The sequence below is a fragment of the Alosa alosa genome, chromosome 4, assembly GCF_017589495.1.
Source record: "Alosa alosa isolate M-15738 ecotype Scorff River chromosome 4, AALO_Geno_1.1, whole genome shotgun sequence".
Taxonomy (NCBI): Eukaryota; Metazoa; Chordata; class Actinopteri; order Clupeiformes; family Clupeidae; genus Alosa; species Alosa alosa.
Window position 1 is genome coordinate 31,729,365 of NC_063192.1, and position 288,358 is coordinate 32,017,722.

The 288,358-nt window shown below is 41.3% G+C and overlaps 7 protein-coding genes, 1 long non-coding RNA gene and 1 pseudogene across 22 annotated transcripts in view; 4 read left to right on the top strand and 5 right to left on the bottom strand.

Moving 5' to 3' along the window:
• The first annotated feature begins 46,800 nt into the window (after positions 1-46,800).
• LOC125293625 (solute carrier family 41 member 1) lies at positions 46,801-60,315 on the top strand. Of its 5 annotated transcripts, none has more exons than XM_048241641.1 (11): positions 46,801-46,931; positions 48,240-48,563; positions 53,260-53,367; positions 53,738-53,809; positions 54,358-54,502; positions 54,709-54,855; positions 55,723-55,867; positions 56,027-56,106; positions 57,947-58,081; positions 58,349-58,497; positions 59,097-60,315. In XM_048241641.1, the coding sequence occupies exons 2-11, from the start codon at positions 48,264-48,266 to the stop codon at positions 59,268-59,270; spliced, it is 1,455 nt and encodes a 484-aa protein (XP_048097598.1). In that variant the 5' UTR covers positions 46,801-46,931; positions 48,240-48,263; the 3' UTR covers positions 59,271-60,315. The 5 variants fall into 5 exon arrangements, with proteins under 5 accessions (XP_048097598.1, XP_048097600.1, XP_048097599.1 ...); XM_048241643.1 differs by lacking the exon at positions 46,801-46,931 and adding an exon at positions 47,305-47,331; XM_048241642.1 differs by lacking the exon at positions 46,801-46,931 and adding an exon at positions 47,346-47,614.
• A 420-nt stretch (positions 60,316-60,735) lies between these two features.
• On the bottom strand, positions 60,736-77,575 carry LOC125293444 (annotated as a pseudogene).
• Positions 77,576-77,854: 279 nt separating this feature from the next.
• On the bottom strand, positions 77,855-97,847 carry LOC125292790 (protein piccolo-like). 8 transcript variants are annotated; one of them, XM_048240223.1, is made up of 21 exons: positions 97,667-97,847; positions 97,254-97,340; positions 96,240-96,349; positions 96,007-96,126; positions 95,603-95,676; positions 95,239-95,450; positions 94,913-95,078; positions 94,464-94,667; positions 94,222-94,383; positions 93,973-94,056; positions 93,358-93,502; positions 93,142-93,216; positions 92,824-92,973; positions 92,618-92,738; positions 92,051-92,150; positions 91,618-91,829; positions 89,999-90,075; positions 89,763-89,831; positions 89,329-89,497; positions 89,077-89,245; positions 88,724-88,840 (listed from the first exon to the last, which is right to left on the bottom strand). In XM_048240223.1, the coding sequence occupies exons 1-20, from the start codon at positions 97,674-97,676 to the stop codon at positions 89,118-89,120; spliced, it is 2,475 nt and encodes an 824-aa protein (XP_048096180.1). In that variant the 5' UTR covers positions 97,677-97,847; the 3' UTR covers positions 88,724-88,840; positions 89,077-89,117. The 8 variants fall into 8 exon arrangements, with proteins under 8 accessions (XP_048096184.1, XP_048096183.1, XP_048096180.1 ...); XM_048240221.1 differs by having other exon boundaries at positions 89,077-89,242; positions 97,529-97,847; XM_048240220.1 differs by having other exon boundaries at positions 97,529-97,847.
• An 8,043-nt stretch (positions 97,848-105,890) lies between these two features.
• On the top strand, positions 105,891-111,430 carry LOC125293732. 3 transcript variants are annotated; one of them, XM_048241824.1, is made up of 2 exons: positions 105,891-105,982; positions 109,681-111,430. In XM_048241824.1, exon 2 carries the CDS (start codon positions 109,682-109,684, stop codon positions 110,903-110,905), a length of 1,224 nt encoding a protein of 407 aa, XP_048097781.1. In that variant the 5' UTR covers positions 105,891-105,982; position 109,681; the 3' UTR covers positions 110,906-111,430. The 3 variants fall into 3 exon arrangements, with proteins under 3 accessions (XP_048097781.1, XP_048097782.1, XP_048097780.1); XM_048241825.1 differs by lacking the exon at positions 105,891-105,982 and adding an exon at positions 106,366-106,417; XM_048241823.1 differs by lacking the exon at positions 105,891-105,982 and adding an exon at positions 109,466-109,494.
• A 10,331-nt stretch (positions 111,431-121,761) lies between these two features.
• Positions 121,762-123,516, top strand: LOC125293770. 2 transcript variants are annotated; one of them, XR_007193421.1, is made up of 4 exons: positions 121,762-121,893; positions 122,560-122,704; positions 122,818-122,863; positions 123,390-123,516. It is a non-coding gene; the product is annotated as an uncharacterized LOC125293770 (long non-coding RNA). The 2 variants fall into 2 exon arrangements; XR_007193422.1 differs by having other exon boundaries at positions 123,400-123,510.
• A 7,864-nt stretch (positions 123,517-131,380) lies between these two features.
• On the bottom strand, positions 131,381-138,459 carry LOC125293339. Its single transcript, XM_048241207.1, has 3 exons — positions 138,348-138,459; positions 132,902-133,020; positions 131,381-132,716 (listed from the first exon to the last, which is right to left on the bottom strand). The coding sequence occupies exons 2-3, from the start codon at positions 132,925-132,927 to the stop codon at positions 131,381-131,383; spliced, it is 1,362 nt and encodes a 453-aa protein (XP_048097164.1). The 5' UTR covers positions 132,928-133,020; positions 138,348-138,459.
• Positions 138,460-141,621: 3,162 nt separating this feature from the next.
• Positions 141,622-175,483, top strand: kntc1 (kinetochore associated 1). Its single transcript, XM_048242000.1, has 61 exons — positions 141,622-142,112; positions 142,230-142,350; positions 143,043-143,152; positions 143,317-143,395; positions 143,614-143,691; positions 143,793-143,827; positions 145,549-145,659; positions 146,326-146,419; positions 146,505-146,557; positions 146,671-146,783; positions 146,905-146,959; positions 147,061-147,159; positions 147,352-147,395; positions 147,558-147,620; positions 147,738-147,813; positions 147,994-148,119; positions 148,228-148,394; positions 148,865-148,976; positions 149,445-149,588; positions 149,712-149,768; positions 149,986-150,054; positions 150,329-150,448; positions 150,710-150,853; positions 152,934-153,029; positions 153,287-153,390; positions 153,857-153,953; positions 154,073-154,207; positions 154,337-154,456; positions 154,745-154,817; positions 155,321-155,391; positions 155,512-155,828; positions 156,331-156,503; positions 156,823-156,923; positions 157,159-157,303; positions 157,652-157,708; positions 157,916-158,079; positions 158,329-158,433; positions 158,680-158,808; positions 158,900-159,016; positions 159,106-159,215; positions 159,878-160,085; positions 161,706-161,795; positions 162,076-162,244; positions 162,449-162,507; positions 163,889-164,105; positions 164,222-164,295; positions 164,456-164,666; positions 165,031-165,143; positions 165,394-165,449; positions 166,483-166,561; positions 166,671-166,795; positions 167,705-167,840; positions 168,540-168,635; positions 168,794-168,850; positions 168,951-169,005; positions 169,155-169,218; positions 169,472-169,601; positions 169,927-170,016; positions 170,135-170,289; positions 170,626-170,716; positions 174,986-175,483. Exons 1-61 carry the CDS (start codon positions 141,981-141,983, stop codon positions 175,034-175,036), a joined length of 6,642 nt encoding a protein of 2,213 aa, XP_048097957.1. The 5' UTR covers positions 141,622-141,980; the 3' UTR covers positions 175,037-175,483.
• A 684-nt stretch (positions 175,484-176,167) lies between these two features.
• On the bottom strand, positions 176,168-177,139 carry LOC125293340 (hydroxycarboxylic acid receptor 3-like). The gene has a single exon (XM_048241209.1). It carries the CDS (start codon positions 177,137-177,139, stop codon positions 176,168-176,170), a length of 972 nt encoding a protein of 323 aa, XP_048097166.1.
• Positions 177,140-281,442: 104,303 nt separating this feature from the next.
• Positions 281,443-288,358, bottom strand: part of LOC125293744 (plexin-A1-like) — a 165,445-nt gene continuing 158,529 nt past the window's right edge. The window contains 8 exon segments of the mRNA XM_048241839.1: positions 281,443-281,581; positions 284,089-284,239; positions 284,397-284,609; positions 285,066-285,097; positions 285,099-285,236; positions 286,487-286,677; positions 287,953-288,049; positions 288,152-288,255. Coding sequence (XP_048097796.1) covers positions 281,486-281,581; positions 284,089-284,239; positions 284,397-284,609; positions 285,066-285,097; positions 285,099-285,236; positions 286,487-286,677; positions 287,953-288,049; positions 288,152-288,255 — 1,022 coding nt within the window. The 3' untranslated portion in view covers positions 281,443-281,485.

A 288,358-nucleotide genomic window follows, 5' to 3' on the forward strand; every position in this document is an offset into this window, starting at 1 on the left:
GGAATGTGGAATGGGTCTCTCGCGTTGGGGCGCCTCTTTGATGGATGCTAAGCGGATCCTTGTGGATTTAAAGGCCCTGTGCTGGGTTGTTTTTTTTTACCAGTGCTGAAGGCATACCACGACTAGACTATGTGAAGATGGGGGGGTTCTGATTTTGTGTATTATTGGATGTACATTGTAACATTGCATTTTGAAGTTTTATTTTAGAACTGTGACAAGGGAAAAGACAGCGTCTGCTCTCAGGTTTTGCTGTTTTACTACAAATGTGGAATGTAACTGCTCCAGACACGCTTTCTTAATAGATGGCAGCTGAAGGTTTAAGGTACATCATACTGTAGGTGAACATTAACTGATTAAGTAGCAGATTCCTAATATTACTCATTTTACATCACAAAAACATTGTTGGTCTCTTTCAGCATTCAAGGTGTTTTAAGTGGTTTTCCATGCCAGTCATGGTGCATTATTGCAATGCATGGAAAATCCTATTCTCCTGTTGGTTTGTTTCCCTTGTCAGCCTTGTGTAAAGACCTGGATGTTTTTGGGCTCGGTGTCATATGTTCATGCCACAGCTTCTTTTAGAGCTTAGGGTTTGATATTTAAGTCCTGGCCTTCTCTCACACACACTGCACACATTCCTGCATACACTCTCTCACTCACATTCTCTCTTTCACACAGACATGAGCACATACTCAAGCACACACACACAGACGTACACATGCATGAACATGCACACACACACACACACACACACACACACTATGGACTGACCTGGTGTGTTCACATTCAGTTTGTAGTTGTTGCTGCTATGAATGTCAAATGCAAACACATCCAATATTGGGTAACACTTTACAATAACTACACATAATTCATCATTTATTAAGCCTTTGTTACTTATTAGTTAATGGTTTGTTCATCAATTAGTAATTTACATTATTGTTAAAGGGATACCAGGCAAGCCTGATGCTTTTTCTCTACGAAGCTCCCCCTACCATCTGTACGTTTCGATACGTGTGCGAGCCCTCGCTCGGTCTGAAGCTCTTTTCCCGCCGTTGCGTCTTCCGTCAAGGGTTTTCGCCGCTTATTTACCGGCTCCGCCGTTATAGACACGTTTGCAACAATCGCTAGCGTTTCGTTAGCCTGCCTCTGTGCTGGGGATGCAGGATGTAAACTGATCCTGCTTCTCGCAATGTCTGAGACTTTGTGAGACTGAAGGTCGGCGGGTAGGATACACCGAACTTGCAAGTGGGATATTCTTCCCCGCCCCGTATGAGTCATTTAACCATATACCGACTTACAAAGACGATTAATTAAAGGAACCATATGTAAGATTGTGGTCAAAACTGGTACTGCAACCACTTTCAAATTAGTGTAGAGCGGTGTATCCCCTCCTGACTCAAGGTTGCCAACCCGGATGCCGAAACACTACTGACTTTGTGATTAGTAGATAGGTGGAGGGTGGCGCATCAGGCCAAAACACAACATGACATGTCAAAACACAACATCAACATCAGTTGAGGGCAGCAACTTCACTTTTTAAATGACAATATCCTGGCCAGACTACTGTTGTCAGTGATATAAGTATTTGAAATGAACATGATTAATGTCTAGTGACATATCAGGGCCATTTTATGATTAATTGTAATACATTTCTTACATACGGTTCCTTTAACACGAAAACGTTGCCTGGTGTCCCTTTAATACTTAATAAATGATGCAATAATATGTTTGATGATGAAGTATTTACATTATTTAACAGTTGTTACATACACAGATGATTAGTTAGGGTGAGGATTTTATAAACTACTTCCTAAATTCATGATTAACTCAGGAGTTACAAGTGGTTAGTTAATGATATTTTGTGAGCTCATCTAAAGTGAGGACATTTTATGCCTTGCAACACATTTAAGTTATAAAGTTTACATTTGTATTAGATTGTCATGAGCCCTCTCACTCCACCGGGTTACCACCTTAATTGGTTTCCACTATCTTCCACTCTGCTCACCACTCTCTACTCAGCCCAACTAGCTCCACCTGTCCCTGCTCTGCTCTGCTCTAATTACTCTGCCAGCTGCGCTTGCATTACCCACTAACCTCTCCCAGTATTTAAAGCCCTGTCTTTTCAGCTCTCCTTTGTCAGATCGCCTGCAAAGCTCACACCCGAACCTGTTTGCTTTCCTTGGCTCACTCTTGGTGACCCCGGACCTGCCTGAATCTTGATACTCTTCTGCCCCAGAGAACCAGACCTGCTTTTCTGCTGTAACGACTCCTGACTACTTTTCTCATCCCGGACTTCGGACCACCCCACCACCGGGTCGCCGTGGACGCATCGCTGCCACTGGGGGACACAGACCCAGCACATTGGACGGAATCCCTGTTATTCCCAGTAACCCCTGAGCCTTCACTCACTCCCTACTTCCCTTTTCCCTTAAGTTTAATAAACTTTCTGGTGTGACGCAATTGTGGTCCTCTGGTCGCCTGTCTGAACCGTGACGATTACGATCTGACCATCATGGACTCAGCGCACACTTCCCCGACGGGAAACCGATGAACCTGAGCAACCCACCGCCATGCAACGCCTGGAACACACTGAGAGAGGGGCTAGCCCGCATGAGCGGCGACATCACCTCCCTGCTTCAGGTCGGCCCACCAACAGCATCAGCAGTTCCAGCAGCACCAGCAGCAGTTCCAGCAGCAGCAACAACAACTCGCCATGATCATCCAACTCCTCACCAACCTTACCCCAGCCACTCCATACCGGCCCAGTTCCAGGCAGTCTGCCCACCAGCCCCTGCCCGAAGTTACCTGCCCCGGTCATTGCAGCCGCTGCTCGAACCTAAGATTGGAAACCCGGCGGTTCAACGGCAATTCAACCCAGGTCCGCCATTCCCTGACTAGCTGCCGACTTCAGTTCTCCTTGCAGCCAAGGACCTTGCCCCGCGGAAGGGGCCAAAGTTGGGTATGCCATCACTCACCTGGCGGGCCGAGCTGGACTCTGGGGAACAGCAGAGTTGACGTCAAACCCCGCGTAATGCAACCTTGACCTGTTTGCTGAGGGAGATGCTGAAGGTGTTTGACCTGGATTCACCAACCGCAGAGGCGTCCTATTGAACTGTTCATTTATTCGACAAGGCAGGCCGTGCAGTGCAGACCATTCCATCGACTTCGAACCCTGGCAAGAGGCGAAGTTCTTGGAACACACCATCGTTGGTGGGTAGCGTTCTTCCATAGCTTGGCCGACTATATCAAGGATGAGTTGGTCTCCCATGAACTACCTTCCACTCTTGATGAAGCCATCGCACTGACTGTCGGATCGACAGAAGGGATACAGACCGGTCGTGCCATTGAGGGGCCAAGGTCCACCAACTACCGGCGTATTCGAGATCCGACTGGGCTCCTGTCATCTACTGCCACTCACCCAAGTCAGCTTGACCAGTCTGGAGCCCATGGAGATTGGGCGAGCCTCTCTCACTCCTGCAGAAGCGCCAGCGCGGCTTCCTCAAACCTCTGCCTCTGTTGTGGAGGTGATGGACATCGTGTGGTAACCTGCCCTTTAAAAGCCCGAAGCTCACGGGCATAGGGGAGTCGGTTGAGCTCAATGACCATCCAGTCCTCCGACCCGCGGAAACCCCTGCTGCAGTTCACCTCCAGCCTCTCTGACTCAACTCACACCCTGGCTGCTCTGGTGGATTCTGCCGGCGCCCGAAGCCAACATAATGGACATCAAGCTGGCACGCCAACTGGGACTGGAGAACCACCGTTTGACACCTCCCTATTCCTGCCGGGCACTAGAGGCGGACACTTACCGGATCGGTCACTCATGTCCGCGGCCCGGTCTCGATGGGTCTGTCCGAAACCATCAAGAAACTATCCAGTTTCACCTGCTCCCCTCTCCAGGCCAACCCCTCATCCTGGGTTACCCATGGCTCCCCGGCACAACCCTCAGCTCGACTGGGTGACCGGGTGATCAGGGAGTGGGGAGAGGACTGCCACCCGAACCTGCCTGCTTGCTGCCGCACTGCCCCCTCGGCCAGTACCCACTAACTCCGCTCCTGACCTCTCCAATGTCCCAGAATGCTACCATGGTCTCAGAGAAGTGTTTAACAAAGCAAGAGCCACATCTCTGCCCCCCTCACCGACCGATGCGACTGTGCCATCGACCTCCTCCCTGGAACAGCCCCTCCAAAGGGCCGTCTTTATTAGTTGTCTGCTCCTGAAAGAAAGTCCATGGGGACTACATCAACGACTCTCTGTCCGCGGGATTAATCCGTCCATCTTCATCTCCTGCTGGTGCTGGCTTCTTCTTTGTGGGGAAGAAGGGCCGGATCTCTTCGCCCTGCATCGACTACAGGGGACTCAACGACATCACAGTGAAAAACCGTTACCCTCTGCCTCTGCTCACCTCTGCCTTTGAGTTGCTCCAGGGGCCACTGTTTTACCAAGTTGGATCTCAGAAACGCTTACCACCTAGTGCTGGGATCGGGAGGGAGATGAATGGAAAACCCGCATTCAATACACCAACAGGCCACTCACGGTATCTGGTTATGCCTTTTGGCCTCACCAATGCTCCTGCTGTGTTCCAGGCTCTAGTGAATGATGTGCTGGGGACATGTTAAACAAGTTTGTCTTCGTTTACCTGGATGACATCTTAATCTACTCAGAAACCTGTCTGGAACACACCCGCCATGTCCAGCAAGTCCTTCATCGTCTCCTGGAGAATTCCCTCTACGCCAAGGCAGAGAAATGTGAGTTTCACGTCAAGACAGTGGCCTTCCTGGGGTACATAGTGGCAGAGGAAGTATCCAAATGGATCCTGCCAAAATATCAGCAGTCACTTCATGGCCAGTTCGGAGAACAGAAAGAAGCTGCAACAGTTTCTGGGGTTTGCTAACTTCTATAGAAAGTTTATCCGGAACTACAGTACCATTGCTGCCCCTCTCACTGCTCTAACCAGCACCAAGCAACCCTTCACCTGGACCCCAGCAGCCGACAAAGCCTTCCAGTACCCTCAAGGGTAAGGTTCACCTCCGCTCCCATCCTCCAGATGCCTGATGTGGACCGGCAATTCATTCCCAATGAGGTGGACGCCTCCCGGATGTGGGAGTTGGTGCTGTGATTTCAGTGGGCTGCGGGAGGATAGGAAGCTCCATCCCTGTGCCTTTTCTCTCGCCGGTTTGTCCCCTGAGTGCAATTACGACACTAGGGAACCGAGAGCTGCTGGCTGTGAAGCTTGCCTTGGAGGAGTGGCGTCACTGGCTGGAGGGGTCCACCATTCCATTTCGTTTGGACCGATCATTAAGAACTTGGAGTACATCCAAGACGCCAAAAGCGGTTGAACTCCAGGCAGTCCCGCTGGGCCTGTTCTTCACCAGGTTTAATTTCACTCTGTCATACCGGCCTGGATCACGCAACACCAAGCCAGGCGCCCTCCGTCAATTCCAGAAGGGATGACCCCCTCCAAGGATCCTGTGTCGATTCTGCCAAGTCCCCTGCATCGTGGCAGCTCTGACCTGGGCTGTTGAGGAACAGGTGCTGGAAGCTCTCCTCGTAACCAGCCAGGTCCCAGCTTGCCCAGCTGACCGCCTTTTGTCCCCTCAAACCTGAGGTCCCAGGTCATTCAGTGGGGACATGACTCCGCCTAGCTTGTCACCCTGGCTCCACCCCGCGCACAACCTGCTGTGCCCAGAGGTTCTGGTGGCCCTCTCTGAGAAGGGATGTACGGAATTTCGTCCAAGCCTGCCCCATCTGCAACCAACACAAGTCGTCCCTGCCAGCCCCCCAGCCGGGATTGCTGCAGCCCCTGCCTGTGCCCAGACGTCCCTGGTCTCACATCGCCCTTGACTTTGTCACGGGGCTGCCCCTTCAAAGTGGCATGACCCGTCATTCTCACCATAGTTGACCGATTCAGCAAGATGGCACCTTCCCCTCCCCAAGCTCCCAACCGCCAAGGAGACGCCTGGGTGGTCCTGGAACACGTCTTCGGATCCACGGACTGCCAAAGGATGTAGTTTCTGACCGTGGCCTTACAATTCTCCTCCGCCTTTTGGAAGGAGTTCTGTCACCTGCTGGGAGCCACAGTCAGTCTGACTTCCGGATTCCATCCCAATCAATGGGCAGTCAGGCGGGCAAATCAGGAGCTTCGAAGGCACTGCGATGCATGACCTGACCTCAACCCCCACTCCTGGTGCAGCAATTGACATGGGTGAGTATGCGCACACAATTCTCTGACCTGCTCTGCCATCGGTATGTCCCCTTCAATGTGTTTATGGATACCAGCCTCCTCTATTTGCCAGCCAGGAAGGGGAGGTTACTTGCCCATCTGCACTTGCTTTTGCCCGTCGATAAATGCGCACCTGGTCACAAGCCCGCCCGGAGCCCACCTCCTCAGATCCGTTGCCAGCTACACTACCGGGGCCAACCGTCGGAGAATTCCTGCTCCCACCTACCATGTTGGTCAAGGGTGTGGTTGTCATCAAAGAACCTGCCACTCAGGGTGGAGTCGCAAAAGCTGGCACCTCGGTTCCTTGGCCCATTCCCTATCGTGTGAGTGATTAGCCCAACTGCTGTCCGGCTCCAACTGCCCTAATTCCATGAGGGTGCACCCCACTTTCCATGTGTCTAAGATTAAGCCCATTCATGAGAGTCCGCTGGTCCCTGCTCGCCTTCTCCTCCTCCTCCTCCACGGCTCGTCGATGGTGGTCTGGTTTACACCCACCCGCCCCTGCTTCGGTCCAGAGAGGGGTAGGGGTCTCCAGTACCTCATTGACTGGGAGGGCTATGGACCTGGAGGAAAGGACCTGGGTGCCAGCTAGTCGGATTGTGGATAGGACTCATCACCGCCTTCCACCAACATCCTGATCAACCTGCAATCCGTAGGGGCAGCCCCCAGAGGGGTCCCTAACCTCCTGCCCGCCCAGCTTCCCGTCCTGTGCCTGACCCTGACCCTGTCTCTGAACCTGTACTCTGTAGGGAGCCCCAGAGGGGTCCCTGACCCGTCCTGCCCAGCCAAGCTTCCTGTCCTGTGCCTGACCCTGTCTCACCTGTCCCATCTCCCCGACCCACGACCCTCCGGCTTCCTCCGAGGATGAGGGCGTTCACTCGGACCGCTCGGGAGGGAGTTCCTAGCCCTCCTCCGCTCCCTCCTCCCGCCCGGTGTGGGTGTTGCTCTTTGGGACTTCTGGGGCCGTCCCCTTGGGGTTCTGTCATGAGCCCTCTCCTCCCACCCGGGTTACCACCTTAATGGTTTCCACTATCTTCCACTCTGCTCACCACTCTCTCTACTCAGCCTAACTAGCTCCACCTGTCCCTGCTCTGCTCTGCTCTAATTACTCTGCCAGCTAAGCTGCATTACCCACCAACCTCTCCCAGTATTTAAAGCCCTGTCTTTCCAGCTCTCCTTTGTCAGATCGTCTGCAAAGCTCACACCGAACCTGTTTGCTCGCTTCTGGCTCCTCTTGTTTGTGACCCCGGACCTGCCTGAATCTTGATACTCTTCTGCCCCAGAGAAACCAGACCTGCTTTCTGCTGTAACGACTCCTGACTACTCTTAGATCCTGGACTTCCGGACCACCCACCACCGGGCGCTATAGGGCACGATCTTGCCACTGGGGGACACAGACCCAGCACATTGGACCCGAATCCTGTTATTCCTAGTAACCCCTGGAGCCTTCACTCCTCCCTACTTCCCTTTTTCCTTAAGTTTAATAAACTTTCTGGTGTGACGCAATTGTGGTCCTCTGGTCGTCTGTCTGAACCGTGACATAGATAAGCTCACAAATATCATTAACTAACCACGTGTAACTCCTGAGTTAATCATGAATTATAGTATTAGGATGTGGTTTATAAAATATGTATCCTCATCCTAACTTATCATTAGTGCATGTGTATGTAACAACTGTTAAATAATGGAAATATTACTTCATCAATAAAATATTATTGCATAATTTATTAAGTATTAACAATAATTGATAAAGATATTTTAGATATAGGCGTATTTACTATGAACAAGCCATTTATAACTGTGTATACAAACTTTATTTATGAGAATTGGCATAGGAGCAATGCTTTACAAATGCATTTTGTAATTGTTTGCAACTGGTTTATAACAGGAAAATGATTTCATTTAGTTCATTTCAAGTGGTTGTTTTATTATTTATTAAGTATAAATCATGTACTTACATTTATGGATAGGCTTATTTACTATGAACAAACCATTTATAACTGTGTGAACAAATGCTTTACTGATGATAAATTATGTATAAACAAGAAATTACTAATGATGACCAAACCATTAACTAATAAGTAACAAAGGCTTATTAAATGATGAATTATGTGTAGTTATTAGTGTTACCCAATATTGTTACAAGATATCTCCAAAGAATAGAACAATAACATATTTTATAACTTACAAGTGTTCTACTTGACTTTGCTATGTTCTTCAAGTAAGGGATAATGTATAGAACGCCGGTCATTATTGGGAAAATAAGTCCCGACAGGGCGAACCGGACCCCCATGCGCAGCGAGCCCTGAAGGGACTTATTATGACCGCCGCGCAGCGAAGCGGCGGTCATATAGGTTTAGTCAGATTTTTTTTTCTTTTTCGCATGCCCAAATTTCCGTCAATGATTCCCGGGACACTGAAAGACCGGGGTACACGAAACATGGTGGGCATGTAACCCCACATGGATAGCATGGAACTATCGTTTTTCGTTTTGATCTGTAGCCCCCCCGCTGGACTGGACCCCCCGAAAGGAGGGTAGGGCAGACACAGTTTTCTGTGAATATCTCGAAAACCGTAGGGTTTAGGAGGACCATTTTTTTTTTGTATGTTGATCTCAAGGGGCCATGTCAACCCATTCCATAACCACTCATTTCATGTATAGCGCCACCTAGTTAAACACAAAAAAGTAAAAATGAGGTGTTGTAATTGGTATCTGTGACCTAACATAGTCAAAACTGCACGAAATTGGATCATTATGACACCCTCTGTATGCATGCCAAGTTTTGTGGAATTCCGTTCATGGGGGGCCACACAATAAATTAATTTATGTTACTATACACCAACTGGCCTGTAGGTGGCCGGAGACAGTTTTCTGTGAATATCTCGATAACCGTAGGGCCTAGGAGGTCCACCTTTTTTATGTATGTTGGTCTTAAGGGGGCATGTCAACCCATCCCATTACCACTTTTTATATGTATAGCGCCACCTAGTTAAAAATTAAAAAGCAAAAAATTAGGTGTTTTCATCACAATATCTCTGGCTGACAAGGTCAAAACTGCACAAAATTAAAAGTGTAGGATCATTATGACACCCTCCGAATGCATGCCAAGTTTTGTGTACTTTCGTTCATGGGGGGCCTTACAATAAAATAATTTATGTGTACATTTAGTGACGTACACCAACAAGGATTCCCTGGACACTGAAAGACCGGGGTACACAAAACTTGGTGGGCATGTACCCCCACATGGATAGCATGGAACCATCATTTTTCGTTTTGATCTGTAGCCCCCCCGCTGGACTGGACCCCCGAAAGGAGGGTAGGACAGACACAGTTCTCTGTGAATATCTTGAGAACTGTAGGGCCTAGGATGACCATTTTTTTCCATATGTTTGCCTCCAGGGGTCATGTTAACCCATTTCATGTGCACACATGTGCACAAACAGATACACACACACACACACACACATACATTCACAGTAATCATACGTATGACACATTCTCACACAGTAGACATATGTACGCTTGCATGCACAGGCACATACGCAGGCACACACACAAGCACGCACACACACACACACACACAAACACTCACACACACACCCACACACATAACATAACACAAACAATCAAGAATTTCTCAGAATTATGAACAGGATGAAGAAATGAATTTTACATGTGAAATCTATGAACTAATCATGTCTTGGTACTTGTTGTCTAGCAGATACCAGTGAGAATTGAGTGTGGATAATGCAATTTAGTGAGACAGTTAGAATCATATAGGCCTTTCAGCGTGATTTCTTTTTGTGGAAAAAATGTGCTGGACTGGGCGGTGGTCATATTTTGTACCGCTCTGCAGTACATCTAGTTTTCCCAATAATGACCGGCGTTCTATACATTATTCTGCTTATTACACGGTTACTTGCCAAACCGAAACAATAAACTCCCCACGATATGACTCTTTAGCCTACATAGCCCAGGCTATAGCCTATTTGTTACCGTTTCATCGTGGCTTTTGCAGAGAAACAAATAGTTTGCAACAGCACTTGAATCAAACATTCATTAGAACACAGCTGATCAACCGTCCGCTTTCACTTTTGAATGAAGTTCCAGTCTTTGCGTAGTGATATAAAAGACGTGAAATAGAAGCACAAAACCCATTTTCCTTGACAGCGGTCTGTTATACTTAGCAACGGTCTGTTATTGAGAATTAGCAGACCACCAAACTTTGGGAAGGCTCATTCAAGTGAATGGAGCATTCTTCAGCATTATGAAGAGCCGTGTAATAACAAGTGATATTCTAGTCAGTGACTTGTGTAGGACATAATCAGTTATCTTTTCCAAAAGTTTACATGGCAGGTCATAACAGTAGACATGAAAAGAACATGACAAAAGTGAAACGATGAAAATAATAGAAAATAGAAACCAAGTGGAAGTAAAAGTAGACATGTGGAGTAACCCTGATCTTTTATTTTGTGTGTGTGTATGTGTTAGGGGGAGAGGGGGAGACTGGCCTCTTGGTAGCTGTGGCTATGGTAACTAAAAACAAGAACAAGTGCCAGGAAATCAAGACATGCCTCCTCCCCCAGCTCCAGAGCGAGATGATAATGGCTCGTTGCATAACATGAGATGTGAAGGGGCACTGGGGGCGAGAGCATGGCGGCTAAATCATCTGGCGCTGTGGAATGCCTGTAAAATCTGTGCATTAAGTGCAACAAAACTCATTTTACACTCATTATTTACAGGCGTGGGGAGCCAGAGGCACCCTCACACTACTACCCTGGGAAGGCCCTCCATTAGCCCCTCAAACATGACTTGGGCTACTACCACTAGGGAAATAACATACCCTTGTAAATAAAAAGAAAACATTCAGAGAGTGAGGTATTTGACTGAAATGATGCATTTCTATGTCTGACCTGGAGAAATGGATGTATCAAATGTAGCATGTGGAGTCAGGCACTTTCACGAGGGTGGAGTATACCTGGTGGGCACACCTCAACAGGAAACATATAAAACACACATTACAAGTTTTACAACTCTGTTTTCTTCTTCTTGCTTTTCTTAACAGAGATTGATTGCACATGTTTGTCCTATGTTTGTACAATAGAATTTAGCCCAGGGAGTGGTTGTTGACTCAAAATGTTGGTTTTGCATTTATGATTACTGAAGGTCTAGCAGGCATTTAGCAACTGTAAAAAAGTTACTGTTTTCACCCAGGCAAAAATCTGAGCCTGTGGTTTCCTGAAGTCAGCTTGTTTGTCCAGAACAGGTTTGAGCATTCAGTGGAAAATAAAAGTAGAAACAGAGACTTCTTTCACAGTGCCTTGAGAGTGTGTGCTTGTTTGTTTATGTATGTCTTCTGTGTAAGAGGAACAGGAAGAGAGAGAGAGAGAAAGAGAGTGAGCGGGTGTGTGTGTGAGGACAGTCCATTTGGTCCTCACAAAATGAGATTCTTTTCAAATCATGACACAGACAATCACAGGCTCATTTCAGAACTGTTCTCAGCTATCTCACCTTGTGTACAAAAATCCCCATACTAAATTCCTATACACTTTAAAAACTGTACTTTGAAGACAAGTTTATATTTTACTTACGAATGGAAAATGTTAACCCAGCCATCATGCAGAGCCAAGCAGGGTCAGAGGGTTAAAGTGAACTTCCAAGATATCTCTTAAGACCCATTTGGTGGAGCCGCTTTCCATGCTACTCAATTAGAACCAGATTACTTGCAGGGCCCCTGAACAAGGTCCCACGAGTGACATTAGTTCTTCTTTTGGTGTCATTAGTAAGAAAGACCATTGAAAGGTTTGACACGAAGACCCTGTCAGTATTCAGATGGGTAGATTGGTTCCACATTTCGGGAAACACATTAAAAGTTGTGGATGGATGCTAAAATGGCAAATGGACATTACTTTTCAAAATGGTCTATTGAAAATTAAAGAGACCTTTTCAAAATATCTGAAATCACAGCAGCCCTGGCTGAACAGAAAAGCAGACAGAAAATTGGACCCGGGGCTAGAATGTGCTACAAATCAAATAAGTATAAGTATAAGTATATATACTTTTTTGATCCCGTGAGGGAAATTTGGTCTCTGCATTTAACCCAATCGGTGAATTAGTGAAACACACTCAGCATACAGTGAACACACAGTGAGGTGAAGCACACACTAATCCTGGCGCAGTGAGCTGCCTGCTTCAACGGCGGCGCTCGGGGAAATTGCCTGGTTGCAGACCCTTAGGATGGTCAACCAAAGATAATCAAACAGTATTTATAAATGTGAATTCAATGGAGACAGTTTTCTCACTATTTCTTGTTAGATATCAAATAACTATAAATGAAATAATGGAAACTAGAAATATTATCAGAGGCGTAAGAGGTACTCAAAGAGGATGGGAATTGTCATCCAGCTCTATCTTCCTATCTGCCATGAATGGATGTCAGCATTTCCTTACTTTACACAGCAAACACAGGAAACATTGGGGGCATTCATATACTGTAGATGACAGTGTAACCGAAATGACTGAACCACACCTTATACTCAGAGGAAGTCTGTCCACTTCGCTCCACCTCAGACCATTACTGTGTAATTGGGGTGTTTATTGAAAGCTACTATCACTGGCATCTTTAGCCAAACCAGCTCCTGCTTGGCATCTTTCTCTCCTCTTTGAGGGTGTGATTAATTGAAGTTTAAACATTCCTAATCAAATGTAAATAACTAAACACTCCAACTCTGAGACTGATTAAGCTCTTAACAGAAGAGCTCTGTCGAACAGAGGATTAGTGTTTGTGATGTTTATTTTGCATGACAAACTACACTGGTGTCCTTGAGAGAGGGTACCACTCGTGTAAGCTCAAAGGGCCTCAGCAATGTAAACTTGAGTAAACACATGGTCATAAATGCTAACATGCTGACAGCTGTGTAGGTTCTCTGAGACGGATGCTCCCCCTGGATGAGTAGGTGTGTAATACGCAGCACAACAGGGCATGGTTGAGTAATGTCAAGGGAAAAGATACTGAAGGAAAATACTGAGCTAATCAGCTTCAGTGTGGTGCCAATCATTGTTTTTTTTACTTTCCAAAAGATTCTCTTTCATTTCAAGCACTCAAATTCTTTCCTGGAATTCTAATAAAGGTGGAACATCATAGTCAAGTCCACTATTGTGTGTGTTGACAGTCTATTCTGTGTTAGGTGACTGTGAAATGGTGGCATCTGACTGGCATACATGTTGACAGATGACACTCAGCGAGCAGAGCTGACTAGAGGTGGTGTGACAGTCAGCTGATACACGGAGGGGTGGGCGATCAACTGTTCGGAGGCCTGGCACTGGCAGGCAAGCCCAAGTTTCCATCAGGTCACTGACCGTGCGCCAGGAACATCAGCAGAGTGGAGCTAGGACCTGGTGCTCTCTCATTGTTTAGACTCTGCCACATGGCCTCTCTCTGGCTTCTTATGAATTTTCTCTCAAAAAATTAACAATAAAATTGTGACACAGTAGAAGCACCGTATAGTAAATATTTCATGGTTATTTGATGATATTGTACATGTTCAAGCAGTAGGCATATTTCAGTAACACAAACATAACCAAGAAAAGTCATGTTTTCATTACAATGATTTTAGAGTGGATTTTCATAAAATAACAGGCACCTCAGATTATATTGGACTCTCATATTTCATGGTTTGGTTTCACCAAGATTTGAAGGCTTAAATAAGACATGCTTGCAACACAAGGAGGGCATAATTTTACAATTACAGACTGGTTTTGGGCAATGTCAGTGGCCTACCATTGCGATACAGATCCTCTTAATCATGGCCCTGTGTTATTTGAGACAGAATAAGCTGTGGAGTGATGTGCTTGTTGACATATTCATATAAAACGATACCTGGGATTACATTGGCACTGCACATCGTTTGGCTGCTCCAGTTATACCATTGTGTGCTGCAACCACATGCACTCACATACACAGAGAGAGAGAGAGAGACTGACAGACAGACATATACACAACTCAGCACGTGTCACACTCTCAGGCCCATACCAACTATAAAAAGTGTGGGGAGAAGAGTCAAGGTGTATCTCTCTGAACATGCTCAAACAAGCGGTCGGTGTGGCCACCCACAACAAAGAATAGTTATGACTCCCTGGTGGCACATGACTGGAAATCTGAGCTGCCTGGCACGACCAGAGCACAGGGGAAGTGGAGGTGGAAATTCGTTGAGGCCAAAAATGTTCCTTTGGTATCCAACCAAAAAAAGAATTCAGGAAACATATCAGGAAATAAGAACCCTCTATTTAATCAATCAATCAGTCTTTTTTCTAATGTGGGTGAGTGTGTGGGTGGATGAGTGTGTGTGTGTGTGCGCAAGATGTCTGACAGAATGTTGTAAATGCATGTTAAACAAGATTAAAAGTTAGGTCCCTGAAAGTCAGTAAGTAGAGCACAAACAGTCCATAACTGGTTAACTACACCACAGTGAAAGGGGCATGACGCCATCATATATATTATACTCTTTAATACACCTGATGGCCCTCTCTACGTGAATCCACAAGCGGGCAATCTCTATCTTGTGTGTAATTTCTTCTTTGGAGAACTGCCCACTTGGTCCCAAGAATGTTGGAATTATAAGTTTCACATTTATGTCAGCAAGGAGGTCTTTGATAAGAAATCCCTTATCCTCCTGGCTGTATGAGGTTGAGAATGCCAGACTCTTTGGTGATTTCTTTATCCGAGATGGAACCTGCATACAGATTGCTGACTAGGCTAATAGAACCAAAAGGAATAATGCCGATCAATGACTTCAGTGTTGTGGTACCCTTGTAATGGGAGTATGTGACCGAATTCAGAACCTTTGAGCTTGCAGTTTGAAGTTGGGGAATGTCCTTTTAAAGGATGGTGGCATCATTTCATTAATAGCCTCTCTAATTGGACATTTTAGCAGTGTGCCAAGCATAAAGAACAAGTAGTTCCCCCATGTTATGCAGGTCCTACTGACTATTGTTGGTGATACGCTAAACCGCACAGCTAAATCCACAGCAAAAAAAACCTTGCCACACACAGCAAAGGAAAAGAAAGAACTGGTCAAAGAGACATAGGTGCTGGGCATGGAACCCCGGTTTCACAATGTGGTCTTGTTTGCATTTGACTCCATCTAATCATTGACTCTGCTGTGGGTTTTAAAGTTAGGAAAACTGCTTTCAGTGTATCATAATCTTTAAATCCAGTGTAAAACATTATCAACTGTGGCTCACACTGGAAGCGTTGGATATTAAACTGCTCCTGTCTCAAACTTTGGTTTTCCTTCTCCAGACGGGCAATCTCTCTCTTTGCCGCTTCTTCACAGACAAGGAGTTCACCACATAGTCATGGTCAGGCACTGCCTCTGAAAGCTGTATGGACCTGTGTGAGAAAAAGACAAAAAGGAAATGAGATTAGGCCTACAAATATATAAACATATTATTTAGGCATGTCATAAAACCATGCAATAGATAAATAGAGCACAAACAATAGTCTCAGTCATCAGTTTGTGTAACTCAGGGCCAGATATACGTACATTTGCGAACGTAGCGTTATTAGCGTCATGGACACACCGAAGATTGCGAACACTGTCAGACCCAGGCGCCTTTCTCCGCCCATAAACGCAATTTACGAACGTCCACAACTGAATGGCAGTGCCTACATACAAGCACAGTTGAATGAAGTTAACTGATGACAACATTAAAAATAATCACGTTTAGCGATCATAAAATAATACCATACATGATAAGATGTAAACAAGCAGGGAGATAATGAAGATCAGTAGTTCTACTCAAACTACTTGTGCACGTAGGCTATGGAAGATTGGTCAAATCTAGCAAGTGAAGTTAAAGTGAATGACGTGAAAGTAAGACATTCGAAAGGCCAACGAAAGTTAAGGTTGCTTTTGGTAGTACAAATACTTTCACCACAAAAACTGGTGCTCTAAATAGCGATTCTGTTGGCTTTGAAAGGTTCTCTTATTGACGCATTGAACTGCAATCTGGATTAACACATGCTTTTACAAGGCGGAAGTATTTAGGCGCAGAGTAGAAGTGCGCTTTCAGGAGCAGTCTTCGTACATACCGCAGAATACATAACTAGGCGCTCTTTACTCTTCCCCTCCCATCTTTTTACACTAAAATTCCACTTTCCCCTGGATCCTCCCATGAATGCATATGCATGACATGACAAACGCAATCTGTTACTTTCAGCTCCTGCGTCGGGCAGTTTGCCCTTTTATATCATTGCGGCCTGTTTGTACATACCTCGCAATGATTTTACACGCACATTGCGAAACAAATACGCCTGAAGTGGGCGCAAAAGCGTTGGCCCTCAGTGTTTCCCACAGAATTTGATTGAATTTGTGGCGGTAGCATGACTTGTACAACGTTGGGGTTGGGGGGGGACACTTTTCCATTTACATTTTTGCAAACATTCAGTGTCGGAGTCATTAAAATGAGCCCTGCATGAGTAACGAAATCGACAAGCAGCTGTAAGTAAGCATGCTAAACTCGACATCCAAACAGTATTCTAACGTTGGCTTTTTGAGATACTTACTGCTTGACTGCATAACTTAACTTAGTTTAGTCTCCTCAATGTACTATGTTGTGATAAGACCTTAGCAGAGTTAACTTTAATGCAGCAGTTTTGAACAAATTTGCGCAGCATTGTCACGATGCTAAGCGGATTTAATAGCAATTTAGCCCACCGTCTTCTATGCAATGCTTCTATGTGGTAACAACAATCCTTCAACAATCAATGTTTTGTTAAATGCACATGCAGAGGAGGGGCAGCGGGCTCATTACGAGGCCGAGAAAATAATTCCGTGGAAATTTTCCAGTTGCTTCCAGTAGCAGTAGCAATGTGCGAGTCAAGACCTACAAAGTTGTGGTGAGTTTTGCAGGGAGGTTGGTAATGCTAGTTTACATTAGCTAGGCTACTGTACCCTTCATACTGTATGAGTCATATCAATCATTAACCTAGGAATACTTCTTCGTGCATTTAATGAACATTTTGTGTAATAATTCACAGCAAGTTAATAAACTGAATATATGGTGGTCCAATAGCAGACCATGCACCGGTCCATGCATCAGCCCGACTGAGCAGTTAGGTATGAAGCACTGCACCATGTTGCTAACGTTAACCGCTTTCACACACACACAATATAAAATGCACGATGATAAATATAAAATTCAATACCAAAACACTATTATTTACACGATTGTTCCTCGGGTATACTCCAAATAATTGCTATTAACTGCACAACCACTATATAAAAATCACTGTTTGGAGGAAAAGGTTTGCGTGCTGTCGTCGGTTGGAAGTTGTTCAAATGGCAATTTGCGCCAGTTGTGCCTTGCTATACTATTCAGTGAGGTGCGGTGATTTATGGGATGAGTAGTTCCTTCACTCAGAAATGAAAATATGTACACAGTCTTGTATCTTTGACTTTTTTTGGATTTTCTCGTTTTTTCATTCGAAATTATATGTTGTATGCTTATGAGTTACGCCATAGCTGGTTAGCCTAAGACATGCTCTAAAACTCTTTAGATACAAATTTTTCCAAAACGTCAATGGTAGACATTGATGGGAAACGTACTTCCGGCACCTAATCTGAGATGAGAGACGGGTTAATGTCAGTAGTCATGTAGCCTAAATGATTTACTTGTAGAGGTAACTATCAATGTTAGCTATCGTTATCACTAACGTTATGTTTACGATGGTGGTTCTTCGGTTAGCTAAGTTAACATTAGCTAGCTCTCCTTGAATTGCTTCAGTTACCTGAAAATGTGGTCCAACGTCACGCTTTATTTTTACTATCCACTGCCGACGGATGTCTATGTCTCTCCGGGAAACGATAAAAAGATAATTCTTTGTTCCGTCGATGGTAACAATTACAGCCCGGTACACACTAGTAAATACCATAAGACATCATTCCGCATTTATCCATTCACCTTCATTCACAACAACAATGTTCCGAACTTTCTACCAACTCGGCCTCGTTTTCGCGCTGAAAATGTTCGAAATGGCGCTCACCTGACAGCTTGATGAATTATAAGAGTTTAAAATGCTATGAGCATTTCATCAATGGATGGGTCTCTGAAAAGACTTCGGCAATAGGCGACTGCTTATTACTGTAGCTTCTAGCCTTAAAGAAAAGGTTGGCTGGTTGACAAGAGCAGACTAAATTCATGTACCATTAGTACTCTTAACAGCTACAGTAGAGGTTTCCATCTGACAACCAATATCTTAAGGGTGCCCTGCCACACAAAACCGTTTTTTTTATATATGTTAGGTCCATATGTGTTTGTGCTATGTCGTAAATGTGAAAATTAACAGCTACCTCCTCTGTCAGCTCTAGCCACTGAAAACAAAGAAGTGGAGGAATTAGGCCAATTGCAAAACCTCTTCAGTTTGACGTGGAATGATTGAGCTCTATTCATGACCTCGCCCAGTTGAGACCGTGCCCACAAAATTCATTTAGCTCTGTGACAGTTTTCGTAGGTCTATGCAAGGATGGCTGAATGTCAAGAAAGATTAAGGGTCTGGCCAAGAACAATGTGATACATACAGTTGGTTAAGACGTTCGGAAAGGTTACCGCCCCCCATGAGGGGGAAAGCATGCTAACATCACACAATGGAAGTCAATGGGCGAACTCGCTAGCAGTTAGACTTTATACATTAGTTTTACATTCAGGTGGAGTTCTGCTTGTTTCTGAACGCAATGATTTGAAGAAATTGTGTTTACTTAACTGTCCAGTGTATGCCCAATGTTGACGACCATTTTCTCTGGAAGCTATATTCGATAGTAGCGTCATTAGGTTGCTACCTAGCTATCTTTATATCGTCAGTGTAACATAACCAACTGGTACACATTACTTGTTAAAACTATTCCGACGCAATCGGATAACACTACGACCAATGTGTACTTTCCTCCAACGTTGCAGCGCTGTCTTCAGTTTAGCTGGTTCCCCGGAATGTTGGGGTAAAAGTAACTTGCTTCTTGCCAGAGGTTACATGCTGCTATTCCGACATGCCGCTACTTAGACATTGGCGTCTAATTATCGAAGTGGCGGCATTAACATTAATTTTCAGGCGTCCCACTACTGCAACATTTTTTTTTTCATTGTCGGAGTAGCGGCACTTGACCTTTTTTCAAACGTCCTGCCATTCCGACACGAGGTCATTATTAACAGTATGGTATGAACCACTGCACCATACCTATAGCCTAGGCCTACAGTAATCGTCCCAACTTTAAACAACACACGATTTCATCACAGCTCAGACATTCATGGAAAAAAAAAACAATAAAAGGCTACATTGATAAATAGCAGGGGCATCAACAGGATTGGATTCTATAATAGCCTACGCACAAGAACTTTAACCAAATGAAACCGAAAGGTTAGTCACATCTTTAAGAGTGCGCCTCACACACCAGCTCCGTTGAACATTGTATTTTTCGTGTTTAAGAGCTAAAACAAGTTGATTAGAGAGTCACATTTGAAATGTCGGGTAGTCTAAATTATAGCCTATAGCGTGTATCTCAGAGGAAGAGATTTTGGAGAGAGAGAGAAGATTTAACCTAGGTGATGATTATTTGTGTCTGGTGGTAATTAGACTTGAGTATAGATACTTACGAATTGTTTTGAATAAGAAAAGATAAGACAACAAATGAAATGTGGCCCTGCAAGGTGAAACCAGTCGTTTTGTTACAATTTACAAAATTAAGTTATTGTACTCACACAAACGGCCATAAACTAAACTTTCCAATAATATGCATACCGAGGGTATTGCAAATAGTATTGGATAGTCGCCGACCCTCATTAGATGTGGATATTTGGAGGTTAGGATAGCCTTCAAGAAACAAGGTTATCGCAGTTGCTGTGAGACAAACGGCCCTTCCCCAGTCTCTCTCAAAATCAAAACACACCCAATTCACGCTTGGACTTTTCGATTATGTTTCTAAATGTTGGGACTGATGGACACTGAACTCTGGGGGTTATTTGAACGCTCGTTGTGAAGTGGTTTACTGTAAAAGGAGCGTCGAATATCCTGCCCGTCTTTGCACAATTATAGGGCCATGATAATGCATGCGCTAGCCTATAGTCGAGAGAAAGAAGATAAATAGAAAATAGAAAGAAGATACATAAATAAATATGCAGACATGTTATGTGCAATTCAACAACTGCACGCATGACATATAAAAGATATATATATTCCTAACCTACATTATTGTGTAGTAAATTGAGTTTGTCCAACCTGCTAGCAAGCCAAACTGTGTTTGACATGGCTTTATCATTGTCCTCTAAAATGCAATATAAGCAACTTGAATATATCGCACACCCAGTTTGAACACCCTGATGGACACTGAACTCTGGGGGTTATTTGAACGTTCACTGAAGTGGTTTAGGCCACTGGAGCAAGAATTCCGCCCGTCTTTGCGCAACTGGCCATTGATTGACTGCCATTAATGAATTAATATAGGTGGCCTTCACGCACAAAGTTTGTTTGATGCATGGAGTTTCCGACCGTTTTCCCCTGAGAGCTTAGAGAATAAAATGAGGAGAGCTACCTGTGTTTTACATATAATGTGTAACATTTATTCACATGGCCAGTTCAAAATCACCTAAGGTTTTGACTGAAATGTGTGCCGATATCAATTATTGGGAAAAACATTGTTTGGAGTGGATGGCGGGTGGATTGTTGATGTAGCTGCAGGTGCAGATGACATGACTACAGCTCATCCATGCATCTAGGATGTTGGAATTTGATAGGATACAGGAACTGAGATAAACTGAAAATGAGGATTGGTAATGTCGTAATAGCGGTACTAAAAAAAGTCGGAGTAGGGGCATGTCATAATAACGGTATGTCGTAATAGAGGGTTGTCGTAATAACGGGATGTTGTAATAAAGAGTGAACCCCCTTGCCAGAGTGTCTCGCAGAGACAATTTCATTGTCCAAGTTATTTTTTGTAACAATGCCACAGACTTTGCAAAAAGGTTGCTGTGACTGGAGCAGTAGGCTACCATCGCAGCAGTCTACTACCAGTGCCTGTAAGTAAAACATTATTGTCAACTCAAAGAAGTGCTATACTATGTTATACAGGTTTAATGCACTCGCTAGCAGGCAGGTTAGCAGGTTTAATGCCCATTTGGACAATGCTAGCACTCACTAGCCAAGCTAAGTTCATGCCATGAAGCTAAAATTAGTTGATAACAGCTACCATCCCGGCAGTCTACGAGCAGTGCCCAGTCCGTAAGTAAAACGTTATTGTCACTCAACAGGTGTAATGCACTCGCTTGCCTAGCAGGTTTTATTTATACCCATTTGGACAATGTGAGCACTCGCTAGTCAAGCTAAGTTCATGCCATGAAGCTAAAATTAGTTGAAAATGGCTGTCTTGTTATGGACGAAACCTACTTGCTGTTAGCCAATCAGAGTCAAGCAGCTTAGCTCATTGAATATTAATGAGAACTGGCGCAAATGGAGCTGAGTCTTACTGCAGGCTTTCAATACCATGCTAGAATGGCTTGAAACAAGGTAACCCAGGCATTTTTTTGAAACACAAGGCTCTGTATTTCCAGCCTCTCACATTAGCCTTCGGTTGATTTGGAATGCAGTCACCATCATGGATAACCTGGACTTTATGAAGTTTTACTTTAACCTGGGCCTGAGGAACACAAAAAGGTATTGCGAGGGAACACAAAACCAAAATATCTACCAACGTGACCCTTCCCGGGCTCCATAAAATCTCTATCACCGTTGTTGTCCTCAGTCAATTTTGACGTCAAGACCCAGCAATAAGATTAACAAGCAATGACAGAAATAAAGTTGTTACATTGCATTCAGCTATCAAATCAGTCAGACTGTTGCATGTCTCAAAAAATGTGATAACTCCGGCCAGGTTACATCCGGAGTGGGAGGGAGTCTTAAAGGCACAGCTGAGTAAAAGTACAGTTGTTTTACTAAAAGCCTGTAGACCTGTAGCCTGGTCCTACCAGACTCTCGTACATTTAATAATGTACAGATAGTCTGGCCACTTTCCATTGCCAAGCATTAACTTCCTTGAAGGCGAGTACTCTGTTGAAGTTTAAAAAAATTGGATCTGCCCAGAGCCACTCTGGATCTGCCATAACCAATCACTAACGTTTGGTCATGACATACTGTATGTCTGGCTGAAACTAGCGCACAACCTCAACATCATCATTCTCAGCCTCTCCCTCTGTTCGATTGGACCTGCAGATTTTTGCAGGAGAAAACCCGTGAATATACCGCAGACCCAGACGACGTACTGAAGGGAAATGCAAATTGAGCGGAAGTATGTAGGAGGGTGGAGCCAGGCTAGTAGACCTGTCATGTTCAGAAAAGGCTTACTTATGTCCTTGTTTTATCTCCAGGTTAACCATTCTCAGAAGATGAGACGCTAGCCTGGCCTTGCCTTCCTACGTACTTCCGCTTGATTTTCATCTCCCTCCACGACTCCATCTGGGATTCAGGCCATTGGCCTCGCTCGCAGCGGAGAATTCGACTCCGAGCCAATCAGCGAGCAGGAGACGGGAGTTGTGAGAGACTACGTCAAGATTCTGCACTGTGATTTATCAGCGATCAGTTTGTTGTTTTGTAGTGGACACCTCCTGTTGCCCGTGCACTAGCCTGTACATCTATAGGAAATAAACTACCAGAGTTTTGGAACGATATATCAGCCTCCCCGTCTCCTAACTTCTCATATTTGCTATTCTTCCACTAACTCTTACATTTGTATCGCAAAGCTGGCATCGGTCATTTACATCCATCTTGTTCGCTCTGGTGGGGAATGGTTGTTGTAGGCCAGGGGTTCTCAAAGTTTTGATTGGTGAGGGCCAATTGAGGAACCCAAAGGGGCGGAAGGAGTATAAGAAAAAAATAAACTGGAAAAAAAAAAATCCCATTTGTAATCATTTTAATGACCAGTTTGCATCTCTACAGTTTATATTTATTGCATTAAACACATTTTAATTCATACTGTAACTGAGGCTAAACCTGGCAAAACTTGTGAAAATCTTAAGAAGAATTGCAATGCACACACAATCCCTGCGGTTCTCTACCCTCAATAGACAAATTTGGGATATAACAGTTCAGGTTGCAGTCCATTTCAAGTACAAATTTATTTAGAACAAACAGTCTCAGTGTGCCTTGCTTCTTATCAGCATAGGCCTTATTCAGGGCCAATTCCAGCTACCAAAGCACCACAGGAAAACCTGACGGCCACGAAACACCACTAAACGGAGATCCATTCTTTTCAAAGCACACAGTACAGTTGTACAGTTTTAACAGTTTTACAGATGTTATCAGATGTTATCGCGGGCCGCCAGAAATGTTTCCGCGGGCCGCCATTGGCCCCCGGGCCGCACTTTGAGAACCTATGTTGTAGGCAATAGCACACGCATTTTCTGAGCGTTGTAGTGTAGCTTACTTCACGATCGAGCTGGCGCATAACATACGTCACGGCCAAACATTAGCGATTGGGTGAAATCAGATCCAATCGTTTCAAACTTCTACAGAGTCCACGCATCCAGCTTGCAAACGTCTGTCTATGGCAAACGTTCGTCAATAGCCGAGATCCCAGACCCTTGTAAAAGCGAAGCGTACCAAGGGGATGGCAAATGGCCAGGCTAGAGAGACGCGCCTCTAACACCATGTGAAAAAAATGGAAAGATTTTGGCTGCACATTGCAAATGCATGGCAGGCCTAGGGGAGAGTTGCACTCATGTTGCCTCTCTGCTGTGGGCCACAGAGGCCGGTGTTAAACGCTGTGATTCCCTCACAGTGACAGACAAAAAGACATATTGGGTTTTGCCTGCAGCAACAAAAACAGTGCCTTATGCCAGATTAAGAGATAGATTTTGTTAAGATTAAGAGATAGATTTTGCAGAACACAGAATCACCTGGACCATCTTTACATTTGCCCTTCTATGCCAGCTGTTTTGTCCCTCATCCCAGAATATTCAGATGCATATTTGCCTAGGTCTTTGAAGCTTGACCTCCCTCCATTATCAATTGACCTTTATAATAAATCAGTAAGTGATGCATTTGACAATTCTTGAAAAAACAATTCCCAAAGCTGCTAAATACTACACCATTACAGAGACACAAACACATGCAGTGGAAAGAGAAACAAGAGTCTTAAGTCACGCTTGTGGTACAGGATGCGATCTGGAAGGATAACAGCTTCAAAATTCAAAGCAGTTTGTCAAGACAAACCCTAAACAGCCAGCACATCGCCTTGTTATGGGAATCTGCTATCAGGTAAAGGCAAGTCTAGTAATCCCAAATTAGACAAAGTCTAAACTTATACAAACAGTGTATGCTATTCAGTTAAATACTGGAAATTATTTACAGGTCCAAGCTCAACTCCTAGTCACAGAGGATAAATATTGTGACTTTGTGGTTTGGGCCACCAACTTAATGTTTGTTGAGAGAATATCCAGATGAACCTTTCATGACGGATACACTACCAAAGGCCAAATCATTTTTTGAACAAGCAGTTGGCAGCTAAATTTTATTACACCAAAGCCAACTGTTACTCACTGACCTTCCACAGAAACAAAGAAACGGAGGGTAGATTTTCATAGAATTAAATTAAATCTTGCACTGTAACAAAGTTGTGGTGTCATTCAAATGGGACAACAGAGTTGCACATATTCGTTAAAGCGCAGCACACAGTCACAGTTTTATCGAGAGTTGGCAAATTCCAACTGCGCACCCTGGTGAAATCAATTGGAATGGTTAAACTCATTATGGAGAACTTCTTCCTGATGTTACCAATGACTCTCCATATGTATTCTTAAATTGGCTATCCTTCTGGTTTGCTCCACCTCAATCCTGGTCAACTGTGCCTGGCCTTTTGTTAATGCTGGCATTTTAACTGTGGCACAGTATACAGTAAGCCTACTGACTCACGGATGTCAAAACCTCGGTCTGCCAGAATCAGATCACTTTCCAATTTCCAATTTAATGGTTATGACAGTTTGACAAGAAATCTCTGTTTCACAATTGCCGATGGAGTCATTTGGTGTGGATTTCACCTCGATTTTGGCAGAATTTTTTGCTCTTTCCAGCAGTCTTTCCTGTACGGAAGCGTATTGCTGCCACACTAAAAAAAAAAGGCTCAGTATTACGTAACAATATACTTTTCACGTTTTAACATAATGTTATAATGTGAAAATATCATGTTATTTCAAGTGAATATATATTTTCAATATATATTTTATGTGAATATATATTTTCACATTTTTACAAGATATTTATTACGTTAATTATCACGTTATTTCAAGTTATTACACAGCTCTTCATAAGCCAAGTAAAAATGCTCCATTGACTTGAATGGGATTTCCCAAAGTCCATTAATTCCGTAAACAGGACACCTCGTAGGTAGTTATCCCGTGTATCACCTGGTTGCCACTATAGGCAATAGTCATGCCTTTATAGCATGCAAAGGAAACGGTTCCATTTAAAAAAAGAAGCCTAGACATTTTCTATGTGTTCAGTTTGTTGTACAAATTTCTTTGGCCCTATATCACCGATAGCATGGACAGCTTTTGTCGCCGAGAGGCTGAGAAGGGGAGACTAACTTGCCAGACGAGCTGTTCAATAATTTCCAGTAGCTTCCAAGAAAGTTAAGTTCCTTTATTGTTGTAAAATCGTTATCTTCAGAATATCCAACACAGTTCAATGTCTCTTGTATCAATTCATAAACATCAATAAATCCAGTAATAAAATCCACAAGTTTCATGTAGCCCACAACAGCAATAATTCCATTCAACGACTATCAAATGCGGTCAGCAAAAAGTAAGGCTTCACCCCCTGTCTGTTCATTCACAAAAAACTGAGCAAGTGAGCAGGTGATATTACGATTCTTGCCGCCTACAACACCACGTGACCCAATTATCATGAGTAACCACACAGGTGCACAACACAGACGTCATCCAACAGCTTGATTAGGCTACAGTTGATTGCATTGTTGCGAAGCCTGCTTCTAGTCATACTACTATGGTTGTTATGGCCTAGTTACCATTCATAAGCATTTATATGGAACGGTGATTAAAGGGCCCAGTTTCCCGATAACGACGGAGAAATGCTCTTACCAGGGTTTTCTACGATTCATCTTATGATCGTTCGTTTGGTTTTTCCGACTGTTTCCCGAACATACTCGTAGCGTGATCGTTTTCACAACGCTCTTAAGCTACGATGGTTTCGGGAAACAGTCGGCAAATCTTAAGACGTTCGCAAGAGGGACTTTACAATGCTCTTAGGCTTACGATGCTTTCGGGGAACTGGGCCCTAGGCTACTTCATAGGTACAGTATGCCAAAGACATTTTCTTCCCACAAGGAGTAAATAAAGTAGGAAAATATGAAGCATTTAGTCATGACATTACACTATCAGGAGGAAGCTATTTTTTATGAAGCCATTACAGTTGGAGAACTGTACAGCATACTAAGAATGGAAGTTTTGAGATTTTACTTGTGCACTAACACCCCAAAAGATAAGGAAGATGATGAAGAATGTGGTGGGGAAAATGTGAATATGGATTTAGTGCAACTGAATGAAGATGAGCAATGTTTTCCTTTTATAGAGGCATACATAGACCTAGACACCTCAGATGTGATACTTGGCTGGCTGAGGGTTCCATCTCTGTGTCCTAAGTGGCTAGAAGTCGAGTGGAAATCCATTGGTCGAATTCTACTGAAAGGATTTCAAGACCATGGCTATTTTCCCTGTCGCCTTTCCCCTGCTTTCGCAGTGGCACTTATTTTTAGTGAAAATGAAGTGTCAGATGATGTGCTCTTTGACAGTCTTCTTCTGTATGTAAGTCACTCAGACGGGAATCTGATCACCACTGCCTTAAAAGAAGGTATCTTAGAGGAGGACAGGGAGGAGCTGATTGACCTTTTGGACCGTTTGGACGTAACAACAACACAAGAGAAAGCAAAAGCATCCTGCTAAAAGTTGCGCACAAACAGTTAATCCAGAAGCCAAGATATGCATCTGAAAAGATATCCTCAATTGCTGGTTCCTCTCTAAAAGAAGCTTTCGCAAGCCCACAAGATGTCTTGCACATGTATGAGGACAAAAAGCCTTTAAAAAAGCTTTTAAAGTTACTCGATGCCTCTCCTTCAACTCAAGCAGAGAACCAGAGCTTTCGTTTCCTGCAACAGTATATTAGAGGATTGGATGATGCAGGTCTCAGAAGGATGTTAAGATTTGTCACAGGGTCAGATATTATCTGTGTTAACAAGATTGAGATCATGTTCACCGTAGTAGATGGAATGGCACGACGACCTGTAGCGCATACAGTACATGTGGTGCAGTTTTGGAACTATCATGGACATATGCTTCCTATCCTGAACTACGCATAATTTGACAGTATTACTGATCGATAAAAGCACCTATACATTCACCATAGCATAGGTTTATTATGGTATGTATCTCATCTGAATGTAACAGAAGCAGAGGCTAACTTCAATACAGATGGTTAAGTATAAGCATGGTTCGAATTACGGGGGGATTGGGGGGGTCCGACCCCCCTAGATGAGAATTGGACCCTCCCAAAGAAGATGAAAATAATAGTTTGGGGGGTACTGAAAAAAAATAATGAAATATATAATGTGAGACTTTTCAAAATTGTATTTAAATGCAGTGTTACCATCACATCAATTCAGGAAATAATCTAATGAAATACGATTTTCAAACCCTCACCCCCATTGGGATGTACCATTTCTCAGGCTGCGTGTGCGTGCACAGTGACTGCTGCACTAGCTAGGTTAGTCTATCTGTATTTAGGTGCGAGATAGGTCTTCATCCCGTCTCAAACAACATAGCCTACAGTGGCGCGCGATTTCTCACGAACATTCACCACTACAGCAAGTGAAACAATCATTTAAAAAATCGTTATGGATTTTAACGCAATTCATTTCAAAACATTGGTGTGAGGGAAGTCACTTACAGTCAACCTACTAAAACTTGAAATTAATGTAATTTACAGAGCAACTAGTAGGCCTAAGAGAAAAGGGACAGTGGCAGACATCAAGGTTTTTTTTGGTGGTAAAAGAACAGTAAGTAGGAAATATCATTTGATAATAATTAAGAGACAGGTCATTAAGGTATGAGTGCTGATGTATTTAACAAAATGTGAATCTGTATGAAGAAAACAGGTCCTCTGTAGGAGCAGGACAATGAACAGGCAGCAGGAAGAAGCAGGACAATGAGCAGGCAGCAGGAAGAAGCAGGCAGGAGCAGGACAATGAGCAGGCAGCAGGAAGAAGCAGGCAGGAGCAGGACAATGAGCAGGCAGCAGGAAGAAGCAGGCAGGAGCAAGACAATGAGCAGGCAGGAGCAGGCAAGAGCAGGATAATGAACAGGCAGGAGGAAATAGTGGACAAACACAAGCATCAGGAAGTAGTGAACATGAGCAGGCAGGACATGACCAAGAGGTAAGTTTGTTAGACATAGAGATCTGCACAGTATGCCACCAAACCACATCCTAATAGCCTTTTTTTCTTTAGTTTATTAGAGGGATTGACCATGAGGAGAGAGGGATAACGCCATTCTGCTGGACACAAGAACAGTGGCAGGGGTGGAAAGATAGAAACCCATGGTTATATTCAAGACAAAACGGAATGCTAGGTTGTGCCACTTGCAGAGACGCAAAGACATTGCTCTTGTCTGACAAATATATCGGGATGCACTTTTCACAGCAATGGACGAATGGACTAGTTGGCAGCTGTTCTAAAAAAACTCTGGCAAAGAAAATCTACAAGCACCGTGACAGTGCAGCACACCAGAGAGCTATAGAGATTGAACATCAGAGGGAAAAAGATGTATTACCCAGAAACATCTTGGAAATTAGTGCTAATTTAATTCGTGAAACCACCAGCTCCTTCAGAACAGCTTATGCTGTTGCTAAAGAGAGATTGCCATTCAGAAAGATGCCATCCCTTATGACACGCTAAAAACTTAATGGTGCTGTAGTGGGGGAGGTGCACCGATCAGACCACTCTTGCGAAGAAATCATAGACCACATTGCACATGAAATTAAAAAAAGTTAGTCAGAACAATAGAAAAGTACTCTCGCATCGCTGTTACAATAGATGAGAGCACTGTGTTTGGGCGAGCATACCTGATTATTTTTATCCGATGTGATGTTAATGGAGATGGCAATATTGACAATGTCTTCCTAGATCTAGTTGAGTTGAAGGAGGGCAGAGATGCCACTTCTATTTATAATTCGTTGAGAGGAAGTCTGAGGGAAGCTGGCTTTGATGATGTTTTTTTACAACATAATCTTATCAGTGTTGCTTCAGATGAGGCCTCAGTTTTAACTGGTAGTAAATCTGGTGTAATTACTAAACTTAAAGGAATTATCCGGAGTAAAATGCACTTTAGATGATTGGGAGAACATACGTTGAGTTGACATCAAAATCATGTCATTCGGATGTGTTTTGAGAAAGTTCGATTTTACCGTTTTTAGTCAAAACTCGTTAGGTGCCAATCTTATGGCCTCCTTACACCAAACAACTTTGACAAGATTTGGGAAAAAAAGATCTTTTGAAAGATTGGAAAGACTCTTTGAATCTTTCCCAAATTAAAGTTTGAATGGGGGGCATTAGTTGAAAGACTACAATCTTTAAAGAATCTTTCCCAAATCTTGTCAAAGTTGTTTGGTGTAAGGTGGCCATTAGCGGTTTTAAAGGGGTGGTTCAGGATTTTGGACTAAAAATCCTTTAAATTATTACCCATTACCCATTATTACCCATTGTGCAATAATTGGTCCTATGTCCAAAATCCTGAACCACCCCTTTAAGTCAGTCGGAGTCAGTCCTTTTCTAGTTTTGCCGTTACGACAATATCAAACATGTTTGATATTATCGCAAGTCTTTCTAGTCGTGGCTCATGCAAATAGTGATGTGAACTATAAAAACCAATAGTGACCTCTCTCCAACACCAAACAGGAAGGGGCAAAGTAGGGGACAGCTGTAGCCTATATAATTATTTGTTATTCTTATAATATTTTATATTTCTTTTACATATTTAATCGGCTCTTTCACGTGACAGAACAACTCTATATCGGTTAGGGATGTCACGCATGAAACAATGCTGCAGAAACTCGAAAATACGACTTTGAGTTTAGTATGCTATCATTTCAGTTCCTGTTTATCTATTGCACAATGGGTAATAATTTAAAGGAATCTAGTTGCAGTCTTGTAAATAGTGACCCTGCAAGATCCCTAGTCATTGCAAAATCATAGTCTGTGACTTAAAACTCTACTACTTGTCTTAAGATGTGAGAGGGTCTGAGACTGTAGTCTTTCAAAAATCTTTTCCAAATCTTTGCCAAGGATAAAATGTATTCACTGTCTAGCTCACCGATTGGAACTGGCTGTTGCAGACTCCCTGAAATCTGTCTCTGGCTGTAACCATTTTGAGATTTTTATTTCCAAATTGTATAGTTTATACAGTTTTTTCTATGTGCAACAGACTGTCAAAATCCTCTCAGCAATGAAAACAAGGGGTGGGAAGTCCATCTCCAAGGCTGAGCAGTGTGTGTCAGTTGGCCATTTCAAAGGTGTCACCCTTGTTGGTGACTGTGCAGGAAAGATTGATAGACATAGACAGTTTTTTCAGGCAGTTGTGGACAACTTGAATGCTAGAATGCCAACCGATGATCTGGTGCAACTGATCCAGCCCTCGACAAATCTACCTGGCCAGAAAAGCAGGAAGACCTCATTTTATATGGGGAAGCCGAGGTCAACTTGTTTGCCAAGTTGCTTGGAGAGTGAAGCAGAGAGGCTGTAGAGGATTTCAGAGATTTCAAATATGGCAGGAAGGAAGGAGACACACTTAAACTGCTCCTAATTGCTAGCAAGACCTACCTGGCAACCTCTGCAGAATGTGAGAGAGGGTTGTCTGCTTTAAATGACACTGACAGGAAAGCACATAATAAACTGTGTGTCGACAGTCTCACCTCTCTCCTGTTTTTGGATTTGAATGGGCCACCATTAGCTAGCTTTGACCCCACTCCATTTGTAGAGTCTTGGGTGAAATCTGGCCATCGCCTTTCAACATCATGGGTTCCAGGGCGAAAGGGCAAAGATTGCCAGCCAAGACCAGTGTGGTCAGTTTTTTCAAGATAATTAAATGAATGAGTCTTAGCTTTTCAATGTAACATAATTGATACCCTTAACTTGTAAAGATACATAATTGGTTGATTGACTTAACTTTTCATTGTAGTTTGATTGATAAAAATAACTGCTGAGGTTAACATGTTGGATTGATACGTTCATAATCTTGAACGTATCAACTTGTCAAGGCAACATATTTGATTGAGTCTTTTAAAGCTCTCAAATGTGATGGGGGTTGCTTGACTTTTCATTGTAACATGATTGACTGATTGATAGATAAATACTCTTAAATGAATATATACATAATTGGTTGATTGTCTTAACTTGACTTTGTTGTTCAATGTAACATGATTGATACCCTTAACTTGTAAAGATACATAATTGGTTGATTGACTTAACTTTTCATCGCAGTTTAATTGATAATAATAATAACTGTTGAGGTTTACATGTATTTATCTATCAATCAGTCAATCATGTTACAATGAAAAGTCATTGTAATGATAAACAAAGTCGTTCTCATATTAAATGCTACACTATCGTGGTTGCACTCTGCATGTTAAATGCGCTATAAAATAGCGACACCGGTCAGGACTTGGAAGAGAGTTTATATAACTCGTCTGCTGGCTGGCCATAGCATTAGATCGGTATAAATAGCTATATATAACACTTGGGTAAAGTTCAAAATGCAATGCACTGAAATTCTCATAGACCCCCATTCAAATATTTCCGGGTAGTTTCACCTAAAAATGCCCGGATGTGTCAAAAAAAACGGAAAGTACCCGGATTGTTGGAGCCATCAATGCGCTTGCAGGCATACACGCACCACTCCTCTCTCTCTCCCTCTCCGTTGTGTGTGCGTTAAACTTAGATGCACACGCGATTTGAAGTCCGGTTCTGGCTTGCGTGCTCTTGTTCGCTCTAGGTTCCGGGAGATTTTATGTAATTTGCGGGCGTCAGGATATCAATATGTCGGAGACTCCCAAAACTTTGGGAGACTTGGGATGTCTAGCTAGACAGCACTTTGTTGCCAGCACAGAATGTACAACGTACCTTAATGTTGTTATGTTTAGCTGACACAAACTCAAAATAATGACTGTATAGATAAAACGTGCATCTCTCTCCTCCCTCCATTGTTGTTTACGTTTGTGTTGCTGCGTGATTTTACACGTGAGTTGTCCTCATGCTGAAAAGGTTGGCATAGCCTACATGACGTTAATCCCCGAGACAAGAAGAAAGCAAAGAATATATCTTTTTACTAAGGAAAATGACAAAAATAGTAACGCACAGTGATTTAGATAAGTAACTTTAATCTGATTACTGGTTTGTAAATAGTAGCGCGTTAGATTACTCGTTACCGAAAAAAGTGGTCAAAATGGCATCAATGACTAACATCTATGCAGAACAAAATGCAGTCAGGGGGTATAAACATGCATCAATTTCTGAGATTGAAGCCCTTGTTGGTCTACATTTGGCAATTGGGGCATTGGGTATGCCAAGAGTGCGAATTTACTGGTCTTCCAGTATCAATATCGGCCTTTTCCGGGATACTCTGTCTCGTGACCGATTTTTCCAGCTTCGCTCCAACCTGCATGTGGTGAACAACAATGAGAGGCCTTCTGAAAACACTGATTTGTTCTACAAGGTCAGACCACTCTATGATTCCATAAGGAAACACTGTCTAGAGCTGTAAATGGAGGAACATCTCGCTATTGATGAGCAGATTGTGCCTTTCAGGGGGAAACTTTCTGTGCTTCAGTATATCAGACCCCGTTTACACGAGCATGTGTATTTTTATAAACGAAGACATTTCCCTGCGTTTGAGCCTTTCATTTAGACGCAAACGGAGAATTCGCCCCATAAAACGGTTATCCAAAAAAACTCCGGCCAAAGTGATTTTTTTGGAAAACTTTGTTTATGCGTTTGGTTGTAAACTGTGGTAAACAGAGTTTTGGGCAGCCAACGTCACAGTATGCGACAGAAGTACACCAAATGTGCGACCAATGTTTACATTTACATGTTCTCCGCGTATGACTTTTTCAGGGTTCTGATTGGTTAATGTGAGCTTGAGTTTATCGTTAGACTGCCACTGTGGTTTGGCGTGCTCATGACAGCATGTATGTACACGGTCTCGTGTAAATGCAGTTTTATTCGCAAACGTAGATGGCTAGATATCCGTTTAGGAAAATACCCTGCTTCGTGTAAACGTAGTCTCAGTCAAAATATATTTCCTCTGCGGCAAAAGTGGGGCAGAGAAATGCAGAGACCAAATTTCCCTCACGGGATCAAAAGAGTATATATACTTATATATACTTAATGTACTCCGAGTCTCTGGCCCTCTCTTAGAGCCAGGCATAGTGAGCTGGCCCTCGGAAAGAAAAAGTTTGGGGACCACTGCTGTAGACCTTTAATTAGAATGTGTGCTTTGGCCATTCAATCAGAAGTAAAATCCATAAGGGTGGGGGAGGGGGGCACTAAGATGTTCTGTGGTGATTTGAACTAAGACCTATTAATGAATTTGTAGATAATGTGTCCATGGGGCAAGTGTTCAAGTGTGTGTACCTCAACAAGCTGAAAATACGTAACTGAGGTAGTTCCTATACGTATTTCATTGCCAGATATTCTCTGTGAACTATATAATTTATGCATTTTAGTCTGGAATCACTCAGTTGCTCCTTTGTATTATGTTTCCTCTTGTGCTGCCTTCTTGCTTGCCACTGCTCAAATAGAAACCCTGTAATGTGTTTTGTCAAGTAACAGAATCATTTCCATTTGCTCTCCAGCTCAGAGGAGATAAACAGCGGTTGTTTTCATTCCATTTGTTTAGACTAAAGGCACGATGATCTTAAGATGCAAACACTATTGTATCCATTGTAATGGAATACAGCTTTTTCCAAATGGACTGTCCACACACACACACACACAATATACTGAAGTGTAATACCCTTACAAGGTCCAAATGTCCTCACAAAGCAACACACCAAGACTTCAAAATGCTACTACATTGTCAAGTATTATAATGCCTTATGTGAAATGTAGTGTCTCTAAGCTCCTTCTCATCTGATAATAGCTTAGCCAGCATGCCAGTTTTTGTATTTTGGCAGAGCCCAGACTATCTACTGGGCTTGCTTTCATTTTATCATAATACCTTCACTATTCATCCTCCTTAGTAATGGAGAAGTTAATAGTTATTGCAGGGATGTCGAAAAATAATGGGCAACATTATGGGCCTGAGTAGAGAGAAAGTAGAGATGATAGAAAAAGGGCCAAAAACAGTCGGCCAGAAAGGCCTGTAAGGAATCTCTGGGGGTGAAAGTAAACCAGAGGAACGCAAACACAGAGGTTTTCGCTTTCCTTCTCAACATATTATTTGCGGTCAAACCTCACAAAAATCAGGCCCCCTTAGACCTCTGGCTCCAATGGGATGGGTGAAGAGCCTGGCTTGTGGCTGGAATGGAATGATAGTCTTTGGATGGGGGTTTATGCAGAGGGATGAAGGACGGTTGGCATAGTGCAGGAAAGCAGAAGGAAAGCAAACATCCCCAGAAATCCTATTTGTGGCAGAAGTGATCTGACTTTGGATACACTTATATACAGTACATTTATATGTACCTTAGGGATCTTGGTCAGATTAAACAGAATTTGGGTACCACCAGACACTGTCTTTTCATTGTTCCTTTTAATTGCTTCCATTGCTTTCTTTTGCATTCCATAGGCTCACCCATAACGGCTTTTCTTTATCGTTAAATGACCAGTTCCATAAACAAACTCAATCAGCAAACCAACGTAATTTATACAAGGGACACAATTACTGTTTGTATGTCTAGTAAATACATACATTCCTCTCTTTCTTGCAATCATGTGCTCTCCTGTGCTCTGTTTTACAATTATAGGCTTCAATGACATGTTTTGTCTGGTGTCTGCGGGACCTTGTAAAGTGGTCAATGTTATTATGTTATTATGTTAATATTTGAAATCCTAAACCACCTCTTGGGTCACTTTTAGTTTGTGCTTTTTTTTGCGCTTTTAGTTTGTGCTTTTAGTTTGTGCTTTTAGTTTGTGCTAGTTTGTGCTTTTAGTTTGTGCTTTTAGTTTGCGCTTTTAGTTTGTGCTTTTAGTTTGCGCTTTTAGTTTGTGCTTTTAGTTTGTGCTTTTAGTTTGCACCGGTATTAAATAGCCTTTGTTGTCCCTGATCATTGAGCACCTGAGATGAAATTTGAATATGTTGTCTGGTACTGTGAGGAGTAAGGAAATAAGACAACGTGCACAGGACCAAAACTAAGAGTGCTGAAATCTTGACTTCTTCCTTCCCCTGTTCCTTTCATTACATTACATTACATTACATTACAGTTTTAAAGCAATTCACTTAAGCTTGTGCCAATTTGCTGCCACTACACAGTGAGCCCTTCACTGACATGCGCAGTGGTATCCGTAGCTGTGAGTAGGCCAGCTTGCCTGTGGAGCAACACACACTGCTGTCCTAGTTCAACCAGCCATTGCCTGCCAACCCACCCCACCATTTGGCCCGTCTCTATAATGTACTCAGCATCTCTAATGAACTGCGCTCTTTTCATAGCCTTTGGCACAAGACTCTTTACAACTACTGAAATTAACTGTAGCACATTAGAGAACCATTTTTACTTGTTCCCTATTGGCTGGTACCACACTATGTTTATTAGACATTCAAGTAGATGTGGTTTAAATTGAATTTATTACGTTTACAGAAACAGATGGAACCAGTAATGATAGATCTGTTTACTATGTTCCAGCACAAGAGCCCTCATTAGTATATTTGGTTTAAGTAAACTACATACCTGCAGTAACACAAAGAGGTAACTCACACATTAGTGAGCCATCCAGCAGAGAAGCATACAAGTGACCAAATGAAACCAAAGACATTCATCATTCATGTATCACTTCTATTTCAGTGTGCACTTCAGTATAGTTTCTACAGAAATGATCATATTTATGTCATATCACTCAGTCAGTGGGAGATACCACTGGGGTGACATGTTAGGTTTCAAGATGAGTATGTGGTGGAAGTATTCCCTTTTTCTTGTAACATCATGTCTTTCTTTCATATTGCTGTAGAGGTAGACACAATAGTATTGCCTTTTGGAGTTAATTATCTTATACCAGAGGTAGACTTTTTCCTACACTTTAGTCAGAACTCGACACCAGGACCAAGCTCATGTACTACAACACTAAATCTCAGGATTTACCCTGGTCAAATCATATTTGTAACTGCTTTTCCACCCCATTTTATCACATGAGGCCTGTAGTATGTCATATGGTGCAATTGGGTTTGATTGGATTAAGATTTGAGTAGAGGAACTCAAGAAACCCATGTAATGTTCATGTATTTCTTTAATGTCAATTATGCGTTCTATGAGAATTCAAATATATTGAAAGTTCATAGACTAAATTATCCAGTTTCATTTCTTAAAATGTTTTATTATTAGAGTTATGAATCTTTGATGTCTTCCAAACAATGTTATATACAGTATCTTAAGTAATCAAGTATTCCACACCTACAGTACTAGATCGGCTGAAACTCATTCATTCCCACTATAGTTACTGCTGCAATTTCTCAGCAGTTTTTTTCCATCTGGATACAAAGAGCTTTGTTCTGTTATCACACAAACAGGTGAATGAGATGTGACTTGATCAGTGCCAAGTGTTATGTAACAGTGGTTTGCAATGAAGTTCTTTTGCCAGATAAACACTGTACCATGACAGAGTGAGACTTGAAAGTACAACCATGTGCTTACTGCTACAACCATGCAACCGACTGGACAGAGACCTGCAATCATGAGACTCAAACAGGAAAACCATCCATGAAAACATGAAACCCGTCCATGTATGAACAAATAACACCAATGAATTACACATGATGCTTTACTTATGTCTTTCCTAGATGTGGCCTCTTTACCAATGCAATAGTTCACTAACCCTCTGCTTATGTCAAGTTATTGATGTGATCAAGTAATCGCCTCTGAAAAGAACTCTCATTCTTATTACTCATGGTTCTCTGATGTCGTTACTTCATACGTACTGTATGTCTCCTTAAGACTGACTAACAGCACTCCTTAATTAACAGTAAGATAGTAGATGACTTGCCCAATGTATTTGTTTTATAGATGTGGATGAGAAATCATTCATTAGAATTTATTTCAATTCATTTCTGTTTAATTTGTTTTTGTGTGCTGCTATCAAGGGCAGTATTCCACTGTTGAATTTAGTTCTGGAAGACTGTGTTTGGTCTGGAAAGCATTTTATAAGCAAAATAACCAAATCATAGATTTAAATCACCAAGTGAAAACAGGGGCTCTTTCAGCTAACGTCCATATTTTGCTTTCGTCACTCCGCTTAAGGCTGACTACAGTAAATGCTGCTCTATGACATCAGTATCAGTTAATCAGTCTCACCGGTCCTGGGTGTTGGCTATGCTACAGATGGACACTGGCATGGCTTCCAGTTGTGAGACCCTGCTGAATGGCTGGCCCCTGTGAACATAAAGAGGGCCCGTGAGGCTGCAAGGATTGAAATGCTACCACATGTGAAACACAGGGCCCTGATAGAGCGCAGATGTGTGAAAGAGAACCCACACCAGTTCCCTTTGGACTTAAGCTTTACCAGAGTGCAATTTTGCTGTCCACCACAGAGTGGAAGGCTATTACTGACTGATTTAAATAGGCAAGATTGCTCAGCAGTTAGTTGGATCCTATGGATTCTGGCTTCATTTCCAAGGTATCCATAGAGCCAAACAGTATAGCAATTTTAAGTGATGCACATGCATAAATATTTATTTTCATCTGGTCAGATATTTGCATGCAGAAACTCTTCAGAATCACACAATTGGAAGACAAGAGTGAGAGCACGCTCATGGGGACATAATTACAGCTAATCCCAAGCTCTCCAAAGAGCAAGATAATAATCGTTAATCAGGACCGAGGAACATGAAACAGTTTTGTGTACAGATTCTCAGTGAAAGCTGCCAGTAAACGTACAGGCAGCTGGTCTGCATGGTCCAGACTAACACAGACAACACAAAGAACAATGGCTCCCAGAGTGGCTTATGTAATAAGCAGCAGAGAGAGCCAGAAATGTGTGCTGCAAAGCCTGTCATCAGCTTCCACGTCGTGGTTTACGTTTCCTCTCTGAGCTCTGAGTGCTCCCTCCTGTCTTCTCTTCTGTTTGGTGGACGTCAGAGAAATACAGTCTATGCTCTCCGTGGCAGTAACTGACACCACAGCCTGCCTAAATGCCACAGTGAGTTGAGAAAATCAAAAACAGGAACAATCCAGAGGGACAAATAGTCATCTGAAGCTAGCCATGACTCTATGGGGCCTGTTGGAGAGCGTGTTTATTTGATACAGTATTTTGTGTCATTCTCCAGTGTGTCTCACCTGACAGCAACCCATTTGCTCAGTAACATTACTTTCCTCTTGGATTGGTTTGGTTTCTCACAAAATTAGCATGAAGCTTATATAATAATTGCTATAGTAAACATTTATATATTATCAACAACTATCTGTCCTCTGGTATGAGAGTGAGGGGAAATGTGTATGATGGAGCAACATGTAGAAGCAGTCACTTTCAACACTAATATTTCTTTCAAATTTTATTTATTTATCTTCTTCCTCTCACAAGGCAACACATAATACTCAAGTCCTGAAGGGCTAAACATAGATGTTGCTCATCAGTTTGATGGCAATGATGAAGGCAGTAATGGAAACCCAATAGGCCCCTCCATTCTCAGTGCTTGAAATTAAAGCACTTTTAGTTTGATTTAAATTGGTCTGTGTGAGTAATTTAGTTGGTGTGTCTGAATTATTTATCAGCAGAACAAGGCTCTAACATCTGATCCAGTCATTCAGTTTTGGCCCAAATCCTTGTGTCAATTAGTGTGGGAAAAAAGGAGACTTGTATTGCATTGTTTGGTTTAATCTCTCTCTCTCTCTAATCTTGCTTGTAATCTGTGACCCTGTTGTAACAGCTAGATGGGATATTATAGCCTAAGGGTTTTGGCTAGCAAGCTTCGGCATCGCCTGAAAATGAGAAACAGCTCTGCGCTGCTCTCTGCTCATCCCAGCAGATCAAGTCAAGCAAGTATACTTTTCATTTGCCGTTGTGAATGAAATCCAGTTTAGTGTGTACATCATGTTTTTTTGTCAAACAAACAGATTTTCCAGGGAACAAAGCAATAAAATGGTTCTGGAAGTAATAATGGCTTTCTTACAAATACACACGCTAACTCTGGGATGAAAAGACTCGCGGGGTAGCAAAAAAAACATGGACTAGTGCCTTGTTGGAACCTTAAACATACATCCTTCAAAACATCAGTGATTACTGTGTCTTAATAACACAAGAAAAGAAAAACTAAAGGACAAGCATGAAAATACAGTTGTATTTGTTAGTTGTATGAAAACCATGCATTGAGGTGAATATCGGACTAGGTTCTATCCAACAGAATAAGGGAATCACAGCACTGCACACTGCAAGAGATATCCTTCAACAACGCAATTCTGAATAAAATTTCAGTAACCAAAAAATATACTTTTCCTACTGTTTACTGTTTAGTACTTCACTTAAGTTTGCCTTCTTTGCCATGCAGTTAGCAATAAACTGTACACAAGTGTGCACTGTACACTGTTTCGATGTTCAGTTCTGTGGAAGTTCGTGTAACATGCCCAGTGCATGTATTATTCATGATACATTTTGTATGTCTATGTGTTTTGCAGGCTTGCCTGTGTGTGCTCACGCCCCTGACAAATGTGTTTGGGTGTGTACACAAATATGCCTAAGGGGACACTATGTAGGCTAAATGTTGCACATTATCAGTAGTGGATTCATAGGCACATATAAACAAACAAGAACCTTGGCTGCTCCAGCTATCTATCTCCTTAATCTCCCAGGTCTCTGGAGCACACGTACTTCCCAAAGGTCTGCTTGTTCCAGGCATGATAATGTTGTTCGTTTTCAGTTTGAGGTTGCAAAGTGCCTGTAAAACATCCATGTCACTCCGTATTCCATGTGCAGTTCATTTGTTTAACTTGTCTTCTTAATCCTCTCCATCATGCACAATTATGCACACAATCAGAGAGCTTCTCAGACACATCACTGAGCCTTACAGTAAGCAGGTCTGCTGCTGATGTACAAAGGAACATGGCTAATGTTTTTCATTTTCCTGATTTGAAATGCCTCAAGAACAGGAACCGATCCATCAGATTTCAGTGGCCATTGCGTGTTCAGTATTTTTTATACCTCAGAGCCGTAAGCATATGAAGCCAAACATGCACATTTAAATATGAGCTTTAAAATGCCTGATATTGTTCCCATATCTCAAATGTCACAAAGACCTAAATCAGAGTCTCTTTCTTTGGACCATTACATTCAGAGAAATGAAAGACAAGGGAAACAAAGAATGGCTTCATTAATAATGGAGCAATCCACTTTTTACATCAGGTATCTGTGTGTCTACTAGTCTATGCAGTCCTCATGTGGGTGTGCCACTCTGTGCCTGCGCACCAGTGTTGTGCACAATTCGAATTGCAATTCTGCTTCCTGCTTGATACCTCAAGTGAAATTCAAGAATTGAATTGGAATTTAAATGCCAGTTTCCAATTCAATTCTGGAATTTTGCACAAGCCTGCTGTGCACATTGCCTCTGGATCAGCAGCGTTCGTTGTGATGGGCAAATACCCTCTCCACTATCTTATCTTAATTTTCTAAATGAGTGTGTAAAGGTGATCGTGCAATGAGACCATTATGCTCTTTCAAGACATTTTAAATTTGTCTCTCAAAATGTGCATGTACAATTTAGTGCCACAATTGGCCCTGCCATCAGAAACAGTACAATGGTCGTTTTTTGGATTGTCCATACGTAAGTATGTATGTACGTACATGCGTCAATCTCTCTGTCCTCTCTGATCTCACAAATGCCAAAAGTCATGTACTTCAAATTTGGTATTCATCTTCGATTGGACTAATAGATCAACCGGTTAGATTTTGGAGGTCAAAAGTCAAAGTTCAAGGTGAACGTCCCATTTTTGTGAAAGCTATATCACACGAATGCCTTGAGGCAAATGCTTCATGCCTGAAATATCCGATTTTGTTTACCACGCTCTGAGTTTAGTGCTGGACTGGTGGGTGCCTATTTCCACCCTTTCACACGGCACATCAACAGTTAGACCGAGAATTCTCGTTGCAAATCAAAATTCCACTAGAGCTCCAAGCAGATTTGTACACGCAGCCTTACAACACTGTTTACAGCTCTTCGAGTCATGGTAAAATGTCATTTTTGGTACATAGCTAATTTAGATATGGTGCAGATGCTTGTGTTTCTTTAGGAATCCGTGACACAAACACAAAATAGGGGACAGGCGGTGATAGGTGACGTTCTGATAGTTATGTGAGGACTAAAACAGATTTTCATCCAGAAAAAATCCAAGTATTACTATGAAACTTTCTATTTCTTTTCCCTGTGAATTTGAGGCAACAATTTTACATTGGAATGAGAATGACTGAACAGCATATCTTTTTTTAACTTCAATAAATGTTCTTGTAAAGCTGTGAATGCCTCTAGTTGCAAATAGAATTTATCTAAATGGTAAATAGCAGTGGCCCTAGAATGGAGCCTTGTGGAACTCCAATCTTAATTTCAGCCTTCCTTGATGTAACATTGAAATCTATTTGTGAGATAGTGCTTGAACCACCCAATAGCATTAGTGGACACCCCAAATTTACACAGATCACTGTAATAAAATATTGAAATCCATCAAAAGCCTTGGCGAGGTCAATAAACAATGCTGCACATGAGTTTTTAAAATAACTCTGACAATGTCATGAATTACTTGGCTGCTGTGATGGTGCTATGCCTCTTCCTGAAACCTGACTGCAAAGGGGGGTAAGAATACAGTTCTAAGTTAAAAACACTTTTAATTTATTGCTAGTGACTAGTGACTCAAATATCTTCACCTTTGAGTTTAGAAAGAAGGTGATGATTGTCCAATAACGTCGGAGGGATGCATGTCTACTGGTTGATTTGGCATTGACTTGAAAAGGAGCCCGGCAGAAGTACGGTGCTGATTAAGAGTCCACTATCTCTTTTCTGTCTGTGATTCATACAGTATCAACACTAATTTGCTTAGGTAGAACAGAAAATGAGGAATTAGATTTCAAACACTTAACAGTTTTCCAAAATTTAGCTGAATTATGCAAATTTTGCTTGTCTCATCTAAGTAAAATTGTGATTTAGCTTTACATGTACAGTACATTTGTTTCTTAAGCATCGGGAAATAGACCAATCACTTTCTAAGCCAGATTTCCTTGCCTTTGCCCAGGCTAGATCCCCTCTCATGTATCAGAGAGGATAATGCATCAGGGGTTATCACTTCCTCTAACCTCAAAAAGCCTTAGAGGTGCATGTTTATTTAAAACTCCCATGAATAGATCCTTAAAGTAAGTTCATGCCAAATAAACATCAGGAATTAATAATACTTTATTCCAGTTGTAATGATAAAGATCATGAATAAATGCTTGTTGGTCAAAGGTTTCGAATCATCCCAACACCACAGTATTCACTCACATCATTAGAGAAAATACCAATCTGTGTGCCATTTGTCAGGTTTGTTTATAGGATTATATAAATTAAAGTGGACTTATTCGGATTTTTGTGTTTGGGCTGGTTGGAGCATTTATGACGTGTTAAATTTACAGAATCACAGTAAGCCTTTAAGAATAATTTAAATCACCAAGCAGAATAATTTCTTTCTGATTTACAATATCTGTGAGCACAGTTGAGAGTGACGATAAAGCTTCTTTAAGAGCTGACGGAGGCCTATAACAACAAGGAACAATTAGACTGGAATTTCCCAATTTAAGATCAATAGTCAACATTTCAAAACATTTTGTGACATTCATGGCTATCAACAGAGTGGCATGATACTTAGATTTCACATAAAGAACCACACCTCCTCCCTAGCTCTTCCTATCTGCAGGGAACACATTGTATCCTCTAATGGAATGGTATAAATGTTTCCTTGGACTAAACGATCAACAGGTTACATTTCTGAGGTCAGTGGTCAAAGTTCATGATCACTGTGACCATGAAAGTCCCATTCTTGTGAATGCTATATCTTAAAATGCCTTGAGGGTTTACTATGACTGTTTACTTGAACTCTAAGATGAACTGATTTGATTTTAGAGGTCAAAGGTCACTGTGACCTAGGGAACTATGTATGAACATTCAGTTGGACTAAAATATCAGCTGGTTAGATTCCTTTCAACTCTATGTATTACATGCCTCGCCACACAGTTTGTCAATCAGAAATTCACAGCTACGCGGAAACAAACCACTGCAACATGGTAATTTTAGTTGGTTATTTTTCCCAAAATGAGTTCATATTCACCCCTTTCCACCGGGTACTAAAATAGATATTGTGATATTAGGTTTCCTCTTTTTGTCTGGAAGAGGACTAAAACTGAGTATTTCTGCTGTGTAGGGAGAGACTTGGCACAGACAGACAGTAAACTGCGGCGGTCATCAATCAACCACTGTAAAGTTATGTAATATCACTCTCACAGAAAGGGTGGGAGTCATAGTACAATAACAGCTGTTCTATCTCACTTGCAAACTGTAGTTTAAGAAGGCTGGAAAAATCACCCTTTCACATAATATAACAGTTTTAGCTGTACTTTGCAAAACCCTTTTCCTTAGCATTCACAAATTATGCAAAGTTCACATGAGTTATCAGAACATGCATTAACAAATCATGTATTAGCTCATCACATTCAAATAAAGGTCACAGCTCTACATTTACTTTGAGCTGTGACCTTTATTTGAATGAGTTAATTAATGGATGTTGGATGGATGGATGGATGTACACAACTTACAGACTCCTGTGCACTGTTTCTCTTGAAAACAAATAATTTAATAAACAATGTTTCGATCCTTCCACCTTCCTCAGGTTATAGATAGATAGATAGATACTTTATTGATCCCCAGGGGAAATTCAAGAATTCAAGAGGTTATATTACAAAACACAATAAACCACAGTCTTAAATAGGTTAGTTGACCAAGCGGGACCAATCCTACTCCAGTCCAGACAGATGCCATTCATTGAGTAAAAAACTACATTCTCATTGCAGCCATTACACTGTAAAAAAAAAAAAAACATTATAACAAACATTCATGACAGTACAAAATGAGTGGTATCTCATTAACATAACAGAAACAACTGACAGTTTATACATTTGGATCATCAGATGTTGGAAAACACTGTGCCGTTTCCAGAACGGGCCTACATATCAGTCAATACCAATACAATATTTATAGTTTCACTGTTGTGATTCATGATATCACTGAGAGAGTATTGTAAGAGCCAGTGGGGCTGGCAGTGGTTGAGGACATTTGAGGGAGTATGGAAACACTGGTAAAAGTGAAAGTAACTGGAGGTTGGAAAAGCTGTTGATAGGCCCACAACAGGTGTTAGCAGTTAGTCAAAGCAAGAGGACTTTTATTTATAGCCTATGTGCATTTTCACCCCAGCAACCAGGAATTCCACACTGCTAATGTCAGTGCTTACATAGGAAGAAAGGGAGAAAGTTTTGTATGGATTAATGCATCTCCTCAACAAGTCCTACATTTCTCCATGTGTGCCCTAGTCCAACACAGAAGGTAGTATAGAGTTAAAGTCACTCTTAAGGACAATTTTCTTTCTTTCTTTCTTTATTTCTAACCAGGAATTGGGCCTCTTGGTGGGCGGGTACAGCTACATCATACTCTTCATTCATTTTCAAGTTTGCAAGTAGGCCTAATGTCTTGCCTACAGCACTACTGAGTTTGCCAAACAAATGTTCTTAACCTTCAATGTTCCGATTTAAATTCATAAGTTGTTAAGTAATGCCGTTTACGTCATATCCATGTATTCTTCTGAGTGAAGGTCAAGTGATGTGCAAGACCATCCGAGCTGAGAGCGTGGAAAAACGAGCTCAAACTTGCAGAATAAGCCAAGTCCTCGGTTTCCAAGGCTCGTTATGTTGTAGGCTTTGACGCAATACGAGGGTTCCACCTTGTGGTAAAAAGAATAATGTGCTCTGCATCGACAGGCAACTTTCAGAAGACATCCTAATGTAATGCCTACATCAACATGGGTTGGACATCTGTTTAATATGCAACATTATGCCATTTACCATCATGCTACTGCAGTCTAAAAATGTAGGCCTAAGTGCAAAGGCTAGCCTACTACATTAAGTTAAGTAAGTTACTTTGGCTCACATTGGGGTGAAATATAAAGCTTGTGAGATGACCAGATAGATAGATAGATAGATCACAACATGCACTTACAGCAGAAAAAGTAATATAAGTATATAAATATAAAATACTCCACTGCTAAATAGAGACAATAGAAGATAAAAAAAAATACTAAATATACTAAAAAAAACTAAATCAAATATCCACATAATGTGCTTAAGGATGATCAAGCATGAGGCGCTTGCAGTGATAGGGCAGGGACTGAGCCTGTAGTTCCTTATGCATGGTAAGGAGCTCTATGACCAGATTAACAAAATAGGCTTCACTACACTTACAGTGATGGCCAAAAGTGTTGGCACCCATGCTAAAGTTGACTGAAAAGAGGTATATAAAATCATCTTTTGGAAATTGATCTTAATGCCTTAACTGAAAAATTAGAAAATATCTAACCTTTAAGGACACCAATTTTCTTAGTGAATGAATAATGTATCATAAATAAATAAATGTTCTTCCTTAAAATACAGGGGTCATAAGTATTGACACCCCTATGTTAAATTCCCATAGAGACAGGCAGATTTTTATTTTTAAAGGCCAGTTATTTCATGGATCCAGAATACTGTGCATCCTGATAAAGTTACCTTGGCCTTTGGAATTAAAATATCCCCACATCATCACATACCCTTCACCATACCTAGAGATTGGCATGAGCATCAAACCAGCTAATAGGCTAACTGAAATAACACCCATGCCAATCTCTAGGTATGGTGAAGGGTATGTGATGATGTGGGGCTATTTTATGACCCCTGTATTTTAAGGAAGAATATTTATTTATTTATGATACATTATTCATTCACTAAGAAAATTGGTGTCCTTAAAGGTTAGATATTTCCTCATTTTTCACTTAAGGCATTAAGATCAATTTCCAAAAGATGATTTTATATTCCTCTTTTCAGTCAACTTTAGCATGGGTGCCAACACTTTTGGCCATCACTGTATAGTGGGAATGACAATCAGTTGGTGTGGAAGCACTGCAGTTTCAAAAAATGCATAGGCCTCTTGCCTTTGAGAGACCAGTGAGCTGGTGCGTGTTTGTTGCTGCTGGCAGATGCCGTCAAATACGCTCGTGCCAATCTGCCAACTGAGGTGAAATTTAAGATGACACTTTCTGCCCTACACACTGTCGGGGAGGAGTCCATCTACTTCATACAGCATTTAGACTATTTTTAGGCTAGTTTCAAAAGTTTCCTCCATGTGACGACCTCATTCATAACTGAAACAACATTTAGGGTAAGTATAGGCTAGGTTAAGGCATTTTGGCATAGAGCGTATTAGTAATTCGTCATGTGCATGTGTAGCAATGTCCAACAACCTATTCTAGGCCTATAGTCTATCCTCCATACATTTTATAGGATAGACTACTACTTCAAAATCTGTTGGAATACAATCTGCAAACTCTTATACATATTTGACAGCCTGACGCTTTATCTTTCTCCAAATTCGCGCTTTAATCCGGCGATTAAACATCCATTAGAATTCAGCATTCTGTTGAGATACAGTGACCAAACGAGTGGGACTCTCGATTTTTTTCTCACGGCTCCAACTTTTAAGTTGAAATGGGAAACCTTTTCACGTGTAACGTCATCGGTTGGAATTATGAACATGGCGTCTTGCTCAACGTCGTGACAGTGTAGGTTACACGTTAGAGACCATAGAGATTTATGCTCTGTTATCTTTTGGTCAACATGATCTTCATAGACAAAAATCTCGAATATTGCTTAAGAACGCACTTGGATACATTTTTTAACTCGTCATCCTTTAACAGTCTATCTGGCTGGTGTAGCCTATTTGGAATAACGTTAGACTACTACTTGAACTTTCAAGGGTTTGAATCGCTTCACCCAATTTCATCGATCTGGGCCTCCAGTAATGACACTTTTTGGAAACTGGGTACCTATTTAATGAACCAAAATGTAAAGGTTGGCTCAACTTATCGTTTTGTCGTACCTTGTCCACACGAGATTGTCGTACACTGTAGTCTACTGTAACGTACGCCATCGGTTGATGAATATGTTACGTCCTGTTTATGTATTTATTAATTCCTCTTTTCTGAACTTTACCTGAGACCGCTACATCATTCTCGTTATTCTGGCAATCAGAGTGAAAATGTTGTAATTGATTAGAAGTCCACATCATTGCCAACGAAGCAAAAAACTTGTGCCAAAACAATCACTGATAGGATTTCCTGTCTTCCTAAATCACTTGCCCTTCTGCTGATAATGAGGCTCGATCCTGGTCCACCACCATTATTAGCCTATACACTGCAGCCCAGTATTAAGCATACTATAGGCTATCCTAATTTCTACTGAATTCAGGTGGAAACCTATGATGTGTGCCAGGCTTAGTTCAAACTGAAATTTGCTTAAAGGCTACTCAGGATATAGTCAGTCAGTATCACTATTCACATAGCTGTGGGTATAAGACTACAGTGGGCATTAGTGGAATATATCCTAAGTCTCAGCCTTCCTATTTTGTTGTGGTAGACATGTTAACGTAATTGATTATTTGATGATAATCTATGCTGTACTTTTTCTATAGTGGCAGAGGAACTGAGACGCCATCATGCCTGGAGATGAAGTCCGTCAGAGGAAAGGGCGGTCCAAAAAGGCTAAAAAGGGAAGGGGCAAAGGTCAGGGTAGTGCCACCAATGAGAAGTTGGCAGGTTTTGATGCCCAAGATGATACCCAGCTGCTGCCTCCTCCAATACCACCACCCAAAAAGCCTGTGGAAGAGAAGGTCAAGCCAGCACAGGCCAAAGCTGAGGAGGAGTCATCCATATCCATCTGTCTACAGGTGCTCTTCCCCTACCTGCTTGCAGGGATGGGGATGGTGATGGCTGGCATGGTGCTTGACTCTGTACAGGTGAGTAATGATTTATTTCCTTTTCTTTGGTAATGATTTAAGCATTGGCATTCAATAAGTACCAATACGGTTATGAACGACTACATTCTATGAAAACCAGGGGCACTTGTTTGGAATGGGCAGTGGTGATGAGCTCACATTGTTGAGCTCACATGTGAATGATAATGCACACACAGTCCCAGCCATTGCCTTCATTGTACTGTACAACCTGTGCCCTCTCTTTGGTCGAAAAGTGTCATTTGTTGTTTCAGACTTTGTTGTAACAAGAAATGCAACACACTTAAAACCTCTGATGGTGGTTGTCTGGTGATGTTGATCATTAGTTGATGAATGTGGCTGTTCCTTCTCTCTGTATAATGGGCTTTCCTAGGCCAGCCACTAACGCCTTCCCTGAAACCTCTTAACATAATATTCCTGTTAATTCTGGCACTCAGTGTGGACATGTAGTCCAGAATCTCCACTTAGAACCTCTGATGGTGGTTGTCTGGTGATAATGATCAACATATGGTCTTACTCATGGTGCCCAAAGGGTTGTGCAAGCTCTCAGCGCAACAGCACATCAGTGTCACTGTCAACCCAAAACCAGAATGGGTAGGGGTGGACTGACAGATAAACTCTATGGCAGAGACAAGCAAATGTTTAGAAAGTCAGTATGCTTAATTTAGGCTTTATATTTCACAAACATTGTGTGACTATTCAGCTTTACGCTGAATGTATTGATTGAGCAAAATACTACAGGATTCCAGAGATGTTATGATCTTCCAGAGATGTTACGATCTACTACGAATTTGTTAAACGATCAGTCAAATGCATTATAAACAGCAACTGTATGAATCCTCCAAAGTGATAGGTAGTATGATTGAGCTTATTGTCAGTCATTATCATCATGGCTTTTGATATCATATAATAGTAATATCCATCCCCAGCAGTGGTGAAAATTAATTAGAGCAATGAAATTACCCTGCTTTACATGTTTTTTAGTTCTTCACCCCATTTGTAGAGCAATGAAATGACCCTGCTTTACATGTTTTTAGTTCTTCACACCATTTGTAATTAGAGCAATGAAATTACCCTGCTTTACATGTTTTTTAGTTCTTCACACTAATTGTAATTAGAGCAATGAAATGACCCTGCTTTACATGTTTTTTAGTTCTCCACCCCATTTGTAATTAGAGCAATGAAATTACCCTGCTTTACATGTTTTTTAGTTCTTCACACCATTTGTGCAGTCTGATTTGACTGTTGAGTAAAGGCATCATGAACAGGGGCTTGTTGGCAGCTAGTCCTATTACACTTATTCATTTATTTAATATACCTCTATTAGTCTTCTTAGTGGTAAAGAACTAAATGATGCTGCTCCACTGTTAGAAGATGCTGTCCTGGTTCTCAAATCAATCCCACCTGTACTGATGATGTGCAGCGAGTGATTTGCTCACCTCAGCTGCTCTCATAATGAGATGAGTACAAGTAGTCAATTTCACATCTTTTTAGTATCATGATGAAAATGTTAATGCAGTAAATACTACCACAGAAATGTTATTACATGTTTTGTAAGCCTTGCCCAGTAATCATATTAAAGTTCCAATCAGAAAATTTTTCATTAATCAGTGTATAAAGCCTCTTAAGATTAATCTTTCATTCTCATCATAATTCTGATGATTTTTTGGGGGACCTGGAATTATATGTGTACTGGTCCAAGAGGAACTATGTGCAGTGTGCCGTGTAGCTGTAGGGAAGATTGGGGCAGAGCAATCCTGCTCTGTATTTCCCTGCTCATCCTTGAGGTGCACTTTAGCTGAATCATCGCTCCGGTGGGGGTGTCCCCTGCCTCTGTTCCTGCTTCCTCACAGCCAGCGTACGCAGCTTTAAAGCCTGCTGTGTGGGTACTGTCTGCCTCCTCTCTCTTCTCTTTCATTTCTCTCTTTCTTTCAGTCTTTCTTGCTCTCTCTTTCTCTCTCTCTCTCTCTCTCTCTCTCTCTCTCTCCTTCCTTCTCTCTGTCCATGACGGTTTCAGGGGAAACACTGGCATGAAGTCTGAAGTCTGCAGCAGGACCTCAGAGAGCTGGGTGGTGGTGGTGGTGGGGAGGGGGGCGGTGTGTGAATGAGGTTCAGAGAATGAGTCAGGACGGAGGGGAAGCAGTGAGAGGGAGAAGCCGGCAGTAGAGGGCTTGCCATTTTGCCATTCACTGGACAAGGGAGGGGCTATAACAGACCACCAGAAAAAAGCGCAGACCTCTGACATGTGTTTCTGTCAGGTTTTACACCTGTTAACCCAGTGAGACCAAAGCAACATGTCTGAGTGGTCATTTTACGCTAGAGAAAGTGGGTGAGACCTTAACAGTGAGAGAGAAAACAGTGCGAGTGAGAGATCAAGCTAATCATGATGCGGTGTTTGTGTGTGTGCTTGTAAGCACAAAAGAGCTCGAGTGAGGTTATCTGTCCCAGAGCACGAGGCTGTGCATGGAAACACTGAGTCACGACGACAGTGACGAAGACACTGGGCTCCTGCTCTCTTCCGGACTGATCAGCCCTCCCCACGTGGAGACCACTTCTCATTTTCAGCCCTCCTGGAGGACAGCCTGGAGCAGGGCAGCTTTCTCTCCAAGGGCATCAGGGGCACCTGCACTGGAAGGTGCTCCCCTCTTCTCACCAGTTAGCCTGGACTGACAAGAAACCAATGGGCTTATTTAGAAGAGAAACACAGTTACCTTCATAAAAGAGATACAATACGGAGAAGATTGAGTTGCACACCTGCTGCGGGGGGGGTTCATCTGTGGAGCTTTAAGGATATTTGTACTGTCAGAAGTGACTGAAGGATTTGACTGTTCTGTCAGTCAAGTAGAGATATTTTGGCACTGATTTGATGTCTTCTCAGATTGAATATAAGAACCCATCATTTTTGAAACGTCCACGTTTTTTTTTAGGACATTTCATTGGGACACAATCACATTTCCATGAATACTTGGCGTGAACCATAAAAAGTAGTTTGGAGACGCTGGCTAGTCACAGGATCAGCAGTGGTCCTCTCCACCCACTCTATTGTGCCCCACTGCTGTTGGGGATGGGGTAACTGGCCATGGTGGTCACACAGCTGGAACTTGAGCTGTGCTATCAGGGCCAGAAGCTGAGGGGCTTCACCTGTAAGCTGACGCGGTCTGCCCATGGAGTCCTGCCCGAGAGCTCCTGCCTCATTGCTCTCCAGGTGGCGTGCCCTTCCTGGTGGCTGGATTGGGCATGGTGGCAGCTGGGATTGTCATGGACATTGTGCAAGTATGGTTCTCACATAAGATATTTTTTTTACCCATTCTTAATGTTCACAGAAGAGTTAAATGCTGTACAATGATGTAAGGTTCACAAAGACAATTTGTCCAGCAGTAAAAATACTGTCAATATGTTACAATATTTTCACATTGCATGTTGTAAAATTACAGTAAAGTTTGGTTCTGGATTCCATATTGTGATAATAATATAGTGGTCCTTTAAGAGAATCCTACTTTAAACTGTATGCCATTTGGTATTTCATAATCATACCCTGTTACCATATTGTGTCTTACCATAGTTTTTAACACTTTGGTTTAGCTCTTCTAACATTGGATAAACAAAGAAAATAATTGCTTAGACATGTTGGCATGTTGGAGTTTTTTTCTGGTGAACTGGTAAACCAATGAGCTAGCAGGCAACACACCTGGTTGAAGTGATATAAACATCACAGTTGGCACTGATAGAAAGGATGCAGGGACTGATTAATTTCAGCAATATATTTGGCTATGACCTCCTTTTCTCATGTGATCATAGGGTTTCCAACTCATGAATTACCATGTTTCATTATCTATCTGCTGTGCATTGGGAAGCCCTCATCTACTTTCATATCAGGAGTGAGCTCCTCATGAATTGGGTTTGTCTTTTGTCATTGAGATTGTTAGTCATTTAATTCCTGAAACCATGAACCACATTTTCATATCCTCTTTATCTGGAAATTACAACAAAAGGGTTTAGCACATTTGTGGTGCAATAAGAGTTTTGGAGCTCTGTGTCTCCGTGGTAAAGGAATGTCTGTAGATCAGTGTTCTGTAGCATAATAGAAGTCTGTGGTGTTGGAAGGGACCTCGCCATGAAGCAGTGCTCTCAGATGTGATCCAGAGGACAGCTGGTGGTGGAGGACCTGACAGAGTGGCTGATGGGTGGAGAGGCAGAGAGGGCTGTTGTCTCCGACACCCAGCAGCAGGAGAACTGGGCCAGCTCCCAGGATAGCGGCGTAACGTGACAGATAGCCCAGCGCTCAAGAGCGCCTAAAAATACTCTGGCAGTATGACACTGTAGACAGGCTTCCTTATCTAATCATTTTTTTGCGTGTCTATTTTTGGAATGCTTTTAGACAGATGAGTTGGAGTTGAGACTCTACACAGGAAGGATTTTGTCCATGCTGTTTTTATTGCTCATAGCAATTAATGGATTTGATGTGGATTACATGATCACAATGATAGTCACAGCTCTAAATAAGTGCCATTTGTAGCATGGCTACAAAACGACGACCTTGCCACAATCACCCACGCAGCCTATCCTTTCATCTTTACTAATGTTGCCCTATCTTTTGACAGGAATACTCCTGGCATGTTTATTAGAAGTAGTGTGTGATGTAGATGCTCCATTGCAAGATGTCTGAGCTAACTGCACTCTTATTTACTTTTCCTCTTAGCACTGGGAGGTGTTTAAAGTCATCACTGAAATATTTATCCTGGTTCCAGCTTTGGTTGGATTGAAGGGCAACTTGGAGATGACCCTAGCGTCTAGGCTGTCCACTGCTGTAAGTCCACCAGAATACATAAATGTTACTTTTTACTAAAAACTATTTTATTGTAACCATTGTATCGCAAACCATGTTATATTCCTTCTTCAGAACAGAAAATTATCAACTTATGGATAGTTTATATTTTGATATCAGAAGGTATGGATTTATGGTAACATGTCTCTGTTAAACCATATTGGACATACTGCCACGTTGCTTTATACAATTTATGTGAACATGTAAAGGCTAGACAAGCTCTATTTGTGCTGCATGACCGAAGAGAACATCAGTATTCAGTGTGTTGTGTTACCACTTTCAAATGCATTTTCAACTTTGTATTGATTCTGCATGTAGCTCTCAGATGACCTGATCTCTTCCCATTGACTAGGCAAACACTGGACAAATGGATGACCCAAACCAGCAGTGGATAATGGTGTGCAGTAATCTGGCTCTAATACAGGTGCTCATAGTTTTGTACTTCATTTAAAAAACAACAAGACTCGTGTCCTCACCCACTGTTTATAAATGAATAATATACAGTAAGTAGACACATTCGAGTGATGTAATGTAGATATAGCTACAGTAAATAATGTACTGTTATAATTCAGCTGTATAGTAATAATTCAAAAGGTACGACTGAGTGGACATTGCCTCTTTGGATTATCTGTTATCTCTGTACGTTGAAAGTGAAAATAAGATTAGATAATAGAGCAGCATTCTTGCGCATGCCTGCATCAAGAAGATGTCAGAATAAGATAGATAGATAGATAGATAGATAGATAGATACATACATACATACATACATACATTCTTTCTTTCTTTCTTTCTTTCTTTCTTTCTTTTGTTTCTTTCTTTCTTTATTCCCAAGGAGGAATTCAAGAATAGCATCTGGTGGTAGAGTAGAGATACTGAAGCCATACAGCTTCACTAAAGAAGTTCACAGATGTCAAAGTGATGTGTGGTTAACCTCACTCTCCTCACCCTCCTCTCTCGTCCTCTCTGCTCTAGGTTCAGGCCACAGTGGTGGGCTTCCTGGCTGCCCTGGCTGCAGTGGTGCTGGGGGCATTCTCTCGAGGTGGAGTGGAACTGGACCAGGCGGCCGTGCTATGTGCTAGTAGTGTGACCACTGCTTTTGTGGCAGCATTGTCCTTAGGTACAACCCTGAACAACAATACCAAGACTATTAAAGTCAGAGAATAGGATTGGGCTATCAAAACTGTTCGTCATCGTTTTATTCTAATACTCAAAAAATACAGCATCCGTGGAACGAACTGTTGTGGAACTAACTCTCTGCTGATGGCTGTCTCCTCTTTGTTAGTTATGCCCTCTGTCATCTTTCCCATCTGTGTCTGCTCTCAGGTCTGGTGATGATTGGAGTGATCATCGGCTCCAGGAAGGTGGGAATCAACCCAGACAATGTGGCCACCCCAATAGCGGCCAGCTTAGGAGACCTCATCACCTTGTCCCTGCTAGCTGGAGTCAGCAGCACTCTGTTTGAACACAGAGGTATTGTAGTGGCACCTTGTTGGTTCTAATTGTTCTGTACCACCTTTTGAAGTCAGTCTACAACCAGTATTTGAAACGCGAGCAAACCAAAAAGTTTTCTTTTGAAATGTTTACTTATAAAACACAAGTTATACATAAGCATGGCAAGCACGGTCAAAAAACTGTATTGCTTCCAACGTCTCTGACTTCAAACTAAGCTAATTACGTCCAATCAATTACGCTATGACGCACAGTAGTGCTGTGTAATTGGAAGCTCAAAATACTGCAATGTTATCAGACCTAAACATTACTAAATTATGCATTTTAAACCATTACATTCTTATACATTTTCATTAAATAATTTTTACCATTTTAACTGTTTTTAAACTAAATTATAATTCCAAATGAACTAGTCCCTATTTGGCTCTTACAGGTATGCTCTAATTGACTACTGTATATCTGGGTGTCCACACACACATATTTTCCGAGAGTGCTGCTAACATTGTGTGAGCAGCCACGCTAATTTGGAACTGCATACTTCAGAATTTGCTCATTGATACTTTTTATGGACACTAATGTGGGTGCATGTTATATTATACTTACCTTTAGAGTAAGAACTAGGTTTGAGGTTAGGGCTAGTATTATGTAATAGTGTCTATTTGAGAAGTGGATGGTATCATTCATCTTTGGCACTGTGTGAAAAAACAATGTTATGTATGCTCGCAAATAAAGTCTTGCTGAGGCATCCATTTACCAGAAGAGGTCAGTATAGGTGTGTAAAAAGCAACTCCATGCCGTTTTCCCTGTCTGTCCTAAATGGGCCAGTGTTTGCCTCCGAGTGCGCTGTGTGATGCTGCTCTGGCTTGTGCTCTGCCTGTCTGTGTGCAGGCGTGTGGTACCTGGCCCCGCTTGTGTGTGTCTTCTTCCTCGTCCTGATTCCTGTGTGGGTGGTGATCGCTCGGCGGAGCCCACAGATCCGTGAGGTCCTCAAGTCCGGCTGGCAGCCTGTCATCGTGGCCATGTCCATCAGCAGGTTTGTGGCACTGGAGTCACAGGGGACACAGCAGTCTTACACAACACACCTTTCAGTTCACACATCTGTCAGTATAATCATGTGTGTAAATGAAACACATGCAGGTGATGCAGGAAAACTCTTAACTAGTTCTACTACAAATGTACTTTTCTTTTTCAGTTTTGGAGGTCTTATTCTTGACAAGACAGTCAGTGACCCTAAGTTTGAGGGGATGGCTGTTTTTACTCCTGTCATCAATGGTAAGGTGTTTTGTAGCCTTCACAGCTGTTTAGAGCTGTCCTCTATGAGTTTGTTATTTCCATCTTTGGAATTTCAACATGTGATAATATGTGTGTATCCTTCGGCATAGTTAAGTCATCAAAGTCAAAGTCAAAGTCTGCCTTATTGTCAATTTCTTCACATGTCAAGACATACAAAGAGATCGAAATTACGTTTCCCACTATCCCACGGTGGAGACAAGACATATTTTACCAATTAGGTTCACAGACAAACATAACATTCAAGTAAACAATATAAAAAGTAAATAAGAAGGCACATACAATGAAGAAATAAGAGCAGCAAAATTTGGGTTGAAATTGTGCAATTGTGCATACAGCAGACAGTCAATATAATAGTGCAAAAGTCAGGCCAATAAATGGCTGAGGTAGTTCTGTTTGACCTACGAATGCAAGTGACATAGTGGTGCAAGTTATGTAAGAGCAGTAGAAGTGTGTTCAGAAGTGTTTTCAGGACAACAGGACAACAACAACACGTTGCAAAGTGTGCAAGTGTACAAGTGGAGTAGTGCAAGGCAGCCATTGTGGGTCCAAAGTCCAGGATGTTATGTAGCTGAGGGTGGAGGGGGGAGGGGGGCAGAGAGTTCAGCATCCTAACAGCCTGGTGTATGAAGCTGTTGGTGAGTCTGGTGGTGCAGGAGCGCAGGCTTCTGTACCTCTTCCCAGAGGGCAGTAGATCAAACAAATTGTGAGCGGGGTGACTTGCATCACTCACAATTGTGGTCGCCTTGCGGGTGAGGTGAGAGGTGTAAATGTCCTTCAGGGAGGGGAGTGAAGCACCAATAATCCTTCCAACAATCCTTCCTTCCAAGTTATCTGTGCCTCTGCAGCTGGTTTGAGAGGAAAATGGTTCTCTGGTACTTCGGCCAAGCTAAAGAATTAGCCCAATCTGCGAGGATTTTGATTACAGTCATTGCTCTCCTCTGTTCTAGCCTCTCTGGTGTCTCAGGTAATATTACAATTCTTGAGTATCCCCTTGGGGATCAATAAAGTATCTATCTATCTATCTACAAAGGAATAAGCCGGCAAATCTTACAAAACCTCACAGATGCGTCTGTTTAAGACTGTCTGCCCAGATGTTTTTGCCCATAAACTGCATAGTCATGGCCCAGTATTGGCAGGGTGAAGGAACACGCAGAATAGCAAAAGAGCCTGCAGTGGAATGACCGCTGGCCACCACGGGTCTGCTTTTCATTTCCCTTTCCTCTCTTTGGGGCGACACTGTTTGTGCGTTGCGATTGTCCCTTCAGACATCTTCTTGTCATAATAGCCAGGCTTGTTGTATAATCATCTTCATTGGCTCTCCTTGTTGCAATAATCCTCATTTTGTTCTGGTTCAGAATATTCTCTTGGAGTGTGTAAAAGACTACAGCCACAACGAGTGATCACACTTGTCTGGCAACTCTCTAGGAGATATTCCAGACTGCCAGCTTAGACTTGGCAAGTGTGCAGTGATGCAATTAAATCATTTATTGTTAAATATTTCAGACTGAGAGAGCAAGGTAGCGGTTGAAACCATAAATTGGCATACTGTTGAAAGCTGGAAAATCCATAAATAAGAAGGAAATTAGATTTTCTGTCAGGACAGTATGGAAAAATATATGCTGTGCATATGTAATCCTGAACACCCACCCAAATGTGTATGCTAAAAACATATGCCATCCATTCACATCATTTGTGGTTTGAATCGAGAGTTTATGAATGGCTGGTCCTTTTTCCTAACCTCTGTTCATGGTCATCTCCCTTCCTTGCAGGAGTGGGGGATAACTTGGTTGCCATTCATGATCATCTCCCTTCCTTGCAGGTGTGGGGGGTAACTTGGTTGCCATTCAGGCGAGCCGCATCTCTACCTATCTCCACTTCTGGAGTGTGCCAGGGGTGCTGCCCTACAAGATGAGGCAGCACTGGCCCAACCCCTGCGTCACCTTTTTCTCCTCAGGTAATACTCAATCATAATGAAGTATGTTAGTAAAGAAAGAAATACATTTCAACTCACAGTAGGACATCATGGTCAAAGTAGCTCAGCAGTTTAATATTATGGATACTTGGTTGATGGTTATTTATGTAATATAAAAGCCTCTCGCACAACTTGCACAATTCATTTAAATGGAAGATATCCACAATTCACACTATTCATAATTCTATGTTGTGTATTATGAGAGGCATTTCTACTGTTTTAAACTTTACTGGTTTATTGTTGCGATAGGTGTGAACTCCAAATCGGCAAGAGTGCTGTTTCTGCTGGTGGTGCCTGGTCATTTAGTTTTCCTGTCAGCAATAAGTCTTCTTCAGGGAGGACACACTGCCATCACGGTTGCCTTTACCTGCTGTTACCTCTTTGCTGCTCTTCTTCAGGTGAGTACTTTTGTGGAGTACTTTGTGGAGTGAAATGCATCCAAACCACTCCTTAGAAATGAGCTTGACAGGCCTGTGAGTTAATGATTCACCTTGGCTGGGAATGTGCTGAGGCACTGTTGGAGCAAAAGCTTTTAGATTACATACTTTGTTCATTGAGCAACAAAGTAACCGTGCACAGAGATCTGCCTTGTTAGCTTTATTGAAGGTATCATATGGATGTTGTTTACCTATAACAGCTTTGAAGTCATTTTGATGGTAAACCACTTTATAATAGGGAGAATGGCGCACCTTCCTATCCATACCCTACCTTTCTGTCTATGGAAAACCAGCCAGCCTGGCCCTTTCGCTCTTACCCAACCAGATGAGTCACACATTGTTTATGCCAATTGTCCAATAACCTACTATTTGTTTGAAATCGTGTAATATTACGTTGTCAGTCAACATGGTTCTTTGGAGATCATTTTTGCCGGTTTGTAAACAAACCCACATGTACAGTGTCAGGGGATGGTGCAAGCCATGACTGGTATTTACTACAGTTGTGTTAAACACAAACACTCCACCACTGTAATGCTTACCACACAAATGCTTACTTCTAGGTGGGGATCCTTCTCTATGTGTCTGACGTGATTGTGAGATTCATGTGGAGAAGGGGGCTGGATCCAGACAACTTTTCCATCCCGTACCTGACTGCCCTGGGGGACTTGCTGGGGACGGGCTTCTTAGCCCTGTGCTTCCACCTGGTCTCGCTGGTGGAGGGCCTTGGCTTGTGAACATTAGGCCCCTTCCCTGGGTCTCCCCATGTGACCTGTCTCTGGGACTCTCAAGATGCCAGGCATTTGATCTCTCCCACCTGAGGCACAGTTTAGCAGGCTGTCAGCCCACTGGGGTGACACGAGGACGTAGGACTCCACTTGGCTCATCAAGAGGGTATTACTTGCCTGGAAAAACCTGTCGACCTGCACTGGTGACAACTCATTTACCAGGAAGCATCATCTAAATTATTTCATTATAATAAATGCTTACACACACCCACACACACAACTGGATTACACTGGATTAGACGTGACTGGACTATTAATTGACTTAATTGTCATTGCCAAAATTATTACTTTTGTGCCACGTATGATATGAATTAGATAATGTTTACAGTATTCATGGATGCAGGAAGCATTGGCTATTTGCACAGTGTAGTAGGGTGTAAGAAAAAAAAACATTCTTGTCAGTTTTTCGGTACCCAATTGTGAAATGACATTGGGTGAAGTTAGATTGTTAAATATAAGCATTGCATAACATAGCAGTACAGCTTTAACTATGTCTGTAACCCTGGCTTGTGGTTACCATCTCTATGAGGTGAACATACGATTAAAACGACATGACTTGTGCTTTGCTTGCACATTAGGAATATAGCGTTTCATACACTTGACTTTATATTTCCTTAAAAAGTATGCTAAATTTGATACCACATTCAGTAGGCCTACCACTTCTTGTTGTAAATCCCTAATTAACTTCTACATTTGAAAATGTTATTTTATTTTTAATATCATTATGAAATAGTTTCATGTTTGTTTCCATATATTTAAACATTATTTAAAAATGCGCATTTTTGTGAAATTTTCTTGTAAATATGGCAGCAGTATTACAGTCAAATAAATACAATCTACACATATTTTGTTTTCAAAGTGTTCACAAGCGTTCCCTCCATAGAGAAGCTTCCGTGCGTTCACGTTCTTTAACACATGGGAAATGTGTGTGTTTGATGGTCTTGAATGTTCACTGTATCATTGCTGAGAAGACAATAAAGACATCCTACCATAAGCAGAGTGTGTCCTGTTAGAACTTCCTTCAGCTCATCTGATTATGGGCAAGGAATCTAAAGTAGGATTATCACAAAAATATAATGGAAACTATGTTCTGCTATTTTAATTTTGGTTGGTTTCCACAGTATGTGTCAACATATGACCAGGATATCACATAGGCTTCAATGAGTTTGGGTGAACACTGGACCTCCTCTTTTCTTTCCATGAGTCCACATTACTAGTCATACCTGGTGCACAGGGAGCTACACAATCAATAATACTTTGCACATCTCATCAAAAACCAGTCAGCTTTGGATTTCAGATATGATATCTGTAACCTCTGTCCAGACATTGATTTCTTTTAAGTAAAACAAATCCTCAATCATGTATAATGGGCTTTAAAAAGAACAGGTGTGGGTGGAGAGGTTATGCAACAGCATGACAACCAATACACGTTTATTCAGCAACTTGACAACTTTTCATGTGGGCCATATCTAGATGGAGATGGGTGTTTCTCACAGAATCTTCTCCTCTGAATCTAGTGACCCACAGGTAGTCTAGCCCTCCTACTGCCCTGCATAGTTCAACAAGGAAGGCTCTGATGAGGGTCTGCGTTTCACCAAACCACAGCTATGCACTGTTGACACAGGCTGATCATACTAAATAAAGAGAGACTCGGTGAAAAGGAACCTTTGCCATTTCATTCATTAGCGCCGAAACTGTCCAGATACAGCAGGACTGCCACAGTTCACCATCATTTCAATTTTTTAATTCAAATTGGAATGAAATTGGAAATTCATCTTTTTCATTATTGTCATTATTGAATTAAGTAATATTTCACCTTAGCCTAAATTCATCCTAAACTCTGAGGGGGTTTTATTATGTTCAAGTAGTCAACAGGGAAAGTAGTTGGCCCACATTTTGTTTTTCATTGAAACCTGACATACATAGAAACCTAAGAAATGTAATTTATTGGGATGGTTTGGTTTAATCTTCATCCACAATAATCCACAATAAATATTTTTGACAATACCATAAATAGTCAAGAAACATGCATGGAATGAAATTCAAAAGAAAGCTGTGACTTCATGTAACTGCCTTAAAACCCTTAGAAAACTGACACATAAGGCACTAATTCCAGTCCGTAAAAGAGGCAGCCATTTTGTTAAATTCTCCTGTCACAGACAGTGTCAATGTCTTCACACTAGAGAGATATGCCCCATGACAATTGTCCTGACATTTTCCCTTCTTAAGTTTCATTTTGGGGCATCACAATCAGTAAAAAAGCACAAAACATTCACAAAGAAGTAAACATACTGACATTGGTTGGAAAATGTACCTATCCTCATCTTAACTTCAAGTAAGTTGGTGTGGTGTAGTTGAAAAGCAAGAAGTCCATCCTATAGAGGTTGAAGAGCTTCTTCTGATAGAAAGGACTAATATTCCGAAAGAACTGGGCAGCCATGTCACCTGTGGTGCGGGTAGTCTTCCCCGAGGTGGGGAAGCGGACCTCAGAGTCCACGCCAGCCAGTTTGAGCACATAGCGGGAGTCCTGAGCTAGGGTCTCATATTTTCCCACTACGTCGTAGTGGATGAGGCAAGGGTGGCAGAGCGAGTGCACCCGCTCCCAGTGTTCATTAAAGGGCTCCTCTCTCTGTGTTTGTGGGTCCACCAGGTAGTAGACAAACTCCTCGAAGGAGACGTCGTCCCCGCGCTCCAAAGACCTGGGCTTCGGTTGGGCCTGTGACGGCGAATGATCTTCGTGCCGTAGCGTTTGTGGAAGGCCGTGTTGTAGCTACGCGTGAACTTGTTGCGGTAGGCCGACACCAATCGCTCGAAGGGCTCGCGCACAAAGATGAACTTCAGGTAGCTGCGCAGGCGGCGGTTGATCTCGGCTGCGGAGTACTCCGACAGCGTGCGCAGGTTGCCTGGCACGTGCGCCTCGTTGGCCGGGATGGCCAGCGGCTCGTGGTAGCGCCCCTTCCCTGTCAGGACCATGAGCACGCGTTTCCAGTTGGTGCAGGCCACCTTGGGCACGTAGCAGTAGAGCAGGCCGTGCTCGTCGTCCACCACCAGGTGACGCAGGTCCTCGGGGGTCAGCACGCCGCCTCTTGTGGGTGTGCGAGCGGCAGACCTCCTCCAGGAGCTCTCGGCGGCCCAGAAGGGACGCCTGCACAGCAGACTGCTCCAGCTGCGGACAGCATGGGCAGGACAGGGGAAAGGACACACAGGAGTCAGACAATACACCATGCCATTGTTCCTTATCACCCGGAGAGAAGAAATACTCTTTTCTGATTGGCTGGTGGGGTGGCTTTTAATTCTGAATAATGGGACACCTATGAAGTAGATCTGGTAAAAAAAAGTTTAATCGCCGTTCCATATCAATGCTTATGAATGGAAACTATAACAACGATATTAGGACGACGGTTGAGCCTGGAGGTAGGCTTCGCAACAATGGAATCAACTGTAAGCAAGCTAACTGTCCATTCTATCACTGTTATAGGGCCAACGAAAGTTGTACAACAAGCTGAACTAGTGAGCGTCTTTTTAAACGGAACCGCGTGTTTCCTTTGCTTTACAGTGGCAACCAGGTGATAAGCGGGATAACGGCCTTCGAGGTGTGTCCAGTTATACGGAATTAATGGGCTCGGGCGGAGGCAACTCCTCTTCGCTGCGTGTTGGGAGTTCTTTGCCCCTCGCCCATTAATTCCGTATAACAGGACACCTCGGCGGCCGCTATCCCTTACATAATTAACCCCTATCAGCCCTTCCAATTATAAAGGACAATGAGCATTAAAATCCTCAAAATAGGTTTTTACACTAGATCTACAAACTAAGGCTGATATGACTAATGTGCCTGGACCCTTTTCCTGGTATTTGTGTCTTTGTCTTTTTTCATGCCACCATTTTTTAAGGGTTAGTGAATGTTACCAGCATTATTCCAGAAATATTATGTTGTGTATTTCTGTATGTATTTATCCAAACTGTATCTCGTACCTTTAAAATGATAATGCTTTATCAAATGTATGAGATATATTATACTGTCTTAATTATATTATTCATTAATATAATGCTGTTTAATATTAGAGAATAACTGATCTCATCATGGCAGTTTGCAATGTTCTGTAAGGTCATAAGCTTTTCATGAGATGACATACGGTGAAAAATGCATAAAATACATCACATTTTCACTGATCGATTTCATGAAAATTCTACAGGAACTTTCATATGAGAACTATTTGGTGGGCTCTACTTTTGACAAGCTCAGTCACATGATGCTTGGCTTTTGCTTTTTTCCCCCTCAACATTAGATCACTCAATAGCCCGAATTCCTGGGGCATACCAGGTGGTGTTGGAAGGGGGGTTTTCTTAGTAATTTCAGTTTTCCCCTCTGCTGCCCCCCGCCACAACCATGGCATACCCCACGGACCAGTCTGTGAACCAGACTGAACCCAGACATACTTTGAAAATGCTACATTTCACGGGGCACTCTCCGTATTTCATTAATATTTATAAGCGGGTGGTTCTAAGAATGGCCAAATGTGCACCTCTAAGACGTTTGGTTTAAGGCATGTAAAATTCTGTGCTGTAATGAGTCACTGTTGTGAATGACTGTTAGTTATGTTACCTGATCATTGTCGTATAATGTATGCAGCGGATTTCTCCGGGACTTCCCTGTGACGTTTCTCCTCGCCCCACCAAGTGCAATCACTGTGAGCAGACAAATGCATACACACCAAATAAGAAACATACACAGGAATGATTGATCAGAAGCATGCATAAGTAAACAAAGCATGCAGCACTGTTCACACCAATTCTCTCTTTCCTTCATGTGTGTCAGTATTTCAGTGGCAGCATTATTTGCTCTTATTTAAGATAAACAATCCATCTCTAAGCTCAGTGCACAATGCATTTTTAGCTGAACTACAATTCTTCATGTTTTTATTGTAGAGGAAAATACATCCTCCCTCTATGGGAGCCTATACCCTTTCTATATAGGCTTGCAAGTCGGATGGCATAGCTATTAACTCATTAAAGACTAGTGTATTTTGCATTACCGTTTAATGTGAAACATATGGAGGTGAGAACGGTCCGTAATATTCCACCAATTACTGACTTTCTTGACTCTGTCACCTTAGTGATGAGCCATAAAATCCCTCCCTCAGATTTACATTCTCTATAGGAACACTTTGTTCCTTTCAGCAGTCCAAGTACTCTCCCCTCCACTCCCCTCCCGCCCTCAACCCCTCCAGGCCAGATGCATGCCTGCGCTGGGGCCCTGCTGAGGAGCACATGAGTGGCCTGGCACGTGTACCAACAGTGGGAGGGAAGGCACTTCACCGAAAATAGACAACAGACAGTGACAGAGATGGTGACAAAGGTGACAAGGTGGCTGGTGGAGACGCCTCGCAGAGCAGAGGGTCCATGACGAGGTCAGCGAGGCAAGCAGAGAGAGACACGACAGAAAAAAGGGGGTGGGAGGAGGAATGCACTCACTGCCCCCATGTAGATATATGAGGGGGAGGACCTGGAGCTGTATAGCTAAGACTTGCAGCTGTTTATATTTCACCACATCATACAGAGTTCACTAACACGGAGATGCAAGTTGACTTTATAGCTAACCTGGCAACTGACAAATACAACCTGGCAACTGACAAATACTCATCTCCCCAGTCAGAGGAACCTGGCAACTGACAAATACAACCTGGCAACTGACAAACACACATCTCCCCAGTCAGAGGAACCTGGCAACTGACAAATACAACCTGGCAACTGACAAACACATATCTCCCCAGTCAGAGGAACCTGGGAACTGACAAATACAACCTGGCAACTGACAAACACACATCTCCCCAATCAGAGGAACCTGGGAACTGACAAATACAACCTGGCAACTGACAAACACACATCTCCCCAGTCAGAGGAACCTGGCAACTGACAAATACAACCTGGCAACTGACAAATACACATACTGGCCCTGGAACATGGCAACTTTGGGAACTGACAAATTCCCTGAAAGCCTGTTTTGGTGAAGTCTTCCATTTTTCTTCAGTGGGTAGTTTGCTTATATGCTAATTGTGAGCTGCTTCTATGTTGACACAAATTTTAAAAATCCTGTTCACATATTCAGCAAGAGAGAGGAACAGAACATAGATTATAGAATACTACTTCTTGACAGCTAACCATAATTCCTTCTGTTGTACGAGACACTGTTTCTCTAGACTGTGAAACTTTTTTCTTAATCTTAAATGTTCATATTATAACCTACTGTCAGTGCTTTCAGATTAATAATCTAGGGTACAGGATTCATGCTGCAGAAAAAGCAAGTTTTGCAAAGGTCTATGGGACCTGAAATGCTTTGCTGGAGACTACAGGAATTCCCACACTCAGAATCCATGCAGTGATGATCTGATGTGAGACGACTGAATGTAAGCCATGTCTCATGGGCAGGAAAACGGTGTGTACTGTAAATAATGCATTGGAAGTAACTATAAGAGGTTCAGTAGAATTCTTTAATAAACAACCTTAACATCCACTTGGCATACCATTGTGGGTTTAAATTCCAGTTATCTGTCATACACAAATGCTATCCATAACTATACAGTATCTCCATGTGAATACTAAATAAAAGCTGGTGCAGATTTGATTATGTAATCAATATGATATAATAACTTTAGGGCAGATCCGTGCTGACAGTAGACAGCAGTGAGACTGGCATTTTAACTTGTGTGGTGCCTGGTAGACAATGTCTAAATTATAACTTAGATAGATAGATAGATAGATAGATAGATAGATAGATAGATACTTTATTGATCCCCAAGGGGAAATTCAAAAAAAGCAAAACTTAAGTCTAGCATGTAAACTGAACTGTGACTGGGGGTATGTAAGCCTTTCAGACTCTCAGGGATTGCAGACAAGCATGCAGTGAAGTTTACATGTCTTAACATGAATAGCATTAGGTTGGTGGAAAATGATTAACATCAGCATTATTTGCAGGGAATCACCCTGCCCTGCCCTGCCCTCATTAACACAGTGCCAAAAGGGCCAAATGGTCAGCTTTGTCCAGAGATTGACAAAAACACAGTTCAAAAGTATACTTTAGACCTCTGATCTTGACAAATGTTTACAGAACCATCATGTGTGTTTATCTATTCTTGAATTTCCCCTGGGGATCAATAAAGTATATATCTATCTATCTATCTATCTATCTATCTATCTATCTATCTATCTATCTACAGTATCTACAACTGAATGCTGAGGAAGGTGAGGCCCAATGCCAAAAGGGCTATCAGTTGTGGATTTGAGCGAGCAATGCTATGGTTATCAACATTCATGAACCAGATGATTCACAAGGACCATGTTGACCTATAGTTTCCTCTAGAATCAAGAATACCTGTACTTTTGTGAACAGCAAAAAAAAAAAAAAAACGCCAACAACTAATAACAGTTATGCATGTTTGAGTGCAACACAGTATGCATACTCATAGGGTTGCAAAATTTCGGGAATTTTCAAAGTTGGAAACTTTCCATGGGAATTACGGAAATTAACGGGAATAAACTGGGAATTTTTAATATGGCAAGTTAGTCTATAACAAGGAACTTAAATGTAGTGGACAAAACCCCATCTTGCAGCATAATATTAGTTAAAACAACCTGATTTAATGCAATTTCAGTCAAATTTCTATCCTCCACATACGTCAATCCCATGCACACAGCAATTAGCATAGGCTACTATAAAGGAAACCTATGATGCGTTCATGTGCATGGGGAAAATAAATTCCCAGTGAAAACGTCATCTCATGTGGGAATAACTGGTGGGAAACTGGGGGAAGTTTGCAAACAGAGTTGCCCAGTTAAGGGCTTGTCGTCACTTTTGTCTTCATTCAAATGGGTGTACGCCATTTTGCATAAACTGTAATTGGACTGTAATTGTAACTGTAATTGTAACTGGACGATTAATCTGTCTGATTAAGCTTGACAATTTATATTTAATTTACATAATCTATAAGTTGTGTCATTATATTTTTATTTGTTTTACCATTTTCTGGGATTCTAACTGAACAAACTGATTGTCAGTCAATGTTCCAACCAATTAGATTTTGTTGTTGAGTGGCGTGGTGTATCTTGGGCAGTTCAGTGGTTTCAGTGTTGCTAGCTTATGTTTCACCATGTTTTCAGTTTTCAAACCTGCCTCTGTCTGCTTGCACTCAATTTTTCTTACAACAAGAGTTACTCGGAAAATCACATGTGCTCAGTACATGCTAAAAGAGGAAACAATAGTTTATCTTTCAATCTGATGACATTACAAGGAAGTGAAGACAAGACACCAAGAGCTTACAGTACTCAAATATAAAACAGTCAAATTCAAAATAGTTTCAATACTTAAGAGAGTTGGTTTTGTTTCCCTGGTGCTTTGTTTATAACTTTTACTACTAGAGCAATATCATCCATAATATTTAGCATTTTGCAATGTCCTTACCAACTCAAAGAGAGTACTTTTCTTACTTTCTTAAAGTCATAGCACCTTTAACACCTGTAAAGACATTGAGACCTTTTGTGATCACAAGATCTGAAGTATTACCAAGAGATTTGAAGTTGGCCACTGTACATACAATGGAAGGCTGGAAGTATCGAGCTCAGTTCATCTAGTTGTTTGGCAGTGTTGTAATGTAACGGATTACAAATACTTCGTTACTGTACTTAAAGGTGCCATGTGTAAGAATTGAGGTAAAAATATCCAAATAGCTACACGCATCAAAAGAATGAGAAGAAATAAGGATAATGATGTCATTAAAAAATGACAAGGTATAGTGAGATATCAACCTGAATTAGCATGCTAAATTACTAGCCACAGCCCGACAGGTGTCATAATACCAGTTTTGGCCATGGGAGGCAGTATGCGGGCAACATAACCGCCAGCCAAACTGCAATACACGTGTCTCGGTTGTTACTCTAGGGTAGACCAACTCACTTTCTGGAGGTATACTGCCCCCATCTTTTATGGAATGTGGAGTATGAATTGATTTTTTGGCAGACATTACACATGGCACCTTTAAGTAGAAATTTCACGTATCTGTACTTTACTTCGCTATTTAAATGTATGTCAACTTTCACTTTTACTCCACTACATTTCCTAGATAAAATGTATACTTTTACTCCATTATATTTCCACTAAGCATCTTCGTCACTCGTTACTAAAACATAAAATTAGAAGAAATGTGTGCGACTGCAATAAGGAGGTTTGGCTTAATCACTGCTCCTAGATTGCATTACGCACGCGCTCGCTTTTCTATTTCAGCGCTTGTTTGTTGCTAAAGGATGAGGACGCACAACTGAAACCGCCATGGAAGCACGAGCACCTACTGGAGGACCTCCGTTATCATAGACGACCACCCCGACGATAGTGGTGAACTCGGTGAACAGGGTAGCGGTGAAGATAACGTCATACACCCGTGGCCATATTTGCAAGAAATGTTTCTGTACATTGGCAGCTTTCTGTGAAGCTAAACACTCCGCTACCTGCCTCAGCGGCCTGTTAAAAGCTATTTAGCATCGCAGGACTTGTCTTCAGTCCGAGAAGAGTAAGACTGAATCAGGCCTGGGGTGGGTAATCGGGAGAATTCCCGGTGGGCCGCTTCACTTTTGGGCCGGTCGAGGAAAAAAATATTGACATTTGTCACGTTAGTCTATCTTTCAAAGTAGGACACGTTCCGCATTCTGTGCATGGCACAAATGCAATGTCTGCATGTGTTGTAGCCTACGTGAGGGAGTTCTCCCCTCCCAAAAAGAGTTGGTTGGGTCCATATAGCCCGTCTTTTCCAAAATGTTTTCTCAGATACGGATAGCCGAGCCGGCCCTACAGTAGACATAAGCGTCAGGAAGGATGGATGGTAGAAAGAGGCCAGGAGAGACTGAGCAGCAGATCAACAAGTCGACCACTGAAAATGATGAGCCCGAAATTAGTGATGAGGAGGCCATGACTACAGGGACAAGTAGAGAGGATAAATTAAAGTTATTTAATGTAAGAAAGAGCAATTACCCTACATGATAAACCTATGCCTTGTTTGCTCAGAAGAGTACCAGAACAACCAGTTTTACCAGAGACTTTCTAATGAGGAGATACAGCACTCAAAAAATCCTCCATAGTAATGCATGGGGTTAGTCAGTTGTCTACAAATATCCAACCCTTCAAAACCTGACATGTGAATAGATTGAGCCAATAATGTGGTGTGCTGTGAAGACATCGTTGCCAATCATCTGTTGTGATCTCGCTGCTGGAGCAAGATTGGTGTCCTGAAAAAGGACTTTCTGCCGTCCCGATAAGTGCCCAAAAGTTTGCTGCAGCCAGCAGGTAAGGCCTGAATGTTCATGCTGCCCAGTGTTCATGCTCCCAGTGTAGCTGCAGCAACTCGAGCTAGGAAAAACCGATTGTTTCAGTTTTGTTCATAACGTCAGTACTTCGGTGGCGTTAAGAAATGGAGATATGACGCAGGTCCTCCCTCTGTCAGCTCGTCGCAGTATAACTGCAGGGGCTGGGTGGAACTGTGGCCATTAATGGGTGCCCAGGTTGGCAATCAGTCAGGCAATCAACCAGGCAATCAGTTATTCGTAGATATTATACTTATCATTAATAGAATAATTACAACTCCTCTCCTGAAACCCTCCCTCTCTATGTTTCCAGCTTCTCTCCTCCTGGCCCAACAGCAAACCAGCCTTATACATATGCGCACACACACACACACACATACATCCTCACATACTCACTCCCCTCACCCCCCATCCCCACCCCCATCCCAACACCACCTCATTCACACTCTTAGAGCTACCATCCGCACCCCCATCCCCCTCTTTTCATTCCGGTCATCAATTTCATCCCTGATAATCATATCTGTAATCATCCTGACGAAATCATCCTTAGCCTTTCTGTTATTAATGTTATGTTGTGTTATGTTTGTGGAAGCCAAGTCAATGTGATGTCTTGTTAAGTTACAGTATGTGTTTATGTAATGTACGCCTGTTTGTCGATGTAGTATTCATGTGCATGTCGTAGTGTTGCATTTTCTGTAATGTCAATGATGTTTGCAAATAAAAAAAAAAAAAAAAAAAAAAAAAAGTTGAAACCCATTTACCATGTGGGAATGAGTTTTATATTATATAAAAACAATGCATGACTGTATGCATCCGATAAATGTATTTTATGGAGTACAGAACGGTTGATTAAAACACAGAATAATAAGAGTGACTCCTGGCTCCTGCAATGATAAGTCACATTTAACTGTCATTAAATATATTTTTTACATTCATTTCCTGAGTGTTCATGAATATGCCATTACTACAATACCTGTGTACATTTAATAAAATATCCGTAAAAGTCAAAAAAAAAAAAAAAAAAAAAAAAAAAAAGAAAAGAAATGGAGATATGTGAAAAATCACCGGAGTTCTCCTTTAAGTTTGAGCAGTAGTTGATTTTTAAAGTTAGTTGCACTCATCCTTGCGTCGCTTTGCAGTGAACAGTAATCCAGCACAACTGAAAAGCCCCTCACAGGCAGCTGAGGCAGGCAGGCAAATGTTGAGTTGCAGAGAGTTTTTTTTTATATTTGGAAACGAGCAGAAGGTTCAGCAGATTAAAGGGTGTCGAACTGGGGGGGAGAGTGGGAAGTATAGGGCCCCAATGGAGGAGAGGGCCCTTGAAAAGTGGAATACGGGGGGTACAACATTTTCACCAGGCATTAGTAATAACTCAGGTAATCCACACATAAAAAATCCAAACAACTCCATAAGTAGAGTCATGTGTAATAAAGTGGAATAACACAGGGAAAAAGTATTAAACAAGCTAAGAAAAAGCACTAGGCAAGGAAAGGGAAGGAACGAGCTGGAATCTGTAAGTAGTTAGAGAAGTTATCCTTTCTATCTGTGCAAATTAAAATAAGCTTGGTTAGTATATTGATGGGCTATAAAAAGGTTTTTCATTACCATGGTGTCACACAAGAAACATTTCATGATGGATAAAAGCAAACAGCTCTCCCAAGATCTTTGCAACCTTATTGTTGCAAAACATATCAATGAAACTGGTTACAGATGCATTTCAAAACTTCAGAATCTTCAGTACGCAGCATGGGAGCCATTATCTGCAAGTGGAAGAAACATGCCATGCAGGATCTCCTCACAATATTTCTGACCAGGGAGTCAGAAGGATAGTCAATTCCAAGAGCCAAGGTCCACTCGGACAAAAAGCTCCAGAAAGACTTGAAGGCAGCCAATTCAATTAAATTCAATTAAACAGTTCTGGAAGTAACTAAAGATCAGGATTCACAAGAGGGACCCCTGGAATCTGTTTAGAACAATGGGCCAAAATCACACCTGATACTGTGACAAATACGTTTTGTCATACAAGAAATGTCTTGAAGCTGTCTTTACAAAGGCTTTTTCCACAAAGTATTGAAGAAATTTCAGTAGGCACGTTCAATACTTTTTTCCTGTCATTCCACTTTAATACACATAACTCTTATGTTTGGATTTTTTATATGTGTGTTAATATAATGTGTGGTGAAAATTTCGAATGGACTCACTGGAAGTTTAAGCTAATTACTGAATATATATATATATCACTTATATATAACACTTACAACAAGTCTTACTGATCCTAGCACTCACCAGCCGTCTTAAACTGACAAGTAACTGTTAAAAACAGCACTCACTGATGCACTTATTCTTACTGTACTCTAATGTTTTTAAATTGTCCTAAAATTGTTGAGAATTGCTCTAAAACTTAAACTGTTTACCATGTTGTTAGTCGCTTTGGCTAAAAAAGCGTCAGCCAAATATAATGTAATATAATATATATATATATATATATATATATATATATATATATATGTCCACCATATATTTATTTTACCTGAATATTGTAACTTCCAAATTAAATGTCAAAATGAATGTCAGACGAAATTTAAAGTTTGACTGACTGGATTTTGTAGCCTATACAAAACATAGTGAAAACTGTCTAAGGTCGCTCTCACTCTCCCTTGCTAAAGAGCTAAATGGTTTAGTCCGCCTGCACGATTCATAAGGTAGGCTAGTCTATAGTCTATCTTTTGTTTATTTAGTTGAGCATCGCTAGTAGTGGAGCGCTAATTGTTGTGCTGCTGGTGCAATGTCTTTCTCCAAGAAAGCCAAGTCAGGTTACTAAAAAGAGACATCAAAATGAGGGGAAACAACTGCTAATAAACTTCTTTCCAAAGAAAGGTGAGCACAAACGTCAAAACACGAAATCCCATGGTGTTTGCTTGAATATCTCCGCTATCATTACAGTAGTGCTAAAACGAACTGAGACAACCCATTGAAATAGCGGAAAATACACTTTCATAGGTTAGGCTATGTAATCTGATGCATCTCGTGATCCAGCTCCATCTCCATCACTTTCAGAAAGACTGCATGGCGCCAGCTTGATTCATGTCCTGTTGTAGGCTACATGCTGATCATTATCACTAGGCTAGTGGTTTAGGCCGCAATTTCTTTTCTCTCCTTTCTGTTTTTGTTAGTCTTAACTTTTTTTTTTTTACTCAAGTAAAGGATGGGATTTTTTATGTAGCGAAGTACAATACTTCACTCAAAATGTAATCAAGTAAAATTTAAAATACCGATTTTATAAACTACTTAAAAAAATACAAAATACACAGAAAAACTACTCAATACAGTAACGTGAGTAGGCCTAAATGTATTTCGTTACTTTCCACCTCTGATAAAAACTACAGGATAGTAAGAGCTGAAATGTTGCTTCATTTATCCAATTTCCACCACTATGGAAAACGTGGGCCGGTCTTGGGCCTGAAACTCCCGGGCACTGAATTCTGGCAACTTTGAAAACCAGCTTCTTTTGAAGATGAACAGACACCTTTTCAGTTTCAACTAATGACTGGCATATTAGTAGCTGCTGGACATAGGTGGCCTGTGTGTGAGAGTAAGATGGTGACCTAGGTAAGCCCTAGAAATGCTCATACCACATGACCAAAATGTTCTCCCTACCAGCAGGTAATTTTTTTTTTTAAAGAAATAAGTTATTTATTTTTCATTTTTACCTGAAGTTCATACAAAAGTGAAATTTCTGTTTCTGTTTTTTTCTTTGAAAGAAGATATGGGAACCCTGAATATGCTTTATGCTTTACTATAAGAAAGCCAAAATAAAGTTCTCAATAAAAGTTCAAAATAAAACCGCTTGCTTTTTACTTTTACTTCAAATACTTAAGTACATTAAATATCAGAAAATTACTTTTGATACTTAAGTACAGTATATATCAGATACTTTAAGACTTTTACTTAAGTAATATTCTAAAAGGGAACTTTCACTTCTACCAAAGTCTTTTTCTAGTACGATACTTGTACTTTTACTCAAGTATTGCTTTCTAGTACTTTATACAACACTGTTGTTTGGTATGTTATAACTGTTTTCTGAATGATCTACAGTACGAGTTGAGATGTACTATAAGATAAGACAAGATAAGTATCATCCGTACAAATGACCAACATCAGTTCGCCTAGCTCACTGAACTTAAGCAAAGTGTTTTGGAGGCCTATAAAAAATATATATAAGAACACCTGATTCAATGAGGGTAGTAACATTGCTTGTTTGATGTTTCAAACCATGTTTCAGTTAAAACAAGAAAAACAATCAAGCAATCAAGCAAAAAACAATCATATTCATACCAGCTTGTTTCCAGAACAGATATCAGTACCATCCTCTATACATACTGTAGCAATCAATGTCTGGTATCTTACTGCTGCTATAGCACTCACTGACCAGTGTGGTCTGAGCTAAAAGACTAGGCTGCTGCTGGTAGCGTTGAGGCGTTGAAGGCAAAGGGACAGGAGGGTACAGGTAACCTGTGCTTTTTGTATGAGGGCTTTTTGGGTAGGTAGCTCTCAGCAGCAGAGCCAGGAGCAGGTGGTTTGGGTGCTAGAGCCTTGGGTTTGGGTCTCGGGCTAAACAAAGACAGCCTGCCCATTGAGAGTATAGCCTCTCAATACTTATAGGGAACTTCAGATGATGGGGTGGGAATGGTGACAAAGAGGGGGTGGGGCATACCTCAGCATAGATATTTGAGCATTCCCTCTCAGTTTCAGCTTTTTGGGGTATTTGATTGGGTTCTACAGAGTTTTTGTTGTTTTCAGCTTGCTCACTCTGTAGCACTGTTCCGTGCTTATCAGAGGGAAAGGTTGTTGGGTGATTGAGGGGAAAAAGACAGCTGTTGCTTAAAACATTTTTCCTACCCAGATTCTGTCCTATTTGGTCTGAAATACGGGCTGTGATTTCAAAATAGGTTGAAATCGTCAATTAAATGCATCCCCGTTGAAAGAGGAAATAATACATAGCCTACCCTTAGGTGACTTCACAAACTGGGAACTTTCCAAGGATTAGGAAGAAACGTCTCTAAACATTCAGCCCACGTATGTGAGTAGCAATGAGTGGCCCAGAGAGTTCAATTAGTATTCACAATGAGCACAGCCTTTCGGAGTCAACTGAGGCAAAGCGGCCGGAACAAAGGAAGCCTGCTGGAACCCTGCACAGGCTTCCTGCCACTGACGACAGCTTCAGAGATGTCAGAGGGACCCCAAATCAACAGCTCAATGCCACTCAAAATCATCAACATATGCATGGAACCTGTCTCCACCATACTGCTTTTATGATGCACAAGGTCATAATTACGGCTATGATTTTTTAGCACATACATTTTTTAGTCATACAACGATTTTTGTACAACCCAGAAGAAAGGAAAATATTCAAAATAATATCTCTTCTTTGTGTAGCCCATAGCTCCTGGGCAGAAATTAGCTAAATTTAAGGTCAATATAAGATTTTGAGCATTGTTATGAATTTCTCCATCTCAACTCCTAAGATATAGCTTTCCTCTTGTCTCAGTCAAGGCCAATTGAAGTCCAACTTCTCTCATGGCACTGATCTTTACTTGTCAAAACATGCCCTTACTTATCTTTGCATCTCTTGAGATCAGGCTTGTGCAAAATTTCAGAATTGAATTGAAACTGGCTCTTAAATTCCAATTCAATTCTTGAATTTCACTTGCATTTCAAATGCGGTAGCAAACAGTTAGCAGAATTGCAATTCGAATTGTGCACAACCCTGCTTGAGATAACGGCAAGATGCAAGAAAATGAGAAAAAGGGGAAATAACAGAGCAGAGAGTGCTTTGACTCAAAGGGTGACTCAAAAAATATCTGCGTCAATAGACATGTTTTGGTGTTTTTGAATTCTCAATTTCATCGCAAGGCAGGGGCCTGGATGTTAGAGGGTTCTGAGAGTGCAGTATCCTGGCTGACCCTAAGAAAGCTCTTTTGTGAAGGCAGATCTCATTGCTCCTGAGATCTGTTGTAACCATGCACCCAGCCAGTGGGTTATGGTCCTAATCACTACAATTATGCCTTTATAATTATATACTAAGAATATTATGGCTACATTGTGTTCACTCTTCCTGGGGAAAGTAAATGGTGGAAGAGACACAATAGCACTAGGTGGCTGCTTCCTAATGGGTACGCAAAGACCATCAACATGAGTGTGATTACCGGTATATTCGTTGAAGTCATTTCTGCACATGTGCTCAAATTGCAAATGAGGGGGAAACAGTTGAGGAAGTTTTGTGGTTTCATGGGTAAGCAGCAGAAGTCATGTGAAAGAAAGGGGAAGAGAAAGAAAGAAAGCTATAGCAAGGACATTGACATTACGTTGGTTAAACCATGCAACTGTAAATCTTTCTGATATTCCATTGTGGTTCAAAATGTAGTGCCCCTTTCAAGGAGTCCGTCAAGAATGTACCGTCCCATATGGAATCAGTTTTTAAGGGCAGGGGTTGAAGCAGTGAAGGGCCCATCAGGGTGAGTTGCTTACACCAGTGACTTTTCATAAACCAAAATGATTAAACCTTAATAAACACTATTTAATCATAGCACATGTAATGCAGAGTATAAGAGTATACTTTTAAAATACATTCTTAGTAGTTTTGTTTGTGTTTTATTGTCCTAAACCCACTATGCGTTCCATAAAAAACATCTCTCCAACATGCCCACACAGGAAAGTTTACACCTTGTGATATGATCTCAGCAGAAAGTACACCAATGCTATTAATTATTGAAACTGCACAATGACAAACATGACAGTATGCAAATGTAGACTGTAACACTGTGTGTCACTTCTCACTATCATTTCTCATTAGCACAAAGACAATCGCATTTTTTAAACCTATGTTGTCTTGGTCTGGCCTCAGTATAGTAGCCTACATTTAGGCCTACCCCACATGTTTCACCGATCCTAGTCTACTATGAATTAGGACTGTTTTTTATAAAAGCTGTTCATGGCAGCTGGACTAGTTGGATCCTATCCTGACAAATGTGCAAACTGTATTCCTAACATAGGCCTAAGCCTACTGGGGGAAAAAATCATAAATGAAGCTGACTGAAATAGCCTAGGCTACTAAACTAGGCTTAAGTGGTTCACACACTATGCTTGCTCTCAATGAGGAGTTTGCATTTTCATGGGGGTTTCAACATCTCCCAAGCTCAGTGTGGCCACTTAAAGCTCAGCAGTGCCAGAGTTCAACTTTCAGACAGCTGATCACACTAGCTATGAGTTCCTATTTGATGTTCATGGGCTTATTGCTATATTCAGATTAAACTATCAAAGACAAAGACTTACCCGATCTAGAACTGTTCTGGAAATACAATATAATAAAGAAAAAGGAACCAAGGCACATTGCCAGAATAAGTCGTGCCACTTTGGTTTTTCTCATCCTTATTCTCCGAACGGAATGAGCCCCGCCGTCGTCCGACAGTGGCTCATGCGAGGCAATCAGTCCGATGCTGACTCACGGACGACGCAATCTCCATGTAAAAAAGTAGCTTCTTGGTGATTCCAACTAAACTTTTCATCAATAAAGCAAACCTATTCAAGGCTATAAGTCATAATTGCACAAATGTTAAGATGTATCCAATGCATTCTCGATGAATAGGCTATTACCCCCACTGAGAAGGCGGAATTGTTACTACAGCAGACTAACTGAAATGAATGTTGACAGTTAAATATTGCTAAAGGTTGCCGTCTCTCGAGTATAGCCTATCGTTCTCGTTGATAATGGTCTTCCGCTGTCAAAATGTGTTACTTCCCCAAAACATGGAGGGCACAGTTTCAAAGTTTCAACCATGACGTCAGTCCCCGCTAGTCACAGCCACTGCACTATCATGCAACGCGTAACCCGAGCCATGGGCTTTCCCTAGAGTAGGCTAGGTTGTCATGACGCCATCAACACTCAAATTTCCAATGACAGTTTCCTACATAATTCATACCAAAGATTCTAGAGCCTAGCCTAATCATGTGTAATATGGTCAAGAACACATATAACCAAAGGCAATTAAATGCTGCTATTCCCTGAAAATAGCGGAAACATAATTGTTTATCTACACTTGTAGCGACATCTGGCGGCATTATTTCCTACAACACAAAATATTATAATTAACTATTTTTTAACACAAAAATGTGTTGAACATGATTCCATCATATAAAAAGCATCTTTATTGTACTATAGGATACATACAATATTAAATAATACACATAAAATCATGCAGATTGAGTAGGCCTATGCCCCAACAGGAGGATAACCTACACTGTGAGTAGGCTAGTCTGCAGTGCTTCTTTTCCCAAAAAAGTGGCAGCTCAGCTCATCCAAGTTCATCCAAGGACTGAGAATATGTAAAGGAGAGACTAGGTGTGATTTTTTTTCAGGTGACGGGTGACAAGTTCGGAACTCTGTCCATATCTACATCTTTTTCATTCATGATAATAAAGCTTAGATTGGTTGATAACACAATACAAACAAATAATCCAAAACCGAAGCAAGTTTACGCTCAGAAATGATGAGAGTGGAGATAACAATGACATTCGTGGATGAGCACAGAGTAGTTGAACTATTCAATCGTGCAATCAGATTATCTAAGTTAGGCTAGTGAGTAGTCAGGTCTCTGAGTGAATCAACATGGCAATCTAAACATATATAAAAACCCAAATGTATTTGTAGGCTACTTTTACTCATTTGTTGTGGTAAACAATCTCTGGTTGTATGCTCCTAGTGCATGGTGTGAAGGGGGCTGGGGATTATTCCCTTGGCTGACAGTGCTCTGTGATGCTTGGGGAAGCGAGTTCTCAGCAGTCTCTCCTTTAGCTGTGAAGGTGGGTGACTGACTGGGACATGGAGGGAGTGAGTCAACATAAAATGCCTAAAAAAAATAAAATACCCATAAAACAAGAAGCTTTCCTGAAAGTTAAACAACAAATGCTGATGATATAGCTTTAATTCATTACTTGTGTTATGTATAAAAGTACTGTTGTTAAAGACAGTTTGGTCTGTGCCCATGTATCATTTTAATATAGTGATATTCAGAGTAAATGTTTGACACCACCACACCCCTACAAACTACTGTATATTTTCTTTATTCAGTTTTGTGATCATTTTGTAATGCTTGTCTGTGAAAGATGCTTTACAAATACAGTTACAAACTTGCTTACTTACTTCCATTAAAAAGTAATTCTACACATATGACAAACTCACCCTTTACTGGGAATGGATGCACTAGAGTGAGGCCTGAGAGGTAGAACTCTGTTCTGATTTTTTGTGCTCTGTCTAGTGGAATCATCACAGGTTTGAGAGACACTGGGCATCTGGAGTCTGATCAGACACACACACACACACACACACACACACACACACACACACACACACACACACACACACAGACAAACAGACAGAGACAGAGAGAGTCTGTCAAAATCATTACAATAAGTCAATAACAAAACATGCCCTTTTAAGGCAAATATTGAACCGATCTAAACAGACTCGACTGGAAAGGACAATAGTGTGTATCACTACTTTAACCACCACTGCCCATGATTTATTCCACTCCAAATCTAACCTGTATGGCTGATCTGTCTCTAATCCCTGAGTGTGAGTGTGAGCTCTCTGGTGAAGTGCAGCTCCACTGCTGCCTGGAAGGCCCTGGCCTAAGCCTTGACCACAAGGCTGCTGGCCGATTGAGCAGACCCCCTGCTGACCACTAAAGCCATGCCGTGCGGGTCCTAGGTATGTAATAGATCATAAATCACACAATGAATCATCACAATGAACACTATGATATCAATTTAACATTCAAGATTCACTTTATTTCCCCACAAAGTAGGAAATCTTCATCTTTTGGAGCATCTCTCATTCAAATAACTAGTGCAGTGCCCGTTCAAACATGCTATTCCTGTAGAAAACCTGAAGCCCAATTACATGTCCACAGGCAGCCCTGCTTTAAAAAATAGGATGATAGGGAAAAACATAATTCCAGCTATAAGCATTCAATAATGAATACTGAATATTATATTATGATATCATAAATGTGCAGTGAGCAGAATTTAAGCATGGCAGCATGTGACATTTTTTACAGATCAAAATGACAAGCCTAACAGCTGTTTTGAGTCAAGGCTGTTTATATGTTTAGCCTATTGAATAACTTGAATGATAGAGAAGACAAACCATTTTTTGGAATGATGAATCATCATATGAAATTTGCAAAGATGTGACTCTAAAACTCTCTGGTAACATCACACTCTGTCTGCCACTCGTCTCTGTGGCAGACAGAGACAAAGTCTCTGGTAACATCACACTCTGTCTGCCACTCGTTGTCTGTAGCTGATCATGCTTGCATGTGTAGCATTCTGAAACGTTCTTAAATTCGGGACCATTGTCGTTCGTTTCAATTTGGGACCTTTAAGTCGGAATTGTCGTTTGTTTAGTCTAAGGGCCCTATCATGACATTCTAAAGTGCATCGTCACTCGTCAAAAGTCTATTCAAATTGAGTAGGATGTCCAGTTCACATTGGGAGGGGTTTTGTTATCAAAAGTGGAGCGCATGGCGTAACAAGGTGTTCCTAGGTCTTTTAATCAGTCATATGGGTGTGTTTGGGGCGTAACATCATTTTAAACCAATGAGAATGACATCTGTCATTCCTTTAACGCAAACGCGATATGTCAAATAAATGCATCGGTATTTTGCCATTCAACGGCACATTTGAAGGAGGCTGCTTGCGAGACCGTATGAAATAGTCATTCTTAAACCATGCATTACTAAAACCTAGCATAGCCTTCACGCATTTGCACTCGTCTATTATTTGAACTCATTGGCAAAGTGAAACTAACTTCACCAAGGTGTCAGGCAACTAAGACAGTTATATGCAGTTACTTTCACTATTGACTGACACCATCGAAAACATAGGCTGGAAAAAGCAAACACTTACCCTAATATTGCTCAAATGACTGAATAAAACAACATTTATCCTGCAGAGGAGTTGCTTATATCTCGTGACAGTGAGTCTTCAGCTGTGCTCCATACGTGTCTCTCGCCTCGCCCCTAATCACTTTTAACCGTCATTACCAATTTGCAAATGATGGTGAATAACTACTCATCATGAGATGTACGAGCTTTACACCATGCGCTGGAGCCCAAAATACAGCCCTACGTCAGTCCAAAGTAGCCTGGGCTATTTGAAGTGTCAGTTTATTGCACATCATTGCACAGAGGGGGAGTGGCTACAGTAGAGCGGTGTGTGCTTCTTTTACCGATATATTTAACAATACATTTTGCATTTCTTAATCTAACGTCAAACTTGGCACTGCACATACTCGTGCCCGTAGCAAGACACCTGCCACGTTTGAAACATACACACAAACAGACGTTCCTGAAATTTAGAGTTAGATGCTTATCTGAATTATCTTATTGACGGTTGAGTATTATTTTAAGAATGTTATAACATGTTTTATTGATGGTTGAGTATTATTTCAAGAATGTCAGAACATGTTTTACTATGTGCCTAAGTGTATATTACAATTGTATGAAATTTGCTAATCTTTACCATCAGGACCTGTATTGCTATTCCCACAGAAAGCATGGTATGGCTGCTTAACCAACCGCTGAAGTCTTTTTTTCTCAAGGTCAGCCCTCTTCTCCTGGACTTGACACTGCCTCTCTCTCCGCACCCTCTGTAGATACAATTGTCTAGAGAAGAACAAGGAAAAAAGTTTGTGTGATGCAAATAGACCATCATGTATTTATACATCATTACGATACTTATTATTCAGTTTATTGTTAAATCAGTTCAGAATTTATCTTTCTCTCTATCTCACTCTCATACCGGAGAAGCTCTTGGTTGATCCAGTTCTCAGCACTCTCATTGAGTCGTTTTTTCCTGCGCAACCTCTTCTGGTCGTCAGTGGAAATTTGTTGTACAGGTTCATTTGAAGCCTGTTTTGAGGAGCTAAAAACAACTGACTTTAAAACTGTGAGGACATTTCACTTTCAAATGTTGCCTTTCTCATTTTCTATAAATCTTATACATTTTAAAAGAAATACAAAATGCGTACTTCACATCCGCTGCAACATCGTTATCAAGATCCTATGGGGGAGAAAGAAAAATTCTTACTGTACCAAAAAATATGTTAGCTTTTGATTGGAGACTATTAACATTCCATGCTGTAGTCACTGTCCTACCCTGATATCCGTATGTGATACCCAACTGCCTGCAAATGATGTGTGAAGACATTCATGTTATTAGATACATGAGATTATAACACCAATTTGTAGAAAATGGATGTTAATTTACCAACCAAATTTAGTAGAGCTTCTCCTAGAAAACTGCCCATTTTCATGATTTTCTGACATGGAGCTCTTGCTGAATATTTTAGCCAAAATCTCTGCAACAAAGACACCTCTCTTATACAACAAACTACACTCATAGTTTTTGCTTTTTTTGTACTTACTGTAACATCGCTATTGAACGTAACAGTTATTTGTGCTCTGTTGCATAATATTTTAAATGTAAGACTGATGTAATGGGTGACTGATCATCCTCGCCAACATCATCAAAGAGTAAACTAACTATAAAGTAAATAATATATTATTTATTTGCCAACTTTTTCCTTTTTGCATTCTTAGATGTACTGTACACTTTAGATTTCTATGTTGTTTCAGCATGTATAGTGGGACTTACCTTTTCTTACACTGGAAAGGTCATGAGGGGTTCTGGAAAACTCTGACACTGGGCGAACCAGTGAAGACTGTAAGACAGGCAAATAAATTATAATCTTATTCACATAATACAACATACACATCTACAGTGCCACTACCTGTAGCCCACTTTTCTTTTTGATTGCCCAAATAAAATAACCATGTTCTCTTCATAAAGTCATAAGTCATAAAATAAATGTTTAATATTCCTACCGCTGAAATCAAGAAGACGCCTATGTAGTCACAAAGCCAGAACTGAGAGACTCAGGAGAAGTTTTTATCCCCAGGCCATCCGAACTCTGAACTCTATACTGACTTTGCACACATTCACTCCTCAGCACTCTCAAACATTTCCCAACTCTGAACTCACACTATACTGACTTTGCACTCATTCACTCCTCAGCACTCATGACCCCACACACACACACCCACACACACCTACAAGACTTTTAGCACTTTTACACCCCTCTCCCTATGCTACAGACCTTTTATTTATTTTTTCTTATTTCATCACACGCCAAAACACACACACACACACACACACACACACATATCTGACTTTCTCCAACTTTTTTGCACACTTTTTATTTATTATTTTTGATTTCTCCTCCATCTACCCATGTCCTTGATTGCCTAGCCTTTCTGCCCCCCACCCCCACTCCACCCCCATCCCCAACACACACACTTACATCATCACTGTCATCACTTCACATACATACAGCACACTGCTTGCTACAGTAAGCCTCCTCTACATACTTGCTGCACACTGCCCCCACATACACAGCACATTGTCTTCAGGGATCTTCTCCAACACACATCCTCTACATACTTACAGCACACTGCCCCCCTACCCACCCACACACACACACACACACACACACACACACACACACAGTCACTGCTCCACTCCCCTCCCGCCCACACACACATCTTCACTGTCATCACTCACATACATTACATACAGTACTCTGCTTGCAATAGTAAGTCCCTGCCCCCTACATACATACACAGCACATTATTTCATCCCCAACATACTTACAGCACACTGGCCCCCAATACACAGCACATTGTCTCATGAGGGGAAGCTTCTCCAACACACATATTGCACACTGCCCTCTCCCCACATACACAGCACACTATCCCATCTCCCCTGTCATCCCCCCAACACACACACCAAGACCCCTGGCAGTTGGGTTAGCCCCTTGAGCCGTGGATCTGCCCAAGGTTTCTTCCTTGGTAAGGGGAGTTTTTCCTTGCCCCTGTTGCTCTTGGGTGCTCCTTGTTGGTGCCCTCCACCCAATCCCAATCCTCCCCCACCTTTTTATGCAGCCCTTGCCACTTAATCTACTAAACCCCTCTTCTACTGCACTTTTTACCCCCATTAATGCACAAATAGGCTGACACCAGACATAATTTCACTGCATTTCTTACTTCCAGTAACTATATGCATGTGACAATAAACTTCCTTGTATCCTTGTATCCTTGTTGTATCCAAGTAATGAAACCCCATTGTTCTGAATGTTTGAATTAATATGGGGAATCGTGTCTGTCACATCAACCACTTAAAATGTCAAGTGGTGTAACCACCATTTAAGGAGCAATTTTGTATGTATTATGTCAGAGAATCATGTGACAGGAAATTATGTCATAGAGAAGGACCCTTCAAGACCCCAACTACTATGAGTCAAGGTTAGCAACTCTCTTAAAGTAACATAATAGTGTTTTTAGGTCATGGCCAGGCAAGCTTAGGTTACACGTCAAATGGTATGACCTATTAAAAATGTTGATAAATCATAATAATCATAAAATATTCAATTTAATGTAAAAACTGTGTTTGAATATTCACATAAAGGTGAAGTGTGTACATAATTGTCCATAATAATGCCTGCAAATGTTGCTTTTAAATAGAAATGTCAAATGGTGTAACCGGTTACACCATTTGACTCTTTTCTGTTTGAGACCAGTTTGATCAGATTCAGGGCCAAGAGTATGTAATTTTAGGTGCCAATTATGTTATTTTTATAATTTAAATAGTGACTAACTGTTTAGCATGAACAATAGCTTTAAAAAAGGTTTAATTAGATTGCAATTTAAAGCGATTTTTGAAATGTCAAAGCTTTTCATTTTAAATTTAAACTTCCATAATTATTTTTTTATATTTTATTATGATGTATGTAAACTGTATGTTCAAATTATAAATAAATAATATAAATACATTTATTATATATAAAATTTACCTCTTGTCCCCAATGGATGCCACTTACAAGCAAGAAAAACTTGTCTCACCACAGAGTGCATGTGAACATGAGACCCTGCTGTTGGTTGGTTGTTAAGAAATTATCATACCCACTCTTTCACTCACTCTTATTCTCTCTCACACACACTTTGGGCCCTAATTTAGCAATATAAAATGCATGGTCACTAGCAAATAGCGTAAATACATTTAGGAATTTGTCCAGTCCACATTCGGGGTGGTTTTGTTATCAAACATCAGGTGCCTGGCGAAAAGGTGGCTCTTATGTTTCTTAATCAGTCATGGGTGTGTTTTGGGCTTAACATCCTTTAAACCAATGAGGAGGACATATGTCATTCCCTTTAACAGCAAGCAGGGCAACTTCAAACAGCGCATCAGTATTTTGATAGTCAGCAGTGTATTTGAAGGAATCTGCTTGTACGCAAGACCGTATGGAACAGGTATTCCACTAAGCTATTCTTTACTAAAACCGAGTAGAGTATAGGCTACACACATCTGCACTTGTCTATTAATTGAACATATAGGCAAAGTGAAACTATCTTCACTGTGGTGTCATAGTCAATGAGAAAACAGTTATACACAGTTAATTCCTTTCAATATTGACTGACAATGGGTTACCATCGAAAACAGCCTGAAAAAGCAACAATTACCCCAATAATGTTTGAATGACTGAATAAATAACCTAAGGACATTTATTCTGCAGAGGAATTGCTGCTTACATCTTGTGACAGTGCGTCTTCAGCTGTGTTTCATATGCGCCTTTCGCTATAGACCAGGCTTTTCTTGGTCAGTGGCATAATGCTTTTTAGACGGTATAAGATAGCGATTTTTAGATCATGTGCCAGATCACACCTTATATCGGTAATTGCCTCACCCCTGGGCGCATTATTTAATAAAAGTGAAGTGTAAGATAGGAAAAAACTTTGCGTCAGAATAATAATATGCTTTGCGTCAGGTTTTGCATCGCGAAAATAGGGCCCTTTATCTCACTCTCTTTGAAAATAATGGGTATAGACTGAAATTGTATGAGAACTGAATTGAAATCAAATAGAACACAAGTTTCTTCATTGATGTTATGAAATGATATTTGATATGGAATATGATGAATGACATGAATACATATCAAAATATCCAATTCAGTTTACCTTGATGCCTATTTTCTGTGTCAATTTCTTGTTCTATTGCTATAAATGTTTCATGGTCAATTGGTGTAACCGATTTATGTCAATTGGTGTAACCAGTATTTTGTCTAAAATACTAATAATGTACAAAAAAATGTATATGGATAATGATTTAATACTCTACTTTACTGTAATAATGGTTGTTTAAACAATTTTTACTCAAATGGTCTAAGAATAGACAGAAAACAAGATGTTTACAGCATATGGCCTTGCTCAGTACAATGAAAAACCCATATAATTTAAATTTAGAAATAAATATAATAAAACATATTCTCATAGGATATTACAAAATAAACTAATAATTTCATGAGAGCAATTGCATGAACTCTAGGAGGTGTGAAATATTAGATATTTGTCATTTTTGTGGTTACACCATTTGACAATTTAACAGGCTGTTAGTTCTATTTTTTGTTAAAAAATAGCATACACGTCATATTAAATAATATGAATACAACAGAAATACAAAGTATACACTTTAGCAAACCTCAGGCATGTTTTGTTTTAAAGGTTTAAACATATTTTTAATTTTGTCATCTTACCAACCCTTATCTGTCACTGACCCATATACTGAGATACTGTTTTGCATATACCAGTTTTTATTTATATACCAGTATCTACCAAAAAACAATATCACTTTTAAAGTAACTGTGTGCCATAAGATCCGATCATGTTTTTTGTTGGCAGACTCTCTATGATCTACCTAGATCAATGTTTGAATCATGGTGAATCATGGGTTCAAGTACCTTATCATAACATCTTTGCTCTGCTTTGATTCTGCTGCCTCAGCATCTCAGTATGTACCACCATTCTCTGTCATCAGCTTTTACATTTCTAGTACTTACATCACACTTTGGCTGCACAGATTTGGCCTCCCCCTCGTCAGCCTCCTCGCTCCTCACACCATCATCATCATCATCATCATCATCATCTCCTCCACCCCTAAGTACTGAGCTGCTCCTGCTGCTGCTGCTGCTGCTCTCCTCGTCAGAGTCATCTTCCTGCTGCGCCTTCTCCCCTCTATAGAGCCTCGCTTTTGCGCTACCTCTCCACCCCAGAGTTACATCAACCTGGCTGATCTTTTCCCGCTCCTTTGTGCACTCCTCTGGGCCTGGCTTTCTGACCGTGGGCTCTGCATATAAGTCACTAAAGCGGTCACTAGACTCCTGTCCCGTCATTCCTATCGGTTCACAAGAGTCTTCACCACCTCCTCTCTTCTCCTCGTCTTTGCCTTGGTACTCGGTGTATTGCTTTGGTGTGGCATCAGTCAGGGTCACATTGGAACACTGACTTCGTTTCCTCTTCACCATCAAAAGAGAAGCTCCAGCTGCATCAGCCTGCTCCTCTGGCGCCCTCACCTCCCCCCGGCTGTAATCAGCTACAGCACACACACCTATCCAGCAATAAGACAAAAGCTATTGCTAACATTGCAACGACGTCTCATCCTATCCACATGAACAAGACATGTTTAACCACACTCTGATTACATGGCATGTCTTCCATTCTCTCAAGTGAAAGTGCATCAAAATGCATCAAAAATATGGAGAAATAAGTGTTTTTTTTTTACTTAGCAGAAAAGTAAACAAGTAAATAAGTAAACGAGTAAAAAGACGAAACATGCATCTCCACTGTTAAAACATATGTGCACAGACACACAGAGACACATACTGTATACATACAGTATTTATATCCACATACAAACATAGACAGCGAAGCCCACCTACTGTGATCCAAAGGGAAGAAAAGCACATTGATCTGACAGTGCACTGAAATCTGATGGACAAGGAGGCATGGAACTCACCTAGAGCAGAGTTGCTCTCCTGCTGTGCTTGAGCATCAGGGCAGGGTCTGGGCGGAGGGCTGGCGCTATCCACCACCTTCTTCTGCATCCGTGAAATGGGAGCCGCCTTTCTCACCTCACCATCTACCCTGTCCCTCTAAAACACATGAAACTACTCTTTCATTTACAGTACAACTGTTTAATCTAGCAGGGAAGCCATCATTTAGCTTTGCTTGCGATGAGTATTCCTACTATGGTAATAACAATAACTGTGGTGTTTGCTCTGTTTTACTTTACGGCTGGCCTCACTCTGTGGAATTCTGAAAGTAGTACAGTCTCTGATTCATAATGATAACTGCAGTTCTACCATCTGAACACCTTTATTTAGTGTCACTATACTGTATGTTTTAGTTTGTTTGATGATTTACTGAAAGGCTTCCTTTACCAAAATGTCTTTCTGCTTAGAAGACCTGTCCACGGGCCCATTGCCTGATCTCTGAGGCTCCTGAGTTTGCTTGGGCGCTTTAGCTGGTCTCTGTGCTGCCGTTGTCTTGATATGAAATGCCTTCCTCACCGCTTTAGTTGTTGAGGGGGTAGGTTTGGATACTGAGTGCTTGTAATTTGAAACCTGTGGAGGAATACTCAAGGGGTCCCACTAAATCATCAAACAATGACTGAAAAATGGTAAACAAAACACACACTATACACTGTATGAGAGATGCTCAGTCAGGAGTACTCCTAATGGACAGGCACCAGACTGTGAGATCGTGCACCTGTTTTTTAGCAGAGGGAGCAATGCTGATGGCACCAGATTTTTCAGTCGGCAAACCAGTGGCCAGCTTTTCCAGCTCTACAGCTTTAGGCGGAGTTGACATAGGAGGTGGAGGAGGAGGAGGTGGAGGAGGAGCAGGACAAGAAGGAGAAGATGGAGGAGGAGGAGAGGGAGGAGGATCTGGAACAGTTATAAACACAAGCAAACTCATTTTCACGTGAACTCTTCTGCCACGATCATAACAGACACAGGTTATATTTTCATAATGTAAGGTAAGGTAACACAATAAATAAAAAATAAAAAAAGTCACCCAAGCAGACCCACCCTTTTCACTTTTATTCACTTGGGGTTCCGCTTGCGCTTTCATGGCAGAAATACTGATGCGGATATTGGCAAAGCGAGACACTGGAAGTCCCTGATCTCCAGGGGGGTTGTCCATGTCAGGGGGTGGAGATGTCTTCTGTAGAAAACATCAAAAAAATATCATCTAACCTACAACCAACTAATTATTATGACCAAAGGATCAGCCAGATTTAACAAATACAAATGAGTGCTACAATGTAAAATCTATATTAATCATGTGTGTGATGACAAAGCTTGCATAGCAAATGCCAGTTAAAGTGTTAAATGCAGCTGCCACCCTGTCGTAAGTGGCGGAGACAAATTCATTCAAGGGATATAACATTATTGTGTTACTGTTTGACTTGTTCCAAGTGAGGTTTGTTGAGTCAGGTCCATCACATCAGTGACCCAGTGGGCCAAGCTCCCAGAATTGTGGACATGTCCCACAGGCCTACACCCTTAGTCTGGCTCCTGGAGGAGGCATCGATCGGGGAGAGGCAAGAGGAAGGTCCTTCCAGTTCTTCTGGGGGAAATACCAAATTGAATCTCTTCACACATTACAAAAATGAAGTATGAATAAAACAATCACTTCCAAACTTTACTGACCGATTTGTATGCATTCTTTGCCCAACAGCTTGTCAATGTCTGTGAGGGACTGCCCGGGCGTAAGGAACAGGCTTTGGGATGAGGCTGCTGAGTAGATCGAGACACAACTCTCCAGGGACTGGTAAGTTAGGGATGGGGCATGAGGAACTTCCCACTCTGACTCCAGATCCTGCAGAAAGAACACACTAACTAACTTATGTATATACGCGTTCATAAAGGGCTATGTTCGTATGTACACTGTCACTATAAATAAATGCATGCACACTATAAATTAGTTGACATCACCAAACAGAAGTGGAATACTTCTTAAATGAGACAAAGGCATTGTGAGTACATAAATGAGTGTACGTATAAATGCCTTCTCCTATAGCCAACCCTCCAGCACATGTAGGAGTGTGTGGTGAATACCGTGTTTTTCAGAGAATGCTTCTCACCTCTTCATCAGCCTTACATGAGGCCTCATCTGGTGGAGGGACACTGAAGTCAAACCCTTTATATGGCTCCTGTGAATAGAAACTTATTACAGCTTGGAGAGAAGGGAAACAACTTCACATCTTATTTGAATGCCAAACACATTTTCCCACTAAACCTTACAGGTTCAATCTATAGATTAGGAGCATATGCATGTACAGTGTCCAGATGCAGATCTTATTCAAATGTTTGTCCATACAATGTAACTCTCCATGTTGATTGGGTCGTCATGCCTTCCATCAAATGTTAATTCTGGTCTCTCATAGACAAAGGAATCTGTGAAAGATTTAGTAAAAAGGACCGAAAAATAAATGAATAAATAAATACAAAACACCCACCGAAAGCAATGCCACTGTTAACTGACAAGTAAAAAGTACTTTGGTGCCACACAAGAAGAATAGAGCTAAAAGATCCCCATAGATAGTACTTAGACCGCTACGTCCTGACTTTTCTTCATTACAATTCTTCTACAATTACTTTCACTTTCAAATGTCAGCAGATATTATTCTGGGTGAACCCAGATGAACGTATTTGCAAATCTGGACCTGCAGAGCTGCAAATTCAAATTCACTACCAGGTGTCTTCTAGGTTCCCCCTTATCCACAACAATGTCCTACATGTACAGATATACTGAGCTTACACTTTCATCCACATGTACAGTATGTGTTCACTGGGTAAGTTTAACCTATAACCACTGAATTACTAGTGACACAATTCACCAAATAAGCCCATTTACAGTAGCCTGGGTGCCATTCCGAACTTAGTCCCGCCCACAACATTTGAGGTCGGGAAGTTCGGTCTGGCATTGCTCCATTGTGGAGCAAGTATGCTCGCCCTAGATTGGGCGGACCAATCAAATCGGGCTTTACGATGATGGACAGGTGAGCAACAGTGCCTGGTCTATCACGTCATCTGAGCACACTTAGATTAGGCTTATGTTTGAAACAAAAATGCTGTGGCTAGAAGGATACATGGCTTTTAAGACCCCATATGGAAAATGCATATTATTTAATGAGGTTTTATCACTGAAAACGATTATTTCTGAAAACTTTGGCCAAAGTTGAGATGTGGGAAAACTTGTGGTTTTACTTTCATCAAGGGAAAACAGCGCTGTTGCATTGCGACATGTTCCCTCGTTCGTTTGAAATCTCTGATTGACCACCTGTTTGAGGGATTTGCGACAGCCTTTCCCAGTTGTTTAAGATGTTTGTAGCCTATCAGTGTTCAACAGAATTATTTTTAAAAAACGAAGGGGATATAGGCTCAGTTTTTTCTTATCAGTTTTTTCCTAATAGCCTACCCTAGGCCTACTACGTATCTCTTAGATTTCGCTAATGAGTGTATAGGCTAGGAGTTATTGACGCACTAACTTTTACAAAAGACCAGAAAACAATGTTAAGGCATTTGTGGAGAAGAAGGATGGTTCGTGTGTTTTATTCCTACACCTCACGGTAAGCTATTTCGTTGCTCTGATTGGTTAGGTCTATCCAATTGAGTGCAGAGGCATTCCCCCCCTGCATCGGTTGAAACACGCCCCATAATTACGTCCCAATGGAGTAGTATCAGACTCATATTCTGACTACAATATTATGACTACCATAATTACGTCCCAATGGAGCAGTATCAGACTTCATATTCTGACTGAGTATGACTGCGTCAGGCTACATTTACAGTGAAGTATACTGAATTACTAGTGACACAATTCACCAAATGAGCCCATTTACAGTGAAGTATACTAAATTACTAGTGACACAATTCACCAAATTAGCCCATTTACAGTGAAGTATACTGGCCTAATGTAGCTGTTGACCTGCTCACCGGTCAAGGAGGCCTGGGAGACTGAGCTCTGCATGAGGCCACTGGTAGAGGAGAAGAGGTGGCGGTGAGGCAGCTTGTAGAGGTGCAGGCGGAAGCCCACCAGCAGGTCACCACTGGGGTTGAGGAAACACGCACAGCTCAGCGAGGAGTCCAGCTGCACCTCGGCCAGCAGGGTGCGCCGTCTGTCCCACAGCTTAATCAGCGTGTCGGACCTACAGTACAAGAAGGGCGGCTGTCAATCACTCATGAACCAAAGACTTACAGCAGAAACACAACAGTCTGAACGTAAGGTATCATATCTGATATGAAAGCGATTTTGTTTTAATTAGCAGTATTATAAACAGTATCAGTATTATTATAATCACATGTGTATATCTTCAAATAATTCCAAATTGAAAGGGACTGTGGGATTGTTGCCATACTTATGACTTACCCACAACTTAGGAAGAGCTGTAGAGAGGAGGAGGAGTCCACAGAGAGCACCGCCCCTTTATGGTCTTGTGTCAAGTAGGGGTTGAACTCCGTCCCACCATCTTAAAAAAGGATGGCAGTGTCCTCAGAAAGAAAGCTGACATTCTTTTCCCAAGAACAAGCTTACATACAAAAGGAGTGAACTACCGGTGTATATACTTCAAGAGTTTAACACTTTCATACAAGCCCATGTTAAACAGCAAATTCCTTATACTCTTGGTTATATAGCCTAAGGTCATTCTGTAGCTAAATATCAAGGCCTCCTAAAGGCTTTGGTTTAATTGTGCTTTCATTCTTTCTTTACCACTCTACACTGTTTCCAGAAGCAGCCATGACATTAGCACCCATGATGGGACCTGTTTCCAGAAGGAGCCATGACATTAGCACCCATGATGGGACCTGTTTCCAGAAGGAGCCATGACATTAGCACCCATGATGGGACCTGTTTCCAGAAGGAGCTATGACATTAGCACCCATGATGGGACCTGTTTCCAGAAGGAGCTATGACATTAGCACCCATGGGACCTACCTGCAGTGTGTGATCCAGGGAGCTGGTCCCACCTCCTCGGATTCCCTTTCCCATCTCCTGAATCTGCCATGCTGACCAGTCTCACTGCTCCAGTGCGAAAGCCCACAAAGAACAGGTCTTCCTGCAGGCAGCCACATCCAGGTGTGATTAGTTTCAGAGCAACTCTCTCCTTGGCATCTCTGGACATTTCTGATGGTGTTCCTTACCATCCAGGTGAATGCTGTGATACTGCTGGGAACACATATCTGGTATAGAGTCTCCAGTTGCGGCAAACTCCAGGCCTGGAACAGTCTGTCCATCTCCTCACACATGATCATCAGGCAGTTCTGCTCTGTGTCATGACACAGCCACACTACCTGTGCAGAACACATGTTGACATACTGTCATATTGAAAAAAATGTCTAGCACTAGAACAGGGCATATGAGGCTTGACTTTGGACAATATAAATACTTAAAAGTTGTTTTACATGATGATAAATGGTAGTGTTCAATGTAGACAACACAATACATGTATTGAAACTTACAGGATCTTTGTGGACTTTTAGCTCATAGTACATCAAATTACGTATGGCTATATCCATGAAGAGTATGCGTCCATCCTGTACAGAGAAAATTAATTGATACAATAATGCACATGTTTATTTTAGGACTACAGGTGATATGTAGAGTATTTAGTTTAGTATAAAATATTGGCTGGGTTTACACTAGCTTGTCAGACTGTAAAATCAGCTCCACATTACCGCCATGCCGCACAGCAGGAAGCTAGTAGCGTTTGCACAGACAGGCCCCTCTATTGTCTGGTAGTAGATGACAGAGTTAAGGAAGCTCAGGCTCGTGCAGCTTTCCACCACAGCATTGGTTTTAGGCAGATGAATAATTTCATCTCTAAACAGCAGAGGTGCACACCATTTTAAGGAAACTTTCAATGTGACTTTATATAATTTAAGGTGTCTTCAGTTCCTTTAAATCTACTGAAAATCAGACCACCAACAGGCCTCCGAGAGAGCCCACATATAAATTGTGCATTGAAGATCCAGTCATGCACAATGTATATTAATACATTACAGTACACATACACATACAATACAATGTAGAAAAGTCAATTCATATTGTACAATGCTACTGAAAAATACTATCAAAAATCAAAGTATACTTTACACCAAGCTAGTTTGTGCCAAGCAAAACCATGTTCCTAAAAGACTTTAGTAGGATATTAGTATGACCAGTACACTACAGAATCAGTAATCTACGAGACAATCCTGTTCAGAAACTGAAGACAACATAGAACTGAAGAATACAATAAGTAAAGGCTCTTTTTTTCTCACTGCATAAGCATAGGGACACGACACACTCACAGGCGCTGTAGACTCCGCCCAGCTCTGTTTGGTGTTTGGAATTCTCTCCCATCCAACTCAGCTACTCTGCATGCAGGGTCTGTTCTGTGGACATCAAGGGCAGAACATACAGACTAAAGCAAGGGTGCTGACAAGATTTACATGAAAAGTTCCTCAACTGTCTGAATGACAAAGAATTTTGTAAAACAATAAATAACTAACATGTCCTAAATGATCACAATGGCACTACATTTAACACTAACCCCTGACCTGGCTGTATACATCCAGATCTCCCAGGAACTTAGCAGCAAAGCAATGAGGCCATTCTGACGGTCATAGGCAAAGCTAGGCAACTCTTTCAGGGGTGAGAGGAATGGGTGAGGGGGCATCAGGCAAAGCTTCTTCCCAGTGGAACAGGAGAAGATGTGCAGACTGTTGACCAAAAAAGCAGTCTTTCAATTTTGTTCTGAAGTCAGCTTGACATGCCTATACTAATGAATCTTTTCCCCAACCTGTTGCCATCTCCTAATGTGAGAAGTTGGTTGGTCTTGCCCGGAGCCTTGCATAGCTTAAAGGACAGGGCTGGATAGCGGAGGTAGCCCCAGAAGTCAAGGAAGTGGTTGAGGTGGTAGAGCTGCACAGTCCTGAGAGACCATGAGAACATCAGGTTCTCTTCAGTCAGTCCAAGTCCTACCACTCCCTCTAAACATGGAATGCTGTAGTTTTCAGATGAAGAGAGTGAAAAAGACTATCATAAACAGGTTCACAACTGAATAACATTTCTGGCCTACATCATTTTTGACCATAATTATCCTTCAACAACTTTTCTTTAGCATCTATGGCCTACTTAATCCATACTGTACAACATGCATTAAATATGTTTTCATTCATTCTGCATTGTCCTTGCAAAACATTTCACCTTCAGATGTTTTAGTCAGTGGAGGTGGTCTGGCCAACCCACCTTATGATCTGGGTGAGAGAGTTGAGGCACCAGAGACGAATACTGCAATCAAAAGAGGCTGAGATGAAGATTGCTGGTGTAGTAGGATGCAGGATGAGACTGGTGATTGGCCGGTTATGTCCATGGAACACGTGCAGGAGATGACCTGTCTCACTCCAGGCTTTGACTGAGAGCACAGCAGTAAGTTATTCAATCTTCATTTGTATAGCTCAAAGGTTACAGAAAGCAGTATAATATGCAACCGATTTACTGACAACATGGATAATTTCAAGCCTTTAAACTACAGCTAAATGTTACACTGGTGCTTAGCTACCAGTGGAGCTCACTCTCTATGTCGGCCGTCAGCAGCATCCTGGCATAAGGAGAGAACACTGAGGCCAGCACCATGCCACTGTGGGTGTTCCTGAGCCGCGCCATTATGGTGCCCGTCATATCATAGCACAGGATGTTCACGTGGGAGAAAAAGTAGAGGCGCTGCTGTGGCACATCCAGCTCCATATGGGTGCACCGTCGTGCCTCCTCCAGACGAAACTCGTGCCTACGCATGCAGTCAACACATCAATGAGCACAAACACAGCGCGGCAGAGTGAGGATGCCACTGTTTACACACTCCATGTAAATGCAATAAACTAGCCCAGAACTAGTGAAAACATGAAACAGATTTCTGATTTCTGTAAGTCATGTGAGTACCTGAGAACGAGGCGATAATTGGACATGGGGAGGAAATTTAATTTGTTAGTCTCCACACGTCTGTAGCTCCAGAACTTTGAGGCAGAGGAAAAAGAGAGTGTTACGTTCGGTTAGAATGCGTTATATGACATCAGTTGATTCTAGAAAATGAGTGTCCGCCTCATTGTAACTCGAGGTGTTTTTGGAGTTACATACTGTCAAATGGTAATAAACTAATAATGGTCACGTCATGCCTTGCCAATAAGTAATGTAGTTTTGGTCTGATCAATCTGATCATTTGCCAGAAGAAATTAAAAAAGTCCTATTACATTCTTAATTCTTAACATTCTTAACACAGAGTGTTTTATAACAGTTAACCATGAATAATACAGCTAATCATTACAGAATATGTAGTGCTGGAGTACCCGCACACAGTCGCCACCAGTGATTACTTCATTCAGCACAGGATTGAACAGAAGGTGAGAGACCACATAGCTATCATCTGTGCAAGCTCTTTGTGTCTCCTCAAAATTCCAGTTATATACCTGTAATGTGTAAACCAAATTAAAAGACATCTTGTTATCGAGACAACTAGGCTTAGGCCTACTGCGTTTAGCTGCTGACTCTGAGGAAATGGGCATAAACTGAACTTTCATACCCTCAGTGAGCGGTCCTTTCCCAAGCCAAAATACACATTGAATTCCTTGCAGAAGAGGATTTTGATGAGGATGTTGAACTGGAACTTTGGGAATGTCAACTCCCTGCGTACTATAAAGAGAAAATTATCAAATACACTGTGATTATCATGAGGATGTCTTTGAGTAGGACAGCTGGGGCAAGTAGGTTTCCCCTCTTATTTGAACACTTTCAACATCTTTGATCATTTCCAGTCTGGTTTTAGATCACTCCATAGTACTGAATCTGCTCTGTTGACAGTCCACAATGATATCCTCCTCTCAGTAGACACTGGTTCTTGTGCCCTCTTAGTCCTTCTGGATCTTAGTGCAGAATGAGACACCATTAATCACATCATCCTTTTAAAAAGATTGGAGGATGAAGTTGGTTTGCAGGGCCCAGTGTTAAAATGGTTCACGTCCTATTCCTCCCAACAGCTCCTTTCTGTTCACCCTTCCCGCCTAAAACCAAAGGTGACTGGGCTTTCTCTGTTGCCACTCCCTGGCTCTGAAATAGTCTTCCTCCTCATATTAAGTCCAGCCATACCTTAGATAATTACATCTAATTTAAACACCCATTTTTTCTCCCTAGCTTTTAGTACACTTTAATCTCCCCCATGGTTTCATTTCATATGTCCATTCTTATTTTCATTTAAATAGGCTTTGCTTATTTTATTTCATTATTAACACTATTACCACAACTAGGCTACTTATTATTCCCCCCATCACTTTGAGTTCATTTAACTGTTTATCTTCCAACATAATCTTAATTTTTTTTTTTGCTATTACCACTGCTTTATTATAATTGTAGCCTACTCTTTATTTTATTTTATTTTTTATGTAGCCATTTTGTATTGTGTATTGTAAGCCTATCATTATTTGTTATTTTGCTATTATTCATATTTAATAATTTGTAAAGCACTAAACGCTGTTGCGTAAAATGTGCTAGAGCCTACAGCAGGCTACGTAAATAAATTGACTTGACTTGACTTACTCACATGAATTAATATGGCGAGCCAGTGACCAGCTTGAGCAACCCCTTGAGTCCAGGAGGATAAGCCTCTGCCCTCTGCTGTTGTAGGTCACTGGGGAAAGAGTCAGGCACATCGACCTAGTTAACGAGACATGAAGACTTATCCAGCACCTGTTTTCTGAACCACATTCACTATAGAAGTTCTATCCCCTAGCATTTAGGCCTACGTCAATTCAGCGTGGAGAAAGTAGGCTAACGTTAAGCGCCATCTTTTAACGTTTGGTTTCAACATAGGCCTACCGGCTCTGATGTTCGTTCGTTGTTTTGGTTGGCTGAAGTTTTTTAATACACGAGGACCGAAAATAAGTGAATGAAGAGGCTTATTGGCCTCCTGAGACGTGGGCGTCCCAGTTGCTTCGTTATAATGTGGTCCATCACCTGCATTCATCCTTGCAGCCTAGCCAGTCTACAATATGATGGTGAAAATAATTTTGTTAGATTTCAATTCACGAACTTTTGAAATGCTATGATGACTTAATTCTAACCTAGCCTACACGAAAAGTTACTTGTTATTATTAGACAGTAGGCCTAACTGTTAACAAAAGTAGGCTACAGCAGATTCGCTCAGTGGTTGCTTAGCAACTTACATCTCACGTAGCATCCTCGCGACCTGTAGACGCTCCTCGCCAAAGAAGGCACATACCACAAAGAGTGATGTAGCCTAGCCACAGAGATGTAGGCTAACAGATTTCTCAGCACTTTCCTTAATTTACATTGATTTACGTGTAACGTGCGTTCTTGTTTTAAAATGCTCTTTAATTGTTGGTCTATCCTGATACAGTAATATTTTGGTCAATGTAGTATACTCTGTAGTAATAGACGCTAAATCCACAAGATGGCGATCCTGTATAATGCGAGAGCAGTAGGCTAGGCTACTCCACTGTGACCCACTTCATCCGAAATGTGGGGGAGATTCAGAAACCAAGGTTATGCCTAGGCCTAGGATACTCAAGCGAAATGCCTATCACCGAGAGAAATGAAATACAACCTAAGAAACATTTTCCTTAAGAAAATATTAGGACAGCAGAATCAGTGTTAAACAAAAAAAGGAGATAAAACAGCATGTGGTCAACTCTTTCTGTTATTTCCCTGAGGAAGGCAAACTAAAAACTGTAGGCCTATGTGCAGGTGGCACTTTTCATCCTAGGCAATCATAATTTGCATAGTTGTACTTTGGACAACAAAAACTGGCCAAAACATGATAGCCTACCATCACATGATCTCATCACAAGAGCAAGAGGCTAGGCTGATATGTGAATTGCCCATATGTTTGAAGTTCACAGAGAAGACAGCAACTCTTTTCGTTATGTCACAATCTGATCACTTTATATACTGTATAGTATAGTACAGTGTATATATATTTGCATGTTTAATAATGCCATGAAACAACCCTGAAGTGCAAACATAAAGATCTGTTTTAGTCTTGCTTTTTTAGATCTTTAATAATTAACATAAGTAGATTACTCTTAGATAGAAATGCAGTAGTCCCTCACACCTCACCTCACAACACTGTCACAGGTATACTGTGAAGGCTTGACCTCTTTTTTTTCCTGCACAATTTTTACTGTACAGAATTAATTTGCCTCTCTCTCTCTCTCTCTCTCTCTCACACACACACACACACACACACAGTGAGAGAGACAGACATAGAGAAAAACAGAAAGAGGGCCTTTCTTCCTGTTCTGAGACACACTTGATCTCTGATAGAGCAGCTGAGCCCTGCATTTGTCTGTATTTCCAGTGTAGAGCAATTATTTTTGTAACAGAAAATATTGACGAAATAATTATCTGTTATCTGCAATTATTTGTTAGACCCATGTTGGTGAGGGGCTAACTTGGAGTGAGTGCCTAGACACATCAGCCAATAAGTAACTCTCAGAACTGAAGAGTTCTTAAATAGGATGTTAATCCCCCTTATATGATATTAACATGCTTGTGTGCATGTGTCTGACCGGGAAGGGAACTGTGCCACTGTCCCACCTTAAATTGGTAGATGTCCAATTACACTACATATTCTGTAAAATGTTCTGTGCTTTTGTTCATTTCAGTCTCACCACGTTGAAGGAGCCAACCACTGTTTTTCCCATATTCCAACTTAGATTGTCAATTAACAACGTGAATGGGTCATTTTGTTTTATTTCTGGGTGTTGGTTACATTAAAGGGGAGATCTGAGTGGTAGGGTATCTATCTTGCACGTGTGTCATGTTGCATTACTGTAAATAGGTAGGTCACTATTTCAATATAGCATCTTGATATTTTGAGATAACTTCTCATTAATTTGACATAATTATCTCATTATTTGAAGATAGTATCTCATTATTTCGAGATCTTGATCACACTTCACACTGTAGAACTATACTAATACTATTACTTATGTTGGACCGCCATCTACTGGGCGACTCCTAAATCATTATAGCACAATTAATATCCAACTCATGTTCTTAATACCTATAGCCTATGCTGAAGATATGATACATATATGATCAGAGATGATGCAAGGATACAAGGAAGTTTATTGTCACATGCATATAGTTACTGGAAGTAAGAAATGCAGTGAAATTATGTCTGGTGTCTATAATTCAGCCTATTTGTGCAAAGTGGGGGGGTAAAAAGTGCAGTAGAAGAGGGGTTTAGTAGATTAAGTGGCAAGGGCTGCATAAGAAAGATGGGGAGGATTGAATTGGGGCACCAACAAGGAGCACCCAAGAGCAACAGGGGCAAGGAAAAAACTCCCCTACCAAGGAAGAAACCTTGGGCAGATCCACGGCTCAAAGGCTAACCCAACTGCCAGGGTCTTGCTGTGTGTGTTGGGGGGATGACAGGGGAGATGGGATAGTGTGCTGTGTATGTGGGGAGAGGGCAGTGTGCAATAAGTGTGTTGGAGAAGCTTCCTGATGAAATAATGTGCTGTGTATGTAGGGGGAGAGGGGGGCAGTGTACTGCAAGTATGGTGAAGGGACTTACTATTGCAAGCAGAGTACTGTATTTATGATGTATGTGAGTGATGAAGATGTGTGTGTGGGCGGGAGGGGGCAGTGTGCTGTAAGTATGTAGAGGATGTGTGTTGAAGAAGATCCTGAAGACAATGTGCTGTGTATGTAGGGAGGGGGGGCAGTGTGTAGCAAGTATGTAGAGGAGGCTTACTGTAGCAAGCAGTGTGCTGTATGTACGTGAGGTGATGACAGTGATGATGTAAGTGTGTGTGTTTTTTTGTGTGTGTGTTGGGGGTGGGGGGGGGGGCAGAAAGGCTAGGCAATCAAGGACATGGGTAGATGGAGGAGAAATCAAAAATAATAAATAAAAAGTTCTGCAAGATGTGCAAAAGTTAGAGAAAGTCAGATATGTGTGTGTGTGTGTGTGTTTTTGACGTGTGATGGAATAAGAAAATAAATAACGTGTGATGAAATAAGGTCTGTAGCATAGGGTGAGGGATGTAAAAGTGCTAAAGGTCTTGTAGGTGTGTGTGTGTGGGGGTCATGAGTGCTCAGGAGTGAATGAGTGCAAAGTCAGTATAGTGTGAGTTCAGAGTTGGGAAATGTTTGAGAGTGCTGAGGAGTGAATGTGTGCAAAGTCAGTATAGTGTGAGTTCAGAGTTCGGATGGCCTGGGATAAAAAACTTCTCCTGAGTCTCTCAGTTCTGGCTTTGTGACTACATAGGCGCCTTCTTGATTTCAGCGGTAGAATAATCAATTGTTAGGATGAGAAGAGTCCTTCAGAATCTTTTGGGCTCTTAGGAGTACTCTTCTGAATATATCTTGTAGAGCAGGAAGTTGAGTTCTTATAGTAATGCTCAGCTGAGCTTCTACTCTCTGCAGAGTACTACAATCTCTAACTGTGGAGTTCCCATACCAGGTGATGATGCTACCAGTTAGAACACTCTCAACCGCTGAAGTGTAGAAGGCCTTCATGATGGATGTAGAAACTTTGAATTTCCTTAGCTGACGAAGGAAGTAGAGTCGTTGTCTGGACTTCTTCAGAACATATTGAGTGTTAACAGTCCATGTTAGGTCTTCAGTAATGTGGACACCAAGGTATTTAAAACTTGTGACTCTCTCTACAGGTTGCCCGCTGATCATTAGTGGGGTGTAACTGTAGTTCTGCTGCTGCCTTCTGTAATCCACTACCATTTCCTTGGTTTTATTGATATTCAATGTCAAGCTGTTAGATTGACACCACTGTGCCACCTCATCAACCTGATCCAAGTAGAGCTGTTCATTGTTGTTACTAATCAGGCCCAAGATCACTGTGTCATCTGCAAACTTGATGATGGAGGTATGACTACTGTTGGCTTTGCAGTCATGTGTGTAGATGTTGTCCAGCTTGATTTTGGAAGTATTGAGACCCGGGTATGCATGTAAAAATGGTGATCTACGAGGAATAAACTTCACAAAGTTATTCAGTGTGGACAATATTAAATAATGTAATAATATATAAGTATATACCGGTATATTCTTTTGATCCCATGAGGGAAATTTGGTCTCTGCATTTGAACTAATGAAACACACTCAGCACACAGTGAGGTGAAGCACACACTAATGCCGACGCAGTGAGCTGCCTGCTACAGCGGCGCTCGGGGAGCAGTGAGGGGTTGGGTGCCTTGCTCAAAGGCACTTCAGCCGTTCCTACTGGTCGGGGTTCGAACCGGCAACCCTCCGGTTACAAGTCTGAAGCGCCAACCAGTAGGCCACGGCTGCCTCAATATAGGCTAACACAATTAGGCTACAATGACTGGTCTGGACGGGTAATAATGACATACTAATTCTAAATATTGAGATAATCATCCCGAAATATTGACATAATATGTCGAAAATTTGACATATTATCTCAGAATAATGACAAGTTATCTCAAAATGTCAAGATGCTATCTCAAAATAATGAGAAATAATGAAAATAAATAGGCTACTATCTTGGGTCCGTGTAACGCTTTGCAGTGCTTTGTTCTATTTGCTCCATCCATCTGATCCAAATAAAAAATGTGTTCAATAATCCAATTTTCAATTTTTTTAACTGGTCAGCAAATAGATAAATGCTGCTATTTTCTACATTTGTCATTAGTCACACAAGATAAAGGAAAAAACAGAAACTGGATTGGAAACAAAAGTAAAATTCAGTTAATATTGGATTTGTGGCTTTTTTTTACCGTTTTTGTTGGGCTGAACCACAAGCTTTGTGACCTGATACACTGTAAAAAATAACACTACATCTTACTGCAGTAACACAAGGATACTTTACTTACTATAGGCTGACCTAGTGTTCTTACTAGAGTAACATTAGTAATGTGCCGAACTTGCAACAATGGGGTCTAAAACTTGAGATACACGAGTAAGCTTCACAACTCAGACCTGAGTAAACTGGACTCACGAGTGCACACGCCAAGACAGTTAGCAGAGGGAGCATTCTGATTCCACAGCCAACGGTCGGCAGTGTTACGGTGTGGCTGACTTTGGGATGGGAGGTAACGCAGCTTCACCAGTGACTTTGCTCTGTCCGGTAAGTTTACAGTATGTACAAATGTTTACAGTATAGGTTGAACTAACAGCATTTGTGCAAAACTGTACATTCGGCTCTTCATTAACAGCTGGGGTAATGTTAAGTTCAACTTGCTAAGAGCTAACTGATAGCAGCTATGCGGTTAACACTGCCTCAGACCATGCAGAGCAGAAAACAAATATTCTAGTTATCGAAGAACTAGGCTGTATAAATTTGCCAATAGCAGTTGTCTTCATGAGCTCTCTTAATGAAGTTTAGTTCTAACGTTAGCCATTTCTCATGAAGCATGCTAAGTTGATTCAAAAACGTGACCTTATACTGAGAAAGCCATGGTCTTTTATCTAAAATCTTTCGTTGTGATTTAGCAAGAGGACTTAGGTTGCAGTGTGTGGAATTTGAACTAATGTGCCGCTATTGAGGTGCAAAATGGCGTCATATAATTCCAACGTGGCCTGAAGCAATAGAGAAAATGAAGTTGCCAAATCATAATATTTTTAGCTTAACAGTCTCAAATAGGTCTCTGGAGAAATAATTTAATTTAACATTTAATGTGAAACTTAATCAGCTGTTTTAGTTAAACATGGCCAATAGAGTTGGAAACTGAAAAATGCAGAGCAATGAACTGGACATTATCTTGTGTGGATGTGAAGTCAGAATAAACATGAGAAGTTATCTCAAAATGTCAAGATAAAAACTCTGGTGAAAACAAAACCGGTTCCTCAATCAAGGCCATCCAGGGCAAATGCTTGGCGTATGCCCGAGCATGAAAACCACAGACTGTTCAAAGGCGTTAGGCTACTAGAGGAAGCTCCCCGCGGCTGTCACCCTACTGAACTCTAGCTCTGCATCCCGTGACAACCAACCAACTAAGCCCCCCCCGATGCCTCCCTTGCCTGTGCCTGTTGAGGTGTCCACCATTGGAAAACCTTGACGGGGACACCCACCCCCGAGGACAATTCTATCCCACCCATAGTGTTCCATTTATTTACCATCTGTAATTACCATACATGGCATTTTCTAAACTATTCATCCTGTACACGTTTCTTACTACTGTTATAATGTTACCACTACAGTACTGTTACCACACTGCACATTAACTGGTCTATATGGTTCATACAATATCCATATTTATTCTGAATAATTGCACATATTTATATATAATTTATATTACTCTAAACCACCTTCTGTAAAACCAACTGTATACTACTGTTTACACCGCATATTTCTTATCCTGTCTATGCACCACCTGTCTTTGGATATCACATTGCATTTTTCACAGTTAGATAAACTGCATTTTGTTGTCTTTTGTAAAAAATGACAAAGATCTAATCTGTGCCAACTATTTGTGTATATTCAAAAACTTTTACTGTCCAAATAAAGTTTTACAACTCAAAGTAAGGGTAACTCATTTAACAGTAGTAAATTTTTTGTTTTTTTACCGAGGGCATGAAGTTTTTACTAGTTGGAAGTAAGTAACTTTAAAGTCTTAACCTTCTAAGTAAGCATTTGTAGACATCAAGTAAACATAACTTTTGAAGAGAAAAGTTTTGTTTACTTAACTTATTTAAGAACCCACCCTTTTTTCAAGAACCATTACAATATTTTTACAGTGTACATAAACAGAGCGCGCGGTGTTGGTAATCACATTTTATCAGCGGATGTAGAGATGGAGGGCTATCAAACACAGTTCAGCTTGCATCAAGGTGCCAAGCGATAATGTCAGCTCGAGACCAGAACTTCAGATGCAGAGGGAGACATTGCTGCGTCCTGACACTTATGAGTAGGCTAGCCTACGTGTTCTACTCATGTCTCATAGGTAGAGAAGAGCTGTTCTGCTTTGGAGACCTACATGTTGTTGAAATTAATAAATAGATAAACTGATAAATTATTCACTGTTGTGTCTTCGTTTAAAGTGTTAAATAAGCAAAAATCGCCCCATGTCAAACAGTGCTTGGGGTAGGGTTTCATCGGGACCCTTTCCACAGGTGTATTAATCAAGCACCATGCAGTCTGCATTCATAATCAAGGTGCATGATTGTATACACCTGTGAAAAGGGACCTGATGAAACCCATGAATAGGCCTGTACCGCTCTGGGCCTGTATAGCCTAAACTGATGGATGGCAAAGCATTCTGCTTTGGGGAATTGTTTGCTATGGTAGGCTATGGCATGGCCATGGTATTCAAATATACTATATGTTCAACATAGGTTGAAAGTTATGTTTAACGTCCCATCTCCCAAAAAAATCGGCAAAGTTTTATTTATTAATCTATAAAGTAATGAGTAAAAATCACGAACAACTTCAGGCGGCGCTCTCGTCGACCAGCTAGATGGTGTTCTCCCCCCGGTGCTTGTGGTTCAGTCCAAACACAAGCGCAAAAAAGGAAAATTAGAAAATGTACGCATTATTTCAATTTTTAACTTCTGAACAGAAAACCATAACTGTGCTCAATTGAAAATCAAAATAAGCACCAATAACCCCTTTACTGTGCCGTCTTAAAGAATGGATAACAGATTTTAAAGCCTATTTTTATATTTTTTTCATGTGAATTCTTAAAATAGAACACAACACTGCAAAGTGTTACACGGACCATCTTGAAATAATGAGCTGATAGGTCAAAGTAATGAGAAGTTAACTCAAAATATCAAGATGCTATCTCGAAATAATGAGATGCTATCTTGAAATAATGAGATGATATGTCAAAATAATGAGTTGTGGCTTTTTCTTTTACTTGGCAGAAGCGGGCTTCCATACTATTTCGGTCATTCCATCTATTTAACAAGTCTGTGATCTGTGTCAATAAAATCTATTTTTGATAGAACAGTCATGATTTCAAGTTTATCCTGGGTCAGTGGTTTAAGCCCTGCCTGTTCACACATAATTAATTGTTACATTTTTGTTCTCTGGGTCTCCTTACGTTAAATTGAATCTTACCACTGCAAAAGCTTTTGGGGACCTTGCCAATAACTAAGGGGAGGGGGGAGAGCCTATGTTGCAAATGTAGCCAATCCTAGCGACTTCCTTGAATTGAAATCCTTCCTAGAGAGGTGCTCGTGTCAATAGCAGTAGTAAACTTATATATATAGGCTACTGAGGAGCTGTACCAAAAAATACAACTGTACAATTGTACGATTTTACTATTTATTACCTGCAGCTTGATGTTAAAAGATATTCATCATCAAGGACATCATTCAAACTCTAAAGTAAGTAGCCTAACTGTATGAAGGTTTAGAGCAACAATGTTGTTCTTTATCTAGATCTGCTTCAAACTCATTATAATGCCACAATGACTTATGGAAAATCTCACACGTGTGTTGGAAGATTAGGCTTATTGGTACATCGGTCATGTTAGTTAGGCCTATTTGCTACTTGTGAGAGTCCTGTGTGTGCTGCCTGTGCAATAATGCTCCAGGGTGTCATTTAAGAAGACGTTTGACGATAAGAAAGAGGTTGAGTAACACACAATTATGTGACACATTGCCGGAACACTTGATTTTGCTTGCGCTACGTAATATTGGGTATGGGCATGGATATCAATTTGATGGTGTTTATTGTCTCTATTTGCTTTGTCTCTTTCAGCTGAAGTCTGTTGTTTCACATCCTTGACCGTGTTAGGCAACTTCCTCTACACTGAAGTGGTAGTGTGTTGCCTGTCATGCAGTTATACATGGATTTCTATGCAACGTCACGATAACATGCGTGCGCAACTAAGATAATCAAATGAGTTTTTGTGCTGAAAACTGCACCAATTCGAAATCACGATGGTTAGAGAATGTTCAATATGTTCAATATCCCTAACGGAATGCATGTCTTCAACAAAAATGACAAAATACGATGTTATATTAATAATGCAAATGAACGGCAAACTCTGAAATATAGTCTGAAATATGGAAGCTGAAATAGGCCTAACTGGCATGACCGATGTAGGTCGATAAGCCTTCCAACACACACGGCGCAACAATCTAATCATAGAATTACAATTATTTAAGTATGTGTATGGTATATAGCCTACTTGGGATGCCTAAATGCAGATGTCAAAGTTTTCTATTTTCGTATTTATGTGAATGTATATGTAGATCTGAAGTTTAAACAGTAGGCCTAGCTGTGACGTGTCACCTGACATCACCATCAAATTAGAGGATACAGAACTATTAATGTGTTTAATTTTTTTATTTACTTGTGATGAATCAGATTTTAGCCCAGACACAAATGCAATTAAGTTATGAAACGAGACGTTGCCAGAATAGTTTGCCATTATATTTGTGTCTATGTGATAGCCTGTGTAGGCTATCTTTTATTAGGCTTGAGGTAAAAGCAGAGAAAGGAACATGTGATTTAGTCTGAGCTGCATCAAAATCTAAGGCTATATGTTCTTTAAGCCTACACATTTTCTCATTTTCTTACTTGACCTTTTTTTTCCAAATGTCTGGTTAAAGCTGCAGTTGGCAGGTCTGACAGATTTTGAATGTTTACAACTCTCATGCCCCTCCCCCACTACCACTGAGCACCCCCTCATTGAGTTTGTGCTCGTCAGTGTGCACCAGACTGTGATTGACAGTCAGATCTCACACAGCCCTGCTCTGATTGGACCAGAAGAACCGGGGGCTGTGGATTTTTGCAAAACAAATAACAGGCTCTAGGTGGAGGTAGAAGTACGGGTTCTTTTCTAAAACCAGCTGATTTATGTTTTTCTGTCGGAGCATAGTGTCGGTTTCAGTGAATATGATCACTAAAATCTTGCCAAATGCAGCTTTAAGTGACACCCCGAAACATTATTGCACAGGCAGCACACAGTAGGACGCTCACAAGAACTGGCATAACCGATGTAGGAGTAGGCTAAGATATAGTCTAAGCCTAATATGTTCATATATCTTCCAACAAACATAAAAACGGTGCAACAATCTAATGTTAAATAATTACAATTATTTCCCGGAATGTTCCCTAAAGGTATAGTTTTGTACAACTATTAGGGAACCTTTAGGGAACGTTCCCTGATGGTTATATTAAGGATACATTTTTATCCATTAAGGAACATTCCCAGAATATTACCTAAAGGTATAGTTTTGTGCAACTATTAGGGAACCTTTTGGGAACTAATTAGCTTTCCGTCTGGTTCAACCATGTTTTCAATAAACAGCACCGGAGCTCGTAATTTATCTTTTGTTAGTTCCCAGCATGCATTAAAGAATGTAAATTGAAAGTCAGTTGCCGTGTTTATTATTGTTTTGATTTCAAACAGTATGGTTGAAACAGTTTATAGCCTTCTCTTGCTGGTGTTTTGAATAATAACATGACGGGATATTAAAAATGGTTTAGTTAGGCTAGTTTATTGTTTATTATTTATTATGACACACCGTAAACGTGAAAGTACTAGGTATAACCTGGTATATACAGCTGATTCTTAGCAGTGACATGAAGGAGGAGGGTACAGCTATCGCCGGTGCAGACATGAAATAAGTACCAATGATTACACGCAGAAGGCATGATGAATGTATATGATGAATGAATGACTATCAGATTTGATACATGCACTTGAACTCTCTCTTATAGTGAGCTGATATCTCCCAAATCAAATTATAGGCCTACTCAGTGCTCGACTTTTCTCTGGTCGAGTTTTAAACATGGTTCAAATAACGTTCCGCGAATGTTCCCGGAACCAAAGATTTAACAATGAAGGAACGCTCCGCCGCTGTCAAGAAAACTTTCCTGAACGACCGTGAGTGAACATTAGCAGCGAACGAGCAGCGAACATTCCCGCATCCTTCCGCAAACGTCCGCGGAACGTTCCCCGAACCAAAAATTGTTTGCTGGGAACAACTTGGCAGACACGCTTTCATGAACAATAACAAATTAGCGTAGATAACAGCAAGTTAAGGATATTTGTTGTGTGTTTTATTGTGAGACATGCGTTTCGTTTGGAGTGGCATAGGCTACCGGTAGGCTATCAAAAGCACTTTTGGACTGTTTGATTATATTGCTAAATGTTGGGACTGATGGGCACTGAAATTTTGGGGGTATTTGATGGTTCGTTTCATGTAGTTAAAAGAGTGTCAGGATTTCCACCCACTGTTTATTGCGAGACAAGGCAGCTGCTTTCATTCATTCATTGAATGTGTGCTGTGCTGTAATGGAAACCTTATTGCGTAGCCATGTAGCCTAAATTGACTTATTTTTTAATCATGCATGCTTTAGTTTTTATTAAATTCGTAGGCTGGAATGCCTCGCGGCAACAATTGTGTTTAGGCTAGTGCTGCTTCAGCCTCTGGCAAGCTCAGAAGGGGGCGGCAAGTGACTGGTATCTTGAGAGCGACAACGACTTTTTATTGGCAACAGTAGGAAGTGTATATTCAAAGATCTTTGAATACCGCAAACCTCTCTGGTATAATGTAGCCTGATTGGAAGTAGGTAACAAAACTAGTGACAGTGGCTGTAATGTCGCAGCAGCCAACGGGAAAAAAAAGAACTATTGCGGGATCTATCACAAACATATTATTAGATTTCACCTAAGTTAGCTATTTTTTTTTCTCCATGTCACTTCTGGGGCTCCATAGATTCGCCCATTTTAACGCAGCTGTTTCAAGTTGTGAGATTTCCATATGAAGGAGGAGGCGATGGGATTTTGAAGTTCCCTGTATGTTTATTTTGCATACTGAACTGCCGTTATTCAACTATGCCAAGGTTCCTAAGAAATGCGACAGTCCTTAAGAAAATATTGGTGAATAGCAATATTTTTTGTTGTTTTTTTTAGAAATCTATTTAAGATTTATCTTAAGATTTTTTTTGTGAATCCAGCCCCTGGCCTGTGGTAAATTATTGCATAGAATCTAAAACAGATATGGCCAGTATCATTAGTATCAAAGAATGTACTGTAAATAACTGAAACTGTGTTGTTTTATTTCAGGATGGATGTGTCCTCAAATTGGGAAGTTGACTTAATCACTCCACTCTGTGCTTTGGACAACCCTCCTTCCCCCCCTGAGCTGAGAGATAAAGATAGCTTTCATGTCTTTATCAGCTACAGCAGCTGTGATTCACAATGGACCCAAAGCCTCATCACCTGGCTGGAATCATCTCAGTGTGGTCTACTGACCTGCTATCATGAGAGAGACTTTGTTCCAGGCTGCAGCATCCTGGACAACATGACAAACTGCATTCAGAAAAGTCAGAAAGTGCTCCTTGTCCTCAGTCAGGACTTTGTGAGGAGTCGCTGGTGTCTGCTGGAGGCCAACCTGTCCCTGTTTCGAGACTGTCTGGAGTGCAAGCCTTTGGTTCCAGTGCTACTGGAACCTGACATCACCATCCCTATCTACCTATGCCACATAACATACCTGGACGCCAAAGACCCAGAGTTCCACAGTAAACTGTTAAAAGTACTCTGCACCCCCAATAACCAGCTGCAAGGTTCCAGTGTGGTGCCTTTCCAGCCACCCTCGGTCTACAATGGCAAAGCTCTGCCGCCTCTCACATCTGTGAATGAGGAGGGCCTTCACAGGTGGGAGGCAGGTGTGTTCAGTGACCAAGGAGTCCCAGAGCAGCTGCGCTTAGTGGTGCAGAATGAGGAGAGGTACATTGCAGCTATCAGGATGGTTAACAGTGTCTCTCAAACAAAGGTCTGGGTCCGGTCTTTGGGCTTTAGGCTATTGTTATATTTTCTTGGAATAGCATTTATTTTATGTTTAAGCTTCCCAATAACTATTTGTATTGGAAAATATGGTCCATCAGCAGCAATTTACATTTCCGCTCAATTGGCTTTTATCTATAGACTATGTTTTTTGCACATAGACAATGATAAGTATTTAACGCATGAAATGCAGAAGTGCACTGGCAAAGCTAATGTTTCTCTTTCTGATGAGAAGATTCTAATAGGCTGTCAGTCACGAACCAAACTGTACTTCGTGTATGTATCTTTGGATGGATGCAAGCTCATGTTCAATGAGACTTACCAGTCAGCCCTTGCTGAGGAGATGTTCCAAAGGGCCTTGCTCCACTTCTCTTCAGGATATGCCTGCTGTTTAGCCAAAATGCACTTCCCGTTCGACATTTCCAGCTCAAATGGCCACTTGGAAGGTGGCGTGTGCTTCTGTCAGTATGTCTCTCAACAGCTGAAGAACGACAGGTGGTCATAGGATTCCAACTACGCTTAAAGGAATTCTGTGACATGCTCTTGCAAGACCTGTGGATGTCAGACCAAATGGCTGCTTTGATGCATTGCACTGTTAATATAATATATTTCTAGCTTGATTGATTCAGCCCTTGCTTTGCTGCACACACTAGGGTTGTGATACAGGCCCATCAAGAAGTCATGCGAAATTGACCTCACCTCACTGAACTAGAAATGGATGCAAAACACTTTTCCAGCTGGGAAAAAGGCTGAGTGAAAATCCTCAGTAAGTGGCACACAATGGAGCTAAATGGACAAAGGATTTATCTAATCATGTCTCTGGTGTTTCTCTTTCCAGAAAATACAAAGCTCATTAAAATTATTTAGAAAGGGAGCAAAGGGATTCAGTGATGGAAGGTATATATATATATATATATGTAAGCAGGTTCGGTCGACCAACGTGAGACAATAAAGAGTCAAGTGTCAAAAATGTTTACAATTTATTTGAAACCAAGCTCATGGGAGAAGGAAGGAGGAGTCAGAGGTTGCCACCCACCACTGGGACCTTGAATAAATAAGATACACCAGATCAGTCACAAGGAATAAAGTGTAAGGCTATTTGCACCCCTGGTACAATTAGCAGTGTATGCTATTCGTACCCTGGTGCAATAAGAAGTGAATTCTATTCGTACCCGGTGCACACAGCAATGTGTCCTATTAGTACCCGTCTGGTACAAATATCAATGTATGCTATTCGTACCCCGGTGCACACAGCAATGTGTTCTATTAGTACCTCGCCTGGTACAAATATCAATGTATGCTATTCGTACCCCGGTGCACACAGCAATGTGTTCTATTAGTACCTTGTCTGGTACAAATATCAGTCTATGCTATTTGCACCCCTGTGCATTTAATCTGGCATATTGATCACACAATGTAATAATATATATATATTTTTTAATAACAAGCAACATGTTTTTTGTTGTTACATATTAACAGAGTGTAAATAGCTCAGCTGTGTAATCACTCTGAGTAAGGTATGCTGTTTGTACAGTTAGAAGTGGATGCTATTCGTACCCAGGTGTTTATAGTACTGCATGCTATTTACACCCTGGTGCATGAACTAGCTAATTGTTGCAATCAAAACTTCCGTTTGAGAAACGATTTCTTATTCAAATTGCGCACCTTCTCTCCAGAGACGTTGGTACACATGCACACTCACTCCGCCAAAACGCATCACGTGGGAATCGAACCCCGGTCTCCCACGTGCCAGCCCTTGCCTGTCACCACTGCACGATCTGCTTCAACAAGAAGTTGAGGTTTGCAGGTAAACTTATAGTTTATAGGCCTGGACGTCATATTTACGAAATTTCTGTTAGCTAACAAACTGACGGTTGTATGTGTTCACTGAACAAAGATTATGAAAATAAAACACAACTTTTCCATCTCAACTTTAATTTGAACAGATATTAGTGCTGAAACCGTTCAGAATTCTTCACTTTCTGCTGACGAAAAAACGAATGTCGGCCATGTTTTTTGGGCAAGCGAGCAACATGTTAGAGGGGATGCATCCCCTCTATTGAAATCCGAAAACTTCTTATTACAGTGCATGAAAATGCACTGTACTGTTCTTCCTAGGCAACTTCTTCTTATTATTACAGTGCATGAAAATGCACTGTACTGTTCTTCCTAGGCAACTTCTTATTATTATTATTCCGCTTACCACTTTTTCCGTACGCTATTTCTCTTGAACAGAGAACTTAGAAACTTCATTCAAACGGGTTGGTATGACTTTTCAACTTTTCAACTTTTTAAACTATTAAAGAAAAACTTTTTAAAAATCCCCATAGACTTAACATTGCCGATTGTTACATCATAATACGGCCGTTAAGCAATTAGAATCCTATAGCAGGTGTTCAGGCCACCTGCAGCCTCATGCTTTAAGCATACAATCTGGGTCAATTAAGTCTGCCCAACACTGTTTCAAAATAAAAGTCCTCACTACAATAATCCACTGTTAAACAATGTAACCAATTAAACTACTGAACTTTTTACATTCAACTTTTAAACGGTCTACTTTTAAACTATCATTAAACTATCTATCTATTAAACTAGCTGTCTATCAACAACTTTTAAACTATCTACATTCAACTTTTAAACTTTTAAACTATATACATTCACTAGCTGTCTATCAACAACTTTTAACTTGTCATCAACTATGTCAACACTTTTCATCAACTATGACTCCTACCCACTGTAGCTAGTTAGCATGGTTAGCAAAGTTAGCATGTTAGCATCGCTAACATTGTTAGCATTTTTAACAAAACTCCTAAAAATGATTAGCTAGGTTAGCTAAGTAACATGGTTAACATAGTTAGCATGCTAGTATGCTAGTTAGCATTTTTAGCAAAACTGCTAAAAATTATTAGCTAAGTTAGCTAAGTAACATGGTTAGCATAGTTAGCATGTTAGCATGTTAGTTAGCATTTTTAGCAAAACTGCTAAAAATGATTTGCTCGGTTAGCTAAGTAACATGGTTAGCATAGTTAGCATGCTAGCATGCTAGTTAGCATAGTTAGCATAACTGCTAAAATGATTAGCTAAGTTAGCTAAGTAACATGGTTAACATAGTTAGCATGCTAGCATTGTTAGCATGTTAATTAGCATAGTTAGCATAACTACTAAAATGATAAGCTTGGTTAGCTAAGTCACATGGTTAACATAGTTAGCATGTTAGCATTGCTAACATGTTTAGCAAAACTGCTAGAAAATGTTAGTTCAGTTAGCTAAGTAGCATGGTTAGCATGTTAGCATTGCTAGCACTGCTATAAAACATTAGCTAAGTAGCATGGTTAGCAGAATTAAAAATATTAGCATAACTGCTAGTAAACATTAGAGCCATTCCAACTTTCAGTTATCACCATTAAACTATTTGAATATCAACATTCATTAAACTGCTAGAAAACGTTATCGTCAAATATCTACCTATACACAGCCATTAAACTATTTGAATATCAACATTCATTCAACTTCCAGTCTGTCAACAAGCAGTTCCCAGGCTAATCAGAACACTGGCACAGGTGTCACCTGTGAGGAATTCAACTGTCTCAGCCTCTAAGCATACAATCTAGCTCTACCTGAACTACACATCCTGTTAAAGTGTTTCCTGTGTGTCAAAATAAAAGTCCCAGCCATATCTCATGCATTCAGCATTATATCTCCAGAACGGCTTGACGTACATGCTTCAAATTTGATACGAGTGTTTTTATGGACTCAAAGATGAAGTGAGTTGATGTTGGAGGTTGAAGGTCAAATGTCAAGGTCAAAAACACCTTGAGTGTTATAACTCAAGAATGCCATGTCACACAAGATTCAAATTTGGTTACTCCAAAAGCACCTTTGCAGGTATCACAAGGTCAACAGCCCCACCAACACCCTAACCAGCAGATTGCATCCCCTCGTGTAATTCCTCGGAATTGCATTTCTAGTTTTTGTTGTTATGTAACAGGGTGTGAATAGCCCAGTTGTGTGGCCAAGGCTATTCGTACATATATATATATATATATATATATATATATATAAGATACAAGGATTTTATTTGTCACAAAAATGCAGTCTCTCAACTGAGACATCTGCCATCTAAGTGTCCATGGTCAGGATGTGAATTGTCGTTTTAAATATTATTGGCCCTTGTTCTTACCCTTTTTGTGTATATATCCTGCAGGTATAGGGAGAATTGCTCTGATGGTGCGTTCAGCACTCTGTAGGGCACTGCAGTGACAGGCTGTACAGTTCCCATAGCAGGTTATAATGCTACCCGTTACAACACTCTCCATTGCTGAAGAGTAGGAGGCCTTCAAGATGGATGTTGACACCTTGAATTTCCGCAGCTGACGTAGAAGTATATTCTTTACCTGGATTTCTTTAGAGTGTGCTGTGGTCCATGTGAGGTCCACTGTGATGTGCACACCGATATATTTAAAACGTTTAACCCTTTCCACATTTCTTTAATGGTGTGTAACTGCTCTGCTGTCTCCTGTAGTCAACCACCAATTCATTAGTTTTGCTGATATTCAAGTTGTTGGCACCACTGTGCTGTATCCTCTACCTGATGCAGGTAGGCCTGTTCATTGTTGTTGCTGATAAGGCCCACTACCACTGTGTCATCCGCAAATTTGATGATGGTGGTGTGACTGCTGCTGGCTCTGCAGTCATGCGTGTAGATGTTGTACAGCAAGGGGCTCAAAACAAAGCCTTGTCTGTCTCTCCTTGATTCCTCCATCCTCCTTCCTTCCTTGTTTCCTTCACACAATTAATTAAGAGGCCAGGACAGAAGGAAAGAAGGCTAGGACAAAAGGAAAGGAGCATGGATAAATAGAGAAATGAGACACACCCCAGGTATCAAAAGGTTGTTGCTGCACCATCTCAGATTTCATTCAGAGTCAGACCTTGTCTATATCAAGAATGGGTCCTAAAACCAAAGCCTGCAAAATATTTCTGTTCAAATCCTGTGTCTTCATATTTTTATTCAGCTCTTGAAATTACTTCAGTTTTACAGCCTGAAACACAATCTGAAATCACATTGTGATCACAATGTTTGGGCATTAATATAATGAAAAGTGTTATTCATAGGCAGCCCAAACTTTGAAGGGTGGGAGACAAACCTGTTCTCAGTATGACTCAACTGTTAAAAGTTTGTACGGCATTATCATTTCTACTTGGCCAGATTTGGAAAAAAGTGCAAAAAGTATAAACTAGTATACACTTGTAGTGTAAACTTGTTTTTGTGCGCATTTGTTATCAATCATAATTTTTTTCTTAACATGCTATATTTGATTAATGTTGTACCAATATCTGAGCTATCCACATATAATGGGCTTGAAGATTTTAAGGATTAAACAAGGGGAGGTTGTGTTTTTTGGTCATTTTCATTGGATTAAAATGGTATGAGTATAGCCATGAAATGGGATAGATTGAAAACCCTTGGAAAACTAAAAAATATATAGGCTATTTTTATTGTTCATATTATGTATGTATACAGATAATGTATGTGTTGCACACCACTGTCACAGCACATTGTAACTGAACGCTAAAAGCAACTGATTCACAAATCTCCACATATAGATATTGTAGATAGATACTTTATTGATCCCCAAGGAGAAATTCAAGGTCTCAGTAGCATACAGACATCACACACAACATGCACTTACAGCAGAAAAAGTAATATAAGTATATACATATAAAAAACTCCACTGTACAATGGAGACAGTAGAAGATAAGAAAATACTAAATACAGAGCCGGACAGTAACGGAGTACATTAACTTAAGTACAATTTTGAGGGATCTGTACTTTACTCGAGTATCATTTTTGGGGAGTACTCATGACTTTACTCAAGTACATTTGAGAGGTAAATATTGTACTCTTTACTCCACTACATTTCTATCCATAACTGTGAGTACCCGTTACTTCTTCTAAAAAAGAAGGAAAAAAGAAAAATCTCGGAAACCCTCAATTTGTTGTTTCCCTCTCAAACGTGATTGGATTGTGCAGGCGCCACTGATTGGGACAGCCTATCAGCAATCACATTCAGCTTTCCGCCAAAATCAACTTCATGGTCAGATTTAGATAAGAGACGAAACCATGGACGAAACAATGGATGAAGACACAGCAGGTCCATCCCGGGAATGTGCCAACCTGTGGCCCCACCTCACCAGACTATTTCAATTTTCTGAACAAGTTAATGATAGTTTTTGCTTCAAGTATTTCAATTACAAAATAGTATTTTGTATTTGAAATACGTATTTTAAATACATGTATTAGAAATACTGCCCATCCCTGGCAACATGGTAAAAAGATGAAAATGACTTGATTTTACTTCCAATTCATTTTACATTCTCCAAGGTATTAACATTACCATTTTTCATAACTCCATGTAGGACGTTTCTGTACATAAATGTAAGCACTGTGGCAGTAGTAATGCAATATTTAGAAAATGTAGGCTACTCTTGTACTCTTAATACTCAAGTACTTTTAAAAACAGGTACTTCAGTACTTTTACTTAAGTAGACATCTGACTGTCTACTTAAGTAAAAGTACTTTTTACTTTTACTTGTACTTGAGTAAAATTTAGCAAAGGGTATCCGTACTTTTACTCAAGTAATGAAGCTGTGTACTCTGTCCGCCTCTGACTAAATATACTATATAAACTAAATCAAATATCCACATAGTGTGCTTAAGGATGATCAAGCATGAGGCGCTTGCAGTGACAGGGCAGGAACTGAGCCTGTAACTCTGTGTGCATGGTAAGGTGCTCTGAGAGTGAGTGTCATGGTGATGGTGCAACAGTCCAACAGTGCTCTTGGAAAGTGAAACGTGACACAATCTTAAACTCAGTGACGGTCATACAATGTCAGTATAACTTGCGCTGGTCTTTCACCCTCATAACTGTACACAGTCTACCCTACTGCAGTGTTTACTCACTGCATGGATGAACTGAAGGAAACACTTCATTAAACACATTAACACACATTGAACAAGTTCACGTATAGCCTAACACCACTCCACACTTCAACAGTAAGTTTTCCCAATAAAGTTCCACTATTTTGGCATCTGTAAAAGTACTGTGTGATTTTTCTGTCATGCCACCACCACCAACATGTGCATCAAATGATGCACGATAAAATCATGATCATAAATACTTCAAAGTCAAAAAATCAATGGCCAAATGCACTGCACATTACAAACAAACGAACACAAAAATCATCAGGAAATATTCTTAGTGCAGCCATACACAACTTTTACAGTTTTAACCCGATATGGTCATGATATTAAAAAAAATAAAGTTAGACTCAAGTAATCACAGAGCCATCTTTGTTTTGTGACAGCGAGAGAAACAGACATTTACTGTACACAAAGAATAGTAAACAAAAGTCTGGACCCATATATGGAAAACCTGGCTTAATGTTAATAGGGTTATTTTGAATATCTTGGTGTACCAATGGTGTGCCGGTACCCCAGATATCCCAAATCAAACCTAAAACTATGTATGATTATATTGTGTTTTATGGAGGGGAAAAAGTAAGCGTCAGTTCTAGTATAGCTTTTTATGTGTCTTTAGCCCTATGAGGTAGAGGTAGCCTATTAAGGTCACAACATATACATCTATGAGCTACAGTTTGACTCACATATTTTGCAAAATACATGATATAGGCTATGCATGCAAAAACTATAAAATAAAACAATGTAATTTCAAACCTAAGGAGAAGACCAGTAAAAACACTTAAAGATCAATGCCTTGTAGCGAAAAAATCAAACAAGAAAACCAATGATGTTCATAAAATTATATTTAGGATGGAATTCCAGTGGATATACAGTATCATGCTGTCCCAGCAGAATGATGCAGCGTATGTGATGGTGTAATAACTGACCTCTGCCAAGACTCAAGCCGAGCGCTGTGGTTGTCATCACAGGCAGAGGAGCTGCTGGTTGGAGTTCTGGTGGTCGAGGCCGTGGACCATAGTGGAACACCTGCATGTCTGCGCCTGCTGATGCTGGGGCATGGAGCTGGTCCTACCTGTGAGACAGATGCCAGTATGGAGGATAGGTAGGCCCGATATGCTGAAGACAAGTATGCAAAGACAGCACCCCTCGAAGTTACAGGCAAGGAGAGGTGGTGAGAGAGTGAGCTGCCACTGCTTCTACCACTTCCAGAATGTTCCAGAGAGGATTCTTTTGCCTGATCAAGCTGTTGGAGGGAACGGCAAAAAGTCCCATTCACTGACATTAGTAAATAAATGCATTACTTTTTTAACATCTACAATCCACAGTAGGAGTTGCATTGATGTGTGCTACACCACTAGACAACAGACCTGAGGTAATACAATTGCATCCTTCTGTACAATCTTGATGGTTTGACAACAATAACACTATCTAGACTGAGTGACAGTGTATGAGTGCAGACAGGTGAAGATGTGTACTGGGAGATGTGTACTTGAGTCAGGTTAAAGGGAGGGGTTCGGCTGGGTGCCGTTCCCATGTGAAGCTCACTGCTGCTAAGGGGCGCTGCTGCTGCCCCCCCTGCTATGACAGACGCTTACTCTAAAGAGCTGGAGAGGCAAGAGGTGATCTCAACAAACACCGGCAGACACTTAGACCTTGGAGAACTGCTGGCTGGAGTCTTGAGAGTCATGGCCAGTCACGTGGCTGGAGTCTTGAGAGTCATGACCAGTCACGTGGCTGGAGCTTATTTTGATACATTTTTAAGGTGGATATTTAGTATTTTATTTGGAAATACATTTTGATGTATTTGTGCCCATCCCTGCTGGCACACCATTGGTACACCAAGATATTCAAAATAACACCCTAGCCTATTAACATTAAGGTTTTCCATCACATCTGTTTCTTTCTCTGTCACAAAACAAAGATGGCTCTGTGATTACTTGAGACTAACTTTATTTTTTTAATATTAGTATAAGTATAAGTATATATACTCTTTTGATCCCATTAGGGAAATTTGGTCTCTGCATTTATCCCAATCCGTGAATTAGTGAAACACACTCAGCACACAGTGAAACACACAGTGAGGTGAAGCACACACTTATTCCGGGCGCAGTGAGCTGCCTGCTACAGCAGCGGCGCTCGGGGAGCAGTGAGGGGTTAGGTACCTTGCTCAAGGGCACTTCAGCCATTCCTAATGGTCGGGGTTTGAACCGGCAACCCTCCGGTTACAAGTCCGAAGCGCTAACCAGTAGGCCATGGTTGCCCCCAACAGTTATGACCATATCTGGTTAAAACTGTAAAAGTAAAATATGTTCTGATTTTTTTGTGTTTGTTATTTATTTTGATTTGTACATCATATTGCAGCTTTCATGTTTTAATCATGTGTATAATGTGCAGTGCACTTGGCCATTGATTTCAGTTTAATTTTTAAATATTTCAATGTGAATATCATGTATTTTCTTAATTGGTATGTTACTTTGAAGTATTTATGTATGATGTTGGTGGTGGCATGACAGAAAAATCACACAGTACTTTTACAGATGGCTAAAATGTCAGTGGAAATTTATTGGGAAAACTGACTGTTGAAGGACTGTGCTATGTGGAGTGGTGCTGTATGTGAACTTGTTCAATGTGTGTGTCAAGTGCCCTCACTATTGCAAGGTTTCAGTGCAAAACTCCCCACTTGATAAGGCAGCTTATTTCAGGAAGACTTTACAGGATTCCACTCATCACACTTTTGCTCTCTTTTCTTCTTTCTTTTGTTTAGAAGTTTGATGCGATGTGACCAACCAGGTGAAAAACCTTTAAACACAAACAAACACCGTCTTAGAATATGAAAGCAAGATACATTCAGTGAAACACATGAGAATTAGGTTCTCAATTCTCCCAGAAATAAACCTTGTAAATAAGTAGCAAATGATCTAGCAATATCTTAAATAACCAACTTAAATACAGAAAACACATGCAATACTTTCTCAGTGTGGAATTTGACTTGACCTCTTAACTATGCAATAAATGTTAAAAATGATTGTTAATGTGTTTAATAAAGTGTTTCCTTCAGTTCATCCATGCAATGAGTAAACACTGCAGTAGGGTAGACTGTGTACAGTTATGAGGGTGAAAGACCAGCGCAAGTTATACTGACATTGTATGACCGTCACTGAGTTTAAGATTGTGCCACGTTTCACTTTCCAAGAGCAATGTGGAGATTTGTGAATCAGTTGCTTTTAGCATTCAGTTACAATGTGCAGTGACAGTGGTGTGCAACACAGGAAATCAGCTGATGTCCTGTTATCTGTATACATAGATAATATGAACATTATTATTTATTTTTTTTAGTTTGCCACTGTTGTTAATTGTGTTTTGAAGGGTTTTCAATCCATCCAATTTCATACTGGCTATACTCATACCATTTTAATCCAATGAAAAAGACCAAAAAACACAACCTCCCCTTGTTTAATCCTTAAAATCTTCAAGTCCATTATATGTGGATAGCTCAGATATTGATACAACATTAATAAAATACAGTATGTTAAAAAAAAAAGATTGATAACAAATGTGCACAAAAACAAGTTTATACTACCCTTAATAAAGGAATTATCCGGAGTAAAATGCACTTTAGATCGATTTACGGATGATTGGGAGTACATACGTTGAGTTGACATCCAAATCATGTCATTCGGATGTGTTTTGAGAAAGTTCGATGTTACCGTTTTTAGTCAAAACTCGTTAGCGTGGAAGTGAGAAGGGCATAGGCTATTATTTCGCCGCTACAAAACGCTATTTTTATACCTCTTCTACAGTTCCAAACAACATTACACTTACGTGGTAGTGAGTAGAGGCTCCCTAAAGCCAAACCGAAGTATCCCGAGGTCTTTATGTGGTCGGATAGAGAGTCCAGAATGAATTTCATCAAGCCAGTACCTTTCCGGAAATGTTGCTGCTGCAGCTGGTATCTTTAGGGGAAAGTCCGTAGGAGTCGATTGCCAAGTGTCCTCTGGAAATTCACAATTTCGTCGCCGTTTAAAAAAAAAAAAAAAAACATAGTCCAGTCCATACAACTTCATTTCAATTTCAAAAGAAATACTGGACTATGTTTTTTTTTGTGAAGTGTGAACTTGCATAAGACTGGTACTTTGTAAGGGTGTATGTAGATCTATATACATACGTTTTATGAAGGGACCCTTGATTCATCTAACAAAGCACAATTTAACTTTTTTTTCTGGAAGGAGAGGCAGCAGACATGGGCAAGAGCTTCGGGCAGCTGGTCGCCACCTTTTAACAAGATCACAGGTACCTTTTCACAAGGTCAAGAGCTTCGGGCAGCTGGTCGCCACACAGGTACCTTTTAACAAGGTCAAGAGCTTCGGGCAGCTGGTCGCCACACAGGTACCTTTTAACAAGGTCAAGAGCTTCGGGCAGCTGGTCGCCACACAGGTACCTTTTAACAAGGTCAAGCTACTGAAGGGGGTGCAAGAAAAAGATGTGACCCGAGGTCAACTTGCACTGTTCAAGTAAGTGTCAACTTTTTAAAAAATAAAAGCAGTAGTGAAAAGTATAAACAATTCCGAAAAAGTTGTGTGAACTGTAAAGAAGAAATAAATACTATAAACAACATATTTGTTGCAAAGTGGTCCAAGTGTTTGTTTGAGAATAGTCCAGCTTTTGTAATCACATAGAAGTTGTTGAAACTTTTTTTGTTGTTGCTATTTAGGATATTTACGTTAATTTTCAAATTTGAGGCCAGCAACAAACAGCCTTTTGAAACTGAGACAAGACAAGTATGAAGACTCCTCTTGAAATATTCTTTCTTGTGTTATTGTTGGTATTATTGAACTGTTTTGGCCCTGTCCCAACCTTTGTTGTCAGCATCTAATTTGAAAGCAACAGTTTTTTGTTCTTACATTTTACCTAAACGTCCCAATTTTTTCGGAATTGGCTTTATATTACATTATGTCCCATTGAGATATACACATACTGTATCCCCCACCACAAACACATACACAGCCACACAGAAACATAGGGTGCTTGAGAAACCTGAAATGTAATGCCAATAAATAAAGTTGAGTAATACTATGAAATGGCAGATGAGAATAAATAAGTGAGGCACGGAAGTGAGTTTGATAAATAACTTTATGACGTACATTCCAGTGAAATAGTTTTGCATTGATATCTTGAAGGGACATGCTGAAAACCCTAACAAGCAGCATTAAAGAGGAAGCTGGATTGTGGGATATGGCCACCATGGCCTTGGTTACAAGCTGTTGGACGTATTCCAAGGCCTGTTCATGGCATGTGCTGATGCACAAACTGAAGCACTTAAAGGTTGGAATCATCTCTATTTCTATTTGAATTTCTGTGTAGTGTTTCAATGCTTTGTACATACCCTTCTCTATGAACATAACACATTTGTTTATGCACACTTGTTTTTTTTTTAGGCAGCTCTGAGACATACAGTGAGCACACCACAATAATGCAATAACTGTATGTATTTTTCAAATTATTATTGAAGCATGCAACATGTAACTTCAAACATGCATGAATATGCTTGAAAAATCTAAAATTTCATATGTAAGTGAAACCATTAAAATATTGTTGAAAATGCACTTAACTCTGGCTATATGCATGCCTTTATTTCTCACGTTTAGATGCTCCTCCAAAGTTTAGACGTTTCCCATCTCTTATTATTCTTTGTGAAGAAGTAATTTTGAACTGTGAATCTGGCCTGTGTGAATGTATTGCACGTGTAAAGCCTTTTTTCAGTGTGTATGAGTAAATATTTTGTGTGGTTTTCTTTGTTTCATTGGCTCTCATCCTGTACTTCTGCAGCTTTTGGATCTTTCTTTTTTGTGATTTGCTAACATACCGTCCAAAAGCAATCTGGTGAACTCTCTGTACTGCAGACAGTAAATCTGGCGTTTCACGGTAATCAATGGTCTCGCACCAGCTGTACAACTCTCCTAACATCTGTCTCACAGTTTTGCATTGTGCTGGATGATCTTGGTTTGAGTCATTTCCAGATGACTGGCTGCCTGATGACTGACAGATGACCGATGACACCCCTTCATCAGACTGAGAGATATCCTGTGGACAGTCCTCCAGAGCGAGGAGCTCTGAAACCTTTTGGCACACACACATTTCTTTAAGGCTGCTAGCAAGGCAAGTGCACTGTTTTGTTTGTGAGTTTTACAACTCCAAAACACTGTCTGTGGTGAACAATCAAGTAATTACAATCACGCTCATAACTGCCGTGTTCTATCAGAATGTGTGCCACTCCTCTTCTGCTCTCATCTATGTCCACTCCCATCTTTTCACACACATGCTTTCCCAATGTAATATGCTTGCACAGATTTCCCCTTTCAGCCCAATAGCATTCACACTGCATTGTGATGAGGTCAACACTGTAAGATTTTCCATCATCTGATTCAGAAGGCACTGACAGTTGACCATTAGACTGATATACCACTTTTTCATGTAAGCCTTTGCTTATCATCCTTAACACCAGCTCAGCTACATTCTCTTTTTTGGATTGTGGTATCCGGCCAGCTTGGTGAAGTTCATCAAGGTAGCTTAAAGACATAAGATATTTAAAAGAAAATGAGCAATATTAGAGCGGTTAGGTGCGAAAATCAATCACTTTGTGATAAAAGCATGAAATTTGGTATACGCACTAAGGAAGAGATTCCCTAAAGATTATGCTGCTCCACTATAAGCAATTCCAAAAGCAACATGCAATACACGACAGGTTTTGACATTAAGCTTGCAAACCAACCTGTAGTAGGTCACCACCTTCTCATTGAGAAGTTGAAGTAGTTCATCCACACGTCTGTTTGCATAACCTTGCAGAAACTGGTATTTCATGCTGAAAAAGAATCTTTACAACAACAGATCCATAGGATGGATCCATATGGAGCATGAGGGGCATGCCAAGCAATTGCAGATTTTGAATTGATAACTACTGTAGGTGTGAAGCCATTGTGCCAGGTGAACCATTGCAAGGGCGCGGGAAGGGGGGTGCTGAGGGTGCTGCAGCACCCCCTGCTGGCAGGAGATAGATTTTAAAAATTTGTTATATAGCCTATATTTTTAAATAATTACTAATTAGCTGTCTGTCATTATTTATATTTTTGTATGTGAAATGATGAGTCAAATAGCAAAATATGGTTATGGATTGGTTGGAATATAGGCTACTAAAAATTAACAGTTATAGAGATCAACGTAAACGTGAGTTAGTTACTGTAAGAACCGTAGGCGTGGTTTCAGCTATGTAATAGCCAGAGAATGTCTAATCTGTAAACGGTCTCTGGTGATAGCGATAGTGTGTAGGCCTACGGTTGATATAGGCCTACATATTCTATGCGATTTACACGTTCAAAAAAGCATGGATAAGCTGAAAGAAACTTTAATTGTGTTGTACAGTTTTGCAAAATTAATAAATTATAGCTAGTGAAATCATTTCACTAGTCGCAGATAGAAACTATTAGGACACATTCTTGCTGTGGAGACGACACACTTTAGGCTATTCAGGAATTATTTGCGAGATCATTGCAGCCTGATTATTAGCCTTAAAGCCAAACATCGCTGGTGTGGTTTTGACGATCAGAAAAGTAATTTTCCTTAGCTACACTGAAATAGGCTAATGATGTCAAGTGCGCTTCTGTGGGCGCAGTGGAGTCGGAGTGCTGTCGCGGAACATTGGAATTTGTGGCTGCCCAGGACGTAGATAGATAGATAGATAGATAGATATACTTTATTGATCCCTAAAAGTTCTCTCTATCACCCGCACACCGCACTAAAATTATGTATTTAGCAGTCAAAATCCGAAACATGTCCAGGAGGGGAGAAATCGTCGGAATCGTATTCAGCACCCCTGGTCAAAAATAGGTTCCCGCGCGCCTGAACCATTGTGTCTTTTTGTTTAGGGTTTTGTAACCTGCATGTTTAATGCACCACAGAGTTGATAATCAGTTTAGTTGAATGTAAACATAATCCAAACCTCTCTGCCAAGTTGTTGGTTTCACTATTTTGATGGAACACCTTCCTTCCAAAATTGGCCCACATTGCAGAATATTGAAACCACTGCATTTTCAGGTAGTTTGAGATGTTTGAGGTGCCTGTGAGTTCATCCACACTGTGTAGTACTCGGTGTGACATGTCTTTGAAGTCTGTCTCCTATAAAACCACAATACATTTCCACATAAGTTCAACAAGAAGAAAGTCGAACACTAGCAAATAAACAATTGACAAATAAACAAGTGTTTGTAACTCACTGTTGCACACTGTTTGAGGGCAATCATTACCCTAATGACCTCATTTTTCACCGCTGGATGTTTTTTGCATTCATCTTGACGTTGCAGCCAGCGATGGACTGCCTATGTGGATAGATCACAAACAAAAAAATATACTTAGATAACAAATCACCAAAAAGAGAAACTGATATTTATTTAGTGGCGAGAGAGATTGTTACCTGAAGAACATGGAACCAGCAAAGTAAAACTCTAGTGTGTGGAAAAGCTTTCCTTATTGCATTGATCTCCTTTAGATCCCTGTCTACCATGACACACCTATTTCCAAGACAAGACACAGAATTGATGTAAGAAGCAGGGGAAGCGTAAGGGTGTGAGTGAATCTGAACCCACTTTGTCCCCCGATTTTTGATGCTAAAACATAAGTTCTTTTAATGATATTGACTGTTGAAATATGAATGTCCCCAGTTCTCAAGGAAATACGACCAAAAATCAACCAAAGATGTAATCAGCAGGGTGGAGGTGTCAGCAGATAGTGTGCAGCCTGGAGAAATGCCTTATAGCTGATAGCTGATCGAGAGACAGATCGAGGGACCAGGTACTACACAGACCAGGCATTACACAGCTGAATTAACCACACCCATGGACATGCATGGTAATGGTAAGATGTTCATATAAAAATGGAAGTGGATAGGGGTGCTCAAAGGCAGAAAACTATTCTGCAGAAGTGGTTGTACTGATGGGAATTTTAAAGGTGAAAGTGCAGTGTGTAGATCAGACAGAACATAATCCAATGCTGTTATTTATTTTCTATTTCCAGGGTGGCAGTCCTTGTCAAAAAACATCAATATTTACTCCTTTTATACTGACAAACCAAATAGGACTGGTTTAAGGCCTAGCCTAGTAAGGGAGCCAATATGAAAGCAGGTCAATATTGAGACAAGGGTGAGACAACATTTTTAAATCAGAGTACACTACATGTAATGTAAAATTTCAATACCTTGGTTGATAGGGACTGACTGCCTCTTGCAACTTCTTAAGGCATAGACAGATGTTCTCGGTGGATTCCTCGCTTAAAATGAAGAAGGCCACTGGAGCGCCACGTCCTTGTTGAGATTAAATTATGACTGCATAAAATGCAAATCCATATTGTGTTATGCCTTTATATGTTGCATCCAAGTAGATCATCTCTGAGCCATGTTTTCTCAGTTGTTCTCTCTGCCATGGCGTGCTATACACAATAACCAACGGCTGATTTTCAGAGTGGGACAGAGGCTGGTAGTGCAGTATATCATTTTTCAGTGTTGATTTCACTAAATGATCCACACTCACAAAGTCATTTGAGTCCATGCGACAGTGTGCATTGTAACTCTTCCGGATGGTTATGACATCATTTGGAGTGACGTGGTAACGCCTGTCCTTGACACGGGAAGAGTTCATGTACATGTCGGCCCATTCTTTGCAGTGGAGGAGGACCTCTGCATTTGATTGGCCCTGTTGAATTAGTGTGTGTATGTAGTTAATCACATCAGGGTCAATACGATTCACACTGCTCTCCAATGAATTGGTCGGATCGTGTCCCGAATGCTCACTCATTAGACGGATAATACACCCATTGCAACAGTTGTTGCTTACAAATGTGAAAGACACATAAGCCCCACAGCTATTGGCTCTTGTTTTTTGTGGGTCTCCGGAAGATTTCCCTTTGCAGTGACTAGCTCTCTCACATCTCCACTGAAATTGATCAGGCTGTCTTTTTTTCAGGCTTGTAAAATTTCCAAGGCCATTTTCTTCCAAGGATTGAAGGTGGGATGCCATAAAAGCATCCTTACTCTTGTCTTTCACCACGACAATTGTTCTCTTAACATGGGGATTTGTCTCTTTTCGTAGAGACTGCTCCAAAGCTTCAATCCAGCTGGCCTCCATTACTGGAAAAAAAGTGTAGACCTACAGTTTGTTTGTCAATGAAAGAAACAAACAGCGGTGAAAAATAACATGGTAACATACTGTCTGTTTTGACATGGGAAGAGTTCATGTACATGTCGGCCCATTCTTTGCAGTGGAGGAGGACCTCTGCATTTGATTGGCCCTGTTGAATTAGTGTGTGGATGTAGTTAATCACATCAGGGTCAATACGATTCACACTGCTCTCCAATGAATTGGTCGGATCGTGTCCCGAATGCTCACTCATTAGACGGATAATACACCCATTGCAACAGTTGTTGCTTACAAATGTGAAAGACACATAAGCCCCACAGCTATTGGCTCTTGTTTTTTGTGGGTCTCCGGAAGAGTTCCCTTTGCAGTGACTAGCTCTCTCACATCTCCACTGAAATTGATCAGGCTGTCTTTTTTTCAGGCTTGTAAAATTTCCAAGGCCATTTTCTTCCAAGGATTGAAGGTGGGATGCCATAAAAGCATCCTTACTCTTGTCTTTCACCACGACAATTGTTCTCTTAACATGGGGATTTGTCTCTTTTCGTAGAGACTGCTCCAAAGCTTCAATCCAGCTGGCCTCCATTACTGGAAAAAAAGTGTAGACCTACAGTTTGTCAATGAAAGAAATAAACAGCGGTGAAAATAACATGGTAACATACTGTCTGTTTTTGACATGGGAAGAGTTCATGTATAGTATAAGTATACTCTTTTGATCCCTTGAGGGAAATTTGGTTTCTGCATTTATCCCAATCCGTGAATTAGTGAAACGCACTCAGCACAGCTGTGAACACACAGTGAGGTGAAACACACTAATCCCAGCGCAGTGAGCTGCCTGCTGCAACAGCAGCACTCGGGGAGCAGTGAGGGGTTAGGTGCTTTGCTCAAGGGCACTTCAGCCGTGCCTACTGGTCAGGGTTCAAACCGGCAACCCTCCGGTTACAAGTCCGAAGCACTAACCAGTAAGCCACGGCTGCCCCTGGCCATGTATCAGGTATATATGTCAGTTCTTCACAATTCCCAACACACACACATATACACAACAGCTTGTGAGTATTTAATGATGCAAATCCATTTTGTTAGAAAGGTTGTGCTGAATCCAGCAATACCAAATATGTAAATATATTATGCGTAATCAGGGTGCTACCTTCCTTTAACTGACAGTCCTTTCCATTTATTGCAACAGCTGCAGTCTTATGCTCAAGGTCAGAGGTGCAATTAAACATGTAAGTGTATATGGTGTGAGTCATATCTGTACAGCGTTCCTTAAGGAGGGACTCAGTGTCTGCTGTTTCTTTTTTGGCCAGTTTCTAGACATGACCCACAAGCAGGACACAGCTAGACACAGTTCAACCTAAAAAGATGTTAACTCATTTAAGCAGGCACAATCCTGCTCTCCTGTGTGTCCTGTTGCCTATAAATAGACAACAGACCAGATAGGCTTCGAGTGCACCCACTCTTCTTTTCTGATCTTTGCCACACAATGCGTTTCAATGCAATGTAAATACATTACAGGACTTTGCATAGGTGGGCACTGTTTTCTTTTAAACAGTCACTATCCAACTTACTTCATTCACAGACACACTCTTCATTCATGTATCACAGACACATCATCATTCTGTATCTCACTCTTATCTTAATGATTCTTATGATTTTCTTCCTTCACAGCTAACATTAAGACACTGATCTACTTGACGCTCACTACATCAATACAGGCACAACACTTCACCAACATACCTACAGTAGATACATATTATTGACCTGGCTAGATTGCACTTTTTCTTAATAAATTACTATTTTTACTAACTGTCTTTCTTCCCCCATTATGTGATGGTGTGAACGAGCCCACGCCATTACACATCAGTTTGGGAAAAATAACATCTGATAACAACCCATAAACATAAGTTATTGTATTTCTAAGCATGTAAGTGACTGTAAACATCCTTGAATCCTCACTAGGGTAAGAAATGTAAATTTACAAACACACCTCTGCCTTTTTGATATGTTAGTGTCTTACTGTATCTCCAATAAAGTTTGTTCATTTTGGACCATCTGATCTTTTTTCTGTGAGTGAAAGTGCTTAGTGTAATATCTTTAAGAAATTTGAAGAATAGCCAATAAGTGTCTTGCTGTGCACATAAACACTTACACAGCCTACCGGTACATAATGTAGACCATTACTTCATAACCTAGTCTAGCCATTGTCCACTAGCTTGTGCTGCATTTCAAAGAAGAATTTCCATTAGGAATAGCCAAACAATCAAGTTTCTTCGCCAATCCCAGTTCCACAGTTATTTATTTAGCCTTAATATTGATCAAAGATGAACCCATGGGCCACACAATATCAACACATAGGTAAGTAACATACAGGTAACGTCTGCACTTGTTTAGGCTACATTGACATTGAATGATGGTCAAATTAATCACTGCATTGATCTGGGTGTCCCGTTCCTGCAATTTACCTCAGAGTGACAATTTTACAGATTGAGGGACAAGAAAGATACGACATCATTATCACATCCAATTAGCATCGAATAAACAACTGCCCACCAATCAGACACATAAACATCCATGAAATTACGTTTTTTTTATCGTCTGTTTCTGAGGATATAACGTAACATTGATACAGCGCAACACAGGCCCATTTCCATTGATCTAGTAGGCTATAGGTTTTAAGATACATTAATACCAAACATCGGTGTACATGTGTAACTCTTTTATTGTCAAATCCTTGCTTTTAGCACTGTTATACATTAATACCAAACATCGGTGTACATGTGTAACTCTTTTATTGTCAAATCCTTGCTTTTAGCACTGTTAGCTCCAAAGACGCCGGCTTTTACAGCCTCCAACCTCAAACTGTGGCGCTGTCGATGACGTTTACTGTTTTGACGACGCTCATTGGAGGGATGGACCGCGGCCTGGAAGGCTGCAGCCTAGTAGTCGACGTTCGAGGCAAAAGCGCGGGCCTGTTGAGGGCCCGGCCCCTCTTTTTGGTCTCCTTTGTGTCAGCAGTGGGTAAGGTGGATGGTGTGCAGTTTGATTCTTTTGTTCGTTTTGAGTTATTTATGTGCTTTTGTGTTTGGTATTGCCTTATTTGATTTTGTTGTAGATATAGAGTGGTTTGCTTTAAGAAGAGCTATTTGTAGTGGTTAATTGAGTGCCAGCATTGAGCCAGAAAGGCCTTAAGCCCTGGCCTCCTTCTATAGGTTATTTTGTGTGTGTTTTCATCTTGTTTGCTTTGTGTTAGTTCTGTTTGTTTGTCCGTGCTAGGGCGGCCGACCTGTGCTACACACCTTCTGCCTTCCCCAAGTGGCTCAGCCCGAGGTCCAGTAGTGTAGTCCCTGCTGCATGGTGGTTTGTTGTGGCCTTTGCCTTTTTAATTAGTGTAAACTTAATAAAGTAATGATGTATTCTAAATGGTTTTAATGTTAATGTTAATATTAATGAACTTTACCAGGACTGGGGACTGCAGGCTGTAGCCACTGTGTGTACACCTACTACTGGGCCTTTGTGTGACATTTGATGCGTGGGTAGCTATCAGTAGGCATTGAGTGCTATGTATGAATTTAGTGTGTAGTGTTTGTAGTGGTGTAATGTGTGAACCTAAAATATTTATGCACTTTGAACTTTATTGCAGTTTTGCACTCTCCACTCTCCAGTGTTTTGCATCCATTTCTGGTTCAGCGAGGTGAGGTCAATTTCACATGACTTCTTGATGGGCCTCCCATGCAATGAGCTCCAGGTACAAGTGACAAAAGTTTTATAAATGTATCACAGCCCTAGTGTGTGCAGCAAAGCAAGGGCTGAATCAATCAAGCTAGAAATATATTATATTAACAGTGCAATGCATCAAAGCAGCCATTTGGTCTGACATCCACAGGTCTTGCAAGAGGATGTCACAGAATTCCTTTAAGCGTAGTTGGAATCCTATGACCACTTGTCGGTTCTTCAGCTTTTGAGAGACATACTGACAGAAGCACACGCCACCTTCCAAGTGGCCATTTGAGCTGGAAATGTCGAAGGGGAAGTGCCTTTTGGCTAAACAGCAGGCATATCCTGAAGAGAAGTGGAGCAAGGCCCTTTGGAACATCTCCTCAGCAAGGGCTGACTGATAAGTCTCATTGAACATGAGCTTGCATCCATCCAAAGATACATACACGAGGTACAGTTTGGTTCGTGACTGACAGCCTATTAGAATCTTCTCATCAGAAAGAGCAACATTAGCTTGGCCAGTGCACTTCTGCATTTCATGCGTTAAATACTTATCACTGTCTATGTGCAACAAACAAAGTCTATAGATAAAAGCCAATTGAGCGGAAATGTAAATTGCTGCTGATGGACCATATTCTCCAATACAAATAGCTATTGGGAAGCCTAAACATAAAATAAATGCTATTCCAATAAAATATAACAATAGCCTAAAGCCCAAAGACCGGACCCAGACCTTTGTTTGAGAGACACTGTTAACCATCCTGATAGCTGCAATGTACCTCTCCTCATTCTGCACCACTAAGCGCAGCTGCTCTGGAACTCCTTGGTCACTGAACACACCTGCCTCCCACCTGTGAAGGCCCTCCTCATTCACAGATGTGAGAGGCGGCAGAGCTTTGCCATTGTAGACCGAGGGTGGCTGGAAAGGCACCACACTAGAACCTTGCAGCTGGTGATTGGGGGTGCAGAGTACTTTTAACAGTTTACTGTGGAACTCTGGGTCTTTGGCGTCCAGGTATGTTATGTGGCAGAGGTAGATAGGGATGGTGATGTCAGGTTCCAGTAGCACTGGAACCAAAGGCTTGCACTCCAGACAGTCTCGAAACAGGGACAGGTTGGCCTCCAGCAGACACCAGCGACTCCTCACAAAGTCCTGACTGAGGACAAGGAGCACTTTCTGACTTTTCTGAATGCAGTTTGTCATGTTGTCCAGGATGCTGCAGCCTGGAATAAAGTCTCTCTCATGGTAGCAGGTCAGTAGACCACACTGAGATGATTCCAGCCAGGTGATGAGGCTTTGTGTCCATTGTGAATCACAGCTGCTGTAGCTGATAAAGACATGAAAGCTATCTTTATCTCTCAGCTCAGGGGGGGAAGGAGGGTTGTCCAAAGCACAGAGTGGAGTGATTAAGTCAACTTCCCAATTTGAGGACACATCCATCCTGAAATAAAACAACACAGTTTCAGTTATTTACAGTACATTCTTTGATACTAATGATACTGGCCATATCTGTTTTAGATTCTATGCAATAATTTACCACAGGCCAGGGGCTGGATTCACAAAAAAAATCTTAAGATAAATCTTAAATAGATTTCTAAAAAAAACAACAAAAATATTGCTATTCACCAATATTTTCTTAAGGACTGTCGCATTTCTTAGGAACATTGGCATAGTTGAATAACGGCAGTTCAGTATGCAAAATAAACATACAGGTTCCAACTTCCCCATTTGAGGACACATCCATCCTGAAATAAAACAACCCAGTTTCAGTTCATTATTATTTATTTACATTCCTTAATACTAGTGATACTGGTCATATCTGTTTTAGAGCGCTTTCACACCTGGCTATTTGAATCAAAACGTGGAGCGTTTCCCTCAAATATCGGTTTGATTATGTGGAAGCAGCAATCGTACTCTTTTTCGGTACAAAACAAACGGACCGAGACCGCTTGAAGGAGGTGGTCTCGGCTCGTTTTCAATCAAACTCTAGAGCGGTTCGTTTGCAGTGAGAAAACAATCAGCCCGTTGTAGCGGAACAACTCGCTGGTGCTTACATTTTTGTAGGCCTACACGTTAGGCTACAAGTTTATTCCACTTTGAACAGAGCTACAGTATATAGGCTATCTAGCTAGTAGTAGGGGGGGGCTACACTGTATGTGTCTAATTTGGGGGCTTGTGGGATTTGCATGTTACTTTTTGGAGAGTATTATATCTTTGTTCTAGGGGTTCTTAAGAGTAACAAAAAAACATGTCTCCATTTTTTTTAAGGTTTTAAAGGACCCAAATCAAAGGTCAAATTCAGAAAAGGTCAAATTTGGTGTTTTACCTCACATTGCTGGGATTATAGCATAGGGTTTGGTGCCAAAAAGCAAAGATATTCTACAAGGTAGTATGCAAAAGTGGACCACATAAACAATACAACATTATAAAACATTTTTAGGCTGATGATTGATCTCTTTAACAAGAAATTGTGCCTAAAATGCTTAAAATTGTCCGCTTAAAAAAATAATACTTCAATATCAATACTATCAATTCATGCCTATTAGTGTGCTTGAGTGTAGGCCTAGCCTGCTCTGCCAGTTCTTGTCTACACCCATTCAGAGCACAAAGTGCAGAGATCTCTGTTAAATCAAGTTTAATAGACTTTTACATAGCTAGTACCACCTGAAGTCTGTAAGGGCCTTCCGTAAGTGTGAAGAAAAGAAAGGGTAATAGGATCAGATAGACAAACAGGTGAGTGTGTGTGTGTGTGTGTGTGTGTAAGAGAGAGAAAGAGAAAGAGAGACACTAGCAGTGACAGTTGGCTGTTGATAGCTGGCAGTTATAGAATTTAGAATATCGAATAACCTGAAGCACACAGTGCTCTGTTCTTCATGGTTGGTGATATTAGTGACCTACATTTGAGCAAGCACATTTTCATAGTTCATGGTGGCACAGTCTAGGTTATATTCAGAGGTGTGTCTTTCTGTCAGTCAGGTGATGGCACACATATTCTCTACAGCAAAAGAAACAGATTTTGGGCTATATATCCAGTGGCAGATATGTGTGGACTGGTGAATGACCCATCATTAGAGACATATGCCAAATTTCTTGTTTTTGTCCATGAGAGATTATGGAGATTGTGATCACAGATCAGCCAACGATTACAACGTTACAGTGCAGTTATTTTATAAACAGAACAAAGCAGTTTGGCACAGGAACTACTATACATCCACCTGTAACAATGATCATCTGCAGCAAGCTAAGATTTGCTACAAGAAATCATGTAAAGCAGGCAGGACTCAGTGTCTTCAGAAAAGACGTGGTAGATCATCTTCTGAACCTGCAGCAACACCTGCAACTCCACCATTTAGAGGGACCTTGAACACTTGTTCAGCAGCAGCTGCTGCCAGCATAGATAAGTGCTTCTTCTGTCAGAAGCAGACAAAAGAGCATCTTCATGAGGTGTCCTCTTTCAATGCAGGCAACCAACCAAGAGATATAAGTAATATTTTGAAGTCAAGGACTTTTAACAGCCAGTATAAAGATGCTAGGATAGGGGAAATATGTTCATATTTTGTGTGTGTGTGTGAGCAGTTGCATTTTGTATAAGCTGTAAGCTCTTTAGACAGGTATTATTACAGCCAGTGTATAGAGCATTGCAATAATCTGCATGGATTAATTTTTCGGCATCTGGTAAAGATAAGGACTTCCTTATCTTTGAGATGTTCCTTAAATGGTAAAATGAAGTTTTGGTGATCTGTTTTATGTGATTATTTAGTGCTAGGTCCTGGTCAATTATAACTCCTAGGTTTTTAACACTTGTGGATGAGGTCAGTGGAAGATCACTATGTAGCCAGTGATGTGGATATGATATCCTAAAACCATGACTTCTGTTTTATCTGAGTTCAAAAGCAGGAAATTATTCGTCATCCATGTCTTTATATCTTTTATACATGTGTCAAGTTTGGCTAACAGGGTTGATTCATCAGGTTTTATGGAGAGGTATAGTTGTGTATCATCTGCATAAGAATAATAAAAACAACAAGGACCCCAGTACTGAGCCTTGAGGCACTCCATATTTTACCATAGTCTGGGTAGATGGTTTATTATGGACCTGTACAAATTGTTGACGGTTAGAAAGGTATGATCTAAACCAAGCGAGTGCTGAGTCTTTGATGCCTATCAAATTTTCAAGCCAAATTTTCAAGCCAAATTTTCGAGCTGTACCCCTCAAAATCCACTTTTCTCAGGATATAATTTTTTTTCAAGTAATTTGAATATTGTATTCGAAAGGGGAGGCAAATACAATACACTTGGTTGAGTATTGTATTTTTTAAAGTCACTTAATTGTTCTAAAAAGCCTTTCAAACGTGTCATTGACGTCATTCATTAGCACAATGCTAGCGTGTTATGGGCAACAACGACCCAACCTGTAAGAAAACGAAAGGACATGACTCCAGGATTATTTCACTTTTGATTGATAATCCATATCCATTTTGCAAATTAAATAAAATAAAATCTGAGGGTTTCAGTTAAATAGGTGAAAACAATAAATTTAGCCATGTAGCTCCATAGGACCCCATGTATTTTGAACGTGATCGCCATCTAGGTGAACTCTGGTGAACTGCAGCCAAATTCGGTTTGTATGGGATTAATAGAGAGTGGGGAGGCTCTCCGTAGACTGGCTCTGGGTCTAGTAGACTAGTTGTAAATTTTGATGAGGAAATTGTGGAAGTGAGGTCTAATATGTTGTGTATATGTAAATGAATTAAATGTTGTTCGAGGTCTCATCTGTGATTCTGTTATGTTTTCGCTATCTTTCAGCAATGGAGTATGTATTTGGCGAAACTGATCTTATCTATAATTGTTTGACATACAATCATAATACTGACATACAATGCTTTCAACATACTGTTGAAAATTACTGTTTTGTGAACTTTATTCAACATTGCTAGTGATTTAGGCAAAATTTATGGTGTTAATTACAGTGAAATATACAATTTTAGAAAAATAAAGTTGAAACAGGTAAAAAAAATGGAGACATCATTTTTCTCCATGTTCAATGACCTCTAAAGATAGTCCAACCACTCTCCAAAAATTAACATTTCAAACCCACAGAAACCACATAGGCCCCCTGACTATAGCCTATGTTTTGAATTTCAAGCGAATGTCTGATGTCTGAACGGGTCCTGATCTGGCTGAGAAATGCACAGCTTACTGACTATGAAGGCATCGAGTCTCTTGAGATGGCCTTTTATATCACCATTAGCTTGACTTATCTCAACAGTATGCTGGATCCTGTGCTCTACTATTTCTCTAGTCCCCCTTTTCAAAAGACCCTCAATGAGATGGAGGCTAACTTTACCGGTATTACGTGCGAAAACGGGAGAGAGTGTGGGAAGCTACACTTGGACATGCACACGCACACACACACACACACACACACACACACACACACACACACACACACAAAGCTCTTAATAGCCTATGTTAAATGTGGGGTTAGGTGACTGCGGGATAGTATCTTCAGCTGTCAAATGTCACCAATCAGGGAACAGTTTTAATCACGCGTTTGTTTGTAGACCAACGTTTAATCTCACGTGGGTTTGTTATAGGCCTATCATTTGTTCCGATATAAATGCTGCCATGTGAACACAAACAAACCCAGGGGACAATGGAGAAAAACTGTATCGATTCAGCCTGTGATTCGGAACACAATAGGTATGAAAGCGCCTTTAGATTCTATGCAACAATTTGCCACAGGCCAGGGGCCGGATTCACAAAAAAAATCTTAAGATAAATCTTATAATAATAATAATAATAATAATAATATTAATAGGGCCCTTATAATACAATTATTAATAATAATAAAAAAAGAAACAACTCCATTTACATAAAGCATTTGAAAAGTACAATAGTGTTCAAGCAGCCTTCTTATTACTGCAACAGGATATAGTAGAAATATAGTGTTTAATGTGAATGGAGAGCTCTATGAAATAGGGCAGGCTTTTTATTTTGGAATTTGGACTTATGGATGTCAAATTTGTCAAAATTAAAATTAGGTTGATTAAGTTAAACTGAGAGGTGAGATTGGTGTCATAGTTAAAGGGGAAATCCGGCCATTTTTTAACTCCAAAATCATTTCCCTTAGGGTCACCCCATGTTGGGGTAAGCAAAAAACCAGACAAAAATTAATTCTATCAAACCAGAGATCTGCCCTGGCTGCAGCGCTTCGAAATCAGCTAAAGCTAAATGGGAGCAAGCATTTGGAACCTCTAAACACACTCAGAAAACCATTCCAATATATAACATCATGTGATCATATCTTTCTTGAAAAATAAATAAATATGCAAAACACTATGTACAATGTAAAAGTAGTCTAGTTAAATTAGACTGCATATTGTATTATAACTAATACTAAATACTATACTAAATTGTCCTAATGTGGGACACCTAAGATACAGTGGGTGTGGCTCTTCTCCAAACTAGTGAATGTCAGTGAAAATATGGGAAAGCCAAAGCTGTATGGGTCCTGTGATCAAATTTGGATGTGGATTTAATGTGTTGCCCTCACATTGTAACCTAATATAGCCTACAACAGATGTCCAAAATGTTAAAAATTTCCCACATTAGGGCAATCCACCATGGTTGGGGAGCCAACTGTTCTTCTGAGGATAGCCTACTCATTGTGAAATGTTTGAGAACTACTGGCCTACATCTTTAAAATCATGCTCTCAATCAACTCGAGTAGGTAGCAACGATTGTCTTCATTTTTTCTTTTTTTCCCCATACCGACAGTAGCCTAGGCCTACTCGGTGACATAGACGAGAAATAGAGATCTGTGAAAAACTGCCAGACTTTTTTCTTTTAAAACATTTAAAGCATACTGCCGTATTTCCCTTAACATTGTATATACATTGAAACTGAAACAGAAATAGTCTAGCCTATTCAATCTTGACCAGCACACTACCACTTCAGTGTAGAGGAATTTGCCTAACACAGTCAAGGATGTGAAACAACAGACTTCAGCTGAGAGAGACAAAGCAAATAGAGACAATAAACACCATCGAGTTGATATCCATGCCCATACCTGATATTATGATATCCATGCCCATACCTGATTTATTAGCTTTTAACATCAAGCTGTCAGGTAATAAATAGTGAAATCTCAGAATACATTCATTGCATTTCTTGGTACAGCTCCTCAGTAGCCCATGGATTTCACTTCAAGGAAGTGGCATATGGACAACCGGTGTTACCAGATATACGGTTTCTGAGATTCTGAGTTTCCATGGGTGGAGTTTAGCGTGAATTCCTACATGTTTTGATCTTGTGTAGCCTATACAGGCTAGCCTAACAGCCTATCAAATTGTCATTACTTTCATTTAGCCCTATTTAAATAGGCTATTTAACACTTATAGATGTAATGTCAGTGGGACATCATGGTTGATGTCTTTAAAGTGTCATTACATTATCTGTTTTTTGAGTGTGATGTTCCAAATGAGTTACTTGTGCTGCATTACAATGCAGTCCACTACCTCAGTAGCCTATTGCTATAATCATGTTACCTCTGTTGCCAACAGATCTGGGGGCTTTATGGACGGATTATGGACTTTCGGACCCCTGGGCCCTGTCGCATATGTGTGTGTGTGTGTGTGTGTGTGTGTGTGTGTGTGTGTGTGGGGGGGCTTTGGGGATTTGGGAAAAATGTTTTATTATAGTGGATGGAATCCACTATCTTGAAATCTCCTGGCTTCTTCTTCATTATAACCTTTTCTTTTTACCTTTTCAAGAATTAATGCGACTCTAACCGCTTAACGTACAGACATGTTGAAATAACCGTTCTGAAGGTCTGGAGTGGGGCAAGAGAGTTATTATTTCAGATTTTTTATAAAGTTTATACTTTTTGAGAAATAGGGGATTAAAAATGTTAAAAAGCTCAATTTTCCCCCTTAGACTTCAAAGGCTGTGATGTCATAATGGCCTAAAGGCAGCTGCGCTTGTTAAGCTCCCAGAGTAGTTCCCGGGCTAATTAGAACACTGGCACAGGTGTCACCTGTGAAATCAACTGTCTCAGCTTCTAATGCATACAATCTGGTGCTCCCTAAAACTACACATCCTGTTTAAGTGTTTCCTGTGTGTCAAAATAAAAGTCACAGCCATATCTCATGCTTTGCACATTATATCTCCAGAACGGTTTGACGCATGTGCTTCAAATTTGGTACAAGTGTTTGTATGACTCAAAGATGAAGTGAGTTGATGTTGGAGGTCAAAGGTCAATGGTCAAGTCAATGAACACACTGAGTGCGATATCTCAAGAATGCCTTGACATACATGCCTGAAATTTGGTATGAGTATTTGTATGGATTCAAAGATGAAGTGAATTGATGTTGGAGGTCAAAGGTCAAGTGTTATATCTCAAGAACGCCTTGACACACAAGGTCTTTTGGTACGAGGGTTTGTATGAACTCAAAGATTAAGTGATTTAATGTTTTTTTTTCAGGAATTTCCCCACCAACTTTAGCAGCTTTCCATCCACTATTGTAATTCATTTGGCATTACATTCTAGTTTGCACAATGTGATTTCCTGTATTCTGGGGCATTTTGGGGATGGCCAATATATATATAATACTTTAATTCAATCAGATTCATAGCCTACATCCTGATTTGTTGATATTGAGGCAATGAGCATGCAAAGGCTTGGGCTTCAGGGCCCCTGGGCCTGGGCCCAGTAGGCCTGTGCAGTAATCCATCCCTGGGGGGCTTGGTAGGAATGAAACTTTACAATCATGTTGTTATTGTGCCATTAGGGAGGCAAGGCATCAATATGGGCCTTGCACTTATATTGGTTATGTTCAAAAAGGTCATAACTGCATTAACTCACTATGCTTTATTACCTTACAAGCACTGTCTAGCTTTACATGGATGATGCCTACAGAAATCCTTCAGATACACAAGATGAATGGGTTAATGTTATTAATGTGGGGTATGGTCATATAGAATCTGTTTATTCAAAATGTAATGGTTACAAATGCAATTAAGTAGTACTTTACAAGAACCTGTGTGTGTGTGTGTGTGTGTGTGTGTGTGTGGGGGGTTAACTGTAAAGTTCATAAAGGACCCCTGAAGAGTTTTTTTTATCTTAAAATAAGGCCCATAAATTCTTGATGGGGTGAATGGCATAGCAGGTCTTATTGCTTGCAAAAAAAAAGCCTTTGAAAGTTACTGTTCAGGTAGGAACAGAGAGACAGACAAAACATTATGTTGCTTTCTTATTGTAGCTTATATTTTGAAGATGACAAGTTGCTTAGTTGCCTGCTATGAAAATATGTTAACTTAGTTAGCAACTATGGTTTTGGGAAACGCGGCCCAGGCTCATATCATGCTGTTTTATATGCATATGCCTATGAATTTACATTTTCGACCAAATCTGCTGTTATGTTCTATTCCCTATGAATATTAGGCTGACTTGACCAGACTCCCTCTTACAATGTCAAATTAAAATTAAAAAGAATAAACTGCTAAACAATAGATATACAGGATACCCCATTTCTGCCATTTGAAGGCTGATTACCCAAACGTTATTTTTTATATCCTAATCCTTGCATACAATACTCTGTGGGTACTTTGGTATGATACTATTGTTGTTTTTACAACTTTGAGTTAATACTGATGTCAAGCCAATGTTTCCTGTCTTGAAGATACAATGTGATTGCTGCCAGGGCTGGTCCTACCACTGAATGTGTAAATTGGCCCGACACTGAAGGACAGTTTGTTTGCATTTGCTGTAAATAACTAGTACAATAAGTTGTTTTCACAACTTTCTGTGTGTTTAGTTATGTGAAGTAATTCCTATATATTATGTCTCAGAATAACATAGCCTAGGCTACTCTGTCTTTAAAAATTAGAATTAATTCTTGAGATATGAGCCAAAATGCAAAACTGATAATTATAGTTCCACCTGCACTGCAGTATCTCCGGTTTAGGGGTCTGAGTAGCGAGGGGTCTCTGGAACCACATTATGAATGTTCAAGTTCCTGGGCCAGGCCTTACGGTTTTTGCTCCACACCTTTTGGGGGAGAAAGATTGGAACCATAATAATAATCTGAACAAACACAATATGGTTCCCGCAGTTTCGCTGCTTCGACCCCTTATAATATGAACAAGTAAAAACACTATGGGTGCTTTTCTGCTTGGCCCCTAATAAATAGATTGTAGTAGCATAGGAAAAAATCGTTCAGACCTACACTCCATTTCAGGAGGTGGCGGTAATGTACCAATCGTCGTTTGAATGAAGGAGAAGAATAACAACAAAACTACAGGCGCAATGTATGACGGGAAATCATGTTTGACGTATGGCGGGAATTTCTTTAATATCATCATAGGTGAACATTGAAAATCTCAAATACGTTTAATTTCTTAGTTAGCAATGGCGTGAACAAGCTCATTTCAGGCACTGTTTATCATTGTTGTGTTAATTTGCGATAAGCACAATAGTATCGTTAACTGGCAGGCCTAGCTACTTTGGATTGTTTATCGTGAGCATGTTAACTAACGTTAGTGGCAGTAAGTTAACTGCTAGCAGCTAACTCATTCACAGTAAACGTTAGCTAGCACTGCGAGCTGTCAATTTGCTAACTTTACGTAGAGTTGTCCCGGCTACTTTCAGTTGGAAATACATTAATTCTGCAGCGGGAATTGATTCCGGAGAACAACTATCGCAATGTGGAACAAAGTGGAACTTCTAATCAATGATGATACAAACACTGTTCGTTTGGGAAATGGCTCAGTGCAACTTGGTGACGGCGCTTTGTACCAAGTTGACACATTGGTAAAACTGTCCCCATCAGAAAACGTAAGTTGTTCTGTGTAAATTGTTGTGAATTGAAGATGTTTAGAAACACAAACGTATCATGCCACAGTTAGCTGACTAGTATTATTTCTCAGTATACTCCTTTCCACCCCCTTGCAGGCTGTGTCCAATCCAAAACTATGTGGCTCTATGACTTCCACCAGCTGCATCGTCGTCTGTGACACATCTGTGGTCCTGTTTGATTCAAGTTTTCAAACCGTGTTACTCCATCTGTACTTTGGTAAAGTTCTGCAATAATCGCCACTTTTCATGTTGCCAATGAGGTCTGAGATGCTGCTTTATAATAATAATTTTGTGGATCTGTAGGTCTGGTTGTTCAGTCCTACTCAGCTTTCACTGGTTTCATCGTTTTTGTTTATCGGTTTACCCCAGTGGTTCTCAAAGTGGATTCCGATGACCCTTGGGGGTCCACAACCCATAGCCAAGTGGTCCGCAAAATAATTTGCTTTCAATTATGAAGTTGTGGTTTATCATTTAAAAAAATCATATGTATAGATGACCCTTTTTATGAATAAAACAAGTAACTTGTGTCTCTTTGCTCCCACCCACATTAACATCTTGAATCACTTAACAAAGAACCGTTCCCACTGCTGCTTAGATGGTATGTTTGCCAAATAGCTAGCTGATGAAAGTGGAGAAATGTTTGAGTCAGATCATGTTGTCAAGTGATGCAAAATCTAAAGTTGACACATCAAGTTACACAATTGCCAGAAAACATGATGGTGAACCTGGTCACAATATCAGAGAATACAAATGGCATATGCTTAATTTTTACGATTATGAGGGGGTCCTCATAATATATTTTATTATGAGGACCCCCACAGGGGGTCCTTGGAACCAAGAAAAATTGAGAACCCCTGGTTTACCCTTCTTACAAAAGGCTTGTAACATCAAATTGGTATTTGTTTTCAGACACGTCGGTAGATGCTGTATGCTCAGAGGGCAGTTTTTTGCTGGTTGGCGAGAGAAATGGAAATCTCCATCTCATTTATGTTCCTCAACAAAAGATTGTCATGACAAAGGCAAGAATCAAGCATTTCATTTATTATGAATACAAACATATATTTGTAGAAATGTAGGCTAAGCATGAACAAGGCTATTGTTGGACAGTACAATAGCCTATTGGGCTACTCTGTGGAGTAACCGAATCGATCAGGAGGCTGTCATGCTGTTGCTATTTTAACAGGCGTTGCAGCAGTCTCCTTCCAATGGTGAGGAGTCTACCTATAAGAGTCTCATTCTTCAAGAGATCTCTGATTCCCCAGGTGTGTTACCATTTTACAGCCAGGTTAATTATGTGATGAACAGCCTATTGGGTCAACCACTCCCAGAAATGAGTAGGTGGTTGAGAGATGAGGGGTAGTTTTATTGCACCTGGTAAAATGTCATGGTTGATCATCTTTATAAGAATGTGGTTTCTGCTTTTAGTGTCTGTGCAGTATGTGAGAATTAATTTTAACACACACAATCATCTGTTGAACAGGGACGTTCCTACTCATCCTCTCTGTTCAGGATGGAGTCTTGGTCATGTCTGGCCTTGACTTGGGAAAGGCCCAGAAAGGTATGCAAACTTAATGCGCCATTGGAACCAGGGCAGAAGAGTTTCATTTTCCATCCATCAAGTATAATTGTAAAACTTTTGCTTTTTTTTTCTATTTGTAGCCATTGACAACATGGACATTAAGACCCTGAATGAGGTACCCCCTACACACACACACACACACACACACACGTATTCATCTGTGTATTGTTATACCTCTTAAAGGAAAATTCTGTTTTAGCACTTTAAGGCCCTTTTCTGGTTTGTTTTGGTTGAACTAGAGTGGTGGACACCGAAATTTTGACGATTGGTCCTATCTCGACTTTTCTGACTCGTTTTGAATCGCCTTTGACTGCTCAGGGTGTAGTAGGCTACTCAAACATGTCCTAAAACAACCCTTAACATTTGTTAACTGTGCAACTCACCGAGTGGTTAGTGGTGTTTGTTGATGTTCCAAAACAAGTAGCGTAGCAAAATACAGTTTCTGTCGTGTTTTATTTGGCATTTTGTAAAATCTCATTGGTTTCTGTTGGAAGACTCATTGCACGTTGATATTACTGTGCCACTGTCTATGCTTCAGGTTCAAATATTGAGCGGAAGTTTTTACACGGTTGTGAGGTGTCTGAATAAATAGTTCCACAATAGGCCTAGCAAATAAGACGGCTGGAAATCATACATTGCGCCGATTTATTTGCTTTTAATAGTCAATGAACTCCACTAACCACTCGGTGAGTTGCACAGTTTTGAAAATGTTAAGGGTTGTTTTAGGACATGTTTGAGTAGCCTACAGTATGCCTGTTGGCAGCCACCCTGAGTAGTCAAAGGCGATTCAAAACGAGTCAGAAAAGTCGAGACAGGACCAATCGTCAAAATTTCGGTGTCCACCACTCTAGTTCATCCAAAACAAGCCAGAGAAGGATACAAGGATACAAGGAAGTTTATTGTCACATGCATATAATTACTGGAAGTAAGAAATGCAGTGAAATTATGTCTGGTGTCAGCCTATTTGTGCAAAGTGGGGGGGTAAAAAGTGCAGTAGAAGAGGGGTTTAGTAGATTAAGTGGCAAGGGCTGCATAAGAAAGGTGGGGGGGAGGATTGAATTGGGGGCACCAACAAGGAGCACCCAAGAGCAACAGGGGCAAGGAAAAACCTTGGGCAGATCCACGGTGTGTGTGTTGGGGGGATGACAGGGGAGATGGGATAGTGTGCTGTGTATGTGGGGAGAGGGCAGTGTGCAATATGTGTGTTAGAGAAGCTTCCTCATGAGACAATGTGCTGTGTATTGGGGGGGGGTATGTAAGTATGTATGTGCTGTAAGTATGTTGGGGATGTTGGAGAAGCTTGAGAGTGCTGAGGAGTGAATGTGTGCAAAGTCAGTATAGTGTGAGTTCAGAGTTCGGATGGCCTGGGGATATAAACTTCTCCTGAGTCTCTCAGTTCTGGCTTTGTGACTGCATAGGCGTCTTCTTGATTTCAGCGGTAGGAATAATCCATTGTTAGGATGAGAAGAGTCCTTCAGAATCTTTTGGGCTCTTAGGAGTACTCTTCTGGAATAGATATCTTGTAGAGCAGGGAGTTGAAGTGCTAAAAACCGGAATTTTCCTTTAATTATTATATTTATTAATACCATTTGAAATGCTAAATGTATAGGAGACTGCTGGAATGAGCTTTGAAATAAGTTAGTTGAAACAAACTCACAGTAGAATCATACAGTCCTATGTGTTGATAGGAAAACAGTGTCCATCTTTTTGTTTGTTTTGATTAGTACTTTTGGAAATGCATTGTTAATTTTCACACTATGGAATGGCACCATGTGGCATTTCCAAGTTGTTTTCGTTGTTGCTTTTGTGAGTTAACACATTTGATTATTTTCGAAGCTCCAGGGTCTCATCAGAATGGATTTCTGCTCCACTAAAGAGATTCATGATGGAGGCTGTACAACTGCAGTGATGGCTGACCTGGACAACAGACTGCAGCTCCTTATTGGGGTACCCCGACTCATGCACTATGCTATGGCAGTGTTTAATGCAGAGAACGTCATGTCAACAGGGTTCCCACGGGTCATGGAATTTCTGGAATGTCATGGAATTTTGGAAAGTGTATTCCAGACATGGAAAGTCAGGGAATTTTATAATTTCTGGGGAAAAGTCATGCAATATCAGGGAATTTTAGCAGTTTAAAATTCACTTGCCAAAATACATGAATACCAATAGCATATATTTCCACACAGGATTAGTGTAGTTGTGGTTAGCCCAACTTTGTTTATTCAATGCCTATTTATTAATCTCTTTTCTGAAAAAGTAAAAGATTCTTCAAAGCTACGTAGCTGCTCTGAAATCTTTGGTAGATGTATTGTACCATTCATTATATAGTAGGTCATGGAAATTCATTTTTTTGTCAGGGGAAAGTCATGGAATTTTACATTTGAATTCGAGTGGGAACCCTGTGTCAATATTTAGCCTTAATTTGGCCAGTTACTGGAGTACAGAATTATTTATCAGTGATTTCTAATCTGGTCTGGGTCCATCAGGGCAAAAATGCATGTTGCAGATTGAGGAATCCATAGTGGAGGGTGTTCTGTTGGTAGTCAGATATTATAGTCCTATGCATTTTGAATAGGTTTGTTAATTTATGGAGCTGTAAAACTGTTTTAGGGGGAAGGAGGCAATTCTTTGTCTCAGTGGGAGATGGATCAAAGTCAGTTCTCTCTGTCCTCCACCACTGCTTTGGATTCCACCTTAACACCAGGTAATTGCAGTTGTTGATGATTGCCCTGTCCCTCTTGGGATAATCTGACATAATCTGACTCCTTATTTCCCTCTCTCTATACTAGGAGTTAGGAAGATTCAATTGTTGGGTAATGTAATATATGTCTTGGATGAAAAGGTAAGATGTTTTCGCTTTCTGAAGTTGTGATTGTTACAATGGGCAAATGAATCCCATAGTGATATAAGCCAGTCTTCCTGGCAGTGCCTTGACACCTGTTCTCTTGTGTGCAGAACATGCTGAGCGTGTGGGATGTGCACTCACTGGTCATGCTATGCTGCTGGCCTGATCTTGCCATCCAAGACTTTCTTCTCATGACTGAGGGGGATTCCGCATCCATCACATCGCAAGTGTCTTTTGACTGAACATCTCTGCTGTTCTTCATCTTTTTCTGTTTTGAATGACTTCGTTTCATTGAATGACTTCAACTTGAATTGCGTGTTTCCTTTGTTCTCCAAATAACGCAGGCAAGAGAGCACGAAGATGAAAATTATTACCCTAGGCACCATAGATGATAAACAGGTGATTGGATATTTTGTCACTGTACTCAGTTTAAGCAGCTGCCTACTTAATCACAGAACCAGTAATTGCCACGTATGTCCTCCCATGTTAATTGTTTTCAGATGAGAAGGCTTATGGTGCATTCACTGCCCTGCATGGAGATTGTGTATTCTCTGGAGGTCCCTGGGGTTTGTTGCCTGGTCCAGAGTGGCATGAGCATGGTAAGAGACTAGCTAACAAAAACAACATTGTTGTTTTGTTTTACAGCTTGTTTTACAGCACGTTGGGCTCTACAGCACATACACAAGCTTTTTTTTGCCATTAATGGCTCTTAAAAACAGCAGGTTTTGTCAGTTTATTAGGAAAGTAAAATGTCAGTGGCTATGGAGATTCTAACTTTTTTTCTACTGAAGGACACAATTTATCTGTTGGAGGGGATTGTGGAACACCAAGAGAGGTTAGTGCTCAAACATTGTATGACAAGAAAATAATCTCAGCTCCGCTTTCTACAAATAGTGTCCTGTTGGAATGGAGTGTTCTGCTACTCTTACTTAAAGCAAGTGCTGGTAGGATAACAGTTTGGCATTTCATTTAACATTGTCTTGTTTGAATGCCCCAGTCCTGACGGTGGGGTGTCGGCCATAGTAATGAGATGCTTCACGGAGGCCTTACCGGAGAACAGGTACGCTCAAATAGGAATTCTTGGTGAATGCCAACATGTTTTTGTTTTCCACCATTGCACAGTATTTCCAACATTCTTTGTCATAATAGACCTGTTCTCTGTTCATGTGTTTTAAAGATTCAACAGACTCCTTTACAAACATAAGTTTGAAGAAGCTGAGCAGTTTGCCTTAACCTTTGGACTGGACGTTGAGGTGAATGGACCTATATTTTTGTACAAATGAGATGGGTCTGAATGCTGCTAATGAATGACCCTGCAACAGCATTAATATTTCATTAGATAAGATGCTTCTAAAGCTCCCTAGTGTTGTATTTGCAAGGTGGACATTTTCTTGTGTAAAATGTCTTTATTTCTGTGCTTTCCTCATACTCAGCTGGTGTACAAAGTGAGGCTTGATGCTATTGGGGGGAAACTGGCCTGTCATCCATATGGCCAGCAGGACTTGGCTAATTGGTCTGATCTAATAGAGGAGGCAAAGACCAACCTGATGAAGATTACGGTATTCATCAGTCTATTTCTACTTCCTTGTTAATTGTGGCTTCTTTGCTTGAAATAGCTCTAAAATAGCACACATTTTTCATAAATGCTGTGTTGTGCTACTGCTTAGGATGAGCAGTATGTGGTCCAGTACTGTCTGACCGCTCTGTGGCCCACCATCGATGCAGCAGAGGAGATGCTGAGCTATGCCGCAACCCGTTTCCCATCGGCGGAAATCCAAATGGCGCTCGCTAAACTGGCAACCTTCTGCAGTCTCCACGGCCCTGACAACTTTAAGTATGTTCACTTATGTATTGGTCACTGTCTGATCCCCATAGTGAATTGGTGACGGGTGTGCCATACATGCCGGTCAATGTTAAAGATTGATTTGGATGAAACATTGATTTAGATGTGTGGGGGCCTTGAGAACGGTCAGTATAGAGCTGTTGCACACACACACACACACACACACACACACACACACACACACACACACACACACACACGTCATCTCATTCTCCCTAGTCACACGTCATCTCATTCTCCCTAGTCACACGTCATCTCATTCTCCCTAGTCACACGTCATCTCATTCTCCCTAGTCACATGTGACTTGGGAGAATGAGATGGTGTGTGTGTGTGTGTGTGTGTGAGAAACAGCTCTATACTGAAAGTTAAACCGTTCTCAAGGCCCCCACATATCTAAATCAATGTTTCATCAAAGTCAATCTGACGTTCTAATTTGTGTGTCAATGTTGATGGTCTGAAGGGGTGCATTGTGGATTGAGTTCCTCAACAGTGATGACTACCTGAGGTACATCTTAGGCCTCTTAAGGTCTGGGAGCATCAGTGCTGCGCAGCATCTGTGGCTCCGACATGAGGTACAGTCATTTACTCTATATTATGTGTTATTACAAATCAGTGGTTTAGTGTTTCCCACAGAATTTAATTATATTTATGGTGGTAGGTTTGCAGAATTAACTTGAATGCAACAGTTTTTAACAAATTGGCGCAGCGTGGTTATGATGCTAACTTGATTTAAGCACAATTTAGTACAACCTGGAAAATCATTGTGTGGTGGTCAATGTTGATATTGTGGTGGGCCGCCACAAATAAGTCAATGTATGGGAAACACTGGTGCTTAACACACAATCCTCAATATAATATAATTTCAACAAGATTTATACTTGTACGAGCCATCAATGCCAATAAAACGATCAACAAGCTAAGAAGGCTAATAAAGCTTGTTGATCGTTTTATTGGCATTGATGGTTCGCTGTTTTTGTTAAAGTTTTAGTGAATTATTAAAGGTTTAAATTATTAAATGATTAGAAATGAACTCTTTGCAGGGTGAGTTTGTCCAGCAGTTTGATGAGGACACGCTCCAGTGTCTGCTGGGTTCAATCCCCCTGACGGTCCCGTCCATGGAGCTCTGTCCCTGGTTCAAAGCCGTCCTTGCCCCGTTTGTGTGGAGGGTTCTCCCAAAGAGCCAGGTACTGTGTGCGCTGTCCTAATGTGCTGTTGGTGTCGGCACATGATGCTTATGTACAAGATTCGTTTTGTGCAGCCCAAAGCCCCCTTGTGTTTAGCATATACTGTACTCTTTGTATCGACAGAAAATATTGGCAAGGTGGTTGGAGCAAAGGGCCAGGAACCTGGAGTTGACAGAGAAGGTATTGGATAGATGTATGCTAAATGGTTTTTGCCTTGACATACAGTATGATATGAGATATCCCGGGAATGTGTGTACCTAAAAATGAGTAAAAATAGGTTTCTACACACCAATGTCACCAATGCATTGTGTCACCAGTTAAAACTTGATTGTGTCTGTATATTGTTTGTATATTGTTTTTTAATGTATGTCACTGCCTCTCTTTGGTCACTGTGTAGAATGACTGGCCACACAATGGACTAAAGATGGCTGAGCTCGGTCTCCCCTCCTCCATGTCAATGCCTCTGGTATGTTTTTAGCTGAGGAGTGATGGATCAGATATACAGCTGTACAGTAGTAAACAGTAGCTGTGTCTGGGCAATGAAATTAGAATGAGTAGAATGGACACGCCATGGCGATTGCACAATTGGAAGCAAATATTATTATAATAAATTAATACATTTTATTATAATTATGTAATTGAATAAGAGTATAACCTACATTTGTATGCTAAGTGTGATTGAGATGCTTTGGAAATTAGAGTTTTGCTCCATTCTGTGGTGTCTGTGTCTCTTTCCCTAGGAGGAGGACAGTGGTGTGGAGGAGATGGAGCTTCTTAAAGCTCTGGTGGTCAACCTGCGTCACCTGTGTGACCTCTATGTCAAATACAACTGCAAGCTCACGCTGTCTGAGTTTGAGATGGTATGAAGCCTTCGTCTACCTCTATCTCTTGAAGATGTACATTGGCATGGATAATCTCCTTGGATGCGAAAGTTGTATTTATGAATTTCAAACCATTTTAGATGAATCACATGAATCTTTGTCCATCTTGAGTTCGAGATGAATGAAAATGAGTGTGAACATGTAGCTTTTTTGAAGAATGTTTGGTAGCCCATGCAAACACGCAAATTTAAGATCTGAACTGTGTGTTGAGGATGATCTTTGCCTGTGTCTCCTTTGTAGAGTAACACGCGCAGCATGGCCTTCTTGATGCTGGATAAGGTCCTGGCCCCAGAGCTCATTTCCTCAGTCATTGAGAACAGCGTGCGGCCCTATGCTTTGGAACAGAACCTGGACCTCAACATGACGCTGCTGCTCTACATTAAGGTCCTCTCTCTCTCTCTCTCTCTCTCTCTCTCTCTCTCTCTCTCTCTCTCTCTCTCTCTCTCTCTCCCTCTCTCTCTCTCTCTCTCTATTACACTGCTGTTCTCTACTCTGCTGCTCTACATTAAGGTCCTCTAACTGTCTCTCTCTCTCTCTCCATTAAAGGAGAATTCTGGTGTGATATTGACCTAAAGTGTGTTGAAACATGATACCGAGTGTGAACGTATGTCTCATAGCCCATCTCGGCTTGTCCCCCTGCACTCCAAAATCTGGCATAGTTAGTTGCTACCAGCTTTTTTCAATGGTGGTGCTTGCATCGGACCAGCCATGCAAATAAATCACTGTTTTACACCATTTACGAGGCTCAATGTATCTCCACACTTCATTGGTAGACTTCGAGGGCCCTGACATTTAAAACGAGACATTGAGAACTTTGAAAAAGCACTGGTAGTTTACTTACAAGACGATTTATACAGTATCTTCACGAAGTTTAGCGTTTGCAGCCATCTTAAATTTAGTCACGATAAGTCGAGCGACGAGTAAGAATGAACAGGTATGATAAGGGATCAGATTCCAAAAATAATTCTGTGTAAATGCATGGATTCCAGTTGCTGCTACTGGAAGAAACTGGAATCCATGCATTTCCACAGAATTCCTCATAGCCGAGATGGGCTATGAGACATACGTTCACACTCGGTATCATGTTTCAACACACTTTAGGTCAATATCACACCGGAATTCTCCTTTAAACTGATTAATTACAATCTTATAAGTTCAGAGGTAATAAGTAGCTACATGAATTTAAATGTGGAACAAAATATGTTTTAATTTGGATTATACAGAATTTTGATTATCCAATTGGGTGTGTTATTTGGATTTTATACATTTAATGTGCGCAAATATAGTTTTGGCAACCTTACAACCTCATTGTGCGGGCCCCCTGCAATCTCTGGCGACCCCTACGTTGGGAACCACTGCTCTAACTCTCTCTCTCTCTCTCTCTCCTCTCTCCATCTCTCTCTCTCTCCATTGAACTTCCCTTTCATTTGCCCAATTTAAACATCAGTCAGCAATAGTCTAGTCTTAAATGAGAAGTTTGCTATTTTTCAACCTAGGGTCTTGTGTGGGGAAAAATTCAGTTGAAGTTGATTACCGAACTGTCGTACAAAGTAGTTTGTGCCTAGGGATCGGCATCGTTAAGAAACTATCTCGATGCCATTGTCGAGTCTGCTTATCGATGCGATTCCTTATCAATTTGCATATTGATATCTGTACCATTTGCTGAACACTTATAGGATTGACTTTGAGACTGTTTGGCTTTGAATGTCTAATTTAAAGTGGTTTTAGAGAATGAATACCAAATGTGCAATATCAATACAGAAGTTGAATGCTTTAAAATTACGTGCCGCGACGAATGGACGGAACGAAACGTTCGGAACCGTTAGTGGAATCGTTAACGTGTGTACGATTCCGATGGATTGGAACGTTTGGAACCGATTCCCAAGCCTATTTGTGCCACATTCGGTAATTGACTTGTGTGGACTTTCTTATTGCATTACAGGTATGGCAAAAAAACAGAAAAAGATTAAGACTGTACAAACAGCTTGATGTATACTGCTTCTTTACATTACAATTGAAGAGCTATTTTCCAAAATGCTATATCTCCATTTTTAAAAACATTAATAAGTCTTGTAATTTAAATGTGTATTTCATGTAATGTCAATAAAACCTCAGTTGTGTTTTGATTGAGTAAATATAAATTTAATAACAATAACCCAGTGCAGTTCCACTGAAATTACCTGGAAAACAGATTTATGAAAAATTCGTTTTTTTACATTGCCCCCAAGCCTCAATTATATGGCTATTTGTTCTGAATGCATTTTCTGGACTGCACCAATGGACATTGTTCTGGTCCCAAACAAAAATGTTGACTAGTTATTATCCTAAAATAGACCCTTTGTTAAAAAATACCAAACCTCCGCTTTAACCACTTGCCTAGTTGTTCTTGACTTTGAGCAGCACCAACTGGGGTCTGATGTTTTCATTAATGTCCCTTTTTTTCCGTCTTCTTTTTTCTTTTTAGGATCTGTCAGACTCTTGCAGTTCACAGGCGACAACTATCTTTTCAGAGTGGGAGGACAAAGCAGTGGCTATTCTGCGGTGTATGACCAACACAGACGTTAGTTACTTTAACACTGCCAATCCCTCTGCTATTAAGAAGACCAAAGCTTTCTTTCTTGTCAACATAACTGGCACTTGACATGACACACTGATGGGAGGCATGGGGTGGGTGGTAACAGGGCTCACTAAGGACCTGGTAACTGTGGCAACTCTTTTGTCCGTCTTTGTGCTTTGCAAAATGGATTTTGAATTCTTAAAGTCTTCTAAAAATCACATTATATCAGCAGAAGACCCATTTGTTTTGTTGTACTGCAGCTGGTGATGGATGCTGTTCTGGACATCATGTTCAAAGCTGTGGTGCCGTGGAATGAGACCGTGGAGTGTCTGGTTCAGCAGTACCTGGAGAAGGAGCACCCCAAGTAAGTGAAACAGCACAGGCACACGTAGTAGAACAATTATGACACTAAGAGTGATCACTTTTTAAGAGTGATCACACAGTCAGGGATCACTTTCAGAGCAATTTTGAGAACAATAAAAAACAGACAGCCAAACAGAATCCATCTGTTTTTAGACCTCACATTCATCCACACGAAGGAGAGACTTATCGTTGGTCAGTGTGGATACTCATTATTTTTATAGTTGTCGTTCCTGGTGTGAATGGCCCTTTAGATTAAGGTGTCCTTGACTGGAATCAGTCCCTTACAGGGCTTACAAATGTGAAGAGGAAGGGCAAGATGTTGCTTAATGATGCTGTTGCTTGGTAACTGCAGTCTTTTTGAAAGTTTTGTCACTGCATCTTTTATTTTCGGGGTCGGCTACCGTGCTCATTCTTGCATGCTGAGGTTTATAAAGCTCAGAGGTGGCAATGAGTGTGTTTTCCCACAGACAGGAGCTCCTGAAGGAAAGCTATCGTTGCATGGAGACAAAGAAGCTCCTGAGCCACTATGGTGTTCGTAACCTCTCCCACTCAACTGACATTATGGTAAGGTTTCCAGAATGTTCCAAGCATAATAATAACTGTAAATAAATAAGTATTTCAGTTGAAGTTACTGTATGTCAAGCTGAATTGTTTGTTTGCTCTCTATGCACATTTGTGTGCAGATGCTGGTGAGGCACATTCTGAGACAGAACCTCTCCACGTCTCTGGAGGATGCCCTGTGCTTGGCCAAGGCGTACCAGCTCAACCCCTCCCAGATTCACTACCTCTACATCCTCCAGCTCCTTGACAACGACAAGGTGTGCTCAGACCTCACCAAGAGTTTCTTTCCTCAAAGCCATACTTGAAGTGATCTTTATAGTTTGGTTCTGTATGATGAACTGGATTTAACACACTGTGTCCTCTGTCATGTGGCTGGGTTTCTTCAGATGGATGAGATTATGGCACTGTTAAAACGAATGGGCCCTGTGGAGGCTAAAGTGACAATTCATCGCCTTTCCAGCTGGGCAGCAATATTCCTCACAGACAAAGAGCACATTTCGGAGGAGGTGAGATTTTCTTTTTTAGGTGTACATGTACAAACAACTTTCATGATGTTAAAATCCTCATAGCAATGAATTTCTTAATCTACCAGTGTAAAACAGCATAGTTAGTTGTTCAAATGCTCATACTTTTTCCTTGTAGTTCCCTAAACCTTTAGTGAAGTTCAAGCATTAAGTCGATTTCTTTTTAAAGAAACCACAGATTTCTATGAGCTTGACTTGTGCATAGACATGAACACAAGCATCACCATCAGCTCACTGAATGTTGTTTACACTGGTTCTGTTCTGGAACAGCATAAGAGAAAGAAGATGCTGGTCACAAAGATGGCAGTGGAGGCACTAAGCTACTTGCGGAGTATCCAGACAAGTAAGCCATGTTACTCATGTTAACCATGTAAGCTTAGTCAGATCTGTATTGGTGTTTGGTGATCCGTATCGGTGTTTATTTGATACTTGTTTTTGTTTTGTATAAAGTTATTTAGCAACGTGTCTCTAGTTTTTGTCTTATGCATTTGTTTGGCATTTTTCCATGCCACAGGCTTACCAGCATACATGCTTTCCTGCAAGGGTCAATCAGTTAATGAGCTGGCTTCACGCAGAGGCCTAGTGATTTACACCATGTACAATGTCTGTGTTAGTAGTGAATCTGAGGAAGGTCGAAACGTCATTCTTAAGCCAAACATGATAAAATAAAGCAAGAAAAGCTACCAAGGAGTGTGCAGATTTCACTTCTTTAACATTTTAGATTTTTCTGTCCTGCACCTGGGATGTGCACAAAGACTCTCTCTAAGTGAGCCATGTAAGCTATACCTCGGTCGCTAACGCGCAAATATAATATAAACCATTTTTTTCCTTTTGTCTTTTTTATAGCTGAAAACTCCGCTATGCAAATGGAATGTCTAGATGACCTCCAGAGATTCATGACCATTGCTCACCTCCAGGTATGCTCCCACATTGTAGTTTCTCCAACTGTCATCTGGACAGTGTGAATTGAGAATGACTAAGTTGTGCTGCTTGATGAGAAATAGTCAGATTTTTACATTGTTGTTGTCCTTACCCAGGAGGACTTTGACGTCTTCCTCACACCAGATGAGTTGGATGACCCCAAGGTGCGCAAGCTGTTTGAAGAGCAGGTGTGCAAGGCCTACGAGAACACGAAAGGCGTGAAGCGGTTCGCCTCCTCCAGCCGTGCTGAGGACGCGGCCAGGCCCTCTCAGGATCCTGGGGTCAACAGTCTGTCCAGCACCGCCACCTTCTCCGAGGCCGGCCTGTGCCGCCTGGCACGCCGCCTGCAGCTCACTGAGCAGGAGCTGTGGACTGGCATGGCACACCGAGCCCTGGAGGCCGGCAAAGTGGAGAAGGCTCTCAAGATCCTCAGGTGAGGGGCCGCGGTCAGCAGAGCATGTCAGTACACGATCCGTACTGCCTGCCAGGTCCGCTCTGCGCATGCGCATAATCTTGCGCATGCGCAGAAGTTCAACGTCTTTTACGATTGGTTTATGACACTACATGATGGGCTCTACGCTTGCACGATTGTCAGTATTACCTATCCAGAGAACAAGAATGTATAATAACTCAAGTTAACATTGTTTGTAGCAGTAATAAAGTTCTAATAGTTAAATGTACATGTGTTAAGGAACCAACGGAAATGTATGGAGGCACGTATCTGATCTGGTGGAAAGAGGATGCAGTATTTTTTTTATATATATATAAATAGATAAATGCTTGATTGACTGTGGAGACATTAGTGTTACAGACCCCTTTCTCCGTTTCTGATGTTACACACTGAAATTGTGATTTACTGTAATAACTGTAATTCTTATCTGCCTGGATGTGTTGTAGCTGTTGGTAGTGATGGCTGTCCCTTATGTAACCCACAGAGAGCTCTACCAGCAGCATCCAAACTCTGACACGGGCATGGTTCTCTTCCGGGCAGCCCAGCGCCTGTGCCAGAATCTGGGGGATGATGTTCCCATGATCCTTCCTGAGCGGTTCAACCTGCCAGCAGTCATTCATCAGCTTGCCTGCCAAGCCGTGGCTGTCTGTGGCTCAGGTTCGCAGTATTAAACCTCTTAGTCTTTTATGGACCCTTTCAAGAGAGTTCCATTATCAGCATCATAGTTGGCCCCACAAGGCTTCCTTTTTAACATTCCATATGTTATCTTAATGCAGAGGAAGTAGATTGGGGCCCAAATAGAACGTTCAAGCATTGTTTTTGTTTTGAAAGGGTCCATAACTTGAATAGCAAAGGCCTACGGTGTACCTGTTTTTGTTGTGCCACTGTTTCCTTCTCTTAGTATGTATGTTTTTCAGGTCTGAAGAATTTGTCAGTGTGTATACTGTCTGTGCACTAAAGTATTTCTGCTCTACAGACTTGCTGCTTGACTGTATGGAGCTTAGCAAAAACACACAGAGAGCTGCAGATTTGTATTGCCAGTGTCAAATTGATGACGACTATGGCCTTGTAGCTAAGGTACATTGCTATGCATAATTGTGCAGACTTCAAAAAACATTCAAGTGATATTGTGTGCATTTTCATATTTAGAAATTCCATTTGATCCTGAAATACCCCCACAATTCGTCACTATATGAATCAGTTGTAATTAAAATCCAATGGGAAAAAAGGAATGAGAAAATGTTTGAAAATGGAAATCCATTGTGGTGCAGTCACTGTTTGATCTGTGTTAAGTTTAATGATTTGTCTACAGAGTCCCAAGCCTGATGGTGAACAGGAAGCTCGTCTGGAATTGGTGTTGAACGACTTCTTCAGTGAAGATGGGATAGTCCTTGACCCTGTCACTGCCCTGCCTCTTCAGTACAAGATCTCCACCTGCCTCATGCCTCTCTTTTCTGGTACTTACATTTACTCAAGTCACTTGGCACACTGTTTCATTCAAAGGAGCTGACAAGTGGGGTACAACTATCAAACTGCGCGAATTTGGGAGACCCATTTAGAGTGTTCTACAGCAATGGTGCATAAGCACAGTTAGATACATCTCCGAGATAAAGAGATAAGATCTGACCGGACTTTTGCAGGAAGTGCCATTGGGGTGAGGGTCTCATGGGCTTTTTAGATGAAGTCGGGTACCTGCATGTGTCTAGCTGAATGTTACAGTCCCTGCCCTGTTCCATATCTGCTGTCAGAGCCCCCAACGAATACAACTAAATACAACTTTCTCGAATGTTGTTTTTTTTTTTTAGATTCTAAAATGTATCCTCTGGAAACATTCTCTCTGGCCTATTGTACTCTAAATGGGGGTAAGTTTTACAGTTGGTCTTACTGTCTTACAGCTTTGCCCCAGAATATATCACATGGTCATCTTTACACACTTACTTCAGATCAGTAGAAAAGTTGTCCAAAGACCACACTCTTGCACCATTTACACACAGTTAGCTGTTTAAGGGCTAATAGACAAGGCAGTTCATCTCTCTGTGTGCCCGTTCTCCCTGTTTCACCTGGCCCAGATGAAGACCTCTTGGGGCCCTTGCTGAGCCCCCTGGTCAGCATGTTACAGGTCCTTCAGGAGTGCAGTCAGCTGGAGCTGGGCCTGGGCCTCCTGCTGGACTCCTACATGACCATCCTCCACCACGTGGCCTCCTACACCACCACCGCCGTCTCTAGTGACAAGGTCAGCAGGCCAGAGCCGGGGAAGCCTCTTTTTGAAAGTGCGGTCGCACATAGAGGTTGATTCCTATTCATCGTGAAAAAATGAATCACTGTATTTGTTGCACACCGAAAGCAAGGATGCAGTTTGAAGTTGATTTGCTCCACATCTGAATTTGTCTGACATGATGATGGTGATGATGTTTGCCCCCGTTTCAGACAAGAACATTTTCTTTCAAAAATGTCCTCACCTTGTTTGTTTGCTATTGAACAGGACCATGGGGAGAAGTGGCGTGTCAAGGTGAAGGAGCGCATCGCATTCGTGAGGCAGACGGCATTCTCAGCTCTTAATGTGATTGTCGTGTCATTGTTACAGAAGGTAAAGAACTGTTTCTCTTTGTGTTTGATGGAGCAAAGAGGTTCTAATACTTTTGTTGTCTCTGACTTGTGAAATTGATTAATCTGGCTCAAGTACAACAAGAAAACAATTGCAGAGGGTGACCATTAACTCTTTAGAAACGTTGGGGTGGATGTTGTGTGTAGTGTGAGATATTTACATGGCCATTACAAGAGAAAAAGTCATTTCCATGCTTTTTAAAAGTACATGTATTGCATTGCATTGTAGGTTTTGAAGTGGAAGTTAGTAGACTTTGAATTGGCCATTGGGCTGTGCACCATCCTGCCAAAAGCTGAGGTTTTGGCCATATTGTGGAAGATCATCTCCAGTGCCTGGCAGAACTATGATAAGATCACGGTAATGTTGTTTAAAGTTCCATAAGAACATTCTCTATGCATAAAGCAAGTGGTCCATAAAGCAAGTGCTCACATGGGTATTTGTGCTTTAGGAAGTTGCCAAAGTTGGAGCACATATCTGCTGCATATATGAAGATGAGGTGGAGAGACAGAAGTTCCTGGCAGTGATAACTGATGCAGAGTGGGGCAGCAGACTTGGAAAGTTGGGTGTAAGCAAACAAACCCTGTTGAATAGATCTTTCAATCCTCTTATCACATTCCACCTGCAGCTGGTCAAGCATATGCCTTTTTGTTTTAGGTGTCCATCCAGTCTGTGTTCAGGCAGTGTCCTGAGACCAAGAGGAACCTTATTCCAGTTCTGGTTAAGAACAGAAACATCACCCCTGACATCATACTGCAGTACTGCAGGTAATCCCCTAGGTCCAGTCCTAAGGCCGTACACTTTTTTAAATGAAATTCACCAAATACTTCCACAATGGTCCTCATACACAACGTTGGCTCTGTAAATGGGAAGCAAACATAGTACACCAGCCAATCAGCACGGCCCTCAGGAGGACTGAAGGGAGGGCTAATTTTATTGGCTGTAGAGCTCCAGCATCAACAACATTTTTGGAAGCCAAATAGTGGCCTTTAAAAGTGATTGTGTTAAAGGTAGTGTAATGCCTTGCACAAGTTAAAGGTGCTCTGAGTGATGCTGGGTAACGTCACTTCTGTTGACTTTCAAACAAACAAAACAGAAAGCTAGCTCGCTATTTCCTTCCCGTGCTGCTCCCGTGCAATTGAAACTCTCCTAAACGCGCACATGTTTTTTATGGGCTAGGTTTGCCCAGGTTGTTTTTGTTGCTGTTTTTGGAGCCTGGGCTGTCCACAAAGATCGCGTTTTTTTTTACAGCGTATTCAGGACACAGACCGCTAGCGGTTGGTTAGGTGATGTTTGCAGTAAGTGACATAAAATGTTATAGCCTAAAAAAGGCGTGGCATCGCTTAGAGAACCTTTCAAGTTGGCGAGCCTATTTTGTATTGGTAAAAGAGCAGACTTGTTTTCATCGTTCTGAACTCATCCCCTGCAGCACATACAGACTGGATGGGGAGCAGGCCATCAACCTGCTGATCACCACCCTGCTGCTGCAAGAGGACGGGGAGGCGGAGCAGGCCGGGGCAGGAGACGCAAGGGCAGACGGGGCTCCTCTTGACCCTCTGGAGCGGGCTCTGCAGGTCATCCCACAGCTCCACTCCACCAGAGACATCTTCGTCAGTCTCGATGCGGTCATCCCTAAGGTCTGCCCACAACCCATGCCCATCTTTCTCATCTTTATTTGCCATGCTATTCTCAATGTCTCTTCCTCCAGGTCATGGTTATTTCTAAATTAGACCAGCAGACATTCTGTGGCCAGTTAGTGATGATCCAGAATGGTAGTGCTTTTGACTACAGTAACTTAAAATTCTGATGCCATCTTAGCAACATTCAGGATGTTGGATCCAGATCCCATCACATATTGGCCTTCACTTGATCCCAGTAGTTAGAATTAAAGCTGCAGTTGGCAAGTCTGACAAATTGAAGGGACTTAGCCAACATTTTTAATGTTTACAACGCTCACGCCCCTCCCCCACTACCACCAAGCACCCCATCATCGATTTCGTGCTCGTCAGTGTGCACCAGACTGCACCAGACTGTGATTGACAGTCGGATCTCACACAGCCCTGCTCTGATTGGACCAGAAGAACCGGTAGCAGCTGAACATGACCTACCTATTTCAGTTCTAGAACTCAATCTGTGACCCACTCTTGAACATTTTGTTCACAAAATTGTGGCTTAAAGTATTCCGGCACTGTGCCGGATCTCTGGCGTGTGGTTCATGGATGTGGTGGAAACCAAGTTCAAATCAAGTTCGAGTCAATTGAGTTCACTTACCAATGATATGAGCGGAACGCAGCTCTCATTCTAACTAGCCTAATGTTACTGTCCCTGCAGAGCAGGGCGGGTCTTGGCCACACCTTCACCGTTGTAAAGATGGAGCGGAGCGTCAGTTGGCCTATTCTCTTATTTGGTGACCGTGGCACATGGGCAAGTTCGTGGCCTAAGTTCGAGGCACATGGCCTAACATTTGTAGCATAAGAAAGAAGAAACATTTGGCTGAAGGTAGCCTATGACGGGGTTATGGTTGTCAATTATATCATTATTTATTTATTTATTTATATATATATATATATATATATATATATATATATATATATATATATATATATATATATATATATATATATATATATATATATACAGTATACAAAAAAAAATCAGGCTGTGTGAGTGGAGAAAGGTATAGAGTGTGAGGAGTGCAGGAGGACAGAATCAGTAATGTTCACTGTGCTTTCTGTAAACACATTTCTTTTTCAATAGCACCATGGCTTTATTTCTTCATTCAGTTATAGTCAGTTATCCTTTGCGTAAAGAAATAGGCTATACATTTGAACTAGTGGCCATGTTAAAAGGTAGCTCAAAACAGGTCAGACTGAATGCCTGGTACAATATCATAATGTAATACAAAATACTAAACTATTTCTATACACACAGTCATCGCTGTGTGATTCAAAACTGCATGTGTGCACAAAGTGAAACTGTGTAGCCCCCTACCCCAACAACAACAACAAAAAGTCTGGCACAGGATTTTTGTTTTTTAAATGTAACCACCTGATAATAATTTATGAGTGAAGTTACATGTGATATGATATGATGTGTCCTCTTTGGCGGATTAAAGAACTTCTTGCACTTTTCATTTGTCTGTAACAACTTCAGCAGGCATGCTGTGAGGCTCACCACAATCTCTTAAAAGTAATATCAATCTACGTGTTCTTGTCCAGAGCACCTAATTAACCTAACACCATTTCTCCATGTCACAGCTCAGCCCATACAACTATGAGAAGATTGAGAGGATTCTGAACACGCTAGAGGCAGCCAATGAGTGCACCAGCCTCTTCCCTCTCAGCCAGGTGAGGAGCTGATATCTTGCATCTCCCGTATGGAGAGATCCAGCCAGGTGAGGGGCTGATATCTTGCATCTCCCGTATGGAGAGATCAGCCAGGTGAGGGGCTGATATCTTGCATCTCCCATATGGAGAGATCAGCCAGGTGAGGGGCTGATATCTTGCATCTCCCGTATGGAGAGATCAGCCAGTAGATGATTGTTCAGCATATAATTCCTGTTTGAGATAAATGGATGATTTCTCTTATTTCATATCTGCGTTGACCACTTCCTATTTGTGTCCGCAGATGACCGGCCTGCTGCATCACCTTAAGTCATACCGCCGCATCTCCCCTCCCACTGACCTGGAGAGCACCTACCTGTTTGAGAACTCCTTCGAGCTCACGCCTCTGGCCAACACACGGCTTCCCTTCCACATGTTGCTTGAGACCAATCACTTCTTCTGGAAGATCATCTGTGAGTAGCAGAAATAACAACTACACTGTTGTCTTATATCATCTCACCCAGTAATCCTCTTGCTGTAGAATGATCTTTTCCCCTTAATAAAATTAACGGTAGTTGTGTGTATCAAATATGATGGATGTCTTGTCCTAATATGTCAAGCTCAACATGACCCAAGGTCAGTCAATAAGCACAGTGACCCAAATTGTCTTCCTACAGCACCAGAGCTAAGTGAAGAAACCCTCCCCACTTTGTTGCTAATATGCAAACTGATGAAGGTAACGTAAAACATATGTATTTTACATTAGGTATTTTATTACCAGAGTATTCAGAAATGTTTTAACCTTACTGTTGTGTTCGTTTCATTTCATGTTTATTAGCTTTATGTTCCCGGTCAAAAATGACTCCTGCTTTGTTGTTTATTGTAAATTCATAGTCACTTTTTTTTTATCAATAAGTTAATTTGAATATTACAAGTTCCATGAGCTATTTATGGCCTGCAGGTCACACAAATCATAGGGCTGGCATAGAAGCAAAGAGTGTGTGTGTGTGTGTGTGTGTGTGTGTGTGTGATAAGAACACATACTATCTACTATCCATCTGATCAATAAGTATGTGCCTGGACTAGTGTTGTCAACAAAATTATTGTTTTGATACCGATACGAAATCGAGAATTTCGGTTTCGACACTTTTTTTAGACTTGATTTGATTTTTGTGGGCCCCCACCACCTTGACACCATCAGTAATATTGAATGTAAATCTGTGCCACGTGTAGCTGAAATGCATTGTTTTGAAATCGAAAGTGGGATGAACGCATTCTACAGCTTTAGAATGTATCACTGCTTGAGTCTGAGCGAGCAGAAAAGTGTGTGAACCTTTTCCCACAATTATCCCACAATTAAATCGGGGAAACGACTGGTTCATGTCAGTTTTATTCCGATACAGTGCTTCACGTATCGATGTAGCCGTGTCTTACACGTTAAAAACGGAAACCGATATATAGCGGGTAATCTTTACACCCCTATAGGCTACGGGAAGCATGCTTTGCACACACTGAAATTAAATGTTTATCTTTCTTTTTTTGGCCTTTTTATACCTTTTTAATGATGGGACAGTGGAGAATGACAGGAAGTGAGCGGGAGGGAGAGTGGGGCGTGGGATCCGGAAAGGACCACGGGGCGGGAATCGAACCCGGGTCGCCGGCGTACGGTGCAGGTGCCCCAGCCAGTCGCACCACGGCTGGGACCTGAAATGCATATCTTACTGAAAATTGTCACTGTCATTCTTAAATGTATCGATACTAATAAAAATAGGTATTGTGACGTTTTTAATTTCAGGGTATTGCGATACTTTTGTAGTATCGGTACACACTAGCCTGGACTCAGTTTTGTACACTGACTATGGTCTCACCCATGGTTGGTCATTTTTGACCGTGTACACCACAGGTGTACAAAAGAAAATAAACGTTAACATTTTTAAAAAAAAAATACATTTTGTGTGTTCATATGCCCTGTGTGAACAAAGTCATGGAGCCTCATGATAGTCAGATTAAATTAAGAGTTTTTTGGGGAGAAAATAACAGAACACAACAGGAGGGTTAATGTGCCATTCCAGAAATCTCAGTCCACTGACTTCCGTCTGCCCCTCATCGCTGTGCAGGTCAGCGTGGATAAGTTGTACATGCTGGTGGTGAATCATGTCTTTGAGAAGAGGCTGAAACCGATGATCATAGAAAGGGCCAAGAGAGGGCATTGCCATACCCAGAATGATGAAACTGATGTAGTGGTGAAAGCCATCTTTGATTATACTCTCTGCATCCAAAATCTGGAGCTGGCAGCTGCCACCGTCCATAAAATTGCCCAAGAGCTCCCAGCAGGTTGGAGCACATTTTCTAGTAAAATTATTGTATGAAAAAATATCACCACTCAATTATTTATCCCATCAAAATTTGGAATGTTTTTAAACGGTATGTTTATTTGTTATTTATCTCAGGAACGGAGAAGACGGCATTTTTAAAATTCTGCTTGGAACTTGGACACAAATTGCTGAAATCACCGAGTCTTGAGGTTGGATAGTTTTCATACCCACACTCTAAACAGTTATTTGTACTTTGTACACATTTTATGGTGTTTCTTGGGTATATGTAAAATTCTGCTTTTATTTATTTATTTATTTATTTATTTATTTATTCTCTTCTGACTTAAACACTGCTGTTCCATCCATCAGGAGGAGGTGCGTGTGCGAGGAGAGACCATCATCTCAAAGATGCAGCATCAGTATCAGCGCTCGGCCATCGAGAACATGGTGATGTCCAGCCAGCTGAGCTCTCCTGAGCTACTGAAGCTCACCGGGCAGCCCGGCCGCCTCATCGTGGCCCTGTTTGAGCACAGCAGTGTGGAAGAGTGCATGAGGAACCCAGCTGGACAGAGCTGTCCTGGTGAGCAGCAGGCCCACGGGCTTCTAGCCACTGGAACGGAGACTTGCAAATTTACAGAGGTTTTGGATTATTAACAAATGCCAACTGCCTATACACATTGAGAAAAACGGAGACCAGCTGCCATTCAGTTCTAATCAGAGTTTTGGGTAGAGCAATTGATGAAGTGAAACCTGTGGTGCGACGGCAATGTAAAAAAATAGCGTAGGCTTTGGAATATGCTGTTATGTTACCAGGGTGAAGGTGACCATCACTAAACTCTATATTTTATTTTTTGAGACAGAAGTGTTGAATTGAAGGTTTTTTTTATGATTATTGCAAGAACAATGTCCTTAAATGTGATCTATCTTCGTTTGCATCTTCTCAGATATTCATGCCATTGTTAAAGAGATTGCCACCATCAGTGGAATTGATCTTCTGAAGGTCCGGAATTTTCTGCTGGAAAAATGGCTCTGTAAAATTGAATCCTCTACACAAAAGGTAAAGTTTGCATGTGACTCAGAAAGTGTAATAGTTCTACAACACAATTCCCGTAGTTATCAACCAGTGCTGTGCCCGTACAAACTATGCCCGTTCCTATTGGAAATATATTCAACATTCAAGAATCACTGAGTGTTTTTATGTGTTATTATTCCTCTTTCCAGTTTCTTTTCATCAAATATGGACGTGTGTCTTCATATACTTGGTAATAATCTTCCAGCCAGTCTAATGAAGACTTAACTTTTTCCAGGAGCACGACCACCAGGACTCTGTCACAGACATCCAGAGTGACCCAGACATGATGAGGTACTGTAATGCCAGTTATATGTACTGTAGACCACACGGAGATGATCAAAAGACGCTCTTATGTGTTAAGGGTTATGTCAAGCAGAGAAACTCTGTATTGGATGAGAGAATTGTGTGTGGCCGTGCTCTATGTTGGGTGCAATGTGCTCTTTTCATCTTGTGACACACTTGTCTGGGTCTCGGGTGAGAGATGGTGTGACAACTGAGGTAGCAACATGTATTTATTATTACATGTGGCTACCTCAAACTCAGACCTTTCAAACTTCTGTCTGCTACATTGATAACAAACTATCCACTAGCTCTGGAAGTACACACAGAACAATTTATGTTTCTGTGTATGATAGACACTTGAAAAGGTGGTTGAAAGAAGCTATCAAAATGGTTTAAAATGTGATTAAACAGGGCGTTTTAATAGATATGTATAGTTAGCTACAGAGCCAGCACGGCCTCCTACACTGTAGCATTTTGAGGGAAGAGTGGCTTTTGGTTAAGTGTAATGAAAAACATTTTGAAGGAAGAGTGCTGTTTCTTTTGCTGTCCTAATAGCAGGATGACAGCCTGGATGCTTTTATACCTTTTGCTGCAGCCTCTCAGCTGTCAATCTTCCGTGCAAAAGTACAAATTAAATTTTTCAGTGTCTCCACATATCCTTTAAATGTCTTAAAATGTCTATTTTTTTTCTCTCTATCCAATAACAACAACCATTTCCACAATTACTTGTGAATATTTCTGCTCTGGTAAAGCCTTCAGGCCTAACTCAGTCATCGGACTTGATTCAGCAGCATTTCTTTGATAATTAGGCTACGTTGAAGGAAGAAGTATTGTGGGTTTAGAGGTAGTAATTACAATTTTGTACTTTATTGTACTTGAAAAATGTCACAGATACAGAGATGTTCTGGTGTACAGCATTACATCTAATTACAACTTCTCTAATGTAATGAACAGCATAAGCACTAATTGAATCACGTCTACGCTGTTCTCATCACATCATTTCGCCCTTCGATCCCATCCTTGTGCTTCTGCGGTCTCTTAGAGTGGTCTATCTGCTGCGCATGTACCCCATGGACATGGGTGCTCGACTGCTGTGCCCCGTCCTGACCGCTGAGTCCTGGGTATGTCTACACGCACTCACTGCTTCAAATAAGTGGTAACGACCTCTGATACAGTACGTAGTCACATGACATGTTTGTGTGTGACGAGTGTGTTGCTCTACCGTTGCAGCCTCTAGGGGGCGCGGGGTCACGCCTGACCTTCGAGCATCGGAGTCGCGCCCTGTATTGCCTCAGTCACATCGCTGATGGGGCCACACTCGAAAGCCTCCTGCAGATCCCCAAAAACAAAGTCAAGTAAGTCTTACGTCTGTCAACACAAAATAAGTAATACTTATGTTACAGCTCTGTGGTCTCATCCATGGGCATTATGGGATAGCCGTGGCCTACTGGTTAGGGCTTCGGGCTTGTGACCGAAGGTTTGCCGGTTCGATCCCCGACCCAGTAGGAAAAATGTGGGCGGGGGAAGTGGTTGAGTACTGCTCTCCCATGCCCACATCCACGGCTGAAGTGCCTTTTAGCAAGGCACCTAACCCCTCACTGCTCCCCGAGCACCACTGTAGCAGGCAGCTCATTGCTCCGGGTTAGTGTGTGCTTCACCTCACTGTGTGTACACGGTGTGCTGTGTGTGTTTCACTAATTCACGGATTGGGATAAAGGCAGAGACCAAATTTCCCTCACGGTATTAACCCATTCGCGCTGGATGCTGCATGACGCAACATTCTATCTCCCGCCTGATGCTGCATAGCGCAACATTGACTCTCCCGCTGGATGCTGCATGCTTTTTATTTCATGTTTCTAGGTGCTACAGAGGCTTAGATATAAAATTTTGGTAGACGTTGTCAATTTTTAGTATGTTTTCAGAAAACCCTCAGGAAATAAGGTTATTTAGTCTAGAATGCCATAGGATTCTATAGGCGTTTTTAGCAGGCATTTTAGGAGTAAATGGGTTAAAAGAGTGTGTGTGTATGTATATATATATATATATATATATATATATATATATATATATATATATATATTTATATATATATATATATATATATATATATACTTATAAGTGTGTATATATACTATATATATACTTATACTAACCCTAGCTTTTTCCTTGGATGTACGGTCATATCTTCTTCTGGCTGAAGTTTCCCTTGAAGACACTGTGCCGTGTTGTTCTTAATGCAGTGGTGTTATTTGGTTGCTCGGCAGGCAGTACACCCAGTGCTATGTTTACCTCTCTCAACTGGAGAAGCTGAATATCCCCTACACCCTGGAGCTGTTCCTCAAAAAACCCAAGGAGGGCATGATCAAAGGCTTGTGGAAGAATCACTGTCATGAGCCTAAGGTCTTTTTTTTTCTCTCTCTCTCTCTCTCTCTCTCTCTCTCTCTTCCAGAAGTAGTGGTGTTGCATGAAGCCCAGGGTATCTCTGAGTGGGTCTCAAACTTTTTGAGTCATGACCTCCAAATGGCTTTTTTCTAGGTCATGGTGGCCCTTGAGAAAGCCAGTTTGGTCTGATTCTGTAGGCAGTCTTTCTATGCATCTGGACATTGTACAGTCAATTACTAATTGTCACAACATGACACATTGAATCTAATTAGGTACTTGGTTGAGTAATGCTTTACTATCCTGCCAAATCGAATAGTTGCTTTTGGAAGAACCGTCTGCATTGAGCTTGTTATTGAGCTTGAATCAATACCTGCTCCAAAAACCTGAAACCTGAAAGTGTTGACAGTGTAGCAATGAATAATGAGGAGTTACATTTATATTCACATTTGTATGGCACCTGTCACAAACCCAAGGTAATTTTGCAAAGAAGACTGTAGATGAGAAAGTGTTTAAAAAAAAACCCTCTTCACATCAGATTGGAAAGCAGAGAAGGTGTAAGCAATGTCATTTTTACACAAAAAAGACAAAGTGCACATGTGATGTAATGATTAGTGTGTCAGTTATTCAGTATGTAATTAAAGCAGCTGCATACTATCTGTTGTCCATATTTCTGGGTGGAAATGTGTATGCTAAGTGACACTGGTCCTCTATATCTAGGCTGTCCGTCTGGTGGCTGATCTTTCTCTCGAGTACCAAATGTATGACCCTCAGCTGTGGAACGGCATCCTGCAGAAACTGGTGATGTTTAACATGGTGAGTTACGATCTAATGCTCCCTCTAACAACTGGCCCGACAGATGTGTGAATGTGTGTGATTGTGAAGTTTTTGTTCACAGAACAGTCTAAATATATGCAATATGTTTAGAATTTTGTCTAATTTAGAATTTTGAGAACTGTTTTCTCACCCAATAGACCAGCTACTTACAGAAACTATTGGAGACTATTGGAACTATCCCTTGTCTTTGGGAGGTAAGACGTGTCATCTCCTGTTGACATTTATCAAGAATTCGACCACTCTCACACTCATAGCCATAGTGATAACTGCTCTGACACATGCTTGTGTGTGCAGGTTCCCAGTCTGCTGAGGACATGGAGGAATGTTATTCTCACCCCTTTCATGAACGGTACTTGATGGCTTTCAGTGCATGTCAAAGCTCCCAATGGGTCATATAGCTATTTGAAGGACAGGACTAATCAGGCATACTGCAACTACATGTACAGTACTTTTACCACCGCTTGTAGTGTGAAGTGTTTCCTGCTCACTCTCTTCTAGCCTCAGTGCCCTTGAACCCCGAGCAGCAGGCCACCTTCTACAAGACATTCCTGCTCATCCTCAAGTGAGTGTGGACTGGCCAGAGCTAGTATGGTTGTGGAGGTGTTGTGGCACCACGGGCACCACATTCAGTCTTGTTCAGACACACAAATTGTATAAATGGAAATGATTCATTTTATACTGTATGAATGTGTTTTTGATTTAGGCTACAGTATTCTAGTTCAGTGTCTCTCATTTCATGCAGCCAGATTTCTTGTAAAATAACTACACTAGTTCAACTTTGTCTTCAACTTTCTTTTCTGTACGTTTCCTCAAAGGTGCCCGTTTCTGTTGAACCTTGATCTGATTGGTGTTGCCAAGCGCTTTGCTCAGTGCAGTATGCCAGCCTACTCATTGGGCACTCTCCTGCTCATCCCATGTGCCAAGAAGAGAGAGCAGCAGATTCAGGTGCGCAGCACAGTGCCAAACAACCACACTACACAGAAATCACACTGCAATACTTTGTGCACATCATGATGGATGCGAAGGGACAAAACATGTTGACAGGTTAAAATAAACAATACAAATATTTAGATACAAACTTTAGATACAAAGTTGATTGACACTTGTCAACGATTGTAAATGGCAAATGATAAAGTACTTTTACTGTTGTGCACTAATCAGGCAAACTTTAAGCATGATATAAGATAAAACAATAATTGTGCGAGAACTTTTCTTTGCCATATTGTTGGGGTGGCTGTAAAGAGTGGTCTTCTGTTGTTTTCTATTGCAGGGTTTCATGGTGTCTTGTGATCCAGTTCTGATCTTGGATCAGGTGAAGACACACATGTGCACTGGAGAGTTGGCTGGAGTCCCCTCCCTGGTGAGTATAAAGCCATTTCCTACTCCTAATAAGGATGTTTTTGTGTAGGTATAAGGACCGGATTTCAGATCAGTTGAAATTAAATTTTAACATTTGTTTATATTTTTCCTGTGTGCAGGTTATGGGTACCGTGTTCACACACTTGTGCCAAAAACAGCAGTATGACAAATTGATCAAGACTGAGCATTTTAATGACTTCAAGCAACACTTAATCACAAAATGCCCTCCTAACCAGGTCAAGGACTTGGTTGACTACCTTGTCAGCTGTAAGAGGTGAGTGTTTAAGCTCTGACCTCTGTGTTTTTTAATACATGTAATATTTTATAACATCTCTGACCACTGTGTTTTTTAATACATGCAATATTTCATAACATCTCTGACCACTGTGTTTTTGTAATACATGTAATAATTTAGATAAACACTCCGACTAAACCTATATGACAGTTACGAGAGATTAATAATTGCACTGTGTAGAGGATTACCCTCATTCATGTGATGGGCGCCACCTTGAGGATACATGAAGTTGTGACTGGTAATCAGGCTTTGGCCCTAGCATAGCAACGGTCATAGTGAATGAAAAGTAAAGCTAGACTGTTGTTTTTTTTGTAGGAAACAGGATGCCATCAGCCTAGCTAAGGTTTATCTGAAGTCCATGGAGCACAAAGTTGGGAAACAAGTGTCACAACCTGATCCTGTCAAGGTAAGCTGTTTATAGTCCAGTGGACAGAAAGGTGAACCCGGAAATGTTGAGTACACCAAAGTTTTATGATGGAAATATATAGTATGGGTTCCCAGCATGCAGAAACTGCCGGATGCTAATTTGCATATGTTGGGCAATTTGTGTAATTGAGCTAATTAGCATAAATTAGCATAATCACCTATATTGATCATATTATACGAGCTGCTTGGCCAAAATGTACCATGTTAGTATGTTTTTAGGGGTTACTGGAGATGCTGAGTCCATATCTGACATTTTCAAAATCACTATTTAAACTTGGTTTGGTCACGTTTTTACTCTCATTAAGCTGATTTTGCTGAGTTTTTGGGGGCGATTTAGACGATTTTTGGAGGATAAAAATATTCAGTGTTTAGGAATAATTTGGATCCTCAAGTTATTTCTGAATTCCACAATCATTTTGGAAATAGCTATTCACTGGCCACAATTGAGTAACAAAGGGAAGAACTAGCCTCTACTATACTCCTCACTATCCTCATCCGTTGTCCTGTCGCCATCTTCTCCAGACTCTTCATCCCTGTCCTTCTGCTGTTTTTGCTGTGTAAATATATTGCCACATGTAACATCACTGCCTTTGCAGAAACAATAATTAGTACAGGCCAGGCCTACAGCTGCACTTTCCAGATACATGTATACACAGTTTTAACCCAGCTTTGCAGTTACAGCTGATAACATCTAACAAATCAGGAGGAGCAACAGGACTTGAATCGATGGTGGGCAAGTTCCTCTCCTTTCTTCATACCTGTCTTCTAACTCCCTCCAAACGCGGTTATATCCACAGCCAGTGGATCAGGACGGTCTGTAGATGGGCACGTTTTCCATGGAGGAGCAAGTTGCGTTCTGTAGGAGACCGTGTCTTCAGTGCTGGAGGAGCCGGGAGTGGGAGACCTCACCGCCAGGGATGAATTACTGCACAGGCCTACCGGGCCCGGCCCAGGGGCCCAAGGGGTCAGGGGGCCCTGAAGCCCAAGCCTTTGCATGAAATCATTGCCTCAATATCAACACATCAGGATGTGTATGAATCTGATTGAATTTAGTATTGGCCATCACCAAAATGCACCAGAATACAGGAAATCACATCAAAGAAATTAAAACATTTCTGAGGAAGGACCTCCAAACCCCCCTTCCACATATGCGACAATTAATGGGGGGCCCCTTAATACATCTGGGCCCAGGGGCCCAAAGTTCAAAATCCGGCCCATGCTCACCGCTAGGTGGAGGCCCAAGCAAAAGGATCGAAGAGCCCCTTGTAAGGGGTACTAAAAAAGCTTACAGAGGCCTTCAGTAGAAGCCGCAGGAGGAGACCAGCCGTCGCCTGGGCCTGGCTACGGGAGGAGTGCTTGCCTGAAGAGGGTCTCGATGCAGTGGCCACAGCGGAGAAGGACTTCACGTGACTGGGAGAGCGGTCTGAGGAAGCGGCCTTGGAAAATAAGGTAGTGACGCTGGCCTGGGCGCTGACTTCACCGAGAGAAGACCTTGAGCCCCTCGGACAGCTTTAGGCTGGAGTTGGTGGTGGCCCTGGCTGCAGAGCAGAGGTGGAGCGGCAAGGAGGTGGTGCCTTGAGGACGGACGGTTGGCGGAGCCTGTTCGAGTTGGCCTGTTCGCCGGTGCTCTTTAGAAAAATAAGGGGGAAAAATGTTTGTTGTGTGAAATCCGATGGCACGAGCCAGAGAGAAGGTCTAGGCCTTGGCGCGATCGTGGCGGTGTAGAGTGGCCGGAACAGCGGAGGACAGCTCTGCGACAAGGCAGCAGAGGAGGGACGCCAACGTCGGTAGCTGTAGCTGTAGCTGTGTGCAGCGTGGTCCGGCTGCGATGGAACTGGAGTCTGCTGCCCCGACTGGCGATACGACGGAGTGGAGCATCGGAGGTGCAGTGCCAGTTACGGTGCTCAGCGCCGGGGAGTCTGTGGCAGTGGAGGCTAGGCCCCGCCAGGTGTTGGAGGAATGTTGCAGTGGTACACACTGCGAAAGTGCGACCTGAGGGCGTTCTCTGAAGGGAGCTGGGGACGAGAGGCGACAGACCAGGTGACTGCTAGCACGCCCCGCATTGGGCCGCTGGTGGTTGTGGTTCCCCAGGGTGAGTAGGGCTCTTGCGGTGTGTGCACCCCACCTGCTGTGTGGCAGTGCCAGAGACTAATTGCTGGACTGAATGTGGGAACGCCCGCGCCGAGGACGGCAATGGCTTGTTGGGGGAGCTGTGCAACACCAGCGTGCTGGACTGTGCTTGAGATTCCCAGGATGTTTCGCCCTGGGGATTCTGGGAGAACTGAATGATCATCTCAATACCAATGTTTCCCAAAAGGCTTGTCCCAAGGAGAACAGTATTACCTTAAACACACATTGTAATCCTCTGGTATTCTAAGGTAGGCTATTGAAATGTCTAGCCCCCATCCAAAAAAAGAAAAATCGAGGTTTGTGTCAAACCGTGGGTCAAAAATCGTGATACGAATCGAATTGTTAGGTTGGTGTATCGTTACAGCCCTACTGAATATCGCTACAGCCCTATCCTCCAAAAATCTGTCTAAATTGGACCAAAAAAACTCAGCAAAATCAGCTTAATGAGAGTAAAATGTGACCAAACCAAGTTTAAATAGTGATTTTGAATCTTGAAAATGTCAGATATGGACTCCGCATCTCCAGTGACCCCTAAAAACATACTAACATTGTCCATTTTGGCCAAGCAGCTCTTATAATATGATCAATATAGGCTATTATGCTAATTTATGCTAATTAGCTCAATTACACAAATTGCCCAACATATGCAAATTAGCATCCTGCAGTTTCTGCGTGCTGGGAACCCATACTATATATTTCCATCATAAAACTTTGGTGTACTCAACATTTCCGGATCCACAATGGGGCTCTATGGGCTGTCCACCGGACTATTATGTTGGTAATTTGTTGTAAGATTTATAACACAAGCCACAACACAACTCCCACATTTTCTGAGTTCAATTATTTTTATTATTTACCAGTGTTGGGTAGCCACAATATCCACATTCAAGATGTAACGAGTCTCATATGACAAACAAATGGCAGTTCATTATTGGCCATCTAATTCTCTATATCACTTTCTCGGTACCTGGGATGCATTAAAGGAGTCATGCCATACACTTTTCAATTATTTTATAACTTCCCCTGACAAAGTAAAGTCTGAAAGGGCCTCTAGAAAGAGGGAAAAACGGTTTGCGGTTTTGCTTTTTATATTTGAATTTGCTTTTATAATTGGCTTGGCTCTGATTGGCCAATATCTTTAGGCATCTTCCAGTTGTGTCGCTAGACTGCTGATTGCTATGGCTCCATCTTATTGATTCAGATTGCTATGGGCGGTTCAATGTTACAAGGGGACAGAGCAAAATGGATGAGAGCAATTCTATTTTATTTATTTATTTATTTATTTAAGGTTTATTTAGACATGGACAATGCACATTAATGAACATAAAAATGTAAATGCGCCAGAGTTAGCCAACATGACTATTTTGCATCTGTTGTCCATGTGCCGATGTTAACAGGCCAGATGTGCCTAAAAGAAACTCTACACACATCGTTGCAGACCTAAATAAAATAGCACTTTACACAAAAGACGTACTATTAAAAATAATATAAACAAATGAAAATAAGCTTAACCTACCATAATACAATGAAGGAAAGGAAAGAAAAGAAGTGCTTTTCTAATTGGCCCATGCTCTGACTTTTTTTTCTATGGCCATTACAGGCATGGAAGGGAACAGTGAACTTTGAAAAGCTCAGTACTTCCCTTGTCACCCCTAGTCACATTGACCTCTTATCTCAATAAGGAAGCTCAGTACTTCCCCTAGTCACATTGACCTCTTATCTCAATAAGGAAGCTCAGTACTTCCCCTAGTCACAACGACCTCTTATCTCAATAAGGAAGCTCAGTACTTCCCCTAGTCACAACGACCTCTTATCTCAATAAGGAAGCTCAGTACTTCCCCTAGTCACATTGACCTCTTATCTCAATAAGGAAGCTCAGTACTTCCCCTAGTCACATTGACCTCTTATCTCAATAAGGAAGCTCAGTACTTCCCCTAGTCACAACGACCTCTTATCTCAATAAGGGAAAGTCACAACGACCTTTATCTCTGCAGTCATAGTCACAACGACCTCTTATCTTTGGTTCCCTGCAAAAAACTCCTCTTCAGCTCGTTGTTCTGGTATATAGGCATGTAAACATACAGAATCCTCTGAAAGTCAATGCTCCCTCCCCCTTTAGGAGTACATGGAGAGGACTGTGGACTCACTGGGAGGACAGAAAGACATGTAAACATTATATTATATTTCTTCTCTATTATATTATCTTTGTCATTTGCACTTTTGTCATATTAAAGCTATTTACCCAGCTATTTTGCAAAATTCCTTTCCAGTAGTGGAAATGAAAGTTTCCGGTTTAGTTAATGGCAACCGTTTCTAGAAAGGTCTTTGAAGGTAGCCAGAGGGAGCTTCCCAAACAGTACGGTAGTTGTTGTTGTAAACTAATATATTTTCATAACTGCCAGTTTATAAATAACAGGGTTCCCACGGGTCATGGAATTTCTGGAATATCATGGAATTTTGGAAAGTCTATTCCAGACATGGAAAGTCAGGGAATTTTATCATTTTGGGGGCAAAGTCATGGAATATCAGGGAATTTTGTTGTAGCAGCCAATTGACTTGCCAAAATACAATACTACAAATATTTCCACACTGGAACTGGTGTATATCTGGTTATTAGCTTTACTGCTTGCTTGAGTAGCCAAACTTCAATTGTTTTTTCAATTGTTTTTTCATTGTTTATTCAATGCCCATTTATTCATCTCCCGCTCTAAAAAAGTAAAAGATTCTTGAACGCTACACGGCTGCTCTGAAATCATTGGTCGGTATATTTATAGTAAGTCAGTTAGAGTGGGAACCCTCAAATAAGCACAGTAGAATAGTCAGGATATGTTAATACTGTAAGTAGGCATGGAAAGATGGTCTAAAATTCAACATCACAGTTGTTGAGGCATTGTGTGTTTTAGGCTTATAGCTGGCTTCTGATTTTACTTGCTGTAACTTCATTAAACCTTTACTTGCTGTAGCTTTAAACTTTCAAACCTGGGTGTTTAAGAAACCTGGGTATTTTGCACTGTACCACACCAGGTCTATACTGTTCACTTAAATGTTTATAGTACTTACAAAATAAAGACTAAGCTGTTAAACCTTAAAAGTTATTTAGCATAGTATTTCTAAGCGAGGATTTCTCACATAAAAACAAATTAAAGGAATGATACAAATGTAACCTGAAATATTTATTTAAATTCATAAATATAGGTGTAAGTGTAAGCAGAATACCTTCAGATGCAATTACATCATCACTTCTTTGGCTGTATCTTTTGCTGCAGATCGCTGTAGAATAATTTTTATTTTTTTGATCTAGTCATATCTTCAAATGCAATAAATCCAGTAGTGCAGTAAATAGTCCATTTATTTCAGTCCTCTGGTCCTGCTGGAGTGTTTTTCTTCTTCTCTGCATGAGGTTGGTCACCATCTCATTGAGGGTCTTTTGAAAAGGGGGACTAGAGAAATAGTAGAGTACAGGATCCAGCATACTGTTGAGATAAGTCAAGCTAATGGTGATATAAAAGGCCATCTCAAGAGACTCGATGCCCTCATAGTCAGCAGGCTGTGCATTTCTCAGCCAGATCAGGACCCGTGTGATGTTGCAGGGCAAAAAGCAAATGGTGAACATTACCATGACCAGAGTGAGACTCCGCATGATGCGCCTTATCCTCGTGTTTCGGTCCATACGTCTCCTGCGCAGCTGGCCATAGGTGTGAGTTGTGCAGAAAATGATGACGCTCAGCGAGATGAGAAATATCACAAAGAAAACCACGTTGTGGTACTTGTTCTCATTGCCGAAGCTTTCACACTTTGTCGTGACATTTGTGTGAGTGAGTTTGGACTCGGTGAGGATCGAGATGTTGAGTGCGATGGTGATGATCCAGAGAAGCACCGCCACGCACGCCGCCTTCGCCAGCGTCATGGAGTTGAGCGAGTGGTGAGGGTGCACCACCCGCACGTAGCGGTCCACAGCGATGACCGTGAGGAAGATGATGCTGCTGCCGCGGTTCATGGCCAGCATGAAGAGCGAGACGCGGCAGAGAGGATCCCCAAACTTCCAGTCTATGCCAGAGAGGTAGTAGCTGGCGCGCATGGGTAGGGCCATGTTGAGCAGGAAGTCGGCCAGGGCCAGGTTGAAGAGGAATACCGTGCTGCTCCGCCAGGGCCTGATGTGGTAGAAGATCCAGAGGGCCAAGCCATTGCCCACGACGCCAAACACAAACTCCAAAATGAGAAACGGAGGTAGAACTTGCACTAGAACCTGTTCTCTATTAACATATGCACACATTCTTTTCACATATAAAAGTGCCTAGAACACTACAGCAATCTGGTAAAAATGATGCTCAACTCATTTCAAGTGGTTCCATTTTTAAAAGGCATGTTGTAATATCCGTAGCTTGTGGAGATATGTTGTCATATTCCTCTTCATCAAGAAAGGTGCAGGGAAATGGTCTAGCAGCAACAGCTCAGTGGAATTCTCTGATGAGTCATGCTCAATTTGAGTTTGTGCACAAAACAAATAACAGACTCATGAACTGTACACAAGCAACTGTCATTTGGTGCCCCCAGGCTGTTTTTAAACTTTTGTCCCCGTTAGGTTTCCCTATTTTTTTTTTTATTTATTTATTTTTCATTGTAGATATTTGAGTAAAATGACAAGATAAGAGATATTTATATTGGGGAACTATTTTTAAATCAAATCCATTTTATAAATAGCATTTATTCAACCATGAGACAACCATTTGAAAATATGGTTGTATTTGTATCTATTATGTAATATTGATCATGACACTGTGTATACCTACATTCAAAAGCCTTCAAAACCTTTCAAAAGTGGCCCCTCCTTGTCTTCCTATAGCCTTATACTGTTCTTCCCTTCTCAGGCTGACAGCTCTGTTTACAGTTCTTGATGTTGCAGGCCATTATCCCTGGACCACGTGTCTGCACCTCCACCACCATTTACTGTAAATCCATCCTAGAACTTGTCTAACAAGGATTCTTGTACCCAGGTACAACATTATCCTCATCAAAATACTGTATTTCTTAGGGATGCACGATATCATTAGCCCTCGGCACTATAATCAGCACAACCTTTTACGGTCTCAGAGGAAGCATCATACAAATATCTGTTCAAATAGGATGAGGCCTATTTTATTTTAAAATGTCATGTCAAATTGCACATTTTACATCCACACCATGTTGCAATGATTTCCTTAAAGGCACCCTTAACAGTTTTTTTACCTTAACATATGACGTTTCCAACCTCATAACCTGGACGAACGGCACTTCTGCCATTGTCTGAGCAGCCCTTTGTAGCCGATTACCGAAATAGCCAGTTTCTAGTTTCTTTGTAGCCGATTACCGGAATAGCCAGTTTCTAGTTTCTTTGTAGCCGATTACCGAAATAGCCAGTTTCTAGTTTCGGGTAGAAAACTGCCCCCCGTTCCCGTCCCCTCCCCCTCATGATGTATAGCAGAATCAGATTGAAAATATCCACTAAAATAAAAGGACTACACATGGGAGTTTCAGCAGAATGCCATGTCCATGCAAATGAGGTTGTACAAGATGATGATGACAAGAGTCTGGTATTTTTGGGAGGTTTGCAGTCAGGACCTGGGGACATGTTATATTTATACAGTGTTCATCAAATTTATGGAATTGTTGAGACATATTTTAACCACAAATTATTCTTCAGATATGAACACACAACATGTAAATACCCAACCTCACAACACAAAATGTTCAAAATGGCTCAACAGGTACGAGTCACAGTTAGATGAACACCCATTTAGCCTCAGATTGTTCCTTACTGCATAAATTCTCCTTATAACAGAGATATGGTGGTTATATCTACAGTAGTACATAGTTTGCATTCTATAAACAGGGTTTGCATAGGCTATGAGATGTGAAATACATGCAGATTACCATGCATAAATACTCAATTCAATTTTCTACAATAATGCTTGTTTTATTTCAAGACATTTGCACCAAAAGCATATTTTTTTTTTTATTAATGCTTCTTTTGTCTTGTTTGTCACTCTTTACCATTTGACTGTGTCACTTGAATGTTGTTTACCCATCTGAAACAAGACCAAGCACTTTTTAAAATGAGACCCACACACCATGTAATCTTGCAAAATAACTCCCAGACACCCACTGCTACTGAGTGACAAATGAAAATAGACTCTGTGGTTGCAGATGCTGATCTGTGTGCAAGACTAAATGCATCCTGCTGTTGTTGAAATGAAGGACCCTCTGAAGCCAGATAGAAAGTATGCATTGATTTGCCCCTGACAATGTTTGCTGAGGCTGGAAACACTGCCTCCTTTTAACACTGGATGTTTTTACCCGTTTTCTACAATAAAAACAATAATGACATCATTGAAAAAGCTTTCTTGAATCCAGGTATAATCAGGCAGTATATGATGGAGCTGGTTTTAACATACAAAGTAAATTTACTTTATAACTGTATAATTTGTGCATTGAACATATTGGTTTGGGTATTTTCATTGGACTGTTCCTATAGGTTTCCTTTGGGGTTTATTCTCTCTTATTGTGATCTGCCACATCGAGTAGGAAGGAATATTTCCAGAATCTGTTTTTGATTCGCCATTTTGTCAGACGTTTGGAACAGACAGAACAGACCACGACCAGGATGTCCAGTATACAGTCCAGCAACGGTGTGTTGTTACAGCACCCATGTGCAGTATACAGTCCAACGACAGTTGTTATAGCACCGATGTACATACAGTCCAACAACAGTGTGTTGTTGCAGCACCCATGTGCAGTATACAGTCCAGTGACAGTGTGTTATAGCACCGATGTGTACTATACAGTCCAGTGACAGTGTGTTATAGCACCAATTTGTAGTTCCCTTGTTGTTAGGAAAAGATTTTAAAGGCACATACAGGGTCATCTTTATTATGCTCTGCTAGTGTCTGCTTGTTTGAATATGTAGGCTATGCTGCATCACTAATATTTCCCCATACATTTTCCACATCATCAATACTGGTCCAATGTTTCACAACCCATAACTGTAAAACAGTTAGAACACAGTTCAAGTCTTTTTTTTTTTTTTTTTTTTTTTTTTTTTTACGAAACAATAAAATGTGTCTTTCAGGCCTCTGTCTTTTAGTGTGGCTATTTGAACATCTTCTATAACGGTGACACAATATGTTTGGACCATAGAGTTGCATATGCTGATTTGCTCTTATGAGGAAAAAGTAGCAGTGGTCAGATCAGAGATGTTCACATCACATTTACGATTTTGTAATGGCACTCAAATAATGAAGTGTAAAACATTTCCAACTTTTAGATTTTCCTTGTTGATTGACAAACTCTATAACCACACAGTAGAGTTCAACTCTTAAGGTAAACAGTATTGGCAATTCCTTACTGTTTTCTCGGTTTTTGCTTCTTTTTCGCTGGCTCTGTCATGACGAATGTCTGAGAAACTCCATCGCTACCTTTTTCTAGCCGGTGCCTGGCGTGTATGTGTATTTGAATGCAGTAAAGCAATTCGTTACACTCTTATACTTCCTGACACTGAGGCCGTCGGCCCGCCGGCCCACAGTTGCAAGGGTGTTTTTTCCGCTCACAGGCGCTAGGGGGAAGAGAGACGGCCACCATTCAACCCGAAAAAAGTCTCTGAAGACTCTGAAGCTGTTAAATGAAGGTAAATTAAGCTAAAAACTTTAATATTAAGCTAAATAACCTGCATAGTGTGCCTTTAACCCATTTACTCCTATAATTCCTGCTAAAAACGCCTATAGAATCCTATGGCATTCTAGACTAAATAACCTTATTTCCTGAGGGTTTTCTGAAAACATACTAAAAATGGTCAACGTCTACCAAAATGTAATATCTAAGCCTCTGTAGCACCTAGAAACATTAAATAAAAAGCATGCTGCCCTACGCAGCATCCAGCGGGAGAGTCAATGTTGTGCTATGCAGCATCAGGCGGGAGATAGAATGCTGCGTCATGCAGCATCCAGCGTGAATGGGTTAATGCTTGGAAATGTTTCTGCTCCATGTGAGTCTCACTTAATGACCTTTTGTTAATTTCAAGGTTATGACATTTGACTCCTCTAATTTCCTTTTAAGAATCAATTATGCTTAGCAAAGAATAAAAGGGCAGTAACTAATAAATAGTAAAGTAGGCCTACATAAAATGGAGATAATTTGTTCTGAAAGCTTACAGCTTGACTCAAGGGAAACACTTTCTTCAAAACTTTAATTCAGGCTTCTAGAAAAGACATTTGATAGTTAAATAAATAATTGCCATCACACTCTCCAAAAGTTGTATTTTTCATCTATTTGCAAAAGCGATCATATTAGTTTGAGGGAGACTTACCCAACACACCTCCGTTACTGCTGAATTTGTTTGGCTATTTTAGAACTCAGACAGTGGTAAATTCAAAATTAATTATGCATGAATTTGATGCATAAATTAGTTAGAGAGTGGGAGGGGTGGGGCCGTGTAGATCATAGAATTCCATCAAAGGAGGGTGTCAGAAATCCATGACTTGTGCCGAAGATGAGAAAATAAATGTTTATTTCCAGGTCAGTGGGGATGTTAATTAGAATAGCATTTTTACTGTGGAGAAGGAAAGGCGAGTAAAATTGCTATTATGTTCGAGAGTGGGATGCCTCTGAAAGCAAGTTCCTGCCAGCTGAGGACATTTTCAATGACAGGCTGCCGATATAACAGCGTGGTCTATTCCAACTATCCAACCACCTGCATCTCTGTTCCCTTATTCAGCATTTAACAAAAAAGCTCTCTAAATTGAATGTGTGAATTCATTTTTAATCACTTCTCTTGTAAGCTAAGCGCAGCATGGTTCTTTGCCCTTTCCCTATGAAAATGCTGAGGATATTCTAGCACTTTCTATGTGCCCTTAAAGCATTAGAAATGCATTCATAAATGTTTATTAAGTGTTCATATTGCAGCATAACTACTTCCATAACTCTATTGAACTATACTTCATAAATAGTCAATGCTCCACTCATAAAATGTTAAGCTGTAGTGTAAGGGCATCAAGAGCTGTGTCTAGACATCGCACACAGATTTGTCTTCCCTCACGGTTTCAGGTGCATCCATGACCTCCTTAATCCCCTCTAAATGTGTCCATGACCTCCTTAATCCCCTCTAAATGTGTCCATGACTGAACAAGCATTATCATGTCACAATTTTTTTTTTTTAAATAATAATTTCAGAAATTGTTGTTTAAAATATGTTTTTTTATTATTTTTTGACACATGCAAGAAAATAGGGCACTGCAAATGGTGTAAACAATATATGAACACTGAACAGTAACTAAACACAAAACAGATGATCTCTAAAAATAACAAAATGCAGAAACACTGTGTTGTTCTCGCTGGGAAGGAATCGCCATTGCAGTGGCAACATTTGGAACACGAGAATATCTTGTGACAGCAAGTGTGGTTAATAACTACTGTAGGTCCCACCAGGGCTTCCAGTCTCAATACATTAATCACTGCAGGGGCCCAGTCTGTGTTTGCTGTGGTGTGCAGCCACTGTAGCCAAACAGTGGGACCTCAAATGGATTGCAATGCTTGGCTGGACAAAATGGGATCATCTTTTTTTGAAGGTGTTCAGGAAAAAGCTGATTTGATCTTCTTCTCTAGGTCTGCAACTTAGACGCGGCTCCTTTTTCTCCTCTCTGCCTGACCCTCGCTGCATGGGCTCGTGAGAGGACAAGGTCTAATGTCAGAATTAGAACCGGCTCAGCTAGCTCTCTGGGCTTCGAGTTGTCATCCAGAGGAGGTACTGTAGTTGTGCACTCTCGCTTCTCATCATCAGGGAGACTCTGAGATCAAGCAGCTGCCTCTATAGCGTTTGCTTAAATAATAACACTAATAGAGTTTAATCTACGTATCAGCGCTGGATTCAGAGACCCCATCTGGTTCTTGTGTCCTGTTTGTATATGCTATTAAAGCTTTATTCGGCACCGTACTGCTCAACTGGCCCTCTTTGTGGAAACAGATGTGAATGTTTAAATGATGAGAGGCAGCATACTAAAAAAGAAATGGACATGTCTGCTTTCTATTCTCAATTGAGACATTTTTTTACTTGTTTACATGGAATTGATTACCTTTGCTGCAAAATAAACAGAGTAGGCTATTTTGACAGGCAGTATATTCATACTTTCATTGAGCTTGAAAATAAATATATTATACACTTACAAGGAGGAGGACTCTTGTTATCTATCACCACAATCATTAGTAACCTGGTTGGATGTGATGTCATATGACATATGTTGCCATGTTTGTTTTTGCATTGCAAAGTGCAGTTTTTATTCAAAGTTGTTTTTCTCAAAAAGAGAACATTGAGTCTGTCCATGTTTAAGGTCTTGACTATATACCCTTAATGAGGCTCTCCTATTATCTTCCCACACAGGTGTTACAGTGTAAGTGTGCAGGCTGGAAGTATATTCTAGCAATGCTATATTTATCAGTATGTATTCAAGCATACTTTTCACACTGACGGAATTAGTAAAACAAGCAAGTTGTCTTACTGTGTCAATTATCCTGTTTTAATAGACTGTTTACAATGCCCTTTCACTGCCAGTGCTTTGACCTTTTCTATTGTATTCCTAAAACCCTCTTTAGAATTTTCCAGCTTTTAGGTCAGCATTGCAATCATCTCTAGCCTGAAATCCCACAATCAATCAAGCACAGACCAATTAAGTAGTTTCAGAGCCCACTCAAGGCTGACTGCACTGGGCTTTTCTGTTAGCCAAATGTCATATTAGGAGTGAAACCCATGAATACATAAATCTCCAAAGGACTAGAATCGTTTTATACTTTTATACTCCTCTTCTTGGCCTGCACTTGTTAAGTTTCAGCAGAACACACATACACTCTCGTAGACTTAATGACCCCCCACACACACACACACACACACACACACACACACAACACTCACCCTTTTATTGTCCTTTATCCTGTTGGATCCTTTGCCATCAAGATAAAAATGATGTTTGAATATGTAATATGAGAATGAGAATATGCCTGTTTTTGCTCATTGTCTCAAAAGTGTCTGGACGAGATAACTTGGGGATGAAGGTTCATTATGATAAATGGTTTATCCTGGGGCAGCACTATATGGAAATGACCTCAATAACAATATGGAGGACGGAGAGGAAATGACTTTTCTAACAGCACTGAGTGGGATGGCATCAGTTCACAGAACAAAATGAACGGTGAGAAACTGCAGGGTTTTTTTCTATATGAGATTTTGATTTAGAATACGATTTAGATTTAGATAACATTGCCAAACTTCAAGGTCTTAGAAAAACTCATTCATGCATTTATCTCCTGCAGGGTTGATAACTGCGATGGGCTTTTCACAGACTTTTCTAAAAAAAAAAAAAGCTTTAGGTGATTCAAAATGCAGCAGCTAGGTTTCTAACGAAAACTAAAGGAACTGACCACATTACACATTAGTCATTGAATGACTTTTAAGTACTACTGCATGTTTATAATTCACTAATTGGAACGGCACCTATTTACCTATCAGACATGCTTTAGCAGTACACTCAAACTCCGTGAAGCAGCTTTTAGCGGCTATTTAGTTCTGGAACTAACGATGACATCAAAAATGCCCCAACTGTTGCCAGTTTCAAATCTAGACTTAAAGCAGAATTCTGGCGATTTTTCACATATCTGGTTCTCGAGATCACCGAGTACTGTTGGTACGAAAAATGATGAAAACAATCAGCTCTACCTAGCTCGAGTTGCTGTAGCCAACAGCTAGAGCTGCCAGGCAGCTACAGTGCTACACACAGGTGGTATGTTCATAAGCCCCCCACGTTCATGTTCAAACAGAAATCTATGTTAAAAATGTTCTCCTTTAAGACCAAACTGTTTTCAGATGCTTTCTCCTAATTGAGCCAATGCTATCCCTGTAACCCGGTTCATCAGTGAACATTCAGGTGATTTTGTTTATTAACTGTTTAATGTGAGTGCCAAGCTGGCCTCTAAAAATTGCCCTTTGGGTTTATAATGTATAGTCAAATTAACACAAGACTTTTTCCATTACTGATTTCCTAAAGAATTCTGTAGATCTGACACAGCAATCAATCAAGTTTGATTATGCAATAATATTACACCAACAAAGAATACATGAAAAAAGGGATTTAGATAGACTATCATTCTTTAGTGAAAGGTTTTGTCAACCAATAGCAGGAAAAACAACAAAAAAGACACTAGGGGGCAGTATTGTACTCAGTACAGCATCAGAAAAGGGCCTCTGATTGGGGAGCAAGGCACTGCATCCCATCAAACATTTATCAGTTAATGTCGATGCCTTTACATACAGACACACAGTCCAGCCATCCAACAATGATATTACGAATGCCTCATACGAATGAATGATTGAATGATTGTCATCATTACTTGTCTATTGGTACACAGATACTCAGACATGAGCCCTGAACTAGCCCAAAACCACTAGTATTTAACATCATTGCCTTAACTGTGTTTCCTTCCTTGCAGTCCATAGATAAATATTGCATGATGAAATGTCATCCATTACCAATCTATTAATATTTGATATACTCAAGACAAGAATATGGATAAGTGTCCATACCTGTGCTTACTATACCTGCATGGCTAGAATATGGAAAAGGATTCATAGCTTCAGTTTGATATCTTGTTATGAGGGTTTGCTGTGTGAGGTGGTGTATGGATTCTTGTTTCTTGACATACAGATCGGGATGTGTCTGCATGACAGGGTGCAGTGATGTTAAATAAAAAAAAATCCTGGAAGCACAATAACTTTTATGCAAATCCACATGGATTTAACTCAGAAAGAGGTGGGATTAATTATGTGAAATAGCTTTTGTTCTCAAGAGCATTTGACTATATGTAGCATAATCTACCTTCTGTGTGCCATAATTTTACATATTCTAATTTGTCAGACTGCAATTAAGTGGATGTCACAGTATTTATCACATTAGAGAACGGGTTGAAAGAGCACCAGGATTCAACACAATACAACTTTGAAAATATCACTAATATCACTCCCTAATATACAGTAAAATGTAACTTCTTTGTATCTAAAATGACCATCTTTCAAAATCTTGGTGCCAAGAACAATTGACCTATTTTGGCTAAAGGGGCCCTATGGGATTTCAAATAGTCTTTAAAGAATGCCCCACATCACGCCATGACCGAGATCATTTGGGTGCTTTGGTACAGCTTCCATGTCAGGCCATTGTGCTTGAGGACTCGGCACCTTTGCACTCCCACTAATTCAGCAATGGTTGTTTGGAAAAAGGAAAGAGGATTGAATGTTAAAGGGAACTATTTGGTTTAAGCCCAGTGCAACATGTTCAAAGAGTATTTCAGTCAACAGGGCCACAGTCACCGCACTGCCTTGTTTATTTATTTATTTATTTCCTCAATAATTTTGCGGTGAATTACAGGAAAATAGCTACAGCTGTAATCACAAGATAAGTAGGCAGCAACATGGCAGGTGTTTTGGGGGAGATAAGGAGGAACCATTGTAGAGGAAGATGCTGATTCCAGGAGGGAATGTTTTGGGGCCCGGCTTCTTGTTTGATTTGTTACCTCCAGCCCTCCTTGAGGCAAGGAAAAGATATGGTGCGTTTTTAAAATTAGTCTGTGCAAAGTATGTTTACACATCCTCCAGATGTATTCAGGAGGCATATTTTTAGAAAAGCAGCTAATGTAGTCATTGTCAGTCACATATTTCACTGTTTTTTTTTACCACATTCCTTTTAATTCTCTATCCAGCAATCTGACCTGCAAAAACACATCACTTTACCCCACCACTGAAACTGAAGACAGAATATGTATTCATCCATGCAGGTCTTTATTTTGTGTAGACAAGACCCTAATACTATCCAAATCTTAGGACCCCATTGCTTTGCACACACTACTTTTTTGGTGATTGAGAACAAGACATGGACAAAAGCTATCATTGCAATATGCAAAAACACCGAAGCACTGTGACATATAACAATCTGGTATTATAAAAAAATGTTCGATTGAATTTTTTTTTTTTTCCATTCGAATCAAAACCATGTTCTTTCTTGCTCTCCTTTCTGCATGTGTTCATTATTCAAAGTGAAAAGCTTACAGTAGGTTTAATAGATCCCGTGGTTGCAGTCACCCATAGAAAGTGCCAACTTTTGTCTTTTCATCCTACTTGAAATGAAAGAAGTTATTCATACCGCTTGTGACATGCTTTGATATCCAAGTGAGAAAAACAGCTCATTTGACTTCAGTAACAGTCTCCAGTTCAGACAGATTCACACTTTCCTAGTTAGCCCCAGCCAAATTAGCATGTTAATTTATGTATTGTATGATAAAAGAGCATTGTATGGCTCATCTTAAAGAATTGTCACATGATTCTTTATGGCAATAGGAGCAACCAATTATAACGTTCTTTTGCATGGGTAATTATTTTGGTTTGGGTATTAAGCACCAAAGTAAGGCTGTATGTGTTTTCACAGAGCTGGTTCATAGCTTTAATCTCATGCGTTTGTGTGAAGTGTGTCTTGAGGCGAGCAGCTTGTAGGTGCCTGGTAGAGGGATTCCCTGCTGCACTAACCCCAAAAAGTCATCTTCGCTGAGTCTTGTGCGGCTGATAAAGGGAGAAGTGGGTGCTGCAGTAGCACCTCCCTCTCCTCTCTTCTCATTCTTCCATCCTCTCCTCTCCTCTCTTCTCCTCATTCTTCCTCTCCTCTTCCTTTCTTTCCTCTCCTCTCCCTCTTCTTTCCTCTCCTCTCCTCTCCTCTCCCTTTCCTCTCCTCTCCTCTCCTCTCCTCTCCTCTCCTCTCCCTCTTCCGTTCTCTCCTTTCCTCTCCTCTCCCTCTTCCTTTCCTCTCCTCTCCTCTCCTCTCCTTTCCTCTCCTCTCACTCTTCTGTTCTCTCCTCTCCTCTCCTCTCCTCTCTTCTGTTCTCCTCTCCTCTCCTCTCCTCTCCTCTTCTGTTCTCTCCTCTCCTCTCCTCTCCTCTCCTCCTCTCTGTTCTCTCCTCTCCTCTCCTCTCCTCTCTCCTCTTCCTGTTCTCTCCCTCTCCTCTCCTCTCCTCTCCTCTCCTCTCCTCTCCCTCTTCCGTTCTTCTCTCCTCTCCTCTCCTCTCTCTCCTCTCCTCTCACTCTTCTGTTCTCTCCTCTCCTCTCCTCTTCCTCTCCTCTCCTCTCCTCTCCTCTCACTCTTCTGTTTTTCTCCTCTCCTCTCCTCTCCTCTCACTCTTCTTTTTCTCCTCTCCTCTCCTCTCCTCTCCTCTCACTCTTCTGTTCTCTCCTCTCCCCTCTCACCTCTCCTCTCACTCTTCTTTTCTCTCCTCACCCTCTGCGTCTCGCCTTCTCTCTGCCCCCTCACTCTAACTTGCGCTCCAATCCATGTCTTCTCTGGCTCTGTTGGGCAGACTTTCTCAGCTTCATCACTAGTATGTCTTTTGTAGTCTTTTGATTTGGCAGGAAGGCTATAAATTCATACATTGATGGATCTGTGCCATTTGAAAGAAAGGGGGAACGTGACTTAGGTCCTGCCATGTTGTCACGTTGACATGGGTATGCACCTCATGCTGATTTATCACATGCATTACACATACTGTACATACCTCTTACACACTTCTACCCTCTTCTGAGAAATGTCCTCTCCCATTACTATCCTCTTCTATTATGTTTGTGTTAGTGTACAGCAAAGCAGATAGATAGATAGATAGATAGATAGATAGATAGATACTTTATTGATCCCCAGGGGAAATTCAAGAAACAGCTAGTGCTCAAGGACAGCACTGGACATTTACAAGAGCTGGCTTTGCATTTCGGTTTAAAAGATTACAGTGATGATCAGAAGTGAATTGAACTATTTCTAAAGCTTGCTGTGGAGGTGTGGGACTCGTATCTGTGTTCACACATGCCTGTCATACACTACTGGCCTCATGCTTTAGCTACCTGCTGCTCTCAGGATCTATGATCCCTGTGGTTTTTGAAGGCTTTATTCAGAGCAGTAACACTTTAATCAGAAAGCCTGTCCGATTTCACAGTGCCTGTCCAGTTTAATGAGATTGGCTGAATGTCCTCGACACCTAGTTACTGGTGTTAAATGCCTCATACTGTCAGACATGGGTCACACCAATGACCCTGAGCTTAAACGCTCAAGACATATTACAATGAATAAAAAGCTCATTTCAACACATTTGTGCAGGGGTCTGGCCACAATATATGAGCAATTATGTTTAACCTCTCCAAGGGGAGAGGGCTAATGTGGATGTACAAAATCTCCACCTGTTGTATTAGTAATATAACATTCCTTTTTTTCCTTCCATTTTTTCTATGTGTCACTTTTGTCTTGTCATAGTTTGTACCACAGTTAGCAGGGAAAAAATATTCAAAAGGTTTACCCCCAATAAAAGGTAAACTCATTAGAAGTCAGACAAAGGTTGAAAAGGTTGTGGCACTTAAACAAATGTAAGCAAAGTAGGTTAAACATAACACATGGGGTACAGTATAATCCAGAGTGAATATTTGACATGGATAATTTAGTGTTTATCTTGTCTTTGACCATGTTGTTGCAGAATACTGTAAATCAGCAAATACAGAAAGGTAGATAGGGCTTTGGAACGCCCTCTTAAGTTAAATTATATGTTTAGTGTCTGGTTATTGCTAGTTTAAGACAACTTGTTTGTACAGCTATAATTCATCTAGCAACATAGCTACTTTTAGTTGAACATGGCAGGGAATATTAACGTTGTTATTAAAGCAGCTCTGTGTCTCTTGACTCAAAAAGCACAAGCCATCACTGGTCTGGAGGTGTTTCAAGGCAGCCTAATGAGGTACAGGGATGAATCATTACTGCATAAGTAAATCTCTAAAGATTCCTAGTTCTGATGTTCTTCTGTGGTATACCCTGTATTCCCCTGCTGATTCTTACCTACCTATTCATTTGGCTGGCGCTGTTATCCAAAGCCACTTACAGTACATGTGTCAATTATGACAAGCCAGTTTCCTGAAAGCAACTCAGGGTGAAGTGGTGAACCCACAACTGGCTATTGCATACTAGCCCAGTTCCTTAGCCGCCATGCTACCTTAGCACTTCAGCCTAGTGTGGATGAACATGCCTTTTTATGAATGCCTCGATGGCATTCATAAAAACGTTGTCAGCTGACACAGCCCTTTTTCATTCCTCTTTGATTCAGTCTAGGTTTTTTTGGTCCAGTTTCTTGGATTATTCTCCTCCTGTTTTGGACGTTTCTGTTTGCCTATTTCGGACTGCCTTGTTTTGTCTGCCTTTGTTTTGGATTTTGTGTCGTGCTTTTGCCCTGGAAACACTATTTGCCTTGCTGTGCGACTGCCTGCCTGCAAAATCAAACTCTTGAGTGTACAACTCCTGACCTGTGTTTGAATCCACCCCCCTAACCTGACAGCCTGCTGAAGTCTAAAGCTTGCATTTAATGATGGATAAAACAAACACAATAGTGGCTCAGTGACTTGGCAAATAGTGTCCTTGTCTATGGACCCATTCATTTGGACACATAGGAGTGAAATTACTGTCTTTATACAATGACAATATTGAGACCATATAGGAGAAATGTTATTTAAAGATCCATATACACTTACTCTGTGACACACTTGCCAATTCTGAGATAGGAATAAATTGACAGAAAAGAGTAAAGTGATAAAATGGTTCCATCATATGCATCCCATATCATGCGCATAGTTACCAGATTTGGAATTTACTTAATTTCCTGTATTTCTGAGCCATTAATCATGTGTCTTTCAGTGAGGGGCAATGACATCTGATGCCCTTGGTGTGTCTCAGCAGACACAGGTTGAACACACACATAGGTTGAACACACACACACACACACACACACACACACACACACACACACACACACACACACACACACACACACACACACACACACACACACACACACACACGAAGACACACGCACACACACACACTGAATCTCTGAGGAATGAAGAGATCTTCCCTCCCTGCCTTTTCTCTACGCTGCTTGGACAGCAGTGAGCCGGTCACATGGCTCTTCCTTGATCGCCACCCTCTCTGATGCTGCCTAAATATTTTGTCTCCAAGCTAATTAAAAAGAAATCCTTGCCAACCTGCATGCACCAGCAATGGCAATGGAGAAAAAAAAAGTGGCTTACAGTACTGGGAAAAGATGCAATAGGGTAGCTCAAAATCACCCTAGCTTGACAGAGAATTCAGAAGGTCATGGCCATGGCACAAACAGCCTTCAATATTGAGAGAACAGACGTGACCCTTGGTTCAATGAATCACTTCTGAACTTTAGCAAATAAGGCAGGCACTCACTGAGAACAGCACAGTCCACCAACACTTCCAAAAGGGAGCCAGGACGCATCCAGATCCAATGTGTATGGGGTTGTTTCTCTTCTCCTGCGCCTAGTCCCTCTGAGTGAATTTGGCAAAGCCGGACAAGAGTTGCAGATGGTCAGTGAAGCTTCCATGAAACAGAGAGACAGGACAGACAGACAGACAAACAAACAAACACGCATGCACGAGCACACACACGCACACACGCGTACACTGATTGACACATTCAAATACACTTTTGGACGTGGTAATATACTCGGTAGACAGGAATGTTCACACTTAAACTTTATAATTCCTCCTTCAGAAAGGCTGGAAACACTATTATGTACTTGGTATCATACCCATAATCTGACTGCGCTACAGGCTACTTTTTAAAATACAGATTGTATGTTGCCATTCTGGTCAACTATATTATCTTGTTATGTATATAATACAATCATAGTATGCTTTAATTAACTAATGTAATGATATATACTGAACATTAGTAAAACAACATTTAAGAAAGGATATCTGTGGTGAAACCATTCTAAAGATGTCACTGTACACAGAAACCAACTGCAGATAAAAGAGGCCATTTGTTCCACCTTGTGTTATGTTAATGGGCAAAACAGACTGTATACGAACACTGGCCTAAACAAACTAACAGAGAACAGATTCTGTCCTCTATGAGCCACGGCCCAATGTTTGTCAAGTGTGACGCTGGTGTTTCTTCCCCCCTGTTGCATATTGTACCCTCACAAACCTTGTGAACAAAGTCTCAATAGCAAAATTGGGGCACTGCACCTACAGTAAGCCTCCTCTCCTGTTATCAGACAGAGGATTTGATGGCAGAGGGACCCCTTTGTGAGCGTCGGCAGCCTATAGAGATCTAAAAGCTGCAGGGGTGTGGGAGGAAGCTGCGCTCCACAGAGACACCATGTCGCTTCACGTCTAACTTTGCCTAGGGGAACAGATTTGAGTTGAGCTAATATTTTGAAAAGCTTTGACACACTCATACAATCGTACACTTTGCAGTTAACCTCCAGAAGGTGACTTGGGTGCACTTGGCAAATATGAGGATAAAGCATGACTAGGCTAGGGAAATCATCATCAGGACAGTGATAGTTAGTGCAAGTTGTCTGCTATTAGTCTAGTCTAGGCATATAAACAGAAAACTACCTATAACTACCTACACTGCTTACCACTAAAGATTGAAGTAGGAAATCTGGAAGTATATTACAAAAATGTCCCTTGCCGAGAATAGTCCTATCTTCCAGTTTCATTCAACATTAATTCTTTAAGGCCTGTTATAAGTAGCATATATTAACTTAATCTGCAAGCTCACACTCATTACAAGCTAGGCCCTATCAACAATTTAACTTAAACAATTGGTCTAGGATGAGCAGAAATAAATGAATTCTTGCAAGAGAAATGGAACTGTTAACAATTTCTTTAGTTTCAATGCACCTTAATTTGATATATATTTTTTAATGTAATTATGAATAATTGCCTGATCAATTGGGCTTAGCCTTGGAATGCAGTGTGGGCGATGCAATTATTTCAACCAGGGTGACCTTCAATTTAAAGGTTAAGCTATTTTATTCTCTCCTCTCCCAACCCTTTGAGAGGGGAACTGGGAGGGGTGGTTGTTTTTCTCTCTTCCACTGGAACATTCGCATATCTGCTGCACACCCCTTCATTCAGTACTTCCATACACACAAATACCCTTTAGAGTTTAATTAGTTGTCTCTGCATTACGCCAAGAAGCATCTGGATGTGTGGGTGTGTGGGAGGAAACTAATTGGCACGTGGCACTTGAAGGAGTTCAACCCTTTAGGCTTCCAAAGCTTCATGAAGAAAAAAACCAGACGAGAAAAAAATGACAAAGGAATGCAGAAAACGATTTAAACCTCCCGTTTGGACAACTCTACACATGTATTATATGGGATGTACTTATGGGATGTATTTTCTTGTACTTCCAAACAATTCTCATACTTCCAAACTATTTACTTGGCTCAGCTTAAGAACATGATTTAAAAGGCCTTTTCACACAGAGATCACGCTAAATTTGCGGGAAGAGGGGACGTCTTTTTGCCGTCGTTTTGTGTCGGAAAGCGAGGTTGAAATTTGCCGGCCTGCTGATCTGTTCACATGATGCGGCATTTTGGGGAGCCAGGAGGCAGGATCAGCTATAGACCTCTCCAGAATAAGTCCCGCCTCCTAACTTAGTCTATAGTATACTACTTAAACGGCACCGACAATCAAAAAATCCAGTGGAAACTAGATGGCAGAAGTGTGTAGGCCAATCTGCCCACCAGCTTTTTCTACTTCGCTACCTACAGATGTTTTACCAGTATGATATTTCGAAACGCCGTGTTATTTCCCATAGACAATCGACCCCCGGAAGTTGGATGGATACGGAAGTTACGGAGACGGGACTTATTCTGGAGAGGTCTATAGTAAATTAAATTGTGACGTGCAACAGGGGGCGTGTAGAGGGATAGTCGTAGGCCTTATGTGCGTGGGCCTTTAGATACAGCAGGTGTGATTTCAAAAACCATGGCGGGAGAACCGACTGCACTTTTGTTAGCTTGCATTTGCTTTGCTGTTGCTGTTAGAATGTTAAATTCTTGCGATAGATGTCTTCAGACAATAAAACGTAATTTGGAAGGGAAATTGAAGAGAAGAGTTGCCCCTTGCCTTGGCTGTACAATGTAATACAATTTATTCATGAAATCGTTCAATATTACAACAATAAAATTAGCTTGTGCACTGTCTTAATTGAAACATGCTTCGCGCACAAATTATAGCCTAGGGCAAAGAGAATGGACATCTCAACATAAGGACACATTAGAAGATAATGATTAATGTAAACTTTGTCACACGACGTGATAAGCAGTTCTTTAAAAACGCAACGTTCCATTCAGTCATAAATCATTCAAGCATAAGCCTAGTGCTCGTCATGAAAAGAAAACAGCAGCTTAATATTTTTCAGGTGTTTAACAGTAGGCCTAGGCGCACTGTTAGCAGTTATGCCGAAGGCAGTGAGATTATTAGGCATTGCATCCTGTCACTCAACATCGCAGGTCGGGTTGATAAGATTCAGTTAATGCGAGTATGGAACGTCTCAAAGTTTGGGACAACCAAACAGCAGTGTAGGCAAAGCAAATCCTAATTGTTAGGTTACCATAGCTGTCTTTTCTCTAGGCCTGGGCCTATCGGAAATCGTGACATAAGGGTCATTCTTCAATTAGGGGAACTTTTATGTCCCCAGGTTATAAATTCATGTTAGAAATACTATATTACAAAATAAATAGTTTAGTTATTTCAAATAATGTTTATTGCACCACCAAAAAAAGTAATACACTAAAATCTTTATGATTTATATTTTTAACACCAATATTTGGCTACTTAGGCCTTGTCCCCAACCCAGACTTTCAAACTTTTCTGCTCTTAAAATGTGATTAAATGTTATCATTTCATTAAAAAATCACAACATATGTTTAAATATTAACTTAAAAATGCATTTTATGCATTATTTTGGTTCACATCTATACAGTTTCTGAATATTTTTAACAATTTAGTATTGTCCCCCAACAATACCGTCATTACCGCGACAGTCTATGATTACTACTAGGATTTTTTTAGGATAAGACTTGTTTGTGCTGTAACCATGGAAATGAATAGTGACAGGGAAGCACATGTCAGCCATGAGAGAAGAGTGATATCTGATGTCTGAAAAAGTAAGTAATTTAATCATGTGTTCCTTCTGATCATGGAGTAGACTTATTCAGCGTCATTACCATAAATGCTGTTGCAGCAATATTTTTATGAAAAAAATGAAATATTCACATTATTTATGTGTATTTAAAGTTCATGTTGTACTTTTTTAAGTTGTTGATTTTTCATCTTATTTTTTCCTGAAATAAGATGAAAAATGTCATTACCGCAACCGTCATTACCAACACAAAACTTGTCGTGATGGTGATGGCGGTAATGACAGGTGATGGCGGTAATGACAAGTTTTCTGTTTCACCATCTATATTTTATCATCTGTTTAGAAATTAAGCTAAAGAAGCCTAATGGTGTGATGTTTTTTTTCAACCAGCATGACTCCCAAGACATTAGCAGAAAGGTCTAGAGAATACAGGGGGAAAGTATAGGAAGACCTCTTTTCTGTCAGTCAAGGAACAATAATAAATGCTAGGCCTACAAATATTTTATGCAAATATCTAACCTTATACTGACTTAACCTTAACTTTTACAGATGTCCACTCTAGCACACATTTAACATTGGAAGTATACCTAAGAATTGTCAATAACCAGTTGCCATGAAACATTTATTTGTATCTTCCTAGGGATGCAGATTAAACAACAAAAAAAAAAAAAAACATAAATAATCCATATTTCAAGGAGGTTTCATTTTAGGCCTGAAATATGCATTGTTAAACCATGCCATCTTTTTCCTACCGGTAATAATCTCAATATAGTTATGGTCTGTATTTTCATATTTTCTGCTGTTTTATGCCATTGTTTCATGTGATTCTCTAGAATTTTTTTTAGAGGTTTCTGGTTTAGTTTAGTCCCTATTTTTGTCTATTCAAACATTCCCATTTTTGCATTGCTTGTCATTACCAAAACACTATGTCATTACCAAAACAGCATGTCATTACCGCCACGTTACTTAATTTACAGTAAAAATACTTTAAAAATAGCTTTATCGTCAATATTGAGCTGCCACATGAAAAGCTTAATGAAATACTTATCCACATATTCAAAGAAAAAATATCTAAAACTACTTTTCCAGAAATTAAACAAAAGTGTACTTTGTTGAACACAGAAAATCACATTTTGATGGTGAGAATATCAAAATATATGTAATTTGCTGAATGTGAACATTTTGAATGTATACTTATTGTTGATGGTTAACAATGTTTACAACATGAATGAGTTTAAATTATCTCCTTGTTAGATCATTTTATTTAATTTTCAAGTTTTTGATGTTGTGATGGGAATGACATTTTGTAATGCCAGTTGGCAAATAAATATAAATTATTTTAAATATATTTAAACTCGGTTGTGGCCAGCATTATACCTTCATATTAAAGTATGTAAGCATTGTCTTGGCATAATTTAAACCAAATTTTTCCTGATTTTATAATTTAAAATTTGAGATGGCAAAATTGCCCCCAATTGAAGAATCACCCATAAGCACATTGGTTTCTTTTTTCTTTTCTTTCTTGTTCGCGTGTTGGGTGAAGCGATAATGCATTTAAAGCAGTAGGCTACATCATGAGCCAGAGCCGATATGGCCAGAACTGCTGCTCTGTAAAAAAATTTCTGTGCCCCCCAAATTTGCTGAACTACTTGCGAAGTAGCTTATTCATCACAGACATCACATGTAGGCTATCACACGAAAAAGCTTTTTCTCAGCCATTAAACGATGTTACTGGTTAGTTGTTGTGGTAAACGGTTCGCGAGAAAAGTAACTTTAATTTAATCATATTTTTTTGTCGCCCGTCTCCCTACCCATTCATCTTGGTGGAATACTTGCGAACTTTCCCTCAACACATGACAAACCATATATCAGGATAAACAGCAGACCTTACCGAACATAAAGGTGTAAAGCATTCCCCTGCACAGTTAGCCATTCCAGAGTAATCCGGTTTTAAATTTGCAGCAATGTCTTTATGCATGTCTCCAACTTTGCGGTTCCTAATGTGTTTCAATTGTTCAATAAGTCTACATGATTTTATAACAGGCCAAATACAAAATAAATGTTACAAATATCGCCTAGATAAGCATTACAATCAGAGGATATACATATAGGGCAGACAGATGCTCATGAGTTCATGCTTTGTTTTGTCGCTGGATTTTAAGATAGCCTATTATGGCAACTGATTGCATTCCAAGCTCCAGACAACTCTAGCAGGCATTGAATGACTGGAGACTTTGTGAATTTATAGATTGACATAATGTGCTGTCTCTGTGATTGCTGCTTTTGATCAGTTAGATTTATTTGCAATCTCCTGTGGTGGGCTGGACATAGCATTGAAATGCCCGCCCAGATTCCCCTTTCCGCCTTGACCCATTCACACTGGTGGCGGAACGAAAAAACTCGGCAAAATGTCTAGAGGGCTTGGTAGTAAATTTGGCGAGACACTTTGTCCCGCCGTTCCGCCTTGGTCTATGTGAAAGGGACAGTCGTTCCGCGATTCTGGTACATAAAATCGCGGCGATTTTGCCAGTGTGAAAGGGCCTAAAGAGTGTTTTTGTTTACCTCTAGCTATTGAGTCTGGTTCTGAGTATGCTTGTCTGGACATTGAAGTTAGAAGACAATAGCAACTCCCTTGGGAGACATTAGGAATCATTTACTTTAGTGAGAGTTCTGAGATCTATTTATGAATTTACTCTGGGAGAACCACACACTGATAAATTCATGCATTGGTGCACTTGAACATGACTCAGTTGCTGCAGATTCCTGTCAGTTTTTTAAACCCATGCTTTATGAAATGCTTTGCTATGTACTTTGATAGATAAATCATAGTTTCATACAGTATATCGCTCTAGCATTCAGCATGTCTTTAGTCCACAGAGATTTTACAACATGGCTTTGGAAATCTGATATTAAAGCTTTAGAAGTTTGCTCGTTTATTCGAAGTTCAAGGGTTTTTTTCCCCCACCAACTCTTTATTTCACCCACAGACACCTAATTGGAGTCTACTGCATTCCCATTCTGGGCTCGGCAGACTAGCAGTGCCGGCTGGACTTGAAGGGTCGGCTCACATAGCGTAACGTATGGAAGATGTTTTCCACCAGTCAAACAGTGTAGAAAAGCCCCTTCTGTGGGGCTAATTAGCTGAGCTCATAGCCAGCGCTTGACAAATTGAATCATAAGACTTTCCAGTATAATCCTCTGGGAATGTCTTGACCATTACTAGGTGTTCAGCCATTTGCAAAGGAAAAGACTGTTATGGCAAGTATTCTCTGTCTTTCGTTATATCGAAAGTAAATGGAAGGTTTGTCCTTCATCCTCTGACTATGTAGCCACATCGTGAGCACAGTGTACTACGGGATGCTCAGCTTGAGACCCCCATTAAATACTTTCAATGCCTTGCTTCTTTTCACACGCCTCCTCATCACTTGATACTTCTACTTTGCATTTGGCTTACAGTATATATCTAGCTAACTGTTGGCCAACACATGTGAGTGGTAGGGCATTCAATCTTCACAGCAGTATGCAGATCATTTATATTTGATAATTGATTGTGATGTTGACTCTGACTAACAGTGTCTCATATAACCTAACTAATAGATCAGGGTAGCAGAGTATTTGTCCTGAATTGTCTAGAGAAGTAATTATGGACATTGTAAAAACTTCCATGTGTAAATAAATGTGAGGGTATGTCCAAAGTCCAAATCTCTATAGAAACTCCTGTGGAAGATCTGGGATACTGTGAGAGGCTGCAGCAGGAAAGTCACATGGGATTACATGAAGACACCAACCAAAGGAAACCAACAGGCCTGTGGGTGAGAATGTCAATTGTATAGTCAATGATAAAAAAGAATATGTATGTATTTCCACTTTCCACTAGCAAGTTTTTTTTCATGCTCATTGTCCAAGAAATGTCAATTTGACCTTACCTGTATAGGGATCTGCTGTAAGGAATCAGACAAGTGTTGGAATATATGATGAATTGCCACCCTCAGTCTAAAGCACTAGCTGTCAAGTTCAACTCACGTTTGGTAGCTCACATTTTTACATCAATAAATTTGGCCCATTCTAATTGTGCAAACCCAGCCTTGTCTCAAAGCCGTTCACCCTGTGACAGGCTTCAGAAAAGTAGGCTGTGAGCCACCCCCTCAACCCAGCGTGCTCCAACAGTTCCCAGACCTTGCTACTGTACTTGCTCCCCAAGGGCCTTATTACTGGTGGCACCCAGCTCCTAGGCTGAGCCATTCCCTCTCTGCAAAGAGGACCAGCAAAGTAACACATGAAACACAAGAAAGAGAATGTTGTAGAACCTTGTGCTGGCACTTTACTCTTCCATCGCTGCTAGTTCCCTTCAAAGCCCCATATGTGTTGCAACTGACTTGAGAGAGAAGGATGGAAGGAGCCTTACTAAATACACAAGTATAAGAACTTTGTGGCAAACATTTATGAAATGGAATCTGAGCTTGTCATAAACCTCCTCACTATAATCTGTTTTATCTGAGCTCATCTGACAGGATAATATCAATTGTTCAAGTCACACATATATATTGTGTGAATTATTTGTACATTTTGGAAAAATCTAGATGTCGATCTCCATCTTTACCTCTTGTGTTAAATTCCAAATAGGCCTAACATCCTTTTTTCTTTGAAGTGTCCGTAGGTAAACAGCACCCATATGGGCAGGCCTTTAAAACACAGAGGTGTCCCCAACATGTGACCACCAGTTTCTAGTGTATTGTGATTCTGTGTTTGATAGTATACCACTGTTCCACTCTCCTCGGCCTCCTAAGCACTTTGTTTGTTTTCTCTTGCTTTTCTCTGGGTTTTTGTATGTGATGGTTGCACTGAGAAAAGTTTACTAGCTCCCACATTTGGTGATATCTTGCGATCAGGTGTCATGCCCACAACCAGAAGTCAACCTACCGAAGATATAAGTATTCTGTGAGTCTGAACCACATATCTCCTCTTCAAATAATCATGTAGTACACCATCGAAAAGACCCAAAGACCCGAGAATGTTATTTTACGGGGGAAATTAACATGATGTTTCTTTAAGTATCATTAACCAACAATTTAAACAGACCTTTACACTACTCTACAATGATCACTTGTCATACATGTATATAATTTGGATTTCAAAAAAGGATACAGGCACAATAGTATTGCATTGAACATATGTTGTGCGTAGCAACTGCCTGCTTTAATGAATGAGAGTGGGGGAGAGTGATCTCAGTGCTTGCCATCACTTAGGACAGGTATGAGCCAATCAATTTGTTGATGGCATTAGATTAATATGTTGATTTTCAAATAAATGATGCCAATGTGCATACTGCCATGGTTACCTTATTAAAGGTTTACTGTTTTTGTGCGTCAGAAATATTGGTCCAGTATTTTGACTGTAATGCATCATAAGAACCAGTAATTTAATGCGGAAATCAATACAAAATGCCTTGCTTATATTCCAAATTCAGTTTTAACCTGTACCTGTAACCTGTTTAAGCATTTCAATTTCAGGGAAATTGAAATGCTTAAAAGCGATAAAGGTGAAATGCCAGTTGGGAAAAGGTGGAAACGGGGCTGCTGGCTCCCACATGCTCTGCTCCAGCTAGTGATGACAGGGCAAGTCCGACACAGAGGAAGAAAAAGCAAAAGTTCAAACGATTCAGGTGCCATTTCCCCGTTACAATTATCGCCCCCTCGCATGCTGATGCCAAAGTCAGATATTGTCCAAATCATCCTCATATGTTTACTGCCAATATTGCTTTTAAAAAGCACTGTCTTTCAAGCCCTTTGAAGATGGCCATGACATTTCAAGGGTGAAAAAAATAGAAGGAACTTTTTGTATTGTGATGGCCATTGAGAATGATAAAAGAGGCATATTCAATAGCACCATGAAGGCTGCAGAGTGTCTGCATTTAAAATTCTCCTGGTTTTCCAGCCTTTAATTTTAAAAAAGGAATAAAATATAGAGCGTATTTGCTTTGTGGAAACATCTGTTGTCTTCTGTTTTTTTTTTTTCACTGTTTGCATATTTCTGTATATAATCATCAGACATTTTCAATAATGAATGACCTTTCAAGTTTTGTCTAGTTTTTTTTTTTGGCATTTTCAACTTTTATATTTGTAAAGGATGGCTATTGATCAGGACTAGGTGATATTTATTAATTGTGTAATACCAAGGGGCAAAAATAATTTGACAGACTCCCATATAAACTCCCTTCTCACCTCTGTATCTTAAAATGGAACACATCACCTCCTCCCAACCCCTAATATCCCCCGTGTTAATTAATCCACCTGAGCTGTCATGTTGCTTTCCAGATTCCACCTCTATGAGGAGACACTTCCAGTAATTGCTGCTAGCTTCAGGGAGAGTGAGGGCTCAGCTCTCCTGGCAATCGGAGTGATTGGACTGGACTCGGGCAGGATAGGCGATTTGATGTGATTGGATGGCAGGGCCCTAAGGCCTCCCCCTGAAGGAGAGAAAGGAGAGAGGGGCTCTGAGTTCCTCATTTCATTCCTTCCCAAAAGGTCTCTGGTGATTAACCTCCAGAGTCCTCGTGACCCCTTGGCTACCTGACAGAGCTTTTCCTCAGGTGAATGTTACATGGAGTAGGTTTTTCCTGGTCAGTGCATTAATGTAAGAAGACATGCAGGTGATAAGTTAGGATTGGTCCCTGACTGAGATATTCATATTGTTCATACAGAATCAGAGCCGGACAGTAACAGAGTACATTTACTTGAGTACAGTACTTGAGTACAATTTTGAGGGATCTGTACTTTACTCGAGTATCATTTTTGGGGAGTACTCATGACTTTACTCAAGTACATTTGAGAGGCAAATATTGTACTCTTTACTCCATAACCGTGAGCACCTGGTACTACTTCTAAAAAAAAAAAGGAAAATCTCGGAAACCCTCAATTTGTTGTTTCCCTCTCAAACGTGATTGGATTGTGCAGCCGCCGCTGATTGGGACAGCCTATCAGCAATCACCTTCAGCTTTCCGCTAAAGTCAACTCCATGGTCAGATTTAGATAAGAGACGAAACCATGGACGAAACAATGGATGAAGACGCAGCAGGTCCATCCCGGGAATGTGCCAACCTGTGGCCCCACCTCGCCAGACTATTTCAATTTTCTGAACAAGTTAATGATAGTTTTCACTTCAAGTGTTTGAATTACAAAAATAGTATTTTGTATTTCAAATACGTATTTTAAATACATGTATTAGAAATACTGCCCCTCCCTGGCAACATGGTAAAAATATGAAAATGACTTGATTTTACTTCCAATTCCTTTTACATTTTCCAAGGTATTAACATTAACATTTTTCTCCATGTAGGACATTTCTGTACATAAATGTAAGCACTGTGCCAATGCAATATTTAGAAAATGTAGGCTACTCTTGTACTCTTGATACTCAAGTACTTTTAAAAACAAGTACTTCAGTACTTATACTTAAGTAGACATCTGACTGACTTGTACTTGAGTAAAATTTAGCAAAGGGTATCTGTACTTTTACTCAAGTAATGAAGCTGTGTACTCTGTCCGCCTCTGTACAGAATATACAAGGTACACTGAAGGCTAAGTTGGCACACATAAAAAATGATTTTAAGAACAAAATCTAAATAAGAAGATTGTTTTAAACCTCTACACATTCAACCTTATTATGTTTGACATGCTATAGGCATAGTGCAAATGGAAAAGCCTATAAAGGCACATTTTAAATGTGAAGTTGTTATAGATGTGAAATGTTAAAAATATGATTAAGACCTCACCAGCATGATGGCTGAGGTGGCATGCCTGCAGCCATGAAACATTAGTGGATTTTGGCCTCAACAATATGGAAATTGGCACTGCATGCAATGTGCATACTGCACTGGCAAATTTTTTCAGTATATGGTTTTGTTTAATGAAGATGCAATGGAAAGAAACCTTATTCAGACTGGAGCCATACTTCAGTGTAGTAAACTGGGAAGCTTATCCTCTTGAATTACTCTGTTTAATTTTTTCCTGCTTTTGGTATAATTTTCTTTTCAATGTAAAACTTTTGAGCAGCCAAAATGACTTTGTCATAGGGTATGACAGATTTTTCATGTCACGGTGTGTGTTTGGGTAGTTCGTGAAGTTGTGCGTCTCTGGATCTGCTCTTTGAGATGCTGACTGTGTCATTATCTGAATAGTGTTTATTCTGTCTGCACTTACTCTCATCTATTATATTTTTGTGCAAAATGCAATGATGTTTTGTGCCCTTTACTCACATTTTCACTTGTTGAAGTAACACGTTTCCTTAAGTTCTGTCAGCGTGATCAGAGAATAACAGTTATCAAAAAGGCGTAATCACAGTTACACACATGCCCATCACCTGTCAGATTTCACTTAAAAACAGCAGAGGAAAGAGCTCCAAAGATGTATAAATAAGTGTCTACAAATGCAACAATAAATCAAAGCCTACAAAAAATGCTACATTGTGTAAAGGCATACTTTCTGTACTGAAGCAATACATTTCACCCGAAAGCTGACATCCCTAACTTTTTGTGAGTAGTGTATGTGTGTATATGTTGGTATGAAGTGTGTGTTTTCATGAGTTTGTCTTGTTAAACTATTGTCTTGTTGTATGTCATTACCATATTCATGTAGTTCCGCAAACTCAAATACACACAAAGGGGAACTGCAATACAACAAACATGCATGTTATCTAGCTCCTGACATGACATGTTAGTCCCATCAGTCAATCTCACCTGGTTGTTCCTGTGCAGGATAGACTTTAAGAAAGTGTAGGTAGAGTGACCCATATCTGTCTCTCTATGTTAAACCTTGTATTATTTACGGTAGCTTATCTCTTGAAAATGATGTATTGCGATTTTCATTCACTGTGTGGTTGTTTGTAGAACATTTTTGTATCCCAAGAATTCTATAGATTTATACACACCATAAATCACTCAAGATTGGACATGTATTTATTTCCTACCTCTCCCTGTCACTGTTCTGATTATTCTGACAAAGGAAACGTACCGTACACCCAAGAGTTCAATGCATTGACTATAGGCCATTTCTGTCAACCACATTGTGCTGTTGCACAACCTCTAAGGAGGTGTTTAAATGACACTCCATTTAGAAAAAAAAAAAATTAAATTAAATCACTGAAGTGAATTCTGTTGAGATTATATGAAATCCATTTTCAAGGTTTCACCCTGCAGCGATTACCCTGAACAACTATGTACTCCATGCAGATACTTTAAATAATTAAATATTTTCTTTCATTAAATGATAGCATTCCATAGACTAGCAGCCTTTATGTGGTTGAAGGCTACCCTTTTAGCAAGTGCTCAGGGTGACAGTCTTTCTTCAAAAGTTTTGCTGGGCTATGCCATTGAAATGATTTTACTTCTCTCAACTAGTTTGAAAAATAGAGTTCAGGACGGGGGGTGGTTAACAAAGCACTTCCATGCACTGTAAGGAAGAGCACATTTAGAAAAGAACGGGACAGAAAACAACATTTTAGCCTATATATTGGAGATGGTGAGATGTTGAACATTGCTTTCATATTCCTCCGATAGATAAAATACTTGACAAATATGTAGTCATTGTACATAAATTCAAGGGAACAACATCAAAACATATGTTTGATAGACACTAGTTTGGGAGCCAGCCCAAATCGATCCCGCCCACAAAATTTGAGGGCAGGAAATTCCGTCTGGAATCGCTCTGTTGAGAAGTCTCTATGCTTGAATAAGATGTGTTTGGGCCATTTAAATTGTTTGGATGGGCTTTATGCAAAGATAGACCAGTGAGCAACAATCTAGCAGTCGTCTATGGCACTGAGCACACTTGAGTTGATTTTGTTCACAACACAATCGCTGCCTCAGGAGAAGTGAGATGATTTGATTCCGCTATCGTGTCTGTTGTACAAGATATTGATATTGTCCAAGATATTGACAGTGCAAACTTAAAAGACAAACAGAAAACAGAGATTGAGGCATTTGACATCATCACGTTTTGTGGGCGGAAATTCAGCCTGGCTTTAATGCTAGGTTGAAATATGCCCCATAATCAAATCCAAATGGTTAGGCCAGGCTATATGGACCTGGTATTGAAGATAGAATCCTCACATTCTTTATCTTTGTTACCAATGATACAATAATGATACAATACTTCCATGGTGTCATGTGACCTGGTTTCTCTTTCAGCCCTTTTTGAGTGTGTCAAATGAATGTCAGTCTTTTTAGAATGCATCATGTTCACATGAAAAGCTTAGCAAAGGAGACCCAACTATCATATTTATGTAATACATGTATTTATAAATAGCGCAATTACAGGCAACCTTGAGAGAGCGCACAGCATTATTTATGAGTGCAGTCAGATATAATTACTCATTGATTGAACCCACTGACAGACGGCAGTGACAGGAGACATTGACCCTGCTGGGGCATGATGCCATTATACTGAATGATAAGTCATAGTGTGTAATGCTAATATGTGGAAAATGTTGTCTATCAAAATGTAAAGCTACAGAATGGGTCCTGTGGCAGAAAGGGTGAAGAAGGACAGGAAAAAAATGACTCTCTCTCAGGGGTCGCTGGTATGAAAATGATGGATCGGTCATGACCAGACAATGCCAGAAAGAAGTACTGTAATGACTGAACATCAAATTGAAATGAGAGCCTGACAGCTGATGAATGAAAAACCAGACATGTCTCATGTCCGATTGGCTGTCAAAATAGGCTCTAGTCCCATATCCACAAAACTCCCTGTGCAGGTCCAGCACTACACTGATTCTGCAGTCTGGCCCATATAATTGAATGCTGTACATGGATGAGCTATTACAATTATCTATGTATTTCTTTATTAGGACATGTCTTTACTTTTTCTTTTATTTAAGTACTGTACGCACAAACTCTATGATGTAAATGACAAAGTGTTTCCTTCCTGGCAGTAATGGTTGTCACATGTCACATGTCATGATGGTGGAGGCGAGAGGTCCAGACTCTGTGTGGAAATGTCACCCTAGCTGAAGGGGCGTTTATCTCCCAAAGAGAACATCGCTGATTTGGTCTGGCTGAGCGACGTCATCTGTTTACCTCTAGCTTTCTCATCCGAGGTGAGAGGGCAGTTTACAGACGAGCGATTTGCCAGAGATGAAGAATTTGTTACACAAAGACACATTGATTTTTACGGGGGTTGATCGAATGAATGCCAAGGTAAAATGATAGCACTGTGGCAGTCAGAAAAATTATATTGAACATTTGATAGTGTTGACCATTAGGTTATGGATAGAGTGTGTCTCTCTGTAATGGAAGAGAAATGTGAAAAAGACATTCATTAAAAAGCTATTTACCCAAATGGTGCAGCTTGAGGGACAGACCTTGTGTAACTTGTAACTTTGAACATTTTGATAGACTATTCCAGTCATTCCTTTTAATGACTTTTTGTCAGCATGTTTTGATGAGCTTGCAGGATAGTAGATCAGTTCAACCAGGCCACTATCTTTTCAGTTTGTCAGACCCGTTTAGCCATCTCAATGGCTAGAGAATGAAATGAAACGTCAAAGGACATACTCAAAACCACCTTCCCTTCATATTGCCTTTTAAAGGCAATTTTGAAATAAACCATCAACATTTTCACTCACTCACCTGCACACCTAGTTGGCATTGTTGTTATTATAAAACAGACAGTGATTTTTAGAAATGGTGTCAACAACCCATGATTTTCAAGACTGTAGCGCTCCTCAAGCCTAAGAGTATGTTATAACTAACTGCCCCCCTAAAAAAAACATTTCAGTTCACCACTTTTTTCAATCACTCTGTGGCATTTATCTATTTTTGTCAGCACCCAGCGATCATTTCAGAGTACCCAGGAAACCACTGTGATTTTTGTGTTTGACTTTCTTTCACACATTTTGCCCACTGACTTGAGTCCACGTTGCTATGGTGCCCTCCCAAAGCCATGCAGCAAGCCCTCTCCTGCCCTAATACAGCCTACCCAAGAAAGTGCCAGCACTGATTACTAAGAAGAAGTGTCCCACTTTGACCTGGATTAAAGGGTTATTAGGTAGAGTGGGCAGGGTGCCAAAAGCCATCTCCCTTCATCGGAGACATTAATGCAGAGGCATGGCTCCACTCGCATCTAAATGTTTCATTACGGCCTGAGCGCAGATAGCAATTTTTCTCCCCATCTCTCGTCTGCAGCCGCTCCCTCTCTTTCAGTGGGAGGAGAGCAAAGCATGACAAATTGAAATAAATGAGAGCAGAGAAAAGGTGGCCGTGGATGGAGAGAGAGAGAAAGAGGAGAGGGAGAGAGACGGAGAAAGGTGGAGGGCTCTTTACATTCACCACCTTCCTCCCCCAAAGCCTTCTGCCTCATCTCTCTTTTCCTTGTGTGCTCTCTCTCTCTCTCTCTCTCTCTCTCTCTTTTCTCTCTGTCACCTCTCTTCCTCCTTGCTGCAAATTTTTGATGCAAAGTAATGAGAGAAAGTGATTGTTATTGCCTATGACCTTCTTATGAGGCTCTGCCATCAGAGGGGATAAGAACCTTTTGTGTGTGTGTGTGTGTGTGTGTGTGTGTGTCTCTGTGTGTGTGTGTTTACAGCATAATGCTTGGATTTTCAGCCACAGTTAGTGACACTTGAGCAAACTCCTATATGAAGGCGTGATAACAGTTCTCTTCTAAAGACAAATGTAGTGTAGGCTACATCTTTGGATACCACTGTAAGGTTTCATCATTTTTGTGAATGTGAAAGTTAATTCATCATGGTATTTGATAAACAATTTTAAAACAGTGCTCTAAACTGATCTGAATCAATAATGACACAATATACATTTTTAATAATGCTCATCACTGAAGGATGAATGACAACGCAAACAATAGTTACAATATTGCTGTAAAGGTTATTGTACACTTTATTCATCAATATGGCACATTTGCTCAAATGTTAGCAGCTCACTGTGCTGCACGGTAATCAGAGCTGTCTGCTTTGCTGAAGCTGATTAGGTTCATCCCACTGCATCGCTGTGTCACCGGGGGGCTCAGACACTGCAGCCCTGATGAGAGGCACCAATCAATACAGCACACTGGAGCCACTGAGGAGACCAGGGAAACGTGTGCTCTCTCTCTCTCTCTCTCTCTCTTTCTCTCTCTCTTTCTCTCTCTTTCTCTCTCTCCACTTTCTGTCTCTACTTCCTTACACCCTAGAATGATGGTAGCAGTATATGTGTCATAATTTTGAATGCAACTGGTAGAATAAGCAAAGTTGACGTTTAAAGTTGTTAAAGTCAAAGTGAATTTCATGCTGAATGCTGAAAAGCTGTCATCGTGTTTAACACTCTTGTCATTCATGATGGACAGGAGGCTGATACATGACAATAAGGCCAACAAAGGCACAGCAACGCAACAGCACCTTTTCAAAGAGAGAACTCCAACAATCAAAGCTAACAATTCCCAATATTATAATTACGGGTGTCACTATCATAGAGAAATGAAATGGAATGAGAAAGAAATGGACAGAGCCACTCCGTAGGGCTGAGTGGAGAGATTGGGAAAATGAGAATGGAGAGAACTGAAGCCTATTTCATCTAGGGTCCTGTTGGGCATTGCTTGTACTGCACAACAAGCTCAGTTTAGTGATATGAACGTAATGTTGAACTACCTGTTAAACTGATCAACTAAGCAAATAAACAAATGAGCAAAAAGGCTCTGTTTTAGACTAACACTGTTTTAGACGTACACTTCTCTAGTCTGACAGTAAGCGATTTAGATTAGCTTGTGAAACTGTTGAATAGTTTTATAAGCAACAGAAAGGTGTCCAGTGAAATGTCTCCAGTAAGAGTATGTGGGTGCTTAATGTTCATGCATGATTTGTAAACTGATACTTAACATTACTATAATAGGCTAACCAGAGGTGTGGTGGTTAAATACCATTTATACAGGGGTGTTTAATTTACAATTTACCCACTGCAATTTAAAATGGTCAATGTCTAAAATACTCTAATTTGTACAACTGTAGCCTACTTATTTCATCATTTCATTTTCATCATCATTTACACCACCCACCTCACCCGCAAGGCGACCAAAATTGTGTGATGCAAGTCACCCCGCTCACAATCTGTTTGATCTACTGCCCTCTGGGAAGAGGTACAGAAGCCTGCGCTCCCGCACTACCAGACTCACCAACAGCTTCATACACCAAGCTGTAAGGATGCTGAACTCTCTCCCTCCTCTCCCCCCTCCACCCTCAGCTACATAACATCCTGGACATTGGACCCACAATGGCCGCCTGCACTACTCCACTTGCACACTTGAACACTTGACAACTTGGTGTTGTTGTCCTGAAAACACAACACTTCTGCTGCTCTTACATAACTTGCACCACTATGCCACTTTCTTTATTACTCAGGTCAAACAGAACTACCCAAGCCTCTTATTGGCCTGACTTTTGCACTAGTTTTTTATTGACTGTCTATGCACAATTTCAACAAAATTTTGCTGCTCTTATTTTTCATTATTATATGTGCCCTCTTATTTACTTATTTACTTACTTTTGTTTACTTGAATGTTATGTTTGTCTGTGGACTTAAAATTGGTAAAATATGTCTTGTCTTCACCGTGGGATAGTGAGAAACGTAATTTCGATCTCTTTGTATGTCTGGAACATGTGAAGAAATTGACAATAAAGCTGACTTTGACTTTGACTTTTATAATAATAATAATAATAATAATATAGGCTATATGTTTTAAATGCACCCTGCATTAACATGCGGACCCCCTTTTCAAGTTTGATTAAAGATCACAAATACATCACACTTAAAATGAATGTGTTGGAAACAAGACAAACTGTGTTGTCCCTATCTGGACACAGAGATGTGTTAAAAACAACACAAGTTGTGTTGTTTTCAACACATTTGTTCTAAGACTGTAGAGGATGCTAGGACGAAAACTGAGAGAGTGAGATTTGTGTCAACTGTGCAAGTTGGAAGCCCTGCAAATGCTTCTGATTTATTAATTGAGGTACCGGTATACTAAATGGACTAGCATGACTAAATGGACTAGCACCTTAAAGCTATGACATTGTATAATTGACTCATGATGTGGTGTTAAATCAGATTCAGACACAAATGATGAAAAACAAACAATAACTAACAAACTCATTGTGTGCACAAACAGCATTGAAATATTCACTCACAAATCTAGCTTGCTAACTTATCTATTTTGATGATGATGTTGTATTTACATGTTTGTTAAGTTTTAGTTAAGAATAAGTAGGCTGATTCTGGGGATGCTGGCTGTGTTTATTAACATGCCTGAATATGCTCATGTCCACTGTAGCCTAGTAGAAGTTGTAAGTCAAGTAAAAATAATTAAATATTCATATATCATATATATCAATGCATCATAATAGTTTTGAGTTGTAAAAATCTCCATCTTTCAATGGAAGGAATGGTCACCACAATTTGAGATATTCAAGGCTTCAAAAACCTCGGATTTCATCTCCCTAAAATTGTCCCTTAAAGGATTGCCCTCCCTTTCAAATTATCCAGTAGTCTATCGTTGTTGCCATAGTAACCTGGTGCAAAACAATGATCCGCTCTCATTCGGCATGCGATGCACAGATCCTCAGCCTCTCTGACTGCCCCTGCAATAAATACATTTAAGAGAATTCTCTCTAAAATTCATATTACAACTTCTAAAGTGTACTCTCTTGAAAGGAAAAAAAAACACTGAAACTTTGGATAGGTTCCCCTCTAGGAAAGAAAAAAAAATGAGTAGGAAAAAAAGAGTTATCCACTATACACACCACTATTGATTGCAGAGAGGGGAAAAACATTTCCCTATTACTCATTTAATGACAAAACGATGCAGGCATCGATAAAAGCCATTGACTAGGAGAGCACACTCATCAGCGCATCCTCTGGATGCAGCAGGAGTGGCCCCTCTTCTCCGTCGGCTTCTTAACAAGCCACACCATTTAACGCGGGTCACCAGGAAACAGAGCCAGTTTGGAAGTGAGGCTGACGGGGAGGCCGGGAGTGGAGCGAGGCTCAGAGTGAGACGGAGCACTGGGCCGTGAACACAAGGCCCACCCAATGAAGGCAATTAGGGCCCGCTGAGTGCCTTATCATGCCTGCAAGGTTATGCCGTCTACTAAATGGGCTGCCCTTGCCAGGCTGTGAGGTCCAAAGGCAGAGGAAGCCTTGACTGTGGAATGCACTCAAGGTCGACGGGAGAAAATGTTTCCTCATAAATTGCAGATGGAAAGAACGCCATATTAGAGTGCAAGTGCAATCTTTCACACATGAACTGTGTACCTCTCAACCCATGACTGACACACACACACACACACACACACACACACAGTCATGCGGAATACTACTGTTAATATAAAAGCCACTACAGTTTTGTGAGCCAATTCAAAACATAAAAACACCACAGCACTGACAATATGACATTCAAGTACATTTCTAACTTTTCTAACATTTCTTTCATTCTCTCTTACTGTTGAAAACAGAAGAACTTTATCCTTGTCATAACTGCCTACCTGCCCTTTACTGAATTCAGATGTTATGCAAGTTAGGCATGCTTACTTGCATGGAATAAAACAACTCACTGGTAGTTGTGAAAAGGTTTCGGCAGTATCACAGAAAGTCAACTGTTGACTCTTCTAGATGTAAAAGCTGCATATGCTATTCTTTAAAAAGTATTCATATTTCTATATTTCAAAGACTGACAACTCATTACAACTAACCCAGAAAACATTTTTTGTTATCATACATGGTAAATTATATCTGTAGGTGCCTCAAAAACTGTGGTGGAAAGTTGAAGTCATTTTGTCAGTTGCACTTATTGCTCAGTAGATGAATCTCAGCAGGCCAGAGAAAATTGCCCTTCAATCAGAAGCAGTCACCAAATTGTCTAACAACCTTATGCAAAATGCTTTGCTGGATTACTATTATAATAAGATCAGACATTTAGAAGATAGACTGGTGGATAGAGTATACTCAGACCCCAAATCACCCAGACTATTCAACAGATTCCGAACCTTTCCTTTGGATGTTTGTGACAGAGGTTTTTTTGCCACCGTGATCACAGCACTGAAAGGACGCTACAGAGTACAGGAGAGAGAGCACAGAGTGCAAATTAGTTGAAACGTACAGAAAAGAGAAGCTGACACTTTTAACATTGTAGAGTGACTGGGTACCATGGCAACCATTTAGTTATCATTTCAAGAGGAGAGTAGTGGGCGCATACTAAAGGGAAAACAAGATGCCACTGAAAGGCTCGCCATCACTGGCAGAATTGAAAGGCAAAAGAAAACAGCAAGATTATTTGCCTTCTCTCTTCTCTTTCAAAATGCATGTGAACAGAAGTGTAAGTGGAGATTTCTGTGCGGAGCAAGGACATGTGAAAGAAAACAGGCATGTCACCCGTCCATTGGTGATCATGTTCTGCACAGAGAGAGCATCTCCAGGTAGAGATCTCAGATAGTCTATCAGGGGATCATATTTGAGACATCATTTGGTTTCCTGGAAGGACATGCCTGACACTGTGTCCATCTACGTAGTAGCAGTTATGAATAAATCATTGCAAATGATAACATGGCTGTCGTGAAAGTGTATAGAATACTGAAACAGTAAGCAGTAAGTATAGTGACAAGAACGTGGAATGCCAGAACAGGGACCCTCTGCACAGCAAGTGTCATGCTGGTCCCACATTATTCTGGACACATGCAGAACTGCCAATACAGCAGGCAATACAAGACACCTCTGTTCACAGAGCAGGTGAAAATGTGTTGCACTGGCTTTGAACAGGTATGTCAGTGGTTTATTTTTGGTGTAAAATGTGCATTCACAGTTTTTCCAAAGATTTATTGTGAAACTTGAGAAATGAAGTTCTTCACCCATCCATGTAGAAGGTGAAAAAGCAAGAGAAGGAGGGAGCAGAGCTAATCTATAGAGTCAATGTCTTTTGTGGAATTATTAGTTACCCCGTTGCTCAGCGAGCTATACTGGCTACCTATAGCTGCCCGCATAAAATTCAAATCACTAACGCTTGTCTACAAAGTAGTCTCCGGTTCTGCAACCACTTACAGTACTTGAATGCCCTCATACAGGCATATGTCACCTCCTGACCGCTGCGCTCCTCAGATGAACGTCTGGCTCTGCTAACGGCACGCTCAGGCCAATCCAAACTTTTCTCATCTGTTGTTCCCTGTTGGTTGAACGCACTACCAGTTCCTACCAGAGCATCTCCTCTTGTAGTACCTACAACTAGACCTGCTATTTCTAGCATGTCTACCACCTGACTAGAGCTGCCACTGACTGTACAGAAGTGCTCAGAGCATCCTCTATGTCCCATACCTCAACTATTTCCCAACATGAAAGAAGAAAGAGACAGATAAGACATAAAAAATACATTAATGTAAAGATGTAAGTAAAATTGGCAACTGTTGATATCCCTCTATAGTATACATTTAATTAGGTCTATGACAACTTGTTCTGCTTAAGCCATTTGAAAATTACAACACATTTAATTGCAAATGTGACATGGCTTGCATGCTCAGATGTTTCTCTTAGTCTAATTCAGACACACAATCTCAAGCATTTTCAAAGTCTCAGTGATTGACTTATTATGTTTAGCCAATTGAAATGACAGATGGTCAAAATAAAATAAATCTCTTAATTCTTTTGGCAGTACTCATCAACTGGTACTTAAGTGCTTAAAGCAATGCTGACAAAGTTTAAAGTTTAATTTAATTAGCAGTTTCCCCTTACAGTAGTCTACACTAAACATTCTAAATACAACCCCATTTCTTTCCAATGTGGTGAAAAATGTAAATATAAACAGAATACTATGATTTGCAAATTGTATATTTAATTGGAAATACAGTAGTAGGCTACAAAGACAACATTTCAAGATAAATTGTATTAATGTGTATAAATATATGTTCATTTTAAATGTGATGCCAGCAACACATCTCAAAACAGTTGGGACAGGGATATGTTTACCACTGTGTTGCTTCATCTCTTGTTTTAACAGCAGTCTGTAAATGTTTGGGAGCATTTGCTGGAATTTTGAGAATGAAATGTTGTGCCATTCTTGCCCAATGTAGGATTTTAGCTGCTCAACATAATAGTTATCGGATGCTTTCCTGAGCCCATACTATGATTTTCTTTACAGAAACAGGTCTATTTTTAATTAAGTGTCATCTGAGGCCCCAAAGAGTCTCTGATTTTTTTAATGATATTATGTTCTATAGCTTAAAGCTGCAGTTGGTAGGATTTTTTTGATCATATGTACTGAAACCGACACTATGCTCCAACAGAACAACATAACATAAATCAGCCGGTTTAAAAAAAAAAAAAACGCACTTCTACCTCCTCCTAGAGCCTGTTATTTGTTTTGCAAAAATCCACAGCTCCCGGTTCTTCTGGTCCAATCAGAGCAGGGCTGTGTGAGATCTGACTGTCAATCACAGTCTGGTGCAGTCTGGTGCGCACTGACGAGCACATTTTCGATGAGAGGGTGCTCGGTGGTAGTGGGGAAGGGGCATGAGAGTTGTAAATATTCACATTTTTTGTCCCCCCAATCTGTCAGACTTGCCAACTGCAGCTTTAAGCAATCCCCAAATTATTTAAGTGTATAAGTATAAGTATATACACTCTTTTGATTCCGTGAGGGAAATTTGGTCTCTGCATTTATCCCAATCCGTGAATTAGTGAAACACACTCAGCACACAGTGAACACAGTGAGGTGAAGCACACACTAATCCCGACGCAGTGAGCTGCCTGTTACAGTAGTGAGGGGTTAGGTGCCTTGCTCAAGGACACTTCAGCCGTTCCTGCTGGTCGGGTTCGAACCGGCAACCCTCTGGTTACAAGTCCGAAGCGCTAACCAGTAGGCCACAGCTGCCATTTTTACATTTAGGAGCATTATCATAGTGGGTGGAATCCACTATCTTGAAATCTCCTGGTTTCTTCTTATTATTATTACAGTGCATGCAAATTGGCTTGAACCTCTTATCGTAGAAACTTGGTTCAAACTTTGACATGTAGCGCTTGCTGCAAATTTTCGTTCTATGACTTTTCATATTTCTACGACTTTTACTTTTTGAGATATTAAATAAAAACTAACTTAACATTGGCTTTATGACATCATAATAGGCTATTAAGGAATTAGAATGCAATCAACTGCACCTGTGCTCTCTCACTGACTGCCTGCAGCAACTTCAATGGAACCTCTTCTCTGTGTCTCTCTCCATTCATAGCATAGCAACAACCTAGCAACCACATTTATAGCATAGCAACCACTATAATTACCCTAGCAACAACCTAGCAACCACCTAGCAACCACATTTATAGCATAGCAACCACTATAAGTACCCTAGCAACAACCTAGCAACCACCTTAAGTACCCTAGCAACAACCTAACAACCACTTTAGTAGAGCCCTAGCAACAACCTAGCAAACCACCTTTATACCCTAGCAACTTCTTCTTCTTCAATGATAGTTTAAAAGTAGAAACCGCTTTATAGCCAACCATTATAATTACAGTTTAAAAGTTGAAGTCTCAGGCTTTAAGCATATTGGCTCCTCTACAGATTCTGTTCCTATTTCCTCTGCCCACAACTGTTTCAAATAAATGTCCTTAAATAATTCACTATTAAACTAGTTGTTGTGCATGAAAATGCTAAAGATGTAAAATATCATGTATAGTTAAAACAGATTTGGTTAATGAATGGATAGACATGGTGGTTCCATATTTAAAAAAGTTGATAGTTTAAAAACAGACTGGCTGAATGTATAGTTTAAAAGTTGTTGATAGACAGTATTTTAAAAGTTGTTGATAGACAGCTAGTTTAATAGATAGTTTAATGATAGTTTAATGGCTTAAAAGTTGAAGGTAAATAGTTTAAAAGTTGTTGACAGACTGTTTAATGAATGTTGATATTTAAATAGTTTAATGGCTATAGGTAGATTTTGAACTGAAAGTTGCTCTAATGTTTGCCATTATGCTAAGATTTTTAACTATGCTAACCATGCTACTTAGCTAATGTTTTATAGCAGTGCTAGCAATGCTAACATGCTAACCATGCTACTTAGCTAACGTTTTCTAGCAGTTTTGCTAAACATGCTAGCAATGCTAACTATGTTAACCATGCTACTTAGCTAACTTAACTAACGTTTTCTAGCAGTTTTGCTAAACATGCTAACTATGCTAGCAATGCTAACATGCTAACTATGTTAACCATGTGACTTAGCTAACCTAGCTAATCATTTTTAGTAGTTATGCTAACTATGCTAACTAACATGTTAACAATGCTAACATGCTAAGTATGCTAACCATATGACTTAGCTAACCTAGCTAATAATTTTTATCAGTTTTGCTAAAAATGCTAACAATGTTAGCAATGCTAACATGCTAACTATGCTAACCATGTTAACTAGCTACAGTGGGTAGGAGTCATAGTTGATGACAAGTGTTGACATAGTTGATGACAAGTTAAAAGTTGTTGATAGACAGCTAGTTTAATAGATAGTTTAATAATAGTTTAAAAGTAGACTGTTTAAAAGTTGAATGTATATAGTTTAAAAGTTTAAAAGTTGAATGTAGATTGTTTAAACATTGTTGATAGACAGCTAGTTTAATAGATAGATAGTTTAATGATAATTTAAAAGTAGACAGTTTAAAAGTTCAGTAGTTTAATGGGTTACATTGTTTAACAGTGGATTATTGTAGTGAAGACTTTTATTTTGAAACAATTTTGGGCAGAGGAAACAGTTGAATAGGATGTGTAGTCTTAATTGACCCAGATTGTATGCTTAAAGCCTGAGGCTGCAGGTGGCCTGAACACCTGCCATAGGATTCTAATTGCTTAATGGCCGTATTATGATGTCATAATCGGCAATGTTAAGTCTATGGGGATTTTTAAAAAGTTTTTCTTTAATAGTTTAAAAAGTATAAAAGTTTCAAAGTTGAAAAGACATAGCAACCCGATCTGTTTGAAGACCTACATTACAAAGTTTGAATGAAGTTTCTAAGTTAAACTGTTCAAGAGAAATTGCGTGCGGAAAAAGTGGTAAGCGGAATAATAATAAGAAGCCTAGGAAGAACAGTACTACTCACTACTAGGACCCATCAAAGGGCCAGTTAAACTGTTTCAAAATAAATGTCCTAACTACAATAATTCACTATTAAATAATTTAACTATTTAAACTACTCAACTATTTAACTGTTTAGACATTTCAACTGTCCGTTGTTATCAACTATGACTCCTGCCAACTGTTTCCAAATAAAAGTTTGTTTTGCATTTTATGTTAATATACAGTATATTTATATTTTCATGCACTGGTAATTTCCTCGAAATTACATTAATTCTACCCATTAAACTATCGCATCAACATCCATTAAACAATCTGCCTATCAACATCCATTCAACTTTCTGTCTATCAACATCCATTACACTATCTATATTTAATTTTTAAACCATATACTCTGTCTCAGCAAATTCCCACCAAAAATTCCCACCAAATATCTTTGCTTTAACCGTTTAACGGTTCTTGAAACTTTGTAGGAGGTCTTGAAAAGGACATGTATTTTTCACTTTTGTAAACTTTATACTTTTTGAGATATTAATAAAAAACAAGCTTATTTTTTCCCCATAGACTTTGCATTAGCACTATGACATCACAATGGACTAATTAACTTGATTTGCACCTGTATCAACTTCCAGCTGCTCACTACTAGGACCCATCAAAGGGCCAGTTAAACTGTTTCAAAATAAATGTCCTAACTACAATAATTCACTATTAAATAATTTAACTATTTAAACTACTCAACTATTTACCTGTTCAGCCATTTCAACTGTCAGTTGTTATCAACTATGACTCCTGCCAACTGTTTCCAAATAAAAGTTTGTTTGGCATTTTATGTTAATATACAGTATGTTTATATTTTCATGCACTGGTAATTTCCTCGAAATTACATTTTCTAGTTATTATAACCTTTTTTCTTTTTACCTTTTCAAGAATGAATGCGACTCTAACCGCTTAACGTACAGACATGTTGAAATAACCGTTGTGTAGGTCTGGAGTTGGACAAGAGAGGTATTTTTTCAGATTTTCTTAAAAGTTTATACTTTTTGAGAAATTGGGGATTAAAAATGTCAAAAAGCTAATTTTCCCCCATAGACTTGTATGGCTATGATGTCATAATGGCCTAAAGCCAGCTGCGCTTGTTAAGCTCCCAGAGTAGTTCCTGGCTAATCAGAACACTGGCACAGGTGTCACCTGTGAATCAACTGTCTCAGCTTCTAATGCATACAATCTGGTGCTCCCTAAAACTACACATACTGTTTAAGTGTTTCCCGTATGTCAAAATAAAAGTCACAGCCATATCTCATGCTTTGCGCATTATATCTCCAGAACGGTTTGACGCATATGCTTCAAATTTGGTACAAGTGTTTGTATGGACTCAAAGATGAAGTGAGTTGATGTTGGAGGTCAAAGGTCAAGTCAATGAACACTCTGAGTGCGATATCTCAAGAATGCCTTGACATACATGCCTGAAATTTGGTATGAGTATTTGTATGGATTCAAAGATGAAGTGAATTGATGTTGGAGGTCAAATGTCAATGTGAAAAACACCTCGAGTGTTATATCTCAAGAACGCTTTGACACACAAGGTTTTTTGGTACGAGGGTTTGTATGAACTCAAAGATTAAGTGATTCAATGTTTTTTTTTTCAGGAATCTCCCTACCAACATTAAGCCAGCAGCTTTCCATCCACTATTGTAATTCCTCTGGCATTACATTTTCTAGTTCTTGTTGTACCATTTGCCCTCACATGTCTTCACAGGGTGATGAATACCCCTACATCTTTATTTCTGAGAGACTCTCTCTCTCTGATGCTCTTTACCCAACCATGGTGCCAGTCAACCTTAAAGTTGATGTTGCTGTTGCTCAAATTCAAATTCTGGGTCTTTTTTTAGCACTAAATATGGGTTTACAAGATCTGTTTTTATTTACATTTTATACAGTGCACCACCGTTTTTGGAAAAGTGGCTGTAATAGCCTCTTCAGCTATTTACTTTAGCATTTTAGACGGTTGACCTAATTCAGAATAATCTTAATCATTCGGAGGTAGACATCATGAAAGTGAAGTTACATGATACAGGACAACAAATCTGCTCAAGGTTCTTCCCCCCTATACTGGTCTGGCAGTTGACATGGGGGTGCTAGAACATGTTCCTTAATATGCTACTTTCAAATATAGATCTATTCGTTCGTCTATCAGTAAGTGTTGTTGACTTTTGTAATGATGTTTTCACTGTTAACACAGTCCAAGTTCAAGTTTATTTATACTGTATAGCACACTACACTACAAACACAGTCATCTAGTGTGGTTTACAGATGACCTGCATGATACAATGTAGGTGGATATATTCTCAACATTTAAACTGATATAATCATTTAGCTCATTACATGTTGGGTTAGTAATACACTAATACACTGGTTATTAGTGCTCTCACGTTAGAGGTTTCACTGGTTTGCATGATTTATATACGACCATCCCTTATTGATTTTTTCCATGATCAAAATCAATTATTAGCCACAGTTTTTGAACATGACTGTTTACCTCGATTCTCATACTGCCAGTTTTGCTCAAATAATGCTATTTTTCCTTTCTGAAATCAACCAAATCTCAACTAAATTGAGACAAAAAAGAAGGCTCTGTGAAATCAGGAGTTGATATGGGAAAGGCCGGGTCATGAGAGGAGGTTAGGCTACTGTTGAAAACAGTCCTGATTTTGTAACAAAAAGCTCAGCCTCCTCCTGCTGTCAAAATTCCCACTATACCCCCCCAAAAAAGAGGAGGAGGTGAAAAAGAGTAATTATAGAGCTGCATGAATAGTGACAAGAGGGAAAAAAAGAGGATTCGAAAGAGAGCAAGACCCCCTGCGAAGGCTCACTAGGATCCCTGCCCACACTCCCTCCACACACAAATCATAACCTCCCCTCTTTTTCAACCCAGGAGAGAGAGGGAGAGAGAGAAAAAAAAATAAAGAGAGAGAGAGTTCTTTCCCCAGCACTCAACTAGTAATAGAGAATAATTAATGTGCTTGCTTTCCAGCACCCTCCACAACCCAGTCATTTATGGAGACACAACCCAGATTCTGAACTGTTGATGATGGCAGAATATGGACAAGAGACGGGGGTAGTCATCACGTCAATAACTAGAGGTCCTCAAGCCTCTAAAACCATGCTTTAGAAAGAGAACAAAGCTGTGAGCTTTGGACACACAATACTCTGACATGTTTGCATTTTATAGGCCAACATTTGATTTTGTTCACAGTTATTATCTTGTGCTATCATGCAGAACCTCTGTGGAGATCATCTTATCAAATACAATTGCATAGAACATAGATTTGTTCTATGCAATATCATTATAGAATTTAGCTGTAATATCATGCTAGTGTAAGTCACTAATTGCTATGAATATTAATAAGTATGTACTAAGATACAGGATATTTTTAAAAGCCTTATGTTACCTCTCCACTCCACAACATCTCCAACACTTAATCAGCTGTAATTAATGACAGAGATGGGGTGGTGCTATAGTCTGCACCTTGATATCAGACACCTGGGATATGCAGCTTGCAATGTCCAGGAAGATCATTTATCTATACTCAGCGGTCTTTCATGTTGCTTAACTGTAAGAACCTTAATGGTACATAACATTCATTTCTGCTGTGAGTTATATGAGAACATGTCAGTTGGCGAGAGGTAAGCGTTGAGTAAACGTTGGGAGAGGGTAAAAGGTGAGAAGGGGTAGCTGGCAATGCTGCTCCTCCCCAACCACAGCAAAATAAAATGGATAAAAGGAGAGGCACAGAATCCCCCTGCTTTAGCTTTGAGGTTGGCAAGTACATGGAGCGAGAGAGAAACCAGTTCTTTTCATTAGTAGTCTGATTTTTGAAGCCCCCCATTTCCCCCCTGGTTGAAACTAGTCTGCTCTGGCTTGCTCTAAACAGCCAATGCATAATTCAGCAATTCTCTTCCTTCAAAAGGAAACTGCTTTGAAATACTAAACTTTGAACTGCTGAATATGAAAAAAAACGATGCAGGGGAGGAATACAACAGTCACCCATATCTCGCCACAACAAAAATGCATTTTCCCAGAGCATTCAGAACGCAAGCATGCAGTTGTTAAATAAATAATATATTAACATTTCACATGGAGGTCAGAATACTATTGCATCATCTTTTGACATGGTTTATCTAATCAATTCAACATTGGAAAAACCAGATTGTCTTTTCACGTTAACAGACTCATATTGAAAATGAATGGAGAACCGATGGCATGCAGAAAATAAAAATAAAAATACAAGCACTGTTATCAATAAAGGTAACTTGTGCTGTTACAGCAATTCACATACATGTAGTAGTGATTCAATCCACTCTTGAGTGAATTATATAAACTGCACATTTGTCTAATATAGTACACTGGTGATATTTCCAACCCCCAAACTAAGCACTTTTAATTTTAGAATGTGGAGGGAGGAGGATTTAATTAAACTTAATGTGTTGTATGAAGTCGATTGATAATCTTCCCAGAACTAGTGATCTGAGACTAATTAACAAAAGAAATTGACCAAAGAAACAATACGTCCTGTGAGAAATAATTTCACTCCCATATGAATGCTTGAATATGAAGCACCTGTTTTAGGAACTGACGGTTTTGAGTCAGTGTCAAGACAATAGCATAATAGGCCAAAGGTTGAATAGGCTAATAATAATGACTGTCCGTGTACTTTGATCAGTTTGACCCTTTAAAAAGCACATAGTGCTAGACAGACTGTCAAACTGAAAAGCTCATATTCCGACTCTAGATCTCACATAGGCTGCTCATCCCTCAGGACATTTGGTCTCTGCTCCATACACTGGTAAAATGATGGAGAACAACATACCAGACAAATGACGAAAAATTACTGAATCAAACATATGAATACATATATGAGTTGATGAAGTCATATGTGAAGTCTCACAGCTAAAAAAACTTGAAAACTGCACTCTCAATCATTAACTCTTGAACAGTCTTTATTGGACCATGTAGTCAATAAATGTATGTGTTTCACCCCTAGGCCATCATCAGCGTGTTGTCAAAGCTCACAGCTATAAACATAACAGTGGAGTATCTGAAACATAAACATCTGTCTTTAGGCATAAAATGGATTTTAACAAATGAGAAATTCAGAAATGACTCAAAATCACACTACTGATCATGAGTGCAAGGCACCTAAACCCCTCACTGCTCTCCGAGCGCCGCTGTTGTTGCAGGCAGCTCACTGCGCCAGGATTAGTGTGTGTTCACTGTGTGCTGACTGTGTTTCACTAATTCACGGATTGGGATAAATGCAGAGACCAAATTTCCCTCACGAGATCAAAAGAGTATATATACTTATACTTATATATACTATAGTTTGCTACAGTACTTCATAACGCAAAGGTTACTGAGCATGACACATGTACGTACATCAAAAAAGTAGAGCAAACTTTGAGTTTCTGTTCAAGTTGTTGCTGTTTCGGGGGAATGGTCAGACAGCTGAGCTGAGGCAGGCACAGGGGTGCACAAGCGAGTACGAGAGCCTGGATGGTTGGGATGGACGAGAAGAGAGAGGCAGATATGCAGATCAAAGAGTCTTTCAGCCGAGCTCGTGTCTGATTGTGAACAGCAGGAGCCCTATGATGCGTGCGGCTGGATTGCGAGTTGAAAATATGACTTTGGTGTCATTCTAGGGGAATCGCTGCCTGTGGGCAAAGCACATGTCAGGCCGTAGTTTGCATGGATCTGTGCTCAAAAGAAGTTTTAATCCATTACTAGTAAAAAAAAAACATATTTGATATCTGGGTAAATGATGCGTTGAAATGATTAAATAGCAAAGACCTGAAAAGAAAAGTTAGCAATTTTAGGGACACGATTCAAGAAAGTGTGACTTGTTGATGAGCAGACCTTACCTGAGTCTCCAAGTTAAGATGTGTGGTGGCATCTTTCGCTTAAGCTCAAACTCATTTTAATCTTGCTGAAACTCAGAGGGAATAAATGTATGAACTTCAGGTTTTGTTCCCCTCTAAGGCCAATTGGGGTTATTCTACAAAAGACTCAGTAATAAGCATGCTATATACTACATTTCAGGATGAATCCCACGCGCCACCAAAAAGTGATTAAAAGTTACCTGCAACCAGTGATTACCTCAAAAGTGCCCTGGGTTCAGTTCATAGAACACATGCACCCTTTATACTTGCAGCTCTTTAATTAAAATTCTGGTCAAATTAGACTTTCACACTGTGAAAAAAATATGCTAATAGGTCGCCAGACGAATGGTTGCAGTTGTCCCTGCTCATTAGAACTCTCCGGATACCATTTGTGAAATGAAAGATTCAATCTCTTCATCTCACTTGGGAGAAAGAAGGAAACTGAATACAATGCACAGTTCCCGGTTTAATTGTGCACACAGGCCAACCTGACCATCATTTGAGACAATGGTATTTGTGTGAGACGAGACATTTCTCATTGCCTCCCCACAATCAATGGGATATTTGCACCAGACATTGATTAGTCTCAAATCTTTTGTTTGTCCAAATGGCACTTACCCTTAATACAATCTGGCCTGGGCTAATTGTTACAGCACACAGTTAGGAACAGAACAGCCCCATTGTTAAATGTCACCAGGGAATGAGCTTCACTTTAAAGGCTAAGGAGATAGGATGGTAAATTACATACTTCTTTTCATTAATGTAAATGGCTAGACTGGCTTTCTAAAACCATCCTTTTCATAATTTTCAGGGTTACAATAAAAGTTTATTCCAATACTTTAATAAATATTCAAATTAAGTGACACTATGAATAGCCTATTTTAGAGAAGCTGGAACATTATCAAATAATAGCAAAGTAAACCTAATAGAGGATACTGTTCCATAGCCACAACACAAACCAAGCTAAAAGCAAAATATGTTTGTACCAAATATGGACAGCTCATAGTATAAGTAGGCTACTAATGCTGTTTTGTTATAATGAACAAAACCTTTAAAATCAAAATGAAATATTCCTGTTTTTGCAGTTCCTTTTATTTAAGAAGGCAGAAATTGTCTCCTGAATAAAACCAGGCAATCCTCCAGACGCTAAGTTAAAGACGCTGCACCTCTCTCTCCAACATAGGCCTACGTCTCCTTGGTATCATTATCATTATCCCATTACAATCTGCTGTTGGTTCAAAATGTTTGGCCTCATTCTGAGACTAAGTTATGGTTTTAGTACACTTCCAGGGTGGTGTAAGTGTGAGGGAAAAACACTCTGTGGATTACTATCAAGCGACTTGTGGCTATGAAGTAACATTAGTGTTCAATTCTAACATTAACATTACTAATCTAAATCAATTCTCTCATTCAAATGTGCCCAAACTTCAAAAGTGATAAAACAACTTTGTGAATTATTGTCTGTTTTGAACAGGGACCTTAATACTAACCTTTAAGAATTAACCCTTGTACTGTATGCTAGTATTGTACTTGTCATGAAGGCCAGGAAACCAATAGCTGTAAAGCGCAAACAGGTGGCTTGGTATACATAGGTGTGCTCATTTATAATACAGGTGTGCTTACACAGGTGTGCTCATTTATAATACAGGTGTGCCTACACAGGTGTGCTCATTTATAATACAGGCACAAGCAGACGTCAGCAGACAGGGAGGGCAGACTAAAGTCAGTCAGAGGGAAGCTACATACTCAGTCTCACACCCTCAGGCATTATATGCTAAATTAGGTGATTTAATGTGCATGCTAAGTTATGGATGGAATTTTATGTTGAGTCCGTAGGTTAAAAAAGTAATTAAATACTTTGTACTAACATGTGCAATAACATTGTTATAACAGTTCAATCAATATCAATCCAGCATTACAATGAGTAGTGATATTACGATATTAGAGCTTATACATTAATTTGGTTTACTACTCCTGTCTAAATGAGCAGGACAATGATTTTCTGTCATGGTTTGGGGTTTTTGTGTCCTTAGTGGTGTTTTGGGACTTTTAGTTTCTAGTCTGTTTACTTCCTGTATCCCTTTCTAGTTTTCATGTTCAATGTGCCTCCTTGTCATTTTTCTGTTTTCTTTGTTCAAGTTAATTGTGGCATTAATTTAACCTCTCATTGCTTGATTATACCTTGTTTCATGTTCAACTGTGGCTTCTTGTTCTTGTCCAATGGTCCAAGAGCAGTGAGTCTGAATGGCTCGCTGAATCACGTTTACAGACCAGCCAAAGACAATTGACTGGCTTATGTTATTTAGTTTTGCTTTGGGAGCCACCCCAGATACCCGAATGCACACGTACAATATCATACAATATATCCCCATTTATATCACCTTAAAGTCTCAAACATTGCGTATCAAAATATTACTGACGGACTTTCAGTTACAATGAATTTCCATTAGGATAAGTGAACATACTACTTGCAGAATGATCTGGAAGATGTGAAGTAGATGTACAGATCCCATTGGGCATGGTGGTGTTCAGGGTTGCTGTTGGTATTTGCTATTTTGCATTATTAGATTACTTCATTTCAACTTGTTCCTTTCCCATACTAAATGCATATAATCAGCTTTTCCCATTTTCCAAGATCCAAACAATCCTATGAAAAGAATTGAAAAGTCTCTGTCCACTAATTGCCTATCAAAGAAATGTTTCTAACTACGTGAGCTCAGGGGCTTTTGTACCATCCGTTTTTTTATTTTTTATTTATCACCCTGATTGAGCTCAGCTGACATTAAACCAGGCGAAAATTGAAACCCAAACGTCAATGAGCTCATCTGGTGGCAAAGGGGTGAGAGAGAAGCACAGGCTCTGTTGCGTTGCAGTCGATGAAATCACCATGGTGCAGTTTGATCATTGCAAATAAATTTGAAAACAAATTCCACAGCTCTTCACCCTCTGATGTTAACCTATTTTGTCATTGTTTCAAGTGGATCTCATACTCTCTTATTTTTGATAACCTACCAGTGAGTACATTGAAAAAAAAGCCTTCAATTTATTAGTCCTTTGTTTAAAAAGAGAGAAATTGTGATGACTCTGTGTGAAACAATCAGATGAATTCTGAATAATCAATGCCCCCCCTGGTTTATTCATCTTGAGCTGTTGTGGTTTCCTTTGATTTTCTATATAGCAGTTCCAAGCACACACACACACTGTATGATTGTCTATCACTTGAAACATGCCTCTGACCAATTCCTTGCACAGGGGTCTGATGTCACAAAATGAATTGTGAATGTTACATATTGTTTCTTCTACTAGCAATATCTTGTGTGCATATAGTAACTTGTATGCATATAGTATGTTTGCACACACACACACACACACACACACACACACACACACACACACACACACACACAACACACAAACAGAAGAGAGTTAGATTGAGATCTTCATGAATTGCAACTGAACGGTATCATTGCATTCTTTCCCTTACAAATACTAATATTCTGATATGAATGTATGTTTAATAAAAATGGCCACATCTTAAATTTCTTTATCAGTCCACCTAAGCATTGATTACCATTGTTAGAGACTCATCTACTCATAGTCACAAAACCTTGTCAGAATTGTAATGACTAAACAAGGCTTTTGTAAAAGATGCAATGTGACATGAAGTGTTATTACTGAGTAATCATTAAAAACACACAGAAAAAAACTTGTTGATTTTCATGACAACATATAAAAATGAGAGACAGCAATATACAACAAAAGCTCTGCATGAGTAGATGAGTAAATATGTCATTAGAGCTCTCTCGTTAGCAATTGATACCCCCCTCTGAGAGAGCCTAATTGGCTCAATTAGCTGCATGAGCCTGGCGCTGACCTCCTCTGTGATGTGTCCATCATGTTTCTCCCAGAGGGGCCCCGGGCCCCACTCAGCCCAGCCCAGCCCAGCCAGCCCAGCCCAGCTCCGCTCCGCTCCAGTTTCACACGTGACCCCCCACCAGCTCTAGTTCGCCGGAGGAAGAGCTCCTGGGGCCCATGGCCAGCGGGAACGTCTCTCTCCTCGTGTTATTCACCCGTAGGGTCTGAGCAAGCCGGACGATTTCTCTTCTCCATCTCACACACACACTCTATCTGTCTCCCAGTGCCTCTCTGCGCCACAACAACTCTCCTGATATTTAACGCCGCTCAGAGCATTTCCCACTTGAGAATACAGAGTTTAGAAAAACTACCTGCCAGTGTCTGTGGATGTGTCATAGTGGCATGGCATTTTAATGTTCACGTAATCATGTTTTACAGGCTTCAATAAGGTTTTTTTTTTTTTAACAAAACAAATACAGAAGTATATGTCAGGTGGCATTCATGACATACTATGACAACAAATGGCATAAATGAATTTTAATTTGTGACTGGATCAGGTAAACTTCTCTCCTTTTCAGTATTATGGAGGGTATCTCATAACAGCATGGGGAATTGACTGTTGCGGATACGGTAATATAAGATTTAATGCAACTGGGAATTCTATGTGTTAAGATAAATGAATGAATCTTTACAAGATTTCATGAGCAAGCAGTGTCCTCAGATTCTGCCTAATTGGTAGTCTAATTAAAGGTTCTATTGACTGCACTGCCATTTCTAGTTGACAAAAGCGACACTAAAACCCATAATAGACAAACAGCCTGCTTACATGCTGCAGTCAGCATTCCTCTTTATGGATATGAACACAGCCACTCTCTCACCTACAGTACGTGCTGCTACAGTTGATTCATTAAGGACACCAGCTATGCAATTACATGAGAGGAGTCAAAGCTATTTTGTTACAAGATGTGCAGATCTCATCTAGATTGAGGCGGCAGATTGTACTGTACACCATCTCTGGAGTAATTCTATTAGAGTCCACCAAAGCAGAGGAAGGCAGCCTCAGACAGCACTCCACTCTCTGTCCTTTCATCTTCCGAAATGGGAGGATGTGGTTTTGGACCCATTGTGGTGTGCTCAAAGCCAAAACTTTTATCCACTGTCTGGTTTCCTTTGCATGAAATAAAAACTAAGACTTTGTTACAAAATGAGAAGACAGAATATCTAAGCTAAAGAGTTCGTACTTGGCCCAATTCGGTGCAATTAAAAGATGGTGGATCTTACCCTACCTAAGCTTTATGCCCATTTCTTCTTTCAAATTAACATCCCCCAGAATGTCCATACGCCACTGTACTGTCATATTTAACTAGAGCATCCACAAGTAAGCTAAATATGGAAAGTTCACACCATTCAACCAACAGCTTATCCACACACAAAAAAACACACAGAGAGCCTTTAATGATCCAGCCAATGCTATGTAAGCCCCAGCTGAAATCACCACACTTTGAGCTGCACACCAGTCAAATCTTTTTACTGTCTATGGTCAAATCCCAGCCGAGCTATTGCACTCCTGTGCATGTAAAACATACTGACTGCAAAAAATCAAAATGAGTAATTATAACAGCGATTGGTGGACACACAATATTGTTGTTGAGATGTGTGAAACATTTTGACTCAAATGGTAATCAGCTCTAAAATGTGTTGACTAAAACTGACTAAGACTAAGATAGCACCTAGACTAAAATGACAGCAGCACCTAACAAAAAATGATATTTGAATGACTAAATATGACAAAGACTAAAAAAGGACATTTTATGTAAGACTAGGACTAAATTAAAAATAGGTGACAAAATTAACACTAGGTGTAATTAAAAGATGGTGGATCTTACCCAGAGCCATTCTTCTTTGTGCCACTGTGTCATAGTGTGTGTGTGTTTGTCCAGCCAATGTGTGTGCAGAATGTAGAAGATGGCGATAGGCACCACGAGGTGAGCCAGCCATCGCAGCATTCTCAGGCCTCCTAGATCCTTGGCAGAGACCGAGTCCGAGATGACAGAAGGCTAGCTGCTCACAAAGCCTTGGCTCTCTCCGGCACAGTTGTTGGCCGGCTAGTTAGTAGCCTGCTTGTTTGAACAAGGTACCTTTGATTCAGAGAAAACACTCTCTGGTCTTTCTATCAACCTTTTGTTTTCTTCCTTCCTCTCTCTCGCTCTCTCTCTCGCTCTCTCTCTCACTCCCTCTATAGCTCATTATTCATCCCTCTCTCTCTCACTTTCTCTTTGTGGCTCATTTTAATTGGCAATTGCAACTGGCTCCAGGGAGTGAATCAATGACAATCACATGCAGCAAACAAAGCAAATAAAGCCAGTGCTCCAAGGTGCAAGGCAGATGGGGCCAGGCAAAGATGCCATATTCCAAATGGACCTCCACACCATCGCAAAACAGCGCCACTAATCAACAGTTGATTATTTTGTGAATTTTCAATAAACCCAATGAGAATCCTATAATACTGTATCAGCTTGCTACCGAGTCAGCTCAATAGCCGCCCGCTTACAAAAGCTGTGGCTTGGCGACACGGGCTACGAAGGCAAAGAGGTAACCTGCACGCATCTCCCATTCCTTTATCTGCAGGCTGACGTTTATCAGATGCTCCGGCTTAATCATCTTTTATCGCAGACGTTGGAGGAAACCAGACACACTTTCCTTTCATTAGTGACAGGAAATTTGATCAATCCTGATTAGGCTTCTTCATTATCTCCTTTATTTACCTTCCTCCCCAAGCTGTGACAGGCGCAAAACACCAGAGCGCTGTTGTCGAGAGCACGCAGAAGGTCACAGGATATAACCCCTTCCGAGCCCCTCCACCCACTGGCCACGCACACGCCGTGTTCTGACCCCCGTCTTGGTTTAATTCTTCTGCGAAGGATGTGAGGAGGGTGGGGGGTCAGCGAGGATAAGTGAAGTCTGTCTGGACTGATGCAATCACCTGCAGACTGACACTCGTGCGTTGGTCCAGGTTGCCAGAGATTCCGGCAGGGTTGCATGGGCTCTCAGAGAAACACAGATAGCCGATCTAAGCCATGCTTGCAGCTTTGCACACATCTAGCCATCTCCCTTACATCAATTCTGGCTGGAGAAACAGAGTCAGAACTCTATAATTAATTTCAGTAAACACATCAGTCAAAAGTTTTCTTTACTTTTAAAAAGTAGAAAAAAATTGCTTTGGTAATTAGTAAGTTTGCTACATCAGTTAAACAAACCCTCTTTTCTCTTTCACTTAATCTACTGTTTTATTTGAAAAGAGCCTCGTTAATTATTTAGTGCTTTGAAAATGCAGTCTACATGCCTGTCTCTTAAATGACGTCTCTTTCTCTCTCTCTCTCTCTCTCTCTTCTCTCTTTTGCTTTCTTGCTCTTATTCTCTCTCTCGCTCTCTTTCTCTCTTCTCTCTGCTCTCTTGCAGGCGCTGCTGCTTGTGGAGGATAAGGGTGTGCTTGAATAAGGCTCTGTCAAATAGCAGTGAGTTACCCAGACAGAGCAGAGCAGAGCCGAGCCGAGCGGAGCTGAGCAGAGTGAGCATTCTCTTGATTGTCAGTCTGTGTTTGACAGCACTCAGCCTAATCACCAGCGTGCAGCTCCCAAGAACACACAATTAGCACACATGGCACAGCGTTAGGCCAGCGATCAGCACGTTACCTACACAAAACAAGGCAGGCATCCTCCACATGTCAAAGCAACCATGTTTGACTTACTTTTAACGGCACCCATCAAGGCCTCCCCGAGATGTTTTGTTTATATTTTAGATGGCAAGTGTGAGATAGACTGTTAAATAAACAGTGGTCCAAAAATATATAAATTAACAATGATTTGGATACAAGAGAAATTTATCCACAAATGTTTACAAGTGTATTTGCTTTTGAGCCAAAAACAGTTGTTAGTCTGAGATGTGAATATTAATGGCCATACAGGGTCAAGTTAACAGTGGATCTAGGCATGAGTTACAGTAAGCCCCAGGGTCCACTACCTGGCAGGACCCAGTTCAGTTCAGTTTAAATTTGGCCATGTCATGTGTAATAGTACTTGGTGTTGGAAAAAGTGACCAATACCACAGTAGAAGTACAAATAAAATATCTGTTGCATTTTGGAGGACTCTCAGACTGGAAATCTACTGACTGAACAAGTAACCATCCTACCTACTATCCCACTATCCAGCATGTTCAATTAGCCATCCTACCTACAGTACTATCCAACTATCCAACATGTTCAATTTCACAAATAAAAATACGGAGCTGTCAAAACATTGTTCCATCAATATGAATAGGAAATACATGACAGATGTCAGCTGTCTGTGAGTATTTTGTTATTAACAGGAAGTCTGATTGACAGACAGGGAAATGTGTGATGCAACTTTATTTAGGTAAGGCACAAAGTCCGATAGTTTGAATTTTGAAACCAGCATCATAGCAAGTGTGCAGACCTTACATAAGCTATCAGCAACAATGTGCATCAAGCAACCTTGCAAGCAGTCCTGGAGAGAAAGGGTCTGATGAGTAATGACAGCCCTGGAGATCACAGAGACTCTAGCTGAATGCACTGCTATTGATAACCAGCCCCTGTGTATTTGAGAGTGCTCCTGAGGTTGTGCCTATACAGTACATTAGATATTGCTTGGACTGATTGCATTGTTTCTGTCGTAGTCTTTAACCAAATTGTGTGGCTGATTTGGCACAGAATACTCTATACTCTACCAAAAAGTGTGGGAGTTTGTGTTGTACTAAAATGTGGAGATCGAGCATTTCAAGAACAACAAAATTGGCATCTTTATGTTATCACTGTGCCATTTTTTCAATGCTTATAGCCTTGATTGTGTCCTTGTCTGAGATTTGAAAGAATGGTTCAAACCATTGTACCGTTGAACCATTGTCATTGTCGAGGCGGGCCTTTGTGTAGCCCCAGGGTTCTTTGTGTTCTTCATACAGCATACAGGAACATGTCCCAGTCAGGCGTTACTGTGGGCAGTGCAGGTGGTGCGGCTGCGCCGGGGTCGGTCAGATGGAGGGGCCTGTGGGCAGTGCAGGTGGTGCGGCTGCGCCGGGGTCGGTCAGATGGAGGGGCCTGTGGGCAGTGCAGGTCGGTCAGATGGAGGGGCCTGTGGGCAGTGCAGGTCGGTCAGATGGAGGGGCCTGTGGGCAGTGCAGGTGGTGCGACTGCGCCGGGGTCGGTCAGATGGAGGGGCCTGTGGGCAGTGCAGGTGGTGCAGATGGAGATGGAGGGGCCTGTGGGCCAGGTCTGATGGGTGCAGGTCGGTCAGATGGAGGGGCCTGTGGGCAGTGCAGGTCGGTCAGATGGAGGGGCCCCTGGGGAGAGAGAGTACATGTAAGACTTGAGACAGTGCAGGCTGCACGATCACAACAGACACGCCCACTTCAGCCCTGCACAGCTTCCCCAGAGTTTTAGCTACACCTGGGACTAATCACTAATTAACCTGCCCTTTATATTCACTTTGAGCACCTCACCTCAACGTGAAGTACAGTATTGTTGTTTGTGACTCTACTAAGCCTGTTGAACTGTTTGATTCTGAACTCTTTGTTTTCGACCTGTTTGCCTGTTCTTGGACTACTCTTTGGATCTCGCTACTTGGATTGTTCATTGGACTTGTAACCTGCTACCTACTGTACATAAAATTAACTTTGCTGCCTTTGAGTCTGAGGTTCATTCATTACAGTACACTACAGTAATCCCCCCTCTTAGGCTACAGTACTCACATCTTTGGCACATATGCATGTGCATGTATGAAGAGCTGTTTTTTAGAGGCTTCATTTAGTGGAATGCACCATAAATGCCTGTTGTTGAAATCAGCCATTTTCATAGCATGGATAGACAGCCCCTCTGCTCGCAGGTGCTGAGGCTTGTTTTCGCGATTCAGCACATTAATTGTCTTTACATTACCAGATCGCTATGGACACTGATGACTTACTCATTGATCTCTCTGCTTTCCCAATCCAATTTAATTGTCTTTATGTGTACGTGTGTGTGTGTGTGAGTTACCCCCAGATAGCTTGCACCAGGGCTCATTGGACATGCCCAATTTAATATTGTACATCAGCTCAAAGGTTAGCTCAATGACGCGAAACAAAAACTAATACAATATTACTACACAATATTATATCAGTGACAAAATGTCATCCAACCTCTTTTGACATGCAATAGTAACAGTGTGCATGCATGCATACTGTACATACTATAACAAAAAGGAGCCATTCTTAGATGAATCATTCCCATTGTGCTCCAACACAGCCCAAACCATGTGAGACATGAAGAACAATGTATAGACAGTATGAATGTGGTTTGGATAATTACTGTGCTTATATAAAAACACCAAAGTATTCACTTCCCACTCCTATACACATGTGCTTTCAATTGTTCACAGTCATGTTTGAAGTGAGTCACTGATCTGCTATTATTCCACTGAAGACTGATTGGAAGTGCTGATAACACATGATTACCACTGACTGCCAGGACTGCACCAACAGTGTAAACAAAAGGCTATACAGTAAAGCATGAGAACTGGAGCCAGCAGGTTGTTGTGTAATTAATGTTCTCTATGTTAATTATGACATTTATTTATTTGGTAGAGGTTTTAATCCAAAACAGCACACCAGAGAAGCAGACCACAGCTCCAGGCTCAGGAGAAAGCGTTGAAAATAAGAGGCAGACAGCTTGGTTTCAGCTCCACCTGATGGAAGTAACATAGTATTTAGACTTTAGAGATACAGAAGTCATGAAAGCAGCGATGTCTTGATCACACGCAGTGAATGAGAAAGACCATGAACTTGTACACTGAGTGGGAAGTGGGTGCCAATCTGGTGGCTGCATTAAGGTTTCTGCAGGCATGCTCTATGTACAGGCATTAGACCATTTAAGCTGCTCCTGTATTAAAGTGGATGATTTTAGTTTGTGAATATAATTAAAAATTATGTGGGCCAAAGGAAAATAAGTGAGTTTCCACTATAGTGGAAAGAGAAATCAATATATTCCTTATCAACATTTCATAATGCTGTGAACGAGGCTATTCATTGGTAGAAAGAGGAATTTATCATCAACAGAACTGAATAATATTAGTAAGGACAACAACATTATTGTAGTTGGGGTAATCGCATGGCTAAAGCGCTGTCCCTCTAGCCTGGAAAATCCAGACCCTGGTAATCTAGAAAGAATAAGGGTCTGGCCACGAACAAGGGTAATGGCCCAAATCGAGGGGCGGCACCAAGCATGCATTTGAAAATCTCACTGCACGGTTGGATAACACTACACCAATGTTTACTCTGAATGATTTTGGACTTTGACGCAATTGGATAACACTACGACCAATGTTTACTGACCTCCAACGTTGCAGTGCTGTCGTCATCAGTTTAGATCGCCTCTGGCCCGCCTATCAGATACGCCGATTTGATTGGTTCCCCGGGATTCAAGGGGTAAAAGTAACGTGTATCATTGCTCATTGCCAGAGTGTCTAGCAGAGACAATTCCATTGTGCTCTCGCGAGAACTTTGGATTTCCAGGGTACTGTCCCTCATCAGAACAACGACGTTATTGTAATTGAGGTAATCACATTGCTAATCGTTGGGAAATCATAAAATCTGAATGCAATGTGTTGCCTTGAATTTTTCAATATTATCAATGAGGTAGTCTGTTATTTTTAATATGGACATGAACTGAGCTTTCAGCCATACAGTATGTGCCATTTGGATGCATGTCATGATGTAGGTCTACCCATACCGATATAACAGATAAAAGCATGCCTATGCTTGGAAAGAGACTTAAAAGGTTTAGCACATCTGCCCCACAGTGTGTGTGTGTGTGTGTGTGTGTGTGTGTGTGTGTGTGTGTACCTTGCCTATGTATGTAATTTCACTTCAAATAGTGGGGTAAAAATGGCCTCTGATATACACATAAATCTTTCTTTTCTCAGAGGCAATGAAACAAATACTTTGTAAATATTAGACCTTGTGAGAGAGAGAGAGAGAGAGAGAGAGAGAGACCCTCCTTCAGACGATTTAGTTCAATGGATACCTGTCAGAGAGGCATTTCTTTGGCCATCTGCTCTGTATCAAGGTGTGCCTGCATTCATTAGCATCCCATTACTGGTGCATGTATCACACTGGGAGATGCGCATAGAACAGGACAATAGGGGGCGTGTAAGGAAATGCAGGTAACCTTATGTATCATCTCCTGCCCCCCACAAACCGTCTCCAGCGTACAGGCCATGTTTTGCCATAATTACACTGGTGCATTGAGGCGACTCTCAAAACAGTGGGGGATAACATCCAAGCGTGAGACAGCGAATGAGGGACAAATGACTTCTAATGTTGACTCGAGGGAATCAACATAGCATGTTGAACTGTTCTGACTGTTTTGCAATTACTGTGTATTTTTCTTTGCTTTTCTTGTTTATATACAACAGACAGACCTTGTGACTGAAGTTACTTATACTGTATGTAAACACAACATTAATAATTTAATATAATGCAATTTTCCACACAGAGACACAAAGAAAAGGTTAGTGTTTTTCTTGAGAACGATGACAAAACCAGGGTACAAATATTTCACAGAACTTGTTTAAGGCCATCAGCACATCATCCCCTCCATATGTATGTTTTCTTTTTCCACTGACATTAAGCAAAGCCATAGGGGTATCGCTGGAGGCTCACTAACAATCAACACAAACAGCAGTGGAAGCCCACTAATGAGCTATTTACGCAAGCAGCCAGGGAGAGTCTGACCACAGACATTGACAGACCAGCCACAGGAAGTCCAGTGAGCTTGTTTCTCTTTCCTCCTCCTGCACTTTGTACCCTCCCAAGCCCTGATGTCGGCTGATGTTCATGGACAAACACAAAGATCTAACGAGTGTGGGAAGAAACAGTGAAATTATGTTTCCATGCCTGACACCGCACACATACATTACATGTTATATCAGTGAGATTGCGTAGGTTTTTGAAATCCTTTTGTTTGAGATCCACTAGCCGCGCACTACGGAATAAAAAGCAACAGGACGGCATTCTAATAAACCCTCTCTGAAAAACGGACACATGCCGGAAATCTGGCTGTGCTTTAGTGAGACATAATGGTGGCACATCACACATTGGCAATATGGCACGGTTCTTCTCCTTTAATGCCATAGTGGTGCATTTGGTCACTATGGGAACAGGTTGCTTGCTTTTTTGCATCTGTGTATGACACATTCCTCCAGACGCTCATTATGTCCAGTTCTGGTGAGAAGAATAATTAGTGGGAGGCAGAAGCCCAGCACAAGCAGCTCATTCAGGGATGTGTTGTTGTCTCCCCAGCAGGCTTTGTTCTAGGAGGCTGGAGTGGATTGCACCACTGAGACTAAATTCCTGATAAAGAGCTCTTGGCATCTGATATTCCACCATTGCTGTTTGTTTCTGCCGGAAAGTAAAGTGGTGACTATTGATTTGTGTACAATTGTATTTGGGGAAAAAAAAAATGTTTGTCATTCTTCACATGTACTTTATAAGTGTGGAAATAAATCATTCAAAAGGGACTGTTCACATTAGTGAAATAAAAAAAAAAAAAAAAGATAAAAAAGTGCTAATAATGATATTAAATAATGATCAAGATAATACTTTGTGTCATAGCTGAAAGGAAAATGAACACAGCATGTCATCAAAGTAAAGTTGATAAAATATAATCATCAAGCTAATTCTTTTTAATCAGCAGACATCATATAATATTCCACAATGATAGCTCCATTATCGATGTCCTCTCCAGAGACCTAGTGAGCATAGCCTACCCTGGACATACCCTGGAGTAATAGAAAGCTGCACTGAGTCTATGGCCTTCAAAAAGACAGTGTTCCTCCTTGTGAGCAGACACTGACGTTGCAGTTGTAACACCAGCAGACTGTCTTCAGCATGAGGTCTGGCACCATGTTTATCCCCTATTATAAACCCTTAAAGGTGTAGGTTTTTGAACGTTCCGCAACAATTGAAGGTTCTAAAATTCTATGTTGAATTCAATGAACCCAGATATTCTTTAGAATGTTCATTTCTCAACATTCCCGTCACGGTACTCCTTTAAGGGTTAATTATTCTGGTTACATTTATTCATGTTGATGTATGTACATTGTGGGGGAAAGTGTTTGATGCCGTACACAGTAAACCCGTAAATAAAGAGCAGTCCATGCAACATAGATTTTGTGGGGGCTAGATATTACCTCAGCTGGTGATCTTTGGAATAGGGATCAAAGTCCTGGTACAAAAGCATTGGGGTTCAATGCCCTCCCATGGGGAAGGTTTTCATAAGCCTTTATTTCAAGTGGGTTCAGAGAATAAAGCCAGCTGGAGGCCTAGCCGCCACTCAAAAAGCTTCCAGGGCAACTGTTTCCACCTGTTTACAACACCTTGTTTAGACATTTCAGTGTTTAGAAATGACACTATGCAAAGCCATCACCGAGGGCTTTATTTTCACGCCATTGCATTGCATTGCTGTACCAGCGGTGCATATTAATACTCTGACAGGGTAACTATTCATGTATTTGAAGGGTACCTGCATATTTTATAAACAAAAGCTATAGTTTATGAAGACCTTTAATCAGTGCTCACTGCTCACAAAACAACACAGGATGTATTGTGGAATAAAACACTGTTCTGACACAAAATCAAACATGTAAGCAAAACTACTGAGTGAAAGTGCCTAAGCCATAATGCTGCTACACAAATGTGATCAACACTTTTATCAAAGATCCTTGATTACTAGCCGCTTTAACCCTCTCTGCTTGTATCATGTTACTGATGGCTCCCTATGGACCCTTTCAACAAGGTAAACAAAAACAATGCTTGAACGTTCTATTTGGGCCCCAATCTACTTCCTCTGCATTAAGATAACATATGGAATGTTCAAAAGGAAGTCTTGTGGGGCCAACTATGATGCTGATAATGGAACTCTCTTGAAAGGGTCCACATCACAGGCTCATGCCATTGTTGGTTTGATGTAACACATAGCAACAAACAAGTTATGGTAGTTATGGTAGAGCTATTGTCAGCTAAATAAAATGTATTATTTACTTGTTATGCAAAGCAAAATTGAACAGGAGACAGAGAGTCTCATTTAAACTGACCAAATGTTGTTTGGACCTCCAATGGGCCAACAGGCTGAATGATCTCAAGGATAGAAAAGGTGAATCCAAAGATCCTTGATTACTCCACTTTAACCCTCTCTGGTGAACCCTATTGTAGCTCTACAAGACTGGCATTGCTACCACCATAGTGTGCTTATTTCGCTTTGAGAAGCTATGCTCCCTCAGACTGAGGGTTTGAGCGTGGAGTTTCCAACTCTCACATCCAGTAGCAAACCTTTTGGGATTCATATTGCATGCCCATAGCTGTGTTACCATAGTTGTGTTGCCTTTTTTGGTCTGCGGGATTTGGGGGATGGTTTGCTCAAAATCAATAATGGGTCGGGTTGCACGATGGATAAACATGGATTTGTCATTACCTCTGCATTGTGGAGGACTGGCATTAAAAGCTATAAAAGATGACAATTACAACACCCCAAACTGTACTACTCCTTATGTGCTTACTCAATCACACACACACACACACTCACACACACACACACACACACACACACACACACACACAGACTCACACACACACACACACACAGCTGGATCTGTGGATGTGGATGGCCACTTTGCCAGCTGCACCGTTGTGGCACATAAAGCATGACTGCTGGTGTTGCCAGAACACAAAGGGAGAGGAATGTGAGTGGTGCTATTCATACCTCCGGCCCAGGGGAGGCTGAGGGGGCCAGAGCCAGGCGCTGTGCTGTGCTGAGATCAGCATGGAGCCTGCCAACACGGAGCTGTGGCCTGGGGACAGCAGCTGTCCCTCTGCATGGGGAACAGTCGGCCCGCGTCTGGAATAAAAGAGCTTAACGCGATCAAAGTCCAGGGTACAGCCAAGCCATGGTGGACCTGCCCTTTCCAACTCATCCAAATCCTTCACAGCTTAAGAGTCTCAAGGAGATGCTGCATAAAACTCCACTGTTCACTGGCTGCCTGCTGTGCCTCTTAGCTCCTTAAACATCAAGACGCCGTCTTCTCTCAACCCTTAGCATCAAACATCCCAGGACATTTTCAGACCTTGATCAACTCACCTAATGGTATGCTCAATATCTGTTGTAAAGGAAGGCCTCAAAACATGACCACTGGGGATCTGTGAATCAGGTGAGCTGAGATACACTTTTAGACAAGTTTAGACTGGATTTTATGTTAAAATTGGTTTGCCTGTTTTTTTATCTAAATAAATTAGAAATGCAGTGAATCACCCAAGTTAAGTACCGCCTTGAGCAACTTAAAATTGATACTGTGGGCAATTAACTAATCGATAGCTCTTTAAAGTGAGTGGGTCCAAGCGAGACCGGGCCCCATCACCCTCTAAAGGGCTTTTTGGATCTTTTTGTCAGTGCTAATTAAAAATAAAATGCACCTCTTGAGAAAGAATTTAGTAGAAAATGGACAATTGATTTTTGTTTTCTTGTGTTTCACTATACTACATAAATATCTAAGATAATTTTTTGGAACAAAATCAGGGCTGGTTTTAAGACAGAATGGTACAAATATTGATTCAATTGCAAACTATATTTAATTGCAACATATTGCTCAACCTAAGAAGTTGAACAAATCACCTTAATGTTTTGAGTTACAATATAAGTGTTCTTCAGGGATGTTCTTTGTTATGTGACATAACAAGCAGAGTGGGTCAGGGAGTTTCATTTCATTTTCATTTCAATGTCAGTCTTTATATTAGCAACCAAAATGTAAATGTCTCTATCTGATAGGGAGTGAAGTGTACAATATATAGTATATGCCAACTTTTTGGAGGGTAACACAATACGTCAGACTTTTACTAGTGTCATGACTGCAGGATGATCTTAGTCAGGTGATAAATAACATTACTTCATCAAGTAATTACACATGAAGTGTCAGGTTTCAGCTTTCTTTTTTGAAGGTTTCTAGGCACAGGTTTATCATACAGGCCTGTGCATATAAGCAATTAGCTGTGGCCTAGTTCCCAAACACAACTGAAAGTGTAGCTGAGAGGGGCTACTTATCTCCTGAATGAAATAGCTTTTCCAAAACATGTCATAAAGGAGCTACACTCATACATTCTGGCCACAAATGTCCGCTTCATTCTGCTGTGGAGGAGAGTAGCCTGCTTTTGACAGTGACAAAGTGAAAATGTTTCGACTGCTCTTGCTGACCCACTTCTGTTCCCCAGTCCTGTTGGTGCGTACGGGAGGCAGAGCAGTGCTAGCAGCAGCTGAGAGAGTCGCTGCTGGTGTTTTGGTCTGCTGCTGGAGAGACCCGTGGGCTCCGACTGGACAAGACCCTGGACAAGCTACACCTCTCGAGGCAGAGCGACTTTTGACTCGAGTGGACTGACAGGGCTCCAGGATCTCTCTAACCAAGGCTCCACTCTGACGTGCCATCCATCTCTTTCTCCAGAGACCTCCACCCCCACCTCCCCCCCCACCCCTCCACCCCTCCACCCCTCTCCTTACCTTCATGACAAAGAAAGAGACCCTTTAGTCCCGGCATTACGGGCTCCTCCGTTTCCAGGACCTCAGGAAACTCCCAGAAGGTTGCTTGGTCAAGGTGACTGCAAGGAGGTACTGTAGGCGCCACAGCTCTCCGCTCTACCTCATTGTGTCACGGCTTAGTTGTCTCTTCTCTGTCTGTTTTGTCTGCAGGGCTATGTGTAATTACACAAATTACAAAGAACAATGCATACACATCATGCTCTTGCATGAAACAGTAGCCTAAGGTTACAAAAATGTTAAAATGTTGATAATGCAGAGTGTAGAATTATAAGTATCCTTTTCATGACCCAAGCTGTTAAATACACTACAAGACACAAATGGAAGTTCAGTCAGGGAAGTCTAAATGGCCACGCTTACTGGCTTTATCATCACATTCTCTCCACCCCCAGGGTTACCTTGTTTAAAAAAATCACACCTGAACATCAAGCAACACAACAGAGCGCAGTATAGTCTGTCTGGATTTGCCTGGATCTGCTCTGAGCAGATACGATCTGAGAGATAACGTAGATCTGATGCATGGATAGGTAGTGAACTGCTAAGGCTACATATTGCGCCGTTCATCATATTTTTCCCTCAATGTAGTGTAAGCACAACAAAGCAATGTTGAAGGGAGATTTATGAATTATATATATTTTTTGAAATGCTGGTGAATTATCTTCCATGTTTTGGTCCAGGCATCATTCATGGTTCACACTTAAGATGGAAGGGACATGTTTGAAGTTGTCAGCATCAACTTCTCGCTTGTGTTTACTTGAATAACATGGCTGCTTTTAGTTTTAACCATACTAGTATAAACACTGTCAAGCCCAACACTTCCAAAAAGAACAACTGAATAGATAATGGGATGAATCACTATAATGACAAAATGCAGCTTATTTGCAATCCAACAATGATGGATATTTGTGATGTCCCATCTTCATCTTTTATTAGGAGGAGGCCAAAGGGCTTCCCAAGATAAATGTTCTCGTTTTCTGCAGTCTTTTTCCCCCAGTCCTTCTGATCTGACTCATCCACAAAGATGAGTTAAATTTTGGTTCACATCGTGTAGTCTTTTTCCAAGTCTAAAAAGGTTGAGGTCTCTCTCAAAAACTGGGTTAAGTTTGCAAAGCCATGCTTGAAAGAGTGGGGTTATGCAGAGGCAGTGAGTTTGGTAAACACTCCACCACTGGCTCATTAAAACCTGTTCTCCAAGGCTTAGAGTGGACTTCGTCAAACCCTGTCTCCCACCACATGCAAATCAGCCTAATTAGTCTTCAGGTCTCCAGAGACTTTTAATGATACTGTTTCAAGAGCACACATTTACACTGTGACAAGAAGTGCTCATTCCTCAAGAGGAACATTATTCACATATTTTGAAGTCTAATGACATTTTTATTTTTATTTTTATGGGAGCAAAAAATGCATGAAAGCAGAGCTCTAGCGCTGTGCCAATTATGTATATTTGACTTGTTCAATAAAGCACACTTAAAGGACGTTTAACATTGCGCTGTGATTTTGTCCTAAATGGATTATATCTCTCAGCGACGGCAAACTCTTCAGTCCTGTGCCTCAGATGGTTTCAGATTGTCATCTGGTAGTGGTAGTATATCCCTGCAAACAGTATATCTGACAGGTAGAGGCAAAGTTCCTGCAAAAGGGAAAGCAATATGCCATTATATATATAAACATATATACGCTCGTTATCATCTAAAGAGAAACACTAAGTTATATATGCCATTATATATATAAACATATATACGCTCGTTATCATCTAAAGAGAAACACTAAGTTATTATTATGACCGTTTTCTTTTTAGCATTCCCAAATTTCCGTCAATGATTCCCGGGACACTGAAAGACCAGGGTACACGAAACTTGGTGGGCATGTAACCCCACATGGATAGCATGGAACCATCATTTTTCGTTTTGATCTGTAGCCCCCGCTGGACTGCACCCCCCAAAATGAGGGTAAGGCAGACACAGTTTTCTGTGAATATCTCGAAAACCGTAGGGTTTAGGAGGACCATTTTTTCCTGTATTTTTCCCTTCAGGGGTCATGTTAACCCATTTCATGTGCACACATGTGCACAAACAGATACACACACACACACACACACATACATTCACAGTAATCATACCACATACTCACACAGTAGACATATGGTTTGCACAGGCACATACGGGCACACACACGCACAAACACACACACACACACACACACACACACACACACACACACACACACACATAACATAAACATAACACAAACAATCAAGAATTTCTCAGAATTATGAACAGGCAAGATGGAGGTGGGGTTGTATAAAATGAATTTTACATGTGAAATCTATGAACTAATCATGTTTTTGTACTTGTTGTCTAGCAGATACCAGTGAGAATTGAGTGTGGATAATGCAATTTAGTGAGACAGAATCATAGGCCTTTCAGCGTGATTTCTTTTGTGGAAAAAATGTGCTGGACTGGACATATTTTGCAGCTCTGCATACATCTAGTTAGAATAGTGTTTCCCTATAAGCAAAGACAAATGCTACTGACACATTTGAAATATAAAAATATGCCCAGATACCCATGCCATCACAAATACTGATCGCTGTAGTCGAATTTCCACACAGTGTTCCATAAAAACACCCAGGGAGCCACACGGGATGATCAACTGAAACTGATATTTGTGTTTTGTTCCGTAATGACCACAATCCAATTACATGACAGCAATCAATAGTTTTTTACAGAAACATGTCAAACAATTATCCCTTCTCACCTTCCTTGTCACCAGAGCTTATGAGTCAGTTGACACCAATTAAACACAGATGATGATTGACAACACTGATCCCACTCTGTCAAGCAATCAGTCATTCCCAACAAACCGACACATGAAGAGTGACCTTACGCTGTGTTGACGAGAAAATATACTCCCAGTTGAATTCAAGCTTTATTGACAGCAATACTATTTTCCATTGCAAGAAGAAACCTGTTTAAATTGTAAATTTCCTGAATTAGATATTGAATTAACAAAACACCCTGGGATATGATTTGATACTTTGAACACATCCAGCCTCTTCACTTCCTTTGATACTTGTTGTATTAGCCAGCCATCTGTTCAAATGTGAGAAAATTGTAAAATACAGTACTGTATAAGATAATTTGGCAGTAATGTAATTTGGATTTATCATCATGAATCATGATAACAACCTAGTAATTCTGTGGAGATATGTACAGTAAAGCATGCATGATGCACGCATGCAAGCATGATGATGTTACTTGAACAACTGTCCATAACAGAAGTTTGCAGATTGACCTGCTGAAAATGTATTGACTCAAACAGCCCCATTCTTTGCTTTTCTCTTGAGTCCTCTCAGTCTTCCGCTGGCTCCTCACTCTCCCACGGTGTGCAGGCGTGGATCTCCAAGATGACACCCCCTGGAAGGACTTGTCAAGCGGAATCGGCTCTGCTGTCACTAACGCTGAGGCGTGCGTGGCGGGTGCCCAGTGTCTGTGGTGTGGCATCACCGGTCTCCGTGGGCACAGGCGTCTGTGGTGGCGGGGGGGACCATCTGCTTCTGCTCAAGCGCCCACCCAACGTCCCGGTGCCATGCTTAGAGCGCCGGGCGGTGACAATGTCCCCTACTGCCCTGCCCTTCAATGTCACCAGCAGTGGGGATGTCACTATTGAGTCTGGTCGGACAGATCAGCTGAAGTAGTCAACCCGGGTAAGTTTCACACCGCAAAGTGCATGGGCATCCTCTAGGCAACCTTGCCGACAGCCCGCGCGTCCTTCATCATCATAAACACATCGGTAATACTGTTAGGTCAGGGACTTGTTTGCCGTGAGGAAACTGGCTTTTCAAATTGGATGCAAATGCGCTGGAGAGAAAGAGAGAGAAAGAGAGAGCGAGAGCAAAGAAAAAAAGGCGAGAGAGCGAGAGACTGGATATTTTGAAAATTAAGCCGAGCTGAGAAGGCAGCATAAGAAGAGAAGAGAGGAGAGGAGTGAAGTGAAGCGAAAAGAGAAAAACAAACAGCCAGGTTTCAGCATTTGCCCTCTTTATCAGCGCAGCCGTTCCCCTCTGATCCCATTCGCCACGCTCCGCAGTGGCGTCAGCAGGCGCGCAGACTGGGGGAGAGGGGCAAATCTCACCCAAAAGGGCCCTATTGAACCATCAAGTAACCGGCTTTGTTGAGACAATGGCAGCCGCGGGCTGTGGAGAGGGAGACGGGCATCACAGGCACCAATAAACACTGCGCTGCCCCCTGGAGCACAGGATGGGACCAGACTTATGATGCTTGGCCTGTCTTTCTCAAGTCTAAGGATACACACACACACACACACACACACACACACACACACACACACACACACACACACACACACACACACACACACACACACACAACAATCAGTGCACGGGTGTTAAATACTAACATCCTCTATATGGCAGTGTGGGATCAAGAGTGATTTGCAGACATTAAAGAGGCTGCCAGGCAAGTTCAAGGTAGCTTATTTTATACAATGAGTGTTGGGGGGGGTGAGCAGCGGTGCTGTGTGAATGCATGTGTGTGTGAGTGTTGGGGGAGGTGAGCAGCGGTGCTGTGTGAGTGCATGTGTGTGTGTGTGTGTGTAAAAGGAACTGTAATTGAGGTGATCAAGACTGGTCGATTAAACTCATTAACTGTTTGTTGTGCATACAGAAGAGTGGATTTGTGAACAAGGGATATCCAATGACCAAAACATTTTTGTAAGAAAAAATATATAAATTTGCCATTATAATAGCAATGTGCCATGGTGTTTGCATATGTCTAGCCCATGTAGTACATTTAAATAGGCCCTATTTGTGTTGCCCATGCTCTGATTTCCTGTTAGTAAACTGACTGTAATGGGACTCATATTGGGAGCCCACATGGGTTGGCCTACGTAGGCCCTACATCATTGATTCTCATTCTGAACCCATATAGAGATTGCCCATTTGTGGCTTATCTAGAAGCCGTGTAGTCAGCCGATATGGGATTGGTTGGGTTCATCTACAGTATGTCTAACCTACTCGGTAAACCCAAGTTGTCCACATTTTGTGTTGCCCGTTGTGAACCCATGCATTGATTTTCCATTAGTGACCCACTATGACCCACTTTGGGAGACAATAGTACATCTAGGTAACATAATATTAACATTGGGGCAGCCGTAGCCTACTGGATATGGCTTCAGACTTGTAACCGGAGGGTTGCCGGTTCAAACCCCGACCAGTAGGACTGGCTGAAGTGCCCTTGAGCATGGCACCTAACCCCTCACTGCTCCCCGAGCACCGCTGTAGCAGGCAGCTCACTGCGTCAGGATTGTGTGCTTCACCTCACTGTGTGTTCACTGTGTGAGTGTGTTTCACTAATTCACGGATTGGAATAAATGCGGAGACCAAATTTCCCTCACGGGATCAAAAGAGTATATATACTATACATACATACTTATCTGTGTGGCCCATTCTGAGCATTGATTTACCATTACAGTAGTGACCCAACCAGAACCTAAATCTAGGTCCGACCCATGTACTTCCACATTCTGAGCCCATAAATTGATTACCCATTTATGTTTCACCTGGGACCCCTGTAGTGCTATGGGATTGGTTGGGTTTGTCCATATCTAATCCACACAGCAAACACAAATGGGTCCCATTTTGTTGGCCCTTCTTAGCCCATGCATTGATTTCCTGTTAGGTACCCAATTAGGACCCATATAGAAGCTCATATGGGTTTGCCCATGTAGACCTGACTTACAGTAGCTGACTTAAGCGGGGCCCATATAAAATGCCCACTTCTAGCCCATGCAGCCCATGCACAACCCATGTAGGGCCCACATACACATGTTGGCTGGGATGCTCTCCTGGCTTTTAAAAGGAATGGGAGATGGCACTCTCATTGGTTTATTGCATGTAACACCCAAAACACTCTCATGATTAATTAAGAAATGTAAGTACAACCCTTATGAACTATTTTTCTGGCGTCTGATCATTAATTTGTGGATTTGGACATACCCTTAATGCCCTTAGACCACAAGTTTAGATGGGGTGTGTGGTTAAGTGTGTGTGTGTGTGTGGGGTGGTTAAGTGGTTTATTTTAGTATCAAAGCATATTAAGACGGGCAACATGAAGATTTCAAAAGGACGATTTATGATGTTGACAAGATGATGTGGCAACTACAGCAGACATTTTTATAGAAAATCTAGAACATTGTGGTCTCTTCAGCTTGTGTGCTATACAAATTTGTTTTATGGATCTGTGGAAATGTGGATCTGAAGTGATTATGAAATATTTACATAATGCTTTTTTTTTCCACAACACAGTTGATCAACACAAATCAATCAAGTCTGCGGGCAGGGTTAGTTGAGACATCTTGGTGCCTCCATCCCTAGAGCATGAATATGAAAATGAAAATGTTAAAAATTAAAAAAGATAAAACTTATCTTATGTTCAATATTAATACTGATACAGTGTGCGCTACCTCGTTTCTTTTTATTTCCAGTTACAAAGTTTTCTTTTTCAAAACTATTGTGGAGGAGCTGTACATGGTACAAGTTTTGTTTTGTTCCAAGATGAGTCTCATTGATTAAATCTGAGTCTCACTGAACTGATGTTAAAGTGACAATATGACTGCACACCAAGTTTCAGGACAAATGGCACAGCTGTATGCCATTCAGCCAAGGGCTACGTACTCTATACACCACATGAGAAAATATATAGAAAATATGTCACATAGAATGTAGTAGCACATGACAACTTGGATATATCAGCTCAATTCTTCCCGTTTCCAACACACAGAGAGAGAGAGAGAGAGAGAGAGAGAGAGAGAGAGAGAGAGAGAGAGAGAGAGAGAGAGAGAGAGAGAGAGCTAACCCTGTGCTATGATTCTGCCAGTGTCTCCTGTCTGCGCTTGCTGCCCTTCACACCTGGACTCCAGTGGCTCTTCCGGCTGAGTGATCTGTGCTGGCAGACAGCAGCCCTCACGAGGGCCAGAGCCACACAGCATCTCCAGAGGTACAGAGGTGTGAGACACAGACAGACAGAGAGAGAGAGAGAGAGAGAGAGAACGAGGGGGGGGGGTGATGTTCATCACATGTTACATTGAATATGGCACATATTAAAAGTCACATTCAACTCAAAGGTAAAAGGGGATATTCACCTCTAAAATGACTCTGAACTGTAAATAAAAAGAACGCGTGGACATAACGCATGACTATGCCCTTCCTCTTGACAGAGGATCAAATGGACATGTTCTCTTATGTCTGTTCCCATCCATCTCTCTCTCTCTCTCTCTCTCTCTCTCTCTCTCTCTCTCTCTCTCTCTCTCTCTCTCTCCCTCTCTCTCACTGCCCATCCTTATTTTTATCTCTAAACCTGCACTCCCGGCAAAGTGACTTCGTCCCATTTTATGTCTGAAATCACCAAGGCCGCTCTGCCACTGCCATCCTCACAAATAAAACATTATAAAGCAATTTTGGTTGTGAAGTGACAATTGTGACTGTAACTTTAGTTGTAGAGCTGCGTAAGGCTGTGTTCTCTTCGTGCTCTCAGGCCTTTGTAGAAGATGAAGGTGTGGTGTGTTTCTGTGTGAGTAGCTTGCCTGGGTATGGGACAGTCATTGTTCTAATGGGATTGGGCTGATGAGATCAGTGTCCTTTGTGATGGGATTCCTTTAATGTCAAAAGAATAAAATAAAATTACTATTCAAAGCATGTGCTGGTGTCAAGGCAACGGTAAAAATGTATACGAGCTCTGAAACACTAAGAGATTTCTGATCACTGCTATCATACTCGGTGCCACTGCATAATCTGTACTTATAGGCAAAATGATGTTACTACCTGAGAAAAAACACCCCCTGAACAGAGATGTCTCAACAAGATGAACATGTGGAGGAAAAATGTGAAAAATATGTACCCCATACATTTATACCGCCAATCAAGAACTACGCACAGCAGGAACTGTGATGATGTTTGACACCCACAGTTGCTGATATCCGGCCGCCTTAGTTGGACAAGGATGGTGTTAGTTGGGCAAGGACGGGGTTTTTGGGGTAATAATGAGTGCCCTGTGCCAGACCTGACCCCTAAAGCCCCTTAAAAAGTCTCCCTCTGACTGCCGTGAATGGCATCCTGGTCCGTGGCTCTGCCGCGCCGGTCCATTAATGACCCCGCCGTTGGTGCGGCCCCAAGGCCCGAGTGTGTGTGCCGCGGGCCAGACCGCAGGCGCTGACAGAGCCGTGCTCTTGATGAGCCAACAATGCTGCAGGCGGCAGACTGACTGCCCTGACAGACCCGCAGCACGAGGCAGCAGCCAGGAAAAAAAAACAAAGCCCAATCAAAGCTATCAGCAGAGGACTGTGTGACAGCTGAGGGAGCGTGACAGAAAGGCATCGTTAGCTAAAGGGGGGGGTTTTCAAGTCACAAGTCAACATGAGTATTCAAACAGGTTCAACATTTCTATCATTTTCCTTTCACAGAGACTAAGCAAAAGTAACAATAACTGGCACCTCATAGCCATACTTATGCCACCTCCATGAAGGAAACACATACCTCCATAATATTTCAGTATTCAACCATCAATGGCTGCAGACAGGACTCTTGAGCTTTGAACTGTGTTCAATGGACTCCCTCCCTCAGCTGCTCCTGTATCCTCCACAAGACGTCTTTGAATTCAACACCACTCTGGCACATCGGAGCTTCCCTGGGGTGGCAGGCGTCAGAGCTCCAGTGTCAACTTCATTAAAGTGGATGTGTTTGGATGGGGGGAACAAATGTCTGGCTCATCAGGCCATGGTTGGTAAGCACCAAACTTCACCACTCCGATTTACCTGCAGCTGTTTCCCAGGCAACCGACCCCTGGTCGGAAGAGGAGAGGAGGATGAGATAGATGAAGGCTGAGGCTACTCTCACATGCACACACACACACACACACACACACACACACACACACACACACACTCTCTCTCTCTCACACACACACACACACACACACACAAAAAACTCACACGCACACACACACACACACACACACACACACACACACACACACACACACACACACACACTCTCACACACACACACACACACACACACACACACACACACACACACACTCACCACTCACACACACACACACACACACATCACACTCTCTCTCACACACACACACACACACACACACACACACACACACACACAAACACTTCCGTGCTGAAAGCTTTTCGTTTTGTGAAGCAATGTAAAGCAAAGCAATGTCGATGTAAGGCTCAAGGACATTCTATTAAGCAATATTTGTGTGAATCACAGCCAGAGGTCATAGGTTATTCTCTCTCTCTCTCTCTTGCTCTCTCTCACCTACTCCTTTCTTTTCACTTTTTCCAAAGCTACAATTCATGTCCTTCAGACGAAAAACTAAACTGCAATCTGACAGTGCAGTTTTAAGAGTGTCATCACTGATGATGGAATCTGCTCATACTCAGTTCATGTTTTAGACACTGGCTAAATCACTCTCCTCTACAGGCTTTGTTTTCAAAGAGGGCTGGATAAAGTGTTCCAGATGTGATGTCCGGTGGTCAACGTTTTTGGGCATACTGTATTGATGACATTTTTGCCCAATCCTGTGACCCAGCAGCAGCTCCTAGTGTCTGTGGACACACACATAGTGTCCAACCGCCCATCAGTCCTCCTACACAGCATCACAGGGGTCCGTTGTCCATCACTGCTTTGGCATATGTGTAATGTAGTTCGGTGGGATACAAAAATGCTATATATTTATAGTATATTGAGTGGTTGGTTAATGCATTCAATAAAATCCACACATATTCCATCCTTAGGGTATCAAGAACTAAGCCCAGATCTCCCAGCCATGAGCCATGCCTCTCTCATGCCAACTTCCACATGTCCAGCCATGAGCCTGCCTCCCTCATGCCAACTTCCACATGTCCAGCCATGAGCCTGCCTCCCTCATGCAAACTTTCACATGTCCAGCCATGAGCCTGCCTCTCTCATGCCAACTTTCACATGTCCAGCCATGAGCCTGCCTCCCTCATGCAAACTTTCACATGTCCAGCCATGAGCCTGCCTCTCTCATGCCAACTTTCACATGTCCTTTTCTCTTGCACTCTGGCGGCAGTCAAATCAAATAGGGCTTTTCCACTACAATCCATATCAGTTCAGCATTCCTGTGTTGGTGCATTTTACATAACAACCACACTATTACTCACTTTGCTTCTCTTGGAGTGAAATCTTGTGCCAAAAATATTGAGACATAAAGCATGTCTGTAACGAATTCAAATATGGCATGTATGTTTTTCAACTATAACTTTTGAAAAAAAAAATCAAAACCATAACTATTCTAATTTAGTCTTATTGCTTAGAGCAGCAAAATGAAAGTCAAAGTCCTTAGTTTGATCTCTATACCATGAATTGGCAACAAGATGAAAAGAAAAAAAATCAATCCATCTGAGGTCATACATAATATTATTGGAATGAGGTATAAATATATTTATTATTTATTTTCTGGTCATTATCACTGAGGTGCTTTCAAAATGCTACACCAGCAACATCATCTGAAAATATTCATCAGCATGAAAAATGTATGAATAAATGGATATGTAAACTGTACAGAGGCAAACATATTTATGAGATAAAACATTTATATTTGAATTTGCAACAAAATGGGTATTGCAGTTGCTCCAGATGGTAAATATTGCATTAAGGGCATTCTGTCACACTCACACTGAAGAGCCTATGAAGGTTTTCTCAGCTGTGGCACGTTAGATTCAACCTATTGATCTGTTCCAACCCAACAGGCCTCAGCAAGCAGGGGGACAGGAGAAAAGTCCTTGAGTATGAAGGACAAAAATATATTTGTAAGTCAATACATCAAATTGGGTCTGTCTAAGTAATTTCAAAATATGAATGATTAATGCTGTCAACTGTATCCTCACAATGACAAGCTCTGTTTATGCGTATACAACTGTTTACTCTCATAGTAATGAAAATATTGAAACAAATCAAACATCAAGAATTTCTTGTGAATAATGAAATAGATCTTGCATTTTGGTTTCCATGACATATTCTCAAAGTCTACAACCTCATGTAAACCCTAGAACAATAAATACATCTAGATAAAAACCTTTCCGTCATGGCCTTCCTGATCTTTTTCGTGTATTCCATAAAGCACGTAATATTCCAGGCTCTTGCTCCCAAAATTAAATGGAAAAACTCTTTCTGAAGACTTTGTTTAAGTCATTTCTTTCAGTGTGCGAACTACTCCTCTCTCTATATTCCAGTCTGATGCACAGGCAAGATTCCCTCAAGCAGTCCACATCAAAACATCAGACGACATGCCACGGCAAGTTGTTTATATGGATGAGGACCTCACATGTGGTCAGAGCACACATCAGCAGCTTATACAGTATATGCATTCCCTGACACATGTACTAAGCATTTTATTTTATTTTTCCTCACCATCACTGTCAGCAGTCTTACTCTCTCTCTCTCTCTCTCTCTCTCTCTCTTAGCCAAAGCCCCTGCGTATGGAAATAGTCTGCAAATATATACATGCATAAGCCACTAGCAACTTTTTGTAGAGGAATTGCTCTCTGCTTCCTCGCTTTGATCACCCCACAAAACAGACAGAACAACAATTCCGAAGTTTATCACAGTAGCAGTAATTACTCGAACAAAATGTGTGCCAGGCAGACAACAACTTTGGTTGCAACTGCAGTAATTGTTTCTGATGTTGAGAAATATATCAAAAGCACTCGGGAGGACTCAGAGTTGGGAACTAACACTCAGGGACCTTATCTGACCTTATTTCGTATTCTGCAGTGCATTGTGTTATGTAACAATGAAGAAAGAAGGAAAAAGAAAAGAAGGACTAAGTTATATGACAGCTAGAGTAATAGTGTACACAGTTACTGTGGACTGTAGTTGTAGCTTACTTGTGTTAAGCTTTTGTGGATAAATACAAAGTTGAATTGGCAGCTTGAGAACATATCTGTTGCAGTATCTTCAGTCTTATCTTTGGGTCACTACAAAAAAATATTTTTATTGAGCATGTTCATAGTAACACAAAGTCTAGACATCGCTAACTTCCCTAAATCTGCAGGAAGTCCCAGGTGACATAACCTGAGCAGTGGGGTCTGTTTCATCCATCATGAGACACCTTGCTCCACAGGGCCAACACACGCTCTGCTAATAAGGTGATAAGTCTGCTCAAATGTCCCCAAGTCCTCTCCCCTGGTCTTTGGAGAGCTGAGAGATCTCACCATGGCGGCGAGGAGGAGTCTTTTCTTCCTTCATCTCCTCCGAGGTTATGCTGGTGCGATTCATGTCATTGCGGAGAGAGCAGCACACTCAGTGCAGCATTTGCATGAGATTAGATATGTGCCAGGGAATGACTTTGAAGTTCCTAGGTCATGGAGTGCAGACTAAAACTTTTTCAAATACCTACTTGTGAACAGACAAACTGGAGCTATTTTAAAAAGTTGTAGGCGAAGCACCCTCAGCAGAAGCTCATGGGCTTGTACATCAATCTGAATCTGCCATACAATATTAATGACTGCCTCCTGCCTTTGAAGCTCTATCCATGCCCTCACATCGCTAATGCCGCATGTAGACACCTCTCTGGGTACTACTTCATGGTGACAGCGTTCAGCGTGGCGGTGCTAGCTGCCATGGTTTCAGCGTTACCGTGGAGAATTTTGTCACGGCGAGAGCGTCTAGGCAGGGGGCTTCGCCACTGACACCCCCCCCCCACCCCCCGGGCTCCAGAAGGGGCAGCTCCAGTCAGATCTCCTCCCATGTAGGCTCCCGAGGCCGCCAGATGGGGAACGCTCAGGTGCCGTCAGACAAATTGAACACGGCGCCGCGAGTCTCAGCGATGGCTTCTCACCTCTCGCTCTAATCTGCCATGCAGCAGCCTGCCACTGTCGCCGACGCTCGCCCCAGTGCCACCGCAGAGGGACCGCGAGCGGAGTGGCGACAGGAGCGAAGCGGCAAGGCTGGCGTTTAGCACCTAGCGGCGGGACAAATTGGGCTGGCTTTCATGTGGAACCTCAGGAGAACGGCATCGGATTGTGGGGAGCTGACTCACTGATGTGGCACTGGAATATCTGTATGCCAATGCCACCTTGTGCAGAACAGCCATGGATGTGAATGCCTCCTCTCCACCTCCAACTTCCTGTCACACTGTAGGTAGGCATATTTTCATCTGACAAGTTAGGATGACCTTCTCAAATGACTACATCAACTACAGCTACCCAGTCCCTGGTTTGTCATATCCTGATGTCACTCTATAGCAATGTGATGAAAAAGAAAGGATTTTAAGGATTAAAGGTTGTAAACAAATGGTCCCTTTCACCTAAGGATCTATGGAGTTTGAAGTACACTGCTACATTTAGCAGAAATGATTCACTGTTCAAGACTCTTCATTGTACCTGACACAAACAAGAATCCATTTTGACACAGAAAGACTTTCTCTTTCTTTCTTTCTTTCTTTCTTTCTTTCTTTTTTTTTTCTTTCTCTCTCTCTCTCTCTCTCTCTCTCTCTCACACACACAAACACACACACACACCATTCACCAAGGGACATGGGTGTTGCATGATAGCAAAGGTGACAGAGAAAAGGCGAGTGCAGCCCTTTTGGTATGCTAAACAGGGAGGGGAAAGTGTAATGAGAAAGCATATTGCCTGCGTCAAATACTCTCCTCCCTCTCTCATCCAGTCCGTCTCACCCGTCCCCCTCCTCCTCTCGTCTGGGCTGTAAAGGTTGTCTCTGTGGTACCTGCTGGGGCAGCTGGGACCTCCTCCCCTTGTTCCACGGATCTCCTCAGCCCCAGAGCAGCAGTGCCTCTCAGACAGCATGGGCCCTGGCTCCACCAGAGCAATCAAACGCACACTCCCCCTCTCTTTCACTGGCCCTTTCTCATTCACTCTTTCCCTCGTTTAGGACTGGTTAGGAGGAGGCTAGAGAAAGGACAGGTTTGCCTGGGTCTGGATGCATTCAGAGGATGATATGGGACTGGTTAGAGGAGGCTAGAGAAAGGACAGGTTTGCCTGGGTCTGGATGCATTCAGAGGATGATATGGGACTGGTTAGAGGAGGCTAGAGAAAGCACAGGTTTGCCTGGGTCTGGATGCATTCAGAGGATGATATGCTGCTTTAGGGGCCGCTGCCATTCACTTCATCACGTCAGCCCTGGACACAAACCTTAACCCTGACATCAAGTGTATGATTCAGCCTGTCATCACAAACTCTGTCACTAGTCGTGTTTCTCCCATTGGGCTACAACAGCAGCGTGATATCAGACATGACTATAAACTTCAATGATTCTGTGTTATTTTCAAATATACACCATGCACTTTGTCACATAATGACATGATCATAAAAAATGAGAAATTCATAACTAAATTTAGCTGAATGTCCATAGCGGTACATGCAATGAAAAAGTAACACTTTTCAAAAGAAAATATAATCTGAAGTGGTGGATACTGAATCTCCTCCATTGCAGGGCTAGATTGTTTGCTAAGATGTCAAACATAGACAATGTGGGAATTAAATGTGTACCACATTGCATTCACATAGTGCAACACATTGCATTAACATAGTGTTACCCAAGACTGAGTGCCACGGGATCTTTAATGACCACAGTGGGTCAGGATCTCAGTTTACCTTCTCATCCAATGGACAGCATCTCCTACAGCACAGTAGTATTCATGTTACTGTACTGGGGCATTGAGATTGAAACTTTGGGCCATAATATGGAAGATTGCCGTCCAAGAGTAGCCACCCACCAACACCACTTCCAGCACCCTCCCACCCTTATGCACATACACAGACAGACACAGACAGACACAGACACACACACACACACACACACACACACACACACACACACACACACACACACACACACACACACACACAGACAGACACAGACACACACACACACACACACACACACACACACACACACACACACTTCCAAAATCATTCTAAACCTAATAGCATGCATTACCTTTGCCTTTACCATTACCTATAAACACACACACACACACACACACACACACACACACACACACACACACACACACACAACAAACACACTCACACACACACACACACACACTTGAGAGCAGGGGTCCGACTCAAACCTAAGGGCAGATCACAGGGGCTAACGTGGAGATCCTCACACTGACAGAGTGTCAATACAAGGCAATTTACAGACGCATGAAAAATCGACCCCACAGATAACAGGCAATTTCTCTGCTCCAATGACTCCAACCAACAGCCAAATAACAAGAAGGGGGTAATGGGAGGGGGGTCCAGTGGGTGTCTGTGATTTGGTGAGTGTTGGATTGGTTCTCACCAGAGATCCTCCCTTAGTGGCGCGCACTCTGTGCTGTGACAAGACGCACCCCCTCCCATCCCCCCCCCACCCCCACAGATGTAGAGAGAAAATGAGGTAGATTGAGTGCTCAGTGTGCCAGCGAGAGGATTCGTGCAAAAACTGCCTTTTCACTGAGAGGCACACCTGAATGATTGCTGAAGTGATTGAGCAATCATAGAACATTCAAGACTGGGTGCTAATGCATTTTATTATATTATCAATATTTTAGAACCACGTCACGCGCAATCCACAAAGCCATATTTTCTCAAGTAATATATGTTATCTGTGCTGTGTAAAGCAGACATGCTTCAATGGAAATGTTCCAATAGGCAGAGTACAAGACATGCATCTGCAGCATGTACACAAGACACAGGCAAGACAGCACATCCCCATTTGTTGTTGCTGAACATATGAACAGCGGTTGGTTAGGGGAGCGCCAACAAATCATCTGAGAATGGTCTTTCTTGTGTGTCAAAAGATGCTATATGTTTTGCAAGTATGGAGCTTGTGAGGAGCTTGTGAAGTGGGCTAAGAAAAGAAAGGCTAGTGCAGTGGAACAATAAACATCATTGTTTGCACTGAAATTGTTCAATGTCACAAAGATCAAGCCCGTATTTTATCAACAATTCATTGACTAAACAGAGAAGAGTTTATCTGTCTTTGTCAGCTAGCTTTAGTATTTGGCATTCAAATGTAGGCTTCACATCAAAAACACAAAAGTTTACAGAGTTGTTGTTTCTAGAGTTGTTATGGTATGGTATTGTTATGTAATGTCTAACTTTACATTGTTATGTAACTGCCTTTGCCTTCTCAAACTTAATTACAGTAAGAGGCAAGCTGAGAGGATTTATACAGTGAGACAGAAGTTTTACTGCAAGTGAGGGTAAAGAAGGGAATGTGGACTATGTCGGACTCCACTGGGCTTTAATGTTACATTCAGAAAGTTTCTTTTCAAGTCAAATGAAAGAGATAAGATGGAAAGGGGTGGGGGAGCAGTGGCTCTTGAACCTGACCTTGAGAGAGTGAGAGGTCTAATGTCTGTCGAAGACTGCACAGGAAGGGAAGGTATATCTGTCAGCGAACCCATCTCACTCTGAACCAAACGTCTCATCAAACACTCTCTGATGCTGCCAAGGAAGGAACAGTATGCCAAGAACAAGACTTTGAAGTCCAGAAAACTCAAAGGATGAAGCTCAGGTCAAATTTCCATGATGTAGAACTCGAAAAAAAAAATCACTTCCGTCAGAGGAACTACAGAGGGCTCACTGTTTTTATTTACTTGCCTTTGAATAAACTGTCCATGTAGAAATTATGAGTGATAGCAACTTTCTGGTGTGTTGAGATATGATTACTTCTCAACCTGAATGTAACAACGGAGAAGATGCAGCGTGAGTGTAGGCTTCCTTCAGGTAAGTTCATGCTAATTATAAGTTCACTGTAAATGTGGGGGAGATAAGCTGAAGAGGACAACGTGTGACTTGGTAACCATGGAAATACAGGTAACCTCTCTTGCTATATCCTATTTAAAGACTCTTCCTGTAAGATCATCATATTCACATGAATCATACTTCCACAGAAGTCAGAGCCTCTGATATGGCATATATGTTTAAGAAGGATATCATTTTCAAAACTCGTTTAGTCATTTAGGGGTCAAAAGACACACAATTTCATGCTCTTTCACTGTATTTCACACCTGAACATACCAGCTACAGTTGCTGCATGTGACTAAAGTGGGCTCTCACCCTAAGCTTTAAAAAGAACACTACTCATACACTTCTTTTGAGCCTTCGCAGACATTGTATACACTCCACCCAACCATATATTATGCTCAAAGAAACAGGACAGGAGTATTACAAAATTGAGAAGTTGAGTTGAGTTATTATAAAAATTGAGGAGAGGGGATTTGTTTACAATTCAAATAAACATTGAAAAACCTATTTCAGACCTGCTGATACTCCTTCTGCTTTCATAAAGGTGTTCATGATTAGAGAGCAGAGTCTCATCCAGGTATCCAAATATCACAGAAATATCCACTCCCACACAATGCCTGATTTGGAAAAAAGAGAGAAAATGTTCAAAAACAGTATGTAGCCTTTGACAATGGAATCTGGAGGAAGGTCACAACCAATCAGCCGACTTCTTGTGAGAGCCTCGGCACATTTGTTTCGGGTCTTCTGGGAGACTGGAGCTCAGGCACGTTGAGTCTTGGCAGATGTGAGGCCCTTTTGGCTTGTGGGAGGCATCCCCAGGAGTGATGGAAGCCCCAGCGCCTCTCTGCCTGCAGGGACAGCCGCGAATGAGAAAGAGCCAAAGGGAAGATGAAAGTAATTAACTGGGCTCCTCATCATCCTTTGGGAGGCAGCTGGGATCTCTGGGTATCAGCAGCAAATATGGGGTCACACACTGTCACATCAACCCCCAGTCTTGTACAGACAGTGGCTCACCATCTTTAGTCTTTGATGACTTATTGTGATCACATAGTGGATTCATGTTCAGCTAGGCGTGCATATCAACACAGGTGTGAAAGAGGTGAAGGGGTATTTGTGCTAGTGTGTTTTGTTCATCTATACAATGTGACAAGAGACACCACAGTGCCGGTATTGGCTTTGTTAACCCACGAAGCATACAGGGAAAATAAATGTGAGCATAGAAGGCCTCTATTTGAGAGCTAATGTTAATTCTCAAACACCCACTTCCTTCCTGGTTTCAGCAATCGGTTCCTTGCATTTCAACAAAAGGGTTTACACACTAAATAAAAATGTGCATATATCTGCAATGGCATTTTAAAGTAAAAGTAACAGATGGTAGGTTCTGCTTGCATACAGTGATAGATGGGGTCATTAGGCCAAAACCGTCATACCTTAAAAGTTATTGTGGCGATGGTGGTTATCAGAGAACAAAGACCTACAGTATAACACTACTTATTTATTAATAATAATTTCCTAATACATTCTTACTTGGACCACACTGAGTCAGAGAAGAACCACCAAGCTACTCTAACTCCAGCAATTTAGAACAGATGTCCAAAGACACAGAGAATGCAAGGAGTGCCCACCCCACTCTGCTCTTAGACAGACACAGTCCCAGAAGCATTCCATTCTCTGAGAACACAGAGCCACATGAATAAAGATATAACACAGACACATGGAGCCAGTGTGTACATAAACAGTCTTTTTGGGGGCATGATGGAGCAGGGGTAGTGTTGCTTCCAACAAACATGGATTCCATTTTCTTACTTCACAATAATGCTAATATACAAAGGTAACACTTTACTTGACAGTATCAACATAAGAGTGACATGACACTGTCGTGAACACATGACACTGTCATGACACATGAACCCTAACCCTAACTTGTTATGACAAAAACGGAATGTCACTTAATAACAGAAATGTTATGTCATAAATGTGTATGACTTGTTTATGACATGTTCATGACAGTGTCATGTCACTCTTATACAAATAATGTGACATTTTAAATCTGATTTGAAACTCTCAATATCAACAATAATCAGCATCCCAGTGCTATTTGTTTATGTCAGGTGAAGGAAGGTGCCTGCTTGTGACATAGCAGTGAAAAGCTCACAAACTCAGGCTTCTGGTCACATGACTGGAAAGCCATAACAGAACTTAGGTACAACATGTGGTGCATTTGCGACTGGTCTACTGGTCACATGACTGCCGCCAGCCAGTTGGGCATTGTTGTTCTCTCCTGTGTCCTGTTGTGTTATTTTAGATAGGCTTGCTTGTTGATTTGCCTTTGTGGCAGCAACATGGAGTTCCATGAAGACATGCATTTACGGAACCCTGTGTACAGCATGCTTACTTTGTGACTGCCACAAGCCAATTGTGCATTGATGTTAAATCTCGTACCATGCTGTGTAAAGTGAAGCGGGCTTGTTTGTTGATCACCCACTGTGAAATCCGTAGCACTTTACAATAAGGGTACACTTATAACGGGTTTATAAATTATCTATATATAGGTTATTAATGAAGTTGTTAAGACTTTACAAACCAGTATTAATAAGCAGTTCTAACCCATTAGAATACAGTGACCATTATGGTTGCCAAATTGTGGTCCCATATTCATCCATACTGTTCAGCCTTGGATCTCATTGGTTTTAGCTTACTTTCGGCCAGCATCCTTGATATCTGTTGCTCACTGCACTGATTCTTTGTCCATCTTGACATTTTTAGCATTACATTTATGATCATTCATTCATGAGTTACAAACCTGTATAACTGCTGAAATTTAGCCTTATTGTATAATTGGTGCAGCAAGCTAAAGTGCAGCAAGCCACCATTTATTAAGGAATGACTAATAACTGGTATTGTAAAGTGTAAAGCATTTATTAAAGAACTACCATAACTAGCAAAGGAGAGCCATATTGTAAAGTGTAAAGCACATTACCATTTATTAAAGAACTACCATAACTATAGCAAAGGAGAGCCTTATTGTAAAGTGTAAAGCAAGTAACCATTTATAAACTATTTGGCAATCAAAACGTCCCTGTTATCTATTGAGTTATAGCTGCTTATTAATGGTTTGTAAAGTCTTAACAATTAATAACCTTTTATAAATAAGTCATAAACTGTTAATGGGTGTACATTACTGTCAAATTATTGAAACTCTTCCCTGTGTATATCTGAAAAACACTCTATAATGTTATGTCCAAAGTTGTGTGTCTAAGATCCAATTGCCATCCTGCCCACTGTATTGTCTGGATGTGTGCCTGTGCATCCAGTCTATGGCGTAGTGCCAAAGGAATGTCAGACTCCTGCGTCATTGCTACAATGTTATTGGCTTTGAAATGATTCTATGACTTCATCCAGCTTATTAGGTTACAGTATACTGTATACTAGCAGTGTAAATACATGGCAGCAGAACGCTCTAAGGATCTCCGCTACAGCTCCGGCTCCAGCAAACAGAGGGCCCTGCGTCCGTCTCCTACTGTACCTATTGGGCTTAATGCCTATCGCTGGCCCTTTGATTTTCACATCTGACTCTTAAGCTGGAGGACACTCTGTCCTCTACTCACACTGATCACCCCTCTGCTCCCATTGGGGCCCCTGCCATCATGTGATGAATAGGTAGCACTCTAACGAGAGGACATACAATGTAGGTCAGGCATAGGGGGTTGTCGTCTGGGGGGTGGGGGTTGGATGGGGGGGACACTGGGGGCCTCTGGGCTCAGGTTCTGTGGTGACGGGGGAGGGAAATTCGAGTGCTCCCTCTAGCAGTATGATGCATGGCACCCCGGTCTCCCACGTCCCACACCGCCGTCCCAGCGCACAGTGGAGGCAGAAGTTGAGAGAGAACGCGAGACCATTTATTATGGACGAGCAAATTAGCAGGATGATACATGCATCATGTGCAGCACTCTCACCTTGCGAGGCAAAAGCTGAAATGCATGTTCAATGGCAGATTTTCCTTTTCCACACACTGTCTTCCATGCATTGTGTGTGTGAGAGCAATTTAGTTTTGCTCTCTATGTGGTGTACTGCTTTGTGTGCATCTGAAGTGTTTTGTTCACATAATTTTGACCATTGTTATTGGCAGCCATGTCCTTGGCTCTTGCAGGGAAGCATCCATAGAGATGTACAGGGCAACACAGAGACAGCAGGGAAGCCTATTGTTCAGCATTCAGAGTCTACTGTCACTCACATGTGTTCCTTCTTCACTCATGGCATTCTATGGTATCTCTAAGTCCTCCACTTCAGCCTTATGGAACACATGTTTTCATGTAAACAGATTATTTGTTTCCTTTGACTTTTTGGTTTTCTTTCTGTTGGACACACAGGCGGTTTGTACCTGCTTGAGACTCTTTCTCCTCTCTCCCTCTCTTCCCATTTGCCTCTTAATGTCCGATCCATTCCCATGTGCCCATCATCAGAATGCCCGAAAAGAAAAAGTCACAAAACTGTGCATTCTTGACAATCGTCTGACCAAAATGACAGGGAGAACAACACATTTACTTTACTTTAAAAAGCTGAGTGAGTAGGCGAAGCTCAGACCGCTGCTGTTGGGCACAACATTTAGCATATCAGCATGGGGTAAAAACAAACGTAAAGATGTACAGTGGGCATCGCTTTCAAATGACCACTTCATTCGCGCATTACGCGGCGTGAAGCTGCGTGAAGCTTTAGTACCACTTTCAGCCACTGTGCGTCGCTCTGCCACTGTACATCGCTCTGCCTGCGGTCTCTTCTGAAAAAGCAGGATCTACCATTAAACATAATTGTTGCCGAGAGTAATCCCAGCCTACGAATTCAATAACAAAATAAATCATGCATAATTAAACATTACCTCGATTTAGACTACTTGGGTATGGCTTAAGGCTTGACTACACGGTGATAACGAAAATCGAAATGTGCTGTCTACATTATTGTCAGTGTTGGGGTTAACGCAACTACGCAAATCAAAACAGTGGTGTGATAATTGAGCCAGTAGAGAAATAACTGTTCAGAATTAATCTGTAGCCTTGGGTAGGCTTCTACAGAAAACAATGTTGTTGCCGATTTAATACTATCTGGCGACGTTTTTAACAGGCTACGCAATAGAGGCTTAGACAACTATGACCAACGTTTTGGTTTCGTAAATGAATTTGCCCTACTTTTTGACTGCAATGTAGTCAATTGACTGCTTGACATGTCATTTTTATTTTTCTGTACAATAAACAAATACATCTGCTTTAAGCCGCAGAATTACATTCATATTTGGCTGACTTCTGCAGACGCGCAAAAAAACACTGCCACTTCCCTTCCCATATTCCACCGATCTCACATCAGACACCAGATCAGCTTGTATTGTTTATTTTATTTTATTTTATGAAGCCTATACAGTAGATCACATTTACAAAAAGTACTTCATACTTTCGTTAAAACGAATAGCAATTTGCAACTTGACAAAACACTGGATTATCGTACACACAGGAGAAAACGTGTACATCCACTGGTCCGTGGGGAGATCACATGCCAGTTGCCTCTCCCTTCAGTTCTATGACTCTGTTGATGACTTTGTCCAAATGGTCGATGTATTTATTGCAACGTTCGGCTGTGAGTTTGTTTCGCCAAAAAAAACTCTATTGCCGATATCAATGCGTCTTTGTTCATGGGTTTGGCGTCACAGCGAATATATTGTTTCATTTCAGCCCACACTAACTCGATAGGGTTCAGATCTGGCGACCTAAAAACAGAAACACATGGACATGTCAATAAAGTGTTAGCCGGATTCTGAATATGTATTCATCAATTTTATTATTTTAGGTTATTAAAATAACTTACTCCGCCGGTGTTGGTACCCGCCTACTGTAATGTGAGGAAGGAAGGATGGCATATGTGTGCAGTCAATGCAGTTTCATTTGTCTTTGTCATTTCATTTCGAGTCACAAGCAGCCCTGCTATAGCCTGCTATATTTTACTGAAAGTAATTTTAACCCGATTTAACACTTTATTACTGTAACAAGTGTGACATATCTAGATATAGGATTATTTCAATAACCATTGAAGTAAACTTGACAAGCAGACTTGACTCAGCCCCCTCCCATCTCCCTCTTGCTAGTCGGTCTTTCCAAACATTCTTGAATTTCCCCTTGGGGATCAATAAAGTATCTATACATCAAGCTTTTTAGAGACATTAGTTACAGCTCATTACTTGATTCAAAGGCTATTCAATCAGTGAGAGTAACAATAATGTCAAAAACCGGAAAAATTTAATTCTGACCTAACTAGTGCACATACAAACTAGCTACCTAAGTTGTCTACAAGCCAGCGTGTTGCTGCTGCTGTTCTCTGCCGTGTTTTTTAGTTACCCATATAGGGAATGTTCCATGTTAGATGAGCTTGCTAGCATCACTTTTTTAAAAAGAAGGTTAACAGTAATTTAAATCTTATCTTTTGGTCATCTGCAATGATATGAATTAATTTGAAGAAACACAATAGCTGACATAATATAAACATGTTGAAGCCTTTCTACTTCAAATAATTGGGTAGAATAAAGGATCTCTCTCCATCACATTGGGTACATCCTAGCCTCTATACTGCCTCTCGAATGTTTCTCATGATCTCATCTACCTCCTCTCAGACTATTTTGCAAATGATATTGTATTGTCTGTGGCCTATATGACAAAGATACAAGCCCACACACACATGCACACAAACTCAATCTATGGGTTTGAGCTTGATAATTGGTATAGTCTGGGTAATTGCAGACTGAGACCAAGAAAACTGCACAGACATAAACACAGTGCAGAACAGTTTTTATGTTATCAGCAGAAGTGCAGTGTACTCCAATACAAAACCCTATTATGTTGATAAAACTCAATTCAAATGTGAGTGCCTGCTGACTTGTTTTTAAAGGTGAGTGTACCAGAAAGATAGCTCACAATATCCCATGCTATCTGAAGAGAAGGGAAAGTGCCAGATCGAAGACCTGTCATTCAAATCAGTTGTCTGACAGCCTTGCTCTCTGGATGGAGTCAAATTGTTTGTGTGAAAGGTGCACAGTGCACTGTTAGGGGTCTGTGTTTTGCAGTTCCTTCTGTTATTTGTTTGGAATTGTCACCAGTGTCATATCATTCAATCCATGTTTAATGATGATTTCTGCATGCAAGAGTTCTTATGGATGTACAAAATTGACTGTATAAAAGCAAATGTTTTGGTATGGAAGTACAAATGAGGACATTCCTATTTCCTATCACTTCTTGCTTTGTGAGTCGGAAAGGCCTTAGGTAATTATGCGTTCTACATCATCCATCATCATGCTGATTTGTGTGTCTGTGTGTGTGTGTGTGTGTGTGTGTGTGTGTGTGTGTGTGTGTGTGTGTGTGTGTGTGTGTGTGTGTGTGTGTGTGTGTGTGTGTGTGTGTGTGTGTGTACAGATGATGTATGTACACAATAGAATTACAGCTCTTGAAAATTTGTGTTTTGCATAACAAGGACAAAAAAATCTTTTTTGATAAATAGATACAGCAGACAATATGTATTAGGATGGAACTGAGTGACATCACCTGCTCTGAGCCACCCGTTTCAGAGCATTCCAATGAAAATGTTACTTCTGTTACACTGTTCATTAATGAATGGATTAATATCAGATGTGGTCACATCTTCAACCACCAGATTTGTTAGAATGTATCCACAGCCAGATTTGGAGGCGGTTAATAACTGTCAGACCTTAGTTGCTTGTGAAAAAAATAACAAAAGAAATTATGGCATTTTATGGAAGAAGGAAATTTAAATCCATGCTCTCTAAACTGACTCTTTTTTCCAGGCATTCAGCTTAAGCCAGCATCTCTTAATCTTACATCATTTTGATAAAAGAAAGTCATTAGGGCATACAAAATAGAATCACTGAATCATTACTCTTTCAAGCAAATGATCTCGCTGCAGCAGGCTAATTGACTGGATCCATTTGAGTTCCCACCTCTTGAATTCACCATTCTGTTGAGTATAAATAAAACCTCTTGCACTTACAAAAACCCTTAACTCGGTTCAGATCACTGGAAAGAGCCGTGCCATCATGTTCGCAAAACTCACTGAATCTCACTAAATGTACAACATAGCCTAGTCCCACTGCAGGCTCCTTTTACACAGACATTGTTCCCCGCCAGGACTACAATGAGCGACTGAACGTTTTGCTGCAAAGTTGCTTGAAACTACAGTTTTTAATAAAGCAAGCTTTTAAAGAGTTCGGTTCCAAAGCACATCATGTAATTTAATTATGCATTTCAGGTAATATCAATACAATCTCAGTTGTGTTGTTTTGATAGAGTATATACAAATCAAATAACAATAACCCAGTGCAGTTCCACTGAAATTACCTGGAAAACAAAATAAAAAATTATATATGAAAATTCATTAAAATGGAGAGTATAGCATTTTGGAAGCAAACCCTTGTTGTGATGGTATCATTACAATGAAATGAATGATGTATCATAAGAAATAAAAGTTGGCTTGCCTGAACTGCCTGAATCTTGTTTGAAGGTAACTTTTTTGCTCTACACTCTTTTTGATTTGACACAAGTGGCTTGCCACCCCTGACATATCACAAATACGCTTAATACACATACAGATTTAAAATTTGGAATGCCATGATTGTTTCATAGTTGCCTACCAACCAATCACGGTGAGCAGTTCTTTTATTTGTAACTGGGAGACGGGATTAAGGCAGTCACACCACCAGAGTGCCCTCATGATGAATTTCTTCCTTGAGAAGTTGTACTGCTGGCTAATCTGCTCTTCTCTTTTCTCATCTACTCCACTGGGTGCAGCTTCAAAGCTCACACAAGCTGCTGTTTGATCAGCCGGCAGAAGTGACTTTCATTAATGTTTTATTTATGTAGCCAATGTTGAATTAGCTTGTTACTAATATAATTATTTTCTTCCCAAAGAGATTGGCGCAACCAGTTTCCTGTTGAATGATCTGTTGGCATCAGCATCCCAGATCACAACACACCCTGCCATTGACGTGCAGGGCCTGATCTGCCATACAGGGGAAACAGTACATGTGGTCACACACACACACAATTGAACTCTTTATTTGAATCCACCAATCAAATGCAACAATTCAAATATTCTTAGAGATAATACAGGTTTGACACTCAAGGGTACATAAAGCTTCTCCCACGCCACACACAAGACTGCCTAGCACAGCTGATGTGGAGTAGAATTTTGCCAGCTGTTTAGATTTTCTTTTTGATAATTATTTAGTTATCCTATTCATACTTCTCTAGTGCTGACCAGCTGTTGTAATCTTGACTGTGTGACAAGACAATCATTCAACATTCATATGACAAATTAACTGAAATTTGAACTTGAACTTTAACATTGTGGTCATTTCACTTCTTGCTAGTGTATGCACTATGTGACTGTCTGTGATATATTCTCAAAGTCAAAGTCAAAGTCAAAGTCAGCTTTATTGTCAATTTCTTCACATGTTCCAGACATACAATTCTATTGTCTGTGTCTTCTGTCTGTGATATATTCTATTGTCTGTGTCTTCTGTCTGTGATATATTCTATTGTCTGTGTCTTCTGTCTTTGATATATTCTATTATCTGTGTCTTCTGTCTTTGATATATTCTATTGTCTGTGTCTTCTGTCTGTGATATATTCTATGTTGATATCTTTATTTTGTCTGACAGCCATGACAATGTATCTCCTTATCAATTTACCGATACTAACTGGGCTATGTGGTGGGCATGTGCAGTGCATGGGTCTCTTCTCCAGCATTGGGAACGGCAACAGCAGTAGAGAATGGAGAACTTTTTTTTCTATTTATTGTGTTCCCTACCTGTTGCTTTGTAGACTGCCAGCAGGGAAACAATGTCTTAGAGTACAGCATATTCTTTTAGTCTGTCTTATTTCAAAAGTATGGTCAATGAAATACATTTTTAAATGCATTTCCTGTAGTAATAAAGATTGTCATTCTTCATAATTCATGCCTCACTGCCGTCTTGTTCCCTGTGGGACGTCTAGCCTACTTCCGTGGAGGAGAGTAAGCCTATTCTGAGGGTCCCTCAGCTCGGCTACAGAAGATGGCCTCGTCAGCACAGCGAGGAGCAGCCAGGGCTGGTGCAGCTGCCTCTGCCATGGGCACTGCACACAGTGCTTCATTCTATGTTTTATGCAAAGGATTCATTTAGTGAGGCTGAACAGATGTAGCCGGTGATATGTTAAGTTGACCTTTGCAGTAATGACATAAAACAATTTTGGTCTGAGTTTCAGAGGTAATAAAATCATTGTGTCTACAACGTATAAAGTTCAGTCAAACATTGTGGCCCTACTGTTGAGGAGCTCTCACTATATATGGCTCCCTGAGACATTGAGAAGAATAGTTTCACCTTTGGATTAGTAATAGGGTCTCCTCAGCCTGGCAGGGCGGCTTTGGAGTAGTATGAGGATGTTGCAATAATGGAGTGGAAAATGACATTAGCATGCAGTGCTTCAGCCTCATGTTTTAATGGCCTCCGGAGTGAATCAGGTCTTCACTTCAACCCTCTTCTCTGCCTTACCCACATCTCCCATGTCATGCACAAAACAACACAGAACTCTGTGAAGTTCTGAGCACTTCCTGCCATGTTTTAAGAATGAAGGAGACAGAATTTAGCTCTCAGGCGGTGGCAGAAATCATGATGGCAGAGCATATTTCATGAAAGGCTCTCTTGATGGCATATTTTCTGGATTCACTCAAACGGAACTGTAATTATCCTGCTCTCTACTCCTGTGGTAAGGAGAGGAGGCCATGTTCTGCCCTTGTCCTCTGTAGCCTACTAAAGATATCTGTGTGCAGACGCCATTGTGATGTTGCCAACAGTGCATAATGCATGACAGACAGACACACACACACACACACGCACACACGCAAACACATACACTGTTGCTTTTTGACTTCTGTTGTCTGTCCTTCGGGCTGATTGGAGGGACTTCAAGGGTCTCTAATGCTGCATGTTAGTAAGCTTTTTTCTCAAGTGCTATTGTTCCCCCACTCTACTTCCCTTCTCTGGCTCGCTTTTTTGCTCCTCCACAAGTTTGACAATAACAACCCCTTAACTTGACCTCCTAGTCGGCCAAAGAACTCTCTCACAGCACTTACATGGCATGGTGTGAGCGCTAGTGCTGTGTGCCAGAAGACGCCGTGGTGACCAGCCACTTCACTGGCCGGGCGGTTTGTTCTGGCCTGCAGCTCGGCGTTTCTCTCCCCTGCGCTCGCGCTCCTCTCCCTGGCTCCTGATGCCCCCTCCGCCTCCTCCAGCTCCCGGTGGCAGCCAGCCCTGGGACTAATTAAAGCAGGCTTGAGCAGCGCTGCTGTTGACAGTGGGCTGTGGTGGCAGAGGGGCAGAAAATGGGTCGTTAGAGGGAGAAGGCAACAGTAGCAGCAGCAGCTTAGCTTGTGCTTTATTATTCATCTGTCTGCTATTGTCTACCCCCCACCCCCTTACCCGCAGAACCCCTCCCTGCACTGGCAAAAAACATTTGCTGAGTTGATATGTAACTTCTGGCATCTCTTTATGAAAAAGCATTGTTTCAAACCTCGAGGGATTTGCAGTTTTACATTGCATAATACGTCAGGGTTTTTGTTTTTTTCCAGATGACATTCTGAAACTTATACACAGTGCCACAGACAAAGTTTAAACGAGTTATGTGTAGCTATTTGACAAAAAAACAATGCATGTTGTCATAGCTCAATGTAGATTAACTGCTAGAGCAAGATGCTAACACAGAGAAATGGTTCTAACTGTGCCGTAGCTGGCTCTGCATAAAATGATCTGCTAAATGCAGAGGTGTAAATGTATGCAGTTTCTCACCTCCTTATGTATTCAGCTGATTATAGTAAATGACTGGTGCGAGCCACGGTCACCTGGAAGTGATTGCTGTTCCGATCAACACTAGCATTAATGATATAGTGTTATGATAAATATAATTAAGTCTTTGGTTAGCCTATAATAACTACACAATTAATTAAAACAAAGATCAAAACACGCGAGAGGAAAAATGTTGATGAAACAAAAGTACAACTGTTCATTGACACTGATATAGGTCAATGGGTACTTCATTCTTGGAAGGGAATGTAGATATGGTCTAGGTAGAGCAGCTTTGAAGTATGTTTCTACGCTTTTATTTTCTTTAGTTCAATTCTATACATTCTATTAGTGTAAAGTAAATAGATAATTTACACAAACTAATCCTTATTTTCATGTAGTGTGGTTTGAGATATGATGTGTCTTTCCTTTCATATAGACGTGTAATGATTAATCTGCCGGGTGGGTGGGGGGGGATACTGCGGACACATACATACAGCACATCACTGTGCAGTGTGGAGACTGGGTCATGGCACTGCCAACTGGTTGCTGCATCACTAACGCCTCACTAAAGATGAAAGTCATGACAAGCCCGCAGTAAATGAAGTGCGAGAGATGCCACCATTTGCCTGACCTCAGATCAAAACCATGTCAGGTGAAAGCTAAATAGAAAGTTGAAGATAGGCTACTATAAGCTCTGAACTGACCTGAGATCTGACCTGGACTGACAGGGGAAGTTGAAATGTCATCTACAGCAAAAGGCGAGGATGACCTGAGATCACTTGGGAAATATGGATGTGACATTAATGATGTGGGCATGTAGAATGGATGACTGAATTCTGCATTAAATTGAATGTTATTTTCAAGATATTAAACACTGACATTTACTCACATTGCCTTGGTGAAGACATTTCATTTCCCCCCCAAAAAACCCTAAACTCATGTAAAGTCTGATTGTTGTAATATGAACATGATTTTAAGGATGTACGAAGTAGACAGAGCCAGGCTGAATTAAATTAGAGTAAGATTTGATCAAAGCTGACCAATAGAATTTCCTTTAAAATGAAACAACATTACAACGTAAGATTTACAGTCCTGTGATCCGTCTGAAATACACTCAGTGCATTAGTTGTCTGTATGGGAACATGGAGAAGGAGTCGTCATAGGACATCTCTGAAATCATGTCGCCTCCTCTGTAGTGGTAGTGACATGCGCAGGTCTCCAGTGACGGCTAACTGTGTAAGTCCCCAGGGAGACTGAGTCATCTCACTCCAGAGTCAGAGTCAAGTTGTATTCCAGAGTCTGTGATATGACCACACTGATCGGTATTGTATTTTCATTCTGGAACACACTATACAGCAGAGTGCACAAAGCCTAGTTTCATGACACTGTGTCTTTTGTTGTTGTACAATAATTGTATAATTACGCTGGAATGATTAAAATATGGGCTTCTCTTATATTCTCTGTGCCTTTTGCCTCTGTTTTAAATGAACAGTTTTAAATGTATTTGAAATGTGACATTTCCCATCATTCCATCATTGTCAGCCCAGCCATACTTTCAATGATTATTTTCCGATAATGACTGGTGGATAATACATTATCCCGCTTATTATACAGCTACAGTGTATTTGCATGGGCGGATTATGAACTTTCGGGCCCCTGGGCCCAGATGTATTAAGGGGCCCCCACTAATTGTCCTATATGTGGGAGGGGGGGGGGGTGGCTGTCCTCCCCCAGAACTTTTTTAATTTGTTTGATGTGATTTCCTGTATTCTGGTGCATTTTGGGGATGGCCAATACTACATTCAATCAGATTCATAGCCTCCATCCTGATTTGTTGATATTGAGGCAATGATTCCATGCAAAAGCTTGCAAGGCACGTGCAGTAATCCATCCCTGGCTATTTGCCAAAACGAGTCAAGAAACTTCACACAATGGATCTTTTAAAATATCTGTTTCATGGCTACCGCTGAGAAAACAAATACCGGTAGTTTGCCACACAAATAGAACTTGACTGACATCACTGTTGGAGGTTAAGTTAGCTTGCTAATGTTAGATAGTTAGCTCACACACCATTCAGATGTGTTTTGGGATCACAATGAAGGCTTTTTGAAAATGTACAGTGTCTATTTCTCGCTAACTTTCACAAAAAAAAAACAAGCATAACAAAAGCAAACAAATGACGTTTATCAGCAAATATGGCCGTTTCGGACCATCTACTGAGCCAACTAACCTACTCATGGAAGGATATGAAAGATGTAAATCAGAAGCACAAAACACTTTTTTTCTTGACAGCGGTCAAAACATAGCAACGGTCTGTTATATAAAATGATCAGACCTCCAAACATTGGGAAGGCTCATTCAAGTGATATAGGATTCTACAGCATTATGAAGAGCCGTGTAATAACCTTTAATAGAAATGGCATGTCATTGCCATTAATGTACAGATGAAAAAACAGCTTGTATAAAACTAGAGCTGCACTTGTAGACATTCCCCCAACCCTTTCTTACCTGTTCCTCAGAGTTGTCTCTTAGTTATTAATGTTTTCATGAGTTTATCTGTCTTTCAAAGGAAAATGTCAGTCTACCATACAGAGTACACAGTAGAGCAGTGGTTCTCAAACTTTTTCTGTCATTCCCCACTATGGAGGTGGGGAATTTTCAAGCCCCACCTGACCCCATCATTCCGGTAAAATGGTAACGCTAAAATATTATTTTCTCATTTTGGTTCCATGTTACATTTCCTGTCTCAGTCCGCAGGATGTGACGATGTTTTAATTCATACGTCGGTCGTATGTTGTTCTTCGTGCCTCACCTGTCATGTCTCTATTCCCCACTAGGGGGGCCCGCCCCACACTGAGAGCCACTGCTGTAGAGGAAGAGGACTCTGGAGAGAAAGATGGTGTTAGAGGCCTGCTTAGATGAGACAGAAAAAAGAGAAGAAGGACTGGTGGAGGAAAGAAAGGATGTAAAGGGAGAAGACAAGAGAGAGAAACACCTGACTGGCAGCAGGCTTCATGAAAAATGCATCAGCGGTTGCCGTGTGGGTTGGCCCCAGTGTGTGTTCAGAGAGGACAAAGCCCTGTGCTCCTGCTCAGACACTGGGAGCCCTGCCCTCAGTCCTGCCCTCAGTCACACGGACGGACACATCACACCTCACTGGCCCCACACCCCTCACCTCACACCCCACACCTCTCACCTCACTGGCCTCACAACTCACACCCCACACCTCACTGGCCCCACACCTCTCACCTCACACCTCTCACATCACACCCCACACCTCACTGGCCCCACACCCCTCACCTCACACCCCACACCTCTCACCTCACTGGCCTCACAACTCACACCCCACACCTCTCACCTTACTGGCCCCACACCTCTCACCTCACACCTCTCACATCACACCCCACACCTCACTGGCCCCACACCCTCACCTCACACCCCACACCTCTCACCTCACTGGCCTCACAACTCACACCCCACACCTCACTGGCCCCCACACCTCACACCCCACACCTCATGCCTCACACCTCACTGGCCCCACACCTCTCACCCCACACCTCACACCCCCACCCCACATCTCACTAGCCCCACACCTCACCCCCACACCCCCACCTCATACCTCACACCTCACTGGCCCCACACCTCTCACCTCACACCCCACACCTCTCACCTCACACCTCACACCCCACACCTCACAACCTCACACCCCACACCTCACACCTCACACCCCACACCTCACAACTAACACTCCACACCTCACAACTCACACTCCACAACTCACACCTCACTGGCCCAACACCTCTCACCCCACAGCCCCACAATGCTCCACAGTCACTATGTTACATGGCTACACTTATCATCTCAAATGCAAACAATCTTTCATTGTAAAACCTTAATGATGCAAGTGCTTGTGATCCTCTCAGTGGCTCAGTGGTTACTACTAATAGGGATGATGATGTCTGACAAGCTTGAAACTAATGTGCTATTGTCAGTCATTCAGTGTCGCTGAAACATGACCAATATTTTGGTCTGTGTGCAGTGATGAAGAAATGTTTCACCTGTCATTATCGTTTTCTCGTCTGAGATTTTCTGAGTATTTTGCACATTAATTTTCACAAGTGCAGGTCTCAATGCCCAAGTTAGTTTGGGAGAATGACATTGAGTCATGTTCCATTTGCTAAGTGTGACTCTTTGCACTGTTTTAAGTGTGGTTAAAAGACAACCAGACCCAATGGGGGTCCAAGCAGGCGCTGGGCTGACCTTGAGTAGAGCAGACATGAGCAGACGTGTGTCTGAGTTCAGCACATCAAATCAGTATGACTACGATCAGTGATAGGTTGACATTGAACAAGCACTGTTATCGAGGTCCTGCTGGCTGTGAAATCGCCCCTTTACTCCATTAGACCTTCATGGTTATCAGTCCTTTGGTGGGATTTGGGGGATCCTGCAGACTTCCCTACGAGCACAAACGCCCCTTGCCCCCCCCCCCCCCCACACACACACATGCGTACTCTATCTCTATCTGCACAGCAAGGTTCTCTGCAGCTTCAAAGATGGCGCTGGCTGGTTTAGCTACCCACAATGCCTGGTGTCACTTATCTGGGGACACCATAAAGAAACCCCATGCAAATGTGTGGCCAGCGATTACTGAAAGGACTGCACTTTTACATTCCATTCCATGTTGTTTGCCTTCTCAACTTCGTTACAATTTACAGCTTCTCAGTTGGTTTGGGGCTGGAATCAAAAGATTAAATTATGAAATTAGTGCGAATTTCAAGAATGTGTGCTTTTTTTTAGGTATTTTTTTAGGTATTTATACAGCATACACATATATTTGTACTGTTAACATGCAGTGACCTTCACAGAAACATAGAAGACATACTGTATTGTAAGATTGTGCATGTAATTGCAAAACAAAAACTAAATTGAGAGAAGTTGTCTTCATTCTGTAAGCCTACAGCATATGGGATACTTGACTGACTATTTTGCTGAAGCCCAACGTGACAATCCAGAGGAAAACATGTCAACTGAATGGTACACACACAATGGTAGTGTGTCAGTACTCACCTCTGTTCCCCTTGGTGACACCCTTTTAAAAACATCCTTTAAAAACATTCTTTTAATCTGTCAACATGAACCCTTAAAAGGATTGAACTGTTGTGGACTTGAGCTGTTTACTGATGGAGTAGGAGCAGTGGGGCTTGGGTTTCTGCCTGTAGTGTTTGTTTTTTGGTTTTAACTAAATCCCTCTCCTGTACTTATAACTGTCCATTTGTATCTATCATGTTTGAGAATGTGCAAACAGCCATGATCTGCAGTGCATTGTAGATGTTGGATTTAGGAGTGGTCAGGAAGACATATTGAATATGAGAAGAGGTAAGTATGGCCATAGGTTTAGTACTGATATGTTGAACACTTGGAGGTGCCTCTGCTGCCACCTTCTAATTGTAGATTGCTAAATAAATCCTCAGGAAGAGCTTAGCTTGCTCTGGAGATGAACAGACTGGAGACCAGGCAAAGTAGCTTACGGCAGCTTGAGGGCCATCTCTTTGAGACCCAGCGTGTTAATTCAGATGAGGGTGCGGTGGCATATATATGTATATTTGAACAGAACAAGTTTTTGGTGTAAACATAAAGTTAAAGGAGAATTCCGGTGTGATATTGACCTAAATTGTATTGAAACATTATACCGAGTGTGAACGTATGTCTCATAGCCCATCTCGGCTTGTCCCCTGCACTCCAAAATCTGGCGATAGTTAGCCGATACTACCAACAGCTTTTTCAATAGTGGTGCTTCGGCATCGGGCTAGCCATGCAAATAAATCACTGTTTTACACCCACTTACGAGGCTCAATGTATCTCCACACTTCAATAATTCAGTGGAAATGCATGGATTCCAGTTTCTTCCAGTAGCAGCAACTGGAATCCATGCATTTCCACTGAATTATTTTTGAATCTGATCCCTTATCATACCTGTTCATTCTTACTCGTTGCTCGACTTATCGTGACTAAATTCAAGATGGCTGCAAACGCTTAAACTTCGAAGATACTGTCTGTATAAATCGTCTTGTAAGTAAACTACCAGTGCTTTTCAAAGTTCTCAATGTCTTGTTTTAAAATGTCAGGGCCCTCGAAGTCTACCAATGAAGTGTGGAGATACATTGAGCCTCGTAAATGGGTGTAAAACAGTGATTTATTTGCATGGCTAGCCCGATGCGAAGCACCACTATTGAAAAAGCTGTTGGTAGCATCGGCTAACTAGCGCCAGATTTTGGAGTGCAGGGGACAAGCCGAGATGGGCTATGAGACATAAGTTCACACTCGGTATCATGTTTCAATACAATTTAGGTCAATATCACACCGGAATTCTCCTTTAAAGTATATTGCAGTGGTGGTGGATAACAAGGAAGTATAGTTATTTCAGAGGAAAAAACACTGTGAGAACAGAATGGAAAAAAATAACACTAATTATCCTTCTATAAGTCAGGATGGGAATTAAATTGGAAGGGAAAAAAACAGCAAAGTCTTAGTCACAAAGGGGAAAGCCTTTTCAAACTTTTTGACCTGCTGTCAGATGAATAACCGCAGGAAGCTGGAATGAAACACACCCAGGGGAGAGGAGCGTGTCCAGGGCTATTTTAAAGAGAAGCTCGCAGTGGGGGATGAGAGACTGAAGAGGAGGCTGGTGGGGGGTGTGAGTGACAGACTCCTCCTGGACTAACAGTCTCCACTGCACGCTGGAGGTAGAGACTCCTGCCTACATTACTCTACAGGCGAAAAACAAGAGTCAGCCACAACAGTGGACAATGATTCGGTTCAGTCTGCATCCTATTGCTATATGGAAGGAATGTATTACACTAGTTTTACATCTTACATTTGTATTGTTGTATTTGTATTGGGTGATTAGAGGTGGCACTTTAAACTTTTAACTCATGCACACAACTTAAATGGGTGGGATGAGAACCTACAACAGGTGTGTTGACCACAGTGTGAATTCTCAATCACTCAAAACACTTAGATGGGATTTCTGAAGACTGTGGCCATGTGCATCTTTTGTACAAGCTGTCCAGACTAATGAACTCTGTGAAGTCATGACATTAGTGCATGTACTGCTGAACTAAGAGCCCTCTGAGCTTGAAAATGAGGCAAAAGGATGCAGGGAAAACAGTGGTGAGGAGGTGAAGGCCAAGAAAGGCAGATGTCAACAGTAATGGAGAGGGACCCTGGTCCTTCAGTGTCCCTCTAAACATCTGGACCCCAAACACAGGCCTTCTCTCATCCATCCACCTGCTGGTAAATCTGCTCAGTGTCTTTACTAGTCTTAACGTTACATACTGTCAACCCACATATATTCACATGCCAGACATATGCAAACTGGGCTATTCAAGATAGACCCATACATACAAGCATATAGAAAACAAAAGATGAATAAAAATAGCACATTTAGACCTGATGTACAGGAGCAGAGTGGGTCATGATGACTTCAATAGCTGCTAAAGAACTGTGAGAACTCATGTTGACCAGTCCCATGGACTCCAGCTCTTACTTATTAACTGATCAGACAACGCATTATCCCTTCTTGACATTTATTTTTCATAATGCGCAGGCTAGAGTTTGGTGTAAAATTTAGAGGAACTTCATCTAAACAGTTTTCAGCTGCTTTAACCTTCAGATACATCTGAAGCAATGTGGAACCATTTACGGTCTACAGTACATCCAGCCAGAGCTCCTAGTGAGTCGGTGTGGTGATGCAGCAGTGAACATCATGCCATATCCTCCATACCACTGGTTCCAATCCAGCTCCTGTTTTATCCCAATTACACTGTAGGTCTGTATTAGCTTCACACAGAATAATTTACAGGCTCAGTAGTCCTGCCATCCTCTAGTCATTCCAATCATCCTCCCCTAGAATTAAAATTACATTACAGGAGGCAGTCAAACACAGTCCACAAATAGAAGCAGTCTTTTCCCCTTACGAGAGCTAACAAGCCGTGTTGTGGAGGATGTTGAGGTTAGATTACACTCTGAGCTCCAATTACTTCATGTTGTCAATTCTCTTTCATGGTATGTACTACACAATACGGACAAATTACATTATCTTTATAATATGCCATATTAATATATAGCAATTTATAATAATTATGATATATCTGCTATTATACACTTAAGCACATAGACAATCCTTAATACAAAACTTAATCTATTAAACAGAACAGTAAACAGAACGACACACTGACACTTTTAGCAAAAATGTTTAATCTCTCCTTGATGCATGTGTTTATTTACAAGTAATAAATCTGCAAAATAGGAAAGAGCAGAATATTTACACAATGAACATTTAACAGCCAACCTGTCACAGTTGATTCAAGTCTGAAACTCTTAAAAATGTATCAGAATTCATAAAGTATTAAAATTCTTTAGTTTGTCTTCTTTAAGTCCACATTTCACACCTGTCCCTACACTTTTTGTTTGTTTTTGTAATAATCTTCATAAAAAGTACAGCTTTTCCAATCTGCCAAAATAGGGGTAAAATAGGACATAAAAGGAACAGAGGGGTTATTTGGACTGAGCAGAAAAAAAAGCAACTCAAAGCAGAGGGGCCAGGACAGCAAGAGGAGTGGTGTGACCATTTAGGCTGTAGTCAAGCAGGCGCTTGTGGACAATGCAAGAGGTCATGTGAGGTTCCAGGATGGGGGCTGCCAAGGCACTCTGTGCAAAGTGAAAGCTCTGTGTCTGTAGAAACAGCTTCTCCGTTTTAAAACATGTCTCGCTAGTTTTGTTTTGTGGGCTCAAAATCATTGAGCAAAAACAAAAAGTATTTGTTTTGTTCTAACTCCCACAGCTGTCATTTGATCAGACATGTGACAAAACAAAACAATAGTGGCAAAACTAAATTAATCAACACGCAACACACGCAGAAAAAAAAAAATCAAAACATTTCAACACTTGCTTCATTTACAAGAATGAGTCTTAGAAATGTGATTGATTACGCTCATTGCCAAATAAACAAAGAAAGAACAAAAGAACACTCCTTGCACCTTAAAAAAAGGAAAAAACATCACAGCGCATCAAGTGTCTTGGCAATTTCAAACACATCCAGCTGTTTAACCATCACAGTCATCAAAGCCAGTGCACCAGAGAGGCAGAGCCCATCAACATTTCCATCAGAAATTAATGTGGAAACAAAATGCACTCAATCAGCTTGTAAATGCTTATTGATGTGTATAATAGCGCTTTAAACCATTAAGCACTACTGAGAGGTCCCACTGGTAATCTTAATTGATTAAAAAATATCACTTTAACATGAATGGAAAACAAATTACCAAGTACCTTGAGACTGCAATAATAAGATATTGGTAGAATAAAAGAGGATGATGAAGAATGGGGAAAAAAAATGTATTTGGAGATCACAATCATGAGTAAGGCTAGTAAAGCCTTTTTCTATTGGACAAGTAACCCTGTTTCAAGTTTATATCAAGTATATGTAGGAAGTCCAGCCCTGTCGGGGTGGGGGAGGGGGAGGGGGTGGGATGAGGGGCTTTGAGGAGTCTGGTGGGAATGGGGACAGTGACTGAGCCGCTGGCTCTGGTATTGGGGATGGAGAGTGGCATGGGGAATTCTCTATGAAGGCAGAGTTGCTTTGTTGAGGAATGCTTTCATTATTGTATGTGAGCAGGTCAGAGAGGAGAAGATGGCGTACGCAGGTAAGACAGACATGCACTGTTAGGAGCGGTCTTGGAAGAACCCTTGATTTCATGTCAGGTAGATATCACATCACAGTAGAGCAGAGACTAGGAGGATATCAAAGAGAACCTCTCCATATTAAAAAAAGAGAAAGATGTTCCTGAAGAGCGAAAACAACAAAAGCTTGCAACAACAAGTGCATGGCTACTGTGGTATGGAGACCTGCTCCCAACTTAATCAGAGAAAAACTATACTATTGTATATGGTATAATTAAATACAAATAAATAAAAAAAAATGATAATTTCTTCATTGAATCCCTGCCCCCTCATCTAACCCCTGATGTTTAGAGGTGGATATAGTGAGGTACAAAAGGCAAAGATGAAAACTTCAGTTTGAGAGACTTGGAATTTCTTTCATCATTTTTCTGACCTAAATATTTCAGAGAGTCCCCCCTCCCACCAAGTTTCTATTCCTTCTTTAATCTCAATGGAAAGGGTAAAAGGAATGTAGTTTTCTTCTGTTGTTTGAACATGTCTGACTTTAAGGGAACTGGAGCAGGACTTGAAAGGGATCTGAAGCAATACCGAGAGCTTCACAAAGGTACAACATCTCAGAAGAATAAAAAAAGGGTGAAGACACACTTTTTCATACTTTGACAGTGCCAAAGCACATTTCACTGTCTTGTTACACATCACTGATGTTTACATTTTATTTTTTTTTTCACACAATAGATTACAAAATAATAACAGATAACGTTCTCTCAATGTGTAGCACATGAAAGACTTTCTTTTCTATAAGCAATAAGTTCTATTTTGTTGCCATTGATGAAAAAAAAAAAAGGGGAAAAATAGATTTTCAAATCCAGTTAAGAGAATAAGAAAATATTATATAGCTGACCACAGTTCAAATTACAAAAACTGACCAAAGACAACTATTCAATAAACAAAGACATACAGTGACCTGAAACTACATCATGTATGAGGAAATGTGGCATGGGCTTGTAAAAAAATGCAAATTTAACAGGCTCATGTCAATTTTGTGGCACAATGTGTTCAAGAAGGAAGCCAAACTACAGCATTAATGTTCTGACAGAAGTCTCTCCACAGCCCAGCCTGAGACAGCAGAGCCTCAGCCTCACCTAGAGGAGCAGTGTTTCTTTACACTGAAAACGAGCTGGGGAAGGTGTGGGGGCAAATCAAAAGAGAGTGGCACATCTCCAGAGGGAGAAGACTTGATATGGGTAGAGAGAGAGAAAGAGAGAGAGAGAGAGAGAGAGAGAGAGAGAACAAAAGGGGAGAGGAAGAGAGAAATACAAAATAAATTCACATCTGCTACATGTCACCGTGTGACTGAACTAGGATTCCCTCCCTTGAAGTTACACCTGAATGCCTTTCCTACTTTCAGACGTTCTCCCTTCAGCTGAGGGACATATCCTTCATTTGACACTGCGGATAGCCACAGTGGAGCGAGGAGGCGCTATGCTAGTACATGGCCCCAAAACAACATGGATGCTTCTCCTTCAGGTGGCTGAACTCAGCTGGCAGATTCTGAGACAACATTTATACTGTCATTGTTGTCAGATGTGAACACAGTTCTTTTTTTTGCATTGCAACAAATGGCCATGGAATATAAAATAAAGCCATTTTGAAGAGATTTTACAATAAAACCACAATAGCACTGAAGGTCAAAAAGATGCAAATAAAACCAAAATACATTTCTTAGTTCACTCCAACCTTGGCCATTATCCACTGAAAGACTAAGCTTCCAAATGCTGATATCTTTGTAGATCACTAGGTAAAATTTCAACTCTCAACTTCTCAGTCACTGGGCAAGTCAACAGTTAAATAATAGCACATTTTTTAATCTAAAAAAAGTTCTGCACTAAACAACATTCAAATAAAACATGGCACATGACACCTTTCTTTTTTTCATTTTCATTATTCAGTCTTTGAAATATCAAATCCATTTTTTGTTGAACTCTCTACGATAAAATGGAAAACTTCTTTTCATTTTGTCTTTAAAAAATGCAGTTGCATTTATATATCTATATATATATATTTATATTTATATATTTCATCTTTTGTTCCTGTTATTTGTGCAAATTCAGCAGTAACACATGTGGCAGGAGACTGGAGCGAGTGGGCAGATCGATAAAACAAAACAAAATAAAAAAAATAAAAAATATATAAAACCATTTTTTGAAAATGAAGCGCTAAAAGGGAGTGACATCCATCCATCCATTCATCCACATGGGAGAAGGACTCCCGTCAGTGTGTCCATTCACACGATGGAAGCATGATCCCTGTAGTCCGACGACATTCTTCTCTGCTCCTTCCCTCCTTGCCTTCTACACAGCAGTTCAACAACTGCAGCGGATGACTGATTGATATATATATATATATATATATATATATATATATATATATATATATATATAAATAAAACTACAAACAAAATCAAAAGTAACCTGTAGAGCAACCAGCACTAAGAGTGCTGCCCACGGGAAGTGTAACAGTTCTTAGGCAGCTGGAGGGGAAACGGGATGTGATGCAAAAGGTGCCACCCTAGGAGCTTGTGGTGGGTCTCCAGTGTACTGCTGCAGTCCATGTTGCAGTCCTTTAGCTTCCTGTTTGTTTATTTTTTTTTTTTGGGGTGTTAAGAGGGTTCTCCAGTTCCACCGCTGCTGGCCGAGCGGTTCTCAGCTGGACAGCGCCATGGTGTCGATGACCTGCTCCAGCTTACTGCGGAGTCTCTGCCGGCGAGCCTGGTCATCCTTCTGTAGTGCGGACAAGATCTGCGGAGGAGAGCAGAGCACCAGATGAGAAGAGAGGAGAGGAGAGAGGAACAGAACAGAGAAAAGGAGAGGAGGAAGAAAAGGGGGATGGGAAGAAAGAGAGGAGGAGGACAAAGAGGGGAAGGACAGAGCAGGAGGACAGGAGCCCAGATGAGGGGTGGGGGGAGGAGGTGCAGTGGAGGAGCAGCAACAACAACAAAACAGGAAGAGCTATTTACAAATGACAGAAAGGCATTACTGTATCTAATGCACTCATGGATGTAACCACACACACACAAACACACACACACACACACACGCACACACACGCACACACACACCACACACACACACACTCACTCACATACACTCACACACAGACACACAGAGAGAAGAGAAGGCTTCCAAAAAATCTGAATTAAAAATCAAAGAAAGAAGTGCGCTTGATGGGGAGCACAGAGGACACCATCTGAGGACTCTCACAGAGAGAGGAGCGCAAGGAAGAAACAAAGAAGGAGAGAACACAGAGAGAGAGAGAGAGAGAGAGAGAGAGAGAGAGAGAGAGAGAGAGAGAGAGAGGGGGGGGGACCGAGAGAGAGAGAGAGAGGGAGAGAGAGAGAGAGAGAGAGAGAGAGAGAGAGAGAGAGAGAGAGAGAGAGAGAGAGAGAGAGAGAGAGAGAGAGAGAGAGAGAGAGAGGGGGGTGACCGAGAGAGCGGGAGAGAGAGAGAGAGGGGAGAGAAAGGAGAGAGAGAGAGAGAGAGAGAGAGAGAGAGAGAGAGAGGGGGGGAGCGAGAGAGAGAGAGAGAGAGAGAGAGAGAGAGAGAGGGGGTGACCGAGAGAGCGGGAGAGAGAGAGAGAGAGAGAGAGAGAGGGGGTGACCGAGAGAGCGGGAGAGAGGAGAGAGAGAGAGAGAGAGAGGGGGGGTGACCGAGAGCGGGAGAGAGAGAGAGAGAGAGAGAGAGAGAGAGAGAGAGGGGAGACCGAGAGAGGGGAGAGAGAGAGAGAGAGAGAGAGAGAGGGGGGTGACCGAGAGAGCGGGAGAGAGTGAGAGGGAGAGAGAGAGAGAGGTGAGGTCACTAACAGCTCGGCTGCGGCGGCATTATATGGCGCTAATTCTCGCCGGGCGCTTCGTGGACACCCACATCTGGATAATAAGCAGCGATGATTGCCACAGCGACGGCCGACGGGCGAATAGAGCCAGCTGCAGTGCATTAGGCGCCCAGAGGGGAGGGCCGAGACAGAGCCGAGCGTGGAGGGAGGGCCGCGGTGTCAGACGCTGAATAGGGTTAGGTTTGGACCCCCACCTCCATTCAGACGCCGCACGCACATTACAGTTTGGGAGAGGGCACTCCGCGCACCATGCTGCGGAACTGGCCAATTGTAAGACTGCTCACAATAGTGCCAGAGATAGGGATAGGCTTTACACACACACACACACACCCTACTCTCCCCTACTTCCTCTGCCCTTTATACACACACACACATGCACACAGAGAGAAAAACAGTAATGAGAATGCAGTGAATAGCTGAGACTAAATGGCTTGTGCCTCATTATCTCTTTCCACACACACGCACGCACGCAAACACACACACACACACACATACATACATAAACGCACGCACGCGCACGCACGCACACGCACACACACACACACACACACACACACACACACACAACTTAACAGTGATGGCTCACCACTCCTCACACTTCTCATTAGTTAGCAATGTGCATCTCAGTGTGTGTCCATCTCCACAAGCCATGTGTGTATAGATCACACGGAAGCAGCACTAGATGCACTGCAGCGCAGGTTGTCAGTGACAACTCTAAACAGAATATATGCAGATATACAGCACTATTTGATTATACCGTCTACAAGAAAATACTGTGCAAAATGTATGGGGTATGAAATGATGGCCGAAGTGAGCAATGTACAGCACTGAATGAATCGCCCACTTGTCAAGACGTATATCTGAGATGAGATCCGAGAGATGTCCTTTAATGCAGACAGACTCTGACTGGGGACTGAGCGACTACCACAAAACCCTGGGCTACAAAACTCTCTAGTGACACCACCTGCAAAGCTGTGAAACAACAGAAGGGTCCCGCAGTCCTGTGTTTGGGCAGTCCACTGGGCCAAAGGCACCGCTGCTGAACGCCCACCGGCCCACTGGGCTGGGCTCACTGGCTGGGCTCACCGGCCGGCTGGGCTGGGTCACTGGCTGGGTTCACCGGCCGGCTGGGCTGGGCTCACTGGCTGGGTTGGGCTGACTGGCTGGATTGGGCTAACTGGCAGGGGGCTGGGCTAACTGGCTGGGTCACTGGCTGGGTTGTGCTCACTGGCTGGGCTGGGCTCACTGGCTGGGCTGGGCTCACTGGGTGGGCTGGGCTAACTGGCTGGGCTCACTGGCTGGGTCACTGGGTTAACTGGCTGGGCTGGGCTCACTGGGTTGTGCTCACTGGCTGGGCTCACTGGCTGGGCTAACTGGGCTGGGTCACTGGCTGGGCTAACTGGCTGGGCTTACTCACCTCGTCTTTGTACTTGACGATGTAGGAGTAGATCTCGTGCAGCGCGCTCATGCTGTTGAACTGGCTGAGGTGCAGCCGGGACTGCTCCGCCAGGTAGGCACTCATGTCCTGGTCACTGATGGCCGGCATGCGGGCGATGTCCGAGTAGTACCTGCAGGGAAGAGCAGCTCGATTACGGATAGCCAAGAGGGACATTAAGCGCTGCAGAATAAATTCCTCATCTGTATTTTATCCAGGCGGAACATTGAAGCTTGCGTTTCATCGCAGAAAGGTCAAGCATATGAGAATCTGCTGATTGGTGAATGTACCTCTCCACCCAGTTCTTGTAGTTGGGGATGTCTTTAGCGTAGAGCAGCTTGTTGGAGGGCGAGTCTTTGCCCAGTTTGTGCTCGGAGGTGGAGCAGGAGTCCATGAAGGTCTGTGCCACCACTGATAGACAGGCGTCAGTGATGCTGTTCTTGTGGATATCAAAGACGAACTGGGGGTTCTTGATGACGTTCACCCAGAAGCGGAGCGGTAAGCTGCGTATAGGAGTCATACATCAGCTTCTACATAGTATGTTTCACACAGCATACCACATGAGCCATGTCAACACAATCACAACGCCAAGCACTGATGCAATGCACAAGCTCATATGCAACTTCAAGGTCATACAAATCAATGCACATGAGAAATCCAATAATTTACAGACACAAACGCACTGACGCAAAGAGGCACACATGAAAAGATAAATATACACACTGCATTAAAATGACAATGAGACCACACACACACACACACACACACACACACACACACACACACACTCACACACACACACACACTCACACACACACACTCACACACACACACACACACACACACACACACACACACACACACACACACACACACACACACACACACACACACACACACACTCACACACACACACACACACACACACACACACACACACAGGTAATTCTGCCTCTCACCAGTTGCTCTTCCAGGTGTGTCTGACGTCGAGAGTCAGTGATCTGGTGCTTGTCCGCCTGCTCGTCCAGGAAGTCGAACATGTACTTAATAGCCAGAGGCAGGGCGCTGCCCCGGTGAGCTGTGCTGAAGATCGTCTCGAAAAGGTCATCCACAAACTTCTGTAGCGTACCCTGGACAAGTGAACACATGCCATTCACAGAGCATTAGTGCAGGCCCAGACGCCACAATGCTAACATCGTGAATTATTTTGTAGACATTCCAATCCCTCTTCGTACAGAAAACAAGAACAAATATGTGGCGAGCACTCTACAGGTATTTAAATATGATTGCTTCATGCGAGGCAAAGCAACAGCATTTACGCTATTCCATCCCCCCAGTTCTCCATTATGAAATGCCTTTTGTGGAAGAGCCACAGTGGTGGTCGTGAACATGGTGATGTCCAAGCATGAAACCAGGCCTGACAGGAGAGACGCAGTTCAAAACTGACCTAGCGCCTTGAGAAGAAATCTAATTCAAATCAAACTTGGATTACCCTGTGACGCCGCTAGAGTGAGACCTGTGTCATTGAGTCTGAGAAAATGGCACATGGGCTCACCAGCCCAATCACCCTCTCACAGCACACACACACACAAACACACACGCACGCACGCACGCACGCATGCACGCACGCACGCACGCACGCACACACACGCAAGAGGTGTCTGGCTCATTCTAGAGCCACGTCACTGATCTGGGACCAGCGTTCTCCTCCTGTCCCTGTCAGACTGGGGCTGCAGGTCCCCAGCATGATAACAGGACAGCCCTCAGGGGGTGACTGGAGCAGGAGAACGAAGCCCCATCAGGCTCGTCCACTGGTCATGGTGGCTACACAGACGCAGCCCCCCCCCCCCCGACGCATTCCATTGGCCTCTCTGTTCTGTCAGCATGCACTGAGGAGCACTCGATCCACAACAAATTACCTGTCTCCTGCTGTTGCCATCGCACCCCTTCCCATCCCATTTATCTATCTTTTTATTATGAGGCCAAATTGACCACCCAAGAGGCTTGTAAACAGCTTCTCATTTCCATTTTCTCCTTCCCACACAATTAGAGAGAGAAGCAATCTGGACAAACAAATGGAGAAAAGACAGAGATGAGCCGAAGGAGAGCAAGTGAGGCAGCGAGAGGGCGTGTGTGTGTGTGAGAGAGAGAGGTGGACAATACGGAGACATTTGGACACCGAACCCACGGCTTGTACGATAAGGCTTATGATGCAATCATTTCCAGGCTATGAACTTTCAAAGCTTTGAGTTTTTTAAAGACATTTCTCATAAAAGATGTTTTGGCTTCTTATTGTCTGGTGTCCACCACTGAAGAAGCAAAACAGTGAAGACTGGAGATGAGACAGAGGATGGAGAGCCTTCAGTAGGTGGGCACGTACCTTGGTAGCCAGCAGACGGGTCAGGTAGATCTCGGACACCATCTTGCTGCCGCGGTCCCCCTCCCGCTGGTCTGAGTGGTCGTGGTTCTTGACCAGGTGCCACAGCTTGGTGCCGCTCTCCAGGTCTGGAGTGATCATGGGCGTCCGGGAACGCAGGCTGTCTGGGCTGCTGGCCGTCCTCAGCATGCTCTCTACACACACACACACACACACACACACACACACACACAGGCAGACAGAGAGTGTAAGGACAGACCCCAGGCTTTAGATGTTCATCCTCAGTAGGTTTTTCAAAGACAACAATGCCTGTGCATCCATTAAAGGTCACTTTATACCTTTTTTTGGGTGGACACATTCAAGCATTCAAATGCATCCATCAGGGAGTTCACTAAGCACAGCATTTAACTGAGTCCAATGACAACAACAAAACAGAATTCAGAGAAAGAACAACAATTACAAAGAAGTGAAAGCTAAAAGTGAAGGGAAAATGGTGACCAATGGTGGCCAAGAAAGCAAATGAATGACATAGCGGATTGCCTTTCTCCCTACAATCCCCCACTGCACACAAACAAACACACACACATACACATACACACACACATATTGCACATAATATTCTCCTCTGTACAGGAACAATAATTTAAACTGCAGTTAGGAGAGCGAATATCTGTGCACCTCCCCGGAGGCTATGTGAAAGCCTGGTTTCATCGTTAATCGGACGGGTGTCAAAAGTCAGACCGGGACACCAAAGAGATGCCAATCTGTTGTGCCGCTCGGCATGGACGGGAGCCAGGGGGGGCCTGGTTTGCATTTCGCTGTCGGCCAAGAATCCAAACAGTTCCGCCGAAACACAGAGTACTAGCTGGGAGGATTTTCATAATTGTAGATATCGTGGGTATTTGTTGTTGGGGTATTTTAGCGGGGCTCTGCAGACAGTAATCATGAATAATTGTTCTGGCTCAAGGCATGCTGCCATCAAGGTGAATGCCAGGTAGGATGAGGCTTGTGGTAAAAAAAAAGGCTTTGCCGTTCCAATCTCAGTTGCCATGCCAACAACGGAGCCTGTGACAACAATGTGGGGCCTCCAGGAGAGAGGACACACTTGCGAACACAATGCAGGACACACATGACCGCTGTACCACAGATGGACTCTCTGGCCGCCACAGCGCCACGTTTCATAGCTTTGAGTGTCTGCGGTCCAATGCAATCATGTCCCTCCTTTTCTGAAGAAGTGTATGTGCCAGTTTTCTCCAACCACTCTCACTCTCTCTTTCTCCCTTTGAGCGTGTATCAGCTTCCAGAGACAAATGGAAACCAGGAGAGTCCAACACAAGCGTAAGGAAATGGCATATTTCAATTCTGATGTTCATGGTGGAATGTATTCACAAGTTCATTACTGGCTGTTAGTCAGAGCCTGGAGGGAGCCTTCCCATTAGACTGGAGAGGGGAGGGACAGAGGTACTCACCATATCTGCTAAGAGATTTAGTGAATGTTGAGGAGTTGGAGATGTTGTAGGCAGAGTTCTGCTTTGGCACAAGGGCAACGGCTGACCCGTCTGTAACCTGCACAGTGAGAAGGATGGGATCAGGTCACTGTGCATAAACTCCAAAACACTAGAACAAGAGAAACTGTGTTGTGGAGAACATTTCCCTGGCATAGCATACCTGATAGTGAGCGAGTGTGTTTAAGCGCTTCCAGTCATTGTCAATCTTCGTGGTGACGTCCTCGTCTTGGAGAATGATTCGAGCCATCCTGCCCTGGCGCCACTCTGCAAAGGACCAAAAAACGATGTCAGCAAAAGAATCCAAAAACACTCATTTGACTGGGCTCCAAAATGGCCTCTCACTGAGACAGACCAACTGAGTGAAGGG

Bases quoted from the DNA above. Each gene is read 5' to 3' on its own strand.
- LOC125293625 (XM_048241641.1), top strand. From the start codon at position 48,264: ATGCCTGGAGATGAAGTCCGTCAGAGGAAAGGGCGGTCCAAAAAGGCT. The intron at 48,564-53,259 runs GTGAGTAATGAT...TTTTCCTCTTAG, and splicing joins TGGTGCTTGACTCTGTACAG to CACTGGGAGGTGTTTAAAGT. The intron at 53,810-54,357 runs GTGCTCATAGTT...TCTCTGCTCTAG, and splicing joins GTAATCTGGCTCTAATACAG to GTTCAGGCCACAGTGGTGGG.
- LOC125292790 (XM_048240220.1), bottom strand. From the start codon at position 97,676: ATGAATGCAGGTGATGGACCACATTATAACGAAGCAACTGGGACGCCC. The intron at 92,151-92,617 runs GTAGGTCCCATG...TCCTTTTTTAAG, and splicing joins CCCTGGATCACACACTGCAG to ATGGTGGGACGGAGTTCAAC. The intron at 89,246-89,328 runs GTCAGTAAAGTT...TATTTCCCCCAG, and splicing joins CAAAGAATGCATACAAATCG to AAGAACTGGAAGGACCTTCC.
- LOC125293732 (XM_048241823.1), top strand. From the start codon at position 109,469: ATGCGACAGTCCTTAAGAAAATATTG. The intron at 109,495-109,680 runs GTGAATAGCAAT...GTTTTATTTCAG, and splicing joins CAGTCCTTAAGAAAATATTG to GATGGATGTGTCCTCAAATT.
- LOC125293339 (XM_048241207.1), bottom strand. From the start codon at position 132,927: ATGCGACAGTCCTTAAGAAAATATTG. The intron at 132,717-132,901 runs GTGAATAGCAAT...GTTTTATTTCAG, and splicing joins CAGTCCTTAAGAAAATATTG to GATGGATGTGTCCTCAAATT.
- kntc1 (XM_048242000.1), top strand. From the start codon at position 141,981: ATGTGGAACAAAGTGGAACTTCTAATCAATGATGATACAAACACTGTT. The intron at 147,621-147,737 runs GTACGCTCAAAT...TGTGTTTTAAAG, and splicing joins GAGGCCTTACCGGAGAACAG to ATTCAACAGACTCCTTTACA. The intron at 165,450-166,482 runs GTACTGTAATGC...GCGGTCTCTTAG, and splicing joins AGTGACCCAGACATGATGAG to AGTGGTCTATCTGCTGCGCA.
- LOC125293340 (XM_048241209.1), bottom strand. From the start codon at position 177,139: ATGTGTGCATATGTTAATAGAGAACAGGTTCTAGTGCAAGTTCTACCT.